This window comes from Pipistrellus kuhlii, unplaced genomic scaffold (genome assembly GCF_014108245.1).
Source record: "Pipistrellus kuhlii isolate mPipKuh1 unplaced genomic scaffold, mPipKuh1.p scaffold_m20_p_9, whole genome shotgun sequence".
Classification (NCBI taxonomy): Eukaryota; Metazoa; Chordata; class Mammalia; order Chiroptera; family Vespertilionidae; genus Pipistrellus; species Pipistrellus kuhlii.
In genome coordinates, this window is record NW_023425595.1 from 49,373,057 (window position 1) to 49,626,076 (window position 253,020).

Here is a 253,020-nt window from a genome sequence, read left to right on the forward strand (position 1 = left end):
TTTTATGTCTTACAATGTTACCACCTCATGAATTCTAGTAATCATGTGCAAACATATTACAATCTTAATGACTATATACCTCTTCATGGTTTTCACCCCTCTCCTCTCCCTTCCCTTCTTGTAGCCATCCCTTTGGTCACTGTTTCTATTAATGGATAAAGAACATGTGGTATAGATATACTATGGGATTTACACAGCAATAAAAAATAATGAAATCTTGCCATTTGAGACAACATCGGTGGACCTATTGTAGAAGATATTATGCTAAGTGAAATACCAGAGAGAGATAAATGTATGGTTTCACTTATATGTGGAATCTAAAGTATGTTCATTTTTATACATCTAAGTTTTAAGATAAAATTTTAAACATTTTTTCTTTTTATTGCTTTTTTAGAGAGAGAGAGAAAGGGAGAAGGAGAGAGCTTGAAACATCAATGAGAGAGAAACATCAACATGGCTTTCTGCATACCCCCTGCTGGGGATTGAGCCTGAAACCCCAAATATGTGCCCTGACCAGGAATGCCTTCTGGTACCTGGGTCACTGGCTAGGCTAATATATATATTTTTTTAATTGAAGAAGGTATCCATCAAGGTGAAAGTACTTAGGGCCAAGGAAAGTCAAATCCACTGTGTGCTCACTAGGGTGGGACTTCCTGCTTGTGGGGGATGGATTTTCCAGGGAAAGAGAGTGCTTGGGTGAGGAAAGTGCAAATGTTAAGGCTAGAGAGCTAGAGAGGAACTAGAAAATAGAGAATCTCTCTTTTGAAACCATTTTCTTCTTGTTTTATTTGGTACCTATGGAAGTAATCTTAAATTCATTCTGGAGAACAATGGGGTACACATAGATAACCAGAAATACCGCTGCAGCACAAAATATCCAGTTCTTGTAAGTTCAGTCTTCCAGAAGTTATTTGACCTGTAGACCATTCACTGTAGACCGGGAGGTGTGGATAATATGTTTGAAAAGATTTACATCACAGTGCATAATGAGAGTTTTTCTTCCTCTGCACATTTTAATAATGTATTTCTCACAATTTGTTTGAAAAAGCAGGAGAGCAAGACAGTTCATGTGTTAAAGAAAAGAGGCATGACAACCAAATGCAATCAATTACCCTGACCTGACTGTACTCTGAAAAATTTTTATTTAAGGTACATTTGGGGACAATTGTCAAAATTTAACTATGGATTGTAGGTTAGACAATAGTATTTTCTAATCTATATGTTAAATTTTGTGATTGTATTGTGGTTTTATGAGAGAATTGGGAAGATATTTTTGTTCTTAACAAATGCATATTAACATATTATGAGGTCAAAGCTGAAGTCTGCAACTTCTTTGTTACCAGGTCAGGAAAAAATATATACATTTAAAGAGAAAATATTAAAGCAAATATATCAAAATGATAACTGGATATATTTTTAAATAAAAAGTTCAAGATTAATTTAGAAAGTATCATTGAAATAAGGCCCCAAAAAAACCAACACCATTTATGCACTAACTTCTCAGCTGTTTGAGCATCCACATCTGTGCCTGGGGAATTAATTCTGTATAAGCAGAAACCATGGATATTGAATGAACTGATCTGAACTTGTCTGTACTTGTAGACTGTCATTATTTACAGGGGTTTCCTAATAAAGATCATTAAAAACAATTTAAGCTACAGCCACTGGACTGAATAACTGAAAAACCAATTTTGGAGCTGACTTGCAGATTGAGTTTAAATTTTTAAATTGTATTTTTCTTCATTGATAAAACTCAGACACCAGTGCTTGGGATTACAGTAGGCATGAAATATGTTTTCAATGAGTGAATATGTTATTCTCTTATTGAACTATGCTAACCTAGGTTCCCTCCACAATAGAGCATAAGGGTTTAGATGGAGGTTGGTTATCTTGAGAAGTGTTTGCAAGGAACAGGAGAGAGGGACTGGGAAGAGGGTATCAGGGAAGAATGAAGCCAACCCAACGATGCGTTGTCACCACTGTGGCATCTGATACTTGGTCTCATGAAGCTACTAAATGCACCACAAAATCTTCTGCCCAATGGATGTTATAGGGAATATTTATCCACCATTTCCCACCTACATTGGCCAAGGGTTGCTCCCATGTGGGGACAGCAGCAAGAGATGTACATGCAACTGAGGTTATCGATACATTGTATACAGCTAATCACCAAAGCAATGGCTAGAGATAAAAGGTAGAACAAGGAAAATGTGAAGGGCGGCCAGCAAGCATAGCTCAGTGGCTGAGTGTTGACCTATGTACCAGGAGATCATGTTTTCATTTCCAGTCAGGTCATATGCCTGGGTTGTAGGCTCACTGGGGCGTGTAGTAGGCAGCTGATCAATGATTCTCTCTCATCATTGATGTTCCGACCTCTCTCTCCCTCTCTCTACCTCTCTGAAATCAATAACATATATCTATAATAATAAAAGTGGAATATGCTACTTAGATAGGACATCCTTCCAGATGACCTTCTGGATGAAGCCAGGGCTGCAAGGGAAGCCCATGTCCCAGGTGCCTGCCAACGGCTGGAGGGAAGTTGGGTCCCTGGTGTTAGAGGGAAGCCGATGCTGGGAGCCAGGGGGAAGGAAGGCATACTCTTGCACAGATTTCGTGCATCGGGCCTCTAGTATGTATGTGTGTATATACAGATATAAAAGAAAATATATGTCTTGTGAGCGGTGTCACAAGACAAGTGTTTATCTAGGATTAGCAACAGCATGAAGTGATTTGACACAAGTGTAAAAAATACAAAATATGGCAAAAATTGTATTAAATTTATTTTTACATATGCTTGTAACCATGCTGTACTGCCTCCCTATTACAGGGAATATATAAGTGCCTTTAAAAAATCATGTGTGGAAAAGGAGATATATGTAACACTTTCAACAATCAAGACTTTAAATTTAAAAAGAAGAAAAAGAAGAAAAAGAACTATGTTCAGGAAGACACATGTTACAGAGAAAAATTTGTGTAAGAAAACCCATTTTTAAAAAAATCATGCGTGGAGAGTACAATGTGACTGATTGGTATGTCATTATAGTAATCACAGCAGAGAATTGAAAAATGCAGATAAGGCTTGATAATGATTGATATTTCTGGTTTTATAATGAGCAAATTTGGAAAAACTGAAAAGCTTTAACTGTTTAAAGTCTCTTATATACTTTCTCGACCATTCTGTCTCTAGAGCTGTTTCATCAACAGAAGTCAAATTTACCAGAGGCGGTAAATTTAGAGAACTTGGGGATAAAGGTTATTCATCTACTCAGAAACAAAGCACAGATTTGCAAACTCGGCTTTCTTATCTAGATTATTTTCCATCTGCCCCTCCTTTTTAAATAGCAGAATATGATTGCTCCCAGACTCTCTGATTCATCCATTAAACAAAAAAAGTATTATTCATTTGAGTAGCTTCATTCAGCCAAGTCCAAGACTGGCCACCTCTGCCCAAGGCCATCATTACTTTTTGCATTTGTCAGCCCTCAGGGTTAATGTTTTCCCAGGAGAAGCTGATGAAAGAATTTCTGATGGGAATTAAACAGAAGGCAGAGCAAGGTATATATGTAACACAGGATTTGGCCAGTATCTGAAGGCATAGAACTTCTTGGAGGGAGACAAGGGTATGGTGTGGGCCTTAAAGGTAGACAGACCTGAGTTGGAATCCCAGCTCTGCCACACAAAGCTGTAGCACCTTAGGTGGGTCACTTAAATTTCTTAAGTTTCAATTTCCTCAACTGTAAAATGGGGACAATAACATTTGCCCCAGAGCCAGGCATACTATAGGTATTCAATAAACATTAACTATTATATTTATTTAATGTTAGGGTCTAAAACCAGGAAGTTAAATGAATCACATTCTTCAGTTCACTGTACACTAGTCTCATGGGTCTATGAATGTGCTGTCTATACTGTATTATATTTTGTTTTCCCTTTCCCTTCTCTCATTCCCACTCCTACTTTTCTTGCTTCTATTGGTACTCAATTGATTGTCTGTAGGATATCCTTAGATGTTTGCTTGAAAAAAAAATTTAGTATATACCCAGTTATATGTGTTTCTAATGTTTTAAAAATTAATGTAATATTTTGCCATAGTATAGATCGCAAACCTTTCTTGCTTTTTCTTCATCCAACACAATGTGTTAAAGATCTATTCTTGCTGCTGAATGTATCTCCATCGCTTGTGACATTGGCCTAGTATTCCATTCTTTGTATCTATCACATTTACCTACTTATTGCCCCTTCTTACAGACTCCAAGTAACTCTCATGAACTGTCTGTAATGTGCCTTTATAACCCCAGCACAACCTTTTTGATAGACCCAAGCAGTTAATTAAGTTCCACACATACTTATGATTAATATAATCTTTGAAAACTAGGAATAGAGGGGAGCTTCCTTAAAATGATAAACTCTGAAAACCAGATATTCACAGCAAACATCAAACAAAACAGTTTCCTTGAAATCAGGAAGAAGACAGGAATGCCAGCTACTACAGTAACTTTCAACATTGTACAGGAAAACTTGACCAATATGATAAGAAAAAAATAAGAATAAGAAGGGATGAGATAAGATGATTTAAAAAAAATGGTAAAGTTTTTATTTATTTATTTAGTGATTCATTATTACTATTATTATTATTTTTAGAGAAGGAGGAAGGGAGAGAGAAACACCAACTTGTTGTTCCACTTATGCATTGGTTGACTTTTGTGTGTGCCCTGATGTGGATCAAACCTGCAATCTTGGCATATCAGGACGACACACTAACCAACTGCCCTACCCAGCCAGGGCCTGAATTATTATTTATAGATGATCTGATCATCTACATTCAAACTCAATGCCATCAAAAGACAAGCTGTAAGAATGAAGGAGTTCAGCAAACTTGGTAAACAATATCAACATACAAAAATCAATATGAGTCTCTACAAATAACTAGTAAGAAAACATAATGAAAACAAGATCACATTTATAGCAAAAAACGATAAAATTGCCAGAAATTAAATAATACACAAGACTTTCATGAAAAAAAAAATTTTTTTAAATGCTGTTAAAGAGAAATTGAATACAAAAGAGAGAGAAAGAAAAGGAAACAGATAAAATGTTCCCCAAATCACAAAGGAAAACATGAAAAGCCCGATTTTAAAAACATCAATGTATGTGAACAATCCAATCGACAGAATGGAAAACTCCACAGCTAGCTCATAGAGGCAAAGGTGCAAGCAGAAAATACAAACTGAAAAATGTTACAGTGTGATGCAACCTTCAACACACAAGATGGGCAAAAACTAGAGAATTGGATAATGCCAGATTGTGGGGGGAATGATTAAAAAAAAAAAAAAAGTCTGGGCCCCTGCCCAAGCCCTCCCCTCTTACCTCCCCTGTGCTACAGCCCTCCGCTGTGTGCTTTTCTCGCTCACCCCCTGAGCTGCCTCCCCACTGTGTGCTCCCCACCCCACCCCCATCCTCACCCCCACTGCTCCACCCCCCTGTGCCTGAACCCCGCCTTTTGTGCGCGGTCCCCCCACCCACGCATGAGACTCTCCACCTCCTCCGCCTGGTCGCAGCCCTGCCCGGTGGATGCCCGGGGGAAAATACCTTAATTGAAGCGCTGCTGTCTTGGAACATGGCTGGCCGTGCCCGCGTTAGGGCGCGAGGCTTTACCCGCAGCCCCAGTGCCTCGGAAGTGGGGTATCTGCAGGCCTCCCCGTCAGTGAGTACAGGGCTTATCTGCCTGTCTAGCTCTCTCTGACCTGCCTCCTGCATGGGCGCGGCCTTCTTCCCTCCTAGCAAGTAGTGGGTTATCTTCTCTCTCAACTTTGAGTCTTTCCAGGGCTTCTCAATTTTTTTCCTTTGGGGTCTTGTCTCAGGAAGATATGAACGTAGATGTTTTGGCCAGAGTTGAGGACTAAAGATTGGAGGCAAGCGTGGCGTCCTTGTCTATTTTCTGAATTTTAATTCCTTGGTTTGGGAGTAAGTCTTTTGGTAAAAATGGCTGTGCCTTCAGTAGTGCCTTCATTAGGTGGTATGCAATCTAGTATGATTCCTCTTGTTAATTCACATATAAAAATCTCATGCCCAGATGCGGTTTTGACTTAACTACTGTTTCTTGAGCAGCCTCTGTGGGTAGGGCTCCTTGCTAAACTTAGGCAACTGGAGTGAACTGACCAGTAAATCAGCAACTTCTGAGTGATGTTACTGCATCCTCTGCGTATTTGGAGCAATCTCTTAGATTGTCCTCAAATGGATTCAAGCGAGTAGTCTGGTCATTATGCCTTTACTCTCGCAAAAAGGTCTCCTCTTGACTTCTTACATGTTTTAGCAGGCCGAGATATATTTATTCTCGAGCAAAGAGAAGCTGTTACTGTGAAAAAAAGAGTATTTTTAAAAAGAGAAACTGTTAATGGTTCCCTTCACCTATTTTATGAACTAATTTGGAAACGTTTATTCAGGACAGTCATCACCTGAGCTGGTGACCAAGATGCTCTGGCTTAATTTTCTTTTAAAAAAAATATATTTTATTGATTTTTTACAGAGAGGAAGGGAGAGGGATAGAGAGCTAGAAATGTAGAAACATCGATCAGTTGCCTCCTGCACACCCCCCACAGGGGATGTGCCCACAACCAAAAACCCTTGACTGGAATCAAACCTGGGACCCTTCAGTCCGCAGGCCGACGCTCTATCCACTGAGCCAAACCGGTTTCAGCTCAATTTATTTTCTTGCTACAAGCATGTTCACCCTGGAGGCCAGTGTCTGTGCGCCATGGGAGCGTGAGGTGGTGCTCATTGGTACCACCTGCCCCCTGATGAGCTCCCTGCCTCGGGACTCTTCTCTGCCTCTTTGCACCTCCAGCGTCCAGCGGCTGTATCTGGGTCACAGTTGGCACTAAACGTTGATGAACGGGGAGTACGATAGCTTGTCCTTATCCTTTCTTCTAGAAGGGGCAATTTCTAGAATCATCTCTTGAGCATTTTACCTGTTGACATTAGCTCATGCTGACTAATGACTTAGGACATATAGCATTCTTATTTTTGTAATAACTTCTTGATTATGAATTAATATTTTAAATATGACCAAACATTTTTCTTTTTTTGGCCCATGTTAGCCCGAATCTGCTGATCTTAGGGACAACGAAGCATCGTCCAGCAGTGGCTTCGAGGACACAAGTAGGATTTCACAGCAACGTAAGTGCAGCATTCTGTTCCATTCAGTGCTGTTCCATGTGACAGGAAGAGGAGGGGGTCTACGGGGCCTCACAGCAGCAGGCTCTCTTCGTGAGCATCCCACTCACCTTTGCTTGAAGGATCCCCTGTGTGTGTTGTGCTTCTTTGGGAGTCCCAAACAGCGTTTGCCACTGAGTTTGCGGACAGTGCTTGGCAGTTGGATACCCACAGACATCAGGATGCTGGTTTTCAGATTCTGTCTGTCCACTGAATAACTTTTAACAAAATATTTAAAAAATTATTTAGGACATGTACATGTCACTTTGCAAGGATAGTGGAAACCTGGAGTGCCTGCTGCCACTGCTCTTCTTCCTTCCCCACCCGAGGAAGAGGTCACCATTCAACGGTGGCTCTCTTCCCTGAAAACTCAGATTTGGCCTCAGGATACTTGTCAATATGCTGTTCTGGGTAGCTGCTATCACACTGTGTGAGTTGGCACACTCCAGGTTTCCATGACAAAGTACCACAAACTGGGTGGGTTAAACAATAGAAAGTACCATCTCATAATTGTGGAGGCTGGAAGTCCAAAATCCAGGTTTTTGCAGGGTTGCTTTCTTTTGAGGCCTCCTTCCTTGGCTTAGATGGCTGGGCCGTCTTCTCCCTGTGTTTTCACATCGCCTTCCCTCTGCCCTTGTCTGTGTCCTAATCCCTTCTTATAAGGACACCAGTCAAACTGGATTAGGGTCCTTCCTAATGAGCTCATTTTAACTTACTTGCCTCTTAAAAGACCCTGTCTCCAAATACAGTTACATTCGGAAATATTAGGGGTTAGGACTTGGGGATACACAATTCAGCTCATAACCACTGCTGAAATCTATCAGCCATCTCCCCTGCTGTGGTCATGAAGTTAAGTGGTTAGTTGCTAATAACCATGTACACTCTAAGCACTTAGATTCTTCTAGACGCTTAGGATCACCGGCCATTCCGTCCATGCGGTGCCTGGCTCTCTCGTTCTCTGCCGGGTTCTCCAGCCCTGCTCAAGTGCCCTTTGTGATCTGGACCCACAGAAGACCTGCTGCCGCCGCCATTCCAACCTACCCCAACTTCTCCTCAGGGCTTCCTCTGCATGCCTGCTGCACATTCCTGTGGCTACCCAGGGATGGAAACCCTTCATCTTTTGAGGGCAGATTGCATTTTTATTCATTTGTCTAAATGGTGGTAAAATATGCGTAATTCAGAATTGACCATTTTAAAAAATATATATTTTATTGATTTTTTCACGGAGAGGAAGGGAGAGGGATAGAGAGTTAGAAACATCGATGAGAGAGAATCATCAATCAGCTGCCTCCTGCACACCCCCTTACTGGAGATGTGCTTGCAACCAAAGTACGTGCCCTTGACCAGAATCAAACCTGGGACCTTTCAGTCCGCAGGCAGATGCTCCATCCACTGAGCTAAACTGGTTTTGGCAGAATTGACCATTTTTATTTATTTATTTATTTTTTAAATGGCAAAGCAAAATATAATATTACCCTTAAAATCAGTTATAGTTTTTTTTATTCTTTCCATCCAATGTCCTTTTTAAATGTAATTGTTTTTATCTTCTTAATCAATCTGCAATAAGAGTAGAGTTAAAATTTCCTTTTAAAAAAAAAATATATTTTATTGATTTTTTTTGCCCCCCTCCCTCCCTCTCATACATACCCTCCCTCCCCAGAGTTTTATGTCCATTGGTTGTACTTATATGCATGTACACAAGTCCTTCGGTTGATCTATTATCTCCCCCAGGTCTTCCTCCCCTCCCCACTGTAATTTGACAGTCTGCCTGTTGCTTTACTGTCTCTATATCTGTCTCTTGGTTCATCAATTTATAATGTTCTTTATCATCCACAAATGAGTGAGGAGAATTGACCATTTTTAATTGTATGGTCTAGTGGCAACCATCCATCCATCTTGCAAAACTGAAACTTTGTACTCATGAATTCCCCAACCCCTCTCCCCCTCGCACCTGGCAACTGATAGTCAAAGGTAGATTGAATTTTTTTTTTTTTTTTTTTTTTTTTTTTTTTTACGGAGAGTTAGGTAGAGGGATAGAGAGTTAGAAAACATTGATGAGAGAGAAACATCCACCAGTTCCTCCTGCACACCCCCCACTGGGAGTGTGCCGGCAACCAAGGTACATGCCCTTGATGGGAATTGAACCCGGGACCTTTCAGTCCGCAGGCCGACGCTCTACCACTGAGCCAAACCGGTGTGGGCAGTAGATTGAATTTTTAAAAACCACCCAATATCTTTTGAAACCATGATCAGTGAATATTATGAATTATCTTGTGGGGATAATCTCTTAAAATTAGATAAATTTTTATATTTTTCCGGGTAGACTCAGACTCCACTAAGAAAGGAATGGACCACCCTTTGGAGCAGGTGATGGTGCTATTTGGGGTATTGCATCTAGTTGTTCTATCAAAGGATGGTGGTCAGGTCAGAGATTTGTCACACTGTGAATCACTTTGTGATATTAGTCTTTATTCTTATGTTTTCATGCTATCTTCAGAAAGTCCAAGTAGTATATAAAAATCAACACCTCTTTGTACTCATTTTAACACAAAATAGTCATTGGATTTTAATTTTATTTTTTCTAGAACCTGATTGTGAGGAATATGCCCCCAAGGGGAATGAAATGTTGGCTTGCATTCTCCAGGAAATGATCTAGCATAGAAACTGATGGCAGTGTTCTGGGCATTTCTCTTCTTGTGATTGGGAATGATAAGAGCTTCCGCCCCAATCTGTGCAAAAGTTGGTGTGACAGTCCTGTCTTTGGGTGTTACACCAGCACTGAAGGAGGGAGAGCATACGTGGGTGTGGAGTGGAACATTGGAGAATAGGGCTTAGCCACGAGGGGAATCGGAGCAAACCAAAATATTATGAGGTAGGACTCACTCAGGGTCTGTTATTTATAACAAAACATGCCATGTATCCCTGATTTTTAATTTGTATGCTGAAGACTTAATGTATAGTCATGATGGTTTTTGGCAATGTGGGCCAGTTTTATTAAAAGTCACAAAAATCTGACTTTTAGTTGTAGATGCATTTTTTTATAGAGCAGCTGTAAACAATATTGCTTAAAAAAGTATGAGTTTTTATGGCGTTCTTTTCATGTTTTGGTAAAGATGTTGTGTCTTCTGGTTATGCTGAATGTGCTCTCATGAAAAGAGGAGGGAAAACCTTTCCGGATGTCATGGATTTAGGGGTCTGTACCAGAGAGAAATTCGCCCACGTGAGAGACAGCAAAACAGGTGGGTACCCAGTCTTCATGTGACTTATTTTTTTTAAACAAATCTTGTTTAAGGAATTTTAATTTTTCGATCTAAAGTAAATAAGTTTATATGTTAACTTAAAAGATATTTATTGAACATCTGCTATAGTCAAGGTATTATCTAGATACCAGTTGTTTTAGTCTCTATTCTCTTTTTTATTAATAGAAATAGTAATATTTTCCCCAAAGTGACATTTCACATGTGGAAAAGATTTTCTCCATACAACTAGGATAGGAGTTAAAAAGATGTTTTGTCTCTTTCCCAGCCTTTTTCCTATGCGGGAATAATACCATTCCTGGACTTGAGATGAAAAAGAAAAGTGTTGCCTATTTCTGGAATTCTTTTTTTTTAAAAATATATTTTTATTGATTTTTTACAGAGAGAGGAAGGGAGAGAGATAGAGAGCTAGAAATGTCGATGAGAGAGAAACATCGACCAGCTGCCTCTTGCACACCCCCTACTGGGGATGTGCCAACATTTGACTGGAATCGAACCTGGGACCTTTCAGTCCACAGACCGACGCTCTACCACTGAGCCAAACCGGCTTTGGCTATTTCTGGAATTCTTAACCCAGAAATTGCACCCGGAATTGTGGGCATATGCATTTTCAGAGCAATAGGTTTGTTGTTTTCATTGGATTCTCCAAAGGCTTTGTGACTCCTTCCCAAAAGTTAAGACTCCTTCATGCAGATCAGCCTTTTTTAAAAATATATTTTTATTGATTTCAGAGAGGAGGGAGAGAGAGGGAGAGATAGAAACATCAACAATGAGAGAGAATCAATGGTTGGCTGCCTACTGCACACTCCCTATTGGCGATCGAGCCTGAGACCCAGGCATGTCCCCATAACCAGAATTGAACCCAGGACCCTTTAGTCTGCAGGCCGACTCTCTATCCACTGAGTCAAACCAGACAGGGCCTTTTTTAGACTTTTTAAAACCATGCAACTAAGATATGTATATATTGTTATCCAGCAGTCCACACATATAATTGAAACAAGGTTTCATGAACCAGTGCTTGCCCTAACTGTGTGAGAGGCACTCTGATCAGCTTCTGTTCTGTTCTAGTCTTTTCAGGAGACGTGGTGGTTTGCCCGACGCGCTTTTATAACTGCAGCACTAACGGGTCACGATTAGTTTGCAAATAGTGGTGTAGTTGATCTCGAACCATCTTGCCTAGCTTTAACATTCTAGGATGACGTCTCTTTGTCCATTAGTGAGCAGCAAAAATATGTTGTCATTTCCTCAGGATCTGGAAGAACAAAAGAAAGCTTTTGTTTAATTAAAATAACACAATAATCCCTTGCTCCTAACAGATGTATGCCCCAGGCAGAAGCTGAGGAAATATTGAGACACACATGCTACTTTTTCTTTCTTACCACGGGTGGGGGCTCATGTTTCCACTTCCGCCATGAGAAAAACAAACAGTGCCTGTTTGATTCAATGCTTCCTCCCCTCCATCTCTGAGGGCCTTCTCTGAGATTGGCAGAGCAGCTAGCCACTGATGGAACTGTTTCAGAACTCCCAGAAGTCTAGTTAACTTGATTATGTGGATTTCCAAGAGGCTGGAAGTTGTATTTGTGATAGGAACTGGAGAGAGTCTTCACCATTTGAGAGCAGCATAATTTCAGAGCAGCATCCTAAAATGTCAGTCTGCCTGAGAGGAACTGCACAGAATCAGGGCTTTGGAAGGAGTTCTAGGGTAGCTGAATTCAGATGCTTCTTTTCTCCCAGAGACAGGAATGTCAGGTTTGCTCACATGTTCTTATGAGACTTTAAAAATATATATATAATTTATTGATTTTTTTTACAGCGAGGAAAGGAGAGAGAGAGAGAGTCAGAAACATCTATGAGAGAGAAACATTGATCAGCTGCCTCCTGCACACCTCCTACTGGGGATGTGCGCGCAACCGAGGTACATGCCCTTGACTGGAATCAAACCTGGGAGACACTTTATCCACTGAGCCAAACTGGTTAGGGCATGGGACTTTTTTTTTTTACACAGAACCCCTTTTTAATACCCAAACATATGTTTATAGGACTCTATAAATGCTCTCAGGCTACAGGTTGATTAGCTTGTCTTGTGTCACCGAGCAAGAATCTTGGCTTTACAGAAACAACTATGCATATGCAAATATATTTTTAAATGATGTGATTAATATTAACATGGTGATATATTTTTTTGTTTTATTTTGTTATAAAATGTTTTTTATTCGTTTTTCCTCAGGTTCCAGTGGAATACCCGTGAAACTGGTCACCAATCTTTTTAGCTTAGATTTGCCCCAGGACTGGAAGCTGTACCAGTATCATGTGACATACATGCCAGATTTGGAATCTAGAAGCATGAGAATTGCCTTGCTTTATAGTCAGAAGGAACTTTCCAGCAAAGCAAAGGCATTCGATGGTGCCATCCTTTTCCTCTCAGAAAAGCTAGAAGAAAAGGTACAGTATGGTTACTTTGTAGTATATACTAACACACATGTGCATATGTTAAAGGTCATCCATCTACAGTATATTTATGATGTCAGCTGATTTTCCTGACAGTTGGATTGAGTTTTTCACTCCTTTCTTCTTTCTTATTCCCATGGCCGAGAGCAAAAAGACTTCCTAATTGAGATCTCATCATTAATTTATTTCCTAATTAGAAAGTTGGTGGTCTGGCATTTTGAAAATAAGAGCTGTAACACAAACACCACTTTTTCAACTACTTTTTTTTAAAAGGTGATTTTTCCTTGAAATAGGCCTTTTTGTTGTTGTTTTTTCGTTAATCCTCACCTGAGGATATTTTTCCCATTGGTTTTTTTTTAGGGAAAGTGGAAGAGAGAGGGAAATTCAGAGAGTAATATTGATGTGAGAGAAACACATGGATTGGTTGCCTCCAACATGTGCTCTGACCAGTGTCTGGGCTGGGGAGGAATCTGCAACCAAGGTTCCTGCCCTTGACTGGAACTGAACCCAGGACTCTTTGGTCCACAGGCCGACGCTCTATCGGCTGAGCCAAACCGGCTAGGGTGAAATAGGCATCTTTTTAAAAATATATTTTTATTGATTTCAGAGAGAAGAAGGGGGAGAGAGAGAGAGAGAAACATCAATGATGAGAGAGAATCATTGATCAGTTGCCTCCTTCACATCTCCTACTGGGGATCCAGGCTGAAGCCCGGGCATGTGCCCTGACCAGGAATAGCACCTGGTGACCTCCTAGTGCATGGATGACACTCCACCAACTGAGCCACACTGGCCAGCTGAAATAGGCATCCTCTTAAAACCTTTCCCCAAATAGACAAGGCTTTAAGATACACCATTTGGCCTATGGCTTCCAGGCTTTAAATTTACTATCTTCTTTTGCTCCTGCACAGTTGTGCTCTTGTATCCTAATAACGTTACATCAATCTCTGATTCTAAAACTGTCGTTTATTTCATGAGGTACTCTGAAATCCATGAACTCCCTGAAAATGGGTACATTATGTACACCACTGTGGTACATACATGTGTGGCACTTCCTTGGGAGGATGTCTTTGATTTTTTTCAGACTCTTAATTTGTGACCTAATCATTCCCCCGCCCCCACCCGGACCCCAAAAAAGTCAAGAGCCACTGACCTGGAATTCACTGTGGATAGAATCTTTGAACCCCGAGTCTGTTTTTTTAAAAATATATTTTATTGATTTTTTACAGAGAGGAAGGGAGAGAGATAGAGAGCTAGAAACGTTGATGAGAGAGAAACATCAACCAGCTGCCTCTTGCACACCCACTTCCGGGGATGTGCCCGCAACCAACGTACATGCCCCTGACTGGAATCGAACCCGGGACCTTTCAGTCCGCAGACCGATGCTCTATCACTGAGCCAAACCGGTTTCGGCTTTTTAAAAATATATATATTTTATTGATTTTTTACAGAGAGGAAGGGAGAGAGATAGAGAGTCAGAAACATCGATCAGCTGCCTCCTGCACACCTCCTACTGGGGATGTGCCCGTAACCAAAGTACATGTCCTTGACCGGAATCGAACCTGGGACCCTTCAGTCTGCAGGCCGATGCTCTATCCACTCAGCTAAACCGGCCTCGGTGTGAGTCTGGTTTTGATTCTCCATTAAGAAGTTACCGAGTAGTGAGATGTGTAGCGTTTCTAGAATTAGCAAGATACAGAGACAGTAACCCCTTCAGACATAACGTGTTGACGACATTATTACTCACAAGGTAAGCCCTGGGGCCGTGTTTCTGCTAACCTGTGTTAAGTTGTGGCAGGTCCATCACAGCAGCATTGCACACGTGGGGGTCCTCTGTGAGTGCATGTTAAGTTCTTCTTTTCCCAGGTCACAGAATTGTCAAGTGAGACTCGAAGAGGCGAGACGGTAAAGCTGACTATCACGCTGACTGGGGAGCTGCCGGCAAGCTCCCCCGTGTGCATCCAGGTCTTCAACATCATCTTCAAAAAGTAAATGTCTTAAATGGGAGTTTCTTTCAGGCTGATGATGCCTTTCGCACAGGGCCTGGGTATTAACGTTATCAACCATTTGTAGGCAATATGCCAGCCCCAACGCCATCCTTAGAGCGATTTTCCATGTGCCTTCATGTATTCATGTCGCTAGCGAACTGGCATTACTAACTCTTGTCCAGTGGTGCCTGAGTGGAGACAGAACTCCAGGGTTGAGATGTCCCCTGGTAGCAGCGAAGGTGCCTTTCCCTTTTCTTCCTTTTCTGGACCCTCTCCCGCCTCCTCTTGAAAGTTGTGTATGTCTGGGTTAATACTGAAGGATTGTTTTTCTCCTGGTTGATTATTTTAGTGCAAAAGGCCATTGCCATCTGCGCTCTGCTGTCATTCGGGCAGAAGGAAGGCGGTCGCTATGCTGCTGAGTTCTTCAAACTGATGCGGATCATTGACTGCAGAGTCGTTTGGGGGTTGAGTGGGGGTGAAGCGCAGAGTCCCTGCCCCTCATGAACCCAGGGAGCAGAATTTCGTGAGTGGGATCTGAAAATGCGCGATTTTAGCAAGCTTGCCAGGTGGCACGCGGGTACACACAGCAGGCAAACCACTATTTCTCATGGTGCTGGTGTGGACAGCCAGGTGGCCTGTTAGCCGAAGATTCGAGCTCTTTGCTCAACACTGAACTCTAGACAGGATGGCTGTGGCAGTTTGGGGTTTTGCTGAGTAGGGCACCTGCATGGACACATTCTTTTCTCATTCTTGTCGGGCTTCTCATCTTTAGATGTTACCGGGGCCTCAGTTCAGTGCCCTGTAACGCCCTTTAGAAGCCAGTCTTGCATGTATCCTCCTGAGAAGGGACTATGTTAAGTCAGCTGACATTTTTTTTACACTAATGCACTAGCTTATTTTTTCCCGTTTTTTAATTAAGGTATGATATGTGTACATATCTTACCATTGCCCGTCCCCCATTCCTTACCTGCCCTCACCCCCCAGTGTTTTTCGTCCATTAGTTATGCTTATATGCATGCATACAAGTCCTTCGGTTGATCTCTTATCTCCCCCACCTCTCCCTAACCTTTCTGCTGTAATTTGACAGTCTGTTTGATGCTTTACTGCCTATGTATCTATCTTTTTGTTCATCAGTTTATAACGTTCTTTATTATCCACAAGTGAGTGAGATCATGTGGTATTTTTCTTTCACTGGCTTATTTCGCTTAGCATAATGCTTTCCAGTTCCATCCAGGTCTCTGCAAATGGTAAGAATTCCTTCTTTTTATGGCAGCATAGTATTCCATTGTGTAGATGTCCCATAGTTTTCTGATCCATTCATCTGCTGACGGGCACCTAGGCTGTTTCCAAATCTTAGTTATGGTAAATTGTTCAGGTGCCATTTTGAAGTTAGAAAGCTCTTTTGCTTGTAGTTGATGTTACTTGATCCTCACTCAAGTGCCCTGAAGCAGGTACTGTGAAAACCCTCATTTCGCAGATGAGAAGGCTGAGGCTCAATGACATCTACAACCAGAATCACGCAGTTGGAGCCTCTGTTTTCTGACTTCCAGCCCTTACGTTTCCCGTATGAACTGGACAGCCTCAGAGCAGTGATGTGGCAGACCCCAGGGGGGCCAGGCTTAGTTGCTGAAGAGGCCCAGTGTTATTTGGCAGCCCCTGGGCAGCTTGAACAGCCTTCTTAGGAACAGCCTTCTCATCTCAAGTGGGGGGAGGCCCGAAGAGCCTTCAGATATGGCCTGCCTCACCCCATCCATGCTCACCAGAAGGTTAGAACCACCATTGAAACGCTTTCAGTGGCCTCATACTTACCATTGCAGTTAAGACAGATAATAATTTGTATGTCATTCTCAAATACGAAGTTATTGTTCTTATATAGGCACTCATATGTACTTTAGCATCTGAACTTCCCAGGGCTATGGGAGATCTTTACTTTCTACCTATTTTTACCATTATGGTCAGGAAGGGTACCAACTTAGAAGTACACTATTATCTACTGATGTTTACAAAGAGTAAAAAAAAAATTATATATGTACTTGCAGGATCTTAAAAAAATTGTCCATGTACCAAATTGGACGGAACTTCTATAAGCCTTCGGAGCCAGTGGAAATTCCCCAGCACAAGTAGGTTTATTTATCGCCTCTGTTACTCTGAAATGGTTATAATGTGAGCACCATAATTTACAATGCAATATTATACTGTTATGCCTTCTAGGAGAGACTCCATGGTATGAAAAGCAATGGGTTTTTTTACATTTCAAGTTTTTTATAGAATGGAGGCGTGGCCATGTGAAAGCCACCGATATTAGTGTGCTAGATCACGATCACACCTCCTAGAAAGAATTCAGAAACTGAGTGCCCTGTGTGTGACAAGTAATAATGAAAGGGGAATAAGCTGTGTTATGCTTTGCCACGTGGTTAGTGTTCTGTTTTCTCGCTGTCAGGAAGTTAGCGTGGCCGGGAGGTTGCCATGAAATCATCGGGTAAGCAGAGGTCAGACAAACAAGTCAACTAAACTATCCCAGTGGAAGGTAGAACCATTAGGCACACCCGCAGAATGTCCCCTCCAACCTGGGGAGTAGACACTGCAGAGAAAGTGCTCAGCTGTGTCTAGAACTGGGTGTTGTGCTCTCCAAGTTATGTGGCCAAGCTGACAGCCTAGGCAGCCAGCCGCCCAGGACAGATATGTAAATAAAGCGGAAGTGCATAAAGATTGAAAATGCAGGCAGGGTGTCTGCAAGCTGGGGAGTTGGGGGAGAAGTTGCGTCTTTCCTTATGCTAATTCCGAGTGGCAGCATGGTCTAGAGAAGACCTGCTGCTCATCCCCAGCGCTTATCTTCCCACCTGGGTTAGAAATTCTCGCAGGTTCAGTGTGTACTGGGCTAGAGTGGGTGAAAGTGGCTTAGTACCCCAGTGGCTGAAGTACACAAAATATAAACTGAAATGATTTTTTAAAAAAATATTTGTTTACGCTTTTATGCCGTTTTGTCATTTTTTTTTTTAAATATTTGACTTCAGTCTATAATGTTCATATGTGTGGGAAGGAGCTGTAGCCTTGGCTACAGTTCCTTTTGTATGTCTGCACACGGTATCACGTCCGTCATTCCCTGACCTTGGTTGTTAGGTCTCTCCCTGTTTTCACCGCTGAGTCACTGTGCTCTTCAGAGCACAGGTGTTTTCACGCTGTGGTTCTCAGCCAGGGGCAGGTCAGTCCCCCGGGGGACATGTAACAATGTCTATAGACATTTTGGTTATTGCAGCTGAGGATGCAGGGGACACCTAGTGGGCAGAGACCAGGATGTGCTAAACATCCCGCAATGCGCAGAGCGGCCCCTAACAAAAACTTACCCAGTCCACAGCACCACTAATGTCAAGATTGAGAAGCCCTGCTGTACAGGAATATATTTTATATTTTACCTTAAATACATGTTTAAAGACACTCCAGCTGGAAATACCTCAAGTTCTTAGTCAGAAAATGGAAGAAATTAGATTCAAGAAAAAAATGTTTCATAAAAACCTAGTTGGAATGTCAAACCACCATTTTAAAATGATTTTTTTCTTTTTTATATTACTTTTTTTTTTTTTTTAAGGTTGTCCCTTTGGCCGGGGTTCGCCATTTCTGTGTCATACTTTGAAAACAAGCTCCTGTTCAGTGCTAATGTGAGTTATAAAGTCCTGCGGAACGAGACTGTCCTGGAATTCATGACTGCTCTCTGCTATCAGACTGGCATGTCCAGCTTCACCCAGATGTGCGAAAAACAGCTGGTTGGGCTCATTGTCCTTACAAGGTGAAAGCCTGCTTTTAAATGACCTTTTCCCCAGAGAACGAATTACTGGTGCTATTTGGGAACAGGTGTTACCAGGTGCTACCAGACAGGGACCTGGCTGGCCTATCGTATGTGGGTTCTTGCCTTGTGCAGGAAGGATTTCCCAACACAACAAGCCCAGGTGGTTTTTGATAGTGCATTTATTAAAGCTGAGCTCAGTGAGACAAGGGTGGGCTTGGGATGGAAGAAGCAAGAGGAGAGAGAACAGGTGGGGAAATGAGCCTAGGCAGGGCGGCTTTAGCTCAAATGAGAAGTCAGAGAAAAGGGGATCTTGGAGACAGGTTCAAGGGTTAGCTCGGGACTAGCTGCTCCCCTCGTTGCAAGGCTCATTGGATCCCTTAGAATTTAGGAGATGAACGTCTGAGAGGGAAAAAGAGGGGAAGGAAGGGAAAGGCTTGGGGATGCTCCCTGGAGGGAGAGTGCCCCCGGGGCCATTTGTGAGGGGTTTTAAAGGCTGGGAATTTAAGGGAAGTCTTGGGGAGGATCCCAGTAGAATATTCACCAGCTTTATGCTGATGCACCCAACTGAGATTTATTCTCTTAACTTCATCTGTCCTTGGGTGAGATTGTCACAGATGGCACTACTTGGATTTCTGTTATCTGTCTCCCTGAGTAGGGTGATTTAAGCTATTTGCCCTTTAGTTGGGAAGGAACGTGTAAACCATTTACTCTTAAGTGTCCTTGGTTAGGGAAAATAGGATTTTGAGATTCACTACATGGCTGTAAATTGCTTGGCCATTTATCTCTCTCAGTTTCCCTATTCCACTTGCCCTGGCTTGCTGGCCTGTCTCACGGATATCAGCCTGACCACAGATCTGATCAATTCACCATTTGTTTAGAAGACCTGACAATTTTCAGTTGTCTAGAGTTCAGACTTTCTTGAGTGGCATTCTGGACTGTCCGCAATCTGACATGGGCCTGAATTATCTCTTGCTACACTCCACCTGGATTCCCCACCCCTAATTCTGCCTCGTATTTATTTTTTTTTTGTTTTAAATATATGTTAATTGATTTCAGAGAGAAAGGGAGAGGAAGAGATAGAAACATCACTGGTGAGAGAGAATCGTTGCTCAGTGCCTCTTGCATGCCCACACTGGGCACCGAGCCCGAAATCTGGGCATGTGTCCTGACTGGGGATTGAGCCACGACGCTCAACCACGGAGCCACGCCAGCCAGGCAAATGCTGCCCTTTGAATGTAATTCCACAAAGCCCACTTGAAGTCACTGCTTTTCTGAGGCCAACACCTGTCCACCAGTTGGAATTACTCAGTGCTGCTCCTATAGCATGTTGCTTATAGCCACCTCTTCATTGTCATTTATTTCATTTAATGACAGTGTAAGATAGAACATTAGGCCCATGTCCTCTTCTCCAGAAGAGTATGAGGTCTTTAAGGCTGACACCTCTCAAGCCTTCAGGTTTGCCTGTACATAATTTGCCTTCCGTACACCTTGCACTGAATCACACCGGGGCAGATGAGGTAGCTTCCTGAGTACCAAAAAGTTCTCCGCATATTGTTGCTCATCCATAGCACTTCCTGTGAGGGCCTGCTGGCCTTGCTTTAGCCTGGCTCAGAAGTCCTCCGGAAAGTCGTTTTTTCTGGTTTATAGAGCACGGAGGTGGGGCTGGTTAGATTCCACACTGCCTGGGGTGAGAAGGCCTCCTTCTTCTCCTAGCTTGAGCTTCCTGATTGATTTGTCTCACCGATTTAAAGTTACCTGGCAAGGTGAGGAGAAGATACTCCAGCCACACAGCCTGAAGGGGACAAAAGCTTAGAGTGATCTTAGCTGACCTGCTTTGCATGTTTGCTGAGGGCCAGCCCTGGATGTAAGATAGAGCAGCATACGAGAATCCAGCGGTTGATCATCCCTCTTCGTGTGTGTGTGTGTGTGTATGTTTTGGTGGTTTATTAGTTTGTTTAATCAGAAAATCTATCTGGGGCCCGGCTAGTATGGTTCAGTTGGTTGAGCGTTGTCCCATGCACCAAAGAGTTTGCAGGTTTGATTCCAGGTCACGGGACGTGCCTGGTTGCAGGCTCTATCCCCAGTAGGGGGCATGCAGGAGGCAGCCCATCAATGTTTCTTTCTCATGGATGTTTCTATCTCTCTCCTTCTCCCTTCCTTTCTCTCTAAAACCAATTTTAAAAAATTAGAAAAGTTATCTAGGGGCTCAAAAATAAATATGTGTGGCACTGGAAGCTGATGGGGAAGTTTTGAATAATGGTTGGCCTTCCAACATTTATAAATGATTTACCGGAAGTCAGATTGTCTATCAGTGAGAAAAACAGTTTGAGGTCTAACAGGTTTTCTGCCAGCTTTGTTGTAGCACAGAGGTCCGCCCCCTGTAGAATGAAGAATTAATTACTACTCTTTGCAGATAAGAGATGATCACTTGTTTTAAAGTGACTGTTTTTGTGTTACTGTCATATTTCTGAAATTCTGGAATCTAACGCTTTGAAGTGAAAATGTAGTGAAACTGCTGCTTATCTTTTATGACTTGAAACAAGTGTTAAGATTTCTTGCATTTACCAGATACAATAACCGGACCTATCGCGTGGATGACATTGACTGGTCGGTGAAGCCCACGCACTCCTTCCAGAAGCGGGACGGCTCGGAGATCACCTATGTGGATTACTACAAGCAGGTGGGACTCTGTTCCCTTCATCCTCATCTCCCTTCCTCGTAGCTCAGAGAATCTCCCTTTGTCATTCCAAGTCCAACAAGTTCCTTAGATCGTAAGGCTGAGTCTGCCTCCAGTATGATTCTCTGACTTGTCTCTTCTCCTCCATCCCTGTCACCCTTGGCTTGGCCCAGATCCTCATCCTGTCTCCTATTGTCCTTCTTCCTGTAGGCTGAGTAATTGCTCTTAAAAGCATATCTGATAATGTCACTTCCCCGCTTAAAATATTTTTATGGCTCCCCATTGCCTTAAGGGCTCCTGGGCAGAACTCCCAAGACCTTTTATAATATAACCTTCCCTGCCTCTTGAGCTTCTTCCCTTACTGCTTCCGTTCCCTTCATATGGTCTGTGGTGGCTTCCCTGTGCATTTTCACACACCTTGCTTCCTCTTCCTGGACACCACTTCACAGCCAGCCAACTCTTCAATACTCAGCTCAGCTGTCAGGTGTCAGGGGAGCCCCCGGAAGCTTTCCCCACGGCCTCCTCTCTGCACTTAGCTGCAGCAGGTCATTATGGGTAGGGTGTGAATGTTCGGGCTCCCCTTCTGGACTTTGAGCTCTGTATTTCTGGATACCCATGGCGAGCACAGTGCCTTGCTCTGAGCTCTTGAGTATCTATCAATAGATACTCAAGCATTTACTGATGGAACCTCCTGCTGCCTCTGGAAGCTTGATTCACAAGGATTGCAATCACCCCTGCCCCCACCTCCACCTCCAGTTCTCATCAGAGGCTCCTTCTCTTTAATGAACAATTGTATTCCAGAGAATCTGGAAAAATCTCCCATTTTTTAAAACAAAAACAAACAAACAAACAAACAAACAAATAAACAAACAAAAAAACACAAAGCAAAATTTTTTCCTTAACGTTTCCGCACCTCCAAGAAAATTGGTGTCCTTTTCCTCCTTAGCTAATTTCTTTAGAAAGTCACCCGCATTAGCTCCAAGCACCTCTTCAGTTCTTCCTTTCGGAAGCCTCTGCAGGCTGGGGTCTGGGACCAGGCCTTGGGGGGTTTGCCTTGGGCCTTCCTGTAGAGTGTGGGTTCCTGACACCATGCAGGAAAGATTTCACAGCACGCGTCCAGATGATTTTGAGAGGACATTTATTACAGCTGGGGACAGTGGAATGAAGGAAGGGCTTAGGATGGGAGAATCAACAAGAGATGGAGCTGCTTTGGCTTCTTTGAAATATTATAGGAAAGAACTGAGCCCAGGTGGGCTGCTTTTGGCGACGGTGAGAACGGCACCAGGTCTTAGACCGAGGGGTCAGGCGGGACCTGGTTCAGCAACCTCAGGACTTGAGTTCTGCCCACTGCTCCCCAGGTTGGAAGTCTTGTGTAGACCCTAGAGTTTAGGAGAAAGAGAGCAGAAATACAAGGCATGGGCAGGCTCTAGGGAGAACTCGATGTGGCTCCTTTGTCTTATGGTTTTTCTATCTTTTTTTTTTTTTTTTTTTTTTTTTTGCCAGTGGGAATCCTAGGGGAGGTTTGGGCCGGGGGTGAGGGGGTGGGGACTTATAACCTCAGAGCTCTTGTACCACATATCCCACTGTGGGGAGATCTCTCAACAGAATATTCATTAGCTTTCCAGGCATGTCCTTCAGTGTGTTGATTCATCAAAATGAGCTTATGGAGGAGGCATCAGGGTTATTTTCTGATTAGTTCTATTTTCAAATAATGTCATCAAAGAGGGACTGGGACCAAGGCCCGTCTGCCCGGGGATGGCCTGACCTGTGTAAACCATTTGATCCTGAGTGTCCCTGGTGAGGGCAGATGAAACCTTGTGATCAGTTTGAGCTGTAAATTGCTCAGATTGTTCGCCTTGATTAATTATTTTGTCTCAGTTTCCCTTATTCCACTTGTGAAGGAGTGTCCCTAGCCTCTACCTATTCTGCCTCAGAAATAGCTCTTTAAAAGCCAAATTTGCTTACTGTTTTATCATCCTAATCATCCTTTGGTGGCATGTGACACTAGTGGCCACACCCACCTGGCTGGCCTGCCCGCCTTGACTCTGGGGCATATCCCAGGTGGTTCTCCACGAGGGTTCAGATGGTTTTTCTCAGCCTCTTTTGACTGTTCTACACCCCCTGCCCCCCACCTTAAATGCTATTATTATCCTCCATTGTCCCCTCGTACATTTTGAGACCTCTCAAATATACTATTTTTGCCTTGCCCTCATTTTTCAATTACATACTCATCTATTTTCAGACCATATTTGCATGAGTATCCTGCAGGCATCTCAAACTAACATAACTCGTGCTGAATTCATTGTTCTTCTTATTTCCCTCCTCCTGGGATTTCTGCGTCCAAGGGAAATCATTGGCTTCCCTGTTCTGCTTCACCCTCACCTCCTCTTCTTGTCACCAAGATGAGTACTGCACTGCCTCCTTTATCCTTGAACTCTCCCTGGAGCCCGAGCCCTCCCCAGCCCTGTTCGCGCCTCAGTGCGGGACCTCTCACGGGTTCCCATCCCACCCGGGGAATTCTGGATTCCCACCCTCACGGACCCGTCATCCTCACTGCCACCAGAGAGCTTTCTGAAACACCGTCCAGAGCTGTGGGGAAGAGCTTAGCCCTGGAATAAGGTGGCCCTGGCAATGCTGTGTAACCTCGGGCAAGTCACTGAATGTGAAGTGTCGTCTGTAAGGGGGGTCATCTGCCTACTGTCATGGTGTGCTGTGAACACTGAGCGAGAGAATGGGGCACACAGAGCATTTAGCACATTGTGCCTGCCCATTGGGAGCACTGGGTAAAGAGTGGAGACCCTGCCCCCTTTCCCCAGCCTCCCCTTCTCATCTCTAGCGTCACCCAGTTTGTCCCAGCTTCGCGTCAGCCTCATGTCCCGAAGCATTCCCACCGCGAATCCCAGGCTGCTGTCGCCCAGTCCTCTTGCTGCCACTAACTGCTCCTCGGCTTTTGCTCAGGTTCAGGAAAGAAATCTGCTTAAAGCCACCCCCTACCTTTCTCCGTCGTCAGCAGGTGAAATCCTAGCTTCAGGGTCATCGTCGTCTCTTTTGTGAGGTCCTTTCTGGCTCTGCTTCCTGCCACAGTCAGAGAAGAGCCGGCTGTCCTCGGAGCTCTTCTTTTTTTAAAAAAAAATATATTTTATTGATTTTTTACAGAGGAAAGGAGAGGGATACAGAGTTAGAAACATCGATGAGAGAGAATCATCAATCAGCTGCCTCTTGCACACCCCTACTGGGGATGTGCCCACAACCCAGGTACATGCCCTTGACCGGGATCGAACTCGGGACCTTTCAGTCCGCAGGCTGACGCTCTTATCCACTGAGCCAAACCGGTTTCGGCATCCCCGGAGCTCTTGTACCACATATCCCGCTGCTTCCGGAACACTCTTCCTTCCAGAACAGGGCCGGCGCCTGGCCAACCCCTGATGCCTTGAGCCTCACACGGGATCTTGTGCAAAAAATGTGCTCCAGAGTGTGTGTGTGTTGAACACAAAGTGTGGGCAACATGTGGGTTTCTTTTCTGTGTGGTTACGTTGGTTCTTCCTCGAGCAGATGTATGTCGGGACCTGTGACATGCGGAAGAGGGAGGCATTGTGAAAGTCAGCTCACATTCTTTGAAGTGAGTTTTGTTCACTACATTTATCTTGTAATTAGGGAGGAAAAGAAACACGTTGTGCCTTTTTTCTAGAATGTCCTCCTCCTCCCTGTCTAGGAAAGGAACACTAAATTATGATAATTGAAGGTGAAGGGCATGTTGATAATTGACTTTTATGTTTCTCTCTCTTATTTTCTCATAAAGATATTTTCATAGGCGAAGAAAATTGGGGCAAGGAAGAGGGTAAAGTTCATCTTGTGACCTAGCATAGTGGGGAGAATTCTGGCTATGCTCCATGTAAATAGAATAATCCTCCCTCCTCCCCCACAATGAGAAGGTAAACAAAACAAACCGAAAAAGAAAGAAAACAGAACAACATGCACACATGCAGAACACTCTCTTTCTGGATCAGGTCCCAGCTTTGTTCAGGTTGTTACCCAGGAGTCCTTACACCCCCCACATTTTCTTCAAGGTGCCCTCTGGACTCTGCGTCCTTCCTGAAGCCTTTTCTGGTTTAAAAGCCATAAATTGTCTCACCGTTTCTCCCCCTACTCCCATTCCCCTCCCCAGGCCCCAGTACTAAATGGTGCAACAAGCAGAGGTTCCCAAGTCCTAAGGGATACATCCTGGCCATGCTAATGTCCAGTTATGGGGCCTTGGGAAAGTTAATGTCTCATAATCTTTCTTCATCTATGAAGGGGATAATGATAATATGTCTCATAGGCTTGTTAAGGTTAAATGAGGAGAAATATAAATACCTCGCATATCAGTATTTGTGCTTCTCATCCACCTTGCTTTATAGGTAACTTATCCACCGCAGGTCCCGGAACATGGTGGGCCCAGGACGTGTACTGAATTAATGAAGTCATGTATAAACACTCTCCCTTCTACAAAGACTCTCCAAGCTTTGTAGCTATAACACTTTAAATTGCAATTTTCTAAACTTTTTAATTTTATTTTAATGACTAAAAGTCCTTATTGAAGTGGAGACACGCTCATTTTCTTACTTAATTATGAGTATTGATGTCAGTATCACACAGTGCCCAGGCATTTTGTAATTCATAATTCCAGTTGTTCAGTCATTAGTTCTGAGCAAATTCTGCTGGAAATGAATGTTAATTGGAATCTTTGCCTTTGGAAGAGAAATGAACTTTTGGAAGGTGAAAATACTGAAATTCTGAAAATACTGAAATGGGAGAAGCAAGGGGGTGAGGTAGGAGCTCATTAAAAAATCAGACATAATGCTAATGGTTCCATGGGCTGCTGTTCTCATTTCAGAGGTGAGGAAAGGTAGGTAACTTCTCCAGTATCATTGTCCAATTTAGTAGAAGGGTTGGGCGTCAGATTCACATTTGCCAGATTACACAGCTGCTTCTCTATAACATCTGACAATCCTGGAAGCTAAGCTCATTTTTTTGAAAAGCTGAGGTTGACTTAAAATAACTCTTGACTCCAACTTGTGTATAGATATTTTCAAAATGAATGGGAGATCTTGGAGCTCATTAGTTATACATGGGCAGCCCGCCTTAGTCATCAGTAGTGGAGATGCTGTCCTTGAGGCAGCTACAAGAGGGTCAGGCACTATGTATGGAGCCAGTTGGAGGCTCTTCTGACTGTGGGTGAAACCCAGAAGAGAGTATAGAAATGATTAAAAACAAGACAGAATAATGTTGTCCTATCTGTATATATAAAAGCCTAAGCCAAAACCGGTTTGGCTCAGTAGGGTAGAGCATTGGCCTGAGGCTGAAAGGTCCCAGGTTCGATTCCGGTCAAGGGCATGTACCTTGGTTGTGGGCACATCCCCAGTGGGGGGGTGGTGGTGTGTGCAGGAGGCAGCTGATCAGTGTTTCTAACTCTTTATCCCTCTCTCTTCCTCTCTATAAAAAATCGACTATATATATATATATATATATATATATATATATATATATTTTTTTTTTTTTTTTTTGTAGCTATGATGCAAAATGACCACCAGGGACAGATGTCAATGCAGGAGCAGAAACCACAGGCATGGGAACATGGAACAGACTGATGAATCTCAGAGGGAAAGGAGGAAGGGGGAGGTGGGAGGGCAGGCAGAGATTAACTAAAGATCTTATATGCATACTAGAGGCCTAATGCACAGATTCGTGCACAGGTGGGGTTCCTCTGCCTGGCTTGTGGGGATTGAGCTGAAAACTGGCTCTCCGACATCCCCTGAGGGGTCCCAGATTGTGAGAGGGCGCAGGCCAGGCTGAGGGACACCACTGATGCACAAATCCGTGCACCTGGCATCTAGTGAAAGATCATTAAAGACTGGCCCTCTGATATAAAAGATAGAACCCGAGAAGAAGGAAGTAGAAATGACTAGGTAACCATGCGATTTTTCCCCCCCATCATTGAAATATATGCTTATCTGTCCATTTTGCAATTACTTTGTTGTTTATAAGCAAATGCTCATTTCACAGTTCCCCTATTAACTTTTCTCTCATTAATCTTGCATCCTATAGCAATATGATATTACTTTATCTGACCTACATCAGCCAATGCTGGTTAGTTTGTTGAAAAGCAAGAGAAATGACGTTGAGGCTCGGATGGTTCACCTGATACCCGAGCTCTGCTTCCTGACAGGTAATGTTTGTGTTTTATGGTCCGGCAGGTTGCCAGTCGGGCGCAGGCTTCAGACACTTAGCAGTGGCCAGGGCCTCCTTCAGTTAGCTGAGCACCCGAGCCTGAACTCGGCCCATGGAGGAGGGACCCTTAAGGACTTGACTTGGTGGTAGAGAAAGTGGGGAGGAAGGAGTGCCCTTTGGAAACTGCGTGGCACAGCAAAGGTTACCTGTTTCCTTCATCTCCGGTATTCCATTTGTTATTTCAATGTCAAATAAATGGGCCCCGGATGTTTTCCTAAACCCAAGCTGCTGCCCTTCATCATTTCTTGAAACTCACTGGTATAGGAAATGATTGGACTGTTTCTCCCGTGGCCTGTGCCAAAGGACCCTTATTTTCCTTTCGCTTGTGCTTCCCGAAGGTCATCTTCACTGTGGAGTGGAATCTGCATAACTGTCTCCAGTGCTTTTCGTCACGTTCATTTGATTGTCAGGGTGGGACTAAGAAGGGAGGACTTGCACTTTTTACATTTTTGTATTGTTCTAACCAGTGAGGGTGTGTAGATGTTTACTTTGCGATTGGAAATACTCATAAGGATATATTCCTTGAAGGGAGGGATGCTTCATATAGTGGTGTTCTGAAATGCCAGATCTGCACAGTCCCATGGGTAGCCAGAAAGCACATTCATTCACTAAGCACTTGAAATATAATGAGCGTGGTTAAGGGATGTGCCATGAGTGCAAATGCAGACTAGATTTCTAAGATTTAGTATAAAAAACGGAAAATAACTCAATACATTTGAAATGATAGTATTTTGGATATATTGTGTTAAATAATACATGCTACTTAAAGTCCCTCCCTCCCTCCTTCCCTCCCTCCCTAACATGGCTACTAGGATAGTTAATACGACACATGTGGCATCATTTCTATTGACGAGTGCTATCCAGACCCTAACTGTGAAAAGCTTACACTGTGCCTGAGATGGGTTGGGATTATATTGTAGACTATTCACTTTTTTTCACTTCATTTTTGCTCACATTTCATAGGACTGACTAGCCAGGCAACGTCGGATTTCCAACTGATGAAGGCTGTGGCGGAGGAAACGCGGCTCAGTCCTCAGGGAAGGCAGCAGCGCCTGGCCAGGCTTGCTGATGACATCCAGAGGTACGGGGTGTCTCCCCAGGACCAGATGTATAGAACTGGGCATAGAACTGGCTGATCTGTGGAATGTTTCATTCCCTGGTGAGAATGTCTCATTCCTATTGTCTCAGATCGAGGACCTTGTGAATTGTGTTGTCCTGGGTCACGCTGGCAGAAGTACCACCCACTTCAACTAGACCCATAGTCGGCAAACTGCGGCTCGAGAGCCACATGAGGCTCTTGATATATATTCTACAATGTTGTCCAGTAGAAATATAAAGCAAGCCACATATTTCATTTTAAATTTTCCAGTAGCTGCACTAAAAAAATAAAAATTAACAGGTAAAATTATTTATATACATGTATATTTTTAACCCAATGTAGCCAAAAGGTAACCGTTCCAAGATGTGGCATTAACCACATTTTAAGTGCCCAATAGTTATGTAAGGCTATGGTACTAGACAGTGACACTTTAGGAGGTCAACAGGGAGAAGCTCAGCTTTCCCATCACAGGTTACAGCTCATGGCCACAGATGAGTGCAGGCATGCCATCTGAGAACCAGGTGTGCGGAACCGAAGGGCACAAAGGTACTCCTAAGTTTAAAGAGGACAAAGAGGAGTTTCCCTAATGATTAGTGTGCGGTGGTCACTCTATTAGGATCTGAACATTCCTAACCCTTAATATCGGGGGCCTGGAGTGGTAGTTTAGGATTTTGTTTTTGTTTTTTAAAATATATTTTTATTGATTTCAGAGAGGAAAGAAGAGGGAGGGAGATAAACATCAATGATGAGAGAGAGTCACTGATGGGCTGCCTCTTGCATGCTTCCTTTTGGGGATCGAGTCCACAACCTGGGTATGGGCCTGACCGGGAATTCAAATGTGACTTCCTGGTTCATAGGTTGACAGTCAACCACTGAGCCACGCTGGCAGGGCAGATTTTGTTTTTTTTAATTACAGCACTATTCTCCATTCAAACTATCATCCAGAGCCTCACTGTATTAAATGGATGAGAGCAGAACCGTTTAGTTCAGTGGTTGGCAAACTTGTTAGTCAACAGAGCCAAATAACAACGGTACAACAATTGAAATTTCTTTTGAGAAACAAATTTTTAAAACTTAAACTTCTTCTCACGCCACTTCTTCAAAACAGACTCGCCCCGGCCGTGGTATTTTGTGGAAGAGCCACACTCAATGGATCAAAGAGCCACACTCAATATATATATTTTTATTGATTTCAGAGAGGAAGGGAGAGGGAGGGAGAGATAGAAACATCAACGATGAAAGAGAGTCGTTCAGCGGCTGCCTCCTTTATGCCCGCAGCTCAGGCATGTGCCTGACCGGGAATCAAACCGTGACCTTGTTCATAGTTGGATGCTCAACCACCATGCTATACCAGCTGGGCCGATCTTCCTTCCTCTCTCTCTAAAAATAAAAAAATGAAATCTTTAGAGAAGTTTTAGGAGTTTGCTCAAGGTCACATATCATTAAATGCTAGCACTAGGAGTGAAGCCGGTCTGTCTGACATACAGCCCATTCTGCTAACCAACATGCTGCACTGGAAGCTTTTCCATCCCCGCCAGTCCCAGATGGGCACAGTCATCCCGCAATTGTTTTCAGCAGGAGAAAAACCGTTAGTGATTACAAATAAGTCGGGAATCCTAAACCAAACAAAAAAAATCAGTCTCTGAATAATTCAGGAAGTTATAATTCTGTCTCTAATTACTAAATTCTTTAGAAAACAAGCACTTGAATGACTTAAGCCTCAACTCTATCATCAGAAACAAGGATGCTCGTTTTGAGCTGGAGACCTGGGGGCTGCATTTTGGATGCCAGATGTCACTGACTGGCCGGGTTGTGCCTTCTGAAAAAATACTAATGCGAGACCACATAGTAAGTGCAGTGATTTTGTATTTATTTAACAGTATTTGCCTGAATGAATGTGTGTTCCATTATACGCCAGAGTAACCAAGTGGGCTTGCCATCTTGATTAGGTTTCTCTGTGCCCATAGTCATACACTCCTTTGTCCTACCTCGAGGTCCCCTCTGTTTTCCTTTTCAGTTTCCAGTATTTGCTCGGCTTAGTGGCACCCAGAGGACATGATTGAGGTCAGTCAGTGTGATGTGCTGTCACATTTAAAGGTGCATTTTAAAAAGTGGTATTTTAAGCCGAAACCGGTTTGGCTCAGTGGAAGAGCATCGGTCTGTGGACTGAAAGGTCCCAGGTTCGATTCCGGTCAAGGGCATGTACCTGGGTTGCGGGCACATCCCCAGTAAAGGGTGTGCAAGAGGCAGCTGGTCGATGTTTCTCTCTCATCGATGTTTCTAGCTCTCTATATCTCTCCCTTCCTCTCTGTAAAAAATCAATAAAATATATTAAAAAAAATAAAAACATAAAAATAAAAAGTGGTATTTTAAACCATTGCAATTAAAACATGCCCACCTATTATAGGATACTGCTACTACTCTTATGTCACTAAAAAATAAAAAATAAAAAAATCATAGTACCTGGGAAAAATTCTACTAACTGGTGAAGGTTAATTTTTAATACGTTTTTTCTTGATACCAGAGTTGTTTTTATCCCAGAGTAAAATGCTGCTCAATTGGCATAAACATGAAGAAATTTGCACAGAGCACATCCCCAGCCATAGCATTTAGGGAGGAAGGCATTCTGAAATGTCAAGAGACCAATCATTACCTCTTCAGGGCTTTAGGCTTTAGTTGAAGAAATGAATCTATTTTATGCAAAATTGTGCATTATCTTTCTACTTTTTCCATGTTCCTCCCCATTTCAAAATCCAGTTACATTTTACTTTATTGTAAAGGCTCTCTTCTTGCCTTATTTGATATAAACTGACACGTCTAAACCAATCTAACTGAGCAACGAATGGTTTGTGTTGGCAGAATGCAGATTTTTTTCACCATTTCTTTAACCTATTCCAAATTACCAACACCTTACTGGAGAAGCCGAGGGAAAACTACTTTTAAAAACAAAACATAATTTTGTAAAGTACTAAAATGTAGGCCCCCGTTAGGACTTTAGTCAGGAGTCAATAAAGAGAAGCTCAATTTTAGTTCCACATATAAGCAGGATTTAAATATTTAAAATGATTTGTCTCATCATCTCCGTATGTAAAGTCCTGTTTGTCAGAGCGTTTTTTGCATTTTTTTGCCTGGAAACAGGTCTCCATAGAGAGCACTAAAACGAAGAGACTGCCCTCTAGAGGTGGTGGGGATGGCTGCAGGTGTCTGAGTCATTGACCTCTTGACCAGTTCTGCTTTTTTGAATTGGGTTCCAGGAAATGAGTAAACTAAAGGTTTATAGACACCAGAATGGGTCTTGGGCATTTGTCCTTGGTTTCCTTCCAGCCCTTACAGGTGGGAGCGTGGGTGAGAAGGCCATGGTTCTCCTCATACTGGTTGTAAAGGGAAGGAATAAACCTTGGCTCCAGATAGAACCATTCATGGGAGGGCTAACCCTTCCCCCTCATTCTCAGGCTAAGGCCTCCTCTTGGAGCTGAGTCCCTGCCTCACCACCTGATGTCAAGGCATCGTGAGGGTAGCTGGTGGTTGGAAGTCAGAGTGCTCGGTGGAAAGTGCCCTGGCTGAAATGTCAAGACCAGCATTCTGACCCTGCCACTGCCACCAACTGCTCCATAACCTGTCTCAGCCACAGCTTCGGCATCTATAAAACAAAAGGATGATGATGCTTCTGAAACATGAATGTGCAGATGAATCACTTGGCAACTTAGTCAAATGCAGATCCTGATTCAGTGGGTCTGGGGCGGGGCCCAGAACTACGTGTTTCCAACAAGTTCACAGCACTAGCCATGCTGCTACAAGACAACACTTGGAAGAGCAAGGGAGTAGATTGCAGTGTGGTTCTCCTAAATTCTAACAGTGGCTCTTCCTGGCTCACCATACCAAGGACACTTCTATTCCAGTTCAGCCCATGGGTATAAGCAGAAGACTAGTGACCAGCGTGACCAGTGTCACATCTCCCCTCTTCAGAGCAGGGAGCTTGCTTTCCCTGGTCACCCGGGGAAACTCCTGAGTGAGCAAGGAGCTTGCATCCTTGCTTCATCTTTGCTTCTAGATGTAGCTACTCCTTCAATACATATATTCTTTTTTAAAAAATATATTTTATCATTTTTTTACAGAGAGGAAGGGAGAGAGATAGAGAACTAGAAACATCGATGAGAGAGAAACATCGACCAGCTGCCTCTTGCACACCCCCTACCGGGGATGTGCCCGAAACCAGTGTACATGCCCTTGACCAGAATCAAACCTGGGACCTTTCAGTGCGCAGACCGACGCTCTACCCCTGAGCCAAACCGGTTTCAGCAGCTGAATACATATATTCTTAACTGCCCTGTAGGGTTTGATGGTTTTACTGTGAGGACCTGGCGTGTCTGTGATAAGCATTTTCTGTTTGACCTACTAAGATGCCTAGAGTAAAGAGACCAAATTGGACAGTCGGGGCCATTCATAGTCAGGGGCAGAGATCCTTACAGCTGGAAGGGAACCTAGACGTCTTTGAACCAGCCCCCCACTTTGCACACAGCGGAGGCCTGTGAAGTAAAGGGACTTGTCTAAGGCTCTGCAGCCACGAGTGGCCGACCCGGGGTGACGCTCAGATGCCTCCACTCCCAGGAAGCATGTTGGGTTCTGTTTACACCTCCAGAGCTTGTATCAGTCTTTCCAGTGTGAATAGCAAACTGTACTAAATGGTTCTCTTAAGATAATGTGGACTGTCTTCACCCTCCTTATTTGTTTTGTTAATAAAATGTTCAACCCTATCATGGCCATTATTTTTCCCAGTGCCAGCCTGTGTCTGCTGCTGATTGGTCCAAGGATATTCGAAGTTGCAAGGTTTTAAGTGCACAGTCTCTGAGTAAATGGCTGATCATATGTAGCAGCAGAGCTGAAAGCATGATCGAGCACTTCCTGAGCTGCTTGAGAAGAGTTGGAAGTTCCATGGGGTTTAATGTGGACTATCCCAAAATGTGAGCATGCCCTGTCAGTCACCGCAACCTTTCTTATTTGTGTTTAGTTTGTTAGAATCTAGGAAATAAGAGCTGATTTAGCTATAAAAGCTTCTTTATCTCAGCAAAGTTTCCTAATAGAAAGTGCCAAGAAGATAGTTCTAAGTCAATAGACTTTTGCAATGATTACATTTTCATACAGTTTAAATATACTTCATGTTGGTTTTGTAAAACGTATCTTTTCAGGGTTATTTTTGTTTTTTTTTTTTTTTTTTTTTTTTTTTTTTTTTTTTGGCAATAGTCTCATTACCTCAAAGTCCTTCAGCAGTTATTCGGGTATAAATCCATATATTGCCTTCTCAGCTTTTTTTTTTTTTTTTTTTTTTTTTTTTTTAATTCTTTCATAGTTATTTATAAAACTTAACAGCAAAAATGAAAGTTGCATTTCCTGACTTATTTCGTAAATTTTATGCTTTACAATTGGATGTAAATATAGATCTGAAGTAAGTTTTTCTGATGCTGTTACTTTAGTATAAAATGAGTCATTTACGTAGTTTTCTGATAAAACCAAGGCCATTCATTAAGTTTTTCAACATTTATTATCTACTCTGTTAGATGATGCTGGTTTGTGGGGGATGAGAAAGATAAATTAGTTGCTTTCAATTTAGTAAGGGATCCAAACATACTCAAGCACACTCCAAACTGAACAAACTTGTTTTCTTTTTTAAAAAGTCATAAAGTTGGTCATGTCTCGTTTTATTGAGCTTGATATGCTTAGCAAGGAGCTTTTGCTATCCTTAGTAAGGATACTTCTTCCCTTGTGATGTTGGAGATGCAGATGTCCTCATTGGGATGGGAAATTATTCTTTAAACACATAGTTGCTAACTAATTACACCAGCATGTTGAAAACCACAGATCTTTTCCAAAGCCTCACTTTACACCGCAGTTTAGAATTCTCCTCTGACCAAATCTGTTAACAGATTGCCTGGTTTGAGTTTCACCTGCTCTAATTTCTCTTAAACCATGAGCTAATGAATAAGGCAGGGGAAGACTAATGGAAGAAGCCACAGTCAGCAGGCCTTGGGCCACCTGTCTCACACCACTTCCATGAGCAAAGCCCATGCTCATGTTCTGTCCCTGAGCTGTTTTATTTGAAAGCCCATATTTTGTTCCATCTCCCCCCGCCTCCCCCAGTGAAGTATCCATTTACCCATGAGACTTACATGCATAGTGTCTCCCACCTGAAACATTTGCCAGATGACTTTGGAAAGAATGGACAGCGGTCTTTGCATTCGAGAGATTGAACTGGACAAGTCAGAAGCATTTAGTTGGTTTAACAGAGCTGTACACTTTCTGACAGCTCATTGGAATCAGCAAGCAGGAGGCCGTGGTCCTGCCCCCTGCTGGGCAAATTTTAAAAGTTCATAGGGCATTGGGGCAGTCCAGTCATAGTCCCTCAAAAGAGGCTGATTGTACATAAAGAAAGTGGATTTGGAAATTCCTCCACAAGGGAATTATTTCTGTAGCCTCTGGCCCCTAAGCACAGAACAGATCATTGATAAGTACTTGCTGACTGTTTGGTTAGCAGTGTTTCCCAAACTTCTCTCATGATGAGAATCACCTGGTGGAGTTGTTAAAATACAGATTCCTGAATCCCAACTAAAAAGTGCTAAACTAGAATTTTTGGGAACATACAGGTAAAATTTTATACTTAAGTAGTTCCCAAAAATTCTAGCTTAGCACTTCTTAGCTGGGATTCAGGAATCTGTATTTTAATAACTCCACCAGGTGATTCTCATCACGAGAGAAGTTTGGGAAACACTGGGTTAAGGCTTCAAACAAGCTGTCACGGAGGGGAGGAAATCTTTTAGTCTGAATCAAACAGTTTCAAGATTAGCTGAATATTTTGATCTCTTTAACCTGATGATTTTGAAACATTCATTTTAAAATTCTTATGGCGATTTGGCATTAGAGAAATCTTACTCTTAGTTTAACTTGAATCCTATTGAGACTTGTGATTTCCAAACTTCGCTTTCAATCTCATTTTGAGCAACAGAATTACTAGTTGTAGGGATACCAGGCAGTTCAGAAAATTTTATTTCCCCCCAAACTACCTTTAAGCTAGTAAAAATAGTTATTAGATAATTCTGGCATATCTTGGCATGTGAGAAACGATTTTAGACTCAAAAGGTTGTCACTTTTCTCTAATAATTTTTCCCCTCAAATTGCCAGTCTGTTATAAAAATCCACTTGTATTATTTTAACTCTATATGATTATGTGCTACTACAAAGGGGATTTTATATCTTCAAAATTAATGTTTTTTATGCAGCCTTAAAGTACAGGAAAGTACAGCTGCATTTTTTGGTGCTCTACAGAAACATGTTGATCCTGATGTTCAATTGGTGAGTACAGGATCATTTTTGTGTTTTCATGTATAATTTTTATTTTTCATTATAGATTATGGTCTTGAAAGAATCTGAATATGATCTCCTGTGATGTTTACAAATTGCTGTGCACTTCCCCAAGCATCCACGAAAGTATTAATCTTAGTATTTTAATCAACAGTTTATTTTTCTTTCCTATATCTAAAATTTGAAAATACATGTTGTTACCTCTAAATCAACCTCTTGGGTGTCTACATATTTTTCTAGTTCTTGGAGGGGGGGGGTGTCATCTTTCATTTGAGATTTAAGATAAATTGATTCCCATCTTATCCCATAAATGTTGGGGCACCCGTGTTCTTTCCAGTGTTTCAGAGATTCTTGGAGGGTGAGTCTTTTCCATGTCACCAATGGCCCCATGTTCCTGCTTCCCCTGAATTCTTGCCTTCCTGTGTATGTGTTCATCTTTTGTGAGTGCCATTTCCTCCTGCATATCATCAGCCTGTGGGATTTCCACAATTGCCTAATTTTCCAAAGTAGTCGTGTGTGTGTGTGTGTGTGTGTGTGTGTGTGTGTGTGTGTGTCTGTGTGGTGTGAGATTGACTTTGCACAGGATTTGGGGCCAAGGTTGGATGACATCACACTCCAACATAGCAGACAAGTTAAAATTGACAGCTCTGTTCTTACAAAACCTCAGCCATCCCTGTTTCTTGGAAGTTTGTGCTCTTCTCCGAGGCGGAGGCCTCACACTACACTGCAGTGCCTTTCCTGTCCCATCTCCTCCTCTTGACTCTGGCTCATTCATCCCAGCTCCCTGCATTCCTGTTCAGATCTCCTGCAGAGCAGTTCAGCTCTTTTAGTCTTACACAGAATAAATGCTCCATAAGGATGCTGTAATAAACAAAGGGAATTCTCACCCTCAGGGCATGTACTTTTTTTTTTTTTTTTTTTTTTTTACCCTGGCGGGTGTGGCTCAGGGTGGTGGGTTCCATTCCAGGTTAAGGCACATACCCAGATTGTGTGTTTCAACTCTGGTCAGGGTTCATATGGAAGGCAACTCTTCAATATTTCTCATCTCTTTCTCTTTCTCTCTAAAATCAATAAAAAAATAAAATATAACTTATAGGAAAGTTGCTAGTATAAAACACTCTCATATACCATACCATTCACCCGTATTCCCCAATTGTTGACATTTTACATTTGCTTTATCATTATCTATCTACCATCTATCTATTGTCTTATCTATCTACCTCTTTTTTCCAAAAACCATTTGAGAGGAAGTTACAGACATGATATTCCATTAGCCTTGAATACTTCAGTGCATATTCCCTACAAACAAGGTCTTTCTCCTGCAGAACCATAGGACCATCATCAGAATCAAGAAACAGTATGACCAGCTAATCCACAGACTCTGTGAACATTTTTCCATTTGAATGTCCTGTCTATAAAAATGGTCTAATGTGTTGCACTTGGTTGTGCTGTCTCTGTAGTTTTGGTGCAATCTGGAACAGTTCCATATTTTTTTCCTTGCCTTTGATGGCCTTCTAATTTTGAAGAGTATAAGCCAGTATTTTGTATAATGCTCCTCAATTTGGGTTCGTCCAATGTTTCCTTATGATTAAATTCAGGTTATGCACTTTGAGCGGAAATATGAATCTGTGTTCTCACTGCGTCCAAAAGGGTACCCTATTGATTAAGGTGGTACCTGTCAAGTTATTCTTTTTCTCTTTATAATTAGTTATTTTTTCTTTTTGATAGGGAGATGCTTTGAGACTCTATTAACACCTATTCCGCATCCAACTTCTACCCACTAGTTTTAGAATCCATTAGTAATTCTTATTTGAATCTGTTATTTCTATGATGGTTGTCAAATGGTGACTTTCTAATTCTATGCTTCCTTCTACATTTATTAGATGCCATTATATTATACAGAAAAGCTCCTTTTTTTCTCCAATTCTTTGTTCATCTATTTATATTGGTTTGGATCCCTATTTTACTTAGAACCTTACTACTATTTATTTTTATGTCCAAATTGTCTCTGGTTTTTCCAGTGAGAACCCTGTTCAAGGTGGCTTCTGTGTCTTGTTGACATGTCCCACCCACAGATAACTAGCTTACACTATGGTCTTTTTGCTGTCTGGCACACATCTCACCGTCTGGCACAAGGAGATATGCCAGGCTAATTTTGAAGTTTTGCTGTCTAGCTCTGGAATCAGAAATTTCACTAATGAGCCATGATTCCTCTGGGTAAAGAACAGTATTTGGAAACCAAGATCTGGGCATTGGACATGCTCACTTGTTACTGAAGTGGCCCTGTCCCATGATCTCTCAATGGGCAAAGCTAGGGCAAATATATGCATACATGTGCCTGCATGTATATACATATATATCATGCATAACTACATCTATTTTATTACTACACTAGAGGCATGGTGCATGAAATTTCCTGCACCCTCTCCAATCTGGAAGTCCTCAGGGGATATCCTGACAGCTTAGGCCTGCTCCCCATGGTTCTCTGTCCTTTGTGGGGCTTGCCTGCTCCACACCGTGGAAAGTGCCAAGCAGGCCATGCTGGGTGCTGCCTGTGGGGTATGCTTCATTGCTCCTGGGTTGCTAAGGCTGTGCTGGGTGCTGCCTGTGGCCACGCTTGTCTACTCCTCGGTCGCTGCGATGAAGGCTAAGCAGGCCGTGCGGGGAGCTGCCTCCTCCCTGCTGTCAGTCTCCATGGATGAGGTTAATTTGCATACTCACTCCTGATTGGCTAGTGCGTGTTGCAAAGTGACTGCCAATTTGCGTATTTATCTTTTATTGGAGTAGATGTACTTATGTATATATTAAAAACATGTTCACACCTCCAGTTTTGATTCAGTACCACAGGAAAGCATTCTCCCTTTCCAAATTTATACTCCTCCTCATCTGCTAGTAGACGCTATTATTTTCTAAATGTATGCTATCCCTGAAGTGTAACCAGTCTCACTTGGCTCCCACCTTCTTCGGCCCTGGTCCTATTGGGCCACTGCCTTGCTTCTACCACCTACCTTGCATGGCCCCAAACTAATTGGATGGAAGGAAGGAAGGTTCCTAAGATAATTTTGCTGATAATTTAAGAATACCTTTTCCTACTTTCTATAAACAAGTGTAAATAACTTTAGCACTTGGCATTATGATTTTGAACAGATCTATAGGTGAAAAGGTAACTTTATTTGTTTTCTTTTGCTTATCATAGTTTCTATAGTTTTCTATAGTTTAGGGGGGTTTTGAAGGTAGAGATTAGAAGGTAGAAAGGAGGTGGAGGTAGTCCAGGGGTCATCCTTCTCTGAGGGAAATACCTGATAAGTAGGGCAGGGACACAGCTGGGTGGACTTAAAAAGTATCAGGGGACCCGGAGTTTCTTTCTCCTTAGTTTCTCTCTTCCCATATCCCTACTTTCAAGTACCAGGAAATAAAACATACATTGTTTTTGTTTCCTTTATTTTGGTTGTTTAGTACATAATGGGAAAAAGACCACAGTGTAAGCCAGATCTCTTTGGGTGAAGTTGGGAGGCAGATGGGATGAGTCAAGAGAGCCATAGAGGGTCATGCAGAGAGGGGGCAGGTGGCTGGAGAAAGAGCTCAGTTAAGTTCCCTCGGCCAACCCTCCGCCTCTGCTAGTGGGAACTTAACACGACAGAGTGAAATCAGTAGAGAAATGAGGAGGATGGGGAGGGTTGGCCGAGGGAGATGGTAAGATGGAGTTGGGCCTGATGGAGTGGATGGCTGATGAGAAGGTGTTTCAAATGGCCTTGATTAATTCTCAGAGTTTAAAGACCTGTAGACATGTTCACATTTGCCTCTTGAAAACTTAAGGGCAAAAGATGTTTGAAGAATCCATGTATTTATTTTTCTTTAAAAAGGAATTTCTAAGCACAAGTAAATTGACTCCTTTTTGCTTTGCTTTTAGGTCATGTGTATTCTGCCTTCCACTCAGCAGAACTATTATGAATCCATTAAAAAATATCTGAGCTCCGACTGCCCCGTCCCAAGCCAGTGTGTGCTTGTTCGGACCTTGAGTAAACAGGGGATGATGATGAGTATTGCCACCAAGATTGCCATGCAGATGACCTGTAAACTCGGAGGCGAGCTGTGGGCCGTTGAGATCCCTGTGAGAAATCTGTCACTCTTGTCCTTTTAGCAACTAGTCAATTGATCAATTCATTTTTTTTAAATATATATCTTTAAAATTGATTACAGAGAGGAAGGGAGAGGGAGAGGGAGAGAGAGAGAAACATCAATGATGAGAGAGAATCTTGAATTGGCTGCCTCCTGCACAGCCCACACTGGGGATCAAGCCTGCAACCTGAGCATGTAACCTGACCGGGAATTGAACTGTGACTTCCTGGTTCATAGGGCGACACTCAACCACTGAGCCACACCAGCCAGGCTGATTAATTAATTTTAAAAAATGAAATCAAAATAGATTTTTTACAGGATCCCAGAGGTATTTGTTTTGCTTGTTAAGCTCTGCTCTGGGTTAGGCTTACCCAAGCCACTGTGAAGGTGTGCACAGGTGAGGCATAGCCCCCGTTCTCAAGGAGCTTCAGTTAAGCTGATAACAGAATAGTTCATGGGAGAGACTATAGTTTGCCATAGACTTGGAAGGACTTGCTTTAGAGCCTCGGCAGCTATTTAAAATCTGTGTTCCATGGCCTTTGCCTTTATCTGCTTCCAGCAGGTGCTAACTTTCAGTAGTCTTGCATCCTGGTTGGGCCTCCCCAAACCTTGGAGTGTTGGCAGAGCCTGTCATCTGAATCTCTAAACTGTGTGGGGAACTGAGAAAATCCTCTTCTCTTTCCTGAACTGTGGCCACCGTGGGAGGAAGGGCGGGAATGAGAGTGAGGGAATGTAGCCCATTCTCTTATGCATCCATAAGCAGGGTGACCCCAGCTGCATAGGCAGATGAGGAGTCCTTAGAGATAGGAAAAAAGGAGGCTGGGATTCCTCTTCAGATTCCTTCAGCACGGAGGCAAGGGATAAATGGATTGAGCACTTTTCCAGGATCCTTTGTATCACTGATGACTCATGGCCATCTCCACAAAGGATGGTTGCTATTTTGGACTCTAGTGAGTCTCTTAAAGCAAAGTACTGCCATATTCTTCCCTTCCTCTTGAAGTCTCTTTGGCTTCTAGTTTAATAATCTGCTTCACCTAGACCTTGATCTTCCTGGCACATAGCTTAACTTGAATAATTAAATAATGGGGGGTAATTTTTAAAGCTTTCATATTAAGTCATTGTTTGAGGAAATAATACCGCATGCCATTAAAATCATGAAAAAATTAATTTTACAGTTAAAGTCCCTGATGGTAGTTGGTATCGATGTCTGTAAAGATGCATTCAACAAGGGAATGGTGGTGGTTGGATTTGTGGCCAGTATTAACCTCAGAATCACCAGGTACTTTTACAATGACTCTAACATATTCTTCCACTATCTAGATCACATGTGTCAAACACAAGGCCCGCGGGCCAAATCCGTCCCGCCAGGCCTTGCAATGTGGCCCGCACCGCGCTGTCATCACTGCACTCCGCTGCGTTTCCATCACAATGACAGTTTATGACTGTTCAGTAAACCATTCGTCCCGCGATTTAGGCTGGATTTTAGATTTTGGCCCCTTCTCTGATTGAGTTCGACACCCCTAATCTAGATTATGAATTGCGGTTTAACTAAAGACTATACAGCAAGGAATAGTTTGTATTTTTTATTTACTAGTATTTTTAACATGTGAATACTTAAGGTCATAAATTATACTGACATATATAAATGATTGATAATATTGGGGTAATACATTGCCACATTAAATAACTATTTTTACACATACATTAGGACAATTGCTCACATGCTAGTCATATTCCCAAAAGGATGGCCATGTAAAAATCCATCTGCATTTATTTTCTGAACATCTGCACTGTATTTATTAGGCATTATGCTAGGAACTTTACACACATTATGTCAAACAGTTGAGAGTCAGATTGCCTGGATTCATGCTTGTTATTATACTATTACTAATGCTCACAGACACTTGATATGGTGGCTGTTCGCACAACTATTAAAAACAAAAGGCAGGAGCAAAAAACATAGGCAGGATTAGGGATAACACATTAAACATGAGCTCATAGTTCTTATTAAATTGTAGTTCTTAAAAATGTTTCCATGTTTGTAACTAAACTTTGCTTCGAGGCAGTAGGGGCTGTTGGCAAATTCCTTCTTCCTAGACTCCAGCTGTTTGATTTACTCCATTAAGTTCATGATTGGGTATCTATTTGGGATTGTGGAAAATAGGAAAAGTAGCAGCATGCTTCCAACAAGGAAAGAGATCCTTGTGACATGTATCACTTCCCTAATCGAGCAGATAAAGGATGTCCAGCCAGCTAGCAGCATCTTATTTGCATCATTATTGTGGCCTCTATTTAGAGAACCATAATAATGCTGACAGCATACTTAGTATTGTCGTGACATTCATTTTCTAAGTGCTTCAAATTAATTGATGACTTTAGCAAAAAAACTTGCTTCTGAACTATAAATAAGTTTATCATGTTAAGTTTTTTAAGTCCAAAAGGCTCACCATTAGAAGTGGGAGCTTATGCTTGAGAAATCTTTGACTATTTTGAAAGTAGAAATCTACTGCTAAACTAATAAATTCCTTCATAATAATAATCTAGAGACCTCTAGTAGTGCTTTCTATGTGGCCAGTGTTAAGCACTGTATGTATATTATCTAATTTAACTTTTACAGTAACCCCGTGAGGTAGTAACTATCATACCAGCTTATAAATCCTTGTTACAGGTGAGGAAACCGAAGCTTAGGTTTGCACAGCAGAATCACGTAGTTGATGAGTATACAGCCAGGATTTGAATCCAGATGTGTCTGATGTCAGCACAATGCTTTAGTTTCTCCTTTCAATAAATTTCATTTTGGGCGGAGGGTGATATTTTAATATAATTGTGATCATATAGCATATACAAAATGATGAACAACATTGATTTTTTTTTTACTTGTGATGTTTATTTCTTAATTTAACCCTAATGCATGTGTATAGTAGCAATTTTTGAACTTTACCTTTGTTCTTTGCTCACTTTAGGTGGTTTTCCCGCTGTATCCTTCAGAGAACAACCACTGAGATTGCAGACTGCTTAAAAGTTTTCATGATCGGTACTACAACTGTAACTATGTGGGTGGGCTCCAAGACTCAAGGTCCATGTGCTGATAGTAGAGCAGATAGGAGGAAGCAACTCCCCAAGCCTACCTGAGTCAGAGGGCAGCCAGTGGGAGAGCCCCAGAGCTGTGTCCTTACTCTGACAGTCAGACTGTGGAATTCACATTGTCGTCGGCATGTGATAAACAGAAAGCCAGGAGGAGGGAGAGTTTGTAGCTGCTGGTGGCCCTGGCGTGTAGCTTGAAGGCCAAAAGAAACCTACCCCAGAGGAACGAGGATAGCACAGAGCAGTGTTGGGTATAGAAATAGGAGAGAGGCTCTGGGGATGTGTGCAGGCTGTGTGGCTCAGCAGGAGAAGATGGGGAAGACAGCAGGTGAAGAAGGGTGCCCTCTTCACAGTGTGACTTGGTGAAAAGAGGGACCTGGAGTTCCCACCCTCCACCAGGCCAGGCCTGGCATTGTCACTCCTAGAATGGTGTGCTTGTGCACCTCACTCCCTTCTCGAGCTGTGTTTTCCCATCTGTAAAGTTTGGTTTTTGTGTGTGTGTGTGTGTGTGTGTGTGTGTTTTGTTTTTTTCTTTTAACAAGATTCTTTTTAAAAAATAAATATATATATTTTATTGATTTTTTTACAGAGAGAAAGGGAGAGGGATAAAGAATCAGAAACATCGATGAGAGAGAAACATCCATCAGCTGCCTCCTGCACACCCCCTATCGGGGATGTGTCCGCAACCAAAGTACATGCCCTGGACTGAAATCGAACCTGGGACCCTTCAGTCCGCAGGCTGACACTCTATCCACTAAGCCAAACCAGTTAGGGCAAACTTTAGGGGTTTTTAAAGAGTTTTTTTCTACTAAGAAAGTGAATTTTGGTGATAGGTGGAAATAGACTTACATATATGATCATCTTCTATCAACTTAAAATGAATTTCCTGGATGATAAACTTATACAATTGTATATACAATATATACACAAAAAGAATCACTGCATCTTTATTATATTATTTCTTCTTATATTATATTTCTTCTCACTTCAAAACCTGGTCTCTCTCTTTTTTTAATGGTTATGAAAAGTTTCTGTTGGATGGGAGTTACTGTCTGGTCTCTTACTATCTGATTTCTAGTTAGAGTGGGTGGAAATGTTTATTAATACAAAGTTTCTATTGTCAGTGAGATGTGGAATTTAATTGGGTGAGTCCCTGTGGAGATGCTTCCAGAGGGACAGCCAAAGTCTTTCCTTATATTCTCATATCCATGCTCGTTAAGAAAATGAACTAAACTTATTCCAGTCTGTATTTATTGAGAGGATTTAAAGACTGAAAAAACTAAATTAGTGTTAATTTGGTTCATGTAAATGGAATTTGTATGCCTATTGCATGAATTAAGTTTTAATTTATTGCTTAAGTAATAAAATTTTACTGCTGCAATATGTTAAGCTTAAGAATCTGTTTTGCCGTAGAAATGATTCCTCAAATAGCAAAGAGGCAGGAATGTTCCTGAAAGTTCTTTGTTTTTATGTTATTGCAAATAGAACCTAAGTTAGGCATTACCCTATTTCACAGTGGTCTGAAACAGCAAACTTATTGAAACATTGAAAGACAATTTTAAATAATTTTTATTGATTTCAGAGAGGAAGGGAGAGGGAGAGAGAGATAGAAACATAATTGATAAGACAGAATCATTGCTTGGCTGCCTCCTGCACAACCCCCACTAGGGATCAACCCACAATCCAGGCATGTGCCCTTGATCAAAATCGAACCCTGGACCATTCAGTCTGCAGCCAAACCAGCTAGGGCTAACCATTGAAATTTAACGGGAATTGTATTCTTTGTTGGGGTTGCACGAGTCATTGTTTTCTTACATCAAATTCTGCAGGAGCACTCAACAAATGGTACGAGTACAATCATGGTTTGCCCGCACGGATTATTGTGTACCGTGATGGTGTCGGAAATGGTCAGCTCCAAACGCTCCTTGAATATGAAGTTCCACAGCTGCTGAGCAGTGTGACAGAAGCAAGTTCAAATGCCAGGTATTCAGTTAATTGTTCTTTCTCCAACTCCTGATTATAGCACATTTGTTGTAACTGTTAGAATTACTGTATGTCAGCACATCCTTTTTAGGCAGTTACGTTTTGCTCTGTTTCTGCATCTGGATGGATTGATTTCCCCTAGATGGGAGGTAATCGGGATGGTCTTACATAAACAGTCTGGGAGGCATGAGCTTTGGGCGCTTAGGGTATCTCCTCCAGAGCCTGACACTGAGATGCAGCAGAAAGCCTGCGGGGCTGCTGGCAGGTGAAGATGGCTCAGACATGTTAACGTGCCATGGGGAAAAAACAGGCTATGGCTTCAGCTCAAGGCCCAAATGCACACACAGGGCTGACCCTCTGAAGTGCAGGCACTGGCGTGCGGCCGAAATCTACAGCAGGGAGAGGAGTGAGTGCTGTGGAAGCCGAGCTGCATGTGGAAATGAGACTGTCTTAAACACCAGGCACTCGCTCCATTGCCACGTGGCTAGCTTCCATGTTTCAGTACACATTCATTATGTCAAGCGCAAGAAAAATATTAGAACTGAAAAATAGGGGGGGAATGATAATCTGAAAATATTCAGAAAGCATCTTCCATGCAGTGCACAGTAGGCATCTGTAGGGTTATAACACCACCATCACCTCCATCAACCAAGTGTTGTAGCCAAGAGCCACAAGAAGCTGCCTTAACCTCTTCAGTGACTGTTTGGAGGGAAAGCATCATGCTTTGAGGGCAAGATCATCTTCAGCTGCATCCAATTTGTCAGAGCCCAGCTCTCTCCCTCTTCACCGATGGCAGGTGAATGTGTCTATTCAGATTCACAAGTGTGCGATACGGCAGTGTTTCCCAACCTTCTCTCATGATGAGAATCACCTGGTGGAATTGTTAAAACAGATTCCTGAATCCCAACTAAGAAGTGCTAAACTAGAATTTTTGGGAACATATAGGTAAAATTGTATACTTAACTAGTGCTCTAAGACAGATTTTATATACAGAGCACTAAGGTATGCAATTTTACCTATATGTTCTCAAAAATTCTAGTTTAGCACTTCTTAGTTGGGATTCAGGAATCTGTGTTTTAACAACTCCACCAGGTGATTCTCATCATGAGAGAAGGTTGGGAAACACTGCGATACGGGGATTGCTGAGAGTGCTAAGGAGTTAGTTTTTCTAGCACTAGGATAGGGGTGTCGAACTCAATCAGAGAAGGGGCCAAAATCTAAAATCCAGCCTAAATCGAGGGCTGAATGGTTTACTGAACAGTCATAAACTGTCATTGTGATGGAAACGCAGCGGAGTGCAGTGATGACAGCGCGGTGCAGGCCACATTGCAAGGCCGGGAGGGACGGATTTGGCCCGCGGGCCTTGTGTTTGACACATGTGCACTAGGAGATCAATGTTTAAGTCTCAACATTGGTAACAATAATATGTACTTTAAATAATTAAAATGCTTAAGGTGAAATTTCACAGTGGCCTTTGCATCTCAGAGGTCCCTTCCAGGATGGCCGATTCTTGACTTTGGCCTCGGCCTTCCCAAATGCTGCCTTTACCACGTGGTCATTCAGCATTTGGCCCAAAGGTGTTATTTATTTGGTTCACCCACCCATCCTTTCAAGAATGTGTTTTGCATGGTTCAAAAGCGATGATTTGAAGAGTAAGAGGGACTCGTGGTTCTTCCTTCCCTATTCAGAAATTGAGAGGCAGACTGAAGGTGAAAATAGAGGGAGTATTGCTACTGGAAAACAATCTTGTCTCCACAGATAATTCTGGAAAATCATTTTTTTAGAAGTGCTAATTTAGTTTATTGTCCTATTAACCATCCCCCCCCCCTTAAATGACATAAACTAGCCAAATGATTGGACCTCCCTTACTTCTTGCAGCAAATGAGGACAATACCTAATTTTAAAAATTGTATGTTCTCTGGGGGAGGAGAGATTGGGGGTGGTTTTTATTTTCTTCGTTATTGCAGTGCTTTTCTAATGAGTTTATTAATTCATTTATTCAATCAAAACTTAGAATTACTATATGTCAGCTTATCTTTCTTTAAAAGTCAGAATATAGAAAGTGGCATGGCTTGGTTTTTGGCTGTCTTACTTTCTTGTCTCTCTGGCTCCAAGCTCCAAGCTGTCGGTGATCGTGGTGAGGAAGCGGTGCATGCCACGGTTCTTCGTGGAACAGAACCGCGCCTTACAGAACCCACCACTTGGCACCGTGGTGGACTCTGAGGCCACGCGTCCTGAGTGGTAAGTGCTGTTAGAAAACTGACGTTCAATGAAACATTACTGTGTGTTGTTCAGGTTTGGCCTCATTTTGTTTGCCTTCGTTCTCACATTCATTCCATTTCCACCCCCCCTCAGGTATGACTTTTACTTGGTCAGCCAAGCTGCCTGTAGGGGAACTGTTAATCCCACCTACTATAACGTCATCTATGATGACAACGGCTTGAAGCCCGACCACATGCAGAGACTTACATTCAAACTGTGCCACCTCTACTACAACTGGCCGGTGAGTGATAGCCGTTGACTGACATTCGAGTACGACATTCAAGGTTCCCGCCCAGGAATTCTTCCCCAGTTTACCTTTGTATCTCTACACCTCGAATAATGCCTGACTTTTCACAAAGGAGAAATGAATGAATGAGTGAATGAATGAAGAACTATTTGAGTCCACAATGGGAGAAACCCAGTCTATCATAGAAATTAAATGGCAATAACTACTAATACATTAATATTTATAATTCCCAGAGTGCATTATTGTATGAACTCATTATCTTATGCAAGCCCAGGAGGAAAAGAGGATATTGTTATTTCCATGTTACTGTGGGGATAGAAGCCAGCTCAGAGGTCTGGTGGGAAAGTAACAGGCCTGGCCCTGTGCTGTGACCTGAGCATGAGGCCAAAATCTGCTCTCACAGTCCAAGGTCAAGATTTGTCCTGAACCCCTAGGAACATTAAGTAGAAGAAAACATAGATTAGCCCTGAGTATGGTAGCTCCCAGTGCCCAGCACCGTGAAGCCAGACCTGCCTCCGGCCCATTCTGCCCAGTGAGCATGAGGCCCAGGGAGCCGATGCCCTTTGTTGGTTGGGTCTAGTTACTGTTTACTCACAAACATATCCTATTGTATATGTAACCAGTAGATGAAGACTCTCAGGAGGAAATCACTTAGAAGAACAAGTTATCCTCTTACTTACCACCCATACTTACTCCTCTCAGGGCTTAGTCAGTATCCCAGCACCGTGCCAGTACGCCCACAAGCTGACCTTCCTCGTGGCACAGAGCATCCACAAAGAACCAAGTTTGGAGCTGGCCAATTCTCTCTTCTACCTGTGATGGCACGAACCCTCGGCATTGCCGGATGAAGAATCCCAGGAGTAGGCGGTGCACTCTTTACAAATCTGCCATGAGCTCGAAGCTGTGACTGGGGAAAGGAGATTGAGCCAGCTTTAACTTCTGGGGAAAACAAAACAATTTAATCTGAAATCGTTCAAAGGGAATGTATGTTGTTTTATTTGAAAGCTAAATGCTTGGGGTAGATTCTCATTATGGTATATGGTATTAAAATGTACCATCACCTGTTAGTAAGTCTACAAAGCTGAATACCTTCTAAGAAAATAAGTGTTTGCATGATGTTTTAATGGGTAGGTAAATGGGGTCTAATTCCCACCGTAAATGTTTCAGAAGTGTTTTTCATATTACAGAGCATTTTCTAGAGTGGTGTAAGTACAATAGTTATTAGGAAATAAAGACAATTTAGAGCATCACAGATTCTGTTTATCATTAGTTGAATTTCAGTTGAAGTTACGTGTGAACCTTATTATTTACCGTGTTTCCAGTAAAGACTGTTACCCACTAGGCCTCATTGGCATCACTCTTGAGTTCTGTTTTTAACACTGAACATGTCATTTGCTCTCTTGATGGCACTTTATTTCACTTCATACAACTACTCTCATTGAAGACCTTGCTTCCTGCTGCACTGAGAAAACACTCCATCCGAGAGGACTTGCACAGGCTTCCATTCCCTCCGTCTAAGGGTCTCTGTGTGCAAAGACCTTCCCTTGTTATCATAAGTAAACATGTCTCTGCTCTATGGACGGCTCTCACCTGCGTGCTCACTCCCCTCCCCTGGCTGTGAAGGATGCTGCTCTAGTCCTTCTTCCCTCCCTCAGCTGAATCATCAGTCTTCCCCTCACACTGATCATTCCTGACAGCATGGTAAATGTGCTGTTATTTCTTCCATCTTTTAAAAAGTACATTTTTTTTATTGATATCAGAGAGGAAAAGAGAGGGAACGAGAGATAGAAACATCAGTGATGAGAATCATTGATTGCCTTCTGCATGCCCCCCACTGAGTATTGAGCCCGAAACCCAAGCATGTGCCCTGACTGGGAATTGAATCGTGATCTTCTGGTTCATAGGTCAATGCTCAGCCACTGAGCCACATCAGCTGGGCTATTTCTTCCATCTTAATAAAGAAACTATTTCCCCCTCCACTTACCATCCCAGTTCTTTGCTCCTCTTTTTAGAAAAACTTTTAAAAAATGTCTATCCTCAATGTATTAAATTCTTTAATCAGAATTTCACAACCAACACATCCAAATTGCTTTTGTCACCCTGGCTGGATGGGTCTGGTGAAGCTTTGTCCCATGCACCAAAGGGTTTCGAGTTCAATTCCCAGTCAGGGCACATACTTAGGTTGTGGGTTTGATTCCTGGTCAGAGCCCATATGAGAGGCAGCCAATCAGTGTTTCTCTTTTTCACTCTAAAAATCAATTAAAAAATATCTTTCGGTGAAGATTTAAAAAATTGCTATTGCCAAGGTCACTAATGACCTCCACTTTGTGGAATTTGATCGTCAATTCTATGTCCTGGTCTCGCCTAACCTGTTAGAGCATTTGGCCCAACTGATGGATTCGTCTTGAGACATGGTGTGGCCTTTAGGATGATACACTCTCCTGGTTTCTCTCCCGCTAGATCAGGCACACATTCCCAGTCTCCTTTGCTGGTTTCTCCTCATCTTCTCATCTCACCCTTCACAGGAGATTCCCCAGGAATGAGAATATGACCACATACAAAGTCTATTTTTATGAAGGAAAAAAATCAGAGTTCTAGATTCTTCTCACAGAGAGAGATTAGGTGGAAGGCTGTAGGGAAGGGGGTGTGGAGAGCCCAAGGTTCTCTCTGAGGGGCGAGGAGAGCAGGCCACTGTGCAGAGATACACAATGGCACGGAAAACATTAATTTCCCACTTGAGGGTGTTTTTCAGGTCTGATAACATGGTCCATTTCGGTGATAGAGTAATGATAACCAGGATGGAGGTGAGGGGGGTTCCAGGCACAGCGCCAAACCAAGCTCTTTACATTCATATTTAACCTTCACAACTGTGTGAATTAGGCACTATAACGACCATTTTACAGATGATAAAACTGAGGAGTAAAGATGCTATGTGGCTCACCAACTGTAAAATTAATAAATTGTGGAGGCAGAATTTGTCCTTGGTGTATTTGACTCCAAAACCTGTGAGATGAACCATAAGACTGGAATAAAAGGTACAGTAAGATTTTAAAATTTTCTCCCTGAGTTTCTAAGGTGAGGAGGTGCCTTATATTTAAAGTTGGCAAGTGAAGGCAAGCTACTGAACCAATCCAAAGTGTTGGGTTTTTGTGTCGATGATGTTGTTTTCTCCTTCCAAGAATAAGGATGCTGTAAAGTGCCATCACCAGCAGTTGGCTTTAGGATTAATCCACACAGGACTCTGTAGAGCATTTTAACTATTAAGTTTTGCTCAAGGTAGGACTCCTTGCCATTTTAGCCCACCAGGGGGCAGACAAGGACTGTGTGGGGCAAGAGCTCTCCCCAGGTGAGGTGTGGTGTAGCAGATGGTGGAAGAGCCAATGTTAAGTAAGCTCCCAGAAGCCAACAGGGGATTAGGAAACTCTTCATTTGAGCTCTGTTTCCAACACTGTTAGCTGTGAGATTCCCTCTCCGAGATTCAGTTACCCAATCTGTACTATGAGAAGGGGGGTTGGAGTAGACATTTAAAAGATTTAAAAAATACAGATGCTGGGTCCTCTTTCAGGAATAGGTATTGATGAATGAGAATTAGTTGTTGAAATGCTTAGATTGGAACAGAGGCACTGTATAAGTGTTACCTACTTCTAATGTGGTAATAACAAAATAAAAGCTTGCTCAGTAGTCAAAATGTCCAGCTTAAGATGGAAACAGCCAGAAAGATTTATAGCTGAGTTTTACCCTGGTCGAGGGACAGATCATTCCTGTCTTATACAAACTGTTCCAAAGAGGAGACAAATAGTCAGAGACATTCAATTTATTTTATGTGACAATATAATTTGATTTCCAAACCAAAGACAGTACTTAAAATAAAACTATATGCCAACCTCTCTTATAAACATAGATGTAAAAAAATCCAAATAAAATATTAACAAAACCAGTTTAGCAGAATAGAAAAATACATTTGAAAAAGAAGAACAAGCCACAGTTGGTATGGCTCAGTAAATAGAGCTTTGGCCTGCAGATAGAAGGGTCCCGGTCAAGGGCACATACCTCAGTTGCAGGCACCTCCCAGGCCTGGGCTCTGGTACAGGCTTTTGAGGGAGGCAACCAATTGATGTGTTTCTCTCAAATCAACATTTCTCTCTTTCTTTCCCTCTCTCTTCCACCCTCTCTGAAAATCAATGGAAAAATAAATTTGGATGAGGCTAATAAATAAATAAATAAATAAAAATAAAAAGAAAACCAAGCATGTTTATCTCAGGAATGCACAAAAGTTTTACTTAAGACAATCTATTTATGTAATCAGCAGGTTTAAAGACACAATCCATTTGGTCACTGCGGTAGCTGCAGACCAAGCATTCAAGAAAATGTAATATTCATGTGTCATTTTAAAAGACAATTCTTAACAAAATATAAACAGACGGAAACTCGAACATCCTTGGCTTTAAAAAGGGCTTCTAGTAAAAAAATCTATAACCTATTATAATAAATTTTATCATATATTGTGCTTAAAAGTTTTCCCATTAAAGTCAAGAACAAACCAAAGATATCCACTAACACATTAACAATGCAGTGGCCAGACCCGGAGCAGCTGGTTGTGGAACGGACCAGAGCAACAGAGGCCAGGCCCGGAGCAGCCAGGCCTGAAACAGCTCGCTCCTCGCCTGCCTCTGCCCCAAGGCTGCCTCTCAGACATGGCTGGAAACTTTTGGGGGAACTTGAGGGTCTGCTGAATCAAATGAGGAAGGCTTAGATCTGGATGTGTTGAGTTAGTATAGTGCTGGGGTGTTGATCTGTGAGTGCCTTGTGTGGGGCCTGGATGAGGTTGATTGATCTATTTGGAAATGTCTTTTGTGTGAAGTGTATCCCTGGGCATGTGGAGGTATTATTGATTTGAGAAAATGCTAAGTAACTGATTTACTATCTGAAAAATTTAAAGTTCTGAAAGTTTAAGGTCTCTTGCCAAAAAGAGGTTTTAAAGCTAACACCTTAATTTTAATGGAGAAAGGGAATGACAAGCCCTTCCCACCCAGAACAGGTAATCCAATTCCAACCAGCAACTATGTTTAAACAATGTGTCCATTTACACTTGAATGGCTACACCTTTTGATAGCCTAAGGGCAAGTTTACATGTAAACAAGTTTGCTCTCAATTCCCAGGGCAGAAAAAAAACAAGGTTTAAAATTATTAGATTTTAAAATTTATTCTTAGAAGTGTAAAAGTTTATTAATTAAAAAACAACAACAACAACAACAACAAAAAGGAGATTGAAAAACCTGATGAGCAATAATAGCGGTTCATTGTAGTAGAGTAGGCGATACGGGAGGGGAGTGGACTGACTGTTCTAGGGGAAAGGGAGGGAGGAAGAGACTGAACATAAAGTGTGCACCTATGGATGAGGACAATGGGGCGTGGGGAGGGGGCGAAGGGTGGGGTGGGAACCTGGTGGAAGGGGGAAGAAATGAGGAACCTTTGTAATAATATGAACAATAAAGATTGATAAAAAAAAATAATAATAAAAAATAATAAAAAAAACACACACACACAAAAAAACGCAATGCTATCTACATTATAAAAGATGAGGGGCTATAACATCCTAAATGACCAGACAGACAGGAGGAGGGGATGCAGGGCAGGAAGGGGGGGGGGCGGGGGCGGCAGCAGGGCGGGGCATGCTCCATGAGGTTGTTAGCCTCCAGCCCAGCCAGACGGAGGCCTAATGACCTTGCTGCTATCGCAGTGGTTGCAGATCCGACCTGGAGAGAGGCCTAGAGACAGAGGCAGGGCCTAATCAACAGTCACCGCGGTTGCTGGCAAGGCTTGGAGAAAGAGAGTCAAGGGCTGATCAGCAGCTGCCACAGAAGTTGTGGATAAGGCCCAGAGGCAGAGGCAGGCAGAGGGGTTAGGGGCAATCAGGCAGGCAGGCAGAGGCAGTTAGGGGCAATCAGGCAGGCAGGAAGGTAAGCGATTGGAGCCAGAGGTCCCAGAAAGATGCCTGACTGCTGCCAGTCAGAACTTCCCTAAGGGTTCCTGGATTGGAGAGGGTGCAGGCTGAGCTGAGGGGACCCTCCCCCCATGCATGAATTTCATGCACTCGGCCTTTAGTATTATAATAATAGTTATATATTATACGTCTATATATAATATATACTTTGTATTATATGTTATATGTTATATTTAATAATAATAGAGGTATTATTAATACCATATTCAAGCTTCTAATCAATAAAATAATGGAGATATATTGATCAAAAAGAAAGAGACAAAATTATCATGATTTATTCAGGTATTATTATCTATTTAGAATGTCCAGGAAGTCTACAGAATTAATAAAATAATTCAACAAGATAGAACATATAAGACTACCTTCAAAAACAAATTTCTATGACTTAGTATGATACAAATAAATTGAAAAAAATCTAACTCGACAATAAAAATAATTTGATGCGTAAGAGTAAATAAAACAAGCACTTTGTGAAATTTCTTGCTTAGAAAATTTCAAAACTGCATTGAAAAAACATATAAGAACTTACTTACAAAAAGATAGCTGAATTGTGCTCACCAATAGGAAGCTTTAATATTGTAAAGATGGAAATCTTTCCCCAAATAAATCTAAAACTTCAATGTAATTCCAATGAAAACCCCAACATGGTTTTCCATAAAACTTATCTATATATAATATATAAAAGCCTAATATGCAAATTGTCCCCGTTGGTGTTCAAGCACTCACTATGACATATGCTAACCACCAGGTAGTGGCACAGAACAAAGGAAGGTCTCAATTGGCCCTGGTCGCTGGCCAGGTCTAAGAATCCTACCCATGTATGAATTTTGTGCACGGGCATCTGGTAAAGTTATAAAATTCTTGTGGTAGAATAAAAATCTGAAAATATCCAATGCAATTCTGAAAAAGATTAATAAGACAGAAAGACTTATTCTATCAGGTATCAGAGTTTATTATAAAGCTAAAGAAGTAAAATATCAGTTGAACAGATAGAAATTCTAAAGACATGTGGCCACTAATCTAGTAGAACTAGTATTACTGATCAGAGAGGAGAGAATTAACTACTCACTAAAAGGTAGTTGGGCTTTCTACAGAAAGAAAACTAGATCTCCATCTTAAGTGAAAAACAAAAAGAAATTTCATGATTATTAAAAACAAAAATTGTAACAACCAGAAGAAAATATAGGGAATATTTTTATTATATTCTTGTAAGGAAAACCTTTTTAAGTGTCATTCAAATAGCATAAATTATAGAGGAAAAAACTGATCACTTTGATTATGTCAAAATGTAAGCTTCTGAATGGCAAGTGAGATAATAATAATGCTAAACAACAAAAAGCAGACTAGGACAATATATGTGTAACATATACAACAGGAAAAGGATTCTTATCCAAAAGATGTTTTTAAAAAATGAAAGAAACAAACAAAATAGCCCAATAGAAAAGTAGGCCAAAAATGATCAATTCATAGTAAAGGGAACTAAATGACTAATAAATATATGAGATGATACTCAAGTTCACCAGTAATCAGGGAAATTAAAAATAAAATACCACTGAGACTTAATTTCACTCTCATAAGTTTGGGAAAAAAAATAAAAAAATCTTCTAATACTGAGAATGTGGGGAAACCAATTTAACCACTGCTGCTGGGGTTTGAACTGGTGTAATTATATTAGAAGTTCCAGACCCTACAAACCAGGAAGTCTACCTTGAGGTATATACCTTAGAGAATCTCTTGTACATGGGTATAAGAAGGGAATGGGAAGAAACAGAATTTTAAATTTTATTTCATTTGACTTAAATTTAAATTTAAAAAGCTCTGTGTGGCTAATGGCAACCATATTGGACAGCACAATGCTAGAGACATCACTATCTAATAGGACAGATGGAAGATTATAATTACAGGGATTATATGATATGGAAATTATAAGTAATTATGATTTTTCATTCAATTAACCTTTTTTTTTCCTGACCTAATATGTGCTGACACCACAATATGAAGATGAGCAGGCCTTGGACCCTGTCACAAAGATGCCCTCAATCTAGTGGGGCTCTACCACCAGTCATGCCAAATGCCCCTTTGAGAATGATTTTGTAACATGTAGAACACCCAGATGTGAATCAGCTCACAGAAGCCAAGGTCTTTAAAGAAACGGGGCTGGTTTGGCCCCTTTTGTGTGAGAATCTTGGCTGCGACCATTAGTGAAGACCACCTGGTCCAGGCATACAATGAACACAAGTTTGCCAGCAGTGGAGATGATTCTTTAACTTTGAACCATATGAAGACTCCAGAGGAATGTAATGGTGTGAGAACTAGAGTGAGAACCACACCCAGTTTACACATCACTATATACATTTATAGGAGGCAATTATCAGACGCAGGAGGGATTCTGACTCCAATGCCTCCCAAGAAAGAACTGGTGAGCGTGCCTAAGCAGGACGGCTGAGTTTACTGGCCTTGTCTAGACTCTCCATCTTCTGTGTCTCTCTTAGTTCTTATCAGAATGTGAGCAGCACAGTCTGTGCTGGAATACTCCCTTCCTCCTTCAGGGCTTTTGGTTACCCAGACCTTTCTGCTCTCTACACTTCCTCAGAGCATTCTCTTTCTTGGCCATTTCTAGGAAAGGGATTGTAAGATGTCACATGGCTGTGTCTCCACACTGGGCTCTCGTGACTGTCCCTGCATGCTCTGTACCAGGGATTCTTTCTGTGGGAGGACCCTTCTTCTAAGTGCTATGATCACGAGAGGGAGTTTTAGCCTCATTTGACAGGGGCAGTCATGCCTGGCTGGAAACAGGCCCTTGGCTTAGGCACCCCTGGCACCATCTGTGGGACATCATTAAACACACCCGTCTGCTCCCTCCACTGCGAACTGGAGGGCCTTGCTGCTGAATCGTGTACAAATGATGCAGAGGGTGCACATGCTGGCCACTGAGGACAGTGCCTTGCAGTGGGCAGTGGGCAGCTGCTGGGAAAAGCCTCTTCCTCTCTCTGCATGGTTACCATGGTGGGAAGCTCTGCTGGAGCGGTGTCCTTCCCACTTGGCCAGAGGTGACTGCCTGAGGAATGAGCACCTGGCCCAAGATTCCTCCTCTGAGTGGTTAGAAGTGGAGGTGAGGGGAGAGAGACAGAGAGAGGAGAGGAGAAAGAGAGAAAAGAGAGAGAGAGAGAGAGAGAGAGAGAGAGAGAGAGAGAGAGAGAGAGAGAGAGAGAGAGGCTGATTCTACCTCCAGCAGCATGTGGCTACAACTGTAAAGCATAAATGGACAGCAGACAGAGTTGGTCCACAGGGAGAGACAATGATAAAAACAAAATGCACACAGGGACAGCTTTCCCTGTTGCTGGCCACATCCCAATTCCCCTTCTTCCTCAGTCAGCTACACTGTACCCTGGTTCGCAGACATCTTTATTTCCTCTACACAAATTCCCCTATGAGATTTGGATATTGGGACTGTTGAATCAAGGTGTGGTCAGCAGAATTTTAAGCTGGCTTCCCTGACTCCTATTTCTGGCATCCATCGTTAGTGTACAATGAAGGGACTTAAAGATCATCAAATAAGAGGTTATCCTGGTCTGGTCTAACCTAATCAGGTGAGCGCTTGAAAAGGGTGTAGAGGTCAGAAGCTCATTCTTTGCTGCCGACCTTGAAGAAACAACAGTGGGAGTTCTGCAGCTGCAGAGAGCTGAGTTCTGCAATCACCGCGAGGGGGCTTGAGATTTCGGTATTGGAACTGTTGAATTCTCTAGTGGCATATCCTCTTGTGAAAGAATGACAATATATGACATCCATACAACATGCTACAGTTTCCAAATTGCTTTAGGCTCCATTTATCATTTGGTTCTATCAGCAGGCCTAGAAACAATGCAGTTGTTATCAACCCAGTTTTACCGATGAAGAAAGTGAGGCCCAGAGAAGTTAGACCCTGTTCAGGGTCACATGGCTGAGTGACAGATCCAGGCCTGGAAGCCAGGTCCTTCCATAGAGACATGCCCAGGTCGTCCAGGCAGCAGGCACTGTGCTGTGCCCAGGGGAGTGTGGCAATGACCAGGGCATGGCCATCAAATGAACAACGATGGAAATCGTTAGAATGTGCTCATGGAGAAGTGGCGCAAGGTTCCCTGCGAGTTTATTTGAGGGATCTCTAACCTAGTTTGGTTTGTTGGAAACACTTCTTCTGAGGGAATAACACTTAAGCTAAGATCTGAAAGCCAAAAGTTATTAACCAGAAGATTGGCAGCGGGGAGAGCATTCCAAGCAGGGAATAGCCTGTCACCTTCATGGGAGAGAAAATTATGTTAATATGGCTGCAGGATAAAAAAGAAAGAAAAAGAAAAAAATGAAGAAGGGATCAAGATGAGGCTGGGGAAGCAGGCAGGGGCTAGACGACGTAGCACTTTGAAGTTCTGGTTAAAGATTTTTTGCTGTGATTCAAGGCAATGGGAAGCCTTGACCGTGCTTAGTCAGGGAAGTCAGATATTCAGATTTGTATTTTTCAAATATCACACTGCCTGCCATCTAGGGAACAGGCTAGAGGTCTAGAGGGGGAGACGTGGAAACAGGGAGACAAATGAGGAGCTACTGCGATGGTCCAAGCAAAGGACATGGTGAGTGCAATGGTGAGTTCAGGGAAGAGGTGAGCTCCATGACCCGATATGGTGATGGTCGGGGAGAAACGGGATCAAAGATTTTTTTCTTTCTGAGCTGTTCGTTGTCTCCCGGGCTTCTTCTGTTTGCTTTCCATCTTACAGAACAAAGGAAAAAGCAAGCCCTTCCACACAGCAGCTGGAGCACAAAGGAGGCCCAGCCAAGCCTCAATTTAGTCCAAAACTCTTAGAATCAACTCAACTTTATTTTTAATTTTGTTTCAACTAAACTTTAAAAGCTCCTCAAATATCCCATTGTTAGAGACTCCCACAGTATTAGGAAAGCAGACAAAATGTTTCCACTTGAGGCTCACCTGTTTGATCAGGCTCTTTGAGGAAGACGTTGAACTTCTCCCCAGGCAGAAAAAATGAAAAACTGGTTAGGTAACAGGGAAAATGTCATGTTACATAAAATGCTCAAAATACCATGTTGAGGTTAACCCTATTAATCTTACAAGTTTCTAAAGCACAAGACTGCTTATCTTAAGAACGATGAGAGAATTCTTTAGAATTAAAAAAGAAGTTGTTCTTAAGTTTTCACCTCGGAATTCTGGGGGAGGGAGAGATTGGAGAGATACAGACGGAGAGGAAGGAATTGGGTGCCATTCAGTGCATGTCTGGTGTCTCGCCATGTCACACAGAGCGACATATTAGAAAATTCACGTGCTTTGAACTCTGAGATGCTTCAAGTCCTGCTTCTTGCATTTCTTAGCTGCATGATGTTGAGTATGAAAGTGGCCCTTTCTGTATCACAAATGATGAAAACTGACAGAAACCTCTACTTCATGGGTTATTGTGAAAAGTAAGGCAATGCATTCAAAACCAACATAACACCTGGCACCAAGTAAACATTTAATAAACGTTAACAACCATATTGTCAGTGTGCTTACATTCAAAGGAGACAATGTTGTTGTTTTTTGGTATGTTGTGACTCTTTGGTGCTGAATGAAAAATTCTTCACTCTCCTTAGCAATAATTGAAAAAATTAATTTCAATTTGAAATTGAGGGCTCATGCAAGAAGTAGCTTGATTTTTCAAAACTGAAAAAATATTTATTGATTATCTACTATGTGCTAATCATTTTGCAAGGTGATGGGAGAGATCTAAAGAGGCATGCAACACCAATGTACAGACTAGTGGGTAGGACATACAGACCCAGAGGGGAAGCCCAGTCAGGTCTATGCTGGCTAAGTCGCAAATGAGGATGGACAGGATGGTGCTCTCATATAGGAGCTTGCCATCTGGCAGGAGTGGCAGGCTGGGGCGATGGATGGCAGGCTCTAGACTCTAAATGTTAAGATCCCTCTCCCCAGGTCCGCATGCAATCCCTAACTGCTAACACTGAGAAAATAAAAAAGAACAATTTTTTTTTTCCTGAGCAATTATGAGCAGCCCTGGAGTGAATTAACATAAAATATTGCAACTTCAGGATGTGTGAGATCACTGCTTTGCCATTTACCTGTAAAGCCGAAGTCATTTGTCCTATTATACAGGGGTCCTCAAACTTTTTAAAGTGGGGGCCAGATCACGGTCCCTCAGAGAGCTGGAGGGCTGGACTATATGAACTACTAATTCCTACTGTAACACCTCGGCTGCGCTCACTGCCCAAAAAACCTGGCGGGCCGGATCAGACTCCTCTGCGGGCCGCATGTGGCCTGCGGGCCGTAGTTTGAAGACACCTGAAAGGTACAACTCAGTGAGTTTTCAACAATTAGAAAAACCTGCTTTAGAAAGAGCTGTCAGAGGTACTCAGCTGGCACAGACTCCACCGTGAGAGATTTAAGGGCTCGACCCAATTTTCAGTTCAAAATGACGAGTATTGTCTGGACGTCACCAGTAGGGCACAATGCTCTGTCGAAGATCCCATGTACTAGTGGAGGGAACAGGCATGCGAACAAATAAATTATGTGGAGAAATAAATCATGAAACAGCATCCGGAGTACAGCAGCGGAGATGTGTTCCATGGTCAGAGGTCACGCAGAGCAGGGCTACTGTCGGAGGAGGGGTGGAGGGTGTCGGGGCTAGTTCGAAGGGAGGACAGAGGATTCAACATGCAGACGAGGGAGGACCTGGGAGGTATGAAAGGCAGACAGGGCACTGTAAGTAGCTGGGGACTCTAAGTGGGCTTCCCCTCAGGGCCAACCCAGCTCACACGGAGAGAAAGCTGTGGCTAACCCCTCGTGCTTCCTGGTTTACGGGACATGGAGCCCACTCTGGCCCAGATTCCTGCTCATCATTATTCAGTGTATCTACTTGTAGCTTCAAGTTATGATCCTTGTTCAGAAAGCACACATGTTTTAGGTTGTTGTTGCTCATTTTACTTGAGGATGGCTTCCACATGCTTTATCGAAAGAATGTTTGCCCTGGCCAGGTATCTCAGTTGGTCAGAACAACATCCCCATATGCCAAGGTTGAGGGTTGGACCCCTGGTCAAGGCACATACAAGAATCAACCAATGAGCTGAAACCATCGGCCTCCGGACTGAAAGGTCCCAGGTTCGATTCTGGTCAAGGGCATGTACATTGGTTGCGGACACACCCCCAGTAGGGGATGTGCAAGAGGCAGCTGATCAATGCTTCTCTCTCATCGATGTTTCTAGCTTTCTATCCCTCTCTCTTCCTCTCTGTAAAAACTCAATAAAATATATATTGCTTTTTTTTTTAATTTTGATTTTAGAGAGAGAGTAAGGAAAGAGAGAAAGAGAGTGATTTGTTGTTCCACTTATTTATGCATTCATTGGTTGATTTTTATATATATATATATTTTATTGATTTTTTTTACAGAGAAGAAGAGATAGGGATAGAAAGCTAGAAACATCGATGAGAGAGAATCATTGATCAGCTGCCTCTTGCACACTCCCCACTGGGGATGTGCCCGAAACCAAGGTACATGCCCTTGACCGGAATCAAACCCGGGACCTTTTAGTCCGCAGGCCGACGCTCTATCCACTGAGCCAAACCAGTTTGGGTTAAAATCAAATTTTTTATAGAAAGATGTTTAAAAAGCAAGAATGCCTGAGTTCCCAACTAAACATCTTATGTTCAGCTCCTCCCTTTCTCTCACTCCCATGAGCTTTAAGACCACTAAGGCCAGCTACTAAACACTCACCTGTTTGAAAAAAATGCAACGCTCCTGGCTTTTAATGATAGCTTTGCTGTGTTTGTTGTCAGTTTTATTTTTTCTAGGATACATTAGTAAGAATTTCTGGAAATTATCAAGATGAGTCTCCTGGTCTTAACCTCAGCCAGAAGCTGGCCTTCAGCTGCAGCCTCGTCCTTCCAGTCACTGCATTCTGAGAAGACAAAGAAAAAGACTGTATTCTTTATTCCTCTTTTTAAAAAATTTAATTAAACTTAACTGGAAATGTGCAAATTGTGCTTTGATTCCTCCTGTGGCCCAGATTCTCAGAGGAGACTCTATGCCTGCCTCTATTGTTTATGTTACTATGTGAGTTACCAAGCCAATTCTTCTTGCTAGGCAAATATATATTTTTGTGACTTGCCAGGTATCCTTTGTTATTTTTCTTGGCAAAATACTTCATTCCATCACTGTGTTGCACAGAGGCAGAGAGGACAGAGGGCCTGTAGCAGGACCTGGCAATCTGTTACTCCATGTAAGAGTGGAAGGTTTCAGGAATAAAAAAAAGCATACAATCAAGATAGGACTTCCCTATGATGTTCAGTGGAAACCTAATGTTGAAGTTTGAGGGAGAGAGGAGCCCTAGGAAGCCCCAAATCTCAGCAATCTTGACCATATTGAAGTGGCAATGTTGCCAGCTTTAGGTCTCAGAGAAGGAACTACAAGCTGTGTTTAGGTGTCTTGGAGATGGCCACGAATTTACCTAACAAGGAAAGAGATTTGGTGGGAAGAGGGTGAATGAAGAACTGACCTTCAATGGAAGGTCCAGAGAATCTAAAGCTATTTATTGGGCTAAGGATAGTGACCTTTGTTTTCAGCAATGTCGTCCTGGAGAAAGGGCAGAGGGGGCAGGCTGGGAGAGGCAGTGTTGTCTCTCTCTAGGACTAAAAGAAGGCACCGGAAGGCACAGATAGGGAGGCAGGGCCTCTGAGCCGCCACATGCTTGTTGTTCTTTGTGTCCCATAAAGCCTCATTCTGGGAGGAATTATCTCAAGATGATTATACTCTTCAAACGCCAAGAAGAGTTCTTTAGGGGCAGGTAGGGGGTCTTGATCCTCACCCAGGGATCTGCAGTGATGGGCTCATTATACCTAGAAAATGGGAGTAAGGGGTGGGCAGAAGGCATCCATCATGTTCTTTGTTACTCCAGGTGGTATCACCAACTTTGGAGACACTGCCACCATTATTCAGGATTTTTTTTTGGGAAATCACTGGGATACGAATGAATAAGGTCAAGGAAATCCCTAAGGATAACTTCAGTGCTCTCAGGGGTAACTGGCAAGCACAGCAACAACATATTGAGAAAAGAGTGATGACATTTGAAACTGAGATATTTTCCCAAATATGTAACAGGAGAAGACTTGTGTAATGTCCATGGAGATCGAAGAGGAATGGCATGTCACACAGAGGGCATTGGGAATGGTGTCAGCAGCCTTTGGTCCCCTGTCCTCTTCTTTCTAGACTATCCAAGTGACAGCCCTAAAATACACACCTGGCTGTGCTGCTTCCTACAGAATGCTATTAAGCAGCTCTATTCCTTTCCATTCAGGAAAGTTCACTCCCTTAGCATAACCGGTGGGCCCTTACTGATGTGGTCCTCACCTTTTCCAGCCTCAACTTTGTGCTCATTACCCACTGCCCCACCCCCACCCTGACCCTTTAACGCTTTGCTCTGTTCTTACTGAACTATTCACTTATAAAAGCCATGCTCTTTTGCCAAAACTGGTTTGGCTCAGTGGATAGAGCATCGGCCTACAGGTTCAGTTCTGGTCAAGGGCATGTACCTTGGTTGTGGGCACATCCCCAATGGGGTGTGTGCAAGAGGCAGCTCATCGATGTTTCTCTCATCGATGTTTCTAGCTCTCTATCCCTCTTCCTTCCTCTCTGTAAAAAAACAATAATATATATTATATAGTATATAGCCATGCTCTTTAAAGACTCTATAGTTACACATACTGTGCTTTTGGCCTGGGATACCTTTTTATGTTCAAGCCTAAATGCAAGAGCCTTCCAGGAAGATCCACTCAAGAAGAATTAATGACTACACTCCTCTCCCTACTGGCTACTTCTAAGCAACCATGCTACCCAGTGCAGTTGATGCTTATTAGTAATTGCAGATTTAAATTCCATGGGTGTTTAATTGGCAATCCAACCCTTGGAATATCCATGGCATATCAAAATGTGCTAATTTGGCTGGAGAGATGAGGAAGAACCAGCAAAGGAGTTTGTATTATACACGTGCTGGAAGGCAGGTATCTGGAAGGTGGTTACTAGTTAGTGAGAGAATCTAGTCAACCACACACCACTTGCCTCTAAAAGTGACTTATCCTCCCTGTTTATAGTTATGTAGCAGATATCTCATAGAGGGATAAAACACTTTGTTTTTAAGCAGCAATATTACCTATTCAGTGCCATACAAACATCTTATTTAACTCCTACAAAACTCACAAGAGTTTTTATGAAAAGTCCCATTTTTACAGGTTAGGAAATGAAGGCTTAAGTGAAATGATTTCCCCCCACACACATTTACCCAGCTAGCAATGAAGTCAGGAATCAAAACCAACAGAGAATGGAACAGAGAACATGCAAGGAGGACCAGCGATTTCTGCAGTTGGTGAAAATGAATAAAGACTGAAGAAATGTAAGAATGTGGTTATTCTTGGCTTTAAAAACAGTTTTGAATAGTTAAATTATGGAGAAAATTATGTTAGAGAAGAATTAGCAAATTCTAGGAGTCTTGATGGTTTCATGATGAATTTTCTAGACTCTGCCCCTCCTGTGTCTGTTCCTCTCCATCCTTAGCCACAAACACCCCTCCATCTCTTCTCTATACGGCCCCTTGGCCTGGGAAACAGCGGACCCTGCTGCTGGAAATCTCGGAAAAGAAAGACACCCACACGCATGTGTGCATTCGGGAAAAGGGAAGAAAGTGGGCCAGACTTGCCCCAAGAAGGAACCAGTTTCTTGCTCCTTAGAAAAATCTCCTCACCAAGGCATAAAACAGAAGGACTACCAATTCTGTGCAAGTAAAACCCTTGTCCTCTATTATCATATTTCAAATTGGAATCACATCCTTCCCCCACGCCCCCTGCCACCCTGCCCATGGCCCCTGCCCCATTGCACTTTAATTTGTGTGAAGTCCCAGTGGGGAAATGTGAATTCCAAACGGTGCCTGTGACAGGCCTGCCACCAGCTACTTCTGAGAAGACACATCCAATTAAAACAGACAACATTTCAAAGACCCCAGTAGGACATTTCATCTCCAGAAGTGTTTCCTTCAGCAATTCTCTCTCTCTCTCTCTCTCTCTCTCTCTCTCTCTCTCTCTCTCTCTCTCTCTCCCCCAATATAAAATTTAGGTCAGTAACTGCATAATCCACAAAAACAACTCCGGCTGCCTCCTCTCCTGCCTCCTGCCTCTGGAGCTGTGTGTGTGCTTGGAAATATATAATTGGATTCAAATGCTCCCCCAGCCAACTTCAGTGTTTTGAATGAAAGCTGGCCTCGGACTGCTGGGTGGCTGGTGGGCTCGCTGTACATGGGATGTATGATTCAATAATGAAATCAATCCTTGGAGCCCATGTCCCATAGTGACAGTTAATCCCACCCACCTACCCTGAACATCAATGATGTCGTCCCAGGAGACCCTCTGGCCCTCTCTGGGCCCTTCACCCGCAAAAGGAGGTGAGCTGCTGGATGATACGCTACCCTTTGATGCTCTCATGCCCACACTTCTCTGCTTCCGCAGAGCCTTTTGGAGATAGATGCTCTCACAGGGAATACAGGTCCCTCCCTCCCCCTCATCAGCCAAGGCTGAATCTGTGTCCATTTCCTCCCCTGGACGCCTCTGAGAGAATGCCCAGATGTCTGGGTGACAGAGAGATGGGTGCCTGCAAAGAGGATCCCCCCTCAGCCAAATGAGGTGCGGAGATCGGCTTTCCCCCAACACTGGCTGCTGCTGAGACAAGCATTGTGCTGGCCAGAGAGACAGCGCTGTTTTCTCCAACAGGAAAGTCAGTCCTGTACGTGGAGCAGCGGGAGAGAGAGCAGGCTGGCCGGGTCACGTCGGGGGAAGAGGACCTAGAGAATGTCTTCTCACACTCCTCCTCCTCTCTCCAGCTGGCCTGTCTCGCACGAGACTTCTGGCAGGTGCCAGGTGTGCTTGAGAAACCCTTCTCATCCTACCGTTTTCCACGGGAGAAAAGAGGGACAGACTTAGGAGCAGCCACCTGGTTTTACTGACAGGCCAGCTGGTCCAGTACTGCAGCCTCAAGAGGGCCCATGAGACCGCAGTGGAGTGGGCTATGGCCACTCATCCTCAGTGAGTCAAACTCAGCTGCGGGGACATATTCCTGGAAAGACCTTAGGCGTTGTTTAGTCCACTCTCTCCAGTCCGCAGAGGAGGAAACGGAGCCCCAACAGGGGAGGTGGTGGACCTAGGATTACTGGCTTGAAGATGCTCACAGTTGGACAAAGATAGTGGGATGGAACACACACAGGACAGTGTACAGGTGAAGGGTTGTAGAACTGTGCACCTGAAATTTGTGCAGTTTCGTCAACCAGTGTCACCCCAGTAAATTCACTTTTTAAAAAAAGCAACTTATCAGTACGGGAGGATCTTTTAAGGTTGCTCTGAAGACAAGAGGGAAAGAAAAAGTAAAAATATATTTGGCCAATGGATCTAAGTAAACAGGATAGAGAGGTAAATAATACCTCAGGCACTGTGGCTAGGGAGAGGGCCAGCTGGCGTCTGACGCCTCCCCAAGGCCTTTGGGTATTGGTTGGGACCTTCGCAAGGCAGTCGTGACAGTAAATAGCCTCCCCGCTTTATAGTGCAGAAGGCAGAGGCCCAGGGAGGGTAAGGGATTTGCCCCGGATCAGAGCAGAGTAGCTACTGAAATAAGGACAACCTCCTGAGTGCCATCCTCTCCGGCTCCACGCGGAGCTATTTCAGAATAGGGGACTTCAGGCCAAGGTGAAGGAAGGACAATTGTTTCCCTCTTTGTCCTCTCTGGGGCCCCAGAATCAACTGCTAAAAGGCTGGGGACCCACTGTGTTTCCCAGCAGATGGTTTGCAGATGGAAATAGCCCTGCCTGAGCCCCTCTCCCAGCCGGAACCCCATCCAGAACAGGACACGTGACAGTCCCAGGAGGCTGGGTGTTAGAGCCACAGCCCTCAGCAGGCAATTCGCTCCAGTTTCAAAGAATGTTCCCAGGTGGGACGGCTGTGGGAGCTCAGGCCTTGGCATGGGACCTGCTCCACTAGCCTGATGGTTGGAGGAGTGGTCAGACCATAACTGCAGACTTAAGGTTCCTGACCTGTAGCTGTCTCAACCTGCTCTTGGCTTCTTTCACTTGAAACATAAAAGGGCTGTGCCCAGATTGCTGTGCCCCAAGACCAGGGCAGCTGACCACAGTGCCATGCCCATAGTGGCCAGGTAACTGCAATAGGCCCAGAATGGCATTTGTGGGTAGTGAAGCCTCTATGCAGCTGAAGCCTCTTGTACCTATGAGATCATCTCCCCGAGAGGTGATGTCAACCCCTTTCAGGTGGTGCATGTCCAGCAGAGCAGAGCTGGAGGGAGCTCTCCTGGGATGGCAGGTGGGATGGCTGCTGGGGAGGGAAGAGGGGGGAAGGGTGAATGGAAAGGAAGAGTCATCCTGCCTCTATTTATGACCCGACAGTAACATAAGACAGGGGAACATGAGAAATGCCATATGAGGTCACACACTTCATTCACTTACTCTAGACTCTCTCCCTGGCATTTGTCCCTGGAGACCTGCTGGCCTCGGAGCCATCCCCTCAGAGTCAGGGGTGCTCCCACACAGCCGGGGAGGGTGGGTGGTGGGGAGAGGACTCCGGCTCCAGGTCCAACCTCACTGCTCACTTGCTGTGTGATGTCACCTTTAACCTCTGAGTTTCAACTTCCATCCTGAAAAATAAGTATTATGATACTTGCCCTGCCAACCTCATGGAAGTTTTCTGAGGGACAGAAACCCCATGAACTGGTGCGAAAGTGTAAAGCCGTGGTGTGGTCTGTAGACCAGCTGCCTGTCTGCAGACCATTTGTTACTAATTCCACAGAGGAGCGTGCGCCAGACGTAAATCAATGATCACTGAGCACAGTGTAGTCCAGAAGACAGTTCATTTATCACAAGCCTTCCTCGTTGAAGGAAGCAGTACTGGGGAGAGTTCTTTACCTCATTGCAGATCTGCAGACACTCCATGTGTGGCTATCTCTCATCTCAAACACCCTTGCCTCAGCTATCCTACTGTCCCCTAGTCCCTCCAGCCTACCCTCCTGTAGGAGACCTATTCATTGTTCAAGATACATCTCCCACACACATCCTGCAGTAGATTCAGTCCCTTTCTCCTTGTGCCTCTACTGTGTGGTCATTAGGAGAGCAATATCTGTCCCGCAACTAGTCTGGGACATTTTTGAGATCATATTAATCCCTGTGTCCAGACTGGCACAGAGGAGGCACTCAACATTGTATTTGTTGAATAAAAGAGAGTTAAAAGATATGACGTGTTGCTATCTCTCTGCCTATTTCTTGCGTGGGAGCCATGAAATCTGTTTGTGTGAACAGCCCCCAGGTGTGGTGGCTGCGATGCAGTCCTGCCTGGAGGCTGGGAAGTAAAGGAGGCAATGACCCTTTGAGACTGAAGGATTCTAAGGAGATTATTCATTCAACACGCAATCATGAGTCACCCACCATGTGCCAGGCATGGTGTAAGGCATCGGTGATACAACTATGAGCTAAAGGCAGAAGCTGCTCTCCAGAATCTGCAGCACATCTACGCATGTCAATATTAGCTTGCTGAGGCGGAGTGAGGCCTGTCTCTGATGCCTGGGTGTTCACCCTTGGTCATCTGCCCTTGATGCTGGGCTAGCTGATTTCTTTGTTGGCTGGGTGTTAAAAATATGAAATTGATCCCAAGTCTTGCTTCCTGAAGAACCTCTCAGGGTCTTACCTGGGGTGAGAAAGAGAACTGCCATAGAAGGCAGAATGGAGACTTGGAAGAATAACAACAGCAACAGAAAAGGTGGGAGGAGGGGATGCACAAGAGAAGTTTGAGCCTTTTCCTCAGTTCATAGCACATTTTCCCTTGATCTACCTGGCTATTTCTTGTCCTATCCTGAGATGCAGCCCCTGCACTTGTTAGTCCCGCCCTCTGTGTACATTTTACATCATGATGGCACTTAGCAAACTCCTTTGTAATTACTAATTTTTATGTCTCTTTCTCCTTCTAAGCTGTGAGCTCCATGAAACACCGACCAATTTCCTCCTCCTCCTCCTCCTCCTCCTCCTCCAACCTGGGCATGTGCCCTGACCAAGAATTGAACCATGACCTCTTGGTTCATGGGTCAATGGTCAACTATTGAGCCATACCAGCTGGACCTGGAAGTCATTCTTGACATCTCCTTCCCTATCATGAGTCATTCCTTATTCAGTTATCATTACATTCAATGGATTCTGCCTCTTTAATGCCTTTCATTTCTACCGCTATTGTCACTGAATTCATAGTTTATCCTCCATACCATCTTGGGTTGATGAACTGGGCTGCACTTCTGTCTGGCTTTGATTATGATTTCAGACTCACCCTCATGATGCTAACAACCTCTGCGGGTAGATCCAGTGACCTCCCACCCCTACCCTCAGCCCCACCCCACTCTGTGAGCTCTCCGGCCCCTGAATTGCCAGTCTGTTTCTGATCATTTCAGCTTCTACTTGTCTGGAAGGGCTATCAGAATAAATGAGTGAGCAGGTGCATTAATGAATGAATGAGTAAATTTCTGCACAGACATCCAGGACCCTAATCCTACGTTGTGGTTCTTAGATATGCACTGCTACAGCTCCCCTCCCTCCAGGCCCGATCTCCCTGATGTAGCCCATTCTCCAAAGTAATCTCAGCTTTCCTTTCTCTATCCCCAAATCAAAATTTTCCTCCCCAATGAGGTGGCTGAGATGGAGAAAGGGTACAGGCAAGGCCTCAGGAGGCATGAGATTTAGTCCCAGCCTTGTCCCTAACTCCTGGGTAGCTCGTCAGCTAAAGGTGTCTCCTTCCAGAACTGCGTGAGGCTTAGTAAGGTCATAAATGTAACAGATAGCCCATGCATAAGGGCTCAAGGCCCAGAGAAAGGAGATGCATTTCAGAGGAAGGCTTGTTTCTATCTGATGCCCCAGGCCTGCCTAGGTTACTAAATTGATGACCACTGCTTCTTCTCTGCTTTCCCCAATTTCCATACTAAAGCTGGGATTGGTAATGCAGTCCTCCTGATGAGAACTGCTCATTGAGCAAGTCCTAGGCTTCCTCTAAGGCACTTTGCCTTGTTTTATCTTCTGTGATCTTCGTAATATTTTTCTGAGTCAGGCAGAGCATGGCCCAATATCCCCATTCTATCACTAAGGAAATCAAGCTCAAAAACTTGTAAACACTTGTTCTTGATCGCAGAACCATGACTCAGTGCTAAAAAGGTATTGCTACCCCTTGTAAACAAGGTAAGAAAATTGACCAGGGGCCTTCACTCCTTTCATTGCTTCCCTTTCTTCCTTTCATTTATTGGAATGCTGTGGACACAAAGAGACAACTCAGGGGCACGGGACTTAATCCAAGGTGATGCGAGCTGTCTTTGATAGAGACACAGACCTCACAGAGAGCTCTGGGGGCCCAGGGAGGGAGCTGGCCTGCCACCGTGCCTGAAGACAGAAACGTGCATCTTTCAAAAGGACATGTAAGCTTTATCCAAATACAGCACACGGGGAGGGGAGGAAAGCCATCATCACCTATAGGAGAACCTTCAGTCTGTCCATCATGCATTAAACTTGATGTAAAAAGCGCCTAGGGGTGAGAGAGATGGGCAGGTACTCACTTCCGGTCTTCTCTCTTGGGGTCCTTTTCAAGAGTGGCTTGTCAGCATTGCCTTAGATGACTGGCATACCTCTATTAGGCTAATTGGGTGGGTCTAGACCTGTCCCAACAACTGTGGGTGAAGATTCTCGGCCCTCTAACATGCAGAGGAGACTATGGTAGGCTTGTTGTAGACAGATTCAGGCAGGCCCAGACAGCTCCTAAAATAAGCCCTAACTTACCCAGGGGATGGCTCAGAAGTTCTTCTTTTCCAAGGAATCACCCACAGAACACCTCTCAGCCCAGCTCCCTCCTACATACCCAACTCCCTGCAACCCTTGAGGATCCCCCTACCCAACTGGCTCCCTTGACTAGGAGTCCCTTAGCCTTTGTGAGCCATATGTCCCATGTTCTTTTCTTTAAAATAAATAAATAAATAAATAAATAAATAAATATGTATGTATTATTGATTTTTTATAGAGAGGAAGGGAGAGGGATAGAGAGTTAGAAACATCAATGGGAGATAAACATCTATCAGCTCTTCCTGCACACCCCTTACTGGGGATGTACCTGAAACCAAGGTACAAGCCCTTGAACTGAATTGAACCTGGGACCTTCTGTTTGCAGGCTGATGCTCTATCCACTGAGTTTAACCGGTTAGGGCTCTTTTCTTTTTTAAAAAATATATTTTTATTGATTGCAGAGAGCAAGGGATAGGGAGATAGAAACATCATTGATAAGAAAGAATCATTGATTGACTGCCTCCTGTATGCCCCTTAGGGATTGAGCCTGCAATCAGGGCCTGTAACCTGTTGGGGAATGGAACCGTGACCTCATGGTTCATAGGTCAACACTCAAACCACTGGGTCACACATTCATTTCCACTTGGTTCTAAAGGGATCTGATGATGGCACACTCGCCTGGGAGAAGCGATTCACAAGCTCCACTTCACAGCTCTAGCCTCAGTTCCCACAGCTGTAAACTAAGGGGAAGGATCAAACCTACCCTGACCATCTCACAGACCTGTTATAAAGATGCAATTAGATCATCTAAGTAAAAGTGTTTTGCAAGTTCTAAGCTGTGATTATGCTGATGATTATCAGTATTATGTTCACTGACTAGTTTGGGCCTGGAAACCCAGGAAACAAATCCAGGTGGAGTGTGGAGATAGTTTGCAGGAAATGAGGTACAAGGGTCATGGGGATGTGCTGATGACAATGTCCCTGATTCCCATTTTAGAGGTAGAAAGAGAAGGGGATTCCTGTATTTTCAGAGGCATGCCATAGAGCATATCCATGTGCTCTTTCTGGAGGGAGAGCGACATAATAGAGGCTCTGCTGCCATTAGTTACCTGCCCACCTTATGCTATTCCTGGGAACAGCCCTGCACTCCCTGACACTAATTGGTTCTTATCACAAGTTCAGCTGCTCAGTAGAAGCTCTAAATGGCTGGGAAGAGGTTGTATTTCTGAGACTCCCAGAATGGGACCCGCAAAGGGAAGAGACTAAGAACCCAGCTGCAGAGTTCTATCCCCAGAGCTGGGGCCCATCTTAACCACTGGACCAGGTTCCATCTATTCAGCAGCTAAGGTTCCCAGTGGAAGAGGACCTACACATGCCCACTCATTCCATGGTTTGCAGGGCCAGCTTTATGAGCCACACCACATTGGGTGGATTTGAGAACCAATTCAAAGCAGCCTTGTGTTCATATCTAAGCACGATTTCCTGGAATTGCTTTATATTAAGAGTTGAGGTTCTAGAGTAAGGTACACTTGGACTCCAAGTCTAAGTCATCCAGCCACCCCCAGCTTTTTAGGCCATCCACCAGCATGTTAAGCCATCCACTTGTAATTTGGGAGAATCTAAAACAGTTTTTTACTTTCCAAATAGCAAAAAAAGAATAGTATTAACCTCTTCGGGTAGTTGTGAGGAATGAATGAGATGTGGAAGTGCCTGACAAGTAATCAGTATTCAATAAATTCTGTGGTTCTGAACTTCTTGGTCTAAGATGGTTTCACTCTAGATATTAGAGAAGGCTCAAGATTATAATTATTTGTCATAAGGTAATTACTTCAGTTGCTCAAGCTAGAAACTCAGGCGTCATCCTTGACTCCTCCCTCACCTTAATTCACCAAGGCCAATCAGGCAGGCCTGATGGCCAGATATCTTTTATATATGTTCCCTTTTAAGACCTCTTTATCAATCCAAGCCATTATGATATGCTCCCTATATTGCCCCCTTCATCGATCAGTTTATTCATCCAAGACATGCACACAATTAGACAGTTAGAGCTCATTGTATGAGATGAACAGTGTTTCCATAAGAAACAAAATGATGTAGTACTGGTCAATGTACCATTTAGACCAAGCATGTCAAAGGCAAAGGCTAACATGGGCCAAATAAACGAGGCATGCGGCCCCAGGGCCGTGAGTTTGACATGCTTGATTTAGACTACTGAAATTGCTGAATGTGACTTGAGGATCCCCTTTGCTCCTAGTGGAAGAGGCTCTTCGTGGTCTGGGTCCTGCCTCTTTCCCCAGCTTTCCTTCCTGATTCTCCCCATATGGTACTTTGCATGCTCATCAAACAGAATCATTTGTTGTTTGCTGGACAAGCCATGCTCTGTGTCTGTCTTTGCACATACGATTCCCTCTGCTTTTATATGTCTTGTTTCATTGAGATTTAACTGACATACAATACCATATAAGTTTAAGGTGTACAACATAATGATTTGACTTACATATATTGTGAAATGATTACCACAATAACTTTAGTTAACATCCATTGTCTCATATAGATTAAAAAAATATTTTTCTTGTTATGAGAACTATTAGGATCTATTTTCTTAACAACTGCTTTTACTACCTTTCACCTTCTTCACTTAGGAAAGTCCTTCTAGTCCTTTGGACTCAGCTAATATTTTACTTCCTCTGGGAAGCACCTCTGGCTTTACCGACCCCCCTCCCTCCACACACACACCACCACCACAACCACCACACCTCAAGAATAGATAAGGTGTCCCTCTCCCAAGCTCCCAGGAAATCCCTTTTAATTCTTTCATAGCACCTGTCACTCAGGGTTCATCAACTTCTTTTATGTGTTAGTCTTCCCGGTAGATAGTGAGACCCTTGAGGACAAAGATACTTTAAAAAAATATATATTTTATTGATTTTTTTATAGAGAGGAAGGGAGAGGGATAGAGAGTTAGAAGCATTGATGTGAGAGAAACATCCATCAGCTGCCTCCTGCACACATTCTAATGGGGATGTGCCTGCACATGCCCTTGACTGGAATCAAACCTGGGACCCTCCAGTCCCCAGGCCGACGCTCTATCCACTGAGCCAAACTAGTTAGGGCAAAAGATACTTTTTAATGACTTTTGCTTACTGCATTCAGAGTGGTTACTGCACTCAGAGTGGTTCCTAGATGGGTGCTGCTAGCCATGCCTCGAGATATCATTGACCTTGGGGAAGAGCACATCAGCTCTAGAATTTCTGCACAGGACTGCCTTCTTTATATATATATAAATTATTGATTTTTTTACAGAGAGGAAGGGAGAGGGAGAGAGAGTTAGAAACATTGATAAGAGAGAAACATCAATCAGCTGCCTCCTGCACAGCCCCTACTGGGGATGTGCCTGCAACCAAGGTACATGACATTGAATCGAACCTGGGATCCTTGAGTCCACAGGCCGACGCTCTATCCACTGAGCCAAGCCGGTTAGGGCAGGGCTGCCTTAGAGCCTCTGCTTATTTTAACCAGAATTCAGTGGACAACGGTGACCACTGTGAGTTTTTAGCCCCAAATATCGATACTTCTCCAAGGCAGTGCAGTTGGTCTGGACTGATTTGAGGTGCATTTCAGTGTTTGTGATGCTAGGTCTATTTTGAATTTACCCTTATTTCTAGGGCACAGGCAAATAGAAACCTGAGGAGTTTTCCAGGTTCCCTTGTCAGCATAGTGAGATTGGTGAGATCTGCTTAAGTCCTGAGCCTCTTATCAGTCGCTTTCCACTCAGCTGTTCAGCCTGGCTCCTTCCTTGCTCCTTATGAAGAGACAAATGCATTGAGACCAGAAGCATCTCAGATAGTCACTTTCACTTTTTTGTGCTCCCTTTTCCCTTGATCCCTTTATTTCTGGCTTCCTTGTCTCCCTTTCTAAACTGACTGAGCTGGCAAATTTCTTTAAGGGGAAGCAGCATGGAAAGCCAGGCTTACTTCAAGGAGTTTCTTCTTTTCTCTGAGACCTTGGTCCCTCAAGTCCTGGCTTCTTCTATAGCCTTTGGTCATTTTTAGAGTTTAGCTATGGTATTGCTTGCTTGTTTGTTTGTCAGTGGGAGGTTTGGCTTGTTGCAAATTAACCTGATGTAGCTGACACTGCTGAAAATTAAGTAGGTTGTTTCTCTTTAAAAAAATAAAAAATAAATAAAATTCCAGTTTCCTTGGACGGGTGGCTCAGTTGGTTGGAGCGTCATCCTATACACCAAAAGATTTCGGGTTTGATTCCTTGGTGTGATGCTCATGAGAGGCAGGCCATTGATGTTTCTCTCTCTCCCTCTTTTTTTTTCTCTCTCCCTCACCCCCTCTCTCTAAAATCAATAAAAGCATATCTTCAGGTGAGGATTTAAAAAAATTCCACTTAAAGTTGGTTTTCATCTACAGAATTATGGATGAGTTTTAAGACGATAGAAATTTATCTACATTATTACCTCTCTATATAAAAGTCTAATATGCTAAGAATCCAAACGTCCAACCAGTTGCTATGATGTGCACTGACCACCAGGCAGCAGATGCGCAACGTAGGAGCTGCCGAGCTGTAGTGACTTGGCAGCAGCAGTTCTTGGTTCTCGGGAGATGTGCCCTGAAACCAGAGAGGAGGGGGGTTGATTTCTCGTGTGGCTATATGATTCCACTTTCGGCCATGGGTTATGTTGTTGCTGGGGCACTATTGGCCCCAAATCTGGTTTACTGCACACTTGTGTTTGTGTTCCACACTCTGTATGACAGCATCTTTGCACTCTGGGAGGCCTCGGGGGATGTCAGAGATCCAGTTTTGACCCAATCCCCACAGGCCAGGCTGAGGGACCCCACCAGCTGGAGGGACCCCACTCCCTCAACAGATGCCATGTAGGGACTGTAGAAGGTTGGCTCCAGGAAATGTCCAGCTGTTTCTCCCAGTCCCACTCCATAAGCCACCTTCTTATTAATTTCCTTTCAATGGGCATGAATCTGTGCACTGGGTCATTAGTATAATAATAAAGATTCATTATGAATCAAATTCAACTATATACATTTAGGAGTTAGAAGGAGTAAAAAAACAACATTTAAATAGTATGAGCAATTCTGCTTAATAAACCAACCTTCTTACTAAGGGTGTGCTCCAGAAGAAATGGGAGATGGGAGACATGAGCCTCATGTTCCCTAAGTCAGCTCCAGTGCAAGCTACTTGCCACACTGAATGTGATTCTGGGATAAAAGGCACAGTACATCATTTGTCTAAGAGCCAGCTACCTTAGCTGAATAAATGGTGACTTACTTCTGTACAGGTTGCAATGGGCATGTTGGACTTTGAGAAATAGTATCTCAGTCTCCAAAATGATACCTTTATAAGAGATTTTCTTTTTTTTTTTTTTTAATTGATTTTTTACAGAGAGGAAGGGAGAGAGATAGAGAGCTAGAAACGTCCATGAGAGAGAAACATCGACCAGCTGCCTCTTGCACACCCCCTACTGGAGATATGCCCGCACCAAGGTACATGCCCTTGACTGGAATCGAACCTGGGACCTTTCAGTCCGCAGACCGACGCTCTACCACTGAGCCAAACCTGTTTCGGCTATAAGAGATTTTCTTTGCTATTTTAAATTCTATGCAATTTTCACCTTGCTTGCTAACTCTCAAGGTCTGTGTCTGTGTCAAGTTTAACTCAACCCATGGGGCACCCATTTTTCTGCTCTAATTAACTCATAGGCCCGATGCGCAGGAAAATAACCTTCATGAGAGAAGGGGCATAATGCCCTTCAAGAAGTTTGGGAGGTGGGACCCACCATCAGAAATAAAAGAGGACAAAAATCTAGAGGCATGGAGCCTGGAACTAAAAAAAAAAAAAAAAAAAAAAAAAATGCCACTGAAAGACACCGTAATCTTTCGTTTCCATGTTGATCTGTTTGATATCTTCAGCATCTTGTCCTTGGGTGATTGGACTGGAAAGGGCATCTCCAGATGAAAGGAGAGCCTCCAGGGTTTGGAAGTGGCAACACTGAGTGTCTGGGATCCGCTGTGAGAGGGACAGGAGGCAGGGAATCCTCAGCAGGATGCTGGGCTTCATCCAGTTTTTTCTTAAGATTTGTGGGTAGAGTGTCAGCCTGAGGACTGAAGAGTTCCAGGTTTGATTCTGGTCAAAGGCATGTACCTTGGTTGCAGGCTCAATCCCTGGCTGTGGTTGGGGCATGTGCAGGAGGCAACCAATCAATGTGAACAATGTTTCTCTCTCTCTCCCTCTTTTCCACTCTCTCTAAAAATCATTGGGAAACCTGGCTGACATGGCTCAGTGGTTGAGTCGACCTATGAACCAGGAGGTCACGGTTCAATTCCATTCAAGGAGCATGCCCGGGTTGCAGGGTCTGTCCCCAGTGCATGTGTGTGTGTGTGTGTGTGTGTGTGTGTGTGTGTGTGTGTGCGCGCAGGAGGCAACCAACCCATGATTCTCTCATTGATGTTTCTATTTCTCTCCTTTTCCTTTCCTCTCTGAAATCAATAAAATATATATATTTAGAAATAAATAAATAAAAATATCATTGGGTGAGAATTAACATAAAACACAAAGGATTTGTGGACATATATTTTAATTGCATAAAAATTCACTTAAAAAATAAAATTTGATAAGCTGTTTCAGATGGGAGTGAGACCCTATGCATAATGCAAGATGAGAAATGTGCTTTTTCTCAGAGAGAGAGGTGGGGGAATACTGAAGAGGGAGTGGTGGGAGGAGAGGGTTGGATGGAGGGCACAGGGGAAAAGAGCCAGCCAGGCAGAGAGGCCAGGACCAGGTGTGGGAGAGTCCCTGCTCCTCCATGCTAGGGATGCTGACAGAGGCTTTTATAAAGAATCATGTTCTACAATATCTCCTTTAAAAGGTTGTCACAACAAGTACCACAAACTGAGTGGCTTAAACAACAGAAATGTGTTGTTTCACAGTTCGGGTGGCTGGAATTCCGAGACTAAGGTATCAGTAGGGTTGGTTCCTTCTGAGGGCTTCAAGGAAGGATCTATTTCATGCTTTTCCCCAGCTTCTAGTAATTTGCTGAAAATCTTTGCCATTCCTTAGCTTGCAGAAGCACCCTGATCTCAGCTTTCATTTTCACATGACATTCTGGCTGTGTGTGGGTCTGCATCTAACTTAATGTGTCCCCATAAGAATTTCTCCTTTTTATAAGGTCACCAATCCTATTAGATGAGAGCCCACCCTAATGATCTCACTTTAACCTGACTACTCCTGTAAATAACCTATCTCCAAGTGAGCTCTATTATGTGGTGCTTGGGGTTAGGACACCAACATTTTTTTCTGGTGGGAGTGGGAGTGGAGACACAATTCAACCCATAACAGCCTTCCTCTTACTCCTTACCGAATCACCTGTTGAGCTGGATTCCCTCAGAACTCCCGTGGTGAGGGCCATGTGCAACCACAGGTAACATGGGCACAAGCAAGAGCTCAGGGGCTGGAGGCCATGGGCTCACAGAAAACTTGAGGAAGGGTTTTATACATCCACTGGCCATCCACTCGGGGTTATAGACAACTTCTCAGAACATGCAGTTGAAAGCACATGTCAATTACAATCTTGCTGCAAGTGGACAGGCCTCCACTAGGCCAATTCAAAAATTTGCTCCTGGAAGGGACATCTTATGGTAAAAGAGACTGGTTAGATCCTTTTTAGAATAAGATACAAAAGGAAAAGAAAAGGAAGATTTTTTTTTTGGTTAAACAACTGACTAAACGAAAAGATAATTGATGGGCAGTCAGCAGGTAGGAAGTTGGGTGATTAGATTCTCAGAACAAAGCTTATAATCTCATTAAAGTTGACCAGAAAATGAAGGTAAGCATTTTATCATTCCTCGGCCAGACTTAAAATGTTTTTTCTCTTGTAGGGGTTCTAACTTATTTGACCCCAGTTGACAGCTGGGCCGTATTCTAAGGATCTCAGGCTCCAAAGGCACCCCTTTCACAGGCACTTCTTCACCTCCTCAGTCTTAGCATCTGCTCCAAGCTCATGTCTTTCATAGTTCACAGGAATAGCTCCTGCCCAGCCTTCCTCACTCTCCAAGAGATGGGAGTCAGCCCCTCCTACAAAATTCAGACTCCTTCGAGGCCCTGTGCATTCATTCCTGCCTCTCTCTTCTTTCACCTCAGTCCATCTCCTGTCTCACTCTCCTCCATCCACACTGGCCACCTTTCTGTCAATTCTTTGCTATGTGGTGGGGGGGGGGGGGGGGGGAGGAGTCTTTGAACTTGCTGTTACCTCTGCCTAGAGTGTCTTCCTCAGAGCTTGCTCCTCACCATTCAGAGCTCAGTTCCAGTGACATCCTCACAGGCGCTTTTCCTATCCAAATAGCCCTCCATCTTTTTATTCTGTCGACTTTCTTCACCCATCACCTGCCTTTATCGTATTCTTTTCTCTTGCCTACTCCTCTTCATCCAAACCTGTAGAGAATTTTTATGAGTTCATCTGAGCCAAACTGACTACAATTGCCGGGAAGCAAAATCTCAACTGATTGAGAAAATGCTCCGGTAAATGGCAGTTTTGCACCTTATTTTAGACTTTAGAATCAAAGGAAGACACTAGGGGGCTATGTGAAATCCTTCAATTGTAGATTAGGGAGACAAGAGAAAGTAGAGCAGGAACAATCTGAAATAAAAGTAAAATGAATAGACACATATTTCCTTTGCATTGGTGGGTATAGGATAGTTGCAATGCACATTTACAGCACAAAGAGATGGTATGTGGAGGAACAAGATAACAATGAGAGGCTCTATGGTCTCATGATCTGGTGGGAGACGGTACCCTGAAGGATTTGGCAAAAGAGGACTGCTCTGACATTGCAAAGGTATGTCATCTGTTAGTGTAGATGCAAAAAAAGACAATAAGCGGGTTCAGTGAAGGGAAACACTGACCTTTGTGAAGGAAGATAACAGGCTCACATGACTACTCACCATAACTCTCATTTAGAGAGGAAGTCTAATTTCAGACCATCCGATGTCTGAGTTTGTAAGGATCGCCCAGGAGCCTCCCCTGCACTTGTTAGGCTTAGTCTGTGGCCCCTTTTCTGTCCACATGGGCAAGGAACTTGTCTGTTCACCACCGTATCCAGGTGTCTGGTACATAAAATGGATGCTCAATACATTGTTGGTGAAACTTCAATAAACATAAGTTAGTGAATGTTGAATAAATATATGGAGAAACTGTGGCTCAGAGTAGTTGAGTACTTTGCTTAACATCACACAGTGTTAAGTGGTGGAATGGGGAAACTGGTTTGACGCACTCCACAGCCTCTAATTCTTTTCACTATTCCTCCTTGCCATGTTTATCTCTTAGTCCTGTTGGTTCAACCCTACTTTGTAGGCCTGACCACATACGTGCTAACTTCCCTCTAGCCACAGGTCACACATTTCTTCTGATGCGGTGGGTCCCTGGACAGCCCTTTGATGCCCAATTTGCTATGAGCTGGTTGCTCTTCCTCCCAAAGTACAAGATACTCACAGGGCAACCCCAAACATCTCTTCTTCCCCACCGTAGAAGCCTTTCGTTCCGTACTCCTGCAAAAAACAATCATTCTACCCCTCCTCTGGACCAGGCTGTTCTAGGAGCTGCTGTGCCATCCCTGCTTCTCTCAGTTAGGGCTTTCAGTCATGGCATTGCTTCATCTTATTTCCTCTCAGCTTCTCTACAACACAAATAAATCAATAACCTCTTCCATCTTTTCTCTTCATTAGCCTCTTCCCTGCAGGGCCCTGCTCACACCTGCCTGTCCCTGTCCCTGACAACCCATCCCAGCTGAGAACAAGTATTAGCATATCAAAAATTCCAATTTACATTGTTATTACTCCCACTCAGCACAACACCTGAGGCTCAAATCCAAACAGATTTTGAGGCCTATGGTTTCCTGGATGATGTTTCCATATAAGGTGCCTGGCTTGATACAGAAACACAAACCCTGTGGCAAAGTCTCCCCAGCCTTTCTCTGTAAACTCCGCCCCAGATATGAAGAAGGCAGATGGGACTTGCCTGGCCTTGCCCTCTCGCAGATGTTAGTTCAGGACAAGTCTAAAATTAGCCCCACCCCCTCCTGGTGCTAAAACTCAGCTGGAGCTGGAGCAACAGGGGGGCCAGTTACTTTTAGAAGCTGGCCCACTGGGGCTTAGAGCTGAGCAACAGAAACAGGTGATGGAAACTGGGCCCAAAACCTGCATGGCAGGAAAGAAGAGCCAGATCAAGTTCAGAAGCTGAGATCAAAATGTCAGGTCCAGGGTCCAGGGCTGCAAATCCAGACTGATGTCATGGTCACGGGCAGATCAAGGAGAACAAGCACAAAACCAAGCTGTGTGGAGCTGACTCTGCACATGGAGGTAGGGTGGGAACTGGGGGAGAAGGGGGGAGTGCAGGGCGGGAAGGAGAGAATGGCTATTAGGTACTCACCGTGTGCCAGTTGCTTTATATATGGTGTCTCATTGATTCTCATAGGTTCTCTTATTTTGCCTCTTTTACTGTTAGATAGATGGAATGCCAGAGATGTTCAGTAACTTAGCCAATGTCACACAACCAGTAAATGGCAGAGCAGGGATTCAACCCTTAGCCTGTTTATCATAATGCTTGGCACTTTCCTCTATGCTGCCTTTACCAGTAGCAGGAAGGGACATTTCAGATCCACCCACAGTCCAGGAGGATGAGCCATCAAGTTGACTCACTGATATTTCTCACCCTGGGTCATAGGCCAAGTCCCTGGGGCACTCTGACAAAAATAATAATGCTTGAACATCATCACCACCACCACCACCACCCCTTTCTAAGTTAACTGTTCTGGGGCAGGGACTAAGAATAGGTATTTTACAATCTCCTGGGAGCTTCTTTTGTGCCACCTGGGAAGACAAACAAACGAACAAAAAAACCTAGGCTTAGTGCTGTGTTGCTGATCAGTTCCCCTGGGACAAGGTGGAGAGATAGAAATGGGTGGTGGTAGATATTTATGCCCCAGTACCCTGGATTCCACGCCTGCCAAGCAGGCCACCTGACCAGCACTGGCACAATTTTGTAGCAATTTGTAGTTGAGGGTGGTCTTCTCAAATTCTGAAGTCAGAATTGAAAAACAGCATTAAAACTAAAAGGTCAAATGTTAGACATAGTCTAGAGCAAAGATGATGGGCCAGATACAGAAACTAAAAAATAAATAGCTGAAATAAAAATTCAATGGATGTCCTTAAGAAGCACAAGGGAGATGAAAGAAGGAAAGGTCAACGAATTAGTAGATCAGCAGAAATGATCCAAACGATATTTGCAATAATACCAAAAGATATTATTATATTATAATTAGAGTCCCAGGAGGAGAGGAGAGAAAGAATGATACAGAAACATATTCAAATAAATAATGGATGAAAAGTTCATAAATTTGGTAAAAGACAGATTTCAGACTCCAAAACCTCAATAAACACCAAGAAAGATTAACATAAAAAAACAAACAAAATAAAAATACTTAGGCATATCATAGTCAAAGTGCTGAAAATCAACAAAACAATGCTGAGAAAATTAAAGATGTAACTAAATGGAGAGATTTACCAAGTTAATTGATTGAAAGATTCAGTGTTGTTAAGATGGCAATTACCAAGTTGATTTATGAATTTAATACAATCCTAATAATAATTCTATGCTTTTTTCATCAAAATTAGCATGCTGGTTCTAAAATTTCTCTAAAAATGGAAAGAACTTAGAATATTCAAGAAGTCTTGAAAAAAGAAGTCAAGGTTGTAGACTTATACTACATGACTTCGAGGTTTACCCTAAAACTATAGTAATCAAGACAGTGTGGTACCAATATAAGTCAGTCCCCACCTCCACCCTCCTTCATAATCAACAAACAGATTGATAGAACAAGAGTAAAAAACCTAGAAATAGACCCACATTTACACATTTATTTTCAACAAGGATGTCAAAGCAACCCACTGAAAAAGGAAAGTTTTTTCAACAAGTGGTATTGAAATAACTACTACACCAAATGTCATCAGAAGGATATAAAAGAACTAAAACTCTAATGTGTTGTTGGTAGGATGGGAAAATGATATGAGAGCACTGGAAAAAATTTGTAAATAAATATTGAACTCTGGTTAATAACATTTGGGAAGAATCGATATCTACAACTTACTTTGGAACACAATAACAACATTAATTAAATGAGTTACTGGATGGACAGAGAATCAATATGTAATAAAAAAATATAGTAAAATGTCAATTGAAGGAACTACGTGGTGAGTATATGCATGTTAATTGTAAAAAATTTTCAACACATTTCTAAGTCTGAAAATTGTATGATAGAATGTTGAGAACAAACATTGGGATAGTTGGCAAATTTCCCATGAGAGTCGTGGCCCTGGGGAAAGATCCTGGAATCTAGCTGATATATAGGGAACAGGGTGGATGAAGGAGGCTTCGGGATCCAGAAGAAATTGGCTTTCTTTGCTCTATTCTAACTTTGGCAATGAACCTGGGGGCTGGGGCAAAACACACACAAGTTCCTCTTGCATTCCATAAGACCCCCTGGCTCATGCTTTCTGTACTTGCCTGGTTTACCAGATGGTGACTCAACAGATCTGTTCTAGAAATCTGAAACTGGAATGGGAGTGTCTGACACTATTTATTTTCTGCGGACAGTGTGCTGCTTTGTGTTCTAGGCTTTGAGGAGACTATGATGAAGTGCATAAAAATGACTCCTGTCCTTTTATTCATCTTACCATTGATGAAACTCTGCTTCTCTTCTACTTTTCTTGTTATTTACACCCTGATCAGAAGATTTACAAGTTTTCTTTTTTTTAATTAAAAAATATTTTAATTAAATAATTTTTAGAGAAAGAGAGAAACATTGATTTGTTGTTCCACCTATTCCTTGGTTGATTCTCATATGTGCTCTGACCAGGGATCAAACCCACAATCTTGCATATCAGGACAATGCTCTAACCAACTGAGCTACCTGGCCAGGTTGCCATGTGGAAATTTCTTTTTAAATATATTTTATTGATTTTTTTACAGAGGGGAAGAGAGAGGGATAGAGAGTTAGAAACATTAATGAGAGAGGATCATCAATTAGCTGCCTCTTGCACACCCCTTACGGGGGATGTGCCCGCAACCAAGGTACATGCCCTTGACCGGAATCTAAGCCGGGACCTTTCAGTCCGCAGGCTGATGCTCTATCCATTGAGCCAAACCGGTTTCGGCATGTTGATATTTGTTAAGTCTCTGAGTTAAGCCCTAGCCAGTTTAGCTCAATGGATGGAGTGCTGGCCTGTGGACTAAAAGGTCCCAGGTTCAATTCCAGTCAAGGGCATGTACCTTGGTTGCGGGCACATCCGCAGTGGGAGGTGTGCAGGAGGCAGCTGATCGATGTTTTGATTTCTCTATCCCTCTTCCTTCCTCCCTGTAAAAAAATCAATTAAAAAAATATATATTTAAGTCTCTGAATTCAAAAAAGCCTTTTTAATATTGGGCCTGAATATTTCTATCTAAAAAGAAAAAGATTTTTTCCTTATTTTACTCTCTCTGGATTGAAACTTGACACAAGAAGATTCCAAAGCCTCAAAATAGCTTAGCAAGAAATTGAACACATGCCTAGTGACCCAAAGTCCCCTTACAGTCTCCTGAAGTAGGGGTGAGAGGGAAAGGGCACTGGGCAAGCAAGCTCGACCCTCTGCCCCACTTCCAACAGAGATCACACCATGACTAGTTCTTCCCTTAGCACCACAGTCAGAGTCCTGTCCAAAGTTTAGCCTAAGCACCTGGCATCAAGGAGAGGCACCTGGCCTACTGGATAGCTTGATGTGACCTTGACTGCCATGCTACAAATTCAATTGTCCGGCCTCACCTTTAACATACAAGAGAGAAAATTCTCACTTAAACATCCCCTTTCCCAAGTCTTCTTGGTGAAATGTGAGAGTGTTTTGAGCTGATATGTTAATGTGACAATGATCCCAATTTGGTTGCGTGACACCACATTCAATAAAAACAAAATAGAAATCAGCCGCCTTCATTAGAAAGGCTATTGCACTTTCCATTATGTGACTCATCTTTTGCTTAACTGAATACCTCACCCTCTGCATAGTCCAGACTGTCACCTACTTGTCACCTTTGTATGCTTATCAATCCACCAGCTCAGGGAACTTTTTAGCAAGGTGACCATTTCCAGCTCCTTTAAGAAAAAAGTTTTTAAAAATTGATTTCAGAGAGGAAGGGAGAGGAAAAGATAGAAATATCAACGGTGAGAGAAAATCATTGATCGCCTGCTTCCTGTACACCCTACCCTGGGAATCAAGCCCACAACCCAGACTTGTGCCCTGGCTGGGAATGGAGCTGTGACCTCCCTGGTCATCAATTGGTGACAAACCACTGAGCCACACTGACCGGGCTATTTCCAGCTTCTTAATGCCCCCCTCCCATCCCCACTGAAATATACTAACTTCTTTTCTCTACCCTCCTTCCTGCAAAATTTCTACCCCTCAGGAATTTAAATACCTGTTTTCCCTTTCCTACGAGCTGTTTTCCAGACAATGGGATTTTTGAGAGACAATGATTCGGAGCCAGGGAAATAGTGTTTGATTTTTTTCTACCCCTGGTGCTGGGTAAGGTGATTGGTGCTTCAGGACTTTCGGAGGCTCTTTGAAAACAGGGCTAGTCAGGTTGCAGAGATTTACCTTCTGGGGTGTGAGCGTGTCTGGGCAGCGGCTGCATCATTTGGATGGAGTCATCGCCCGCTGATGAGGCAGAGTTGGCTCAGCCAGGGAGCACCCGGTGCTCTTTTCAACTCCAGGGCACCGGGGATGAAGTCACCTTTCTTCTTTTGAAACTGACAGACCCGTCCTGCGAGTCCCTGTCACTTCTGCGAGGACTAGCTTTTTCCTGCTGCCGGCCACCGGGACCTTCTCTCAGGTAAGCAAGCTCTGGTTTCCTGGGTTTTCACCCAAGAAAGCTTTATTTTTAGGGTGTCTCTGGGTCAAGGTGGAGTCAGGTCCAGGGACTCCGGATTGGGTGAGGAGGCCGGTGGGTTCCCAGGCATCTGTTGTCCCCTGGGGGAGCCGGGGGGGCCCCGGCTGGATGAGGAGCACCCCACGCAGCTCTGCGCCAAAGTGGCGGGTGCTCCCCGTGGGCAGGGAGCTCTAATCCGAGCTTGGTTTCGGTGCCTGGGCTGAGAGTTGTGTAATAGGCACATTGGTGAGGCACCTACAGGAGGATTCCTTTGGGTTGGGACTCTTATCCCCTTTGCCTTCCTGAGCACTGGCTTTGTGTTTCGGTAGAAGTCTTGTAGGATCTCAAGACAAAAGCTGATGCGCGGGAAGGCAGCAGTTCTTCCAAGAGCCTCTATTTTCTCATTCACTGACAGGAATGCTTCCATCTTCCTCAGAGTGGAGGAGACAAAGGGGCTCCCGCTTCCTGCCCTGACATGCAGGCACCTGTGTAAACAACGCTGTCCTGCAGTGGAGGGGGTGGGGGGCAGGAGGGTGCAAACACATCTGTGTGCCTGTCTTAGCTTCTAAGAAAACGAACGTGTGTGTGTGTGTGTGTGTGTGTGTGTGTGTGTGTGTGTGTTTATGTACAGGCAGACCTGTGGCCTGAGGAATCACTAAAATCTCCCCGCAACACTTTCAATGGCTTACATGAGTCACTGTCCCTGACTGAATCAGACATCTCTTATTAGCTGTGGAGGCTCAATAAAGACATCTTGGTTATGGCGGAGGCGCCGACTGGGTGATAAATGGCTTTTGGAGAGAGTTGAACCACCGTGAAGTGAAAACATTGAGAATTGCAAAAGCCTTTTATTGCCTGAGACACAACACTACTACACATAGTATTTGGTATGTTCCTTTTTAAATATATATATATATATATATATATATATATATATATATATATATACACAATCTGATTTTAGAGAGGAAGGGAGAGGGAGAAAGAGTTAGGAACATCAATTATGAAGGCCGAAACTGGTTTGGCTCAGTGGATAGAACGTTGGCATGCAGACTGAAAGGTTTCGGGTTTGATTCTGGTCAAGGGCATGTACTTTGGTTGTGGGCACATCTCCAGTAGGGGGTGTGCAAGAGGCAGCTGATCAATGTTTCTCTCTCATCAATGTTTCTAACTCTCTATCCCTCTCTTTTCCTCTCTATAAAAAATCAATAAAATATATATTTTTTAAAAGAAACATCAATTATGAGAGAGAATCATCAATCAGTTGCTTCCCCACTGATCCTGCAACCTGGGCATGTGACCTGACCATAAATCAAACCATGACCTACTGCTTATAGATTGATGCTCACCCATTGAGCCACACTGGCCAGGTGGTATGTTCATTTTTAACCTCTGAAGGGAGTAAGAATCTAGTTAAATAAAATATGATGTTTTGTTATAAATGCAATTGCATACTGACTGCCAGCGCCTGCTGACACGTTCACCTCTCTCTTGGCGCATCCAAAGTTTATCCTTACCTGAATCTGCCCCCCATTTTGTGTCCCTAGCTCAGCGAAAAGCATCTGGTTGTCCATTTCTGGAAGCACATTTCTGGACTTCACCCTTGACCTATCCTTCGTCCTCACATTCCCACACCCAATTTGACAACACATCCAACAGATTCTGCCTCTCCTATTATCTCTCAAATCCATGCATTCTTTCAGCTCCCTGGCTGTTTCCTTAGTTTAACAAGCCCTTATCATCTTCCAGGATTCCCACACAGGCTTCCTCTCTTCAACCTTCCCATCCTGGTACAGCCAGATGATTCTACAGTGAGTGTTCAGCACTTGCACAAACAAATCATTCATTAGTCTGGAGATTATGTCTTCTTAATAACCCTCAAAAAATTTCACATCGCTCCACTCCACTACCACCACCTTCGTCCAACCTACTAATGCTCTTTGCCTTAGTTATTGCAACAACCTTGTAGCTGACCTCCCTGGTATCAGGCTCACTTCCTTCCCGGCATATTTTAAATTTCTTATCTTCCCAAACTTGGAAAGGGCATTTTTTTTTTTTAAACAAGAGAAGTACTTGAAACAACTGTTCCCCTCTTGGGATTAGAAACATCAGCTTTTTTATGACTCTTGTAGATCCTTCCAGGAGGGAGGCAGAGAGAAAGGGGGTAGGTGAGGGTGGGTGCATAAAGATCAGGCCTTGGAGCCATGCAGGTCTGCATTTGAACCCCAGCTTCTACATAGCCTTGACCTGACTGCTGAACCTTTTTGAGACACATTTATCTGTTTTGTGAGGTGTAAATAATAATGCTGATGTCACTGGGCAAACACAAGGGTTAAATTAGAAGATTGAGGGAAGGCTCTGGAACATAGCAATTAAGAATTTTTACTTCCTTTCCTTCTTTCCTTCCCTTTTAAGGCTTATAATCTCTCACCATCATATATCTTGTAAGCAGTCATGTGTACGTACATGTATAATTACCTGTTTTCAGCACGGTAGGAAGAAGGAGTGGCAACAAAACACAGAACTCTCTTAAGGAATTTGTCATTTACTTAGGGAAGTAAAGCAAATATAAATAGTATAAAAACATCTATAAAACAAGCATTCTGCAATTGTCATGTGTACAGCACCAGATAAGCTTGAATACACAGATTGTGAATACCCGCAGGCAGAGGGGAAGTAGATCTATATCAAGGAAATTTTAGATTTAGGGTTTTTGCTGACTTAAAATTCATTGACCTCTCTGAGGTTGAAATAAAACTTCCCGGAAAGCTTTATACTTAATAGTCATTTAAGGACATATGGATTAGTGTTTAAGTGACTTCATTCATTCAATCATTCATTCACCAAGTATTTATCAAGGGCCTACTCTGTACCAGGTTCTATGTTACACCATTTCTTTGCTACTCTTCCATGGGACATGGATGATAGCTCTCCTCCTCTTGAGATAGGGCTAGCTCTAGGGACTTGTTTGACCAACGGCATAAGAAGTCAGTGACATTTGGGGACGCCCATGGCTAGGTTCTAAGAAGCTTTGCTGCTTCCTCTTGGCTCACTCATTCTGGGCTGGGAGTCAACCACCATATAAATTCATGTGCTGGCAACCTGGCTCTCCAGGGATGGGGGTGGGGAGAGAAGAGAAAAACCCTGATTTGCAGGGTTTGTTCATTTTCATGGTGAAAATACTCCCTTTCACTATGGCCGATTTTCAGCTCCCAAAGCGGCAGCACTGAGCGCAGGGTTGGAAAGAAACACGCAGAATCAGCGCTGACATATTGGTACAAGCCAACCCCAGTGCCCGACCACTAATTACCCGGAGACCACCAAGCTGTGAGGAGCCCATGCTAGCTGGGTGGGGCGGCTCCATGCAGAGAAGCCCAGGCTGCCCAGGCTTTCCAGCCATTCAGAAGTTGGCCCCAGGGAGGAAGCCTTCCAGTGACTCAGGACGCAGCCCCTGACCTCAGCTGTGTGAGAGCCCCGGAGTGAGGCCTGCTCGCCTCTGCCCGGGCAGCCCGCAGACTGGGAGATAACAGTGTGTGCTATCGTTTGGAGGTAGTTCATTTCCCAACAGTAGATAACTGGGAGGAAGTGGTAATCTTGCTTACTCTGAGGCCAGCCTCGATCAAGCCCCCAGGGGGTGCGGAGGAGTAGAGAAATCTGTCCAGAGTCCTTTGTCCTTGAATATTCTCAGGCCTTAGACCACTAAAGGAAGGAAATTTTTTTGTTTTAAATATATGATAAAGAGGCTCGATTACTTTACTAACTAGCTTTACTCTTATAACTAAATCGGTGGAGGGGGGGAAAAATATTCACACACATACACACACACACACACACACACACACACACACACACACACTTTTCTCTCATCATCTCCCAACTCTTATCCTAACTATTCACACTAAGCTCTGCAGGAAGATGTCCATTATCTGTCCTTCCAATGCTGCTCTGTCCTCCACGTGGAATTTTTCTGGGAAAGCAGGCAGAGCAGAAAAAATATGAAGTCAAATGTCCAGAGCCCTGAGGTCTGGTGGAAAGCTACTGAGAAAGCCTGTAAAAGAGCAGCAAACAGGAGGATTTAAGACAAGCTTTAGGGAAGACACGTGGAATAGTGGTTAGAGCCTGAATTTAGAAATCAGATGACCTGGGATGCAATATGGATTCTGACATGTTCTGCTTGGCTGACCTTGGAAAGTATCTAGACACCTCTCTTCTCAATTTCTTCCACTTCAAAATCTGGATAATAATGACATCTCACAAAGTTCTCATGAAGATGAAATGAGATATTTGTGAGTGCTTAGCATAGTGGCTATCACACTGTGCTGAATGAATAGCAGTCACCAGTAGTAGTAGTGATAGAGTTGGTGTCACACTAATGGTACTTTTGCCACAAATTCCAAAGCCACAGGCTCCCTGGCAAGCCTAGAGCTCCAATCAATCACCCTCTAGGTGCCCAAGATGTGTTCAATTAATATTCAAATCAAACCAAATATCTATATGTGAATACTGATTCTACTGACATTTTTTTCTCTTGTTTTCTTCCAAACATATATTCAGGTGCTAAGAAAGCATAACTATGCATTATTTTCTCTATATCTTTTTGTAGCTTAATTATTTAATTAATTAATTTTAATTATCTTTAATGTTGAAAGTATTATAGATGCCTCCTTTTCCCCCCATTAACCCCCTCCACCCTGCACCTGCCCCCTGAAGCCTTCACTGCACTATTGTCTGTGTCCATGGGTTATGCATAAATATATATAAATATAAATTCTTTAGTTAATCTCTCCCTGTACCACCACTCCCCTCCCCCACCCCTTCCCTCTGAGATTTATCAGTCTGTTCCCTGCTTCTGTGCCTCTGGATCTATTTTGTTGATCATTTTATTTTGTTCATTAGAGTCCACAGATAAGTGAGATTATATGATAGTTGTCTTTCTCTGACTGGCTTATTTTGCTTAACATACTACTCTCCACGTCCCTCCATACTGTAAATCCCCTATATCTTAAACAATATGAACTAAGACCATTTTCCAACTTCTTATAAGTCCTCTTATCTTCTACTGTGTAGCAGGTAGTTGAGTAGATTAGTGCTCAAAACATATTAACTATTATTACTATTTTTTAAAATTCTATTTAAGGAGAAATTAAAGTTGGGTGACTTTACCCAGGGAGGTCCAGAAATATCAGATTCCCCTGTTTATATATGCCATCACTTTGGTAAGGTAGTCAAGGGGAAAGGTAACAGAATTCTTGAGAGAAAAATGTGTTATGTTCTCCTATTTTATTTATATTTTGCTAATAAGAGTTACTGAAACTTCCATTATGAACTGACATTCATTATACTTGTCTCATTAAATTTGTGGTTGGTCTAGTCATATTTTAAACAAAGAGTAATGCAAACTTTCTGACTATTAAAGAAAAACTGATTCATGTACTCATTTGTGACTATGTGTATATTTGAATGCAATTTTTATCATGTTAACTTTATTAAACTATCCGCACAACCACGGTACTAAACGATATGAATACCACAAGGCTCTCTTTACTATCCCTTTATATCCAACCCTTCCTTAATCTTTTGAGGTCATTAATCTGTTGTCCATCTATATAATTTTATTTCATGAATGTTTACAAATGGAGTCATACAGTATTTACGTGCATGAGATCTACTTTTATCACAGCCTAATTTTTTTAGACCCATCCAAGTATGTATCAATAGTTGGTTCTTTTTTATTGCTGGGTAGTATGTACCACAGTTTGTTTAATTATTCACCCATTTACCCACTGGAGAAGAAAGGCTATCACAAATAAAGCTGCTTGAGCATGTATCTGTATGCAAATTTCTTCAGGAACATAAATTGTCATTTCTCTGGGATAAATGTCCAAGAGTTTTAAAAGGAAGTGCCAAATTGTTTTTCTAGAGTGTTCATTACCTTTTGCAATGCATGAGTGATAGAGTTTCTCTGCATCCTTGTAACAGTTTGATGTCATCACTATTTTTTTACTTAGCCATTCTGGTAGCTGGGAGATGATATCTTGTGATTTTTATATTTGCATTTCCCTAATGGTTTCTGGTATTTGGTCATTTTTCATATATTTATTTACCTTCTATATATCTTCTTTAGTGAAATGTTTGTTAATGTATTTTGCCCATTTTATAATTGGATAGTCAGTTTTTTAAGGTTGAGTTTTGCTAGTTCTTTATATATTCTAGATGCACATCCTTTTTCAGATGTATAATTTACAAATATTTTCTCCCACTCTATAAATTTTTGCTTCATCCTCTAATAGGATCTTTCACAGAGCAAGAGTTTTAAATTTTGATAAAATTCAATTAATCCATTTTCCCTTGTATGGATTGTTCTTTTATTTATTTATTTATTTATTTTTTAAGAACTCTATGGTTTTACATTTAAATCTGTAATCCGTTTTGAGATCCTTTTTATATGAGGTGTCAGGTTTAGGTTGAAGTTCATTTCCTTGCCTTTGCATGCCCAGTTGCTCTAGCACTATTTGATAAAAAGGCTAGCTCTTCTTCATTGAATTGGTTTTGAAGCTCTGTCAAAAATAAATTGAGTATATTTATATGGCTCTACCTCTGGGTTTTCCATACTATTCCATTAACCCATGTGCCTCTCCTTCTGACAGTACCACACCATCTAGATTACTCTATATGCTATATAGAAGCCACATAATAAACCACACGGCAGGCAGAGTGATTCCTCCCATGTTGGTGTTCTTTCTCAGAATTGCTTTGGCCACCCTCAGGCCTTTCACTGTCCATATACATTTTCTAAAATGCTTGTCTTTGCCTACAAAAACCCTGCTGGGATTTTGATAGAAATCCTGTTAAACATTAGTTTAATTTGAAGAGATGACATCTTTGCTATGTAGTGTCTTCTAATCCTCAAATATGAGAAATTCCTGCTATTATTCAGGTTTTCTTTCATCAGCATTTTGTGATGTTCAGCATAAAAGCCCTGCACATATTTTTCTAGGTTTATAGTTAAGTATTTTATTTGAAACAATTGAAAATGGTATTGCATTGTTAAATTTCATTTTTCATGTATAAATTTAGTATATAAAAATACAATTATTTTTTTCTATTATTTACTACCCAGTTTTGTTGAGGTCTGATTGAAAAATAAGCATTGTGTATATTTAAAGTGTACATCCTGCAGCTTGATATACACATGCATTATAAAGTGATTATCATAATCAAGCTAATTAACATATTCATCAGCTCACATAGTTACTATTTGTATGTGGATTTGTGTGCTGAGAACATTTGAGAGAGCTTACTGAAGATCTTATTCTTTTAACAAATTCCAGGTATATAAAGCATTATTATTAACTGTAGACACAGGCTACAGAATTTAGGACTCTAGAATTTACTCATCTTGTAGCTGAAAGTTTGTACCCTTTGACCAATATCTCCCCGAAATAGAATTAATAATTTGTTTATTGATATTAAATCCTGTAATTGTGCTGAATTCATCTATTCTAGTTTTCTTGTAGATTCATTAGGATTTTCTATATAGACCATCCTGTCATGTAAAAATAGATATAATTTTAATTTTCACTTTCTATTCTGTCTTTAATTTCCTTTTCTTGCCTTATTGTGCTGGCTAGAATTTTCAAAAATATGTTGAAGTAGAGTGGTGAAAAGATACCATTATATACTTGAAATTTGCTAAAAGAGGAAGAATATTGTTATTTATTAATCAATTCATATATTATTTTCATATATATTTTACTAATTTTCTTTCATCTTTGACACTTCTATTATAGAGAAAGGGTGAATAGCAATATTAAAATATTTTGCATTTTAATTTTATAATACTATATTATACATACTATTTTGACCTGTGATTTTTTGCATTAATGTAATTACCACACGAATATTTCTTCTAATTAATTTCATTTCAGTGTGCATGAATCTGTGCACCAGGCCACTAGTTATAAAGTAAAAATAATTTTAAATGAGTAAATTATTTAATAGTCTTAAAATAGAAAAGACCTTCTCAAGCATGATACTAAACTATACAGAAAAAGATTGACACATACAATTACATGAAATATTGATGAAAACAGTATAAACAAAATCAAAATACAAATGTTATATGGAAAAATAATTTACATAGTGTATATAATATAGCAAAATATGTTTTCTTAAACTTTAAGTAGTACACTCAACAAGAAAAATAAATTGAGTAGAAATGGGCCAAGCACATGAATAGCCTCTTCAGAAGGAATACAAATGGCTTATAAACAAAACAAGAGAAAATGAGCTTCCAAATATAGAAACACAAATTAAAAGTGGGAAAACTTTCTTCTTACTTAAAAAATTACAAGAATAAATATGCATTGTAAAAATGGTTTAAAAAACACACACACACATAAAGGATATGATATTAAGTATTTCCTTCAAAGCCTTATCATACTCCCAGGCTTGAAATTGTCCTCTTTCCCTAGCTGTATTAAAAGTTTGCTATTTCTCCCAGTCCTTTCTCTCTGTGATTAGAAGTGTGTGTGTGTATAGTATGTAATGCTTCTGCTAGAAACCCAAGCCTATAATAAGTGCATATTCTGTGTATCGGTTGTATATCACTTTTGCAATTTCTATTGTGGTTGCTCACTTGGGGAGTTTTTAAAAGTATATATTTTATTGATTTTTTACAAAGAGGAAGGGAAAAGGATAGTGAGTTAGAAACATTGATGGGAAAGAAACATCGATCAGCTGCCTCTTGCACACCTCCGTACCTGGGGATGTGCCCACAACCAAGGTACATGCCCTTGACCATAATTGAACCTGGGACCCTTCAGGCTGCAGGCCGAGGCTCTTCCACTGAGCCAAACTGGTTAGGGAGCTTTAAAGAAATGCAGATGGCAAGAGCCCTGCCCTAGATTTCAGTGTGTGGGAGTGGGCCTGGGCACCGGCATATTTTGAAAATGCCCAGGTGGCTCTAATGTGCAGTCACGCTGAGAACCGCCACTGCAGATGATGTGAGGCTTCAAAGAGTCCCCAGAAGGCCACCGTGATGAGGTCTTTTCAGAATGATTACTTAGGAATGCAACCCAAAGTGATCCATCACTCCTCTGCAGGGCTCACTGTTGGCATGGGACTGACTGTAAACAGAGTCCGGAGGGGAGAGGTGGAAAAGACCTTTTCTCAAAAGTGTGTGAAAGCTTCCCTCTCTGTGGTGGGCCTTTGTGTTGAGAGCCAGGCTCCCCCAGTACACAAGGGATTCTTATAATCTGGTCATGACCACAAGAGATACAGGAATCTCATGGAAAACCAGAAACAGCAAAACAGCTGTTCCTCCGGAGCCCATGCTGTGGTTGGTCCTGAAAGGTTCCAGCGGAGCTCCGGGAACCGGGGAGGCTATTTAGAGACCTTCCCACAGGAGGCTTTCCAAACCCTTCCATCTGGAGGCTTGCTCTGTTCAAATAAAGTGGCTTTTGGAAGGCTGATCTGGAAAACAGACTGAAGAGGAACCTGAGGAAGGCTGAGGATTGACTGGAGCCCAGTATTACTACTGCTCGTTCTGCTCCTGGTGTGTCTTCTTCCCATGCTTCTCCCCATCAGAGAATGGATTCTGCCTCTGAATTCCTGACAGTGGACGTGGCGGGCCCACCTGGTCCACAGGGTCTGTCCCTAGTTAGGTGGGAGTTTCCACACCAGGTGACTGCATCAGTGGATGGAATGGTTCAGAGTCATGCTCCCACTCTTGGTCAGTTGGGCCAGAGAGAGGTCTCAGGGAGGAGTGGGTGCATAAAGCTGCCTTAGGCCTGAAGAAGGAAGGCGTGGGTAAGGCAGTTTCTCTTAGAATGAGAGTGGATGGTACATCCACCACGATTAACCTGTCCAGTGGACCACCAAGTCAGCCCTTGAATTGGAGGGTGGTTCTCAATGGGGTGTGAAACTGCCTAAATTCAAGGAACAATTCTAAGGGAAAACCTGTCAGGAATGCATAGATGGCCCTCTCACACTGAACGTCTCCAGAGGTCTTTTCTGGCTCTCTGAATTTGGACTTTCAAAAGAAGTCAGCAGCCTAGGACTGTGGTCAGCAAACTGTGGCTCTCAAGCCCCTTGATTGTGGCTCTTCCACAAACTATCATGGTCTGGGCGAGTCTATTTTGAAGAAGTGGCTTTAGAAGAAGTTTAAGTTTAAAAAATTTGGCTCTCGAAAGAAATTTCAGTCGTTGTACTGTTGATATTTGGCTATCTGTTGACTACTGAGTTTGCCGACCACTGGCTAGGAGGTCAGGAGAATGGAATTCATTTTCTCTTGGGATTTGATCTGTTCTAAGTGGCTAATGTGCACTTGAGGTGTGGCTACTACAGAATGCCATGTGCTGTGAGTGAAAATACACACCAGGTTTTAAAGCATTGGTGTAAGGAAAAAAATCTAACATCCTCATTACTCATTTTTATATTAATTTTCATATCAAAATACTACTTTGGATATAGTGGATTAAATAAAATATATTATTAAAATTACTCTCACCTGTATTTCTTTTTTAAAATGATTCCTGTTGCTCATACTATCTTTCCAGTGGGCAGCTGGGCTAGATGGTGACCGATCTTCCCCCTGCACAGGTGTGGCTGTAAGATCTCAGTGTGAACAACAGCCCTTGGCTGTGGGACCCACGTCAATATCCTATTCTTGGTTCCTAATCAGCGCTGTGGCCCTTTATCTCATCCTGGCTCTTTGTCTCTTTGCCTCATAGGCTGCCGCCCAGCTCCTTGTCTCAGATAGAACCACTTAATCCTCTCCTGTGGTTTCCCAACATTCCACACGCAGGCAGCCTGTCCTCGGTTCTGCCCCAGCACGTCCTTACAGGACTTTCCTCTGCCTCTTCGCCTGTTATTCTGTCTGCCTAGTTTCCCTGCCCCCCCCCCCCCTTCCTTTCTAGCACTGGCATGTGGCACATTTTTTGGTGTTTGGACTCTTACCCATTTTTCACAGGCCTTTTTCTGGGGCAGGGTGCTCTAGCCAGCAGCTTTCCTTTGGGGACAAATGGCTGCTTCCCAATGCCTGGTCACAGTTCATCCTGTTTCCCCATGGAATGACGTTTGCAGGTGGGACTCTCACTTCTAGAAGTGTATCTACTTTAAGAGTTAATAATGAGGATCATAAAAACAATGGCTATTGCCATTTATGGAGTTGTATCACTGGCCAGGGTCTATACTAGGTATATTATAGATCTTTGCATTTAATCCTTACAACAACCCCACAATAGGGTGTATTGTGATCCCCTATTATAGATAGGCTCAGCATTATATGCCTTGCTCACAGATCACTGCTAAGAAATGGTGGATCTGGAATTTAAATCTACATCTGTTCCCAAAATCTTTGCTGTTACCCACCACATTTAAACTGCCTCCCACATGCTGTGTCACCTCCCAAGTTGAGCAACTCCAAGTTGCAATTCAATGCTGCAGAGCAGGTGATATCTATAAGCAAATTTGCTAAATGATAACAGTGCTATGCATTGTGCACTGTTTTGATGATTGTCTGTTGCATTTGATAATCACAAAACTCTGTTAAGGATGGAATAAAGGGTATTATGAGCCCTATTTTACCCACTAGAAAAACTGAGCTCCTGGGAGATGAAGTGATTTATCCAAGGTCATAAGTTAAGAAATGATCCCAAGTCAGGTAAGAATCCAGTTTTAATTTTATATATATTATATATTAGAGGCCCAGTGCACAAAATTCATTCATGGGGGGGGGGGGTTTTGTCCCCTCAACCCAACCTGCACCCTCTCTAATCTGGGACCCCTCAGGAATTGTCTGATTGCTAGTTTAGGCCCAATCCCTCTCACAATTCTGGACAGCTAGCTCCTAATTGCTCACCTGCCTGCCTGCCTAGTTGCCCCTAACCTCCCCCTCCCCCCACTGGCCTGATCACCCTTCACTGCTTCTGTGTGCTGGCCTGATTGTCCCTAACTGCCCCCTGATGCCAGCCTGGTCGCTCCCAACTGCCCCCCTCTGCTGGCCTGGTCACCCCTAACTGCCTCCCCCCCATCTGGTCGCCCCAATTGCACCCTCCTCCCCCGTTGGCCTAGTTGCTGCCTAGTTGCCTCTTACTGCCCCCCGCCCCCCTGCTGACCTGGTTGCCCCTCATAGCCTCCCCCCACCCCCCCCTCTCGGCCAGCCTGGTCGCTCCATGCAGCCTGCTTGACCAGTTGTTTGGTCATTCCTCACTAACTCCCCTGTCAGCCAGGTTATAGGCAACCATCTTGTGAGGGTGAGGGTTAATTTTCATGGTACCTCTTTATTATATAGGACCTATATCTATATCTATATCTATATCTAAATCTATAAAAAGCCAGTGACCGTAATGACCAGTCACTATGACGTCCATTGTGGCCACACACATTTTATTATGATTGCTGATTTAATCTATGTGAAGAGTTTGCACGTACAAACTCATTTCTGTTTCTCAGCTGTAGGTATGTCAGTCTCATTCATTCAATAAACTTGCATGACCCCAGGTCTGGCCAGGCATTGTGTGGGAAGGGAAGGGGGGATAAGATATGACTTTGTCCTGCGGACAAAGGCACCTTCCAATAGATATGACAATCACTTTGTAAAGAGAATATTCCTCTCCAGTGGAAAAGGGATATCTTAATGGAATACAAAAACTTCTGCAAAGCACAAAGGAAGAAGGAAATAACTGGGTCTAGGAAAGTTTCATGGTGGAGGTGACTTCTGAGTGTGATCTCAATGGACTAACTTGGAAATGAAAAGCCTGTGTCACTGAAAATTCTGCAAAGAACCTCATAATTTTATAACTTCATTAGGTTTCCTAAAAATAGGTTTATTGCCACAGCTTCTTAGGGAGTAGTAGCATAATTATTTACTGGGATACTTAAAATATTAACATCAATAAATCCCATGGTAGCTTCACAAATACTCTGACCAGTTGGATAAGCCAATCCTATATGATAAAAGCCCAATATGCTAAGTGTCCAGTCATCTGGTTGTCCATTCAAACCATGATATGCTGATGATATGCTAAGGCCACTCAACAGTTCGCTATGATGTGCACTGACCACCAGGGGGCAGATGCTTCAACTAGTAGGTTAGCTTGCTGCTGAGGTCCGGCCAATTGGGACTGACTGAGATAGGCCAGACATATCCTGAAGCTCTCCCTGGTCCCTCCCCAGCCCTGATTGTGCACCAGTAGGGTCCCTCAGCCTAGTCTGCGCCCTCTCACAATCTGGGACTCCACAGGCCAGGCTGAGGGACCCCACTGGTGCACCAAGCCTCTACTTTGAAATACTCAAATGTTCCAATTCTACAAAGCTGCTAAGAATTTTTTAAAACAAATCAGAGGGCCAGAATAATCACATCAACTTTCTAAACATCAGCCCTTTCAGACAGAGTAAGACTCTATGCCTCCAGCATCTCCTGTCCTTTTATTGACATAAAGAGGTCTTTTCTTTCACAGTTGGTTCTTAGGGTGTTCTACTCTTCTCTTCCAACCAAGCTTAAGCGTTTCCTATTGTAAGTGCCACTGAATTGTACCACTTGAATATTAAGAGCCCAGATGTGTATTGTGAAATGTTTGGACTATTTGGAGCTGGAAGGAAAAGAACTTTCCAAGTTTAGAAATTGAAATTCATAAGAGCCAAACCCAAGAAGAGAGTGCTCTCTGTCCTGCTGTGGTCCACTGGTGATTGGGTTTTTCTGCTAGCTGAAACCAGGCTTGACCTAGCACAGTGGTCGGCAAATTCATTAGTCAACAGAGCCAAATATCAACAGTACAATGATTGAAATTTCTTTTGAGAGCCAAATTTTTTTAAACTTAAACTACGTATATAGGTAAGTACATTGTTATTAACTTAATTAGGGTACTCCTAAGCTGGCCTTTGCTGAAAACGTGGTATTTTGTGGAAGAGCCACCCTCAAGGGGCCAAAGAGCCTCATGTGGCTCCTGAGCCATGGTTTGCCGACCACTGACCTAGCACAATGGATGGAATGTGTGTCTCTTTCAAAATCTATAAGTTGAACTCCTAACTCCTAAAGTGGTGGTAGTAGGAGGTGGGGCCTTTGGCAGGTAATCAGGTTATGACCCCAAAGAGCTCTCTGGCTCTCCTTTTTTTATGTGAAGATGCATGGAGAAGTCAGTAGTCTGCAACAAAAGAGAGTTCTGGCTAGAACCTGATCATGCTGGCACTCTAATCTTGGACTTTCCAGTCTCAAGCACTGTGAGAAATAAGTTTCTGTTGTTTACAAGCCACCAGTACATGTGTGTGTTAAGCATACCAAGTGGATTAGGATACCTAGAGCCTAGAGAATGTAGATCTTAGCTAGAAATCCCTTCTCTCTTGTGTTTCAATTTGGTTTGTTTTCTGGGTGTGACAACATATATTTACACCCTCTACTCATAACCAAGATGGAAAGTTCCTTCTGATTCTTGACTGACTGAAGAAGGAGGTCGAGATCTGGAAGCTTGCAGGGCGTCAGGACCAGGGTAAGATCTCGATATTCCTGGTGAAGTATCTCACCTTCAAGCAGCCTTTGAAGAACAGAACAAGGAGCAGGAGGTCCTAGAACAGCTCGGCAGCCCTGAGGATTGCCTATGAGCATCCATATGTTATTGAGAATTTAAAAGTGAATTGCTTGGCGGAAGTGTTCACGAGTATTATAGGCTTCCCGGGGATATTTAAGAATAGGCTGGGTGGGCATTTGGGAAGTCATGCATAATTTAAGGGTTATATTAAAGACCCTAAGGTCCCTTCCAACTTCCAGATTCTATTATTTGCATATCTTTGGTTTAACTTGTGCATGCCTCATGCTTGCACTTACCACATTGTTCTGGAACTATATGTCCAGATATGTGTCTCCCCACAAGGTTAAAAACTCCTTGGAGGAAGAGAGATATTTATCCTTTTATATCCCAAGCATTTAGCATGGTGACTAATAAATAGGAGATACTAAGTAAATATTTATTGAATGAATGAATTCATTTTGTATATCTCTGTCTCTGTCTATGTTAATGTATACCTTGATTTACAGCACATGTGTCAAACACAAGGCCCGCGGGCCAAATCCGTCCCGCCAGGCCTTGCAATGTGGCCCGCACCTCGCTGTCATCACTGCACTCCGTTGCGTTTCCATCACAATGACAGTTTATGACTGTTCAGTAAACCATTCGGCCCGCGATTTAGGCTGGATTTTAGATTTTGGCCCCTTCTCTGATTGAGTTCGACACCCCTAATTTACAGTATAAGTTATCAGCAAGTGGACTTGCTTGCTATGAGGGTGTTCATGTTCCCTAGAGCCCGTGGTTGCTTGAATATTGAATGATGACAGATGCCTTTTGGTTCCCCGAACATGGCACTTCTGGTTAATTGATTCCTTCTCTATAGATGGAGCTCCATCATGGCAGTGAAGGCAGAGTCAAAGTAGGGCCAGGACTTTTCTGCATCTATATTCCTAAATGAAACCCCCTCGGTCAGAAATGAACCCGGAGCTGTTGGTTAGAGGTCGGGAGGGGGGACTCAGCTGCATTAGGTGGGCAGGTGTCTCCTGGGTAGTTTCATCCCAAGCTTGGGAAGGGAGGCAGGTGAATGAGGGGGTTCTGCTGGCATGCTGGGCAGAGGAGCAGGTATGCCAACTGAAGTAGGAGTGTTAGTGGAAGAATCTCAACAAGTTAGACTGGCTGAGGTGAGAATGAGGTCAAGAATCAGGGGCAGATAGGGTGTGGTTTTTAGGTGGAGAAATTTCCAAAGAAGCAGAGGCAGAGGGTGAGGCAGCAAAGAGAATACTTTCCAAATGGATATGCTAAACTGAGATATGCTTGTGTCAAATATCATCGTTCACTTATATTTTCATTTATTTAGCAAACATATTGAATGATTACCTTGTGATAACCACTGTATAAATGCTAGGAGTACATAAGTAAGGATGTCTGCTCTCTACTACATAGAGTGTGGATGGACTAAACTCTAGAGACATATTAACAATCAATCGCAGGATATAGTGTGATACATGCTGTAATGGGGAAAGCACAGGGAAGCATGAGGGGAACACGTGGACATATCTAAGATGAGATGTGAATGGTAAGTTGTAGTTAACACTGTGAGGCTGGAAGAACGATCTTGCCAGAGCCCCAGGAATGGTTAAATATACAAAAGACCAAACAGGGAAACTTATTCAGGGATTACAAATATTTTGCTATCATTAGACTTTGGATGCCATGTTAAGTGGTCCAAAAGGGCTCATGGGAATGATGAATCATTAAAGTATTTTAATCAAGAAGTGCCGTGATCAGCCGGCCAGTGTTGCTCAGTGGTTGAAGAAGCACTACATCGATTCTCAGTCAGGGCACATGGCCAGGTTCCAGGATCAATCCCCAATAGAAGGCACACAGGAGTCAGCCAATCAATGTGGATGTTTTTCATTGATGTTTCTGTCTCTCCCTCTCTCTTCCTCACTCTCTAAATCAATAAAAACATATTAAAAACAACAACAACACACACACAAAACAAACAAACATAAAACCTTTGCTTGAAAGAAAGAAGTTATGTGATCAGCTTTGTGTTTTAAAATATTACTGTAGCAAAGTGTGGAGAATGGTTGGAAGAAAGGGAAACCAAAGACCACTGAAGTCTTTGCAGGATCTCAGTGAGAGATGATAGTGGCTGAACTAAGGCCGAGGCAATGAAAACAGAGAGAAGCAGATACATTCTTGAAACATTTGAAAGTTAGAATGTACTAAGCATGGTGATTGATTGGATGTGAGATGTAATCAATCAATCAGGATGGCCCGTTTCTGACTCAGGTAGCTGGGGGGATGATTCACTACACAGCCAGCTCTGAAAAGGGAGAAAGATGTGTTGGTCTAAGGCCATGGTCAGCAAACTGCAACTCTCGAGCCACATGAGGCTCTTTGGCCCCTTGAGTGTGGCTTTTCCAGAAAATACCACAGCCAGGGTGAATCTATTTTGAAGAAGTGGTGTTAGAAGAAGTTTAAGTTAAAAAATTTGGCTCTCAAAAGAAATTTCAATCATTGTACTGTTAATATTTGGCTCTTTTGACTAATGAGTTTGCCGACCACTGGTCTAAGGAGAGTTCTGGTCATCGGGAGAGCCATAGAGTGAAGCCTCTTTAAGTCCAATGATCCAACCAGTTCACACCACTCTCAGTGTAGACAGGTCTATTGGGAATTTAATGGTATTTAACATCTGACTAAGGGCTGGTTATTATCATTTATTCATCCATTCAATCAACCAATATTTATTAAATATCAATTATGTATTAATAACATTCAAATATTCCATAGATCCCAGTGTCCATGGAATCTGGTGGCTTAGTTTTTCTCTCTCCCTCTCCTTTCCCTTTTTGCTAATTATTTTAGTTTTGGCTTTATTGAGGTATATTTGTCAAATAATATTTTACGATATTTAAAATGTACATTGTGATGATTTGATATAAGTATACATTGTGAGGTGATTCCTCCCATCTAGTAAACAAATCCTTCACATCTTTTACCTTTTTTTATAAACATATTTAAGTCCTATTCTTTCAACCAATTTCAGTTACACAGCACAGAGTTATCAACTATAGTCACCACATTATACATTTGCTTCTCAGAATTTATTTATTTTATAACCAAAAATTTGTTTACTTTTACCACCTTCTCCCAATTTCTCCCCACCTTCCTGTCCCTGGCCACCATTTTTCTGCTCTGTTTCTATGAGTTTTGTGGTAGAAACTTTTTTTTAGAGTCCACATAGAAGTGATACCATGCAGTATTTGTCTTCCTCTGTCTAGCTTATTTCACTTAGTGTAATGCCCTTCAGGTCCATTTATGTTGTCCCAAATAGCAGGATTGCTTTCTTTCTTGTGGCTGTACAATATTCCAGTGTGTGTGTGTGTGTGTGTGTGTGTGTGTGTGTGTGTACAAATATAACATCTGAGCCACTCATCAATTAACAAGCCACTTAGGTTGTTTCCATCTCTTGGCTACTGTGAATAATGTGGCAATGAACACGGAGTACAGACATCTCTTTGAAGTATTTAATCAAGAAGTGATGTGATCAGCCAGCCAGTGTGGCTCAGTGGTTGAGCATTGACCCATGCACAAAGAGGTACCACATCGATTCTCAGGGCACATGGCCAGGTTCCAGGCTCGATCCCCAATAGGAGGCACACAGGGGCCAGCCAATCCATGTTGATTGAAAAAGTGATCCTTAAACCCAGAAGTACAACTGTAAGTTTTCAGCAGGCTTTTCCACTCATGCTACCCCACCTTATCCTACATGCTGCTGTTTGAGCTGCCATGTGCTGCTTTAGCGAGAAGCATTTACTCGCTTCCTATTTCCAGAGTTACATTAAATTTTTCTCTTTCTTTAGTTTCTTCTTTATGAACTTAGTCATTGATAGGGTTGTTGTTGTTATCTTGTTTGTTTTTTTTGTTTTGTTGAAAGAGAGAGAGAGAGAGAGAAAGAGAGAGAGAGAGAGAGAGAGAGAGAGAGAGAGAGAGAGAGAGAGAGAGAAACATCAATGTGAGAGAGACACATCATCAGTTGCCTCCCACATAGGCCCCGACCAGGGGCCCTATGGTGTATGGGCTGATGCTCTAACCACTGAGCAACTGGCCAGGGCAGTCATGGACAGAGTTTTGCCTTGGATAAAGGTTAAACACATTATAGAAAACCGTGGACAATTTGCTGTACATGGCCAGAGGCCTGGAAAATATTTTCTAGGCTCCATTGTTTCGTGACCCACTCTGGGATTTCCTGGGTCTGAAGTGATGATGTTAGAGTTACAGTAACAGATATGATTGATCAAAATATTCCTTGAAATACCTGTGTTTGATGCAATTTCATTTCATGTTTTATGCTTGGCTCTCTCAAGCGGAGGTGTGAAATTCAGGCAACAGAGAAATCTGCAGGGTTTGCAGGTAAAAGTTAAAGCACTCAACATGAACCTTTGCAGACCAGATTAATAAAGTAAAATGCATGGATTTGGAAGCCTAACCTCACACATCTAGATATATCATCTTGCAAATCTATTTCCTGGGACCAGTGGGTGCCTAGGCCACTGGACCAAGAATGATGGGAAATCTATTTTGAAAACCACTCTCCAGCCCTGCCGTGGTCAGTGGTTAGAATGCCAGCTCACGCACCGAAAGGTCTCAGGTTCAATTCCCCATCAAGGGTACCTATCTGGGTTGCAGGATTGATCCCCGGCTGGCTGGGGTACATGCAGGAGGCAACCAATGGATGTATTTCTTTCACATTGATGTTTCACTCTCGCTCTCACTCTCTCTAAATCCAAGGAAAAAAATATCCTTGGTGAGGATTAAAAAACAAATAAATCACTCTCCAATTAAAAAATAAAACTCTGTTTTTTTTAGACTCTCACTTCTCAGGGATCCTATCAATACAAGGATTAATGAAATGGCTTTGAGTGACCAATCCATTGTCAATAAATGTTGCTTTTGAAGAATGTAGTTTTTCTATTAATGTTATTTCATAATTGATGAAGATACAAGGTGTTAAGTAGTTAATTTGATTAGATGACAATACTAGTGTGATCATGGCCCGAGACTGGATTTCTATTCCAGACAGGTTTTCCCTTTTGCACAGAGAACACATTCTCTTCCAATGGCAGACACCTCAGCCTCCATCAGCCACCTCTCACTGCTCAGGCTAATGCTGCCCTTGGCAATTGCATAAATAATGCATATTTCTCGGCCCACGGATGTGGGCGGAAAGGCTGCCTCTGTATGTAAAAGCATATTATCATAGGCTGCAATTCCTGAAAGACTGAACAGGTCTTTGGCAACATCTAGTCCCAATTTCTTCACTTAAAGTTGAAGAAATTAGTCCAGAGAATAAGTGGTTTGCCCAAACTCACCCTGTTAGTACCAGAGTCAGGGCTAACTTGGGGATTTATTGAAAAGTCCGATGTTTTCACCACGGTATTGTGCCATATCCATTCTGGTCTCAGATTCCCTTCTATTACTTGGAGTGTTCGCATGATACACAGTTCCCTAGTGAGCCAGTACCTGGTAAAGTGCAGTGCAATCTTTGGTACCTCCTGGTGTTAGACTAGAGACTTTTGGTGATTTGTTACAACTCCCAAGAGTGCTACACTTCTCTAGGCAGATGGCCGAAAAGCAAGTCCGCCTGCCATGTCTGCAGGTGGGCAGCTGTGTGGGAGCCTGCAGGGCAAACGCGAACAGCATTCTGGAGACCAAGTCAAGCCAGGTGCTCTGATTACAACAAACGATAATGGCTGCCCGTCGTAATTAGGCGACAGGATTTCTGCCGGTGTATGTTCCCCTCGCTGCATTCGCTGATTAGGTCCATCAGTCATGTTCCATGTGAGCCGCATCCATGTGAGGGCCTGCTACCCACAGTGCAGTATGAAGAGCTCTGTAATGTGGGCAGCAGTTTGGCCATGAGTGGTAATTTTCCCAGCTACAGTTTATGAGGGGGGCATTTCCCAGGCTGGGCTTCTTGGGGGCAGCCAGCAAGGTGTCCTTTTCAGGAGAGCCGAGGGCCCTCCTTGTGACCTGTGACTTTTTATCACCATTTTCAAGAGGAAATACAAGATTAGTCTCCATGGCCCTTTTTGGCCCTAGAATTTTCCTTTAAAATAATATGATATATTTTTTCAGACCATAAAAAGAATGCATGTTTGTTCTGGAAAATGCAGAAGATTACAAAAAATAAATAAATAAAATAAAAGGCACTCATATTTTCAATGCAATGATAACTATTTCCAATTATTTATTTATTTATTATTTTTTTAAAAATATATTTTATTGATTTTTTACAGAGAGGAAGAGAGAGGGATAGAGAGTTAGAAACATCAATGAGAGAGAATCATCGCTCAGCTGCCTCTTGCACACCCTCTACTGGGGATGTGCCCACAACCAACATACATGCCCTTGACCGGAATCGAACCTGGGACCTTTCAGTCTTCAGGTCGACGCTCTATCCACTAAGCCAAACCGGTTTCGGCTATTTCCAACTTTTTAATTCAAAAGTTTTTCCAGTCTGTTTCCCAGGCATATAGAGAATATATGTATTTATTTTTATGAAATTGAGACCCTAATGAATCCAATGCTGAAATTCTAAGAGTCTATAACATATGCAGAACTAAACAGTAAGTTCCTTGCTCAAAGCCTGGCATGTATTAGTTGCTCAATTAACAACAAACATTTGCTCACTGATGGAGCGAGAACTGTGGTTCCTGGACTTGAGCATTCTCATTGGAAGATCTTGCACTCAGGCCATGCCCAGATCTTGACAAAAACCTTTGCATGTTAAAGGAACATAATAAACTGGAAACATACTCCTTTCCTTTAAGAAAGCCTCCCTTTCTCAAGAGAGCATCAGCATTCACCTCCATTTTTGTGCTCATTATTTATTTTAGGAGGCGTCATTTGATGTGAGAGCTGCACATATAAGAGACTTGCCGGAAGCATGGACCTCAGTGAAACATGGCCTTTAGAGGAAGGAGCCTGGCTGTCTCATGCAGGAATTCATCATTTTGCCAACACCAGAGGAGGTACGGCTGCCTTTGATGTCCCTAATACACGTGGTACTCTTCAACTCCTGAACTCATTGTATCCGCCCAGCTGTGCTCAGTCGGTGCTCAGTGCCATTCGTCATTTCAAAAGCAGTCGGTAGAAAGGAGGAGCCTGGACTTTGGGGTCAGCAGACCTGGGTTCAGACTCTAAATATTCTATTTACAAGTGATTGGCCTTGAAAAATCTATCGTGTCCTCAGCTCTAACATGAGAGTAGAAGTGCCTGCATTGCAAGGCTGTGATAGGACCATGAGTAATGTAAGCTGTCATTTGCTGAGCCCTAGCCAGGTGGGAAGTTAGTCATCTATCTTTGAGCTCCTAATCTGTGTCAGGTATTGTGTTCCCGCTTATCTCTTCTTCCCTCACCTCCTCTCCTCTCTTCTCCCCAGCCTTGCAAGGATTGGGTTGAGGACAATGCAACCAGTATAAACAGAGTAGGCCAGCTCACCTTCCCTTCTTTTTCTTTGTCCTCGAATCTGATTGATACAACTCGCCATTAAAGGATGGGGCTGTGGTTACTCTGCCGAAGTGCAGCATAAATCTAAGAACTATAACCTGACACAGATCCTCTGTCATGTCTAAGAGTTCAACCTTCTCCCATCCCCCAAATTATTAGAGATCTACTTTGGAGGTAGGAGCCAGTCTATGGATGGAGAGATCAAAGCCCATTGAGGTTAACACAGTCACATGATGTTTTTAGTAAGGATATGCCTTTCGTGTATTTGTTTATCCATTTGCTCAATAAATATTGAGTTTCTGCTATGTGCCAAGCATTGGGAATACAAGAGAGGGGGGACGAGGTAGTCATAGAGATCACCAGACTACTCTCTCTGCTGTGCCCCAGGCTCTCAAATGGGGTGACCTACAGCAAGGAGCATCTACTGAGCTTCTGCACTGCAACTGCTACTGCATCTTTCTACCAAGACTACTCCACACAATGGGAGAGTCCCCATGGAGAAAATCAGTCTATGGTGATGGAGGTGTCCAAGGCAGTATTGCCGCAAGTGGGTGAAACACAGTAACAAGGAATCAGTGTGATTGAAACTTGAAAATTCTTGTGGGCAGTTGGTGTTAGGAGGTTCTCAGAGGAATGGACTCAGGTCCTAAAGGACTAGGTAGAGGCCGAAATGGGAGCCTAGTGAAAAGCTGAAGCGAGATAAGGCACTCACTCTCAGGAACAGAGTGGAAACCCCACTGTGCCAGACCTAAGTCAGAACTGGACGAACTACAAAAAAACAGTGGTGATAATTTGTTAGGAAGATACATTATACCAGACATTATGCGAAGCCTTTTTTGTATAGATACAGACTTTCTCAACTCATTCTCACAACAACCTTATCCTCATTTTATTAATGAAAAAAAAACTGAGCTGGAGGAGGCTGAGAAACGTGTGCACGGTCATTCGGCTGAAAAATGGCAGAGTGGGGGGTTCAAACCTAGATCTGCCTAACCCCAAGTCACTGTAGGCTTTTGCCCCTCAGTTCACTCTCCAACTCTCCCTGCTCTGCCTTCTCAGTTTCAGGCTCTGGTGGTCCCTGTTACAGGTTTTTATTTTGTTGCCACAGTAGAAAAGAGAACTAGCTCTGAGCAAGGTTGGAAAATAAACATGTTGTGGCAATTATCATCCAAGAACCTCCTATGGCCGCCTCAGCTAATGCACTGCCAAGGCCTGGACCTACCTGTTCCAGAGCAGGTTTCCTCCACACCCCGTTCCCCTGTCCCATCTCTCCCACTCCTGGGCAGCATCAGCTGCTCTGTCTCTGAGGCCCTCTGTGGGCGAATGGGATTGGCATTTCTAGTGAAGTTCCTAGGGAAAGTCCTGGAAGTATCCAGGCCTTGGGGTATTTTTTCTTGGCTTCATGGAGTCCTCCAAGGATGGTGTTGTCTGGCTGGGAGGCCTAGTCATCCTGGTGAGTCACAGGCCTTGAGCTGGACCGAATCATTGCGACATCGGCTTTTGTATTCTCCTCAGAGCATCCCAGGCTGCCAGGGAGGTGGGACAGCCTCCAGGAAACCACCTGGGGGAATCCAGGAGGTCTGGGGGTGATCCGAAGTTTCTGGAGGAAAGTCCCCCTGCCACTCCTGCCTCCTTCATGCCTAAAAATACCCTCCAGGATTTGGGCCAGGAGCTTGACAAACTTATTTTAAAGGTCTGGAAGACATTTTTCTAAGTGAAATCATATGCAGTGCCTGACACACAGAATAGAAGGGAGGCCGTGCTGGGCCAGCCTAATTCTGACTGTCGCATCACAAGCTGATGTGGCTGTTGCTCGGATTTGCCAGAGGCCACACTGTAAGTATGGGGATCGGTGCAGGCCTCCACAGCCCTTCTCAATGAATCTGTAAAAGCACTTTTCCTGTTATTTATATATGCTTTACTCAGCTATTTGGGATTCCTGCTGTCATCCATTCTTCCCAGGGGACTCCACCTGCGTGGGTTCCTGCTTAGAAGATAGTCAGAAGTCTGGGAAACATAACCTGGCAGTGGGGGCCAGGTGCATCCAGAAACCCCATGGTGCTGTTCCCATTATGTCCATAAAATCAAGAAGCAGCAGATTTCCCCTCTGGTCCCTCTCAAGGTCAGATATTTTACTATAGTAAAATATATATATATATTTTTAAAATTGATTTCAGAGAGGAAGGGAGAGAAAAAGAGAAACATCAATGATGAGGGACAATCATTGATTGACTGCCTCCTGCACGCCCCCTACTGGGAACCAAACCCGAAACCCAGGCATGTGCCCTGACTGGGAATTGAACCGTGATCTTCTGGTTCATAAGTCAATGCTCAACCACTGAGCCATGCCGGCCGGGTGGACAGACAGAGTTTTAACATATCGGGAAGGAAGGAAGGAAGGAAGAAAGGAAGGAAGGAAGGAAGGAAGGAAGGAAGGAAGGAAGGAAGGAAGGAAGGAAAGAAGGAAGGAAGTTTTTCTGAGAGCAGTCTGTGTGCCAAGCACTCCATTGGAGTTGTTTCATTTTATTCAAATTCTCATTGAAATCTTGTCAAGTAGTTATTATCTCAATTTGCAGAGAAGGAAACCGAGTCTTGTAATGTGCTAAGATAACTAAGCCAAACTCACCCAGCAAAGGCCAGTAGAGCTCACATTCAAACTCAGGTCTTCATACCCCAGAGCTGTGCTCTGTCCATTTCAATTCTCTGTCAGTTTCAAAGAGCAACACTTTTGGGAATATCCACCTTTCTATGATGCTTTGTCCTTTTTGTCTATGTCTTTTGCAGACAGTATGGTAAAAGGACAAAAAAGATGGAATCTGTTCTCCATGATCTCTGATTGGCATTTTTTTAAAAACAAGATTCATGAAGGTCTGTTCATTTTACAGAGCAGGTTTGGGGACTTATCAAAGACCAGAGGCTTGGTGCACGAATTCGGGGACCCATTGGGGTCCCTCAGTCTGGCTGCAGGATAGGAACGAATCTGGCTCTCTGACATCCCCAAGAGGTCCCACATTTCAAGAGGGTGCAGGCCTCCACTGGTGCACTATCAGGGTCAGGGAGGAACGCAGGAGGTTGGCTAGCCATGGAGGAACTTCAGGAGGGCTCCAGGATGTGTGTGACCCGTCTATTCAGTCCTGATTGGTCGGACCCCAGCAGCAAGCTAACCTACCAGTCAGAGAGTCTGCCCCCTGGTGGTCAGTGCATGTCATAGCGAGGAGTTGAGCAGCCTTAGCATATCATTAGCATATTATGCTTTGTTTGGATGAATGGACGACTGGACAAACACACACTTAGCATATTAGGCTTTTATTACATAGGACTAGAGGCCCAGCACACAGAATTGTGCATGGGTAGGGTCCCTAGGCCTAGCCTGTGATCAGGGCCATCTTCTGCCCGCTCGCCAGTCCCCAGTCCCGCCCTGCCACCGCCACCCACCTGGTTCCCCTCTCCAGTTCTCAATCCTGTCCTGCTGCCACCCACCTCGGTTCCCCATTCACCATCTAGTGATCATAGCCTACTGGCCGAGAGGAGGCGGGGTAGGGAAGGGAGGGGCCAAGAGGTGGTCAATGCACCTCATAGTGACTGGTCGAGTGGTCGTACTTGTCATTATGCCCTTATGGTTGCTGGGCTTTTATTATATAGGATTAGAGGCAGAATTTGGGCTGGAACCCAGGCCTCTGCTTCTCTCTCCAGCACCTATACCATGCTGACTGCTAAGACCTTAGCTTCTTGGAAAAATTATTTTCGTATGAAAGAAGAGAGGCCCCTGTGTAGCCAAGAAAACTATTTGCAGTCTCCGAAAGAAGCAGTTTCCACTCAGGCCTCTGTCCAGAGTGACCGGGTGGAAAAACGTGAGAGCGGGGTGGTCTCTGCAGCTCAGCAGAAACTCACATTCATACAGTAGATGTCTTTGTTTTACTGGTTCAGTCATATATTTCCATTGCAGCAAATGTTTTTGCACTTAATCTTAACGCAGGGTATTTTGTTTGATTTCACTCAATAGATCTAAGTGTGAGCTGAAAGTGTATGATTTTTCCTCTTCAGGGACCTGTTTCTGTGTGTATTTTTGGAATGGTTCTTTATTCTGACTCATATCCACATACACCTTCCAGTGGCTTCTTAGCTCAGCCAGAGTTTATTCCCTTTGATGTGATGCTGAGTTAGGAGTCTTTTAAATCTTCGTCTCTATTCCATAGCCGGTAACAGGAACCCTGGGGGCCTGGATGGATTCAATTTGTTTATATGTTTCATAGAACACTATGCTTTTGTTAATAGCATCCACTGCATTGGTCTTTGAAATTTTCAGAAGACATATTTAGCATTTTTACCGAAATGAATCCTTGGTTTCCTGCCAGACTTAATATGATATCATGTCTTGGCCTGTACTGATAATGATTTTTTCCCAGGTGAGATATAGTTAACTGTTCTTCCTGTAGAACCCGTTTCTTTCTCCTGGAAGTTATAAAGCACTTAAAGCAGTTATCTGAGGCTTTGTTTTTCTTTAAGGGAAATCAAGCAACTGTATTTTTTTTTTCTCCCTTTCATCAAGTATTATAAAAGTGTGGGTTTGTGCTAAAAGAAAAGACTACTAAACCCTAAGAGAAGGAGAAATGATCTTTTGGCCATTTAGCCCTAGAGATAATGTTGTGACCAATTAGGTACAAATTTATTTTTGATGAAACCTTAGTTGGGGGGAGGGGCATACATTTGTCCTTGGTGTCCTCTGCTGGCTTGTCCTAAGAGGATGCAGATAAGGGACTGGATAACAGAAGGGAGTCATGCTGTGCTCAGGCAGCCATGGCCCCCCTTTGCCCTCCTACATCAGCCCCACCCACGCTCACCAAGGAGAGGAGGGAAAGAGAGGAAGAGGGAAGGAGGGGAGGAAGGGAAGATGGGAGGAGGGGTGGGCATTGCTTCTACACTTGCTCTGCTGTTAACTGGCAGGACCTACTGGAGGCAGGAGGCTACCTGCAGAGAAGATGAGCAAAGGGCGATGCCAGAGAGGAGAGGAAGGCAGAGAGAGGGCTCAGCCCACACCTTTCAGTCTTCATGCTTGAAATCGGTGACCTTCCAGGCAATTGGGAAGGCTGAATACAGATCCTAGTGTCCTCTAGCTCCCATTCTCACTTGTTGTTAATGACATTTTTAAAGGGTAGTGATAGCATACCTTGGCTGATTAAAAACCCTTCACCCATCTCTTGGAGCATGCCTGTGGGGGACTCAGCTCCTTCTCTTTTCTACTGGCCAAGGAGCTGTGTGGCCCCAGAGGACTCCGAAGTCAAAGCAGCCCAGGAAGGCCATCTGGGGACAGCACAGGGGCCCTCTCGGCGGTCCCTCTTCCGAGCAGAGCCTGCAATTAAGGCTCCTGCCACTTTTGCAGCAGCAGTTGGCCCAGTTCTGCCTCTAAGCAGGAGATCGGTGATGGGCTTTGTGCTAAGAATTCTCTTCAACCCCAAAAAGCATTTGGAGCGTGCCCTTGGCTCTAGAAATCAAGCTAAGAATTCCTTTGACCCTAGAATTATATCCAGTATCACTATGTGACCATACTCCATCTGCCGAGGAATGAGGGTTCTTAATGAGTTTTCCAGATAACTGGAGCATAACCCTGTAAATGCCTAAGTTTAGTTCCAAATTTTACTGTTTTCCTAATAGTTGATAGGACTTTTTTCTTATGGCTTTTTGTATTCTTTCTTGCCCCAGTAAACAGAAAATAGTCACACCAAGCTTATGATTGAAACTGGACCAATTTTTCATTTTAGAAATGTGTTGTCTTGTCGAAGCCGGTTTGGCTCAGTGGTAGAGCGTCGGCCTGTGGACTGAAAGGTCCCAGGTTCGATTCTGGTCAAGGGCATGTACATTGGCTGCGGGCACATCCTCGGTGGGGGTTGTGCAGGAGGCGGCTGGTCCATGTTTCTCTCTCATCGACGTTTCTAACTCTCTCTCTCTCCCTTCCTCTCTGTAAAAAATCAATAAAATATATATTAAAAAAAGAAAGAAAGAAAGAAATGTGTTGTCTTTAATTTTGGATTTGTCATATGATGTTCAACTTGTTTAAAAATTCATGTACTCATTTGAATGTGCCTAAAGAAAACTCTACGGGACGCATAAGACTCTGTGGAAGGTGTTTCAGTTCAGGAATGAAGACTGGGATAGGATGAGAAGGAGGACTTTCATTTTTCAGTTTATAACCATCTGGACTCAATGTCTTCTCCTTCACTTTGAATATATATTATTTGCTTATCAAATGAAAATTAATTTAGAATTCTATGTTGCTCTGTATTATAACATAATATATATCATTAAAACTAGGGGTTGGGTTCCTAGGTTAAATTCCAAAACCCATTCAACTTATGAGACAGCAGGCAATAGTAGGAGTGGACATTAGACATTAGCCCCTTGTGTTATCTGTTCCTAGGCAAAGCCTGAGCCCCAGGAATATTTTCTTCTTGCTGCTCTCTCCATATGCCCCATTGTCTCATAATTACTGCCCTAGGGATAGGAGGAGAGACTCACTCTCTCTGTCTGCAGGGGCCATGGCAGCGGGAGGCTCACTTTCCTCCTGAGACAGTGAAAAGAGGACTCAAGCTTGCTATGTGGGAGAGAAAGGAACGTTTACACAGCCTCCACCGTGTGCCAGGCACTGTGCTTGGTCTCTCTCACACGTTACCTGTGTCGCTTGTCCGAGCAGTCCAGTGAGATGAGTGTTGTTGTCAAGAAACTGAGGCTCTGAGAGGCTTAATGAGATCCTGTGATTGTCCCCTAATAACTGACAGCCCATAAACTAATGCACTGTCTTTATAATTCACTGGCCCTCCAGCAGAACTGTTCCCCCCCCACCTTTTTTTTTGTTAGTCATTACCTGAGGATATTTTTCCATTTATTTTTTTGAGAGAGTGGAAGGGAAGATGAGAGACAAAAGAGACAAAGAAAGAGAAACATCGATGTGAGAGAGACACATTGATTGGTTGCCTACTGCAGGCAATCTAACCACGACCTGGGGATCAAGCTGCAACAGAGGTACAAGGTACGTGCCCTTGACTGGAATCCAACCTGCTGTGGGCCGATACTCTATTCTTTGAGCCAAATCAGCTAGAACAGAATCGTGTCTTTGTAAGAGGCCTGTCAGAGTCAAGTAAGGCTAGGCACTTCCCTGCGGTTCTATAAGGTCTTCTGATATGGAACCCCTTGTTAGGAGTTGAGCAAGTTGAGGGCAGGACCTTGTTTTGATCACCTTTGTTAGCTGCAGTGACTTGCAGTACCTGGAATTGTGGTAAATTCTTCATAAATGTTTGTTTGATTAACAGGAAATATTATTGTTTGCTCTGGCTCTCTAAGATAGGAAATTGGAATCATATATTTTAGAAACATTTTCAAGAGCAAATATTGAAACAAGAAAAATATTTTCTCATTAGCTTTGGTTGATTAGGAAATCCAAATACCTAAAGTGCTATAAGAAAAGTTCTTAGCTTACTAGGCATCAATTTATAGGAGGAACAAAGGGGAGTCCGTTGTGAGTTAGAACAGATGGACAGGCTCCAGCACCTAACTGCTGCTGGAGCATTTGCAATGCTCTTCCTATGGGAAGTACCTGGTGCCAGCTCCATATAACCATCTTTCAAGCCAACTCTTGGAACACAGGCTACAAGTAGGGATGATATAATATTACCCTTAATTTGGAGCATATTCTGTGGTTTGTGACTCCTTCCAGTAACTCAAAGTTGTTAAGGAGCCCATTCTCTTAGCTGTAAAAGGAGTTTGTCATCTAATAATAACTAATATTTACCCAATCTTCACAATGTGACAGTTTTTCTTCTTGGAACTCTACGTGGATTAGTTTATTGTACCCTAAGCACAACCTTATGAGTTAGAAATTATTATCTTTATTTTTACAGAAAACAGAGGCTGGCAGAAATTGAAATTCTAGGGAATAGTGGAGCTGGTATTAGAACCAAGGCCTGCCTCATGGTCTCTCTCAGAACACAAAGACTAGTTTTCCTTTCAACGTGATGGGGAAACCCTAGCTGGTTTGGCTCAGTGGATAGAGCATTAGCCCTCAGACTGAAGGATCCTGGGTTGGATTCTGGTCAAGGGCACGTGCCGTGGCTGCAGGCTCAATACCTGGTCGTGGCTGTGGTGTGTGAATGAGGCAACCAATCAATGTGATTCTCTGTCTCTCCCCTTCCCTTCCAGTGTAAAAAATCAGTCAATGGAAAAATATCTTCTGGTGAGGATTAACAACAACAAAATGAGGAGAAATGGAGGAGTTTGACCCCGCACAAAGTCCATCTGAGTCCATTCACTCATGGGATCAATGTATTATATTAGCACTAAGAACTGACCATTGGAATTGGCAATGGCAAGGCCAGCCTTGACCTTGACAAGAACTACTTTGGAAGAGGGGTGAGCTAGAAGCTTATCTAAGAGTAAAAGGTAGAAATAGATATGAGTGTAGACAATTCTTTTAACGAATTTTGTTGTAAAAGACAGCTGAGAATTGAGAATGGTAGATGAAGAAAGGGGTGGAGTCAAGAAAGGATTTAAAAAAAAAAAAGATAGAGACATAGTAGTATGTCTGTATAGATCTAGAACAGAGGAAAACTGTAATTTAGGTTGGGAGGGGGAAAAGTCACCTGAGATGGCGCAGGATTTGATCTGCAGTGGAGGAGCCGGCCTTAGATGGAATGGAGACGGTTCGTCCACAGTAACAGGGGTGCAGGAAAGTATGTAAACCAAGCAAATGTAGAGTGATTGTTGGGCTGCACTAAGGTCCACTTGAGGTCAGTGGTAACGACTTGAACCAGGAAGCATGCTTAGGTTTCTCCAATTATGTTTATGTGGGTGCTGGCAGAGCAAGAATTAGCCTTTATCAGGGTTATGTTTTTTTTCAAGGAAGTACCGTATTTTTCGGACCATAAGACGCACTGGACCATAAGACGCACCAGTTTTTAGAGAAGGGAAATGAAGAAAAAAAGATTCTGAAACAAATAGTGTCCTAAAATATTTTATGTGCATTAAAACCCAACATCACAGTCATAAACACATGTAATCAACCCTGTAAAGTAAACAGCAGCATTTAGAACCATTTTAGAGCCGGGCAAGCACACACAGACCACACAGAGCCGGGCAAGTAAAAAAACTTTTTTTTTAAAGTATATGTGTAGGCTATATTTGGACCATAAGACGCAGGGACTTTTTCCCCCCACTTCTGGGGGGAAAAAAGTGCGTCTTATGGTCCAAAAAATACGGTAATATGGAGAGAGAGGGGACATAGATTTGAGTATGCATTATCAAGAGAAATGATAATAATGAATCTGGGCAATTTGATTTAACTATATAATGCATAATTCTCCTAAACATTGGCTGATACAACCTATAATAATAAAAGCATAATATGCTAATTAGACTGGACAACGAACGACCTTCTGGACGTCCTTCTGGACGACCTTTTGGATGAAGCCAGGGCTGCAAGCACCGAGGAAGGGGCCATGGCTGCGAGGGCCAAGCCCCTTGCACAAATTTCATGCATTGGGTCTCTAGTTTGATAATAATGCACCTGGAAACTAAGATGCGTATAAGAGGAAGAGATGTCATGAGAAAAGCAAGGAACAGAGAAAAGGTCGTGGGAAAAGTAATTTACTGGAGCTGGTAGGGTCAAGGAGACATTGAATTAAGATAACAGAGAGAATAACCTGGGAAGGTAGGAAGTGGTGGCTGGAGAGTGGAATGCTTGACATTGAGATTTTTAGATGGTGCCGCTATGACAGCAGAGAGCAGAGGCAGTTGGAGGTCAAGGAAGAGAGAGAATGTCGAAGAATTGAGAGACCAGAGTGTGAGAAGAATCCTCTAGGTAGACTAGGCTACAGGAATTTTCATGGGAATTGTATTGGGGAATTGATAGTGACTCAGATGCCAATATCTTCAAGGAATGAAGTAGAATAACCCACGGGTTTATAGGTGGCTGCAGTAAGTAGGGTAATGTGGTCTGTTATTTTCAAGGAGTAAACAGGTTTTGATCTGAGTAAGAAATTGAAAGAAACATTCACAGAAGAGGCTGAGGATATTGGGAATGTTGCTGGTGATGACCCCATGAATGCTTGGGGGCAAATGGCAGGATTCTAGGAGGTGAGAAAGGCAAGAGTGATGTGCACAAACATTCACCCAAGCACGTCCGCTTCTTGGATTTGGGAGCGCAGGCTGTTAGGAGTGGGGAGAAAAAAAAAAGATAGAGCGATAAGCCAGGCAGCTCAAGAATAGCTGCTTCCCCATGAGCAATGCTCTCTGCCCTTCAAGGTCATTTGTAAACAGAAAGCTGACTGTGGAAAAGCCAGAGGTGGCTGAGTGTTTGCACAATTACAGCGCATGGGCAGAGGTTCCGTGCCCTCAGGCTGCGGCAGCTGGTGATCTAATCACGCTGAGATTATAGAAGGCCCCAACAGGCTGCCCAGGCTGTTGACTCCAATTGTCCGTCTCCAGTGACAAGGACAGAAAAGGGAAACCATTTTCCATGTTTGCTTCTACCTCCCTTTTAACTCCTATTGCATCCCCTGCATCCGCGTGGGCGCTCCCTCCGGAGCACATCCCATCCCAAAAGCTCAGGGCCCTCCCAGCTAGAGTAGTCCGTTAGCTCTGGGGGGAAATACATAATACATCCTCCCGGGTTATTCAGGCATCTGACCCAGAGAGGAGATTCCCACAATTGTGTATGCATTACTTTAGTACAACTCCGACTCTCAAACCATAATTTCTGCTTCTGCATTATGTTTTTGAAACCGCTGAGCTCTTTATATAGCAGAAAGAACACTGCTCTGCCCCCCTCAGACACTCAGACAGACAGACAGACAGACCATCACAGTGCTGTGCAGTCATTCTTAAGTTACTTCCCAGGCTACGTTTCCCTGCCTGTGAATGGAGACATTCCCTTCCCTGCTTGCACCAGGTGGTGTCCTAAAGGGACGAAATGTTTGGACCCAACAAGGAATTCAGCTCCATGACCAAGGGGGTTGGGAGCATTTGAAGCCCCTCCCACCTCCCTTGCTATTCAAGCTCTAAAGATCCTGCCTCTCCCCACCGAGAAGCGCAGACCCAACTATCTCCCAAGCACCGGAGCAGGGCAGGCACAATACACAAGAGCAGGAATCATCTTAGAACTGGGTATGCTCTAATTGTTATACATGGGGGTGGGAGAGGACCCCTCCAACCCAGACTTGGGAGGCAGTGCGCGCGCCGTGCCCAGCGTGACGGCCTCGGTCGCCTAGCAACGGGCGGCGGGGATGCGCGGGGCGGCGGGCCGGGTGGGCGCGGAGAGCATCCGCAGTCGCCGCCCGCACCGCGCGCCCTCCGGCCTCCCGGGCTTCACGGGAAACTTTGGGGCTTCTCGGCACTTGGGGCGCCGGCGCGAGGCCCGGCGGGCGCGGCGATGAGCCCCGCCGGCTGAGGCTGAGGCTGAGGCTGAGGATGCGGTCGCGGCGCGCGCTGGGCCGGAGCCGCGGGTCCCACCCCAGGAAAGTTGGCGCGCACCTGCCCGCGGCCGGAGACGCGCGGTCCAGACCGAATTGCGCGCGGACTTCCTTTGGCAATTTCTTCTCCCCCGTGGATCGGGCGTCCCGGAGCCCTGCGTGGCCCCGGGGTTCATGGATTCTGGTCTCTGGGAGAGAAATCGCGCTTTTCTCGGAGACCTGCGTGGTCATGGATGCTTAATCATCGATGGGCGCTGAACGGTTGCAATTCCATGTTTGTGTTTCCTCTCCCTCCAGACAATGATTTTGTGGAAGCCTCTCCCGCCGCGCCTTACAACCCGGAGGAGTTGGGTAAGTCACCCCCCCCACCCCCCCTTTGCCTTTCTTCTCTGATTCTGCACGAAAACCACGCGCTTTTGGGGGGCGCCCAAACGAAATCCTTGGGGATGGGAAGGCAAAGGGAAAAAAGGCCAGGGGACACTTCCTGTCCGCGTGTTCCTTCAGGGCGAGCACTGGCTTTTTCGGGGGGTGTCTGCTCCGGGGTGGTGGGGACAGGGTCCTGTGTGCGGTGGGGGACAGAGGGTGGAGGCCAGGCCCGGGGTGCTAATCCGGGCACCACGCACAGCAAACTTCCTGGCCCGGGGCCTCTGTGAGCATCCGGACTCATCCTGGCTGGAAAGGTTCTGCTTAGCCACACGGCTGGCACGAGAAGGACATCCTGTGGCTGGTCCTTAACCTGCATTTAATGAAGTCCGGGACCCACACCGGCGATCCAGTAATTAAATTCCTGGGCTCTGCATCCCTTCCTGGTTTCTATTCCTCATTTGGCCTGTAGGTGTCTGGAGATTTGTGCGGAGATTTGTGGTGGGTGAATCAGACACTTGTCAGACAAACTTCCTTGTGTGAAGAGAAGGGTATTTGCACTGTCAGGATCCCCCTAAGTATTTCTGCCTCTCAGTCTCACTTAGTGGCTTAGTGGTTGTGATTTTTTTCTTTCTGCTGCTGCTGCTTCTTTTATTCTTTTTTTCTTTTTTCTCACTTTGGTTCAGTTTAGCTGCTCTCAGGCCTGTCCTTGCAGTTCTCTTATCATCCGCTTAAAAATCTTGCCTTCCTACGGTGAATGACTGTTTAAAACTCTCTATCCAGAGCGCCCTTCTCAGCCTTGGGTACTGAGTTTCCCCCTCAGCCTGGGGTCAAGTCCCACATTGCCTGAAGTAAAATTCCATCTCAGCCAAGCCCTGCATTGGTTTCTAGGTCTGCATCTAGGATGGCCCTCTGAGGCAGAGACCGGTACCTTGTTGTATTCAGATGTGTTTCTGGCAAGTTGTGAGGCAATCCCGTCTCTGTAAAGGGAGTCATAAATTAAGCGTGTGAGCAAAATCAGCTTTTAAAGACAAATGATGGTGAATCCTTTTATGAAATGAAAATGATATCTAAACTATAGCTCTGTGTGAAGTGATTTTTTTTTTTTTTTTTTTTTGAGAAAGCGAACTCTTAGTGATTTGCTCCAGGTGTGGGTAATTGTATGCTAACTTGCCAGCATTAGCACTCCACAGTGTGACAGAAGCTGTTTGGTCCTTTTAAAGCAGGCGTCTTCAAACTACGGCCCACGGGCCACATGCAGCCCGCAGAGGAGTCTGATCCAGCCCGCCAGGTTTTTTGGGCAGTGAGCGCAGCCGAGGTGTTACAGTAGGAATTAGTAGTTCATATAGTCCGGCCCTCCAGCTCTCTGAGGGACCGTGATCTGGCCCCCACTTTAAAAAGTTTGAGGACCCCTGTAAGTATACTAGTAGATAAGCATAAACAGTGGCAGGAAGGGCATTCCTGGTCCGAGAAAGCACCTGTCTAACTGCTAAACCGTTTGCATTCACAGGATGATTTCTGTACCAGAAGGGCCCAGGGGTTTGACCCTCTTCCATCCCCATCTCTCTCTCAGACTGACTGCCCAGCTGAGCCACTGATAAATAGAGCCCTTCCAATTAGCGGTAGAGAGTAAGAAAACAACCTTTTTTCTCTACAGCTCTCCTCTGGGGCAAGTCCAGTTTCTCACGAGGAAATGAGAGTGTTAGAGAATCATGGGGCTCGGGGCATCCAGGGTGACAGGGAATATGAACACAAGGTTGAGAGTCTGAGACCAGGGTTCTCACCCTCACTCTGTTCCATCTTCCTTAGTAGATATGTTAACCAGCCTGTGGAAAAGCCAGGTGACCTCTAAGGTGTTGTGCAGTGCTAGTCTGATGGGCGGTGAGGGGCCTGAAGCCAGGGCTGCCCGTAGCTGTTGGGTTTTATTACTCACATTCAAGTGCCATGCTGTTTGGGAGCATGATGTCCGCCGAAGGGTTATCTTCTTTCTGACAGAGCGGCTCACTGGATGGCATTGCATTGTTTCAAAGAGGGAGCAGGGTTTCTCCCTTGGAAATAGTCAGGATAGGGTTTGGTGCTTGCCTTAGACACAACAGGAACAATGCCTTTTATAGCTGCCGATGAGCTTGTCAAGCAGTCATCCTTTCTGGAGCACAGAGGAGCACAGAGTCACACACCAACCCCCCCAAACCCCCACTCCCCCCCTAGAATATGAGGGTGGAGGGAGAGGTAAGTCATGAAAACTGTTCTATCACTGCTCTTACTGTGACCTTGGGCAGGTGTCCAAAGTGCTCTTAGCCTCAGAATCTCAGCAACCAACTGGGAGACCGTGCATGGATGCTATATTGGTGCATGTCAATCACCACATGCTGTTTATGTAGGTATGCAGGAAGTATTTGTTGTTGTTGTCTGATTACTATTATTTGTCTGAAAGATATTTATTTCCCATGTGTGAAGGATGGAATCGTTCTTATAAATTGTCCCACCTTGTAACCCAAACCATCTTTATTTCTACAATTTTCTCTGCAGTGTAGCTAGTTTCCAAAAACAGATGCTTAGGCAGAGCGGTCAGGCCAATTGAATTGTTCAGTTATTTGTCCCTGAAGCAGCACATGGAATAAGGTCTTTGGTAACAGCCCCTCCCCTTGCTTGTGGCATGATCTGTAGTCTGTTTCACCTCCAAATTTTCATATCAGTCTCCCAATGTACCACAACTGGCTCCTTGAGGAATTAATTCTCAGATCACATAATGAAATTAAGTTACCAAAAAAGGTTTTTGTTTTTTTTAAAAGGCATATATTTCCGGATGAATGTTATGTTGAAGGCTGCCCACGATGGAGAGTTCAGAAATAGGTACTCCCTCCTGCGGCAATTTCACTGGGCAAGGAGGCAAAGCCTTTCTGTCATCCCATCCTCAGGAGAAGTGATGGCCATCTCAGGAGGTCAGAGGGATGCCTAGGGAGTTGGGGTGAACCCAGTTGTGACCATGTCTGTCCCCGTCTAATAGCCTTGACCGACTCCCCACTACTTAGAGTACTGGTTGGGTGTAGGAGGACCCCCACCCTCTGCACTACCCCCACTCGCCATAACCTTCTGGTCATATGGAACTATGGGGAGGTCTCCAAAATCAGATCAGTTCCCTTTGTCTGTGGGCCTTTCCTCCTCTCAGCTCCCCTCCCATGGCTGGCTCCTCCTCCTCCTTTGACACTAAGCCCACGTGTCATGTCCTGCTAGTGTTTCTCAAGCCTGCACATTGGAATGGGCAGAGCTATGAAAAGTCCTGACTCTGACCAACTGTACCAGAATCCTTGAAGTGTAGTCCCAAACACCAGTGTTTTATCAGCATGTGTGATTTTTTTAAAGTCATCCCTCCAGTGATTCCCATGTGTAGCCAGAATGTCAGCTACCACCCTTGACTGTGGCCCCCTCATTCTTCTTGGTGAATCTAGCAGCCAACACAGTGCCCAACCCAGGTACATCTTCAATAAATGCTTGTTGCACAAGGGAGGGAGGGAGTCAGCCTGGGAAGCCGTGTCTTTCCATAGTGATGATACAGCTTTAAGACAGTCCCCTTTGCTCCTAGTGATGGTGCCTTGGGGACTGAATCCTTTGACCTCTGATCGATCTCTCTCTCTCTCTCTCCTTTGCTCATTTCTTAGGCTTATCCAATTTATCTTCTATGATTCTTAAAAATTGAAGTGTTAAAACCATGTTTAGTGCTTAAGAGCATGTGCGTTTGGTTTTGGGCATTTAATCCCTGTCCCTGCTTCCTAACCTGTAAAACCACGTGCTATGTTCTGATACTCTTAGGGACCCACTCACCACCCTTCAGCACTCTGCTTAGTGCCCTGGAAACCTTACCTTCCAGAATGGGTCATCTTCTGGCTTGCAGTTGGATTTGGCCAGTGAGAGGCACTGGTGGGATGTGGGAGGGTGGAGAGAAAGATGTCTTGCTACTTATTCCCTTCCCTTCAGGAAGCTGTGTTATTCTAGGCCTCAGCTCCTCTAGAGTCATCCTCTCTTATGGTATTAGTTCTTGCTGGATTCTGGTACCTCCCTTTCTGACTGAGGGGTGGGAACAGGCCAGGGTACTTCTTCATCACTTGTTTTTTCCCTTAACCCTGCCCTCCCCTCTCACACTTTTGTCAGCAGTCCCTTCATCGCTTTCTTCCATCACTCCTCTTGGACGCACTATCCATTTTCTGATAGGGACCTGACTGGTACAATGGGGAGAATAGCAGCACCAGCTTTCGGTTGTGAGGAGTAAAACATTTTAGGGGGAAGGTGCAAATGAAATAACCATCCTTAAATATTTACTATGTTTTCATGTCCCTAGGCCAGTGGTCGGCATACTCATTAGGCGACAGAGCCAAATATCATCAATAGTACAACGATTGAAATTTCTTTTGAGAGCCAAGTTTTTTAAACTTGAACTTCTTTTAATGCCACTTCTTCAAAATAGACTTGCCCGGGCTGTGGTATTTTGTGGAAGAGCCACACAAGAGGCCAAAGAGCCACATGTAGCTCACGAGCCAGTTTGCCGACCACGGCCCCAGGCAAGTGCTCTGGCACCTTTGGGCAAGGGCAAAACCTTCTGAAAGATTTAATTTTTAACATATGTTTAAAAAATGTTGCCATTCATCTCCTCTTCCCCACCCAGTACTGGAAGGTTCCGCCAAGACCCAAGAGTTATGAAAAATCTGTTCCAAGTCAAATATATCCTGCATCCAAAGTTTCTTCCCTCCCATTCCTGGGGATAAATAAGGAGAAAGGCCCTAGACTTAACATTCACCTTGGTGCCGGGCACTTTACATGTGTAAACAGTCTGCTCAGCCTCCCAGCCTGGAGTTTAAATTATGTCCCCAAAATATAATGATTTCTGAGCATGTGCCTGCCCACATTGCTAAGAAAGCAAGTCTTTCTTTCCGGCTCTTCTCCAATTTTATGTCCAAGAATTCTCAGGGGGTGCTCCTTTGCATCCACGGAGTTAGTTCTGGCTGCTCCAGCCTTTCACCAGGGGAGCTGGGATTCAGATACATCTTGCTGAAGTTTGCGGTCACCGTGACAACTGCTCCAAGTCCTCTCTTATGAAACCAGTCTCCGGACATCACTCCTGCGGCCCCAGCCCTCAACAGAACTTGGAGGTTTGGCATTTGTCTGCCTGCCGGGAATCTGACCGGTTTCCCCTTGTCCTAACCTATGTGGGCCTCAGGGGTGAGGACACTGCTCTCCTCTGTACTCTTTCAGCCTCAGAATAGACCCAGGTCCTTCTAATGACTACACAAGCCTAGCCCCACTGAGAGTCTGGGATCAGCTTGGCACCATGGGCAGTTCTGAGCCAGCCCCCAAACAGCCAGAGCCAGGCACCACACCCCTGGACCCACCCCAGGTCTCATCACCCTTGGAAGCTATTTCTCCCGCCTTCCTCCCGCCGCAATCCCCGGACATAGCTTCCGAGAGGAAGGGAGTTTTCACCCCAGTTTAGCTTTTTCTCAGGGAGATTGACAGTGGAAAATTCAATTCCCTTCCCAGGAAACCTCACCCTGCGGCAGGGGTGTGGTCCGACCTCCAGGCTGCAACAAAACATTCGCAGAACTGTTCACCATTGTCCAGGCTCCCTGCATCCCGGCAGCTCAGTCTGTTCTGTTACCGATCTTGTTGGGCGTCCCCTCATTTCATCCTCAGAACAGCTCAGGGAAGCTGTGGGAATGATTTTCACTTCACGGAGGAGGACACGGAGGGTCAGGGGGTTACATTATCTGTTCAAATCATCCAACACAGCTGGTTAGAGGCAAAGTTTAGATTCAAAATATAATCTCTGGCTCCAGAGGCAATCGCGGCTTCCTGGGGAGGAGGATAGACAAGTGCCCGCCTCCCAGGGAGACCGGGTTGTGGGTTAAATAAATGACATGAGAAAGCAACTAGCACAGAGGCTGGCAATGCAGGATATGGCTGTTGAACACGTGAATGGTAGGTATTCAGAATATATAAACATTTTTATTAGGCCAGCACGCAGTGATCAATATGCACTAAAGGAATTTTCTGTAACGGGATTGGAAGCAACAACCAGAAAGTTGTCGCTGAGCTTCGTTCACTTCCTGCTCTTCCTGCTCTGTATGCCAGTGGGACAGGAAACCTCGTATGGTGCGGAGGTGATTTCTAAAGCAAACGAAACCCTTGCAGCAGCAGCATCTAGGGCAGGCCAGTAGAAGCCTGGAGAGAAATCTGGACGCATAACTGAAGGCAAGTGGGCTCAGGCTCAGGTGTAAAATTCATCACGGCTCCCTAGGTGTGTGTTTTTAAAGTGACACTACACATTGCCTAGGTCACAGGTGTCGGCAACCCGCGGCTCCGGAGCCGCATGCGGCTCTTTTTGTTAAGTGAAAAAATCCTTTTTCTGCACGATCCGGTATATAGCATTAAGGTAAGAAACAATATATGCAGTGTTATATTTGTTTTAAATGTCGCAATGGTTAGGCGGCTCCCAGGTTTTGTTTTTTTTTTTCCTTCGAAAACAGGTCCAAGTGGCTCTTTATGTCTTAAAGGCTGCAGACCCCTGGAGCCCTAGGAGGTGGAGGTTTTTTTTGTTTTTTTGTTTTTGTTTTTGTTTTTTCGGGGAGAGAATGGAGTAGGAAAGGGAAAATGACAATACATTCTGAGGGTTAAATGCTTAGCTACCTTGGCTAAGAAAAAACAAACAAACAAGGGAGATAGGGACTAGTGGGATAAAACACACACACACACACACACACACACACACACACACACACGTGTGGCGCGCATGAATGCGAAAATGGAAAGGGCATTTTCTTGCCAAAGCGATGTTTTTCCTAGAAGTCTAGAAAAGGACTGTGTCGAGTTATTCCTGGATCTTAAGCACAATTACGACTACCTAGAAAGGGTGGTATTTCTCCCCATGTTAAGGACACTGGAATCTAAAGGGTGTCAATGCCCAGCCTGGTCTGCTCAGAGGAACTGCGATTCTGGTTTCTGGGTCACATTCTTACTGGAAGATCATTCTGGAACGTGTCCTGTTTGTTTCTGTTTCTCTCAGACTGGTTTTGCCCAGGGTGGCCCCATCAAAATGATCCGATGACATTTGTTTCTCTCTCTCCCTGTTACCCTTTGCTCTTTTCTCTCCTCTTCTCCCTGGCCTCATCTCTCTCTCTGCCTGCCCCTTCCTGTCTCTGGTCCCCCAGGTCAGTGTCCTTCCCCTTCCTCCTTCCTTTTCCCATCTTCAGCTGGAATGTGGACAGAAAGGGCAGTGCTTACCTTCCTGGAGCTCTCTGCCAGAAAATGGAGCAGGTCAAGTTATAAAAATGGTTTAGAAAGAATGCTTTTTGGCAAAGTGGGGAGACAGCTGTTCGGGGTGGGTTTGCTGCCTCTCGCCGTCTGCTGCCTGCTGAAACGCCCTCCCTGCAGGACTGCTGGACAGGACACTCCTTGCCAGGGCACCCCTGGGGTTCTTTTCATGTCAAATACGCGTGTGCATTTATCGCTGCTTAATCCTCCTCTCCCGGTGACCTTTGTACCCCCACATACAGAGTTGGCAAGATTTATTTTCAGCCTCTTCTCAGAGTGGACAGGCACTGTCACTGCTTTCAGGTCACTGTTTAATAGTCAGCACTCTATGGAAACTTCAGATTTTTTTTTTTTCTGGAGGATATTTTTCCCATTGATTTTTAGAGAGAGTGGAGGAAGAGAGAGAGAGAGAGAGAGAGAGAGAGAGAGAGAGAGAGAGAGAGAGGAGAGAGAGATTGTTTGAAAGAAATACATCGATTAGTTGCCTCTTGCATGTGTCCCAACTAGGGAAAGGGATCAAACCTGCAACCCGACGCTCTAACCATTGAGCACACTGGCCAGTTTCTTAAAAAAATAGAGAAAGGACCTGTGGGTGTGGAACTTTATCTGAAATGGACTCTAGGGAAAGCTTGAGTTGAAGGGGACTGAATGACAGTCTACTGCTGGGACTTGTAACCTGCCAGGGCTCCTTTCTTTCTGTCCCCAAAGGTTTGCTGTTTCTGACTGTTGACCAAAAAGAAAAGTCCATTATTGTGGCCCTTCGTGGCTGAACAGCCAGAGAATTTAGATTATTCCATCCTTTTTAAAAAATATATATATATATTTTCATTGATTTTCCACAGAGAGGAAGGGAGAGGGATAGAGAGCTAGAAACGTCAATGAGAGAGCAACATCCACCAGCCGCCTCCTGCATGCACACCCACTACTGGGGATGTGCCCGCAACCAAGGTACATGCCCTTGACCAGAATTGAACCTGGGACCTTTCCGTCCGCAGACCGACGCTCTATCCACTGAGCCAGACTGGTTTGGGCTATTCCATCCTTTTTAAAAAACATATTTTCCTTTTGGCTCTAGAAGCCATTTCCCCCCCAAACTCAAAAGAGGGATTCCAGATTCCCCTATTTGCTGTAAACATCTGCCGTCTCCAGCCCCAGTGGAGGGTTGCGATGATTAGGGTGAGTGCTGTAAGGGCAGTATGCAAGGAGGGCAGGGGACCCCAGAGAAGAGGAATGGGACTCAGTCGTGGAGGTCCAGGGGAGGCCAGGCAGGCTTCCTGGTGGAGAGCAATCTTCCCAGTGAGACCCGAAGAACAGAGGTCCGGGGCATGAACAGCATCATCTGCCTTAACAGCAGGCCTCAGCCACAGCAGCTCCCCCTCCAAGGGCCGTGTCTCTGAGGGCTCAATATGGAGTGCCAGTGAATGACACTGAATCTTCTGCCTCAGGCCAGTCTGGGGGTAACATGGAAATGCTACCCAGTGGGACTGTAACCGCATTAACTCCTTCCTTCCTGAAATGCTGTGCATGTCCTCATGGCTCAAGGAGTCTGTCCCACCCGTACAAGGTCCTTACATCTGGCTAAGTGGGGCTCCATGGGAGAAAGCACGTGAATTTCACTCCTTCCCCATTAGGGTCATCATTGTTGTTTGCACTACTCTCAGCTCCTGGGAACTGCCATTCCACACTGTTCACCACATGAGAGACTGAGGAACCCTCTCACGCAGTATAGGGACAGAGCCTTGCCTAGGAAGGCATTGTCAGAATTAGCAAACAAAAATACAGCATACCAGTTAAAGCTGCATTTTAGGTGAAAAGCAAATGATTATAGTATATATGTATCCCCTGCAACTTTTGGGATATACTAAACTAAAAACTTTTAAAATATATATATTTTATTGATTTTTTTTACAGAGAGAAAGGGAGAGGGATAGAGCTAGAAACATCGATGAGGTAGAAACATCGACCACCTACCTCATGCACACCCCCCAATGGGGATGTGTCCACAACCAATGTACATGCCCTTGACTGGAATTGAACCTGGGACCCTTCAGTCTGCAGACCGACGTTCTATCCACTGAACCAAACCGGTTTTGGCTAAACTCAAAACTTTTGTTGCTTATCTGAAATTTAAGTCCTTCTGGGGGTTTATCTGGCAGCCCTGGGTGTGGGAGCAGCATCTGGGCTGCTCTGCCCTTGCATGGCGTTTGGCTTGCTTTGTTAGGAGGTGAGCTCAGTCCCCATTGGATTCCATTCGGGTGCTTATGTCAGTGAGATGTGATTGCTCATAGGTGTCTTATTTTATCACCTCATTAGAAAATGGATGCAAAAATTAACCCTTCTTGCAGCAGAAACCTTGGACAACTTCAGGGATTTGATGTGTGCTCCATTTCATACTACACATACCACGGGCCAGTCCTGCTGGACTGGCTGCCGGACTTCCAGCATCTGCTGGAGGTTTTCATTCCCTGTTCTCTCTTGTAACCTGAAGCTGAGGTCTAATCTACTCCATTTTGAAGAGTCAGAGCATCTTGACATTCTCATCCCCTGGACACCCAGGGTCCTCCTTCCTTAATGCATGTCACTCAGCCTGTGCCAGGTCGTCACCAGAGGGGGTGTTGTGTGTATGTGGAGAAGTCCCCTGAGAAAACGTGGTCTAGATCTGCAGTGACCATTCTTACAACACTTTCTGTGTCGGCAGTTGAACCCTGACTTCCTATTCTTGAACCCAGTTCTCCATATTTGTGTTCTAGACCAGCGTTTTTCAACCGCTGTTCTGCGGCACACTAGTGTGCCGCGAGATGTTGCCTGGTGTGCTGTAGGTGCAGACAAGACAAGAATTTTATAATTTTTCTCTATTTTGTTTACTTAATATTTCATAATAAAGTAATTATAAAATACTTTGTGTTTATTTGATTCCTATTCAAGAGAATTACTTTATATTGTATATAGTCAATATAGGCACAGAGTTAAATTTTTTAACATTTTCTAATGGTGGTGTGCCTCATAATTTTTTTCATGAAACAAGTGTGCCTTTGCCCAAAAAAGGTTGAAAAACACTGTTCTAGACCTTTAAAAACATTTTTTTTTATACCGTGATTCAATATAAGGGTACATTTTACATTTAGACTCACATATACAATTATTTATATGAATACAACCAACGTTGAAGTTTTGTGGAATAGCAATTATACCCTTATTAGATGGGCTGCATCTGTTTTCTAATATGTCTTATTTTATTTATTTAAAATGCTGTTCAATGATTTCCACTAATGGGTTGCCAACTAGTCTTTGAAAACAATGCTCTGGTGTGTTATATAGTGAATATAGAATAAGCTCATCCATTCTTCTTTCCTTTCTGAAGGTGGCTATCAGATTGTATCTTAAATATCTCTTCTCCATGCTGGTTATCTTCCTAATATGTTCTGGTTTCTCCATCTAGTCCCATCCTACTAAACATCGTCTGACTGCCTGACAGTTGAGGAGTGTTTCCCTTTAATCTGGCACTGAAAGCCAAGCACATGATCTCACTATATAATTTGACCAATACTTGGCATAGTGGGGTCATCAGATCCCTTGATATCAAGCCTGCAACCACATTACTCTCACTTCATGAGCGAGGAACTATTATAGCATGATATACTACAGGATAAATGAAACCTAGGCTGCTTCTTATTAGTATGCAATTGGATTCCCCCAACAACTCAGTAGAATGATCAATATGGTTAGAAGCTTGGGAGCCTGTAAACTAGGCAACATCAGTTAGTCAACTAACTCAATAGATCTCAACCAGGGGCAGTTGGTGCCATAAGAGACATTTGACAGTATGTGTGGAGGTGTTATTAGTTATCACAACTTGGTTTGCAATGGGGGGTTGCCACTGGCACCTATGTTGTTAAACATCCTATAATGCACAGATCAATCCTTCACAACAAAAAATTATCAGCCCAAAAATGTCAATAGTGCCAGGGCTGAGAAACCCTGAGATAATCAACCAAAAAGTATGACCTTCAATACTCCCAAGGTTTTTGTACTAATACTGGCAAATACTAATTAAGATGCTTATCATTTATTAAATACCTGCTGTATGCCAGGCTCTTTCTATTCACAGCTACTCCGTATTTCTGTCAGAATCTGTCCTCGGGTTCACTTGGGACCAATGTCTCTACCTTCCTCTTTCGCTATTTGGTGTAGGTGCATTTTCCCTGGGCAAGTTCATACCTACTCTCTGTTTCTTGTGTTTTATATAGAACAAATGGTGTGTTTAGTGCATATCACTAATAAGTTCACAGGAGAAAGTTATGAAGCTAATAACATCCAAACAGGCCGATCCATAGCTTACTAACTGAGCCAAAGGCCTGTGTAGGTTGATAGTATAGACCCTGGTCCTTAGGAGGTATTTAATACATATTTGTTGGGATGTTTTTTCATAATCAAGGAGTCTTTGGTTAAGTTTCAAACAGAGAAGGGTTTCCAGATTATCTGTTACAATACATCTAAATCCTCCTAGGAGCAGTTCTCTCATATCTAAGGCATCTGCAATTTCCAGAACTGCAGAGGTGTCTCACCTGTGTATCTTCCACTTGCCTTTCACATCCTCCTCCTCTTCACTTGTCACTCTTCCATTCTTCATTACTCTGGCCTGGCCAAAGCTCATCCCCTGCCCTTTCTCTTGTCAGAGCAATATCCTCCCTGCACCCTCTACTTTAGGCACTCCCAGTAGTTCCTGAATTTTGTTCCTGTCAATAGTTTGCAAGATGGGGCAAGGCGTGTGTCAGAATCTCCAGAGGAGGCAAGTGCCCATGTGACATGCCCATGCCTTTGTGAGTAATATCTTTCTCTCAGTACATGGATTTTTTGGAAACTTCTCCCTGCCTCCTCCTCTGACCCCCCCCCCCTCCCCACCCACCCAATCCTGCAAAATTGGTCACTTCTTTGTGATTCCGTAATGCTTTGTTTTAACCTGTAATATGGCTATTTCACAGAGGAGGAAGCCGAGGTTCTTGTTAGGTTATTCTCCGTAGTTGAAAATAGGTGGAGTCAGGACTAGAACACAGGACTTACTCAAAGGCCAAGTTCATTCTCCTTTACCTAGATGCCTATTACTATACCCTTCTTCCGGCCTCTGTGCTTGTTTGGTACATCCTGGTGCTTGCCCGGTTTGGAGGCAGTTCTCTGAGCTGTCCCTAAGAACGCTGAAATTGTTCCATCATCACCTTCCTAACTTTCCTAGGGGTGAATAAAAGACGACCTGTGTCATTTTAGAAAGGAAAGATGCTGACCTTTAGAGTGTTTGTGCAGATCCAAAGAAAACACAGATGCTGACTGGTTCCCCTGGCTGAGAGTGAAACTGCATTCAGTTTTTATTGTTAACACACCTTCTTCCTATTTTGCCCATACTTTGGAATCTCTAACCAAATATGATTGTAAAGTGTTATTCATGATCTTTTGCTAGTCAGACCCAAAGTCTTTTTCTCAGGCCTTAGTTCCTGAACAATAAATTCAGATGTAATTGATGTAGAAGATTACTCACTTTCCATATTTGATGTAGCGATTATTAATAGTTGAAGTTAAGGTTTATGAAGGGGAAAATGGGCCTCCAGCAGGTCTTTTTGCCGATGCTGCCATGCATTTGACTTGTGTTATCCCTTGGTATCAATATGAAGAGTCTAGGCTGGTCCACCTAATTGAATCAGAAGATTCCTGAGCCCACAAGCTGTGTCTGTCACTTCATCAGAAGTCGAGACATCTGTAACTTTTGAGAAAGAGACCAAATTCTTAAGTTTCCTGTCTCCCATGCCTTTAAACCTGCTCAGTTCTCTACTTCTCCAACTTTTCCTCTTCTTTCCCTAATTTTCTGCTGTGGGCATGCCAGCTAAACCAATCTTCACAGCCTCATCCCCCCCCCCCCCCCCCCCCCCTATATCTCTTTTTGGCTTCTCACTCAAGTTCTTCTTATTTCTCTTGCTCAGTGGACAGTAAGTCTCTTAACATCTTTCTCAGACAAGTTTTCTCTCTCAGCTCTGCTTCTTCCATCATGGGCCCAATGACCCATTCTTCTAAGAATGGTCCATTCTTCCTATGACGCAGGTCCAAAATCTGGGTTCGCTTGATTGCTTTGCTCTTTTTCCCAGGTTAGCCATCTAGTAAAATCTTGCTCCAAAGATTTGGTATCCTTCTTCCCTGTATTTGGTATCTTCAAAGACTTGGTTTCTACATGGTATCTCTTCCCTCCCATCTCCTTTGCCCCAACCTCTCAGGTCATTGCTTCCTGCAACTATTTCCCAGATCCTCTCTGCCTTACAGGTCTACTGGAGGCTTGGTTGAAATAATAATAGCAAGTATATGGTGAGCACTTACATGCATTGTGCTAAATATTCTATGTTTGTCACTGTATTCAGTCCTACAACCATCTTGTGAGGCTTAAGTGCTATTTTCATCACCATGAAAACTGAAGCTTAGAGAAGTTAGGCAACTGGCCCAAGGTTACACAGATGGTGAGTGGTTGCACTATGACTCAATCCATGCCTGCTTTGTTCCCAGGGGTGCTTGTAACTTATAAATTCTAATGCCTCCTAGGATACAGTATGGTATCTAATAGAGGTCAGTTAATAAATGTGAGTGTCCTTCCTCCCTTCCCTCCTTTTTCTGTCTGTTCTTTCCCAGTCTGTGCTAAAAGGCCAGCTGCCTCTGAGCTCTGGCACGCTGCAATGCTCTCCTTTCTCCTGCAGTCAGAACTTCTCTCCATCTTTCCCAGGCGCTTCCAGCCCTTGTGTTGTTGTTGCCTTCCTGTTTTACTTGCATATCTTGTCTTCTTAAACAAATCTTTGAAGGGCTTAGCTGCTTTTGTGTGCTACCAAGGACCAGGATAGCTGACTTTAAATAGAGTAGGCATTCGGTAAATAATGGTTAAATTTCTGCATTTGGACTTTATCTGGAGAGGTTCCTGAGCTAGCAATCCTGGGGAGTGAGAAGACTAGATTGGAATCATCAGAAGAACTCACAATCCAAGAGGAAGGACTGAAGGCAGTCTAATTAGGCGATTGCCACAATCCAGCAGGAATGCTCGAAGGGATCCTGGTCTCGTGAAAGGGCAAGGAAGGAGAGGAGAGGCACACCTGCGTGCACTGACTCTCCTATTAACATCTTCCTGCGCAACAGCCATGTCAGAGCCGGCCTTTGATAGCCAGGGAGAAATGTTATGGCAGGGCAGTTCCTTCCCTTCAGATTGAGGCCCCCCAAAGCCTGCCCCGTATAATTGAATACGATGGGGTGTGTGAATAATGTTACTTAGTGAGGCCTGGTTTAATAAGAGGTGGGGGAGATGCGGCCACATTCTCCCAAAGTCAGTCTTTTGCCTTCACTGGGGCAGATAACTGGCTTGGGGTTTGTGGCCATGGGAAGTCCAGTTTTCCCAGGACATTTCATAGCTAAGGCTGTAAGATCTGTTAGTAGCAAGCACATCGTCCAGTCTCAGTGTGTGACAGACGCCCTGGGGCCTGGGGCATGCAAAGAGGAAAAAAAAGTGTGTGGCCATTTTTTCACCTGGAAATTCCACTTAAGAAAAAAATCCTAAAGGGAACCTAGGCCTGGACTGAGAGGACCGATAAGAAACCTGATCTTGCCAAAACCGGTTTGGCTCAGTGGATAGAGCGGCAGCCTGTGGACTGAAAGGTCCCAGGTTCGATTCCCGTCAAGGGCATGTACCTTGGTTGCGGGCACATCCCCAGTGGAGGGTGTGCAAGAGGCAGCTGATGGATGGATGATTCTCTCTCATCGATGTTTCTAACTCTATCCCTCTCTCTTCCTCTCTGTAAAAAAATCAATAAAATATATTTAAAAAAAGAAAAAAGAAACCTGAAACCTGATCTGGTGGGAAGGGAGAGCAAGTCGAAGGAAGAGGCACTGGCCGGTCTGACATTCATTAAGCCGCAGCGGGGGACAGCACAGGGCGGCTATGGCCTTCCTCACTCTGGGAGACATGTCAGCAGGCGCTCCAGGCCCTGGCAGCAGGCAGGCTCCTGGACCCAAGGACTGTGGATCCCGATTTGTAGGCGGGCTCTAGGGCCCAGCGGCCGGGCGCCGGGCGGGGTGGGGTGTAGGGTTACAGTGACGGGGCCGGACGACCCTCCCCGACCCGCGGGAGCGCGCGGGCCGCTCTAGGACCCAGCAGCGGCCGCCGGGCTTGGGGCTGGAGGTGAAGCCCTGGCATTTCCCTTCTTCCTGTGTGAATGGGGCCGATCGCCGGGCGCCGCTTCCCAGCACAGCCCCACGCCATGCCCCGCGCGCTGCCCGGCGGCCGCCTTCTCCCGCCGCGGCTCTGAGCCTGGCCATCCATGGTCGCCCCATGCGGAGGGCAAAGTTGCGCCGGGGAACTTGCGAGTCTGCGGTGAAAGGTAACCAGTCCCCGCTGCTCGGGATGCGCCTCCGCGTCTCTTCCAGGTCTCCCACGAGAGGGACCCAGTGCTCCCCGCCCCCCTGCTGCTCCAGGCTGGGTGCCCTCTTCGGGGGACCTCGGCTCCGAGAGACTCGGGCCGCCGATTCGGTGTCAGGGGCCCGAGGGATCGCCGCAGGAATCCTGCTCTCTTACTCAGATTTTTTTATTTTAAGAGCAGAACTCCGTCTCTCCGCGCCACCCTGCAGGCCCCCGGTGCCAGCGGGTTGGGTCCCAGAGCCCTGTGGCTCCGCGCGCCCCCTCGATCACTGGGAAGGGGTATCCGCCCGCGGGGGGCCCAGCACCCCGGGGTGCGGGCGCGCCCGGGCGCGGGGACTGGCCTTCCCGGAGGGGCCCTGCCATATGGCTGCCCTCTCCGGGTCCCCGGACTGCCCGGGGAGGAGGAGGAAAGGGGGTGGCGGGTGGCCGCTTCCCTCGGTGCGAGACAAAGGCGCGCACCCCCGCCTCCGGCCCGACGGGCTGCGCGCTCCCGGCCGGACCCTTCCTGCCGGCGGCGGGGGAGGCGGCCCCGGCGGATGGGGGAGAGGAGGGAAGGGGTTGCGCCCCGGACGCCTTAGGCTTGGATCGCGTTAGCTTCTCCTTCTTTGTTCTTCTCCCCAGTTTATTTGACAAAAGCCAGGGAGTTACATCTAGCTCTCCCTTTGCTGTGAATGCCGCCTTTCCAAAAGAATCTGGTTTCTAAGGGGTAGGCAGGCGGGGGACCAAACTTTCCAAGATGAACTTTTTTCTTTTTCTTTCTTTCTTTCTGGGATTGTGACATTTGTGGCGGGAGGGAGACGGGCGCGCCGCCCGATGGATGACAGCCGAGTGGAGCCGAGGCCCTGCGCCTGGGCAGGGGCCTAGCGCGCCCAGGAGTCAGCCCTGCCGGACTGGCAGCCCCTGCGCGCACCCAGCCACCCACCCACCGCGAGGGCCTCCGCCGCCTGGCCTGAGCTGGCAGCGAGGATGCCCAGTGTACCCCTCGGAGCCCCGGCCTGAGATTCCCGGCTCTCCTCTCGCCTGCCCGCGGCTCCCTGGCCTCGCCACGCCTTGCTCTCTAGTATCTTGACGGGTAGAAGGGAAGACTTTCCCTTTCCATTTTTGTTCGAAGGTTTGTTTGTTTTTGTTTTGTTTTTGCTTTTGTGGCTTTGGTGTTGGTTTACCGTCTCCAGTTGGCAAATGCTTTGGAAAATGCCCAGCTTGCATGAGGATCACCTGGGTGGACTGGGGCCCTCTGCATGCAGCCTCCGGAGGCTTTGTGGAGTAAATACCGTAGCATTTTGGGCGCCTGGGCCCTGACTCCCTTGCAAATCGTGACACAGTGCGGACCACAGGGTTGCCCATGACCTTCTTCCTAGGCATATCAGGAGAGTGAGTTTTTGTACTGCTGCTAAAGTCCTGGGGGGTGGGGGGGAGTTGGAGTAGGGGTGGTGGTGGTGGTGGTGGTAGAGAGCCATTTAGGATACCCAGAGATGCCTCTGACTACTCCAAACAATGTTATTTGCCATAAGCAAGTAAAATCAGGATGGAGGGATATTAATAGCTATGATTCCAAAAAAAAAAAAAAAAAAAAAAGACTATGTCCTTGCTTTTCGGGAAGTGAAAAGTCAGGGCTTGAGAAGAATGACCTCACTCAGCTGCCCCTGTGTAATATAATTTAAAAAAAAATTTTTTTAAGCTGAAAAAAAAAAGAAAGAGAGAGAAAAGAATAATCAGGGCTTGAAATACTGAGCAGTCATGGTTTTCTGCTTTCAAACTGCCGCTTGTGGCCTGGCCAGACTGACAGATTTCCTCTGGCTGCCCACCTCTCCTGGACACCCCTACTCCTGACTGCCCACCTCTCCTGGACACCCCTACTCCTGACTGCCCAGCACCCCTGGACACCCCTACTCCTGACTGCCCAGCACCCCTGGACACCCCTACTCCTGACTGCCCACCTCTCCTGGACACCCCTACTCCTGACTGCCCACCTCTCCTGGACACCCCTACTCCTGACTGCCCACCTCTCCTGGACACCCCTACTCCTGACTGCCCACCTCTCCTGGACACACCTACTCCTGACTGCCCACCTCTCCTGGACACCCCTACTCCTGACTGCCCACCTCTCCTGGACACCCCTACTCCTGACTGCCCAGCACCCCTGGACACCCCTACTCCTGACTGCCCAGCACTCCTGGCGCCCACCACTTCTGGGTTCTGGAAACTCTCTGTGGCTGTCAGACCCAGGTTAACAATTAGGAGTCTGTCTAGATTGCACACTCTTGAAGAATCTAGACCAGTGATTCCCAGCGTAGGGCACAGCCCCACAAGAGGGCAATTTGAAAATGAGTTATTAATAGTGAACTTTTTGCATTTCTTATGATTCTAAGGGCCACATCTACAGTATATACATATATATTGTGACATATTTATGCATTTCAGTTCTCTACAATAAATGTTTTGAAACTTCATTTGCTGTTTTTCCTTATCAGTCATATTATTATTATTATTTAAATAATTTCTTAGTGATTTCTTCCTCAGTACTTCAACTGTCCTTTCATTCTTTTATTTTTCTCTTTCTGGGTGCCATGTTCTTTGAAGCTTGTTAAGTTAATGGCCTTTTAGGCTTTCTCCACGTGAATAGGAATTCACTTTTGAATAATAAGAATTATATCTCACATGAGGGGGCATCAGGATTTTAGAGATGCATAGGTGGGGCATGGCCCGAAAAGGTTGGGAACCACTGCTCTAGACCAACGTGAAATTTATTTCCCATCACATTGCTCTGAGCAGTATAGTGCCTCTAGTAGGACTGCTTCTATGGAACTTACGGGAACAACTTTGAACTGTTTACAGAGGTGTGAAGGAATGGAAGCCATTTATTTGACCTGAATGAAAAGGAGTAGAGCATAGAGTAGAAGGCTTTAAAGATACTCTACTCTCCCTGGTGAGGTGTTGGTGGGGGAGTGTTCAGTTTTTTGGAGAGAGACATTTTCAAGATAAGGAAGCCCTTGTAACCTCTGCGAGTGGCTAGGAGGGGGAGAAGGTGCTGGGCTTACAAGTCCATTCCCTCCTCCCCTTCTTTTTAAAGTGCACAGACGTCTTGGTCTTTCAGGTTCTGCGCAGAGGGAGGGTGAAGAATACTAATGTATGGAAGGGCACAGGGAGATCAAAGCATTTAAAAATATGTCTTTTCATGGAAGTTAATGGAGGACATTCAGTTTCAATGATATTTTAAAGTGCCGTTCTTAAGAAAAGCATGTGAATGCAGGAATGTGAGTGGTTTTATGGGCAGGCACACTGCTGGTTAGACTTGAGAATGCCTGCCTTGGTCAGTTCGTCTGGAGGCATCTGCCTTTTCTTGGTCCACCCTGGTGCAGGAGTGTGGACCCACGCCTGGGAGAGATGGCTGAGCTAATCGAAATTAGATGGCAGACTGGCTGGTGAGAATTCTGTTGAAAAGTACAGCCTCTCAGTGCCAGTGGTGTTTTTACTTAGCATTTTGTGGAAGTGCTCTGAAAATGATAAAGTACTACAGTACTCCCTCCTTACCTCCCAGTGGATGCCTGAAACTGCGGACAGTACTGAATCCTATGTATACTATGTATTTTCCTATATGTACATCTCTATGATAAAGGTTAATTTATAAATTAGGCACAGTAAGCGATTAGCAATAAATAATGATAAAACAGAACAGCTATAACAATATACTATACCTAGAGGCCCGGTGCATGAAATTCATGCACGGGTAGGGTCCTTTGGCCTGGCTGGCGATCAGGACAGATTGGGGGCCTTCCGGCTGCCAGCTGGGGCCTCCCTTCATTCTGTGCTGCCCCCTGGTGGTCAGCGCACATCATAGTGAGTGATCAAACTCCCAGTCTCCTGGTCAAACTCCTGAGGAGACACTTTGCATATTAGCCTGATAGATAGATAGATAGATAGATAGATAGATAGATAGATAGATAGATAGATAGATAAAAGTTATGTAAATCCCTTTGGGGACATTAAAATAAGGGTTACCTGAGCACAAGCACTGAGCTACCAGGACAGTCCATCTGATAACTGAGCCAGTTAAGTGACAAGTGAGCAGGTAGTGTACACCCTGGATGAAGGGGCGGGTCATGTCCTGGGCCAGATGGAGTGGGATGGCGTGAGATTTTATCACACTACTCATAACCATGTGAAATGTTAAACTTATGAATTTGCTGATTTCTGAAATTTTCCATTTAAAATTTTTAGGCTGAGGTTGACCTGAGGTTACTGGAACCTTCGAAAGCAAAACCATTGGCTACCGTATATAATGTAAGCCTTTTAAAGAGAAAGGTAATGACTATGAAACCAAGGAATCGCTAGTAAAAATTGTAAACACCTGAAAGATTTTCCAGGCTCATAAATTAAAAAGAAAGAAGCTTTGTAAGATCTATTAGTATTTCTGATATGCACAATTCTTTACAGAATTGTAATACCCTTCCCCCCACCCCGCCCAAATGTGGCTGCTGGCATTTTAAGTGCATGTGGAAGCTCAGGTCAGGAAATTCTTTAGTGTTTTGAATATTTTTCTCCTATTTTTTTCCCCCCCGTTAATTTTCGTAGGCTCTTAAGTCCCAGAATCACTAGGCAATGGAATACTTGAAAGGCAAGGAGTAGTTTGGAGGTCAGGAACGAGAACATCTTTGATTATGGGGTTTGATGGAGGTAGTCTGGGGTTGTTGAAGTTTTTGTTTGTTTGCTTAGCAATTAAAAAAATTATTCTGTTGGTTTGACTTTGTTTTGTCTTGGAGGAAAGACAACATTTAGATGTTGGCCATTGTGGGTAGGTCAGTGCAGGGCTTTGGCCGGGAAGCTATGCCTGGGCTTGTTTGTGTGTTGGCACCATGCTGAGCCCTCTAACTTGGGAGGCCCTTGGCCTCCCTTCTTGTGAAACCTTAGGGTATGTTCACTCTGAGCACTTAGGACAGGACTCCTGGCCTCCCCAGGGGCTCACACATCAGGCACTGGTTTTCCTTTTATGAAGGGAGTGTGGGGGAATAGCTCCAAGGCAGCAATTTTCAGCCAATGTGTCCCGAGAACTTTAACACCTGCAATACCTGACTTTATGGTCAGGGGCACTGATCGCTTTTCCCTTAGATCAGGGGTCGGCAAACTCATTAGTCAACAGAGCCAAATATCAACAGTACAACGACTGAAATTTCTTTTGAGAGCCCAATTTTTTAAACTTAAACTTCTTCGAACACCACTTCTTCAAAATAGACTTGCCCAGGCCGTGGTATTTTGTGGAAGAGCCACACTCGAGGGGCCAAAGAGCTGCATGTGGCTGGCGAGCTGCAGTTTGCCAACCACTGCCTTAGATTATAAAAAAAAAAACAATGACAACAGCTAGCACAACAATAGCTTAATGAATCAACTATACTTTTTTTTTTTTGTTAGCTCAGCAAAAAATATATTTTTTGGTGTGCTGCAGAATTTTAGTATTTCGTTTATGTGTGCCATGCTATGAGAAAGGTTGTCAATCGATGCTCGAAAGTGTTAGAAAATTTATCCCTGTTAAGACCCTAGGGCACATGTGTCAAACACAAGGCCCGCGGGCCAAATCCGTCCCGCCAGGCCTTGCAATGTGGCCCGCACCGCGCTGTCATCACTGCACTCCGCTGCGTTTCCATCACAATGACAGTTTATGACTGTTCAGTAAACCATTCGGCCCGCGATTTAGGCTGCATTTTAGATTTTGGCCCCTTCTCTGATTGAGTTCGACACCCCTACGCCTAGGGAATTGGATTTACTTTTTAAAAACATGAAGTCACGTAATCCTACTGTGTATGTTTAAATCTGTGTGTGGGACCTCATTAGCCATTAATGTAGCAGAACCAGGAAATTGACATTGGTACAATCCCCAGACATATTCAGATTTCCCCAGTTTAACTTGCACACGTTTGTTTGTGTGTGTATATGTCTATGCGGTACTTTTACATGTGTGGATTTCCTGTAGCCACCACTGCAGTCAAGGTACAGAACTATTCCATCCCCTCAAGGATCTCCCCGGTGCCAGCCCTTTAGAGTAACATCCATCCCCCTTCCCCCTCACACCCCTTCTCTATAATTTTGAGAATGTTATATAAATAAAATCATGTGCTATGTGACCTTTAGCCATTGGCTTTTTCTCTAAGTCTCAATACCCTTGAGATCCAACCAAGCTGTTACATTTTTTCAATAGGCCATTCCCTTTTATTGCTAAGCAGTATTTCATGGTATGGATGTGCCACAATTTAACCATTCCCTTTATTTATTTATTTATTTATTTATTTATTTATTTATTTATTTTTAAAATAATTTTATTGATTTTTGTACAGAGTGGAAGGGAAAGAGATAGAGAGTTAGAAACATCAATGAGAGAGAGTCATTGATCAGCTGCCTCTTGCACACCCCCTTCTGGGGATATGCCCGCAACCAAGGTACATGCCCTTGACCGGAATCGAACCCGGGGCCCTTCAGTCCCCAAGCCGACGCTCTATCCATTGAGCCAAACCGGTCCCGGCTAACCATTCCCTTTATTGAAGGACATTCAGGTTGTTTCCAGTTTGGGGGTTCTTAATATTTGATAAATGCCCCCAAGAGTGTGATTGCTTGATTTTGTATGGTCAGTGTATGTTTGGTTTTTTGAGAAACTGACAAATTCTTTTCCAGAGTTACCTGTATTATTTGACATTCCCGTGAGCAATGGATGGGAGGGCCAGTTCCTTTGCGTCCTCACCTGCGGCTGCTTATTATTCTAGCTGCTCCCATAAGGGTTCTAGTCTAGCGTGGTGTTCATTTGCAGCCCCTAACGGCTGCTGTTGTTAAACATCTTTTCACGAACTTACTTGCCATCTGTAAGTCCTCTTTGGTGGAACGTCTGTCTCGTGGCCATGTTCCAACTGGGTTGTTATTTTTTTCACTATTGAGCTTTGAGAGTTCTTCATATGTTTTAGGTTCTAATCCTTTGTCAGGTATGTTCCTTCCACATTTTTTTTTTCCAGCATGCAGTTTGTCTTTTTGTCCTTTTAGCAGGATATTTTGCAGGAAAAAAATTGTTTTTAATTTTGATAAAGTTCACTTTGTTGACTTTTTTTTTTTGGTGGTGGTGGTGGGGCGGGGGAGATGTGCGTTTGGTATCACATCTAAGAACGTTTTGCCTAGGTCTATTCCCCAAAGATTTTCTCCTACATTTTCTTCTAGAAGTTTCACAATTTTATGTTTTATAATCTAATTGTGGTTCACATTTACCCTCTTAAGAATTTGTATGTCTTCTGCCATTTATTATGTATTTTGTGCTCTGGAAGCTCACAGATGAATTAGTCATATACGGTTCCTACTCTCAAGAGCTCACTGCTTAGTGGACATCCCCATGTGTTAAAGACAATATCGAGACCGTGTGATGAACATTGAGCAGAGAGGGCTCGCTTTGGTCCAGGTGGTCAGCGGGCTTCCCTGGGCGTGCTGCCTGAGCACAGTGGGAGTAAAATTGGTTCTTGCTTTTGATCCAGTTTTTGGATATCTTTATTTTGGATTCTTCGGTGTGAGGGTCATCCTGGTTCCTGAGTGCATGCTGAAGGACGTGGATGACTTTTTTTTTTTAATAGCATATGGCATTCTTAAAAAATGCATAAAGAGTATGAATAAAGTTGAATAGATGTAAAGTTTGGGTATATATTAAAAGGTAAAAGGTAGTGGTATTTAGGGTTGTTTAGGAAGAAATAGACCTGGTTTGCTTCCTGGTCCTGCCTCTTCCTTGCTCTGTAACCTCAGGGAATTTGACTTGCTGAAGCCTCGTGGGTAAAATGGAGACAATAATAGTTTTTACCTCATGAAGTTGCATGAGGGTGAAATGAAATAATGCATATGTAGCACTTAGCACAGTGCTGGGCACATTGAAAGCATTCAATAAATGCCTCCTATAATAATAATAATAATAAAAAATAATAATAATAATTGCTATGATTAAAACAGCAGAGAGACAAACAGTTTGGTAATGTTATATGTGTTCTCATATATCTCCTGAGAAAACTGGAATCCCAGTTCCTACTCATAGAAGCTTACCTTTTCACAGTTGGAAACTTTGTGTCATGTACCAAATATTTATTGAATGAGGTTAGGAGCTAGAGTATTCCATTCACATTCTAGTACTGCCCATAAAATATGCCTTTTCCACACCCATAAACCCAGACTTTTCTGAATAAAGAACAATTTCCTCTTTGCCCTGACCACAGGCGGTGCGGGAGGCGTGTGTGCTGGTTCGGAGTTTATTGCCCGAGGTACAGAAAGCCAGGACTCATGTCACCAGGGCACGTCCCAAACTTCACAGCTGGCAGCTCCCTCTCCTTTCCCTGTTGACCAGGTTTTTGCTTTCCCAGAGGAAACGCATGAGGCCTTAGATGTGCATTTCTCCAGCAGAGGCTCTCAGATGTGGGTGGGCATCAGAATTATTGGGAGGACTTATTTGAACACAGACAGCAGAGTCCCAACCCCAGAGTTTCTGTTTCTGATCTTAGATGGGGGAAGCCTGAAGTAAATACAAATATTTACATTTTAATAGCATCTATTAAGTAACTAAGATCACTTTGTTAGTTGGGTAACATAAAATGGGCTTTGTGTAATTAAGCTTGTTTATAAAGTGAACAGAATGTAGTATTAAATTTAATAGTTTATTTAGGCAGCCATCACAAACATTCTAATAGAATTTATGTGAAATATTTTCACTTTCTGTTAAAGAAGGTACATGTTTGACTATTAGGGAGCATGCCATTTCTTATTTTTGGACAGAATATAAACCATGGTACAGACACACTCACTGGTCAGTAAGTATCTGCTGAATGAGTAAGTCTGGATTGTACAAGTCAATACTGAGATGGAGAATTTGGGAAGAATGCAAAAAAGAAAGTTTCTCTAGCGGACCTTTTCCCCTCCATCTTATGTTTTAAAGTCTGTCATACGCCTGGCACTGGACTAAATGTGGGGTGTATGTCCTTTGTGCCGATGGAACTTACATTTTAAAAGGGAGGTAATAAAGTACAATATTAAAAAAACAGAAGGCAGATGAGCTGGTGTATTCCACTCTGAGAAGGCCAAGAAAGGGTTTATAACTGCTTTTCAAGTTTTCTGTCTTCACTGTGAACAGACGAAGAGGAAGTGGGTTTAAATTACAGATATGATTTCTAGAAGTATGAAAGGGTCCTTGCCAGGAAGCTTGGGAGGATATGGAGATCAAAGATGCAGCCAATGAATTACTAGAAGTGTGGGAGTGTCTCATTCTAGAAATCCCTTTAAATTGGTTTCATGTGCCTTAAGGTGGTCCTGTCTGACAGTGGGACATGGGCCAGAGGGGCTAGTTGTGATGTGTTCTTCTGTGGAGCTTAATGTAGACCCAAGGGCCGAAGACCGAGATTCACTTCCCACCTGTACCACTCACTGGCTTTATTTTTTTAAATTTTTATTTATTGATAAGAGATAGACATGGATTTATTGTTCCACGTATTTCTACATTCATTGGCTGCTTCTTGTATGCACCCTGACCTGGGATCAAACCTGCAACCTTAGCGTATTGGGATAATGCTCTAACCAACTGAGCTATCTGGCCAGGGCTCCCTGGTTTTATATTCTTGGGCAAATTACTTAACTTGTCTGTCAAGTAGTCTCCTCGTATGTTAAATAGAGATAATAGTAATGCCTACCCTAAAAGGTCATTATAAGGATTGCATGGATTATGTGGTAAAACATGCACATTGCTAAGAACAATATCTGACACTTTGAAAGAGTTATATGTGTTCACTATCATCATTGTCCCAGTTCCGGTTGCTGTGTAACAAATGGCCTCAAATTCAAACAACCATTTTATTATTTTATAGAATCTGTGGGTCTGGGTGTCATGCATGGAACATGGAATGAAGAAGTGATTTGTTTCTCTCCCTGAACCAGGGACTTTGGTGGGAAGGCGGCAGGGGTGGACTGGATGGTTTGGGGTTGGGTCCTCAGGAGGCTTCTTTATCCACATGTCTGGGATGGCTAGAAGGCTAAGTCTGTGGAAAGTGGACTTCCCGTGTGTCTTTGCCTCCTCAGAGCATCAAGCTACTCATTTTGTTTAGCTGCTATACATCTCCATTAAAAAGCAAACAAACTTAAAGCTCATCCATACTAGCAGTGAAACTGGTGCTCATGTCGGTGATTTTTGTGCTGATTTGGACCTGAGATTCAGAATCTCCGGAAATGTTACGTTATGTTCTAGTCACATTGATTTATACTTTCCCCCCCAGAGAATTATTCAGTTACCTGTTGCACTGGATACTGGAGAAATGTTGTAATGGGTCTTCCAGTCAACTCTGTATCTTGAAGTGAGGCCAGCTGTTTTTATTCTTTTATTTTTCATTGTATTGGCCAGGCCATTATAAGACTCGCTGGGGCCCCAGCCGGTGTGGCTCAGTGATTGAGCATCAACCCATGAACCGACAGGTCACTGGTTTGGTTCCCAGACAGAACACATGCCTGGTTGAGGGCTCGATCCCTGGAGGGGGACTTGCAGGAGGCAGCTGATCGATGTTTCTATCTCTCTATCTTGCTCTCTCTTAAAATCAATAAAAGCAATTTAAAGGAAAAAAAAAAGACTCACTGAGTTTTCTCCCACGTTGGTACTAAAGGGTCAGTTTCTCCTCCATTGTCAGTGAAAGGGATAGATTCAACATAGTCGGTGCAGAGAAAGGATTCAGAGTTCACACCTTGACCTTCATCCTTACACCACAGGTGGAATGAAAGTTATGGAACAAAGGTGACAAGGAAAGGAGAGGTTTTTTCTTATTTGTAGTGCTGGGTACAGTTGGTTCAGTCACACTCCCGGTAACTACCCTGTTGTCCCCTTTGAAGGTGGAGCCTCCTGGCAGCTGAGGGTTTTCAGGTTCAAGTCCTGGTACCTTCTCCAGACCCACCTAACCCTAAACCTGAACGCCAAGGTGGCCAGAGAAGTTAGGAGTTTTGAAGAGCCTTGGGATAACATCATGTACTCTTTTATTTTGTTATTCCAGTAGGACCACAATGCTAAGCTTATTTTCAGAGAGATGGTATATTTAAGATTTTTCTCCTTTCAAATTCTTGGAATAGTCTGACAAAAACAAAAACAAACAAACAAACAAACAAACAAACAAAAACTCTAACAGCGTTCATCTCTGATCTGCTTGAGCACCTGGCTATTTTTTAAAAGCTCACTGGTTTGATCCTCTTTGGGAAGAGACTTTTATAGCAGTAATTCCTGTTCCATTCCCCATAGAATTTACTGAGCACTTACTATGTGCGGGAACACTGTGATAGCCCATTCTGTTGTCTCACTTAATCTCCATAACCGCTGGACATAGTAGGTCCTGTTATTACCCCCGTTGACTGAGAAGGTAATGGGCACCTTAATGGGCACCAAGAAGTTAACTCATTTGCTCAAGTTCACAAAGCTCGTAAATGGTCCACCCTGGGTTCTTGCACTGTTTCAGAAACAGATTTACCAAAACCAAAGGCACACATAGCCGCCTTTTCCATTTCTGTCTTTTTTATATTCTTTCAGTCCTTCTAATCCTCCAGTCTTTTGGCTTGACAGCATCATCCTCTTTCCTCTCCCGTCATCATGTCTCAACATCCTTGCCTCTTTGTCCAAAGATTGCCTGACTTCCCGCTGGGCAAGGTATTAGCTTCTTTTCTCCCCACCTCTTCAAAATATTCTCATGGAGACATTTTGCTAGTGAAGTACCATTGCAGGCTTGTATTCCTTTTTATAAAAATTCCTCAAGGGCAAGGAGATGCATTCATGTGCAGGTGCTTTCTGGAGGGGCCTCTCTCTCTCTCTCTCTTTCTCTCTCTCTAACACATTTTACTTAAACAGTGGGTCCATCCACCTGACGAGCTGTGTTCAGGCTGTGCTTTATAGTAGAGGGCCTCTGGCGCCTTCTTCAGGTTTCACCATCTTCCTTTGCGTGGCCAGGGAGGGGACTCCGTTCTAACCGGTTTGCAGCCATGATCATCTTAAGTTTTGTATGTCTTGGTCCCTTTCCTCTAGAAGAGGGTACATCACATGGAGCAGTGCTTCTCAAAGTGCCGTCTGTAGAACCCTGAAGGTTTCTGAGACCTAAAAACTATCTTCATAACAATTCTAAGACATCCCTGTCTTTTTCACTCTTACTGACATTTGCACTGAAGGTGGCAGGCAATGCTGGGTTGCCCAGGTGGAATGGGACGAAACAGCACCTTTCTGTAAATGCAAGCATTTCATTGAAGCTCCTAATTTTAATGTAAGGAATTAGTCAGGGAAAGACGATTTAGGATTAAGTGAAGGATTCTTTTTAAAAATATATATATTTTATTGATTTTTTTTTACAGAGAGGAAGAGAGAGGTATAGAGAGTTAGAAACATCGATGAGAGAGAATCATCAATCAGCTGCCTCCTGCACACCCCCACTGGGGATGTGCCCACAACCAAGGTACATTCCCTTGACCGGAATCGAACCTGGGATCTTTCAGTCCACAGGCCGACGCTCTATCCACTGAGCCAAACTGGTCTTGGCAAGTGAAGGATTCTTGAGGGCCTTTGGAGGGCGTAGTGAAAAGGCCTTCCTGTTGGAGGGGTGGTGCAGTCCCTTGTGCTGTGGCCCAGGGCATCACCTGATCAACGTGAGCCTAGTCCCCATCGCCACGAAATGGGAACAGGGTGGCGATCACGAACGATAGCTTTATATCATCCCTGCACTTACAGGCCCTCAGTAAATGGTAGCTCCTGCTCATATGGGTTGTGCTCTTATTGCTAAATGGATGTTTAGTTTCTTGGGAATATTGGTTGCTTTAAATTGTGTAGTTTGTTTGGGAGCTAATGTTGACTTACGAGTTGGGTGAGCATGATGAGAAGACACGTACTTGTCTCTTGAGAGCCCCAGTCCCTGCAAAACTGCTCCCTGATGGACATGGTGCGGTCACTTGGCTGTGACAACAGGTGCTAATGGGACCCAGGAAGCTGGGAGAGTCGGAGGCAGCCAGAGTGTCTGACCTTTCCTCTTCTGCCTTAGGGTGGGTGAGAGGCAGTTGTTGTCATTTTATGTCTTGGGTTTATCAGAGGGCTTTCCATCCTGTTTGTTTTCTTTTGTTAAAAAATTAAGTACTTGCTGTTTACATACAGTGATAGAAACATGTGTAAGTAATGGAGTTCACACACTAATAATCATAATCATGTGTGCCATGGCCACCCCAAAGAGTTCCCTTTTGGTCCTGGGATAGGTGTAAACAAGTATGTTTAAAGATTATTTGGATCTCAGTTATTTAATAAATATAGGGCTTATTTGTTAAAACTTATCTGCATGAAGGATTCCTAGAGATCTCTCAGTGTTTGTAGCTAACAATACTTTATTTTTTATAATATATTTTACTGATTTTTTTTACAGAGAGGAAGGGAGTTAGAAACATCAATGAGAGAGAAACATCGATCAGTTGCCTCATGCACACTCCCCCAACTGGGAATATGCCCGTAACCAAGGTACATGCCCTTGACTGGAATTGAACCCAGGACCCTTCATTCCACAGTTCTATCCACTGGGCCAAACCGGTTTCAGCTAACAATACTTTATTACTATGTACTTACATTTGCTAAGAAGGTAGATGTTACGGTAAGTGTTCTTACACAAACACAACACAAATAATAAACAGGGTGGGAGGAGACGTTGGGAGGTGATGGTTATATCTGTGGTCTCGATGGTGGTGATGGGCTCACGGGCTAATACTTTCATCCCCAGACTCATTGAGTTGAATACATTAAATCTCTACAGCTTTTTACTTATTAGTCATACCTCAATAAAGTGGCTTTAAAAAAAAAAACTCATCTGAGGAAAAGAATTTTCAGAGTCTAGATACTTCTAGTTTTAGATAATTTAAGAACAAATTATATCAACATGAAATATGAATTTTGGTATTGTGTGCAGTTTGAGTCAAGATATTTAAAATAATCTTTGGATTTTATGTTAAGCTCTAACTTTAAAAAAGTATTACCTCTTTGAAGATAAAGTTCTTTTATTACGAACTAGAGGCCCGATGCATGAAATTCATGCAACGGGCTCAGCCCTCGCAGCCCTGGCTTCGTCTGGAAGGTCGTCTGGAGGGTCGTTCCGCTGTTGAGCCACCCAGTCTAATTAGCATATCACACTGTTATTATTATAGATACTTTCACTGTGTACTCCCTTTGACTCTGTGTGATTGGTGGGCCTGGGATGGCTCCTCTGTTTATGGTGAGGGAGCGCACGCCCTCCAAGGTCTCCAGGCTGTGCTCCTGCTCGCAGACCTAGGAAGGACGCGGGAGCCACCGGCGGCAGAGGGCCTGGCACTGAGGCCTCGCCCTGGGCAGGGTGGCCCAGGTGGAGTGGGCGGAAGCAGCACTTTTCCATAAATGGAGGCTTGTGATCAGGCTGCAAAGTCCCCGTGCAGTTACTGCAGCATCATGTACAAAGCCCCCGCAGGAACTGCATCACAGCGCACTGGTCATAATCCATTTCGGCCCCAGGTTCAATTCCAGTCAGGGGCATGTACCTTGGTTGCAAGCACATACCCAGTAGGGGTGTGCAGGAGGCAGCAGATCGATATTTTGCTCTTCGATGTTTCTAACTCTTTATCCCTCTCCCTTCCTCTCTGTAATCAATAAAAAATATTTTTAAAACGAAGATGTTCATAACTGGTTATTTAAAAATGTATCTTAATTCCATTAAAAAATACTGAGTGTCCATAGTGTGCTCAAAACTGCTAGGTGCTGTGAACCTTTGTAGCTGATTCATTGAATCAATAAATATGAATTGAACACTTATGATGATCTTATTTCTGCTAGAAATTGGAAATACAAAGATGAATAAGACAGGATCCTTAGTACTGTTAATCAACTGAATGGTCAAGGAAAACAACCTGAAGACATAGGCAATGTATTACCCAATATTTTGTGGCATGATAATATTTGCTGGCATGAGATGGCAGCACAGATGAGTGGCATGGTAGGGGAAGAAGGGGAGATGACTTCCTGGAGGAAGTGGCACTAGGGTAGAGCTTCCGAGGATGTGTTTCAGCGTTCAGCGTGTGCCCAGCAAGCGCTTCCTCGGCTCGTCGGGGAGGAAGGCCCCCTGATGGAGGAAACCTAAGAAGAGCAGCCAGTGCTTCTCTAGAGTTTGCGCAAAGGCAATAGACATGAGTTGCTATGGTTCAAGGCAGATTGTGTTGTCATGTGGTGCTTAATGTAAAAACAATGCCGTGTTCTTAGAATGGGAGTGCGCGGTTATGATGGAAGGCACACCACACCACTCAGCAATTACCCACCCACCGCCTCTTGCTTTGCAGCAGTCATTCAGCATGGGCTGGTGGTGCCACCCTGGGAATGCTCGAAGATGGGCACCACACCATGCGCATGCTACTTTCTGCGAGCAGTATGTATGGTGCATGGCCTCTCACTACTTGCTGATGGGGAACATGGCACTGTCCTCTGGGATGGTCTCACTACTTCGTGTATAGACAAGGTCAAAGATCCCGCCAAGAGCAGTTGACATGTAAGTGCGGAGTTGTGTGCTTCCAATAATCACCGCTGTGGCAGTTGAGGGATGGAAGGACAGCGTAGGAGAAGGTTGGAGGCAAACTGAAGGGGTCAGTGGACTGGAGAGAGCCTTACAGTAGCAGTGGAGGGGACTGTGAAGCTAGAGGTTGGCTTTGTTAGCCGGGAGTTGGAGAACGGGGGTGACACATTCATGGATGCTGAGGGGACCAGCAAGACTGACGGCATCTAAAGGAAAGGTCTGGTTGTAGGCAGCCTTGGGGACCCAAGATCAGAACTTGAGGCTATAGCCAGGGTGGTTATGTGCAAGCCAGGGGCATGTAAGGCCGGGCGATTTCCCAGCTGTAAGTGTTGGGTGATGATGGGTGTCAGTTGAGTGTCTACAATGTTTACACCTAAGGAAACTCTGAGCCTCTTATGTTGGCCTGGTTACAGATTCAGGGTCCGATCGGAGGCACATAACCAGTCATGGTGTGAGGTGAGGCGGTTGAGCAGGTCACCAGGACTCAGGTCATGCCTCTGACTCCCCAGAAAATGACTTCATTTTGCCTTAATTCGTTTTTTCCTCCAACACTGAAGCCCTTGGTTATGGCTACTGTTGAGTAAGGAAAAAAAGTCTTGTTCAGGGTCACATCACGTAAAGGCCTCTGCACACTTACAAAGAAAGCAACAGCATAAGACCATAATGGGAAGGAAGGATTTGGTGCTTCAGGAGCAAGCCAAAAGCAGTCACGCTCAGGCGGAGAAGCAAAGAGTCTTCTTGCTGACAAATAACAAGCACATTTTGTAAAGAAAGGGAATCATTTGTGGTGACATGGGTCATAGTCAATATAGGGCCAAAATGTTGAACCCTCCACCTGGAATTTCCAGATTCCCCCCTTTGTCAAGTGCAGTACAGACAGACCTCGAGCTTTCCTGCGGGGCTGGGCCCTGGGGGCTGCCCCCCCCCCCGCCCCCCAGGACACCCCGCAGAGCACTGACTCCTGTACGATCACCTTAGCTTGCTTTCCATTGCGTTTGTCACTTTTCCCAGACAGACAAGCTGTGTGAGTGGCCATCCTCAGACAAGGTGCTGGTTAGAAAGAAACAGGTGACTGCAGGCTGCTAAGCACAGAGGACCTTACATGGAAATAGTCTCTATGAAGCCCCCAGAGGCAACACATGAATGGGTTACACCCTGTTGAGCCAGCAGAGTCCTTGAGTGGTGCAGATTCCTTTAAAAGCTGGACCAGTGCCCAGTCAGAGTGGCTCAGTTGGTTGAGCATCGCCCTGAACCCCGAAAGGTTTCCAGTTTGATTCCCAATCAGGGCACATACCTGGGATACGGGTTCAATCTCCGCTCAGGGCATGTATGGAAGGCAACCAACTGATGGATGTTTCTCTCACATCAATGTTTCTCTCTCTCTCTCTCTCTCTCTCTCTCTCTCTCTCTCTCTCTCTCTCTCTAAGGATTTAAAAAACAAACAAACACAACAACAACAAAAAAATGGGACCATTACTTAGTCTCTGGGACTGAGCCATGTTATAGGGTGGGAGTGGTACCCTGAGATTTCAGTGGTTTCCCCAGTCTCTTGCTCTCAGGTGTGGAGAATCAGAGTACATTGTAGTGACCTAGGATGGCTTATAACACAGTTCTTAACTGGGCTCCATGTTGAAAGTGTATATCCTCTCTCTCTCTCTCTCAATCTTTCTCTCTCTCTCCTTTATATACATATGCATATACACATATATCCTTAGTTAGGTTTCAATTTTATTAGCAATTTGCTCTTTTTAGAATTCTTAGTCCATCCCTGACCCTGACCTACTACTATATAAAGTATATTTTTTTTAAAAAAATCACACACGCTTTTCTTGACGTGTGTGGGTCCTCACTACCTCTCTGACTCTGATCTGGTGGGGAGTGGTACTCAGGTGCAGAAACATGTTTTTGTGTCTTGCTTTTTTGCCTGTGTGTGCTGTTCTCTGCTAGCAGAGGGCTTCTCACTTAGGCTGCACATTGGAGTCATGTGAGGAGCTTTATGAAATACGAGTTCGTGGGCCCTGTCCCTGGAGATCTGATTGGACAGGTCTGGGTGAGGCCTGGGTACGAGGCTTTTAAAAATCCCAGGTCATTCTAACGCATCGCCACGGTTGTACTTTGCCCATCTGCAATTTTCCACCAACATTTTCCACTGGCCTGAAGGGGAAGCCAGGTCAAGATCTGCCTTTGGATCTGGGCCATCATGATTCCTAATTTTAGCCCTAGGCTTTTGGATTTATAGATGTGGGGGGACGAAGCCCAAAGAGTGGGTTTCTTTCCAAGGGTAGCCTGTGCAGGTTGGCCAAAAGGAGAACGCTGACAGGTAGCCGCCACACGTATTGGAGCTGTAATTTTAGGCTCATCGTCATATACTCTCTTGTTCATACGTGGTTCATTTTCATTCTTAAGGTGAAAGTCACAAACAACATTATTTATTTTTAGCTTTATGGGATAAATATTCTATTTGTAACACTTGTTTTCCCTCCAGTCCAAACATGCCTGTGATTCATGTGAGCACACATACACGTATGTCATGAGGGAAGGAAACTCAGAAAGACGAGGGGTACGCTCCCATCTGTGGCCTCAGAATAATGTTCTTTACTACGAGCTTCGGCTCCGTGGGAAAGGGGTAGAGAGCAAACCTAGCACTACATTTCAAATTACTAGTCTGGAGTGACTGCTGAGAAACATTTTTCTGATGATAGAACTATCTTTTAGGCAAGGACTTTCATTTTTAAAAAATAGCAGGACGCTTTCCCCCAGAGAAAACGAAGTTCCTTTGCCAAAAAGAGCCATGAACTGGGCGTCCACACAAGGAAACCAGTGCCGGGAGAGGGGGGGGGGGGCCCTCCTGCTGCGTGTTCCCACGCCGTTGTCTGTGGGGTATCCGTGTCCTGGCAGAGGCATCTCGTGTCCAGTGTCTGTGGATTGAACCCAGTGTCACGTTTAATCAGAGCAGGAAGCACACCCCGCTTTGTGTGAGAAGCAGGTCGACTGGAGCAAAAGGCCAGTGCTTGGCAGAGGGCCAGAACCCACCGGCTGGTGCCCCGCTGCCATAGGGGGCTCCAGAAACAGGAGAGTAGGGCGAGTGCTGTGTCCTGGGCTGGGACGCACTCCTGCCAACACACGGCGAGAAGACCACCCCTCCCTCTCTGTCCTTTATATTCCCAGAGTCCGCAGCTCTCCCCACCCCAGAGCTCCTTTCCTGGCCTCTCCTTCGCCCGGCCCTGTCCCCTCCTTGCCTGTTCAGAGCTCAGTGACCTGTCCACGGTCTCAGGGGACTCGGATCCTGCCCGCAGTGCTGCCGTTGTGTGCAAGCGTCCGCGCCTCCGCTCGGCGGGTCTTGAAGATTGCTGTCTGGCTTTGTGGGTCATTTGGTGGGTGGCCGGGTGAGGAGTGATCATTCTGAATAGTCACTCTGGAATTTTATGAATCAAAAAGGCAGAGCTCCCACTGCACGCTGAGATGTGGGAGCGTGCCTCGCGGGCTCTGGTGAGTCACACGGGGGAGGGAGAGGAGGGCTTGGTGCTAACGGACGCTTGGCTTTTTTTCTCCCCCGCAGGCCCCCCTCCTGCGTGTTACAGTCCCAGTAGCCCCGCCCAGATTCTAGAAGACCCCAGCTACTTCTTCCCAGACTTCCCGCTCTACTCCGGGCGGCATGAAGCGCCTGCTCTGACGGTGGAGGCTGGCGGAACCATCCGGGAGAAAGTTGGTGAGTTCTTTGACTGGCACTTGTGGTGGAAACACAAAAAGATTGTAGGTGTCTTGTTTTTAGCGCTTTTGCATAATTCCCCCTGCCCCCTGTGCTCATTTAAAAAAAAAAAAAAATCAGCATGTGGTATTATTGGTTGTCTCTTTATTGGCAGGTGCCTTATTTTTAATGTTTGTGCTATGGGTGTTAATAGACTATCTTACTATCCTGTTTCCTTGAAAATAAGACAGTGTCTTATATTAATTTTTTCTCCCAAAGTTGCTCTAGGTCTTATTTTCAGGGGATGTCTTATCTTTTCATGCGCTAGGTCTTATTTTCGGAGGATGTCTTATTTTCAGGGAAACACGGTATAACTTGTGATTCACCAGAGAGAGAGTTCCTAGGTAGGTAGGAACTTAAGAATGATACCATTTATTCCCTAAATTTTCTCTAATTCCTAAATACATTTTTGGTACTCCTTCCTAGAATCTTTACTTCTTTATTTCTTTCTACTTCACTTTAATCTTTTTGCAAATAACTCAGAAGTTCAGAAGAAATTCAAAACTATAGTAGGGAAGGGACTGTCTCCTTTGTAAAAACTTCCTGCCTATTTTTGAGGACTTTTCAGGAAAAACGAAGAGGGAATTTTTATCTTTAAATATATATATTTTTTATTGATTTCAGAGAAGAAGGGAGAAGGAGAGATAGAAACATCAATGAGAATAAAAGAATCATTGATTGGCTGCCTTCTGCATGCCCCCCAACCCAGGCATGTGCCCTTGACCGGAATCCAACCAGGGACCCTTCAGTCTGCAGGCTGGCACTCTATCCACTGAGCCAAACCAGCTAGGGCAGTGGTCGGCAAATTCATTAGTCAACGGAGCCAAGTATCAACAGTACGATGATTGAAATTTCTTCTGAGAGCCAAATTTTTTAAACTCAAACTTCTTCTAACACCATTTCTTCAAAATAGACTCGCCCAAGGCCATGGTATTTTGTGAAAGAGCCACACTCAAGGGGCCAAAGAGCCGCATGTGCCTCGCTAGCCGCCGTTTGCCGGCCACTGAGCTAGAGCATATAAGGGAATTTTTCAGACCACTTTAGGGAAGCATCTCAGGGCCCAAATGTGCTTAGAAAAGAGAATGTAATAGTTTTCATGCCTGGTGAAACTCTATTCCTTTTATTATTCATCAAAAAAAAAATAATTCTCCTCTGGAAAATACTTTTTTAATTTTAATAGAATTTTTATTCATTTTATTAAAAAATGATTTTTATTTGATACTGCTTGTTCCAGTAAGCCTTTCAGATCAGTTATCCTGAGGGTAAGGGCATCCTTTTTACTCTCCTGCTCCTGCATCAGTCAGGAAGCCTGAATACAGCAGGTTTCAGCCAGTCTTTGCTTAGTGAGTGTGGCCCAGTTCAACCCACACTGATCACTCTTTCCGTGGGTCGTTCACCACTTACTACGACGATTATTTGGCCGTTCATCTTGCATGGAACTTTCATGATCTGTTTTTACTGTTTAACATGTTTGCTGTTGAACTTCAGGTTTCTATTTCAGTTGCAGTTACCTGAAGGGAAGGGCTAAGTTTGAATGTGCTCCACTGCAGTCCTCTGGGGCAGATAGGAAGTCTGCCCATTTTTACAGGGGAGAGAGGCTCAGAGAAGCCAAGTAATTTGCCTGAAGTCCCAGGGGAGGTTCTGGGGAGATGGTCAGTGTTGAGCTTCCTGAAGGCTTTCTATGGATCAGAGCAGTGTTCTGGGCGCTGGCGATGCAGTGTGTGAATTCAGCAAACAAACTCCCCACCCTCTGGTGCTTCGGTCTAGTAGAGGAAGACAGGTCATACCTACAGTGTGGATTGAAAGGAGAAGAGGCCAGAGGCTAGAGGTATTCGGAGGCTCCTCAGGACATCTAAGCCACTGGTCAGGAGAGCCAGACCTGAGGAGTGGCTGAGGGCATGGGAGCTAGGTTACACAGTCTTTGCTATTGCAGGTACACTAAAGATGTTATCTGCTGTCACCTTTTCTCATATTGTAATATCAAAGAGAATAAGTGGTATATAATCCTTGCCAATAGAAGACAGTAAACCCAATGGAAGGTGTCTATGTGCGTACTCATGTAAATGTGGGAGTATACGTATATTTACATATTTACTGGTAGCCCTGGGCACAAGTAGCTTGCTGCTGCTTGCCTCAGCTGGTCACCCGCCCACCACCCCTGCTTGTAGCTCGCTGCCACGCCTCCACCTGCTGCCACGCCCTCCTATAGCTCTCTACCACTTGTAGATTGGTTGTGATGTTATGGCATACGGATAATTAGCATATTCCTCTCTCATTATATAGATAAGCATATTACACCACTTTTTTTTTCTTCTTCTCTCATTTCACTGTGGACAAAGAAAACCTAGCTTGGCAGTTGATTAAATGGTGGGAGCAAAGGAGGCAGAAGGTCAGATGTAAATCTAAAATGTCTATCAGGATGACTCATACGAGGATGCCATTTATAGGTTAAAAAAGAAAAAGGCAACCTTGGGAAAGAAAGACGGTTTGGGGGAAATGATGTGGTCTATGTATATATAGAAACACAGAGCCATTATTGCATGGCATTGTAGAACTGAAGGTTGCTTAGCAATGAACTGCTTCATCTTCTTCAGTTTGCAGGTGAGGCTGTTGAGGTAGGAGAGAGGAAGTGATTTGCTCAGGGCCATGCCAGAAGTAAGTGGTACAAATGTTACTATCACAATGCTACATGATGTCTTCAATATACTACTTACTAGTACTGCTGTGAAATGGGTTAAATTATATAAGGTTTCCCACACTTTTAATAATTATAAAGGCAGTGTTTATTAAACTACATTTCATTTTTTAAATTGATCTATAAGCTGTTCAAGTGTGTATACATTTTTTTGACACCCTGTGTGTATATGTGTGTATCTAATCTTTACCCAAGGATATACTTTCATTGATTTGTAGAGAGAGAGGAATGGAGAGGGAGAGAGAAAGAGAGCGTGAAATATCAATCTGTTGCCTTTTGTACACACTGTGACCAGGGATTGAACCCATAGCCTACGTATGTGCCCTGATTAAGAATCAAGCCCACAACTTTTTGGAATGGGACAATGCTCCAATCAATTGAGCCACCCAGCCAGGGCTAAATTTTATATTTCATGGAGCTTGTGTAAGTATCTTTTTACTGGTTAAATGTTTGATCCCCCTCACTGGGTTGTGTGCTAGGGAGAACCAAACAAGAAGGCATGATCCTTACCTTTCGGGAGTTAGAGTCTGTGTAGGTAAATAATTGCCCTCTCCGGTGATCACTGATCTACTGAGATCTGTGCCAATGGAGTAGATATTGGAGGAGGGCTCGAGCCTGTGGGGCTGCAGCAGGAAAGGACTTCCTCAGAAAGTAGCTCGGAGCTATCCCATGCTACATAGCTAGGAATCCCCAGGAGGACATGGTGGCATGCATCTTTCTAGGCATAGGGACAAATGTGAGCAAAGGCTCTGAGGCCAGAGAGAGCCAGCATGTCTGGAGTCTCTATGTTCTTAGGTGCATTAGAGCTTAAACTCCAAGGAGTTGCCAGTGAGGGTGGGGTGGTGGTGGCCTGAAATGTTATTGGAAGGTAAGGCAGCCCCCCCTACACCAAGCATGTCAAACTCAAAGGCTAACGGGCCAAATAAACAAGGTTTAAGTTTATGTAGGCCATAAAAAACAAAAGCTTCAATTTTCATAGAAATGTAGGTTTATTTCGATAGAGACATGCTGAGTACAAAAGGCTAAATGAAATAAATGAGTCATCGTTAACATAAAATAAGAGAACATTTTAATAAAAATTAATATTTTTTTCTTGAACATGAACTCACCAGACACTGAATAACTGCACAAATTAATAAGCATAACACACACCTATTTTTCTTGTTCTTTGAAAGTGAAATATTTCCTGTTGCACACACCAAGCAAGTCAGTCCAAAAATAATGATGTGGCAATCAACTGCTAAAATATTTGCTGCTAGTATTAGTGGAGAGAAATGGGGTGCCTGCGTGTAAGGTGCGAAACAGAAATGAATGCAACACGATTATAGTAATCAGTCAATAGCAAACGTTGTGGTTTGTTATTAATAATCCTATATAATAAAAGCATAATATGCTAAATGTCCGACTGTTCCATTAGTTGTTATGATGCACACTAACCACCAGGCGGCAGACTGACCAGTAAGTTAGCTTGTTGCTGGGGTCTGGTGGATTGGGACTGGGCAAGATGGGCTGGACACGCCCCCTAACCCTTCCATGGTCCCTCCCCAGCCAGCCAACCTCCCGCAGTCCCTCCCCAGCTGGCTAGCCCCTATTGGCCCAATTGGAACCGGGAGAGAGAATCCCGATTAGCCCCGATTGCCAGCCAGGCCAAGGGACCTCACCGAACACTGGGCCTCTAGTTATAAATAACAGGATATTGTAAAAATTAAGTTATGAAATTTTTATTAAAATGTTTCTCATATTCCATTATATTGTCTGGGTCGCAAAAATATTCGTTGCGAACCTCGAATTTGATATGCTTGCACTACACCATGTTATAGAATTTCAGTTTTATCCTGTAAGTAGTTACTGAGGAATTTTGTGGGGAGCATTCATGTGATTCGGTTTTCCTAGTGGAACAATCTCCCAGGGTAGTGTGGGAGACAGGTTGCTGGCTGAGGGGCGGGTTTGGAAATGGGAATGAGTCCAGTGTCGGAGAAATAGATGAGCAGGCTGTTGGAATGAATTGGTCTGGGGATAAGACGCCAAGGGCTTATAAGTGTGGAGTGCACACAGATCTTGTGCAATAAATCACATCCTGGCTCAGTCTTTTCCTACCTCTGTGACCTCTGAGATTTACCTTTTCTAAACCTCTCTCCTTATCTGTAAGACTGTGGGAATTAATATCTGCCTCATATGGAACAAATGCGTATGTGGAGAGAATGTAGTGCAATGGCGTATCATATGCACTTAAAAATGATTCTTGTGGTTGCTATTGTGGTTATTATGAATCAACTTGGAGATTGGCATGGGAATAGAGAGTTGGGAGGGATATTTTGAGGGTAGAATTGACAAGCAGTCACTGACTAGGTGTTGGGGGTAAGGAAGAGGAAGGAATTTTGGAAAACTCTCAGGTTTCTAGTTTGGCAAAAATGAGACAAAGCAGGGATGCAGGGGGCTGGGTGGGTGGGTAGGCCTCTCGGGGTGAGGGGGACATATAGAGTTTGAAGGACTCATGGACCACCGGCTGGCGGTTGTAGGTATGTGGGTCACGAGTCAGTCATTGAAGATGACTGGTGGATGTGATGACCCCGAGATTCTGCTGAGTGAGGGTGGAAGAGCACCAGGGCAGAGCTGTGGGAAACACCGGAATAGAGGGGCAGGTGGGGGAAAGGCAGGCTGGGAAGGAGTGGGCAGAGAGGCCCGAGCCAGGACCTGGGTGCCGCGTTAGGCGAGCATTTCAGGAAGTGAGCGATCACCCAGCCAGATGCGTCAGGAGGGTTGGTTGTGTCGTGTGAGAGCTGGAAAATTCTCGCTGGGCTCTTGGTTAGTAGTCAGAGCAGGAGGGAGGGCAGAGCCTGGAGCATTTGGAAAGTGGAGACAGCAAGCATCCATTGCTTACTGAGGACAGCTAAGAGAACAGGGAGGAGAGAGGCAGGGTGTTAAAGGTACGTGCAGGGAAAACCATGGGAAGGACTCTTCTCTTTGTTTGGTTTTGGTTTCGGGTTTTTGCTTGTATTTTTAAAAAATATATTTTATTGATTTTTCACAGAGAGAAAGAGAGAGGGATAGAGAGTCAGAAACATCAATGAGAGAGAATCATCGATCAGCCGCCTCCTGCACACCTCCCACTGGGGATGTGCCCGCAACCAAGGCACGTGCCCTTGACAGGAATTGAACCCGGGACCCTTCAGTCCACAGGCCGATGCTCCATCCACCGAGCCAAACCAGCTAGGGCTGCTTGTATTTTTTTTTAAGATGGAAAAGACGTGGCACGTTTATATGAAGAGGAGAGGGGGCATGAGAAAGATTAAAGGAAAGGGCAGGGATGAAGGTCGGAGCAAGGCCTAGGAGGAAGCAGGGGGCCAGAGAAGGGAGAGTGTTAGAGACACTTAGAATTGGAGAAGCACTTCCATGAGCAAACTGCAGGGTACACGGAGGCGGTGGTGGACTTAAAACCTCGTCACATGCTTCTCCCGTTGGCATGTTATTTACCACACCCTAGCAGACCTACATTGCTGTGGAATAGCCTGAAAACCTTTTTCTCCTGTGCTTCCCTTACAGTCGAGGATCCTCTCTGTAACTTCCACGCCCCGAGCTTCCTGAGGATCTCAGAGGTGGAAATGAGAGGTTCCGAGGATGCGGCCGCTGGAACAGTATTGCAGCGGCTGATCCAGGAGCAGCTGCGCTATGGCACCCCGACCGAGAACATGAACCTGCTGGCCATCCAGCACCAGGCCACCGGGAGCGCAGGACCAGCCCACCCGACAACCGGCTTTTCTTCCTCGGAGAACCTCGCCCAAGAAGACCCACAAATGGTCTACCAGTCGGCGCGCCAGGAGCCGCAGGGTCAAGAGCACCAGGTGGACAATACGGTGATGGAGAAGCAGGTCCGGTCCATGCAGCCTCAGCAGAACAGCGAGGAGCTGCCCACCTACGAGGAGGCCAAGGCGCAGTCCCAGTTCTTCCGGGGGCAGCCGCCCCCGCAGCAGCCGCCGCCGCCACCGCAGGGGCCCGTGGGCCACGGCTACTACATGGCGGGGGGCGCCAGCCAGAAGGCCCGGACTGAGGGGAGGCCCACGGTGAGCCGGGCCAACAGCGGGCAGGCGCATAAGGACGAGGCGCTGAAGGAACTGAAGCAGGGCCACGTCCGCTCGCTCAGCGAGAGGATCATGCAGCTGTCGCTGGAGAAGAACGGCGTGAAGCAGCACCTCCCTGGCTCGGGGAGTGGCAAGGGGTTCAAGGCGGGCGGGGGGCCCTCCCCAGCCCAGCCCGCAGGTAAAGTGCTAGACCCCCGGGGCCCTCCCCCCGAGTACCCCTTCAAGCCCAAGCAGATGATGTCCCCGGTCAGCAAGACCCAGGAGCATGGGCTTTTCTACAGCGACCAGCACCCTGGCATGGTCCACGAGATGGTCAAGCCTTACCCCGCTCCGCAGCCCGCCAGAACGGAAGTGGCCGTCCTGAGGTACCAGCCGCCCCCGGAGTACGGGGTAACCAGGTGATTATCAAAGCCTAGCCCTTTCCCTCGGCTTCTCAAAGCCCAGCAATCATGTTTTTTTTAGCATTTGTCGTTTTCAAGGCATGTTAGGTTTTTGTCATCAGGGTTTGTTTGTTGTGTGTTTTTGTTTTTCTCTTATGCATATTATTATTACTTTTTAAAAATATGTATTTTATTGATTTTTTTTTTTTTACAGAGAGAAAGAGAGAGGGATAGAGAGTTAGAAACATCCATGAGAGAGAATCATCCATCAGCTGCCTCTTGCACACCCCCTACTGGGGATGTGCCCGCAACCAAGGTACATGCCCCCGACCGGAATCGAACCCGGGACCCTTCAGTCCATAGGCTGACACTCTACCACTGAGCCAAACGGGTTTCGGTCTCTTATGCATATTATTGAATAAGCCAATTTGGGGCCAAACTGTGTCGAGTGGAACAGACCCGAGGGCAGTTGGGGATTTACGAGGTTAGAGGAGGAGCCTGCGTTGCTGGCCGTCCTTGGGCGCTCTGCCTGGTGGCCAGGCAAAGCAGGAATTTTCCTGGCTGGCTCTGTGGAGAGCGGCCAAGCTCCTGGAACATATTATTACTATGGGTTTCATGGGGTGTTTCTTCACTGTAGGTTTTAAAGGAAAATGTAGTCTAAGTGCTTGGAACAGTGGAGTTAAAGGGACCATAGAAATCATATCGTCCCATCCCCATATTCAACAGATGACAAGCTAAAGCCTGGAAAGATTAATGAATTTCCACAGTGCACACTCCGAGGCAGCTGGAGCTCGGATCGAGTGTCCTGATCGCCCAAGTCCTTTCCCTCCATTGCCCTTAGTCGCTCTTCTGACTGGCTGGTGGAGTCAGCAACACTTACTGAGAGTGTGTCCTGTGCAGCCCTGGCTCGGAGATAAGGATATGGTCCTTCCTGGTGAGGACCTACAGCGCTGTCTCCAGGGAGACCAGCATCTGAGCACATCATTGCAGGGTGCTGTTTCAGGACAGGAGTGTGAGAGAGGGCTAGGATGACTCACAGCCGGAGGGAGTGAGGACAGTGCCACAGGGATGTGACATCTGAGTTGGGTCTTCAGGGATTAATCAGAGGTGAAGGTTAGAGGTGAAGGAGCAGGATGTACTATGCAGGGGGATTGTCGCTTCTTCAGCCAGTTTAGGAGGTTTTGTCTGAATTGAGCTGCCGTCCTGAAGAGCACTGGTGGGATAGGGTATGGTAAGAGATGGTAAGAGGCGGAAGAAGAGGTGTGTGGATGTGGAAGTTGAGGCCAATGGGTGAAGGTCTTTTAAGTGTCATACTCAGAAGTTTAGAATGTATCCATAAACAATTGTGGTTTTGGCCCTAGCCGGTTTGGCTCAGTGGATAGAGTGTTAGCCTGCGGACTAAAGGGTCCCAGGTTTGATTCCGGCCAAGACCACATGCCCCGGTTTCAGGCTTGATCCCCCTCCCCCCAGTAGGGTGCGTGAAGGAGGCAGCCAATCAATGATTCTCTCTCATTACTGATGTTTCTATCTCTCTATCTCTCTCCTTCCTTCTCTGAAATCAATGGGGGGAAAATATAACTAAAAAAATTGTGGTTTTGTTTGTTTGTGTTTTTTAAAATATATTTTTATTTATTTCAGAAATGAAGGGAGCGGGAGAGAGAAACATTAATGATGAGAGAGAATCATTGATCAGCTGCCTCCTACATGTCCCCTGCTGGGGATCAAGCCCACAACCCCCAGCATGTGTCCTGACTGGGAATCAAACTGTGACCTCTTAGTTCATAGGTTGATGCTCAACCATTGAGCCACATCAGCTAGGCCATAAACAATTATTCGTAAGTAGAGACTATGCTGGTGTTTAATAAAAAGGCTGACTTCAATGGCAGTAAGGGCAAATTGGAGGGAAGAGAGAATGGAGGCCATGAGGACCTCCGGGGACAGTTTCAATAGCCCAGATAAGAAATGGTGAGGGTGGCATAGGTTTGAAAACATGGTCTAGACTAGAGGGTGGTCGGCAAACTGCAGCTCGCAAGCCACATGTGGCTCTTTCACAAAATACCATGACCTGGGCCAGTCTGTTTTGAAGAAGTGGCGTTAGAAGAAGTTTAAGTTTAAAAAGTTTGGCTCTCAAAAGAAATTTCAATCGTTGTACTGTTGATATTTGGCTCTGTTGACTAATGAGTGTGCTGACCACTGGTCTAGGGGAGCATGACATGCTAAGGGAGGAGGGGAAATAGAATGGACAGGATTTAGTGATTGCCCAGATATGGACGTTGAGGAATAGGGCAGTTGAAAATAAGGTGATAGGCAGTCGCTCAGGAGGGAAATGGGGATTTGCCAGCATTTAGATGTTGCTGACTTTGCCAGCGGAGAGAGAGCATGGGGCATGAGGAGAGAAGACAAGCAGCCACGGCCTGTTTATTGGACAGTCTTCATTCTCACAAAGGACTTATTTATCTGTTTCTAAGTCGAATGGGCTGAGGCTTCTCCTTGCGACCGCAGTGGTGGTGTGCGGGCATACCTCGGACTACATCTTCTGAAAGGGAGTCACTGGCCTTGGCAGAGAGAGAGCTGGCCTGCCTTCCACTCACCGCCCAGCTGCTGACCCCTTCCCCCCGGAGGTCGGGAAAGCCAGCTGTGCAGCTGTGTGCCAGCACACAGACACAGACTCCTGACAGGCGCCGAACCCCTTCCTAGTGTGGGCACAGTCTGACCCCACTGGGGAATCCAGGATGGGGCTCCGGGCTCCTGTTCTTACCCTTTCTCAGTTCCTTTGCCAAAGGAGAAATTTAAACTCAAAAACGATCAGGTTTGAAGAGGAAAATAAAGCAGTCTTCACATCTCTGGTGTGTGTACCACATCGGTTTACCGTAGCTGCTTAAAATAACCCATGGTGTTTGAGCCCATTAGAACGGTATCGGAGTTTGGTTCGGGAAAGTTCACATTTTCCCCTGAATGCTTTAACTCAACCTTTAGAGCTCGACAGAAGGTGAAAATATCCCCAAGTGAAGTATCCTTCCTTCCCTTTGGAGTTACTGTTTGTTAATAATGCGGTTGGCAATGCATAAAGTGGACTGTTTTGCTTTTTCTTTACTTGGCAGTAGGTGTGATATAAGGTGGAGGCATAGTAAGAGGAGGAGGAAAGCACTTCTTGGAAATCTACCCCTTATTTGTGGAAAGTGTCATTTGCCTCAAGTTTGTGACGTCAGAAAGAAGAAGTGTAGGAGGGATCTGAGCCAATTGCCAGACTTGGCAACTGGATTGACATGACATCAAAATGTCCCGGGAGACGTAACAGACAGGCCATTGAGGCCGGGCCCCAGCACCACAAGGCCCCTTTGTGAGCCTGGCCACGGCCAGCCAGCCTGGCTCCGGCGGCCAGCCTTGGCTGAAGGGGTAAACAAAGCTGCCTCCACACCATTTCTGCTTCACTGGCCTTCGCTGTGGCCTGAGCTCCAGGGGCTGGATCTGACACTCTGCACTGAGTGATGTACAAGTCATCTTTGACCTAAAAGACGAGCATGACGCTTCCGTGTCACGGACACGTACCCTGCTGCTTACAGGGTTTTCTGTTTGTCATTAATGGTGATAGTTTAGAAAGCTGCAGGCTATTGGATCCATGCACCATCGATGCCTGGCAGAGGAGAGACCTCGGAGTGAGATCACTGGGCCCATTTCCTTGCCTGGAGCTGCAGAAATGGGCCCCGTAGGTTGCGCATACTTATTCTCTCACCTGCTCTGAGCTGCTGAAGATGGAGATGTGTGGTGGATTGTTGTAAAGCGCGTTAGGCTCCCGTGGTGGGAAGCACCATGGAGGGACCACTAGTGCAGGCCTCGTGCACACCTCAGCTGTTGCTGTGGGTGAGCTCGTGGGGCTGGTGACGGGGAGACTAAGGTGAGCTCACCTTGCTGAGGTCGCTGGTGGGGCCCTGGGACCATGAGCTGACATGGATAGGGCTCCGATTTGTTCCTGTACCCTCTTCCTTTTCCTGCATCCTGAAAACGGAAATGGTTAGGACTGAAGACAGGCTGTTAATGGGACAGGTTGTGTTTGGAGATTTGTGTCTTTAAAAAAAAAAAAAAAAAAAAAAAAAAAAAGGCAAGCATTTGCATATTGATTCTGACCCGCTTTGTGAAAATAGAGCACTTTCAAGGTGATGAGTTGGCTCAGTCATGCCCGCTGTGCCGCTAACAAAAGTGAATGCATGAATGAACATTGGTGGATGGTCTGATTTTTATCTGAGCAGTTTGGAGTAGTTAGTCAAATGCGTGTTTATTTCCCCAAAAAAACCTATTCATATTTCCAAAGTGGAAACTAAAGATACTAAAAAAAAATCACTTAAAATATCCTATTTTTATAATATGCCCACTGTTAACCTTTTTCTTATACAAATTAATTTTTTCATATGTTATAATCATAGACTATACCGAGTTTAGTATCTTAGCTTTTGGTTGGATAGTATCTTATCATGTTTTTCCACAATGTTTGTTTCCATAACCATCCTCTTATGACTGCATTTCATAAAGCATATAATTTACATCACTTTATGAATAACGAAAGCATCGTCGTGCATATCAAATTTTCCATATTTTGGTTTCAGTCCTTAGGAATCCTTATTTAGAAATGAAATTATTGGGTAAATTGTAATGAATATTTAATAAAAGCCTTCTGATACTGGATAACTGTGCAAAAATATTACAGTGCCTGATCACTGTACTCTAACCAACATGAGGTTAGTACAATCAGAAAAGCTTTGCTAATTAATATTAACTCCTTATTTTAACTTGCAGTTACCAGCGAGGTTAAATTTGGGGAGGGTCTGTTGCAGTAGTTAGATTGTTCTGATCTGGAGTGTTGGTCCTCTGACACTGGCTCTGATTCCCAGTTTCCAGAACTCCCTTGCTGCCCTCAGCAGGTGACAGTGGAGCACAGGTGGTGCTGGCCGGAGGCTGCAGTGTGCCTGGCGCCTGGTGTGGGTTATCCTTAACCTTCCCAACTCCTAAGGGGTGCATGCTGTTACTATCCCTGTTTTCACAGGTGGTAAACCTGCGGCTTAGAGAGAGAGATTGAAGTAACTTAGTCACGGGCAGCAACTTTGAAGTGCAGGAGCCAGGGTGCCCCTGGGTCTGTGTCACACACTGCACCTCCTGTGAGTTCATACCGTATGGACGTGTGTCTACTCTCTGCTGACGTGGATGCAAAGATGGACGTTTTCACTTGATGTCACCTACCTGCGTGAATTTCCAATCAGGTTTACATATCGCACCTGATGTCCAACCTGCACTTTGACTACTTCTGCTTTTTCATTCGTCAGGAAGACCAGAATACCGATTAAGTATTCCAGACTTGCCCGGCCAGCATGGCTAGTTGGGCATCAGCCTATGAACCAGAAGGCCACGGCTCCATTCCCAGTCAGGGCACATGCCCAGCTTGAGGGCTTTGATCCCCAGTGTGGGGTGTTCAGGAGGCAGCCAATCAATGATTCTCTCGTTGACGTTTATATCTTTCCTTTCCTCTCTCTGAAATCAACAAAAACATTTAATTAAAAAGAAAAAGAAGAGAAAAAGTCACTCCTTTTGGTAAAGAAATCATTTTCTCCTCTCTGAATCTCCTCATTGCCATTTCGCCCTTTCTCTGGGCCAGGGGTCCTCAAACTTTTTAAAGTGGGGGCCAGATCACGGTCCCTCAGAGAGCTGGAGGGCCGGACTATATGAACTACTAATTCCTATTGTAACACCTCGGCTGCGCTCACTGCCTAAAAAACCTGGTGGGCCGGATCAGACTCCTCTGTGGGCCGCATGTGGCCCGCGGGCCGTAGTTTGAAGACGCCTGCTCTGGGCTAAATCTAGCAGGTTTGATGTACTAGCTGTCTGGAAGCAGAGAGAAGAGTGGAGGCTGTTATTAATATTTTATTCATCTAGGAATATATGGATTTGCTTTCTAGAATATAGATGGATACTTTATAAAAGCATGGAGAGATAGAAACATCAATGAGAATATTGATTGACTGCCTCCTGTACGCCCCCCACTGGGGACCAAGCACGCAACAGGGGCATGGGCCCTGACTGGGAATCGAGCTGTGACTTCCTGGTTTATAGGTCAACACCCAATGAGCCATGCTGCCTGGGCAAGTCCAGAATACTTAGCCAGTATTCTGGTCCTCCTGAAAGAGAAAAAAAAGAAAAAGAAGAAAAGAAAAAAAAAAAAAAAAAAAAAAAAGGGAGGCAGATTAGAAAGAATGCCTCTCTCTCCACAAGAAACCCATGTCAACCCAACAGTGCTGCCAGAATGTAGATTAAATTGTGAACGAGCGTAAAGACATGTGCTAAAGGGCAGGGCAGACTCTTGGCGGGCCTGAGGTTTGGAACGAGCTGGAGAAAGCATGTTTGGTGATCCTGTCTTCCTTGAGTCGGAAATGGCTGGAGGAGGAAGGAGAATGTTTGCAGTGAGTGTACATTACCAAAGTGGGGGGTTATGATTTGCAGTTTATAGAGTTGTGAAAATAAGTTGCTGTGTGGGGCCAAAAGGTAAGCCAGGCCCACAGCCGTGGGATGAAAAACGATGCATTGTCCATAACAAAACGAGGCCGCGGAGCCTTGTTTAAATCCCACCAGCTAAACATGTGTTTTGAATACCAGCATTAGAACTCCGGAGTTTCTCCAATTTTTTAAGCTGAATTATAGCTGGGTGAGCCAAGTCAAATGCCATGTTTATCCCGAAAAACAGCTCTGCAGTATGGGAATTTCAAAAGGCGAGGGTCAAGTTCAGGTTACTTTCTCAGGAAACATAACGCAATTCCAGATGTACTGAATTAAACGAGTGACTTCTCCAAACAAGAGGATTATCAATATCCATCCTGCATGGCAATCGTTATGGTGACTCAGACTGCGCCCCAAGAACCCAGGCACAGAGGACCACAGGGGGCTGCCTGCCCCCTCTGCTTTCACCAATTCAGGGCAGTGGTGAGCTGCATAGATCCTGGAGTCAAGAAGCCAGGGCCTGGAGCTTCTTTATGTTCCTAAGATCTCTGTTACAGAGTTACCATCCCATGCTTTGCTCTTGTCATCTAAACAGAGAGACTGGCTGTAAGTTCACATGAGACGGTGCATGTACCGGTAGCCATGCGTACCACAGTGGCCGGACTGTATGTACAATAGTAAGTGCCTGGTAAATATTAACCGTAACAGAGAATTTTTACTGGGCTTCTCATGCATGCCACACTCAGCGCCAGGCTCCGAAGTGGGATACAAATGATAATTATAGTGATGGTGATGATTAGTCAACACTTGTCCAACATTTACTTTGTAAATACTAACTTCTTAAGTCCTGTAACAGTGGGCTAAATGACATTTAGTCTCAGTAAACGGAGACGCATGATACCCAATAAGCTAACTCTCTGACTTCACAATCGAAACGGGAAATAGACTCACAAAGTAGACAGTGGTAGCATGGAGTTCTATTCGCAGGTAGTTTCTCAATAAATGATGATTCCGTCCCCACTCTTCCCCTTCTCTCTGTGTCCCCATTACTGTAAAGTACGTATCCCACTGGTGGCTAATCAGTAGCATTCTCTTTGGAAGCTGGGGATAGGTTCTTTCATAGCACGCGGATGATCTCGTGTGAAATTTTTTCCTATTCTTCCCCAGCACTCTTTCCCCCGCATTCACTTTAAGCCCGAGGCTGGCTGAGTAGGGGACCAGAGAACAGGGGTTTGCTCTCCTGCCTGCACTTCGTCCGTTATAACGCGGAGTTCATTGACTATGTAACTGAGTTATCTGTGAGGCCAGTGTTCTCTGTTTAACAGAAGACTCCCCACTTTGGAGAAGCCCATGCTTTCCTGTCCCTTGAGCTTGGCAAAGCTGCATGGGTCAGAGGGAAGCCCTGGTGCTCGAAAAGCCAGGACTGTCGGCTCGCCTGGGCCCCTCAGCTCCAAGAGACCGACACATCCAATCCTTGCACTGGACGCAGCATGAAGTGGGGGCTTAGGAGGCGGAAATGGCGTCTGCCTTTGAGTCGAGGCAGTGTCATGTGTGGTTATTGTGTCTTTTGCCAAGGTAACCTCTCTCCATGATACATGATCGGCAGGATTTAGCCGGCCTTCAGGAATGCACTCCTTCAGTAACAGATCTGTGGTTTTTGTGGGCTCACCCCAGACAGGAGTACCGGGAACCTGGGTGAAAGCTAGGCATTGTGAAGGGCCATGGGGGGCATTTCCCTCTTGGGATGGAGTTGGACCTCATACGCACAGACCTCCTTCCGCACACGGGCTGACATGTATTTCCATCAAAATGCACACATGTTTCACTTCTAAAGAGATGGCCGGATCATTGTGTGATAGGGGAGGGGCGGGAGAGCTTACATTAAGATGACCAGACAGCCGAAGCCAGTTTGGCTCAGTGGTAGAGCGTCGGTCTGTGGACTGAAAGGTCCCAGGTTCGATTCCAGTCAAGGGCATGTACATTGGTTGCGGGCACATCCCCGGTGGAGGGTGTGCAAGAGGCAGCTGGTTGATGTTTCTCTCCTCATCGACGTTTCTAGCTCTCTACTCTCTCCCTTCCTCCTCTCTGTGAAATATCAATAAAATATATTTTAAAAAAAACAAACAAAAAAAAGATGACCAGACATCCTGCTTTTGGCGGACAGTCCCAATTTTTAACAATTTGTCCCACGTCCCGCCACGGGATGCGGAACAAATTGTTAAAAATTGGGACATCTGGCCGAGACCAGTTTGGCTCAGTGGATAGAGCGTCGGCCTGCGGACTGAAAGGTCCCGGGTTCGATTCCGGTCAAGGGCATGAACCTGGGTTGCGAGCACATCCCCAGTAGGGGGTGTGCAAGATGCAGCTGATGGATGATCCTCTCTCATCGATGTTTCTAACTCTCTATCTCTCTCTCTTCCTCTCTGTAAAAAATCAATAAAATATATATATTTTTTAAAAATTGGGACATCTGGTCACCTTAGCTTGCATCACCCACAGGCAGCATTCCTTTCTGAAATCTGAGGGTGGCTGGAAGGGGAAGCTCACTAAAGGACTAAAGGTTCACACCGGCTCCATGGTGCACCTTGCCTTGGGGAACCTGGATCCCAGCTATTTTCACGGGACATGGAGGGGCTCCTAGATTGAAGGCGTGAGAAATCCGGTCGGGAAATACCCCCTCCTCCCCCCCGGCTCAGGTGGAGCTGCTAATGTTAGTTCCCTACCGAGGCAAGGCCTGTGGTCAGTATTCCGTTAGGATCGGCCAGGTTTATTCCGTGTCCATTTTTGTGAAAAGCTGGGCATCTGTATAGGGAGGGCTCAGGAGACCCTTGTCAAATTGTCTTTCCAGAGTTTGACATTTAGCTGCCAGGAGCCAGCACTCCGAGGAATCCTGGCTACAAGAAATGCTTGTAAAATGTGAGATGTGGAGGCTGGCAGGGTCCAAAAACATTCCAGCAAGAATACTTGAAAATATAAGGCCAGAGCACCTCCTGGGAAAACGGGGGGTAGTCCTGGGAGCTTTGGCCACGGATGGCCACACATAACGGGAGGTGACACGGGCTGGCTGTTGTGGATTAGAAGTAGCTGGATCTCCAGAGGCCCCAGCCCTTTGAGACAGAATGTTGATGATTTGGGGGTTGCTGATAATTCTGAGAGCCCCGGTTCCCAGATTGAGACCTGAAGGTTGAGGGCATCAACAAGAAATCTTGTTTCACCAAAACCGGTTTGGCTCAGTGGATAGAGTGTCGGCCTGGGGACTGAAAGGTCCCAGGTTCGATTCCAGTCAAGAGCATGTGCCTTGGTTGCAGGCACATCCCCAGTGTGTGTGTGTGTGTGTGTGTGTGTGTGTGTATGTACAAGAGGCAGTTGGTCAATGTTTCTCTCTCATCGATGTTTCTAACTCTCTATCCCTCTCTCTCCCTCTCTGTAAAAAATCAATAAAAAATATATTTAAAAAAAGAAAGAAAGAAAGAAATCTCATTTCCCCAAGTGCCTGCGGAAGAGAGGCAGCTGTGGTTGGGAAGCGAGACATTGAGGCTGTCTTTGCTGTGTTTGTTATACTAGTAAAGGTTGTTGTTAGGAGGCCTTGGCTTAGGCTGAAAGCAAAGACGATGGTTTTTATGAAACAGGTTAACAGGAGTGAGGATGGGGGCTTGATAGGGAGTGGAGACAGAAAGTGGAAATTCATGATTTAAATGTAGAGCTAGACCCGGAATTCAAAAGGTCCAGGGGACACCTCGATGTGTTCTTTTCAACATGGCTAAAATTAGACTTGATTTCCAGACCTCCTCATCCCAGCAAATCAAAACACAGAAAAAAGTAGTTCCTTCCCCAGGACTCACCCCATTTCATTAAATGGTACCCTGTTTATGTGGAGTAATATTTTTTCCTCACTTACTTTCCTCATCCATGATATATATAAAATCCATCCATATGTCTCTTCTACTACTACCCTGTGAGCCTTCGTCTCACCTAGGCCCCCTCCGCGGTTGCCTTTTGTCCATTCCTGCCACCAATGTACCATCTGTATCGAAGTCAGAGTAAAGGCGGCTTTTCCACTGGCCTCTGTGTATAACCTAGGGTTGGCAAACCACAGCTTGTGAGCCACATACGGCTCTTTGGCCCCTTAAGTATGGCTCTTCCACAAAATACCACGGCCTGGGCGAGTCTATTTTGAAGAAGTGGCATTAGAAGAAGTTTAAGTTAAAAAAAAAAAATTGGCTCTCAAAAGAAATTTCAATCGTTGTACTGTTGATACTTGGCTCTGTTGACTAATGAGTTTGCCGACCACTGCCCTAGGGAATGGCTGGCCTTGGCTTGAGAAGGCCCTTGTCCATCCCTCTGGTCTGAGCTTTTACTGCTTTTGTTGGTCGTGCTTGCATCAGATCGCATTCTTCTACTCGATCTTGCCCACTCTCACCCCTACCTGAGCCCCGAGCACTAGCAATTCCCTACTTGGAATACCCCTTCCCCACTTCTCCCTCCCACAGCCACTAGTCTGATATTCAGACTTCAACTCCAGCCTCAGCTTCTCGCAGACTCCTCCCCTGACCTCTCAGTGTGAACTAGCCACTCAGTCACCCACTGTCCCACCACTCTGCTTAGTTTTTGGAGAGGCTCATTCCTCTTGAGTACCCGGCTTTGTTTGTTGTTTGGTGGCTCGCCTGTCCCTCTCCCTGAGACTGTGAGCTTCGTGAGGAGGGCCTTATCTGTCCCGTTCACTGTACCCCCAGTGACCAGGGCAATGCTGATTCAGAGGGAGGCAGTAAATCTGTGGCATGAAGGACTGAACCTGCTGTCCTCAGCCGAGCACTGAGAAGTTCATTGATGACCTCTGGTCGTGGAAGCACCGATGTGTGTATACTGTTGGGCCTTCCTTCCTCCTGCACCACTTCCCCGGGTCTGATTGCTGGTCTTCTGTTCCCTTGCAGCCGCCCATGCCAGCTTCCTTTCCCATCAACAGTGCAGCAGCACAGCCCCATGTCCTCCCAGAACTCCTCGGTCAGCGGGCCTCTGCACTCCACGTCCTTGCCGCTGCCGCTCCCGGTGACCCTGGCCGCCCCGCAGCCCCCGCCTGCTGCCTCCCCCAGCCAGCAGCTCGGCCCCGACGCCTTCGCGATTGTGGAGCGAGCCCAGCAGATGGTGGAGATACTGACAGAGGAGAACAGGGCGCTTCACCAGGAACTTCAGGGTTACTATGACAACGCTGACAAGCTCCACAAGGTATGTGACTTCCGGAGGGAAGGGGAGGGAGAAGGTTCTTTAAAAGGGACATAATTCTTTATATATATAGATATAGATATAGATATAGATATAGATATAGATATAGATATAGATATAGATATAGATAGATACATATATAATATATATGTTATATTATATATATTATATATGTTATATTGTGTATATATGTTATAAAGATACATACATTATACACACACACACACACACACACACATACACACACACTGAATGGTCAGATTATTATGATCTCTGAACGCTTAATAATCTGGCCACTCAGTGTAGACTGACCACAGAGTTGGGATTTTAAAATAAGGTTTTTCCATGTATAAGAACTGCATTGTGGGTAGTTAGAAAGAAGCAGAGGACTTACTAGCCAGAGGCTGGGGACCACTATCTCCTGGTCCCTTGGCATATCAAGATTTGCAAGCTTTCCCTTATACGTAAGTACACTGAGTGGCCAGGTTATTAATGCATTGAGAGATCATAATAATCTGGCCACTCAGTGTGTGTGTGTGTGTGTGTGTGTGTGTGTGTGTGTGTGTAGAGCCTGGGGTTGGGGGGAGAGAGAATTAATAGGCTGCCTCCTGCCCTCACTGGGGATTGAGCTTGAAACCTGGCATGTGCCCTGATGAGGAATCGAACCATGACCTCCTGGTTCATAGGTCGATACTTAACCACTGAGGTACACTGGCTGAGCAGGACAGAATTCTTTACCTGCTTGTTGGGGGGCTGATTCGTTGACCCCTTGCCAGCAGTTAACTAGATCCCTTTTTATGCCAGGTACCATGTAAGGCTCGGAGACAAAACATAAATATGGCGTGGTGCCTGCCTACAGCTTACAGTCCAAAAGGGGAAAGTTGCCTAAGCTCATACCTGCAGTGGCACTCCAGGGGCTCCGGTGGGTACAGCGGAGGTGGCCCTGGACCGGAGACTCAGAGGCTAAGGAGTATTTCCCAGGTGGACAGTGTGGGAGAGGGGACGCCCAGCGTAGCACAGGGAATGAGTGGAAAGAGACAGGTTTCTGTTAAATCTGGGACTCTCAGGAGCCCTCTGATCGCCATGCTAGTTTCCTTAGCTGTGTCTGCGAAAGCAGCTAGCCCATTCTCAGTGCTGTCTCAACACTGAGGGTCGAGGTCGAGTCACTGTGTCCTCCCTCTGTGCTGGTGACTTGTCAGGTGGGAAGATGCTGTGTAATTCCAGCCTGGGTCGTATCGTGAGCATATTAGAGGGTATGGCAGCCTTTAGCCATAGGGCTTGACGCTGAGAGCCCGAGTTGATAGGAAAACATCCAGCAAGGTCAGCACTCAAAGTGCTGCAGGTAGAACAGAAGATGTGAGGGGGGCAAAGGAAATGGGTGTCTTAAGGCAGCAGAGCCACAGGGCACTGCAGTTTCCTCTCTGCAGGCAAGGAAGCGTGTGTGGCGGAAGGCATCTTATAAGAGTCTAAGTCCCTGGCTCCGCCCTGGACCATCAGAAAGGGAAGAATATAAACCACGGTCACTGGGTTCTGTGTGACAGGTAGTGGTCCTGGCTGGCCATTTGGTGGTCACTGTTAGCATTGATCCCTCAGGGGAAGCCTGCCCGCGTTGCTGGTCAGGGGTCAGCGCAGTCAGCTCCTCTGAGTTTTTGAGGCTGGTGTAGACCGCTGGGAGCAGTGGGTTTGATGATAGATACCTGCACGGACTGAATCTGCCCCAGCGCGTCTGCACGGAGCTTCCACCGAAATGGTCCTGAGTCAAGACCAGGCTTGGCTCAGAGAGCCCTGGCTGCCTTTATTGGAGGGAAAACGAGAGCCAGAAACACACGGCTGCCGGGAGTGCCGCCTCACTCCAGGCACACCCGCAGGAGGCAGGAAACAGCCTGCGTCTCCGGCCTTGGCTGTGATCGCTGCTCAGGCCCCAGCTTGCCTCTGGCACCTCCCAGGGCACGGTCTCACACTGGAAAGCACCAGCTCAGCACTTCTGCGAAACAAGCGGTTCCTTCTTCTCCCTGATGGAGCTCTGTGGCACACGCGTCCAGACGCCACGCAGACCCACCTGAGGGCAGGGTTTGGTTCCGAGTATTTTCACATGGGTGTTTTTACAGTTTCATGGAGGTGGCAGAGATTGGGAGGTTTTGATATGCTCCAGTGACTTGTTTATTAATATGTACTTTACCGACTTGTAACATGCATTTCTTTCTTGATTGTGATATACATTTCTATTTTTTTTTAATTTATTTTTTAGAGAGAGGGGAAGGTGTGAGTGGGGGAGAGAAAGGTAGAGACATAGAAACATCAGTTTTGTGGTTGCATTCATTTGGTTGATCCTTACATGTGCTCTGACCGAGGATCTTATCCACAACCTTAGTGTATCTGGACCACGCTCTAACCAATTGAGCTACCTGTCTAGGGCTTACATTTCTATTTTGAAAAACAAAATTCATCTCCCAGTGACTCAATTCCTTGCACAGGGGATGATTCTTCAACTTGGTGACCAAAAGGATTTCGATGACTTCTGGAAAAGGAGAAAAATAGAAGCTGTTTGCCTTCTGGAACCCAAAACGCCTCCAGTCCCTTGACAACCATAAATAGTTCTATAGGTATTATCTTTTATTGACCTACCACACATCAGACTGGAAAGGCTCATATGTCAATTTAAAAGCTCAAGTTTTAACAGACACTGGCTGTGCCCATCACTAGTTGTGTAGCCGTTCTCGACAACTTAGGACCACGAGCCAGAGGAGCTGGGTGAGCTCTGACAGCATTCCCAGGCTGGCTGCGTGCCCAGCTCATCCTGCCCCAGGCCTCCCTTGGCTCTGCCTCACTGTTCAGTTGTCTCTCAGCCCCTGCTCAGGCCTCAGGTCTGGAAAGGGGACTGTCAGGTGACTACTTTGCTTCTCAGTGATGGGGACTGTCACTTAGGGGTGGAGCCACTGCGCTGACTGTAGGATGTGCTGCCTGCCCTGTGCCAGCAATAACATCCGGACTGGATCCTCGCGCACTGGGCGTGCTCAGAGAGATTCAGTGGGAGGGCCGAACCGAAAACAGAAGAAGGTTTGATTGCAGGCTTAGCCCGTGCACGCTGTGCTTGGAACATGGCAGGAAAGAACGACCGAGCTCAGAGATGCCAGCGCACAGCCCAGATGGGGAGGCCGCTTCCAGAGGCAGGACGTGGCGATTTTCCCTGTTGGTGCTGAAATGAGGGCTGAGGACCCTCAGGAAGGGAGGTTGTTTTCCAGTGTTTCCTTTTACTCACTCATGTGCTTCGCTTTCCTCCCAGTTTCCCTGACACAGAATCAGTGGACAGCACGCCCAGCAGGACCACTCTGTGTTTTGTCCAGTGGGTTGGCCTCAGAAGCCAACAGGGCGACGGACATTTGGAAGGACAGGGCAGGATGGCATGTGAGGCATCGATGGTGACCCCGGGCCTGCTGCTGTGCAGCCCCCCTCCTGTCAGCTCAGCAGTGCTGGCTCTGACCGGGAAGCCTGGGACTCAGCATTCCACGTCTGTGTGCCCAAGGTTGTCACCATCCCAGGCCTCACCTTGGCTCGGCCTCACTGCTCAGTTGTCCGACCGGGCAATCCGGGACTTGGACAGTAGGCCTGCCCTGGACCCTGTGGGTCCCTGAGCTGTGCATAGGAAGGTGCTCAGGGAAAAGCCAGGACCCAGAGCTTGGCATGGCTGAGATTTCCTCAGGGCCCTTGTCAGCCTATTGGCTTCATGGCACCAGGGCTTTCCAGTCTGCTCGTGGCTCTGTTTCTGGGAGAATGAGTGCTTCTCTGTGAGTTTAAGGGCCCTTGGCCTAAGAGCTTGCCGACATCTGGGCCAGAAGGGAGGCTAGATCTGTGAAGGCAAAGCCCGCGTTCTCTTCGTAAGAGCACGCTCAGGCTCTGACCTGGCCCAGTGGGTGATTATGTCAAAGTCAGTCTGTCCAGCCTTGTCTTCATCTTTAACAAGCGTCAGGGAGGGCTTAAGGTGCTCTGAACACGAGGGATTTGAAGAAGAAGGTGAGGTTCTTGTTCTGAAGGCGTGCGCAATTAGAACTCAGAGAGCTTTGGACTTGGAATTCCGAGAATGGTTCTAGTCCAATTTCCCACCCCTTAGGAATCCTTGCGTCATGTCCTGAAAGGAGGTTATTTATTTATTTATTTATTTATTTTACTTGAATGCTTTCAGGGGTGAGAAGCTCACTCCTGGGCATAGTCCACTCCTGGAAAATGTAGTTACGAAATTCTTATGTTGACTCAGAATCTGCATCATTTTGACTTCCTACCTATGGTCATCGTTCTGTCCTCTATGACTACCATAAAGGAGACTAATCTGTCTCCATTGTGGCAGCTGACAATTCTCACAGGAAGTATCTTATTCTGAACTAGAACTAGCATAGCAGCGGTGGTATTTTGGAGCCATCTCTTTTGAAAACAAGATACATTAAAAAGAAAGAACATGATTTGTGATAGAGCTACAAACAAGATTCAGGACATGCTGTTCTGTCTGCTGCTGCATTACTGACAGTCTTAATCCCTTTAGGAAAAACAGGCCTTATGGAAATGAAAGGACCATGGAAGTATCAACTCTGGTATTAGGAGGCCTTGGAGAAAATAACATAGTACCGACAGGAGCCCTAGTGTTCTCGACTCTGCTGCCCTGGTCAGCTGCCACTAAAGAAACCCTGCAGCTCCCAGCCTTTCCCTGTCCTCTCCTCGGATGTATCTTGGCTCTATTGTAGCTTCCTGGGGCACTAACCACATTTTCTCTCCTTTAAGTTTTGGCTTCCCGACTCATGGCATCACTGGCTTCAGCCTCTCCCACTGGTTCCTCTGCCGCCCTTACTCCTGCAGTGTTGATGCTCCCCATGGGTGGCCCTCTCATCTGCTGTTGCTCTCCCTGAGTGGTCTCCACTGTCTGATTTCATGTCTTCTGCACATGACAGTTCCTTTCCTTACTTTCCCACCTGTATCTCCTCCTACTAAGGGGAAATCTTTGCCAAGATGTTCTGCTGGCTCCCCAGACACAGTAACTCCGGCACTGGATTGGTTTTCTTTCTTTGCTAAACCGGTTGCTCTTAAATTCAACCATTGATCTCGGTCAATCTTATTGTTCTGTCTTCTGAGCAATGAATGTCTGTGCTGTCTTTGATATCTTTCTCCCTTCCAGTTCAGACCATTACTGAGACCTGTTGGTTCTACTCCTCAAAGTCTTTGGAATCTGCCCTTGTAGTTACCCTAGTCACGCTTTGTCGTTGGTCATTGAGCTGTTTACATTAGCTTCTTCCTTGGACTTCTTTTCTCCTGCCTTTTCTCCCCACCCCCACTCTCCAATCCCATCCTGAGTTTATTTCTGTAAAACCTCAGGTAAGACCATGCTGCCCTTATGCTTATATGGGAGGTGTCTTCCCATAATTTTCCCATAAAGTCCTTCCACTTGGCCCTGGCTCCCAGCACAGAGACATGCACTTTCATGGCAAGGCCTTGGCTCAGGTCCCATCTTCTGCCTAGAATGCCAATGCCCTTTGGCCTTTTCTTTTCCGCTTGGCAAAATCCCTATTCATCACTCAAGACTCATTTTCAATGGCATCTTCCCTGAAATCTTATCTAAAGAAACTCCTCTCAGCCCTGCAAAATGACCTTGTCTCCCGGCTCCAGCATTGCATTACACCACCACACCCCTTATGACTTTGCTTTACTGAAGTGGATGTGTCTGAGTGCAGCCAACTCTAAACATTGAGTTCCTAAGACAAGATATCCTTGGCACCCAGACACACAGTGAGTGTACAATAGACACCTGTTAGGACGTGTTTTGTTTATAGGAACCTCAGCAGGGACTTTTGATCAGGGCAATTGGGGTGCCTGCCTCCTGGTGACATAGCTCACCAATGGAGACCAAAAAACATGGTGCAAGTCCCTTGGTGTCCAATGAGTGGCACTAGTTCTCTCAACCCTGCCTGTCTTGCCTCTGATTCCAACTTTTAACAGTTCTCCAAGGTTCTGTGTTTGCAGGCACTCTTTATCCTTTCTCCTGCATTTATTTAGGTCGCACAACACTTAAAGGTGGTTTATTGATAGCTACTTCAGAAACTTACTATAAGTTAGACTCCTGTTAAAACAGTTAGAGCTACCAATTATAGATTTATATATGCCACAGATTATATGCTCTCCCATTTACAGCTCTTGATTTAGTGAAATACAAAAAAAGAACAGCAACAACAAAAAATGGTTTAATCCCATATTTTTCAATTCCTTCATACAAAGGGATTGTCTGTGGTACATTTGTTTATAATTAGATTCAAGTCCACTAGTCCTTTTTATAGATAGTTTCATAGAAAAAGGAGTAAAAATGATAAGTAAAGCAGCATTTCCTCAAGTGCGTTTTATGTTTCTTTGGGGATGGGAACATGAAAGGAAGTTTTCTGGATGAGCACTGTATTTGGAGTCTGAAAATTTGGGTTCCAGTTGTGGTCCTTCAGTTGTTCTGTGTTTAATATTTTCCCTTATGTTAACTGGGAATAATTATACGTATAAAACCCTAAGCGACCGGACGACCGGCCAGTAGCAATGAAGCACACTGACCCCCAGGGAACAGACGCTTAATACAGGAGCTGCCTCCTCGTGGTCAGTGTGCTCCATATCGGGAGTATGCTCAGCTGACCAGTGGGGGCCAGATGCTGGGCTCATGGCTGGCAAGCACAGCTGTGGTGGCACAAGCCTCTCCCACCTCCTCTGCAGCGCTACCTAGCAGCAGCAGCGGTGGTGGCAAGCACAGTAGGCCGGGATGAGTGGGTGTGGTGTGGTGCAGGCCCTGGCTCAGGCTCCTCTCTGGCCACCTGCCACTTCTCGTACTACTACATCCCTCGAGGAGTCCCAGATTGCGAGAGGGTGCAAGCCAGGCTGAGGGACCCTACCAGTGCATGAATCCATCCACCAGACCTCTAGTTAGAGTTGTAAATTGCTAATAGTTGTAAAATATAAGAGGCTTAAGTTATGTTTAAATTCACCCTTTCTAGAATTGGTACAGGGAGATTTTCCCAAGGTGACATCAGGTGGTCCAGCCAGAGTTGTGAGCCTGCTATTTGCAGGACCCTAATGTAGCCCTCAGAAGGCAGGTGGGGGTGGGGGTGAAATTGATTACACCATTTGGTAGACATGAAACTTGAGATGCAGAAAAGACCACATTGAAGATATAGCTTTCACACTTGGAATGTCAAAGAGTCAGTGTAGACCGGGCCAGTGTGGTTCAGTAGTTGAACTAGGAGGTTATGATTCGATTCCTAGTCAGGGCATATGCCCAGGCTGTGGGCTCGATCCCCAGTAGGGAGTGTGCATGAGGCGGCTGATCAATGATTCTCTCTCATCATTGATGTTTCTGTCTCTCTCTGTCTCCCTTCCTCTCTCTGAAATCAATATAAACTTTTTTTTTTAAGAGTTGGTGTAACTAAGGCACCGATGTGAATGTCAGAGTCCCACTTTCATGTCACTTCTTTCTTGTAGTTTGAAAAAGAGCTTCAGAGGATTTCTGAAGCCTATGAGAGTCTGGTCAAGTCCACCACCAAGCGAGAGTCACTGGACAAAGCGATGAGAAACAAACTGGAGGGCGAGATTCGAAGACTTCACGACTTCAACAGGGACCTCCGAGGCACGTCAGCTTCCGTTCGTGTTTTCTCTCTACCCCAAAGCGCTGTGTGACCAACAGCCTGACTTCAGGTCCCGGCTATGTGAAATAACCCTGGGAATTCCAACCACCTGGGAAAGGGCTCTCATAGAACAGAAATGTTGCTTTCTGCCTTGTAGGGTGTAGGCTTCAGCACTGAGCCTGAGAAGTGACAGCCTATATGCTAAGTGAGGAAGTAGGTGTGCAGCTGCTTCTTGCTTGAAAAGTCCTCACTGTGACTTGTGACTATGTGAGTGGCAACTTTGAAAAGACCAGTGCTAGATGCACAGCCCTTTTCACACATGCTGAGTCATTCGGTGGCATGCTGTAAAAGCCCAGGCTGAATGAACACTTGCTTGGTATAGTGTAGAAGACAGACTCAACATGTGTCCCTCTGGTGGAAAAATAAAGGCCGATAGGCTGATAGATGTGTATCTATAATAATAAAAGTGTAATATGCTAATTAGACTGGGTGACCTTCAGACGAAGCCAGGGCTACAAGGGAAGCCCTGGTCCCGGGTGCCTGCAAGGAGCCATAGGGAAGCTGGTGCAGGGCAGCTGGGGGAAGGAAGGCCTGTTCTTGCACAAATTTCATGCATCAGGCCTCTAGTATATGTATATACTTCCCCAAAAGTACGAGTTACCTGCTACAGGGTCTTGGCAACCTCCAACATACAGAATGACTTAGTGCATAAAATTTAACTTCACTTTCAGTCAGCCGAGCCATTTTTCAGTTGCCTTGTATATAGTCTCTAGATCCAACTTTTTTATTATTATAAACCTTTTTATCTTGCATATCATGAACATTCCATGAAGACCTATTAAGCCAAATTATTTAATTGAATAAATGAAAATTTGCCAAGTGGTTTGAACAAATGTAGAACTAACTGTGTAGAATCTTCATCCATTAGGTCATTTTGACTTTTTTTTTTTTTTTTTTTTGGTATTTATTTAATTGTTGTTCCAAGATACATACAGGTAGCATTCATGGGCTAAAACAGAGGTCTCATGGTCAGGCTTAGACTAGTGCTGAGTTTGGGGCCAAGGAGTCAACCCTTTGCAAGGACTTCATATCAGAGGTTTGCTCATAGGCAGCAAAGCAGTTTTTCTTGGAATCTGTTCTTAGCAGCCTCCTGCGGGTGCATATCTTGGCATTCCATTGCATAGAGGCACAGCGTGGCACCTGAAGACTTCTTTTGACATTTTGGAATGGATTGTTCCTCCCCAAAAGTTGTTCAACTTGGGGCTCCTGCCTGAGCACCTTTTTATACCCAGCTCTTGGCTCCCATGTCATTTCTCAGTTGATGATGACTTAGATCCATATGCATTTCTTCATAATCCTTTTCTCTCTTTGCACAGATCGACTGGAGACTGCCAACAGACAGCTGTCCAGTAGGGAGTATGACAGCCATGAAGACAGAGCCGTGGAGGGCCTGTATGCTTCCCAGAGTGAGTCTCCATGCTTATCTATCCCAAAGTTGGTATTTTTAAAACTCAGGGGGCTGAACAAAAAAGCATGTAAAATTTTAAGCAGGTTTTGTGCTGTGTGCTTTCTGTGTTTTAATTTAGCACATAAGCTGTTGGGCCTCCTAGGTCTGCCAGAGATAATGCCAAAGTTATTAGGTATTATTTCAGTAATGTTTATTCTGACTTTTAACTTGGGCCACTTGAAGGATCACATCATACAATATATCTGCATATGTGACTCTCGTTGCCAAAAATCACTGAGCCCACATCTGCCCAGAATGAAATAAACAGTGTGCCTCCAGATTATTGGGAGGATATTGTGTTAATTTCACCAAAAGCAAATGAGAGGATCAAATGGGTTTTTGAGAAACCGTCGGTCAGGGTTAAAATTTCTGCAAATTCATTGTACAGGTCAGAAACGTAAAAATACAACTTTTTTAAAAGACTGTTTAGAAAACTGAATTCATTTCTCTGGCTTAAATCTCAACAACGGGGTGGTGGTGGTGAAATTCTATTGCCGGTCCTTCAATACAGCCCTGCATTTTCAAGGCAGGGAAATCATTGGTTAAGTTTTTAGAGTGCAGTACTATTTGGTTGGGGTAAGCTCCTTGTTCCCCCCACGTTTGCTCCTACAGGGATTTGATCGCACTCCAGGGATTAGTCTCAGCTTCGTTTTTAAGTTTTGTTTTGGCGGATGGACACTAATGCTGTCCAGGGCTTTTCCATCAGAGCCTTTCTCGTCGTCTTGCAGCAGTGACCTGCCCTGTGGTACAGGTTCCCATAGAGAGCTCCATCAGCATCTTGAATTATTTACTTTCCTACAGAATGGATCTCTTCCTGGGGGTACAGCAGATTACCGCCTCCTCTGAGCTTTCCTTTGGAAAACGAGTCACCTGTGGTACCTGCATGTAGCACCTGGCTGTCGGGTGATCAGCTGCCTGAGTAGAGTCCTGGTGGTAGTTCTGTCAGCAATGTCGCTCTGCTGATCCTCTGCCTTCTTGTCGGGGGATATTATTCTCTCACTTAGTTCAGGCCAACATGGGAAATCCAGTTAGTTGCATCTGATGGGCATTGGTTCTAGCCTCTTATCCCAGGCTGTGCTCATGGAATGATGGGGTTTGGTGTAATTCCAGGATAAAACCAAGTTGTGTTCCAGGATACCCAAGAACTTACCTCTCATTGTTGATGTTTCTCTCTCTCCCCCTCTCTTTTCCTCTCTGAAATCAGTAAAAATACATTCTAAAAAATCATTCTTTTTAGCTCAATATTTCCTCATCATGTTGGGAGATTTACCCAACTTATTCTGTCATTTCAAGCCATTTGGAAAAATTATTTTTAAAACTGCTATCAGAATAGAAGCAACTTAAGAATGCTTGAATTATTCTTTGCCGGCCTTCTTCCCGTCTTCCTTTTTTTTTTCCAAGTAGGAGGATATCCAGGGAACCTTTCACTATTAGGTACTCTTCATGAAAATTGGTGTAATACAGTTGATCTCTGACTCCTTTGACTTCTCTTTTACTCTGATGGAGACGTGTTGGAGGTAACCGTTGGCTGTGATACACAAAGGTTTTTGGAGCAGCGGGCAGATGCTCACACTGGCCAATCCATGGACCATGCCAGACACCCAGACCCACCTGGGCAAAGGGGAAGGAATTGTCCGTGGGAGCCTGCCAAGGTGGTATCACTTAAGTCAAGAACATTTTCTTGCCTTAAGTTAACGGATCCTCTTTACAGATGACCCCTACATTTAGTGGGGCTGTGCAGTTCAATGAAGTGAACAGTTTTGCAGGCATGGCCTCAAGCAGATAATTTTGGATCAGTTGCTGCATCTTCTAAGGCCTGGGCTCTCGCTGACATGCTCCTGACCTGAAGGTAGATGCCTGATCTCCCTGCACTTCCATTTTCTCTAAACAGAGGGATAGATCTGCCACTTCAGCCAGCAGAGCTCTGAGGAAGAACCAGAGATAGCAAGTGTGAAGAAGACTTTATAAACCACCTTTCTTCTGCAACACTTCTTCCTGCTCCTTACATCCTTCCTCCATCTATTTCAGCACTCACCTGGTCTGGAAGGACCTGCCAGTTTTCAGGGTTGGGGAATGGTCCGTGTTCCCAGAGAATGCTGGCATGGCTCAGCAAGCCTTCACAGGTTTGGGAAGCAGAGCATGTGAATGCTTAAGCCACTTGTTCAATCTTGACAGGCAGCACTGAGGAACTTCAAACCCACATGACAGCCAGAAGTGCCCCAGAGCTTCAGGGTATCTGTTTATGCTCCATCAAATCTCCCCAAGTGTGAAAGTTAGTGTGACTCAGTGAGGCTGGTTGTCTGTGCTTAAAGGGCCGGAGCTGGTTAGAGAACTGTCTCCCGGTCACGTGTTGGTATCAGGGCTCCAGCTAGTGCACATGACTTATGATTGATTGATTGGCTTGGCTTTCCTGATTGGAGATGGAATAGTCAAGTGTCTTAAACTTTATTACAGTCCCCGGTCCTTGCACTGCATAGCTAGTGGCATGGATGGAGTCAGCCCAGACTGGAAAGCATACTAGAGTTCATTCCCATTTCACGTGGCATCCAGGAGCCCTCATGAACGAACCTGTCAGTTCAGAGCCAGGAAATCCACATCCAGGTTTTAGCTCAGATGAAATGGCAGTTGCTTGGGGAAGTCCTGAGATAGGGCCGGATCTTCCTTTTATTTAATCCCGCAACATCCTGTCCTTTTTCCTTTTTAAACACGCAGCACAACTGTGAATAGTAACTGTTGGCTGTGCTTGTTTTATCTTTCCTGACTAAATTGCATGCACCAGGGGGCAGAGGCCCTGTCTGACACCCTCACCTTTGTGGTCCCATCTCATGTGTTTCCAGAACCTGGCACTTGGGCATTTCATAAATATTTGTTGGGTATTGAATGAGGTGATAGCCATTACTATTTATTCCATTAATGGGCTACTTCCTGTGAGCTAGCTGTGTTCCGGGCCACAGGGCAGCAGACGTTTTCTGTGAAGCACCAGGTGGTAAGTGATCTCAGGCCACAACCACTCAGCCCTGCCCTGTAGCCGAAAGCCCCACAGATGGTCTGTAAACAAGTGGGAGCGACCGAGTTCCAGTGAAACATTATTTATGGAATCAGGCTGTGGGTGGACCTGGCCTGCAGGCCATAGCGGGCTGACCCCTGTTCCCATCATGAAAGGAAGAGAAAGAAGGAACCTGAGCATACGGAGGATGAAAAAGAAAGAACTGCAGAAGTTCTCTAGGTCTTATTTTGTAAATTGCCTAATTTATAAATTGGGATACAATTGGTATTCTTTCCTGGGAGAGTTTCATGGTCATTTTATATATACAATGAGTGGCCAGATTATTATGATCTCTGAATGCATAATAAGCTGGCACTCAGTATATATCCTATATAATAAAAGGCTAATATGCAAATTCTCCCCTTGACCAGGAGTTGCAGGCAGGCCGGCCAACCACCTATGTCCTCTCCCCCTGGCCAGGCTGGCCGGACCCCACCCATGCACGAATTCATGCACCAGGCCTCTAAAAATATATATATGTGTGTGTGTGTGTGTGTGTGTGTGTGTGTATGATACACACACACACACACACACACACACACACACACACCTGAGGGGCCAGATTATTATGTATTCAGAGATCATAATAATCTAGCCACTCAGTGTATATATTTCAGAGAGGAAGGAAGAGAGAGAAAAATCAGTGATAAGAGAGAATCACTGATCAGCTGCCTCCTGCACGCCCCCTACTTGGGATCGAACCCGCAACCAGGAATTGAACCATGACCTCCTGGTTTATATGTTAATGCTCAATCATTGAGCCACACCAGCTGGGCTCATGGTCATTTTTCCCTACAGCCCTAATCAGGTGAGCATACCATTTTCATTTTAGATAAACAGACATATGCAAATGTAGTCACAAAACCTAGTTACCCATTTGGGATCCAAAATTGGCTAATGATGAAAGATAGGGCTGGGCAGGACTGGCCCTGGGGTTCGTAGTTACAGCTCGATAGTGAGGTCTTTAGTGGTGCCTCTCAGCAGTGCCATGTGTCTTATCATAAGTGTCCTACTGTGAGATGAGGTCTGCAGATCTTAAATGCCAGAGTTGGGGAGGTCCTTAAAGGTCACAGGTCTGGCCTCTACAGTGCATGCGTCCTGTGAACTTGAGCTCATCAAGAGGCCATTTGATCACCACGGGGAATGACAGTTTCTCCAGAGGCTATTGGTCTGATGGTTAAAAGTTTATCCTCGGGTGGAGTTGCAGGGTGGTTCCCGTTTGCCTCCCCTTTAGGTTCCGATTCAGGCTGGCCTGCTGTGGTCATTTTACAACAGTAACAGCTGCCAGCACTCACTGAGCACTTTCTGTGAGCCCAACGCTCAGCTAGCCTCTGCGGGTGCATTGTCTCTAGCTGGTGAGGGCGCCGAGGCACACAAAAGTGGAGTAACTTGTCCTGGGTCCTCAAGCTGGTGAGTAGAGCACACGGGTTTTGAACTCAGGCCATTCTGAGGCCGGAGCCCAGAATCATACTGAGCTGCTTCGGGGGAGCTGCCCCTGTGCTGGGAGGTGGAGAGATGTGTTACTGTGCGAGGTGGCAGCTGTGGACTCTCAGTGGTGTTAGACTTCATTGAGCGTGGCCTTCATGTTTCACTGACAAAGAAACTGCAACCAAGAGTGATCGAATGGTTTGCCCTTAGTCACCTCTGTTGGCTCTGGGGGTGATGAAAAATTTCACATTTTACCCCTAGAAGTGTCAGGGCAGTAAGTGAATGTTAAATAATTTTTGTACTAAAAGTCTTCTTTGGATTCAAATTATTTAGCCCAGTACTGTGACTTTGTAGTAATGTACCCATTTCTTCGCGGATGAATTCCAACTACCGGAATTCACAATTTGTCCTTCTGATTTCTACATCTGTCTTTGAACTAGAGCCAATTATAGTAAGAGGCCTTGCTTAATAATCTAGTATATCTCTTCAGATATAAAAACAAAATTGCTGAGACCAGAATAGAGTTTAGAGTCTTTAAAAAAACTTTTCTCAGAATATCTATGAAATTAAAGCTTTTATTCTCTGAATGATAAAAATCAGCAGAATGCAATGAGTGACTCTGTGATGTCGGATCTGTCAGTTTGTTTTTAAAACTATTTTGGGCTCATGAATTGTAGTGAGGGCAGGCAGCTATATCTTAATGGAATGCGAAACTTTGAGGGACAAAGTGTTTGTTTCAAGTCCAGGAAATTTGGTCTTAGACCATTAAACATAAGCATCTGTTACCAATTTTCTTTTTTGCTTACAAAAGACTGGTAGAAAAAAGAGGGGGGGAAACAGAGCAAGTTACAAAGGGATCATGGGAGGGGTTGCAGAAGTTAGAAAGGGAGAAAATATAATTGCAGGCAACATATTGCTTTCTCCCTGATCAACCCAAAAAGAACTGCTTTTCTATCCACATATAACAATTTCCCCAGCATGAACTTCTATCTTTGGGCCAAGTTTGGAGGTTAAGCCATTCAAAGGGCCCATTTTAAAAATATAGTTCTATAGATGCGTATTATAGTAATGCCCCAATGCCTTATTTAAAACTAACCTAGGAATATAATTAATAATACATACCTATAAATATCTAGATATTTATTTCGGTATATTTACATACAACAAAATAAATACTTATATACAACTAGGGACTCGGTGCACGGGGGGTTGGGTCCCTCAGCTCGACCTGCACCCTCTCCAATCTGAGAGCCTTCAGGGGAGCTCTCTCCAATCTGGAAGTTTCTATCTGTCTTTGCAATCATATGAGCAAATTGTCTGAGACTCCAACCTAGTGTGGCTTGTTGCTCACAGAATAATAGAGGCTTTTTTTTTCTTCTTTGCTTCATTGGTGGAAATTTCCCGGAAGTTTTAGGATACTTCCCCTTTAATTTTTCCTAGACACTCTGATTTTACTTATGTCTCTCACCTTTGCTTTCCCTCCATCCCCCACCACAACAGTAACTTGCTCCAGGCTCACTTTGCTCTAGTGTCTTGGAGATCTGCCTGCCACCAGAACTATGATTCCCAGCATTCTTGCTGCTCCCTACACTCTGGGTTTTCCCTTCCTGCTCTGTCTGTCCCACGGCCTCCTGCTCTGCCAAGCCCTCCAAACCACCAGCTCTCCCTCTCTGTTCTCCCCCCAGCGCCTGTGTATGCAAATTAACCCACCATCTTTGTCAGGTTAAATTTCATACTCACTCCTGATTGGCTGGCGAGCATAGCAGTGGTACGGTCAATTTACATGCTTCTCTTTTATTATATAGGATAAAAAATAAATGTGCACATTCTAAGGGTGCAGTGTGGTGAAATGTAACCATTGCCACAGTTGAGGCGTAGCATCTGCCGTGCCTGTGGAATTCTTCCTTTCCTCTCCACAAGAGCTGCACTCCCACCGTCTGTCTGCACAAGTTCACTCTTCACTGCGTTCAGACCACTGCTCTTTGTTCTATGTCCAAGATTTATGGTTGTTTCCTGCATGATGAGCCAAATCGTCTGGTAGGGTCTTACTTTGTCATACCTGGAAAGAGAGGTGTCTGTTGTATATATTTTTACATTAAGGAAAGAGAAGGCAATAAAAGGACCTGCTCTGAGGTAGTTATGGAAACTTTAAGTCTTCAGGTTTGTTTTCTAATTGATTCTCGAATAGGTGTCTAGTCAGAACCATCTGCCCTGCGCATCCTGTTTTTATGTGGCATTATTAACTCGTTGCCCACTTGGTTATTAAGCTGTCAGCAGTGATATGGAAGCTGCAGGACATCTTTATTTTAGGTGAAAAAGAAAATAAAAATGGAAGGTTGAGCAGTACATGTGGAAGCTGAGCTGGATAAATGGGTGTGTGTATTCAGTCAAGCAAGTTTGCAAGCTACATGTGTGGGGGGAAAATGAAGTTTTACAAAAACTCAGTTACACCTCAATGTGTAAGTACAGTTTTTAGAAATAAAATGCATTAGGATATAGGTCAGAGAAAATTACTATATTCAAGACAACTTCTACTGATGGTCAAACAAACACTTTACCAGATTTTTTTACCTGCGATATATTTCTTTTGGTGCTACACACTCACTTTGGAGCCTAGATACTAAAGAGCAATAGGTAAAATTTATAACGTAACAAACACACTATGTGAAGACCAAAATATTTTCCTCTGTTAGATCAATAGAAGAGTTGGTGGTTGGGCTTACTACTTTCAAATGATAAGTGTCTGAAAACTGTCATTTAAAAAAAATTTTTAGTTTAAAGACTGAGTTGGAATTTGGTCCTGTATCAACAGCATCCTCTCATTCGATAAGCTATTGCTTACACTTGTTGCATCTCTTCATAAATGAGTAGCTTCCACTATCTCAGAGTCTTCAAATCTAGCAGAGCTAGAAGGATGTAGACAAGCGCTGAAGTGCGCCAGAGAGGGAGGACGGGACATGCCCACTTGCCTCTGCCCTAGGATACAGATGGAGAAGCACTGTTCCCACCGGAAGCTCTAGTATATATATGTACGGGTCCTCCCATCCAGGGGAGACCTGTCCTTGAAGGGATCAGAAAAGCTTCCTTTCGGGCAGGCCTTGAAAAAACAGATTCGTCTTTTAGAGTAATTTTGCCGCCACAGTACAATGTAAAAGGGGAAATGTCTGTTTTCCTCTTACTTTGGGGCAACAAAGCCTGAATAAGCCTTCACACGTCAGGCTCACTTTCTCATATGGAGCCCTCTCCAGGAGATTTCTCCCATACATTTTTACAGGAGCCATTTCCATAAACCTTTGTTCCTTTTTGTCACGTCTGATCCAGTGGCCCTGAAACTCGAAACACTCGTTTAAAAGAAAGCTTATTTGGAAGCCCCACATGTAAAATGCATAAAAGCTGAAGGTCCATTTTGGTTCAGGTTTTAGCTCCACCTCATTCCTGCCTGGCCCCACATTGCTTCTCCCCTTCCCTTCCTTCCCTCTCTCCCAGGGCTCTGCAGGTCAGTTTGCTTTGCACTCCTATTTTCAATATTCCTTATTACAAAACTCATTTAAAAACAGTGCTCTCTCCCCGCCGTCTAAGACAAGCTCTCACCAGAGTGTGCCTGTGCTGGTTAATAGACCTACTCAGCCGCCCGCTCACAGTCTTTGTCTCCAGTTGCCTGGCAGAACCTCGGCAACCTGCAGTGGCCTACACGTTCCAGAAACAAGGTCCCTTACCTGAGAAACTTTACCCACAAAATTTTATTTATTTTTTTAAAATATATTTTATTGATTTTTCACAGAGAGGAAGAGAGAAGGATAGAAAGTTAGAAACATTGATCAGCTGCCTCCTGCACACCCCCTACTAGGGATGTGCCTGCAACCAAGGTACATGCCGTCCACCAGAATAGAACCTGGGACCTTTCAGTCCACAGGCCGACGCTCTATCCTCTGGGCCAAACCAGTTAGGGCTACCCACAAAATTTTAAAAGACATCAAAAGCCAAGCCAGGGGCTTGAGGGTTAGCTTTGTATTATATTTGCTTTTTCACTGCTGAGTTCATGAGTATGTCACCTTATACGTGGTTTTGCACCACATAAGCCTCGTGTGAACAGATAACTCTTAAATGTTGTGGACAGTGCTCTGTTCGGTTTGGTTGGAGGGGTCTCTTTCTGGGTTCATCCACTTGACTCTCAGACTGGGGTGAGGGAGTGAGGGCGAGCAGATGTGAAGAATGAGCTCCCGAGTGTGGACTATCTTTGAGGCGGGATGAACCTAAATTGTGAAGTAAATTAAATTCTTTCCCATTGATGCCCCACTCCCACAACCTCAGAGAAAAGAAGCCCCTTTTGGTGTTCACAAGATCATCCAAGTGGATCTGGCTCTTCAAGTAGATTGTAGCCGCCCTGTGGCGTGGCAAAGGGGAGGGTCAGATGCAAAGGGAGTATCTTTGATTGCTGGGCCCAGTTCCAGTTCTGTCCGCTCTGCTCCTTCCTCACCCAAATAGACTAACCTATGGGTGGAGACACAACAGCAACTGCCATTGGCCTTGTGCAAGTGTCATAGCCCATTGCACTTCTGTTTCCTCAGCTGCCACATGGAGTTGTGAGGATTAAGTGAAGTTCAGTTGTCAAGTTCGGGGCATGGTGCCTGGGATGCAGTGAGCCCCCAGTAATATATTAGCTGTTAGGTGGCAAGCCCAATGGTAGGTATTTTTCATAGAGTCTTTTGAATACTCATAACAATCCTGCAACTTCAATCTTATGAGCTCCATCGGAAGAGATGGAGGCCCAGAGGTGAAGCCGTGTGTCCAAGGTGAGCCAGGAGTGAAGGTGCCAGAACCACACCAGGTCGGCCTGGCTACAAAGCCTGTGCCATCGCTGTGGTTTCCAGAGCAAACAGTGTATGCGCAGGCATCTCTGTGTCAGTGGGACCGGAGCCATCAGGCTAAACAACTCTTTGCTCCACGCAGTCCAGGGTAATTCAGAGCCACTGAGTAAACAGACCTTCCTGGGCAAGAGTTCCCTTGTGTCAACTTGCCTGTTCTAGGAATTCTCAACATACACACTGGAGCCCAACCAAAAATTCAGTGTGAGGCTGGTCTTTCTTGAGAACCCTCCCAAGGACCTTAGCTCACGATAAACTGAAAGGACCTTCCAATGAGGTGGTTTCACTCAAGGGACTCTCCCTTGACATCTCCCAGGAAATGCCTTTTCCGTGGCTCTGACATACCTCAGCCCCAAGTCTCCAGGGAGTGGAAGAGGCACAGGTAGTCCACCTGAGGGGCTCCCTGCTTTGACACCCCCTCCCCCTCCGCCCCCGGCCTGAGTTAGATGTCCTGTGTGTTCTCATAGCACCCCGTGCCAATGCCTTTGCCTCGCTTCCCACCCAAATGAGCTCAGAACGCTGTCCTGCTCACCTGCAGTCCCAGAAATGATCACACTTTTCAGAACAGCCACAGTAACCACAGCATTGTGATAGTTGACATCTACTGAGCACTTCCTGTGTGCATTTTGAAGTAGGTACTGTTGAGAGATCCTCCCTTTAAAAGCAAGGAAACGAGCTCAAAGAAGTGCTTTTGCTTCCAAAGGCACACAACCATAAGTATTGGAGCAGGATCTGAACCCAGGCAGCTGGATTCTGGATCCATGCTTTTATACCAGGACTCTATAATGTTTCTACGTAGTAGAGGCTTAATTAATTTATATTTGCAAGTGGATAAACATGTGGGTGTAATTGCTGTATGTTGAGAATTATGACATGACCCATGACGTACTTAAATCTGTGCAGTAATGAGCTGTGTTATAGTTGAGCCCTTCTATCCTTCCTGCTTCCGTCCTGCCATTCTCTATCTCTGTGCACTTGTTCAGGGGAGGCGGTTAGCGCCATGCTTGTGACATGGCCTAGGTGAGAATGCAAGTTCGGGCTCTCCTATTGGTGAGCATCACTTCTGTGGGCACGTGAGTTATCCTTTCTTAGCGTCTTTTTCCTCAACTACAATAGAAATGGGAATAATAGCGGTGCCTACCTCTTACAGTGAACTTAAAGGAATAATAACATAAAGGGAATAATAGTATGTCACCATTTTGGGACACAGTCATTCAACATACATGAGCCGTTTAGTTATTGTTATCACTATTGTCACAAATGGTTGTTTTTACTTCCTGTCAGTGGATTGGGAGCTCTGAGCCAGGGCGGCGGATACTAAATGGCACCCTTCAGTCTGAAATCTGAAGTCACCAAACTCAGACAGTGTTTTCACCCGTGAATTCCAGAGGCTACAAAGCATTCCAAATCTAACGGAGCTTCACCCAGTTCCCATGTCTTTGTCCTGTAGTGGACACTGAGGTTCCAGCAGCCTGGGCAGAGAAAGAAACCAGATGTCCATGGTCTGTACCAGGTATCTGCTACGTGGTGGCTGCACAGGTGGAGGGGACAGCTGCGTAACAAAGGCCTAATACCGAAGCAAGAGTTGCCATTTATTGTACAGTTGGCAATGAACTTCACACATGGTAGAAAGTCATTTATCCATTCAACATTTACTGAGCCAGGCAGTGTTCTAGGCTCAGGGAATCAACAATGACCCAAACAGATGAAGTTAAATATTTAGGTTCTTTTTTACTTTGTATGCACTATCGCCATCCACAGAGTCGGCACAGCACTGCCACATAGTGTTATCATTCCCATTTGATGATGAGGGAGCTGAGGCTCTGAGAGGTCAGATACTGCACCTCGGAGCTGCCAAGTGATGAACCGGGATGTGAATCCAGTTCTTCCTGATGCCCAAGTCCACTCTTGAGCACAATGCGATACTGCTGATCAAGGAAAGATCGTGTGTGTGTGTGTGTGTGTGTGCGCGCGCCTGCGTGCCGCATGTGTTGAGGGGGGTGGTATCTGTTAATTCAGAAATGTAAACAGCTGTGATTATGACACAGCAATGATTGTGATAATCAATTTGCAAACTGCAGGAAGCCCCGGTTGTGGTTTCTAGTCTTGGGCTCAGTCTACCATTTTACTGCTTCTGGTCAAAATCCATGTGTCCTTGGCTGCCTTTAGCAGAGAGAACTCTTGGGCTATCTTGATAAGCAGGTAGGAGCTCGGAGACCCAGTGGTTCATTCCCAGGCCTGTCTGCTGAGTTAACTTCTGGGTGCCAGTGGGCATCATGCCCATTGAGATGATGTCCACGCCCAGGTGCACAGAAAGAGTGAGGTGCCCTGGTCCCTGGGCCACTCAGGGTGTGGATGGTGGGATCCAGAGCCTGTTCCCCTCGGACTGGGAAGGACATTTCAGAGGCAGTATTTCAAATGATACTAAAAGCGGGCAAAGGGGTGGCTGGGCATCATAGTGGAGCCTAAAGAGCCCCAGAGGACTACTGTTCTGTGCTGGGCGGGGTCCCTGGGACCTCATTTTGTTTCCAGCGGATGCTACCGTTTCTAGGCAGCACAGCCACTACTCACTAGTAGCTTCCAGGGCTGCTCACTCCTTCTGTCTGTTCCGAGGCTGTCCCGTTGCACCCGGATCCCATGGACATACCTCGCAAAGCAGGGGCGGTGCAGGCAAGCAGGATGTTCATTGCCATGGGCATGAGAGGCCTGGATTCTGGCCCTGGCCCCACCCCAGCGGGTGGGGACATCAGGGCCAAGTGCTTTCGCTCCTGGACTTTCCTTTTCTGACCCTTAAAGGGAAAGGGGTGCAACTGAATGGTGATGTTTCCTGTGATCGCTTCACGCTCTAAGATTGTGTGTTTGTTACCTGGGTATTTGCAGCCTTAAATAAGTTTCCTTTTAGGACATCCTCATGTCCTGCTGTCACATTTGCTGCTCTTTAAGCACAGCGTTTAATACCATGCAGTTACTCCTTACTGTTGACATCTATTGTTAGAGTAGTGTGTGACTGTTGCAGGAAATCACGAATGAATGAAGTCCCTGCCACATGCTGGTATCACATGCAGACTGTGGTTCCCTGTGCTTCAGTGTGGGCTGAAGGAGGACTGAGATAACCAGTGAGGGCACATAAAATCAGTTTCTAACTATTGTTGCTGCTGCTACTGCTTACTTATATGCTGCTTTCTAAAAATATGGAGTAGTGTGCATAGGGACTTGTAAACCACCTTTTTTTCAATAATGGTGATTTTCCCCCCTCATGTTTCTAATATTCACTCATTTTAATGATGGCATCCTGCCCTTTGATAGGGCTCAGAGTAGTTTATTCAAACAGCCCCTTAGTCTCACACATTCATTCCACTTAAGCTTTTCCATATTATAAAAAACATATCTAACCATTCTAACTTATTTAAAGAATGAAACATATTGCTTTGCCACAGGGAAAATTTTTCACTAAATGATTCTGATCCCGTGACACCATCGGCCCTGCCCTCTTAGTGAGACGGGTGGTGGGATGCCTGCAGGAGGGCGGGCGGACGTGCTGGGCACGGGCCAACGCCATCTCCATCCATTAGTCCGTCAGGGAGAGGAAAGCCTTTCCCTAAATCCAAAGCAATGCCCTTTTCTTTCCTGAACAGAAGAGGGGGACCATGTGGGGCCAGGTCCTGTGGGAGGAGGATCCAGCCAGAGAAGGGAGGCCCGGCTAGGAGTGCCCTTCTGCTGGCTGGCCTCACACCAAGAGCTTAGACGTCTGGACCTCGGCTTATTGTTCTGTGAATGAGACTATTAGTGCTCTTGTTAGTGCCACCTGCCCGTTACCCCTGGTTTGGAAGATGGACACTGGGGAAGTCGTAAGCATAACATGAAATCGTAGGTAAAAAGTGAACCTGCAGCCTTGGAGGTAATGTACAGAAGTGAGTTACGGGGTGTGTCTATAGAGTTAACGGTGCTTTTGGAGAAAACCTTTGCCTCACACACCACAGCTATTAAGAGGGAGCAAAAGCAGTAATTCGACCCTCTGCTCTTTCCATGCTTCTTGTCCTTAATCTTTGCCAGATGTAGGCTGGCAGCGAGCCCGGAGGGGAACACTTTTTCTGATAGATGTAGTTTTGCTTTTGTCTCCCTTCTAGACAAAGAATTCTTGAAGGAAAAGGAGAAGTTAGAAATGGAGTTAGCAGCAGTGAGGACTGCAAGCGAGGACCACCGGAGACACATTGAAATCCTGGACCAGGCTCTGAGCAATGCCCAGGCCAGGGTCATCAAGCTGGAAGAGGAGGTGAGCTGGGGTGGGAGGATTGTCGGGAGGTTGGGGGATAGGGGCAGGTGGGGGGGAAAGGGCCCTGAGGGTCTCCATTTCCATTTTCTAACCCAGCACCCTCAAGTAGAGCCAACTCCAAAGAGTTGAGTTGGGGTGGAGGGAAAGGGGAGAATGTAGGAGATCTCCCAAATAAATAATAAAAACAGAGTTGATCCAACCCAGAGCCAGGCAAAGTATGAAAGGCTCATGTGAACACCATCAGCAGAGAGCTCACCCTCAGCCTGCAACCCGCTGCCGCCCACTGGTTGGCATGTGTTCAGGGCTAGAAATAAGTGGGAGGACTGGGAACCACTGGTTCCTGTACAGAAAACAGACTAACAATTAAAAAAAAAAAAAAATAGTTCAGTTACTCTGTCTTTGGATTCCTGATTGCAATAAAAAAGGCCTCAGCCGAAACCGGTTTGGCTCAGTGGCTAGAACGTTGGCCTGCGGACTGAAGGGTCCCAGATGTGATTCCAGTCAAGGGCATGTACCTTGGTTGCGGGCACATCCCCTGTAGGAGGTGTGCAGGAGGCAGCTGATGGATGTTTCTCTCTCATCGATGTTTGTGGCTCTCTATCTCTCTCTCTTCCTCTCTGTAAAAAATCAATAAAATAATTTTTAATTTTTTTTTTTTCTTTTTCAAAAAAAAGGCCTCTGTGGGGTGGAGCAGGGGTGGCCTTCAGCAAGCTTGTCTCCAGTTTTCAGAAGTTGGCTCGGCCTGTAATGACCCCTCCCCCATCACCCCACCCCACCCCCAAATCCAGGAAAGTGTGATCCCATGACTGTGGAGATAGAGCGGCCCCTTCTGAGGTCCGAGCGAGGGGATCCAGGCTGCAGACAGTGTCAGAGAAGGAGGCGAGGTCTGGCCGGGTAGGCAGGAGCCACGTGGACAGTAGAAGCCCCCAGTCTGGAGGACGCATGGCCCACATGGTCTACGCAGAGTACTAGGCTCGCTGCCCGACGGGCAGAAAACGGTGCCGTGATTGGTTCAACGGTTGCTGCTGCAGTTGAAAATAAAAACTATTCCTCAGAAATATCTCCTGATGCCAGGTAACTCAGCGTCTCAGCAAACTTCAGGGTTAAAGCAGCTGACGGGGAAGATGGTTAAGTCTGCCAGGGTCTTGTCCATTAGAAGCCTTTTAAACCCTGTAAGTCCTGTGTAGAAACTACAGTGTGAGTGCCAGCATGAGCCACCCCAGGGCAGCAGCCCCGCTGTATCTTCCTTGTCGCCCCGGAGGAACTCGCCAGGTCGGAAACCAGGTGCCTGGAAAGTGGCCTCGGCCCGAAGGACAGGGGGTCTGCTCTGAGGCCAGGACCCTTCTCATCCTTATGACGGAAACCACCTAGTGAGGCTCCTCCTCCATGTGAGGAACAAAGGAAAGTTATAAAATTTTAATCTTTTTTTAAAATTTTATTTCTCTGAAAGTAAAAGCTGTGAAGTCCTTGGAGACAGGTTCTTTCTGATCACCATTGTGGATCTTTTCTTGTCATTGTATCCATAGAAGGCCTTTGATTGTGTGTGTCCTCTCCAGAATGTCCGTGTCTGGCTCCCAGACGCACTCCTTGTTCTTATTAAGGTTCCATCTGAAGGGCCTTATTCAGTCCAGATGGCTCCTGTGTGTGCTTCCCAGCCTCCCCAGGATGGTCAGAGCTGGGACTCTCGGGCCAGACTGCAATGAGTGAGCTTTGTGGCCCCTGGGCGGATGTGTCAGCTCTGCAACCTTGAGCAGTCACTTGACCTCTTTCGTCCTCAGTTTCCTCATCTCTTAAACTGAGATAATAATGAGATACTACTTATAAAGCACAAAACGTGGCATGGTGGTGCTTTAAAAATGTTGGCTGATGTAATTATTGTTACTATAACCATCTTCATCATAATATACTCCTTGCTAGGCTTAAGGTTGATACAAAGATAAATGAGAGCTATCCAGGCTATCTCTCTCTCCTCTCCCTTCCTCTCTGAAATAAAAAAAATATATATATTTTTAGCCGAAACCTGTTTGGCTCAGTGGATAGAGCATCCGTCTGCGGACTGAAAGGTCCCAGGTTTGATTCCCATCAAGGGCATGTACATTGGTTGCGGGCACATCCCCGGTAGGGGGTATGCAGGAAGCAGCTGGTCGATGTTTCTCTCTCATTGATGTTTCTAGCTCTCTGTCCCTCTCCCTTCCTCTCTGTAAAAAATCAATAAAATATATTTTAAATATATATATATATATTAAATAATAATAAATAAAATTGCTGTTTTTGCCATCCCCTTGAAAGATCGGAAGCACCTCCATTTTATTCCAGTGGCTCTGCCTTAGCTCAGGGCAGTGCAGCCTGCTAAGTGAGAACACCCCTCACAGCAGCTCTTAAATCCCAGCACGTTCCCCCTTGCCAGTGCAGTCAGGGGTTAAACCCAGGATCTGAGTCACCTGCAAGGCATGTGCACGCCCAGATGCTAATAACAGGATATGGCATCTGGTCTCCCCACTCAGGACCAGATAAGTGAGTGCCTCGGCCTGATTTTGACACCAGCCACTTCCCAGAAAGTTAGAAATGCCTAGGATTCATGCTCACGGCCCAAACTGTCACTGGAAGAAAACTAAGTCTGAGGGTAAGAATTTGAAATTGTTCATCAGGATTCTCAATCTATAGTGGATGTGATGTTTCCAAAGGTCATTTTTACCTTAATTTCCATCTCCTCAGTGGTTGTGTTGGGTGTTCAGGCACTCTGACCTCTTCAGGGCTGTCAGCTACTCATCTGTAAAGGCTCAAACTTTTAGGAGAAAGTTACTCCACAATTACTTAGAATGAGCAATTTTGATCTTTATTCATACATACACCTGGGCACACGTGTGAATAAACACACACAATTCTCTATTATAATAGTAATTTATAATTATTATGGAGAATTTGAAAAATACACAAGAGAATAAAGAACATGAGAAATGTTTATTCAGCCATACATATAAACATGGTTAGTGCTTTTATTTTTATTGATTTTTAATCCTTAAAGATATTTTAATCCTGAAGATATTTTTTTCTATTGAGAAGGAGAGAGAGAATGTTGATGTGAGAGAGACACATCTATTTGTTGCTTCCTGCACTCCCCCCAACTGGGGTCTGAGATCAAACCCGCAATTGAGTTACATGCCCTTGACCAGAAATTAGTCCAAAGGCCGATGCTCTAACCCAGTGAGCCAAACTGACCAGGGCTGGTTAGTGCTTTTAAGTATTTCCTTTCTGTCTTTTTTCTTCCTAGATAGAGTTGTGATAATGTTGTATGTAATTTTTTATTCTGGACTTTTCAGTTAACATTGTAGAGGAAGCATTTCCTCATAACATTAAAAACTCTTAACCCCATTTCCAATGCCAGCAAATGCTGTATTACTAAGCAGTAACCAAGGACTGAGCTCAGAGCTGTACCAATAACTGCAGGCAGGTGCCCCAGTAGGATCTGGATTCCTAGCATCCCAGCCACGTGAGGTACAACCGGCTGCCGTGTCTAACCCTTTGCTGTGCCAGCTCACGGGAGTGGGAGGAGTGGAGGACACATGCCCTGGTGGTTTAAGTCCGGTCTCCCTCCACCCAGTGCTGAGAACCGCTGGTCCAATCCTGGGCTCCTTTCTCCCTCTGCTCAGTTACGAGAGAAGCAAGCCTACGTGGAGAAGGTGGAGAAGCTGCAGCAGGCGCTGACCCAGCTGCAGTCTGCATGTGAGAAGCGGGAGCAGATGGAGCGCAGACTTCGGACCTGGCTGGAGCGAGAACTGGATGCCCTGAGGACCCAGCAGGTGCGGGACTGGGGGAGGCGCCGACAGAGGGCAGGATGCACACGAGGCTCTGCTCCCGGCACTGGGAGTGCTGGGGTCAAGGAGAACTCCCTGCCCTAGCGAGCCAGCACAGCGGCCAGTGGAGGACGGGCAGTCCACTCAATGGAGTGATGTCCTCACAGAAGGCGGCTGGGCATCGGGGAATGTGGCTTCAGACGGCTTCACAGAGGCGGACATTTGAGTTGGACTTGGAAAGATGAGGGGGTTTTTTTTTTGGGGGGGGGTGGGTTCTGGGGAGAACATCAGAAGAAGAGGAAGGGTATGTGTCATGAGTGAGGCAGTTCAGGACAGTGGGGTGCAACTGGTGGGGGGGAACGCCGGAGAGGTGAGGCCAGCAGGGGAAGGCATGTGGTCCCGGTGAGGAACGGGGCTTTGTCCTGTAACAGCAGGGCCAACGATAGGAGTTTTTCCACTGGAGAGGAATGTGGTGCACAGGGTTGGGGAAAGAGTGCTCTGGGGGTATTGGGAGGGTCTTGGAGGGCAGAATGCGACGAGCAGGCCGGCCCGAGGGCTGTTGGTGTCATCAGGGGGGAGTGGCAGTGGGAATCCAGGCGGAGCGAGCAGGAGTGAGATTAGTAGGACTGACCATCAGTGCATGTCCCGAGGAGGGGAAGGAGTTCAGGACGATGGATCCCTGGAGTGTGATATTGGCCGTAAGCTCCGGATCCTCTGCCTTGTCTTATCCTGGTGGCGGCAGCTAGCGTAACTCAGCCATGAATAAGCTCAAGTAGAATTCCCCAGCCCAGCTCCGTGCACCTCAGCTAGGGGACAGGCCTGCAGGACGGCCCTGTGGCTGGACTGGGAGCCGCCCAGGCGGGCAGACTCCGGCTTCAGCGAGCGCCTGGCCATGGCCGTTGGCCAGTGCGGTGGGCAAAGCCCTCGCTGCAGCGATGAAGGGCGCGGCCTCAGTCGGGAACCAGGGAATGCAGGACGGCTCCGTGGAATGACCTGCTGGGTGCGGCACAGTGGTTGTGGGTGAGAGACTTGGAAACGCTTGAAAGCGCACACGCGGGCCGGCCCCACCCTTTCTCATGCTGGCGCCCCTGTTTCCCGGGCGTGTGTGCTTGGCGGGCAGAGGAGGTGTCGGTGAGATCGCCCAGAACGTTAAGGAGCCCACCCGGCCGCCCACCATCTTGGCTGAGTTGGTGGCTCGTAAGGAAGGGTGAGTCTGTCTTTGGACTGCTGCCCCGTCCACCCTGGGCCGCCTTCCTTGGCTTGTGGGCCACCCTCCAGCTGTTTCCTGAGTTACTGCAGTTACTGAGGTTGACCCTCTCCACTGGGGGACCAGCTTCTCAGATGCTGGCACCACACTGACACCAGTAATCCTCACGAACCCTTGGCTGACAAAACGGGCACATCTCAAAACTCAGCGCTGCAAAGAATGTTTGCTTCTAGTTACTGTGCCCCCAGCCCCTATAGTCAGGTGACTTATCCTGGGACTTTCTATTTTGGATGCTGTGAAGCCAGGCCCAACCCCGTTGTCCTTGCTGTGTACCAAGAGAAAAGTGAGGTCAGAGTGATTTGAAAAATATTCCTTGCCACAGAGGACTTAGAGCCACACACCCTCATGCCCGTTGCTTCCTAAGCCAGGCAGAAACGGGTCCCTGCCATGCCTAACAGCTGCTGGCAGATCTGGGCACACCTGGGGGGGCGGGGGTTGGGGGCAGAGGTTCTCTGCGGAAATTACTTGGCTTGCATTTTGGATCTAGTTTTGGGGACTGACAGCAGACCCCCTGCTGGTTATGGCTGACATGAGACCAAAAAGCGGGGAAGACGATCTTTATCGTTAAACAGAACTTTGTTTATCTCGGCATCTCTTTAAAAATAATACCAGTTTTTTTTAAATGAGTGTGTTAATCCGTCCCCTATGATATGGAAGATACTTAATTTCCTTGTTGTTTTGCCTACTCGTTAAAAAGATGAGTAATATTTTTTGTGGTTTTCTTTAATACCTCTTTATTCTAACATTCTGTCAGTGAGCATACATTATTCTATAACCAAAAAAAGGTAAAAGTTTTATTACAAATAAATTCACCCCAAAACCTTGAGTTTCTAGCTAGTTCCATGTGATATCCTATATAATATAAGGCTAATATGAAAATTGTCCCCTCGACTGGGAGTTTGACTTGGGAGTTCAACAGGGAGTTCGGCCAGGGGTAGGGCCAACCACCCTGATGGAGTCTCATCCTGACAGAGAAGAAAGAGCAATGGGCCCACGGGCTTTTGTAAACCATATGTTTGTGTTCAGGTTTTTAAAGCTACAAATACCAATTATGCTAGGATCTCGGTCAGTGGCTAACATTCAGTCAGGAACAGAGCGAAGGCATGCACCTGTCCTCATCCACCTGCTCAGAAAGTCATGACTCCCGCAGCCAGCACCTGGCCTCAGGCAGGAGGACATCAGGTCCAGCAACACAAGAGCTCCCTTGCGCTCAGAAACGGTCCAAGAAAAAAATCCCACAGCCTTGCTAAGCTGCTCAGTTTCTCTCTGAATCCTCAGGTCCCCATCTCAGCTGGCTGATCATTTTGAACACACACGAGATCATGGCAAGTCTGCATAGAGCACCTGATTCAGATCACGAAGAGTTATTACAATAAAAGCAGGAGTTTAGACACTCCAGCATAGCACAGTCTAACAGGCAAGCAGGCCAGCCCGGAAAACGGGCCGACGGGCAGGCGGGCCAGCTTCTGCTGTCCGTTCAGTTGACCAACAAATATTTACTGAGCTCGTACACCTTGTGCTGGGAATGCCACAGGGAACACGTTTCTGTCACCTTTCCCAGCGGGACCGGAAAAGCCGGAGTAAGGGAGGAATCGGGGAGAGGGTGCCAGGATGCCCCAGGCCTTGCACATACTCTGAAGGTCACGATGATAAAACAGCAACGACAACTATTCTTTCTCACCGAGTTGCCCAGTTTCGGACACTGTGAGGATCTTCTTATCTGAGGTAATACCTGTAAGATCAGCGTAATGTATCTGCCCCATTTTAGAGACAGGGAAGTTGAAGCTCAGAAAGCTCTCTTACCCAAGGGCTCTTTCCTAGGAGGAGGAGCAGGCAGGAGTCCTCCACCCTGGTCAGTCTAACCCGGGAGTCATCCTGTGAATCAATTCTGGATGTTCCCTCCAATCTACCCACGGTCGGGAGGTCCCAGGACACCTCACAAGATTAACTTCAGCTCATGTGGGGGCTGTGTGTTGTTAAGGATGAGGGTGGAGAAGTTAGGCTGTGTCCTGGCGTCAGTCTAAGGGCAGAGCCCCTGTGTGGGTCTTGATTTAATAAGTTCTCTGAGCTACTCTCTCCACGGTCCCTTCAGAATAATGCCCTATGGGGAGTGGCTTTGTTGAGGGTGGGATATGGCCAGGAGCTCTGTTACCATGTGACCTCAGTGTGACCTTCCTACAAGGGCCAGATAAAAGCCTCTGCAGCACAGGAGTGAGGATCGGGGTGCCAGTGGGCTGGCATGTCCAGGCGAGCATATGCATGAGCCACTGCAGAGTGAATGAGGAGGAAGCTGGTCAGTGAGGCCCCTGGGTACCTTTCCCAGAAGGTCCGAGTTTCTCGGGGGGGGGCCCAGGCTCTGGAGCGGACTAGAGTGGACTCCAGGTGTCCCGGCTGAGGGCTAGTAGGCCTGCACCCACCACACCGTCCATGGGCTCCAGGCAGGAGCCTGACCAAACTTTATAGTATACTAGAAGCCTGGTCTATGAATTTGTGCACAGGTGGGGTCCGGCCCAGCCTGCCCCATCTGACTGGCTGGGGGAGGGGCCACGGACCATTGGCCCCACCCCTGGTCGAACTTGTGTGTGGTTCAGAGTGCCTCTCACCTTGCAACCAGCTCTGCATTTACAATGTGTGACCCCCCTGGGAAACCGGAGGGAATGTAGACTCCCTGGGATGAAGTCATTCTCCCAGAAGTCAGAACCTCTTCAAACCCCACCGTCCTCCAAGTCGTGCTGTTTAGAGGAAATAGGATGCCGAAGTCAATAAGGGGGAAAATCTGAATGTGAATATTCCGCTTTATACCTTGTCTGACAGACCCGGATGAAAAGAACGGGCTGAGCTTGCATTACAGGCTTTCTGGCAGCTCTTGGCTTTGGCTAGCCCTTTAAAGCTTATTAAGTGCTTTCCTATGCATTATCTTATCTGACTCTCAGGCCTCTGAGTGGGGCAGGTATTCGTTTGTTTCCCAGACGAGAGCTTTGCAGCCGGGAGAGCACGTGTGTCAGGGCTCCTCGCTTCCAGTGCCTGGGCCTTTCCGTTTTATCTCCCGGCCTCGGGGAGGGGAAAAAAACCTGGAGTCACTTCTGAGCACTCGGGAGAAAGTGCCCCAACCAGAAGGCCAAGACTTAGTAGTTACCGCACTTGCTTCTGGTATAAATGAACTGCAGGGCGTTGGGCAAGCCACTTCTTGTCATGCAGAAGCATATGGACAGACAGACATGGTTTGAATCCTGACAGACATGGTTTGAATCCTGACCCTGCTGTAGCTCAGAGACATGGAGCAGTTCATTTAACCTCCCTGAAGCTTAGTTTTCTCCTCTGTATAATTGGGATAATGTTGTCTACTCATATAATAAAGTTACATGACAATTCATCGAGACAGGGATTTGGTAGGTGAGGTGGCTTGGTGTTAGGATCTGCTAAGGTTGGTCATTTCTCTTGGAGAGGGAGCGAGAGTGGGATGGTAACGGGTGTGGACGAGCTGGGGACCTGGGCAAAGTCTGTGTGCTCCATGCTGGTAGCTCTGCAGAAGACACGGTCAGTGTGGTCTGCTTTCTAACTCCCATTTCTCATCAAGATGTTCTCCCTCTGCTTCTCTAGAAACATGGGAACGGCCCGCCAGCCAGCACGCTGGAATACAATGCCCCGGCCCTCATGGAGCTCGTGAGGGAGAAGGAGGAGCGGATCCTGGCCCTGGAGGCCGACATGACCAAGTGGGAGCAGAAGTATCTGGAGGAGAGCACCATCCGGCACTTTGCCATGAACGCCGCAGCCACTGCCGCAGCCGAGAGGTGAGGCCAGCCGGGGGCCCCACGGGGTTTCACTCCGCCAGGTAAAGTGCATCCACACAGCGGGATACTGTTCGATCTTTCAGTGAAACCTCCTGGTTCATAGTCGGACGGCTCAACCACTGAGCCACGCTGGCCGAGCTCATTGGTTGATTCTTGTATGTGCCCTTAATGGGCATCAAACCAACACACCCTTCGTGTATCGGGATGGTGCTCTGACTAACTGAGCCACCGGCCAGGGCACAGTTCTCTTATTCTCACCAGCAGTCATTGCTGAGGAGTGATCGAGTTGCCAAAACTAGTGGCAGGAAGAGTTCTCTTTGACCAGCTGTTTTCCATCAGACACCAGCTTGCACCCCACATTTTATTTTTTTATATATATTTTATTGATTTTTTTCAGAGAGGAAGAGAGAGGGATAGAGAGTTAGAAACATCGATGAGAAACATTGATCAGCTGCCTCCTACACACCCCCAACTGGGGATGTGCCCGCAACCAAGGTACATGCCCTTGACCGGAATCGAACCTGGGATCTTTCAGTCCGCAGGCCGAGGTTCTATCTACTGAGCCAAACTGGTTTCGGCACAGCTCCACATTTTAATCTCCCCATGTCCGTCCCTCCTGTCCTTTCCCCCACCCCGGCGCTGCCCTTTTAAGGACAGGATGTGTCCCACCTCTTGGCTGTGCTGCCACCTCTCGGCTGTGCTGCCGGCATGGCAGTCAGCCAAGTGGATCTGAATCCCAGGCAGGGGCCCACGAAACGAGAAGTGAGCGAGGAAGCAAGCAGGATGGGCGCTTTCAGCCTGAGCGTCTCTGCCCAAGAGGACCAGTATCCGCTTTAAGTACCATATTTACCGAGTCTCCATTTCACTGTAAAACACCGAAAAGGCTGCTGGGTGAATGAGGAGCAGCCATACAACTTCAGCCCCGATGGAGAAAGTCAGAAAGGATACGTAAGCGTGACAGAGAGACCCTCACAACGAGAGTAGTAGAATCCACCTGTCAGCAGGTGCAGCGTCCCTTCAGAGCGCTCGTGGTGCACGGTGGTGCTGGCGGAGGGCAGGGAATGGTTACTCTGGGGTTTTATTTTGTTTTCCTTAGATACTGTCTTCGTTCTACCAAGTGGGGGGAGCGATTGGGCCAGGATCCAGGAGGGAAGGTGGGGGAAGGGGTGTGTGGGGAGAGGTGTTTAGCGCGGTGACCTCGCTCGCTCGCACGCCTCTCTGTGAGCGTTCGCATCACTCTGTGTGTGTGTCCCGTGTTGCCAGGGACACGACGATCATCAACCACTCGCGGAACGGCAGCTACGGCGAGGCCTCGCTGGAGGCCCACATCTGGCAGGAGGAGGAGGAGGTGGTGCAGGCCGCCCGGAGGTGCCAGGACATGGAGTACACGTAAGGACAGCCGCGCGGGCGGCCGAGACGCCACGCTCCACCCTGGCCACGCACCCCACGACCCCCGAGCTCACATTGGGGCTCACACTCCAGCCCCAGCCCCGGTTCTGAACAGCTGACAGGCAGGCGGGCGAGTTACTCTCCCAAGTTTGAAAAGAACTTGTTTTCTGATTCTTATTTTTGGCCTTTTTTTTTGGGGGGGGGGGGGGGGGGAATTAACTTCTCCCAGAAAACCTGTTCATCCTCTGACTTTCTGAGAAATTAGGGAAGTTGACTTCCGGGGAAGGCTGACCTTGAGTGAGGCTTCCAGCTGCTCTCCCTCCCCCTTTCCCCCAAGCAGAGACCAGCCCTCTGAGCCGGCCTCTGAGCCTCTGCTGGGAGGCCACACCTGCATCTGTGTCCTGGGGGGTCCCAGCAAGTCCCAGAGGCTCCGAGGGACCAGAGGAGGTGCTCCCCACTCTGATCTACCACCAGAGACCCAGCCTACACACCTTGGCAGATTATAAACGTTTGAGGACTTCACTGTGCTTTGTTCTCCATCCTGAATTCTAATTCAAGTCCCCGGGCCACCTGAAAAACCGTTTCGTGTTTTCCTAGCCCAGATGGAGTGTGATGACCCCTGTTGTGTTCTGTTTGTTACGCAGCATTAAAAACCTCCACGCCAAGATCATCGAGAGGGACGCCATGATCAAGGTCCTGCAGCAGCGATCCCGCAAAGACGCCGGGAAGGCGGACTCCTCGAGCCTGCGGCCCGCCCGCTCCGTCCCCTCCATTGCCGCGGCCACGGGGACGCACTCCCGCCAGACCTCGCTCACCAGCAGCCAGTTGGCGGAGGAGAAGAAGGAAGAGAGGACCTGGAAGGGGAGCATAGGTGAGCCCCACGCCGCCATCGGGCCCGGGGGTCTGGGGTCTGGAAGGCAAGAGCGGCACCAGCTTGGAGGGCAACCTCATCTGGTGGGAAAAGTCCTGACACTTGTGTGGTGTCTGGCTCTGCCCCTCATGGGACACAGAGATGCCGCTGAATATTTCCAAGCCTCGGTTTACCCATCTGTGAAGTGGGGAGGATAACCAATCGTTCTTTGGCTGTGAAAGTTGAATGAATGAATGAGCGATGGGGAAGCAGCGGCTGTACAGCCAGATCGGCCATGGACCACGGGTTGACTCATGCGATTATCGTCACGGTTGAAAGTGCAAGTGCCCGACCCTCACAACATAAAATGGAAAAGCCCATAGAATCAGGCCTCTGAATTTGGCTCTGCCCCCGACCAGCTGTAAGACGGCTCTGCCTCCGCTTCTGTGTCTGTCCTGTTGCCCCTGGGCCGTGGTGAGGGCAAAACGAGATAACGGGGCGGAGGCGCTCCCGAGGACGTGTGCGAGCATGAGAGGCTGGTGGCTGTGGTGCTGGTAGCATGGTTGTTGCACGGGCAGAGTTTTGAGAATTCTGCAGAGGTGGTGTCAGCCACGAGTGGGTTTCCTGGGGCGAGGGCCAGCCTGTCGACGGCTGGCTGAGTCTGGAGAGGAAGCAGGCAGCATTCCCAGACACACTTCCCACCCCCCCCCCCCTTCCCTCGCACTCTGGCAGCTGCAGGACCTGGCCTTGCCTCCTTTGATGCATTTCCCTGGGTCAGAGTGTGTTTTCTTTATCTGTGGAGCCGAGAGCCAGTTTTTGTCAGCACAGAGCCCCTGAGGAGCCTGGCTGCTTTGTGCCAGAGGGAATATATAGCTTCTAGTAGGAACCTGCCAGAGTTGGGGGGGATGAAGGCTCCCAGCCAGACTCTCCCTGTGCAGTGCCTCCACAGGTGGCCTCAGCAGCCCCTGCCCTCCGAGGACATGAACTTCAAAGAGGACGTGGGTGGACAGCAGCGAGGATCATCAAAAGCGCCCCCAATCCCCCCAGGACACTTAGCTCCCCACACAATTAGGGAGCCCGAGAGTCCGTTTGCGACATGCAGCCCGGCAGGCGTTTCTCTGGTCTCTGTGCCTGTGCCCCTGCCATCTGCATATCTACACCAGGCCTGGGAACGGGCCGGGTCTGAGCTGTGTTCTCTGCACTGCGTTCCTCCCCTTATTGCCATTGTCACCGGTGTCCATGCGTCACAAAACCAGAGAGGCTCTCTGAGAGGCGGGCAGAGGCAGCAGACACGGCCACTGCACAGTCCCCACGCCGCTTCCACCATCGCTTGCCCAACAGGCCCTGGGAGGAGGTGGGGGTGACAGTGTTGGCCCTGCTGAGGGTGTGGGGGAGGGGGAGACGACCGGCCAGTGACCTAGTCCCACGAAAGCATCCCTGTCCTCCTGGTCAGGAGGGAAAAACACAGGTTGGCGCAGAGGTGGGCACAGCTGGGATTGAACCCCATTTCTGCGCCTTCTTAGCTGTGGGATGCTCACGTCTCTGAGCTGCCGTCTCCGTGTCTGTAAAGCAGCGGAAAACACGGGGCCTGTCTCAGAGCGCTGCTGTGAAATGCAAAGGGAGGTGATGAGTGTGGAGCCCCCGGCCACTCCGAGCGTGGCCTGTGGACCGGCCTCACGGGCCTCACCCGGGAGCTTGTTAGAGAAGCAGCCTCAGGCCCCACCCGCTGATGACAACACATCCAAGCCACCAGGAGGCGCGTGCCATTGGAGAACGCAGCTGTGCACACGGAGCTGCTCTGGGCACCTCCGACAGCTCGGCGGGGGGGTGGGGGGTGGGGGCAGAAAGGGTGGACACACACACACATACACACTACACTTTGTGAATTGCTGGCTGGTTCGGCTGCGTGAACAAGCCGTTGACTGTGCCGACCACGTCTTCTATAGGCTAGTGTTCGGGAGTGCTGGCATGTTTCTGAATGTGTGCCGTATTTCATTATTTAAAATAAAAGCGTAGCTGTCCGGCCAGCCCTGCAGGGAGACGCTGAGGTGGAGGGAAAGCACTGCCCACTGTGCCTGCCTTTTCCGTCCAGCACGTCCTCGCTCCTGCGTACCCCCCGGGCCCTGATTGAGGAGCGGCCCTGTGGCTCCTCCCAGGGGCCCGGCTGGTTTCCTGCTTCTCGGGCCGTGGCTCTCAGCTGCTGGGGCTCCTTGGTGTGTGGGTCTGACCTGGAAACGAGGTTGTATCTGAGCCTGGTGCTGCAGGAGACCGTCCAGGACCAAGACGGGGGTGGAAGTGTGGGCCGTTCAGAAGCCCAGCAGGCCCGTGGGGCCCTGCCCAGGGCCGGGGAGACTCCTTCCTCTAAGGCACACACCACGACTCGAGGCCAGCCCTCCCCGGCCGTGCGTGAGGCCGAGCAAGCGTGGACTCCAGACAGCCGTCCAGGAACCCCCACCCCTCGGCACTGGGTACGGGGTACCTCGTGCCATTTAGAGTAATTTTATCCTACAGTTTATCAGATTAGGTTATAAGCAGTTTACAACTCTTAGATTTTTAGGGAGGGGACTAGGTCCGTGGTTGGCAAACTGTGGCTTGAGCCCTAACCGGTTTGGCTCAGTGGATAGAGCATAGGCCTGTGGACTCAGGGTCTGATTCCGGCCAAGGGCATGTACCTTGGTTGAGGGCACATCCCCAGTAGGGGGTGTGCAGGAGGCAGCTGATCAATGTTTCTCTCATTTTGATGTTTCTAACTCTATTTCCCTTCCTCTCTGAAAAATCAATAAAACATTATATATATATATATATATATATATATATATATATATATATATTTAAAAAACCTGCGGCTCTCGAGCCACATGCAGCTCTCTCTGTCCCCTTGAGTGTGGCTCTTCCACAAAATACCACGGCCTGGGCAAGACTATTTTGAAGAAGTGGTACTAGAAGAAATTTAAGTTTAAAAAATGTGGCTCTCCAAAGAAATTCCAATCGTTGTTGTGTTGACATTTGGCTCCGTTGACTAATGAGTTTGCTGACCACTGGCCTAGCTCTTCTCCATTTTTAAGTTTCCTCAGTGCCTCTCAACTGGTCAGGCACATAGTGCTTGTAAGTGCGTTTGATGAGTGAATCAGTAGCAAATACAGCAGTCCTGAGCCTCCTTGACTCGGGCTTCTGTTTGTACAAAAGAGGGGCTTTGAAAAGCTGTCCTTCCGTCCCCAGGGCTGCTGCTGGGGAAGGAGCACCACGAGCCCTCGTCCACCCCCGCACTGGCTGCCCTGCCCGCCACATCGGCCAGCAGCGCCCACGCCAAGACAGGCAGCAAAGACAGCAGCACCCAGACGGACAAGAGCACCGAACTCTTCTGGCCCAACATGGCCTCCCTGCCCACCCGCGGCCGGCTGAGCGTGACCCCTTCCAACAGCCCCGTCCTGAAGCACCCAGCGGCCAAAGGGGCCGCGGAGAAGCTGGGTGAGATGCTCTGGGGTTTGGCGCTGTAGGGAAACACCCGGGGGCTCTCTGGCCTGGGAGAGGGAGCTGGGGAGGGGGCAGCCCCCACTTGGTGGCTGTTTTTTTTATGTCTATGGTTACCCTAATACACCTAGGCCGTGCGCTCGTATGGAATGAAATGTGAGTAGGCACTCCTAATTTATTACTGTGCTTTGTCACCAGCCCTCTCCTACAAGGGGCAGAAATAGACGTGCTCCAAGCGGGATGTGTGTGTGTAGGGGGGGGGGGGGCAGTACCAGGCACCCGGTGCCTCTGAGGCTGGGGTGCCTAGACGGGGCCTTCCTCGTTAAGGATTTGGGGTCAGGGGTGCCTCCTTCCTGAAGGACAAGGCAGGTTTAACTGCAGAGGAGGGAACTCGGGCACGGCACTCAGGCCGGCACCAATGGGCCACCTGAAAACATTTAGGAGAAGACGACTCGGGAGGAGGCAGCTTGCGATGAGTCCAGAAGCACCCGGGAAAGAGTAGACTTGGCTTTGCTGTGGGCACTAATCTTAGTCACAGGGCGAGGTCCCTTCAGGAATGCTTTTGAGGAAGCGTGGGGTGATTTATTTGGGGCATAAATGAACTGTTCACCCTACGAAAGAGGCACGTGTATACAGCACTGCCATTGTTCTGAGATCTGACTCCTGGAGGAAGACAGGGATGTGGGAGACGCGTCTGCCCCACGTGGGCCGGGCTCTGGAGCCTTGCCTGCATGCCCTGGGGGGCGAGGGTGGGGTCCCAAAGGGTCCCGCAGGGACCCCCGGTGCGGCCGGCCCCCGAGGAGAGGAGCGGGTGCTGATGCTTCCCCTGTGTTTGGCAGAGAGCTCTCCTGGCCCCGGGAAGTCGCTGGACCACAAAGGCCGCGCCAGCAGCCTGCTGCACAAGCCCGAGTTCCCGGACCCGGAGATGATGGAGGTCCTCATCTAGGCCGCGCCCCCGGGGGACGCCGTGCGGGACGGCGACAGGCGGGAAGGAGCGCGCCACCGGGAGCCGCACGAGCAAGAAGAGCGATCGGGAAGGTGGTAGATGGAAACCAGGTGTGATTTGAACTGATAAAGACTCCAGACTCATAAGAACACTTTTTATAAATGTTTAAAAAAAAAAACAAAAACAAAAAAACCAACCAGGAGACCTACACGAAGGAAGACGGAGTGAACGCTGTGGATTCTTATCGCATAGGGTGGCAGAGAGACGACGCATGTAGGTTTGGGAACGAAGAAGAAATAGGAAATGGACTTTTCCAGTGTACAGAGAATGTATCTCCTGGGGGAGGGTCTGTGTACAGTACCCATTTTCTGGTTATAAACAGATAAACCTGAACCGGAATCGTCCTTGGAATACCCCCCTTCTCCTTGGCGGTGAGCATCTGTTTAAGAACATCCTAGAAATCCCCGGGAGCCCGTCTGGGTGTGATGTAACACCGCCTGTGCCCCCCGGGGGTGGTCTGTGAGTGTGTGCGGCCGTGGCGATGAGATGAAAATGTTGAGGGGCGACCTTCCGGTCCTCGTCGGATGACCTGTTGGGTTTGGGTTTTGCAGGCGATTGTGGGGCTTCCTCGCGTGAGTGGACCCGAGGCAGTGTGTTCTGAACAGACGGGGAGCGTTTTGATCTTGGTGCTCATCCTCCCGACTTCATGGTTGTCTTTGCTTAGTTTTCTTTCATTTTATTCTTCTTTTTTCCTTCGTTTTTAAGTGAAGCGCGGCAGAGTAGGTCTGAGATTCACAGAGCAGTGTCTGAACTGTCAACGCTCCTGCTGTGTGTCACAGAGGCCAGCGGGACAGAGCTCCGGGCTGGCCTCCTGGCTGCGGCCTTCCCCGCAGCCGCTCATGCACGGCCTGTGTGAGGAGCGCGGCCCTGGCTTCTTTCTCCCTCACGTCAGCTCCTGCACAGAGCGTGGCGTCTCCTCCCCAGGGCTCTGTGGGGTAAGAAACAGGAGTGGCCCAGAGCACCTAGCATTGCCCATAAACCTAGCCTAGGCATAGATGGAAATGTTTCTGTCCCGTTATAAGCTTAGCTGTACATCCATCCAAGAAGCACGTGTTGTGCAGGGTCCGGACGTGGTGGGCAGTTCCCGGCGGTGTCTGATGGTGGAGCTCGCAGGCCCTGTCGCCTGAAGGACAAGGCTTTGGCTCTGGGTGGAGGCGTGCAGAGCAGTTCTCTTCCTTTTTCAGCATGAGTGGCAGCTTCTGTGTGCCGCCTGGCTGGGGTGCTGCGCGGACTAGGGGGTGCGGCCGGATTCCTGCAGCTAACTTCTCCGTCTTGGCTAGTGACGGTGTTGCGTTCAGCGGTTCCAAGCAGGCATGGGGCTCTGGCTGGAGACCCCGGGCGGCAGGGCCTCCCCTCTGCAGTCCTGCGGACTCGCTCTCTGGGCTCCTGGGTGCACCTGACGGCACAGGGCGTGGGCCGGGTATCCAGACGGTGGTGGCTCCCCATGAGCTGTGGACGGGAGCAGCTCGGGGGTTCTGCTGCTCGGGGGAGAGGCTGTCAGGACGCCCCTGCAGAGAAGCCCACCTTCCAGAGACCGGTTGGTTCTCCCTGTGCTTTGCCCTCAGCCACCTGGGTCCTCGCCAGGCAGTGGCCTTTACACAGCGAGCGCTGCTGGGCGGACAAGCTCTCCCGGGCAGCAGCCTTCTGAGCCTGGTGTGAGCACAGCCGTCAGGGGAGGCCGGGTCCCCAGGAGGGTGAGGAAGGCATTGGGGTTTAAAAGGTGTCCAGGCAGGAGGCTGGCGCACATCCTAGGGGGAGCTCCGTGGGCAAAGAGGTGTGTCTCCCAAAACCGGAGTCCTGGAGCTTGCTTCTGTGCCCTCCGAATGACCTTGTGCTCCAGAGCGAAGGGGCCTGCGGCCCTGGCCAGCGGGAGCGGGAGCCTTCGGGGTTCTGAAATGGTGAACGCTGTCAGTAGCCAGAGGGCATTCTTCCCATCCCAAACCGGAGGCCGTTGTGGTGTATGCCCATGGTCAGCAAACTGCGGCTCTCAAGCCACATGCGGCCCTTTGGCCCCTTGAGTGTGGCTCTTCCACAAAATACCATGGCCTGGGCGAGTCTCTTTCGAAGAAGTGGCATGAGAAGAAGTTTAAGTTTAAAAAACGTGGCTCTCAAAAGAAATTTCAGTCGTTGTCCTGTTGCTATTTGGCTCCGTTGACTAATGAGTTTGCCGACCACTGGTCTGTGCTTTATACATGTTGGTCTCCTTTCCTCGTTTCTGGTTAGTTCGTCCATGAATTTAAAGCATCTTCATTCAGTGTGAGGAGGGAGATGGGTTTGCCTCCGACATGTGGCTCCGTGGGAGATGGGCGGAGGAATTACAAAGTTGCCAGAAAAAAAAAAAAAAGTTGCCAGAAGCTGATCCGCTGGGAGCCGGGAAAGGTCAGCATTTCAGTGCATGGATTTCCTCCGGAACCCATGAGCAGTTTCCTCCCCTTCCTTTCAGCGGCAAACCCTTCTCCAGTGCAGTCATTCAATGACATATAAAGACACATGTATGTGTAGGTGCCCACACGTGAGGTCTGACTGTAAGGTGGTGGGTTGGGTTTCTCTTCTGAAAATCCAGACGATCCAAGTGTTGCCTCTCACCTCGCCCTCCTCAGAAGGCGGCCCTTTGGGAGGCTCTGTCCTGGCCGCAGCCGCGCTGCCCACGGAGAACCTGGTGTGAACGAACACCTCTGTGGGTATGGCTTTGGGACTGGCGTGTTCATGTCACTATCCTTGGACGTGAGAGAGCTTCGTCCTTTGGAAGATGGACTTAGGTTTGGAAATAATCCCAAGTCATTCACTCAGTTGGATAAATAAAGATGTGTGATTAAGGTAAGTCACACCATTTTAGCTTTAAACACACACACACACAAACACACACACACACACACACACACACACACACATGAAACCCCTAAGATGTTCCTTGGGGTGAGTCGTTGGACTCCAAGAGCGCCTGTAAGTGACCCCTTCTAAGGAGGACAGCCGCCATGAGTCTGTGTAACTTCTCGTGGATCCACTTTTTTTTAAATATATTTTATTGATTTTTTTTACAGAGCGGAAGGGAGAGGGATAGAGAGCCAGAAACATCAATGAGAGAGAGACATCGATCAGCTGCCTCCTGAACACACCCCACTGGGGATGTGCCCACAGCCAATGTACATGCCCTTGACCGGAATCGAACCTGGGACCTTTCAGTCCTCAGATCGACGCTCTATCCACTGAGCCAAACCGGTTTCGGCTCGTGGATTCATTTTTTAAATCTGTTCTCTCGCTAGGCCTTGTACGTGTTCCCATCCCCGCACACACGCGGATGTAAGCGCGTAGCCATTGGCTTAGACTCCAGTAGGCGCCCTGTAGAGCCGTGTATACTAAGCGCATGTTATTGTCCAGTGTTATGCTCTGAGCGAGGTGTTTGTCGTGAGACTTGGCTTTGTTGCAAAATTAAAATATGGCCCTCAGTATAAATGAAGTACCTACACCCAGCCTTTTCTTGTGTCAGCCCCGGAAGCTTTGGTGCCCAGTGGTGTGTTTACATGTGACGTTGTCTAGGATTCTGTTCCCATCTAGACACCTGCCTGTAAGTATTTATCACAAGAACAGAACGTACACAGACGTACCCACGGTGGTTTTCTTTGTGTGAAGGTGTTTTTTTCCCCTCTGAGGAGTGGCAGGGGGACCTCCTCCTCCTCCTCCTCCTCCACGAGGCACTTGCAGAGCCTGGGGAATTCTGTGGGAAGGGCAGGTGCCTGCAGGGGTCGGCCAGGACGCGGACCGCACCGGCACCTCCGCCTTTCGCCTTTCCATGTGTGTCTCTGTGCTCGGTGGCAGCATGCTGTGCTCTCCAGCAGACTCGGGTGCGACGTGTGGGCATGTTGGTCTGCCAGCCTATGCGGACCTGGGCGTCCAGAGCTGCACGGCCAGATGGGTCTCTGTGTACGCCTGGGGGGGTGGGGGGGGAGTCCAAGAACATGGAGTGTGTCCCCCAGAGAGTGCCGATATTGTTGGTCAGCCAAAGATTTTCCTGTTCTTTGCTGCTTAAACGTGTGCCTTAATATTGTATATAATAAAAAGGATAAAATGGCTCCACTTGCCCTCACGCTTGCTCCTTTTTTCCAAAGGACGTGCATCCGGGGTGCTCCGTGAGCATGTGTTGTGTTTCATTTCACCTCATGGCTGGGAGGCGGCCCCCCTGGCCATCTTGCTTCCTGTGGGCCCAGCTTCCACCAGCAGCTCTGGGCCTGACAAGGAAGTGAGTCACACAGACCAGGGGAGGGAGTGTGCCGCCCCCGGGGACAGAGGAAGCTGGGAGCCGGGAGGGAGGCAGGGCTGCTTGGCTCTCTGCTGGGCTCCTCCTTGGGGACTCCTGGGTCCAGAGCCTGCCGAGGCCGCTGTCACTCAGGAATTAGTCTAAGCAGCCCTGTTTCCAGAAAACCTGTCAGCTCTCACCAAGGGCTGGTTTTCCACTCGGCATCCCAGCCTTTGGCCTGGAGAAGAACACATTTTCGTGGCGTAACCCAGCTCGATGTGAGTCTGACTCTGCCCAGGCTGTGGATGGTACTTAGCCTCCCCTTGTCCCCAGCGCTTCCATTTTGCAGAGTGTCCATCAGAGTTTTATAAACATTTAGCTTTAGGAACAGCCTATTAGACAGAAGCCCAGTTTGTGAGTCACTTGTCAGGTTATTACTAAAAATCAATTATGTGCCCAGCACATTGGAGATGCTGGAGGGGAGCCATTCCCGCCCTGAAAGAAAGGAGGGGGGAGACTGAGGACTGAACACCTTCTGTGTGCCAAGCATTTCCTATCAATCACTGCATTTGGTCCTCAGGAGAGCAAATGCAGAGAGATGCAGAGAGATGAAGCAAAAGATCCACCGTCCACACTTACCCAAGGAAGTGACAGGGTAGCATGCAAGCCCACGCTTAGCTGACGAAACACAAAGATTTCCCCACAATGCCAGGCAGCCTCCGTGTTTAAGTCTAACTGAGGCCACCTGGTACAGGAAACAATTTGCTCCTTGCCCCCTACTCACCTACCCCACCACCCCCGCCTCAGCATTTGGAGAGAATTTGGCTGCTGGGGCACAGCCATGCCCTGCAGTCTCAGCCCCAGGGTGGCCATGAGAACAGACAGAGGCTCCACCACGTCTGCCGGGGGCGGTCCCACAGCTGGGACACATTTAGAGAGTGCACCCGGAGAACTCAGAGAACCTTCTACTGCCTGTCAGGGCTCCTCCCCCAGCCCAGGGCCAACCGCTGCCCTGGCCCAGCCTCCCCAGAACTGGGGCCGACACAGGACCCGGGGTTTCCCCCCCTCTTCTCTCTCAAGGCTCCTTCCTTTCTCAATACAATTTTACCTGGAAGAAAAGTAGTTAGAGACAGTAACTGTGTCTTTACTTTAAAAAAAAATTTTTTTTAATGTCAATCATTAAAACTTTTTTAATTTAAAAATTTAGTTTAAATTTTCACATGCCAATGGTTTATACAACACGTAATAGTTTATATCTTAGTCCAGTGGTCGGCAAACTCATTAGTGCAGAGCCAAATATCATCAGTAATAGAACAATTGAAATTTCTTTTAAGAGCCAAATTTTTTATTTTTTTTTATTTTTTTTATTTTTTTTTTAAATATATTTTATTGATTTTGTACAGAGAGGAAGGGAGAGAGATACAGAGTTAGAAACATCGATGAGAGAGAGTCATCAATCAGCTGCCTCTTGCACACCCCCTACTGGGGATATGCCCGCAACCAAGGTACATGCCCTTGACCGGAATCGAACCCGGGACCCTTCAGTCCCCAAGCCAACGCTCTATCCATTGAGCCAAACCGGTCTTGGCAAGAGCCAAATTTTTTAAACTTAAACTTCTTCTAACGCCACTTCTTCAAGATAGACTCGCCCAGGCCGTGGCATTTTGTGGAAGAGCCACACTCAAGGTGCCAAAGAGACGCATGTGGCTCACGAGCCGCAGTTTGCCGACTACTGTCTTAGTCCCTAAAAATCTCCTTTCCCTTTTTCTGTCTGCCGCATCATTCACCACTGAATACACACCCGTCACAGCTCGCCGTGACTGCTGCCCATCAGTCATAAACCAGAGGAGGCACGGCAGACACAGGCCACCGCTCCAGCCAGCTGTGCCTCTCAGGCAGGACCGTCCGTGCCCCGAAGGGCAAGGTGAAAGGCCACTTTGTGAGGCTTCCAGTAACCAGCAAACAACAGCGCTGCCCGAATCTGTTTCCTTAGAGTAATTCTGGGCAGTCACCAGCGGCCGATTAATGTGCAGCCTTCACTTAGTAACATCCTCGCCCTGTGCATGCTGCCCTTTTTCTAAAGAGCTTACGTATGTTTTCTATGCTGTGAGCATGGCCTAGGGGTGGCTATCTTTTGTTTTGTTTTGTTTTGTTTTGTTTTGTTTTTTCCACAGCTGGGAGAAACCAGAAGAGAAAACCAGGGCACTTTCCCACTCTCCCGGTGAAATGCCAGCAGAGTCCAGTTAAAGCTGAGCCCTCCCGCAGGCCTCCCAGCACTGTCTGGGCAGCGTGGGCCGTCTGCACTGACGCTGAGGGCATCAGGGCTTTCCAGAGCCCTGCACCCTCGCTGCCTGGTGATCAGGTCCCCGAGAGGGGGCGGGTGTGCTGTGGATCAGTCAGCCGTCACCTAAGCAGAGCCTCCAGTCTGACTTGTGTGTCTAAAGAGCTAAGAAATTTAGCAAAGGCTCTGTTCTGGGCAGGGGAGCTGGGGTTTCTCCTGGGAGCAGAGCCGGGAGGGTGACCCCAGTGCTGGGAGGTCACAGTGGAAAATGTCTGACTCTTCCCTTGAGAGCCGCAGAGCCCTGTGGCTGCACAGCTGAGCTGGGAATGGCCATGGCAGCAGGGTGGCAGGTGCAAACAGGCCAGGGACCTTCCCCCAGGGGGACCAGGGCTGATGGCCAACACAGGTCCCCTTTGCGGTGAGATATGGGGTTGGAGAAGTGCCACTCACCACCATCTGGTGGAGACCACACGCAACAGCTGCTTCTTCAGGATTCTCGGGATGTACATAGCATCCTGAGACAACTCGTGATGTAAATATCATAATTCACAGCCAGAATACACTTAAATATAATAAACACACACACACACACACACACACACACACACACACACACACACACACACACTACTTCAGCATACTCATATTGTGTTAAATGAAGGGTGTAGAGAGAAGTAAAATGTTATACCCGCCCTTCCTCTCCAATCTCATAGTCTGGGTGAAAAGACCATGTAGCCGAAACCAGTTTGGCTCAGTGGATAGAGCGTCAGCCTGCAGACTGAAAGGTCCCAGGTTTGATTCCAGTCAAGGGCGTGTACCTTGGTTGCAGGCAAATCCCCAGTAGGGGTTGTGCAAGAGGCAGCTAATCAATGATTCTCTCTTATCGATGTTTTTAGCTCTCTATCCCTCTCTCATCCTCTCTGTAAAAAATCAATAAAATATATTTTTTTAAAGATAAAAGACCATGTATAGTAAATGTCAAAATTATGGTTTGTACAGATTGTCTTGTTGGTCTAAAGCAGGGGTGGGACCCTACGGCCCACGGGCTGTAAAGGCCGGGAAATCATTTGTTCTGGCCCTGCCAAAGCATTAGGGGCAAGTCAATTAAATGTTTGACCCAATATAGCAGGCTAATTTTTAAGTGGTCCGTCTGAAATTACACAGCAAGCGGAGAGGGAGCCGGATTCTGCGTGCAAGCCCCTCACCCTCTCCCACTTCCTGCTTCTACTTCAGCCACGGGAAGGAAAGTACAGAGATGGACGCATTCAAAGGTCATTGTTCTGCCTGGAATGTTGTCACCACCAAAAAGAGCAGGAGATTTATGAGCTGAATGGCAGGCTGAGTGAACAGAGCTTACTGACCAATTGAATAGATGCTACACAGTGTGACAAACATTTCTGCAGTCATCGTTACAAATACCAAGGAGTCATAGCTCAGGTACTGATGTCTTCACGTGCCAGGCTCTGTGCTGAGCACTTTCTATGTGTTATTTAACTTAATTTTTACAATAACCCTACGAAACAGACGTTATTATTGTTGTTGGACCTAAAAGCATTAATTAATATTGCATCAAGAGGCCCTAGCTGGTGTGGTTCAGTTGCTTCTGTGTGGTCCCATGTGCAAAAGGTTGCTAGTTTGATTCCTGGCCCAGGCACGTGCCCAGGTTGCTAGTTCAATCCCCAGTGGGGTGGTCGCAGGATGCAACTCTCTCTTTCCCTCTCCTTTCCTCTCTCTCTCTCTCTCTTTTTTTTAAAATATATTTTATTGATTTTTTTATAGAGAGGAAGGGAGAGAGATAGAGAGCTAGGAACGTCGATGAGAGAGAAACATCGACTAGCTGCCTCTTGCACACCCCCTACCGGGGACCTGCCCGCAACCAATGTACATGCCCCTGACCGGAATCGAACCCGGGACCTTTCAGTCCGCAGACCGACGCTCTACCACTGAGCCAAACCGGCTTCGGCCATTCCTCTCTCTTAAAAAAAAAAAAAAAAAAAAAATCAATTAAAAAAATTTAAGTCCAGTCAGTGGTTAAGCATCGACCTATGAACCAGGAGGTGACAGTTCAATTCCAGGTCAGGGCACATGCCAGGCTGCAGGCTCCATCCCCAGTGCGGGGGCATGCAGGAGGCAGCCAATCAATGATTCTCTCTCATCATTGATGTTTCTATCTCTTCCTCTCCCTTTCTCTCTGAAATCAATAAAAATGCTTTTTTAAATTTTAATATCACATTGAGAAGCCCTCACCCCAGGGGGGCCCTACTTCCCTGCCATGATGCACGAACAGATGAACGATGGCCTCCCCTTGGTGAGTGCTCTGGCCACAGAGTCGTTGAGAAGGCCTCTCTCCAGAGCCAAGCTGATGGGGTCGGAAAGCAGCTCCGCTGTTAACTAGCTGTGTGAGCTCAGGCCAGTCACCTAATTGTGCTTCCTTGTCCGTATCTTTCACAGGAGGACACCGCCCCTTTCTCATGGAGGTTCCCAGGGGGAGTACGAGGCCAGCAGGCGGTGGGCGGGGGGGGCAGGATAAAGCACTCCCTGACGTCCACCAGTGGAAGAAACAGGGGCTGGAGCAGACCGGGAGTTCTCACGGCCCAGCCACTGATTCGCACGTTTTCTACAGAGAGCCAGGAAGCATGTTTCTATGTTTCTTGTTGGGGTGCAGGTGGGGCTCATCTGCCCAGCCACAGGCAGGCAGGAACCAACCAATGCAATGGGGAGTGAGCTGGGGTGCAGAAGGAGGAATTTGCAGAGGCTGTGCAACGTCACAGGCGCTGGAAAGTGCAGAGAGCCGACCCCACACCCAGGGTGCCACCGAGTCACGGCCCAAACACCTGGACCCTGGTGAGGGCTGGAGGCATTGCCACCAGCAAGCAAGAAGGAGCCGCCTGTGATTGCTGGCATGGCCGTTAGCCAAACCCAGTCTGCTGTAAAGAGGAAGGGAGGGGCCCAGGGTCGTCCAGCAGGAGGCCCAGCACAGGAGGGACCTGCCTCAGACTGAATTAGGCCCCTTTGCTCCCAGCCCCACCCAGCTCTGTCACTCGGAGACGTGACCTGGGCGGAGTGTCCTCCTACTGCTGATAAAGCCCTCAGAGAGGCTTCTTCTCGGACCAGCGGGCAGAGATGCCAGGACACAGCCCACGGCCAGATTGGAGGCAGGGCAAGGGCTCCTGAGCGGGCTCTGCAGGCTGCACAGACCCTTCCACGGCTGCTTCTGGAAGAACGAAGAGAGAGCCAGACCCCAGAGCCCCAGGACAGCCTACTCTTTGCTTTACACGCCGTGGGGGACACTGCTGTTCTGTAACCTGGAGAGCCCAGCACCTCCCCAGCCCAGTCTGACCCCCCAACTGCCCCCCCTTCTTGGTTGGGAGCTGCCATCTATATCCAGGCCACGCCTCCTGCTTGCTCCCGCCTCCCAGGCTTGTTCCTTAGGATGGTCCCCTTCACCTCTGATGACACAGGGGTCTGGGTTGGACCCTTCAGCCAGAGCCCTCCCCCCGCCCCCCCGGCATTCTGCACTCCTGCAGGCTGCACTCCTGCTCCGGTGGCAGAGCTGGGTCTGACGGGCAGGTGCCCAGAGCTATGGGAGCAGAGCTGAGGCAGACAGAGCAGAGAGAAGCAAGGAGAGCATCCTGGCTGAGTTCCCGCCATGGTCCCTGTGGTCCCTGGCACGCCTGTCCTCGCGATGTGGCCATTTGGTTCTGAGAGCCAAAGCATCTCACCTCTTGCAAAAGCCAGAGAGCTGGGTCCTTCTGGTCCCCCATTCCTTAATCCTGAGTTATTCAAACCCCAGAGGCTCCTACAGGAAGGACAGTTAGAAAACACTTACCCTGGCCCAACCCTGCAGACTTCCTACAGCCTTCCACCTGAATGCCTCCAAACCAGACTGCCCTGGGTCCTCACGGTGGGCCCCCATGAGACCTGCTGGGACCGCCCTCCGATGGGCCCAGATTCAAGAATGCCCCTCCCCTCCGTCTATATTGTCAACCGCAGGCTTTCTCGTAGCTGAATCTGCTTTTTGTTCCTTCCCTGTCCTTTCTGAAATACAAAAGTCAACATTAAAGACGAACGATAAGCCTGGTTTAAAAAAACAGCCTTCCTGATAGGGACTGTGTGTCAATAAATTCTCCGGTACTTCCCACGGTGCATTGCAAAGGGGGGGTTTACAAAACTTTTTGTGGACACACAGCTTTCAAATAATACATTAGTTTCATGTCCTGAACCTCAGTCACCCCCTTTTCTCACTTCCTTTGGAAGAGCAAGTGGAGGTTTGGCCTCTGATTTTCGTCTGCATGCTTGTTCGTTATCTTTCATCTTTCCCACCAGGATTCCCGGCGGCCCACAGCAAGGTACGCACACACAGAACAGTTAATAAAATAAAAACAAGAGCCCTAGCTGGTGTGGCTCAGTGGATGGAGCGTCAGCTTGTGGATTAGAGGGTCCCAGGTTCAATTCCGCTCAAGGGCACATGCCCAGACTGCAGGCTTGATCTCCAGTAGGAGTTATGCAGGAGGCAGCGAATCAAGGATCCCCTCTCATCACTGATGTTTCTATCTCTTTCCCTCTCATTTTCTCTCTGAAATTAATGAAAAATATACATTAAAATTTTATTTTAAAATATAAATAAATAAAAACAAGAGACCCTTGATAAGTGTGACTCTAAGTTCCCAGTTGCAGCTCTCTCTCTCTATATATATATTTTTTTAATTGATTTTTTTACAGAGAGGAAGAGAGAGGAATAGAGAGTTAGAAACATGGATGAGAGAGAAACATCAATCAGCTGCCTCTTGCACACCCCCTACTGGGGATGTGCCCAAACCTGGGACCTTTCAGTTCGAAGGCCGATGCTCTATCCACTGAGCCAAGCCGGTTTTGGCTGCAGCTCTTTTTTAATAACGCTGAAGATCTGGAGGGTAGTTTTGAAATTCCAGTCCCTCAGCCTCAGTCCCGTCCTGGGAGGCAGGACAGCTGTACACTCCACGCCAACAAAGCCTTGCTGGACCCTGCCCATCCCTCCACCACCCCTCCCCCACTCCTTCTCCAAGGCCTCGGACCCTCCTCCAGGGCACAGCTGGCAGCATGACCGCCCCACCAAACGCCCTGTCTGCCTAACTCCTGAGCCCATCCAAAGCTATGCCGGTGCCTCCACTCAGCGTGTTTGCATCACAGCTGAGGATCACTGAGCTCCAGGAAGCCACCACTTTTGTAGAGAGTGGTCAGCAAGCCTGCTCTTTGCCATGGAGACGTTACCTCATCCCTCAAGGGGGCTTACTGCAACTACAACCCTGAGAAACCGTCTGCGTGAGGAGCAGTCAGGGGCTGGCACTCTGGGCGCACCCCATAGGAATGTGCGGGGGCTGGGAAGGGCGCGCAGTGCCCAGGACAGATGGGCTCCTGACATCCTTCCTGCTAAGGAGTGGGGTGGGATGCCTGCGTGGGCCTCGGTGAGAACAGGGCTCCCTTTCCACAGTGCCCAGGCTCCGAGGGCTGCCGCCAGGACGGCAGAGGGGTCTGGGCTCCAGCCTCGCCCTCCGGTCCGCCTCTCTGACTGCTGGCCTGACATCCAGTATCCATAGCCGTAGGTAAACACTGTGGTGCCTTCACCATCTGGCACCATACCAAGCCCTCTATGGGTGTTATTTTATTTAATCCTCAAAAAAAAAGTGTCACCCTCCACCACCATTGACAGATGAAGAAACCGGGGCCCAGAGAAGCTAGGGAACTGTCTGCCATTTCGCAGTGACCTGGCAGAGTGATCCGGGGCAGGTCGCTGGGCTCTGGGGCTCAGCTTTCAATAGAATGGCAGCAGTGTGTCTCTCCCCATCCCACCCCCACCCCCCAACCTGTTCACCGGGTGGAAAGATATGTCGCTTAAGACCTGAGGGGAGAGATTTTCGTCTTAGGATATGTTGGAAATACTAATACTTAGAGACCAGGATTTGTCCCAGGAGGATATGCAAATGGGCCTGCCTCCCCCCTCAGCCACAGGAAGGATAATGGGAATAATACTTTTAAAGTTCTTCTGAGCAGAGGAAAATCATTTTGGGGGGAAAAAGGATCCCAAGTCAAATTTATAGAAAATATCCCTTTATTAACTTTTGGTCGAGAATATGTTTGTATATTTTCAGAAAACAACTCCGAGACCATGTGGATTCTGACAACAGAGAAGAATTGACAGGACTGCTCCAGCCATGAAGATAGAAGAGAAGCAGTCCAGAGAAGGAAGACGCTGACGACCCTTGCCATTCTAGCAGTCAGCAGCTGTAAATCACTGTGGGTTGCCTAGGACCAAACCAGAGAGGGTCAGACCTGCATTACCACCATTTGTCCACCATCCAGAACTGAAATATCATTGCTGACATATACACATAAAGAACTGTTTGACATTGAAATTGGGCCTCAAAAGAACTGTTGGCCCAGAAAGAAACTCACTACAGACTGATTCATATGCCTTTCAGCAAAACAATTATAGTTTGTTTCATTTTTGATTCTTATAAGTGTATTTCCAGTAGGACATGATCTCACTCATCTGGGGAAAATGGTGAACAGCATAGACTGATGGACAAGAACAGACCCAGAGATAAGGAGCTATGGGTCAGACTGTTGGACCTCAAAGGGAGGGTGGGGATAGAAGGGAGAGATCAACCAAAGGACTTATGTGCATACATATGAGCCTAACCAGTGGTCAAAGGGAGGTGGAGGCATGAGTGGGGGGCGGGGGGGGGGGGATTGGAATGGGGAGTTGAGGACAAATAAAGAAATAAAAAAAAATAAAAAATAAAAAATAATAAAACATAGCACTCATTGTAAAAATAAATAAAATAAAATAAAATAAAATGGAAAAAAAGTACTTCTGTGGTTTTCTTGTCAGAGTAGAAGTGTTGGGTTAGTCATTGAGTCGTGTCTTCAGTTTCCTCTGCTCCACCTGTCCAGTGATGTATTCCTTCCATAAATCCTACTGCACCCCCACCTTGCTCCTCTTTCCATTACTCCCCTGTTCTTTCTTCCTCCTGTTCAAGCCCACTTCCAGAAATTATTGCCTCTGAAGAACTAGGTAAAAAGTAAACACACACCAACCATTGAATCTAAACAGTGCATTCTGACCTCAGGGAAAGGTCTTTTGGAGCCAGTGCCTGCATGTGACATGCAAATATCACCAAGAAGTTGGCCACCTGTTCCACCATCGAAAAGCATCTAAGGAAGGAAATGACTCCGTGTCAGTTTGCGGCTCTATCAGCAGCGCCCTCTAGTGGCCGGCCCTGGGAATGGCCACCCTTCTGTCTTGGATCCCAACTTAGAAATTCTGCGACTCTGATGCTAGCTCCCGGCCTCTCACTCTAACCCTTTCTGTGGTCATGGCAATGAGGTGAGACATGATTTGGGCCTGGCAGTCATCCTCTGATGTCTGCTGGGTGAGCACGTCACCCTCCTCGGATTGTACAGGAGCCCAGGACTCTAGGTCCAGCTTGGTCTTTAGCTGGGCACCTCTCTGAGCCACCGTTTCCTTATCTGTAAGACGAGATTTTTAGGGCATGTGCCTGTCTCACTCAGGATCAAAGAGGTGATAGGGAACAGGAGAGATAAACCGCATCCATAAATAAAGGCAGTGATAGTTCTGATAGGCTAACCATTACAGAGGCCACTAGTCACAATTTAAATCAATTAAAATTGAATTAAAATTTGGTACTTTTCAAGTGCTCCGTAGTCACCTGTGGCCACCACATTAGACCGGGAAGCTAGAACATACCTCTCATCACAGAAAGTTCCACTGGACAGCCCTGAGACCTAGCCAGTTGATGTGACGAAGAAGCTTTACATTTCCAAACTCTCTGCTCCCCAAAGAAGAAAGCACTTGAGCGGGAGGAAGATGCCTTGGATCACAATCACCCGGGTGTACTTCACAGGCCTCAATGACCTAAAGCATTTACACCTCTCAGCCCATGCGTTAGGCACAAAACCATCTTCCATTTACTCTGGGACCAGACCAGAGTGGTTAGGTCTCTTGCCCAAGGACACACAGCCAGGAATTAAGGCAGGTTTAATGCTGGGATCTGTACTCTTCTCCGGTGCACGGCAGCCAGCTCTCGGCTGCTCTCATCCAGCAGCTCTGGCTCCCAGAAAGTGCTCACGATGCCGCTGTTTCAGACGACCAAAAGGTATCTCTCATGTGTGTTGGGTTTTCATCCCCTGCTCCTGGCTCACGGCTCCCAAAGGCAGGGAATTTTCTGAGTGATAAGAGACATGGGTGCATCTCTTGGTATATATGCTTGGTCTTTTCCTCTCAGTTCCTGAAATCAGGACCATGAAGTGAAATGGGGGTTTGTTATCCCTAACAGGCCCCCTCTCCACCACAAGTGGGTTTATGTTAATGCTGTGGCTTGGAAAGCTCCCAAGGATGGGAGCTGGTTGCCAAGGAAACCAACCATGAATACAGGATTGGACCTTTCAGTCCTATCAGTCAAATCTCTCCCCTACACTACCCCCCCCCACCCCCACCTCCGCAACCATCTAGGAAGAGGAGAGGGGCTGGAGTATGAATTGATCAACAACAGCGAATGAGTTAACCATGCCTGTGTAATGGAGCCTCCCAAAACCCCAGAGGAGGAGGCTGGGAGAACTTCCATGGCAGGGAACCAGAACGCTGCCAGGCCTCCAGCTCCAGGCGGACAGACGCCCCTTTGTTCCGGTCGGACCTCGCCGTGTCCCTGTCGTCTGGCTGTTGATTCATATCCTTTAATATCCTTTGTAAGAATCAGTAAGCTAGCGGTTAAACAGGGGTCCTGAGTTCTGGGAACGATTCATAAGTTAATCAAACCTGAGGAGAGGCTCAGGGGAACCTCTGATGTATAGCCAGTCGTCGGTCAGAAGCACAGGCAACAACCCGGAAGGCAACAACCCGGACTTACGACGGGTGTCTGAGGTGGGGTGGGGCAGATGGGAGGAGGCAAACTTAGAGGGTTGACTGGACTCTCAACGCTGGATGGCATCTGAGGCTCCCTCAAAGAGAGGCTGTGTCGGAATTTAGTTAGATTATAGGACGCCCCGCTGGTGTTCCAAGAACTGCCTGGTGGTGTGCAGAAACACACCCATCCCCCCAATACACCCACACTGGAATGGGTCCGGGGATTTTTAATGCATTTAGCACTTTTCAGAAAGCACAGAGGACCTTTATCACTGGGCTTTTGCTGACACAGCGGTGGAGCAGCTGCCTCAGTCTCCTCGTCTTACCCCTGAGAGCATTCTCAGAGGACAGGCTATGGGATCAGAGAGACCCGGGTTCAAACCTTGATTTGATGTTCCTACAGGTGATTTGGGCACCTTAACCTCTCAACTTGCACCTTCATGTATCTGTTTAGGGATAGCATTTGTCTCCTGGGGTTGCTGCTGGCAACTGCAGCCTGATCATGCAGAGGAGCCATGCCAGGCTCCTGGCACAGGCCTGGCCAGTACTGAGCGCTCAGGAAGTGTCAGGTCTGATTATTGCTGTAACAGAGGGGAATGCTCGGCCTGTCTGACTCCTTGATCAAGCCTATTTTGTTCCCAAAGCCTCCAGGTTAGTTAGGAGGTAAGGAAAGTATGTGTTGAAATAATGATTATTTATCAGAGACGTGCAGAAACCTAGAGTCTAGACTCACATCAACTAGAGCCAACAGACTAGGTACAGAGAAGTTGTACAATCTTCCTCAAACCCCTGCTGTTCTCTGACTTCATGGCCACCCTGAATGTAGACCATAGGGAGTTGATCGGCTTTGTTAATGAGTACTGAGTTATCTGCCTTGCAGGTCTATGTGCCTTTCCAGCTGTTTGTATGGGCTGGGAAAGCTAGTTGAGACTACTGACCATGGCTGATGCTGTCAAAAGCTGAGGATCAGGCCCTTTTCCTCCCCTAGGTATCCTCCTTTCCCTTCTACAATACAACACAGCCTTACTTCTTGCATGGAGAGGCTCCTGCTTTTATTTACTTTTTATTTTTATTTTTTAAAGTTTTTTTTTTGTTTGTTTATTTGTGTGTTTGTTTTTTTAAATATATTTTATCGATTTTTTACAGAGGAAGGGAGAGGGATAGAGAGCCAGAAACATCAATGAGAGAGAAACATCAACCAGCTGCCTCCTGCACACCCCTTACCGGGGATGTGCCCGCAACCAATGTACATACCCTTGACCGGAATCGAACCTGAGACCCTTCAGTCCGCAGACTGATGCTCTATCCACTGAGCCAAACCAGTTTCAGCAAGGCTCCTGCTTTTAGATGCCAGGTGCACAGAGTGTAGAGATGATGGCCATTCATTGGTGGGCCTTTGGTTTCTGGTCCCTTTTCTTCCGTGACAATGGCTGGTGCCATTCCTGAAAATCAGTCTTATGAGTTTCCCAATGCCACTGTGACAAATCACCACAAACTTAGTGGCTTAAAACATCACCCATTTAGCCCTAACGGGTTTGGCTCAGTGGATAGAGCGTTGACCTGTGGATTGAAGGGTCTAGGATTTGACTCGAGTCAAGGGCACATGCCTGGGTTGCAGGCTCGATCCCCAGTAAGGGGAGTGCAGGACGCAGCCAATCAGTGATTCACTCTCATCATTGATGTTTCTATCTCTCTCCCCCTCCTTTCCTCTCTGATATATATGTATTTTAGACATCTGACCCAGAAGTTCTGGAGGTCAGATGTCTAAAATCAAGGCCCAAGGGGCTGGAGGGGCTGCATTCCTGCTGGAGCTCTAGGGAAGAATCTATTTTCTTGCCCTTCGCAGTTTTCAGAGCTTGCTTGAATTCCTCCACACATGGGCCCTGCTTTTGTGGTCTTATTTCTTTATTTTCCTCTGCCTCCATTGTCACATAATCTTCTCTGACTCTGGTCCCCTTGTCTTCCGCTTATAAGGACCTTGGTGGGTGATGACACTGGGCCACCAAGATAATCTGGGATAATCTCCCCATCTTAACATCCTTCACCGAATCACTTCTGCAAAGTACCTTTGGCCAAGGTAACATGTAACATACAATACTTATCAGTTCCCAGAAGTCACAGCATTAGAGCCAGCTCAGTGATGGCCTCCCAGGTTAGTTAATTTAGGGATTAGAGATTAGGACATGAACATTTGGGGGGGGGGGGTATTATTCAGCCTACCACAGGTCCCACGCAGCTGCTGCTTCCTTGTCCACTGCTGTGAGGACCCCCACCCCTGCCCGCCTGCTGGTGCATAAGCCCAACTGGTTCTTCTCATCCCTCCACGGGCTCGCCCTGCATGAGCTCTTTCAGGTCCCACCAACGTGCTTGACTGTTTTCAACACAGGCTTCCAGGCTCAGATTCACATTATGCCAGGGTGCTGAGCTCCGGTGCAGCCTCATACTACATTTATATATTCCAGAATTTAAAAGGAGGCTGGAATCTGGCATGTCTGAATATATAGGAATCTTCTATACTATGCTAATATGTTATTATAATTAGACTGGGAGACCTTCCTTCCGGACAAAGCCATGGTGGCAGGGCCAAGGCAGAGGCGGTTAGGGGCCATCAGGCTGGCAGGGGGGAGGGAGCAGTTGGGGACGAGCAGGCTGGTGGGGGAGGGGGAGAGCAGTTGGGGGTGAGTAGGCCAGCAGGCAGGTAAGTGGTTAGGAGCCAGAAGTCCCAGAATGCAAGAGGGATGTCTAACTGCTGGCAGTCAGACATTCCCTGAGGGGTCCCAGATTGGAGAGGGTGCAGGCTGGGCTGAGGGACACTGCCCCCCCCCCCCACGCATGAATTTCATGCACCAGGCCAATAGTGTGTGTGTCTGTCTATATATGACAAAAAGAAAATCAACCCCTCTGACTTAAAATGATCAGTTATGCTTATGTAAAGATGCCATTGTTGTCATGGTGACCAGAGGCTAGCAAGAGCAATTCTCTCCCCTCTTTCTCATTTTCCACCCCTCTGTATATTTCCTGAGCAAATCTACTTTGTATTCATTTATGGATATCTCCGGGCATTCTCCCACCTAAAGAAAATCCTCTTTCAGCTTCCAGGAAGTGGGCATCTCTATAGCCAGCAAATCCAGCTCCCGGAACTAATAGGGCACGAATTGGCCCAGCTTGACCTGCCTCCTTCAGGAAAAGAAGGAATCGGCTGATGTGCTCTCAGTGAATAAATAATAAGCATCCTGCTGGCCTGTCTCTGCACGCTGTGAGCGGCAATGCCTGCAACAGCAAAGACAGAGAAGGGATCCAGGGAGAACAGGGCTGATCCAGGCCAGACAGAGCAGGCACCACTGAAGCCGCTTGTTAGACCCTCTCTTCCCCTCTCCTTTCCAAGATGACACATCGAGCTCCATGATCACAGCACCTCCTACCACCAGTATCATGGTCTGAGGTCCAATCAGGGCCCAAGAGCTGGACTGAAGGCACTGAGGGGTATGATCTAGGATGAAAGATGATTTTTGTTTGTTTGTTTGTTTGTTTCCAGATGTGTGACCTCAGGCAGGGCAATCTCCCAATCACATCTTCCTTATTTGTAAACTGAGATCAAGATCTCTGCCCTGCCAAAACTGGTTTGGCTCAATGGATAGAGCGTCGGCTTGGGGACTGAAAGGTCCCGGGTTCAATTCCGATCCAGGGCATGTACCTTGGTTGCAGGCACATCCCCAGTAGGGGGTGTGCAAGAAGCAGCTGATCGATGATTCTCTCTCATCAATGTTTCTAACTCTCTATCCCTCTCTTCCTCTCTGTAAAAAATCAATAAAAAAATAAAAAATAAAAAAAAAGATCTCTGCCCTGTCTGCCCTGGGGTCCTTGTGAGGATCAGATTAGGTTACTGGTGAGAAGGTACACTGTGAACTCCACATGGGACTGCAAACATGATGATGATGATGATGATAATGATAATGAGGAGGAAAAGGAGGAGGAGGAGGAGGAGGATAACGATGACAATGTCATGAAATTGGAATATGCCATTGTATAGATATATCACACTTTGTTTACGCATTCACCTATTGAACGACATTTTAGTTGCTCCCAACCTGAAAGCTGCTATAAATATTCACGCGCAGGTTGTATGGATAGAAGTTTTCAACTCATTTGGGTAAATATTTAGAGGCGTGATGATTGTCGGATCATATGGTAAGCTTATGTTTAGCTTTGTATGAAGCTGCCAAATTGTCTTCTAAAGTAGCGCTGCCATATTGCTCTCCCACCAGCAATGAGAGTGTTTCTGCTGTCACAGCCTCACGAGCAGCTGCTGCTGTCAGTGTTTTGGATTTTAGCCATTCTAATAGATCTGCGGTGCTATCTAACTTGCGATTCCCTTATGACATATGACACTGAGCTTTTTTTTTTTTTTTTGTATGTTATTTGCCAACTGGTTGTCTTCTTTGGTGAGGTGTCTGTTTAGGTTTTTTAGCCATTTTAAAATTAGTTTGTTTTCTTATTGTTGAATTTTAGTCCTTTGTCAGATATGTGTTTTGCATCGGCCTGAGGACTGAAGGGTCCCAGGTTTGATTCCGGTCAAGGGCACATGCCCAGGTTGCAGGCTTGATCCCCATTGGGGGGAGGGGGCCAGGGGCCATGCAGGAGGTCGCCAATCAATGGTCCTCTTTCATTATTGATGTTTCTATCTCTCTTTTCCTCTCCCTTCCTCTCTAAAATCAATTAAAAATATATTTCTAAAAGAAAAAGAAAAAAAACCCCAAGTTTTAAAACACTTGATAATATTAGCCTATTTCTAGTTACTTCTTCAAAATTATATATTTCCCTATGTTCACAGATATGTGAGGGCACAGCGGAAGACCTGAAAAGATTCATATCAAATTGATTACCCTGGGAAGAGAAGTGCGATTGAATTAAGGTGAAAGAGGACTTTCTCATTATCTTTATTGCTTGGACTTTTTACTGTGAAAATGTATTACTATAGTATGTATGCACTAACATACATTTTAAAATTAAAACGGCACTTACTAAGTCCCAGGCACTGTGAAAACTGTGGAAATGCCAAAATGAATAATACATGGTCCCTGTCCTGAAGGGCTTATCAGCTGATGGGAGAGATAGGCCTCTATAAGAAGAAGGAAAATGGAAATGATGGAAATCTGTAAGGGCCACGGTGGGAGCATCAAGGAGGGAAGAATAAGTTCTACCTCTGGGCGGATGGTGGGGGTAAGGAAAGGCATCGCAGGGGTGGCAACCCTTGAGCTGAGCCTTCAAAGATGAGCACTGTTCAGTCAACGAAGCCGGGCGGCCATCGCTGAGCTGGCTCTAAAGCTGTGACTGCTGAAGTAAGTACACCCAAATCCAAGCCTGTAAACGCCTCTAGGTTATAAAATCAAAACTTAAGGACAACCAATCTCAAACAGCCAACTTGGCGTCAAGCTATAGTCAATCAATCATTTCCTCTCTTTGCTTCCACATTTTCTCTATAAAAGTCTACCCCCAGTTCCTGCTAGTGGAACATTCCAAACCACCTTTGGATTCAAATCAATACATGCTCAAATAAACTCCTTAAAACTGTAATATGGCCTTAGCTGGTGTGGCTCAGTGGATAGGGCATAGGCCTGTGCACTGAAGGGTCCTGAGTTCAATTCTCCATCAGGGCACATGCCTGGGTTGCAGGCTCAATTCCCAATAGGGGACGTGCAGGAGTCAGCCAATCAATGATTCTCTCTCGTCATTGATGTTTCTCTCTTTCTCCTTCTGCCTTCCTCTCTGAAATCAATAAATATCTATGAACAAATAAATAAATGAAACTGTAATATGCATTTTAAAAATGTAATATGCCTCAGTTTACCCTTTAACAGTAGATAGCTTCCAGGCCGCTGGGCGAGGGGTGAGCTGGAGTGGGGGACATTGGGAGGGAGGCTGGAAGGGAATTCTAGGCCGTGGGAACCTTGTGAGCAAAGGCAAGGAGGCATGCTTGCGCGTTTGGCAATTGTGTGACGAGGCCTAATGTTACAAAAGGTGAGACAGGAGACAGGACTGAAGAGGGAGTCCAGAGCTTGGGGCATGGAGGAATGCTTCCCGCTCACAGTGTTAGGGGAGGGGTGTCAGGCAGTGTCCGCAGCATTGGGTTTAGGTATTCTTCAGACGAACGTGCAGAGAGAGCCCGAGGAGAAAGCAGGTCGCTCGGACTGTGGAGTCAACCAGACTGTGTTCTAAATCCAGCTCCCCCACCTCAGAGCTGAGTGATGGTTCTCATGTACCCCCAGCCCCAGTCTCCTCGTTTCTGAAAAGGAAAGAGGTATAGGTCCTTTGTAGGGCCCTCTTACACAGCTAATGATATAAAATGCATAAAGCACCCAGCCCCATGCAGCAGAATCAGAGCAGCAAATGAGAGTCCCCTCGCGTCCCTCCCCCACACCTCCTCCTGTTTTTCCCGTAGGCAGGGCACTCCTGCACCTCCATCTCTCCCCTCACCCCCAAGTTAAGAGGCCAAAGGAGAGCTCCTGCCCCAACAGGGGCTGTGGGAAGGGGCCTAGGGGTGGCCAGGATTTCCTGAGTTGAGATGAGGAGCTGGTGGCAAAGGAGAGCTGGGCCAGCATCCTGGCCCCACCCCCACGCCTCCTGGGAGCGCCGATTCCTCCTCTTTGGCTATTTCTGGGAACTGTGCCTGCAAATATTTTCCCTGGATCCATCTGTGCTTCCAGACCTCTGAATCAAAACGTTCTGAACTATTGTAAACTAAGCCATGCTGGCTCCTTGCGTAAAGGTCGCCATAAAATCTTCCCATGCAGAGAAACGTGGCTTTCCTCTGGACACTGTGTCCCTGATCACACCCCCGGGCATTGGTCTCCATGTCGTACTTTTCAAAATGCCTTGGGATTCTCACAAAACCCCAGAGAGCAGCAGAGGCAGGTATTACCAGCCTCTGTCCACAGAGGAAGAAACCAAAGCTCAGAGAGTTTGTGTTTTCCAGAGTCTGATGGGGGCAGAAATGAGATCATTTCAAAGCTCTTTTCCTCCATATAGGACAGAGCCATGTGGCCTGGGGGGCGGGGGGAGGAGGGGCACCATTTGGGCAGCTGTAGTACAAAGGGAGCCCAACCTGGGAGGCAGACAGTGCAGGGGGCCATAGCTGACTCCCAAATCTGTGTGGCCCAGATGAGACTGTCTCTGGGGCTTAGCTTTCTCTGTCTGAAATGGGAACAATGCCACATGCCAAGCTGGTGGAGAGTGCGTGCAAATATGGCAAACCAGCTGTGTCAAGAAGTGAGGAAGCTTGGGGCTGTTGTTGATCCCATTAGTAGTAGTAACAGCTGCCTTGTTGGCCAGTTGGAGGACTGGATATATGCAGAGCCTGGCTCAGTGCCTGACACATAGTAGGTACTTGGTAAATGATAGTTATTTTCTTAAATTTAAAAATATATATATTTCATTGATTTCTTACAGAGGACAGAGATAGAAACATCGATGAGAGAGAAACATCTATCAGCCGCCTCCTGCACACCCCCCACTGGGGATGTGCCTGCAACCAAGGTACATGCCCTTGACCAGAATCGAACCTGGGACCCTTTAGTCCGCAGGCCGACACTCTACCTACTGAGCCAAACAGGTTAGGGCTCTTAAATTTTTTTAAAAAAAATATGTTTTTATTTATTTCAGAGAGAGGAAGGGAGAGGGAGAGAGACCTAGAAACATCAACGATGGGAGTCATCCATCTGCTGCCTCCTGCATGCTCCCTACTGAAGATCAAGCCTGCAACTCAGGTATGTGCCCTGACTGGGAACTGAACTGGCAACCTTTCATGCACGGGAGGCGACATTTAACCTACTTAGGAGATTAAGAAAGGAATTCAAGCATTTTGCAGGGCAGGGCTGAGCTTGATAGGAGCAGCCAGCTCGTCTGCACAGGAAGGAAGAGGAGAACTCACAGAACTGTTTCCTACTGTGGCTACCACCCCCAGCCTCAATGGCAATGGCCATCTTACTGGGCAGGCTCTATGGACACCCTAGAGAGGACCCAGCATGAGGACCCAGTTCCGAGATGATGTAAGAGACCCTTCCAGATCCTGGCTCTTTGAAAGTGAACGCCTATTTTAAACCGGCCCTGAGTCAGGTGAACGAGGAACCGAGAGGAAGGTGGCAAACCGTTTCCTAGAAAGATGAGGACCCCTATGTTTGCCACGTCTGGGGGAGGCTCCTGCCTGAGGAAATCCACTCAGGAAGGGTGTGCTGAGGACAGGAGCGCAGCAGTGTGCACAGCAGGGCCTTCCCCTGGCTGGCCAGACCGCCCGCCTGCAGCGGAGCCTGAGGGAGAGGCGTTGGCACAGAGCTCTGAGGCTGCTCTCCAGGCCCAGCAGCATTCCCGGCAAACCTGTTAGAAATGCAAGTTCCCAGGCCCTGCCCACGCCTCCTGAATCAGACACTCTGGGTATGGGGCCTAGAGCAGCGTTTTTCAACCGCTGTTCCGCGGCACACTAGTGTGCCGCGAGATGTTGCCTGGTGTGCCGTAGGTGCAGACAAGACAAGAATTTTATAATTTTTCACTATTTTGTTTACTTAATATTTCATAATAAAGTAATTATAAAATACTTTCTTTGTGTTTATTTGATTCCTATTCAAGAGAATTACTTTATATATAGTCAATATAGGCACAGAGTTAAATTTTTTAACATTTTCTAATGGTGGTGTGCCTCGTGATTTTTTTCATGAAACAAGTGTGCCTTTGCCCAAAAAAGGTTGAAAAACACTGGCCTAGAGGTTCATGTTTCAACAACCCTTGTGGGTGAATCTGGTGCCCCTACAGGGCAGGAGTCCCTAGCACAGTGGCTATCACATATGCCTTGATTCCAATTCCAGCTCTCTCACCTGTATGATTCTGGACAAGTTACCTAACTTCTCTGAGCTCTGGTTTTTGCATAGGTAAGATGGTAATAGCTACTTCATAGGATGTTCAGAAAATTTAAAGGGGAGATATTTAGCCGAAACCGGTTTGGCTCAATGGATAGAGTGTCGGCTTGGGGACTGAAGGGACCCGGGTTCGATTCCAGTCAAGGGCATGTACCTTGGTTGCCGGCATATCCCCAGTAGGAGGTGTGCAAGAGGCAGCTGATTGATGACTCTCTCTCATCGATGTTTCTAACTCTCTATCTCTCTCCCTTCCTCTCTGTACAAAATCAATAAAATATATTTTTAAAAAAAAGGAGGGGGGGGGGAATATTTAAAAAGAAAAATGCACGGCGCCCGGCACATGATGAGAACGCAACAAGCAATACCAAGAGATGTATAAGTGGGCCAGTGGTTGCTAGTGGTCCCTTCCACACTGGGCACTCCGAATGCCTCCCTTTCTACCTGTGGCTACTGCTACCAGGTTCTCGGCTTTGCTATACCTCTGGGGCTGACAGATGAGCCTTCCAGGCTGGTCAATTCAATTCGGCCCCAAATCCAGCTTCACGGACTCTGTCTACAGAATGGAGAGCCGTTGGCCCGACCTGGCTCCGTAAATCCGTTCTGTGAAGAGCGGATTCAGGTTCTCCGCAGCTGGGACTCCAGGAACGGTGACCGCGTGGGTCATTCAGGGCAGATCCAATGGCGGCCCCTCAGAGAGCGGCCCGGGCCTCGCCTGACCGGATTTACCAGCGCCTGTTCTTCAAAGAGCTTCGAAGTTTGTTTTGTTTACATCCCATGTCCACAAAGACCCCCTGCAGGCATTTTCTCTCGTTGGATCATCATCCTGACCGCTGTGAGAACCAAGCAGAATAGGACGGGTTTTCTCTATGTAATAGAAAACAGTCCTTGGAAGGTTAAGTGTAATCTGCGGTCCCACAGCTAGGAGGCGCCAATACCGAACTACAATTCCGTTTTCCCGAGTCCAGTCTAATGCCCTGCAAATATAGCACATGGCTTTTTCTTTTTCTTTTCTTAATATATTTTATTGATTTTGTACAGAGAGGAAGGGAGAGAGATAGAGAGTTAGAAACATGGATGAGAGAGAAACATCAATCAGCTGCCTCTTGCACACCCCCTACTGGGGATATGCCCCCAACCAAGGTACATGCCCTTGACCGGAATCGAACCCGGGTCCCTTCAGTCCCCAAGCCGACACTCTATCCATTGAGCCAAACCGATTTTGGCAGCACACGGCTTTTTCAAATGGACAGGACAGCTCTAAAGCTGAGTCCTCATTTTTGTCTGAATTTCTCTTTTCTCCACTGGAAATCATTTCTCTTCCTGCTATTGGACTTCATTTCCTCTGGCTCAGGACTCAATGGGGAAGAGGAAGTCCTTCCCTGCACCTCTAGTCTGGGTCACCATCTGCTCCCCTGACCCCATGACCCTTGACACTCCGGGTTGCTCAGGAAGGGTGGGGCCAGCCACGGGGAAGTGGGGTAAAACGAGGAGCTTCTGTTTGTTTTACGAGGCGCAGCGGAGCAATGGAACCTCTCTGGCATTTTTTGCATGAACTCAACATCTACTACGAATGAGAACCTTTTTGACTGGGTTCACCTAATCCTCTCTCTTTAAAGTACATATGGTAACCGGCTTTCTGGCCACTCCTGTCTTGGTGTGGGGGTCTGGCTGGATGGCAGGGCTGAGGAACAGGCTTGCCCTAATGGTGACAGAGAGGGACACTGTTTTCCCATGGAACAGATGTTGGCATCTGGCAACATGCCAAACCCACATTTAAGGTTATCAGCCTCTCTACCTCCCATTGGTCAGCTCGACCGTGGGAGGAAAGGCAGGAACTGAAATTTGCTGCTTGTGTGTGCAACCTTTTTGATCTCTTACTCCTCCCAAACATACGTTATTTCTCTTTGGCTCAAAAAGCCCAAGAGAGTGAGGCACTGGGTTGTTCTATAGCGAGGGTCTGGAGTGGGGTGGTGGGTGGGGGGAGCTAGGGGTCCCCTGAGACTGGCTGCGTGCCTGAATGCTACGGTCTGCCTAGTGCATGACAATCCTGGTTAGCAGGTGGTTGGTCCTGTAGCAGGGATGGGAGAGTCTGCACCCAGGCCTCAGCTGAATCTACAGTGCCGTTGCCATAGTGACCAGTCCCTACATCTCTATGGCTGCTAAGAAACCCCAGGCCTGGTTCACACGGGCCAGGAGGAAGGCGGCGGCTGAGCTGGGCCCTGTCTCCAACCCTCTGTTTCACTCGCACCTTTGTCCTTGTCTCAGTCACCTCGGGCTGCCACGACCAGTTACCTTAACCTGGTGGTTTAAACAAAAGAAATTTATTTCCTTACAGTTCTGGAGGCTGGGGAGACCAAGAGCAAGGTGCTGGCAGTTTAGTTCCTGGTGAGGACCATCTTCCTAGTTTGTAGAGACCTCCTCCCTGTGTCCTCACTTGGCCTCTTTTCAGTGTATGCACTGGGGACGAGAGAGAGAGAGAGAGAGAGAGAGAGAGAGAGAGAGAGAGAGGGGGGGGGGGGAGGGAGAGAGAGAGAGAGGAATTCAACAAATGAATATGAATTTGAGGGGCACAAACTGCCCTCATGCACCAGGCTAGGAAGTGAAATGTGGGTGGGAGACTTATCTTCCATCACCCAAACTTTACAATTAATTACTTCGACTTTATAGAGAACATTTGGCTCTGTGATAAAAGTGCCAACTTTGAAAGTAAAACCTAACTGCAGTCATTCACTCATTTGTGAATGCACACAAAGTCCTTAATATGCATATGGATGAAAAAAGAAGGTGTTCTAAGGTCAGCCGTGCATCCTTCCGGTGAAAGGAAACTCAGGGGACATGCAGGGGAAAAGGGACACAGCCTGGTCAGGCTCATTGTACGAAGCTGATTTTCACCTCACTTCCCATCCAAGGGTCCTGGCAGCAAGCAGTGGCTTCAATGAGCCACAAGAAAAAACAACGGGGCAGAATATCCAGGGGGAGCTGGAACGTGTCGCCAATGAGGTGTGATAGTCGGAGTCTGGGGACCCGTGAGACCCACCTCAGTTCTGCCTCTGCTTTGGGTTTATCACTGGACGCTGCACCTTCCTGGGCTCTGGGGTCTGTGCCTTCCCTGTCTCACCAGCTGCTCTCAGAGCAGGAGGGAAAACAAGCCAGGAGCCCGCTGTGAATGTGAGGGTACCTCCCACAGATACACCCCAACTGACATCCACCATCAGCTGGGCTTGCCCAGGGGAGATGCCCCTCCCCCCCAGCAATGATCGGTCATCCCACCAGGATTGCTTGAACATCTGTCTGGTGGTAGAGCTGGGCTGGCACTGGCTGCATGCTCGGAGCCTGTGCTCAAGGGCTCATGGTCTAGAGAGGGCAACAAGGCCATCCACAAGCTAACACTGGGCGGAAACGCACGCAGCGGGAACAAAAGGAAGGAAGGGGCAGCCAGCCCGAGGGACTTCCCGGAGGAGGCAGCCCCGATAGGGATCCCCAGGGAGAAAAAGGCACTTCAGAGAGAGCAAAGATGGAGGGGCACGAACATCACGGTATGTGATGGTGGTTCGGCTTCTACATGCAGCAAAGAGGCCTGTTGAGAGTGACTGAATTCTCTGAGGAGCCAGAGCCGGAGCACTTTTGTAGTCAATGTGTGGGTTACACCAAAACCGGTTTGGCTCAGTGGATAGAGCGTTGGCCTGCAGACTGAAAGGTCCCAGGTTCGATTCCCGTCAAGGGCATGTACCTTGGTTGCAGGCACATCCCCGATAGGGGGTGTGCTGGAGGCAGCTGGTTGATGTTTCGCTCTCATCGATGTTTTTAGCTCTCTATCCCTCTCCCTTCCTCTCTGTAATAAATCAATAAAATATATTTAAAAAACAAACAAACAAATAAAGTGTGGGTTACATGTATATACATCACCACAAGCCATAAAATGTTCCCCCAAATGCCCTCCCTAACGGAAGGCTGTCCAGGAGAAATTACCCCAACCCTGCCAGGTGCCCACGGTCATTCCGGTCTGACTCTTTGTCAGCCCCTGCCTCCTGAGGGCTTACTTCACCCACGGGTCACTATCCCACCCACCAGGCTGCCGTGCACCCAGTGTGATGGTGCCCCCCGCAGGCAGGAACCCTGACCCTCTGGGCCTCCTCGCTATTGGTCAGCAAGTCTCCCATCTGTGGCTGACGGTTTAGCGGCTGTGCTCTGTGGTGGCTAAACCAGGACCAGTGGTTCCGCTGACGGCCTTCCAGAATCACAGCTGCCGGGAAGCCTGTGGCGAGGAGCTCAGAGGCTCCGCAGGGAGTGAGCAGGAGGCCGGCCGCCCCAGCCCCTCAGCCAGCCCTGCTCTGTCTTTCTGGTTGAATACACGGCTCCATTTAAAACTTCCGAAAATCACAGCTCTGCGGTGGAGTTGGAATAGTTTGACAAGCCTCCCTGAGACTATCCCAGGCCTGAGGGCTGCTCCGAAGGTTTACTCTCCTCTCCACTCCTGTCCTTCTCTGCCTGTCCTCTTCCCTCAAGGCCCTGCCCCTGCCAAAGCCGCACTGCTTGTAAACGCCTTATCTCAGGAGTACCCAGTAGCCTCCTAGCCGCACTGCAGTGAGTAAGGATGAAAACTTTCCACTCATCATGTCTGTGGAACTGCTCAGTACCTACCTACGTGTGGCTTACGTCAGCCGCTCTCCAGCTTGCGTGAGCGCCAGAATAACCTGGAGGGCTTGTTCAAACAACTGTTGCCGGCCCAGAACATTCTTTGAGAACTACTCCTTTATATGAATACGGTTGTAGGCAGTTAGATGCAAGGATGATAGGTGGGATACAGAAGGTCACGGGGATCCCGGGATGCCTAGCAAAGGACAGTCAATTGTAGGCTGGAACCTTGCCCCAGGGTGACTTTTCCTTCCCTTGCAAATCGCTGTTCAAGTGATTTGGACCCCCTGACCTTTCCTCCCTATAGATAACACCTAGGTCTCAGTTGTAGTTCAGCTCCAGGCCCAGATAACTGTCAGGACCAGCTGCATGGACTGAGGACTGTGGGGCTGACTACCTGCACGGGCAATAACAGGCCCCCTTTCTAGTGGTCGAGGCCCAGACGACCTCCACGATCCCACAATCCTCTGGTCGCACACTTCCGGTTTTCTAGCTCCTCCTTAAGCGGCGCTTCCTTTATAGTCCTGTTGCAACCTCCCGGGCCTCTCATTGGAGAGGATTTTTCTGTCCTTTGACGTTGATTGCTGTTGACTATTTGGAATCAGTGAAGTTCCAGGAATACCGCCGCTGCCTCAAACAAGTCGGTCCCGAGCGACTCGTGAAACAACCGCCCATTCAGGCCACAGCCGGCGCCATCCCAGTTCGCGATGAGGAAGGTACTGTGCTGAGCGGTTTTCCAATCAGATTTTCTTCTTCTTCCTTCCCCGGCACACTCCACACCTGCTCCGGACGACCACCCCAACCCCGCAGACCCTTAACACCTTCCCCCTCTATTTCTTCGACTTTCTTCCATCCAACTTGCACCCTATGGAGTTGCCTAAGGGTAAGGTGACCAGACGTTCCGCTTTTGGCGGGACAGTCCCGATTTTTAACAACTTGTGTCCCCCCCCTCCCCCCGCGCCGTTTTCAAAAAGTCCCAATTTTTGGAAAGAATGCACTACAGGCTAGGGAAAGGCGGGAGAACGGGAAGGGAGTATACTGTTTTCGGCGGCCATGGGGCTATTTAGCCAGGATATGAGTTTTATGTTATTTTTGTTTCATTTGATAATGTTAAACTTCAATAAGAACAAATAGTTGTTGAGAAACTGATTATCGAGAACCGCTTATCAAAGTTCGCATTGTGGATCAGTTGATAGAATTTGGCCACCATTGTTTGGACTTAATGAACGATGGCATTGTTTTGGGGATTGGCAACCGACGAAAACATTTTGTAACTGTCTCTGAGACGGTACACATCGTTCTGCGTGCTAGTAAGCTACTTAAACAAGTGATGTCATTACAAACCAGCTATTCAGATAATTTAAGTAAGTAATTTATTTATTTCATAAATACATAAATTTTCTTGAATTTAGCAGACAGTACTCGTATTAGGTATTTATATTTTATAGTGGCGGCAAAAAGGCTAGCGCCGGCCTTGAGAGTGACATTTACGGCTTTACATAATTTTTATTTATTTATTATATTTGTAAATTGTACTTATGTTGAAATTTTAAAAATATATATTACAATACTATTTTTGCGTTCTATGAAAATTTTTGTTGCTTCATATAGACCAAATTTTTAATCAAGAAACCTCTACCCCCACCCCCACCCCCACCCCCACCCCTCACCGCCCCCTCCCGCCCCCAACCTCCTCTCTGGTCAATGGTGTCCTGCTTTACCAATGTTAAAATCTGGTCACCTTACTTAAGGGCAGCCCTAACTGCTCCCTGGGGAGCAGGGCCAACCTGGGCAAGGGGCTGTGGTGTTCTGGTCTCTGGTCGTTCTGGCTGCTTCACCATTTCAGTTGCTGGGCTTTTATTATTATTTATTTATTTATTTGGAGGGGGATTCTATAATATTTTTATTTTTTATTAAGGTATTATATGTGTACATATCTTACCATTGCCCCCCCTCACTCCCATACATGCCCTCCCTCCCCAGAGTTTTGAGTTCATTGGTTATGCTTATATGCATGCATACAAGTCCTTCGTTGATTTCTTACCCTCCTCATATCTCCCTACCCTCCCCGCTGTAATTTGACAGTCTGTTTGTTGCTTTACTGTCTCTGTATCTATCTTTTTGTTCATCAGTTTATAATGTTCTTTATTATCCATAAATGAGTGAGATCATGTGGTGTTTTTCTTTCATTGACTGGCTTATTTCACTCAGCATAATGTTCTCCAATTCTATCCAGGTTGCTGCAAATGATAAGAATTCCTTCTTTTTTGTGGCAGCATAGTATTCCATTGTGTAGATGTACCATAATTTTTTGATCCAATCATCTGCAGACAGGCACCTAGGCTGTTTCCAAATCCTAGCTATTGTAAATGGTACTGCTATGAACATAGGGGTGCATATATCCTTTCTGATTGGTGTTTCTAGTTTCTTGGGATATATTCCTAGGATTGGATTACTGGGTCAAATGGGAGTTCCATTTTCAGTTTTTTTGAGGAAACTCCATACTGTTCTCTACAGTGGTTGCACTAGTCTGCATTCCCACCAGCAGTGCACAAGGGTTTTCCTTTTTCTCCACAACCTCGCCAACACTTGTTGTTAGTTGATTTATTGATGTTGGCCATTCTGACAGGTGTGAGATGGCACCACATTGTCGTTTTGATTTGCATCTCTCGGATAATTTGAACATGTTTTCATGTGCCTCTTGGCCTTCCTTCTGTCTTCTTTTGAAAAGATTCTATTTAGGTCCATTGCCTATTTTTTTAATTGGATCATTCATCTTCCTTTTATTAAGTTGTGTAAGCTATCTATAGATGTTGGAGATTAAACCTTTATCAGTCATAACATTTGCAAATATGTTTTCCCATACAGTGTGCTTTCTTATTGTTTTGTTGATGATTTCTTTTACTGTAAAAAAGCTTTTTATTTTGATGTAGTCCTATTTGTTTATTTTCTCTTTAGCTTCCATTGCCCTAGGGGCAGCATCAGTGGAGAAGTTCTTTTGGCATATGTCTGAGATTTTGCTGCCTGTGGATGCCTCTAGTATTTTTATGGTTTCCCATCCTATGTTTTAAGTCCTGTATCCATTTTGAGTTTATTTTTGTGTATGGTATAAGTTGGTGATCTAGTTTCATTTTTTTGCATGTATCTGTCCAATTTTCCCAACACCATTTATTGAAGAGACTGTCTTGACTCCATTGTATGTTCATGCCTCCTTTGTCAAATATTAATTGAGTATAGAGGTTTGGGTCGATATCCAGATTCTCTATTCTATTCCATTGATCTATATGTCTGTTCTTGTGCCAGTACCAGGCTGCTTTGTAATACAGTTTGAAATCTGTATTGAGATCCCTCCTACTTTATTCTTCTTTCTCAGGATTGCTGTGGCTATTTGGGGTCTTTTTTTGTTCCAGATGAATTTTTGGAAAGTTCTTTCTAGGTCTGTGAAGTATGCTGTTGGTATTTTAATGGGGAGTGCATTGAACCTATAGATTGCTTTGGGAAGTATGGACATTTTGATTATGTTGATTCTACTAATCCATGAACATGGTATGTTCTTCCACCTGTTTACATCTTCCTCTATCTCTTTTTTCAGTGTCATGTAGTTTTCCGCATATAGGTCTTTTACCTCCTTAGTTAAGTTTATTCCTAGGTATCTTAGTTTTTTTGGTGTGATGGTAAATGGGATTGCTTTTTTAGTCTCTGTTTCTGTAAATTCACTATTGGTGTATAGAATGCCATAGATTTCTTGGTGTTAATTTTGTATCCTGCTATATTGCCAAATTCATTTATCAAGTCTATTAGTTTTTTTGATGGAGTCTTTTGGGTTTTTTATATACAATATCATGTCATCTGCAAATAAGGACAATTTTACTTCTTTTTCAATTTGGATGCCTTTTATTTCTTCTTCTTGTCTAATTGCAATGGCTAGTATTTCCAGTACTATGTCAAACAAGAGTGGTGAGAGTGGGCATCCCTGTCTTGTTCCTGTTCTTAGAGGGAATGGTTTTAGTTTTTGCCCATTGAGTATAATGTTGGCTGTGGGTTTATCATATATAGCTTTTATTATGTTGAGGTATGATCCTTGTACTCCCACCTTGTTAAGAGTTTTTATCAGGAAAGGGTGTTGGATTTTAACAAATGCTTTTTCTGTATCAATTGATATGACTATATGATTTTTATCTTTCAATTTGTTAATGTGATGTATCACGTTTATTGATTTGCGGATATTGTACCATCCTTGCATTCCCAGAATAAATCCTACTTGGTCATGGTGAATGATCTTTTTGACGTGCTGCTGGAGCAAATTTGCTAGAATTTTGTTGAGGATTTTGGCATCAATGTTCATGAGGGATATTGGCCTGTAATTCTCTTTCATTGTGTTGTCTTTATCTGGTTTTGGTATTAGGGTGATGCTGGCTTCATAAAAGGAGCTTGGAAGTCTTCCTTCCTCTTGAATTTTTTGGAATAGTCTGAGGAGGATAGGTTTTAGTTCTTCCTTGAATGTTTCGTAAAACTCTCCTGTGAAGCCATCTGGCCCCGGGCTTTTGTTTGCTGGAAGCTTTTTAATGACTGCTTCAATTTCTTCCAAACTTACTGGCCTATTGAGATTTTTAGATTCTTCCTGATTGAGTTTTGGAAGATTATATTTTTCTAGGAATATGTCCATTTCTTCTAGGTTGTCCAGTTTGTTGGAGTAGAGTTGTTTGTAGTATTTTGTAACAATCCTTTGTATTTCAGCGGGGGTCTGTTGTTATTTCACCTCTTTCGTTTCTAATTTTGTTTATTTGGGTCCTCTCTCTTTGTTTCTTGGTTAGCCTGACTAAAGGTTCATCAATCTTGTTTATCCTTTCAAAGAACCAGCTCTTGGTTTTGTTGATCTTTTGTATTGTTTCTTTGGTCTTTATGTAGTTTATCTTCACTCTGATTTTTATTATTTCCTTCCTTCTGCTTATACTGGGCTTTTCTTGCTCTTTTTCTAACTCTTTGAGTTGTAGAGTTAGATAATTTATTACCATTTTTTCTTGTTTTTTAATAGGCTTGTAGAGCTATGAACTTCCCTCTCAAGACTGCTTTTGTTGTGTCCCATAGATTTTAGATTGTTGTGTTTCCATTGTCATTTGTTGCCAGGATTTTTTTAATTTCTTCCTTGATTTATCTGGTAACCCAGTCATTGTTTAATAGCATGCTGTTTAGTTTCCATGTGTTTGATTTCTTTGGATTATTTTATTGTAGTTGATTTCCAGTTTTATGCCACTATGATCTGATACGATGCTTGATATGATTTCTATCTTCTTGAATTTGAAGAGACTTTGCCTATGTCCCAACTTGTGGTCTATCTTTGAGTATGACCCATGTGCACTTGAGAAGAATGTATATTCTGTGGCTTTGGGGTGAAATGTTCTGAACATGTCAATTCCATCTGATCTAGTGAGTCATTTAGGATAGATGTTTCTTTGCTGACTTTTTGTTTAGATGATTTGTCCAAAGGTGATAGTGGGGTATTAAAATCTCCTATTATGATTGTATTGCTATTAATCTCTCCCTTAATGTTCTCCAGCAGATTTTTTTAAATCTATTTGGGTGCTCCTGTATTGGGTGCATATATGTTTACCAGAGTTATTTCTTCTTATTGGATTTCTCCCTTTAGTATTATGAAGTGGCCTTCATTATATCTTGTTATGTCCTTCCCTTTGAGATCTAATTTGTCAGATAGAAGTATTGCTATCCCAGCTTTCTTTTTCATTTCCGTTCACCTGGAAAACCTTTTTCCAACTCTTCACCCTGTGCTGGGCTTTTATTATATAGGATTTTATAAATGCAGGACCCAACTTGTCCACGGATCACAGCCCTAAATTAAATGGCAAAGCAAAACTCACACCCAGATGTGTCTGGCTGCAAACTCCCAGCGCTTCACCATCCTGACTCTGCCACCTGGTCTGGGCCACACCGGAGGTTTGCTGTGGGCACAGGGCCTCAAATGTTGTCCAGTCTCTTAGACCATGTACTGCGTGAGCCAGGCCCCTGACCCACAAGGTGAGGAAGCCTCTCCAACAAAGAAGCAGTGTGTAGAGTTTGAGACTTAAGCCTGCTTAATGGAAGCTGCTATTTTTAAAGTAAAAAGGTTAAAGAATGCAGATGTAGCTTAGCTGCCTGGACAGAGACGCTGAGTCTGCCTCAGGGCACCACCTGTGAGGTTCCTGGGGAGGAGGAGAGGAGCTGAACTTGGCCAAAGGCCAGCTGTGCTCACGTGAAGAAAAGCCAGAGCATCTATCCAAGTGAATGCTGCACCCTGGAAATGTCTGGAATTCAGAGTCATAGGAGTGTCAGACGGGGCATCAGCCAAAGAAAATCATAATTTAAAAATACTCCAGCCCTGGCTGGGTGGATCCGTTGGTTGGAGCATCGTCCCTTGTACCGAAAAGGTTGAGGGATCGATACCCAGTCAGGGCGAGTAAGGGAGGCAACTGATCAATGTTTCTTTCTTACATTGGTTTCTCTCTTTCTCTCTCTCTCTCTCTCTCTCTCTCTCTCTCTCTCTCTCTCTCTCTTCTTCTTCTTCCCCTCCCTCTCTCTCTCTCTCTTAAATTAATAAACATATTATCAGGTGGAGATTAAAGAAAATACTCCAGTCCCACCTGGTTTGGCTCAGTGAATAGAGTGTCAGCCCAAGGACTGAAGGCAACCAATAATTTCATAACTGTAATTTTGCTACTGTTAATCAACTGTTATGTAAATATCTGTGTTTTCTGATGGTCTTAGGCTCTACAGCAGTGGTTCTCAACCTGTGTGACCCACAGGTTGAGAACTGCTAGCAGGATCGCCTAAGACCATCAGAAAACACAGATATTTACATTACTATTCATAATAGTAGCAAAATTACAGTTACGAAGGAAGTAGCAATAAAAATAACTTCATGGTTGGGGTCACCACAACATGAGGAACTGTATTAAAGAGTCAAGGCATAGCCAAAACCGGTTTGGCTCAGTGGATAGAGCGTCGTTCTGCGACTGTTCAATTGGTGAAGAGCATGTACATTGGTTGTAGGCACATCCCCGGTAGGGGGTGTGCAGGAGGCAGTTGGTCTATATTTCTCACTCATCGACGTTTTTAGCTCTCTATCCCTCTTCCTTCCTCTCTCTGGAAAATCAATAAAAAATAAAAATAAAAATAAAGGGTCGAAGCATTAGGAAGGTTAAGAACCACTGAGCTAGAGGCTGTTCCCCAGCTACCCTTCTTGTAGCAGGTTCTCTTGAAAGGCAGTCTGAGGGGCTGTGACACCATGTGCCTAGCTAATTATAGATCAGGTACTCAACACACGGCAATCCAGAAATATTTTTAAGCAGTTCCCACAGTCCAACTTTCCTCCTTCTCTTCATCATCAAAGCTTAGCTGTCTTGCCCTAGTTGGTTTGACTCATTGGATAGAGCGTTGGCCTGTGGATGGAAGGGTCCCAGGTTTGATTCAAGTCAAGGGCATGTACCTCGGTTGCAGGCTCCTCCCAGGCCTGGTAGGAGCCAACCAATCAATGTGTTTCTCTCACATCGATATTTCTCTCTGTCTTTTCCCCTCCCTTCCACTCTCACTAAAAATCAATGGAAAAATATTCTTAGGTGAAGATTTAAAAAAAGAAAAGAAAACTTAGGTGTTTTTCATGCTGTTCTCTTAAGATGCTGTGTCCTGTTTTCTTAGGGCCTTACTGCCCCTCCCGGAAATGACTGTCATGGAGAGTGGTTAATTAAGCTTGTAGGTCCCTGAGGCCTCACTGCCTGGGTCAGGGCCTGAATCCACCAGCTATTGACTGTGGGAGTGGGTCAGAGCACCAAACTTCTGCCTCACTTTTCTCATTTACAGAATTCTGACAAAAATCATGGCTATCTTGCGGGGCTGTGAAAATTGCTACTTAGAACAAAGCTTTGGGAATAAGTTCTCAGAGCCCTCATCAATAACAGGATTAGTGTCCTTATGATGGAGACCCTAAATCAAAACATTTTTTTGCTTAATCTCTTTATCTTTTTCACCCAGCCCCCAACCTCCCTCCTCTCTGAGAGCTGTCAGTCTGTTCTTTATATCTGAGTCTGTTTTATTTCGTTTGTTAGATTATTTTGTTCATTAGATTCCACATATAAGTAAAGTCACATGGTACTGATCTTTCTCTGAATGGCTTATTTCACTTGGGGTGGTGAGTGCACAATGCAATATATAGATGATGTGTTATCGAATTGTACACCTGAAACCTATGTAATTTTAATAACCAGTGTCACCCCAATAATTTCAATACAATAAAGTCTCTTCAGTTGGAGAGAGAGAGAGAGAGAGAGAGAGAGAGGGATTGATTGCTTGTTCTCTTCCTCCCTTTTCCATGTGAGCATACAAGGAAAAGTCCAAAGCCCTAAAGAGTGTCTTTACCTGACCAAGCTGGCACCTGAACTTGGGCTGTTAGCCTTTAAAACTATCTGGGTCGGCAACTAAGTAATTGCGTATTTTTAAAAAAATCAAAGAATTTTTTTATGGAACTAAATAACTTTATTCTGTAATGTATTGCCCATTTTGATCAATGACCTTTTGCCATATTTCAGGCAGCATCATAATCCCACGTTCAAAAAACTTCTGGTTTTTATTAGCAAAAAACTGAATCAGGTACGATTTGACATCATCATCATTATTGAAATTTTTACCATTCAAGGAGTTTTGTAAAGATCGAAACAAAAAGTAATCAGATGGTGCAAGGTCAGGACTATATGGTGGATGTGGCAAAACATCCCAACCAAGCTCCATTAATTTTTGCCGAGTGACCAAAGATGTGTGTGGCCTTGCATTGTCATGATGGAATACAACACCTTTTCGATTTGTCAATTCGGGCCGCTTTTCTTCAACTGCATTGTTTAATTTCGTTAGTTGTTCAATGTAGACATCAGAATTGATCGTTCGGTTGGGTGGTAAGAGTTCAAAGTAGACAATTCCTTTGTAATCCCACCAAACTGATAACAAAACCTTCTTTTGATGAATATCAGCTTTTGATGTTGTTTGAGTTGGTTCACCTGGCCTGCTCCACGATCTTTTCCGCTTGATACTGTTGTAAACAAACCCATTTTTCATCGCCAGTTATCAGTCGTTTTAAAAATGGATCATTTTCATTACGTTTCTTTAGCAAATCGCAGCTGCTAATGCGTTGCGTTAACTGTGATTCTTTCAGTTCGTGAGGAACCCATGTATCGAGTTTTTGAACATAGCCAAGTTGTTTTAAGTGATTTTCAATGCATGTATGTAATACATGAAGCTTCTCTGCAATCTCACGTGTTGTACTGTGACAGTCCGAATTGATTATTGCTTTGATTAGGGCGTCATCAACTTCAACTGGACGACCAGAGCGTTTTTCATCTTTGAGTGAAAAATCACCAGAACGAAATTTGGCAAACCAATTTTGACACTGCCGTTCTTTTAAGGCTTCGTCACCATAAACAGCACATAACTTTTTATGAGCTTGCGATGCGTTTTTCCCTTTGCGGAAATAAAAAAGCAAAATATGACGAAAATGTTCCTTTTGATTTTCCATTTTTCAACGAACGCCAAACGAAAACTACAAAACAGATCAAAAAACTTTTTTTACTGATTAACAGCTGAATAGCCAACTATCAAATAACAAAATGTGTTTTACATTTGTACTACGTCTGCAAACCTAAAAATTCAACTGAAGCCATATATGTGTGAGACCCGCAATTACGTAGTTGCCGACCCATAGATTAATATGCAAATTGTCCCCTCTGGAGTTCCACTGACTGGGGGTGGTTGCTATGACATGTACTGACCACCAGGGGGGCGGAATGGCAGCCAGGGGAAGAGAGGCCCTGATTGGCCCTGATTGCTGGCCAGGCTTAGGGACCGAGTTTTGTGCACCTGGCCTCTAGTGAGAAATAAATTCCTGATGTTTATAAGCTATGCAGCCTACTGTGTTTTGTTAGAGTAGCATGGACAGATTAGGCCAACAATTAATTAAAAATAATTTCTCAGTCAAAATTAATCTTAATGTGATTAATTAATATTAACGTTTACCTTTTAGCTTTTGCATTTCAATTTATCCTACTTGCTAACTCCTAGTAGACATTTAAAAAAAAAGTCTGGCAGAGGCTTTAAGGAACCCTTCATACCATTGCATGTAGTTCAGTATCTATTCTGCCTGGCTTTGGAATCAGACACGAGGTTGTTAGCATAAAGCCGAACACCTGGTAAATACTCAAAATGGCAGGGTGATGTCAGCACCATGACAAGAAATATGACTCTTGTTTCTCCCCTTAAATTTACAACAAATCAGACAACTATAACTCAACAAAGGCTCCCCTGCTCACCACCCCAACATGCCTGAAAGATCTACAACCGAGTGGCAGCCATTTCTCCCATGAGTTCTGGTAAACGTAGTCTCTGCCTTCCCTTTTTTCTTTTCATTCTTTTATTTACTCAGTGTTTACTGAGCATCTGTGGGTGTCAGGCATGATGGTAAGTGCCAGAGAATCAAAGATTAGCCAGACACAGTTCATGCCCTTTGCAAGACCAGATGCTAAGAAGAGAGAAGCCTGTACAGGCACAAAAGTAACTATATAAAGGGTAGGAAATCGTGGTGATTTTTGTAGAGGGTTGGATAAAGTGCTAAGAGAGTAGAGAAGAGGGAGAAATTGCTTTCAGAGGGGCATGAGGGAAGACCTTCTGGGAAAACAGATCCATCACCTGGTTTGTAGATGCCAAGATCTAATGCCCGGGACTCGGGAATGTGCAGAAAGAGCCCCATTGGAAAGGAAACACGTTTGGCATTGTATTTATCATCTGCCAGCACCTGGCCTGGAGGAAACTGTGCGTTTTCAGGGAAGTGTTGCTTTATAGGAAACAGCTGCCTCTCAAATTGCATTGTAAGTATAAATGGCAGAGCCCTGGCTGGTGTGTATCAGTTGGTTGGATGTCCAAAAGGTAGCCAAGCCTGGTCAGCATGGCTCAGTGGTTGTGCGTTGACCTATGAACCAGGAGGTCGAGGTTCGATTCCTGGTCATGGCACATGCCAGGGTTTCAGGCTCAATCCCCAGTAGAAGGCATGAAGGATGCAGCAGTTGGATGTTTTGCTTTCACTTTCTCCTTCTCCTTTCCTCTCTCTGTAAAAATGAATTTTAAAAAGCATTAAAAAGTATAAAAATGGCAGAACTATTATACACAGCAAATCAGAAATAATAACTAGGATAACTTCAAGCCTGTCACCTACTTCTTTTAAGCATTTTATAAACAATGCTCAGCCGAAACCAGTTTGGCTCAGTGGATAGAGCATCGGCTTGCGGACTGAAGGGTCCCGGGTTCGATTCCGGTCAAGGGCATGTACTTTGATTGTGGGCACATCCCTACTAGGGGGTGTGCAAGAGGCAGTTGATTGATGATTCTCTCTCATCGATGTTTCTAACTCTCTATCCCTCTCTCTTCCTCTCTGTAAAAAAAAAAAATTTAAAAAAAAATTTAAAAAAATATATGTATATATATAAAGACTGGATATATGTGTTGTTTCAGAACCAATGACATCCATTTCTTAGTACTGTGAATGCCAAGAGGAAGAAGAAAACATTGATGGCCCTGCTTCATTTTGTTGTCTTTTTCAATGTTTTTAATGATTTCTTTTAGAGAGAGGAAGGGAGAGGGAGAGAGAGAGAGAGAGAAACATTGATGTGAGAGAGAAACATTGATTGGTTGCCTCCAGTACACATCCCTTCAGACTGGGGACTGAACCCACAATCTGGCATGTGCCCTGACTGGGAATCAAGTGGATAGAGCATTGGTCCATGGACTAAAGGGTCCTGGATTCAATTCTGATCAAGGGCACGTACAGGAGGCAACCAATTGATGTGTCTCTCTCACATGCATATTTTTCTCTCTCTCTCTTTCCTCCTGATGCTCTCTAAAAAATCAATGGAAAATATCCTCATGAAAATGTATAACTCATAGTCATAAACCTAAAAAGAAACACACACAGCCTCTTTGAAGAAAACTCTAAAATTCTACTGTGGAGCATTTAAAAATGCTGTAATAAATGTGGAGAAATGCCTATTCCTGGGTGGAAAGAATCAATCATATAATTTATCAGTTCTCTACCCAAAAGGAATTATTACGAAATTCTAGGAGTTTGGGATTTTTAATAATTGATGTGTTGACCAAATTATTTTTTAAAATTCCTGTTAAAATAAATGTGTAAGGTCATCAACAAAATCTGGAAAAAAATAATGAGAAGGCTTTTCCCCACCAATTTTAAAACATCACACATATACAGGGGGTGGGGAAAAGAAAGTCTACAGTTGTGAGTGGCATCCTTTTTAGTTAGTAAAACTATTGTAATAATCATAACCT

The 253,020-nt window shown here is 45.7% G+C and overlaps 2 protein-coding genes across 7 annotated transcripts; both read left to right on the top strand.

Moving 5' to 3' along the window:
• The first annotated feature begins 5,617 nt into the window (after positions 1 to 5,617).
• On the top strand, positions 5,618 to 49,027 carry PIWIL4 (piwi like RNA-mediated gene silencing 4). Its single transcript, XM_036428658.2, has 20 exons — positions 5,618 to 5,704; positions 7,098 to 7,176; positions 10,326 to 10,451; positions 12,697 to 12,911; positions 14,781 to 14,902; positions 16,942 to 17,022; positions 18,489 to 18,686; positions 21,255 to 21,366; positions 27,448 to 27,568; positions 28,594 to 28,711; positions 30,466 to 30,577; positions 33,506 to 33,690; positions 36,001 to 36,073; positions 39,993 to 40,193; positions 41,377 to 41,480; positions 43,165 to 43,235; positions 45,115 to 45,268; positions 47,384 to 47,509; positions 47,624 to 47,771; positions 48,480 to 49,027. Exons 1-20 carry the CDS (start codon positions 5,618 to 5,620, stop codon positions 48,594 to 48,596), a joined length of 2,550 nt encoding a protein of 849 aa, XP_036284551.2. The 3' UTR covers positions 48,597 to 49,027.
• A 36,421-nt stretch (positions 49,028 to 85,448) lies between these two features.
• AMOTL1 (angiomotin like 1) lies at positions 85,449 to 214,536 on the top strand. 6 transcript variants are annotated; one of them, XM_036426252.2, is made up of 15 exons: positions 85,449 to 85,588; positions 107,037 to 107,171; positions 119,403 to 119,456; positions 154,330 to 154,479; positions 160,757 to 161,690; positions 173,084 to 173,375; positions 180,864 to 181,008; positions 182,383 to 182,472; positions 195,980 to 196,125; positions 199,776 to 199,925; positions 204,787 to 204,977; positions 206,241 to 206,366; positions 207,011 to 207,237; positions 210,436 to 210,684; positions 211,527 to 214,536. In XM_036426252.2, the coding sequence occupies exons 2-15, from the start codon at positions 107,087 to 107,089 to the stop codon at positions 211,631 to 211,633; spliced, it is 2,946 nt and encodes a 981-aa protein (XP_036282145.1). In that variant the 5' UTR covers positions 85,449 to 85,588; positions 107,037 to 107,086; the 3' UTR covers positions 211,634 to 214,536. The 6 variants fall into 6 exon arrangements, with proteins under 6 accessions (XP_036282145.1, XP_036282144.1, XP_045433978.1 ...); XM_036426251.2 differs by lacking the exon at positions 85,449 to 85,588 and adding an exon at positions 99,979 to 100,113; XM_045578022.1 differs by lacking the exons at positions 85,449 to 85,588; positions 206,241 to 206,366 and adding an exon at positions 99,979 to 100,113.
• The last annotated feature ends 38,484 nt before the right edge of the window (positions 214,537 to 253,020 follow it).

Coding starts and splice junctions, on each gene's coding strand:
- PIWIL4 (XM_036428658.2), top strand. CDS start 5,618: ATGGCTGGCCGTGCCCGCGTTAGGGCGCGAGGCTTTACCCGCAGCCCC. Junction 18,687..21,254: donor GGGCTCATTGTCCTTACAAG/GTGAAAGCCTGC, acceptor TGCATTTACCAG/ATACAATAACCGGACCTATC. Junction 33,691..36,000: donor AATGTGGACTATCCCAAAAT/GTGAGCATGCCC, acceptor TTTTTTATGCAG/CCTTAAAGTACAGGAAAGTA.
- AMOTL1 (XM_036426252.2), top strand. CDS start 107,087: ATGGACCTCAGTGAAACATGGCCTTTAGAGGAAGGAGCCTGGCTGTCT. Junction 173,376..180,863: donor ACGCTGACAAGCTCCACAAG/GTATGTGACTTC, acceptor TCTTTCTTGTAG/TTTGAAAAAGAGCTTCAGAG. Junction 182,473..195,979: donor GGGCCTGTATGCTTCCCAGA/GTGAGTCTCCAT, acceptor TCTCCCTTCTAG/ACAAAGAATTCTTGAAGGAA.